Source organism: Lytechinus variegatus, chromosome 2 (assembly GCF_018143015.1).
Source record: "Lytechinus variegatus isolate NC3 chromosome 2, Lvar_3.0, whole genome shotgun sequence".
NCBI lineage: Eukaryota > Metazoa > Echinodermata > Echinoidea > Temnopleuroida > Toxopneustidae > Lytechinus > Lytechinus variegatus.
In genome coordinates this window covers 83,323,388-83,611,745 of record NC_054741.1, presented here as the reverse complement: position 1 = coordinate 83,611,745, position 288,358 = coordinate 83,323,388, and the positions used below count along the sequence as shown (strand labels likewise).

Sequence of the window (288,358 nt, the reverse complement as noted above, 5' to 3'; positions counted from 1 at the left end):
TTGTAAGATATAAGCATCACGTTAATGACTACAAATAAGTGCTTGAAAGGTTCCAACTTTCAGTTGGATGAAATATAATCACATAAATATATATATACAAATATAATTAAGATTAACTCATGCTCTGTGCTTGCATTGTTTTTTATTGATAGAATAAGTACTTATCTTCTTCATGAATTCATAGCAAACAATTTATAGTGTGCTTTGCACTCGCATTGTTTGTTTAGTGATAATACTTTTCATTTACATTCATTTGTTGTCATCATTCTGCTCATAAATTCAAATAGTGTTTGAAAATTACTCTTTCGAGCCAGTACACTGAATCAGCTGGCACTTGGCGTCATTAATTTAATGTTGCTTAACTGTCTCTTTATAGATCAGAAAATTCAACTTGAGCCTTGTGCTCAAACTGTGTTTCTTATCATAGCATCTCTGCCTTCCACAAAGTGTTGTCCATTGCTCCTATGGATCCATTAGATTTACACAGATTCTTCAATAATTAGCACCAATAAAAAAGTGAGTTTTACAACCTATGATTTCCAAATTGTTCAAAACTCAGTACCTTCGCTCATGGATCTGATATAGCCTACTTATATAAAAATTATAACATATACAGAAATATATATATCATTGTATAATAAAAATCCCATCATAAAGGTTTTTGCTATATGCTTTACTTTATTACTACAAAGCACACAGGCAGAAACCTAATAAAGTGAAAAAAAAACTATGTGCACCTTTTGACACATAAGTGCCTTTTTTTTTCCTTTTGGACTACTGGCCAAATAGACATGTAAAGCTTCAGTATGTTCATGTTCAAAGCTATTTTATTAAAGAAATGAATAAAGATGTAATATGTCTGATGGTTTAATCACAGAAATAGAAGAGAGGGGAAAAAAATAGAAATCCATGCATGAAGGAAATAGGTATGAATCATCAAACTAATGAAAACCAGAAATTGGTGGAGTATTCCTCTGTAATTTATCTTGTACAGTATGATGCTCTGTTGTATCACTGAAGACATTTCCATGCTATGAACTCTGCATGAACTTTTGTGAAAGGGCCTATGAAAGATTACTTACAGAGAGCTTCAACTATAAATGCTAGTGACATTATTACTCATCTTGGTGAAATATCTATTTATGAAAAACACTGCCAATAATTTATAAATAATTGAAAACACAGAACTAGAATCCATCTATGAATATGAAGGGTTGTATAGTAGCAAAATGAATAATGCATGGGGTTGGGATCTGTGCTATTACATGAACACAATATATGGCTGATTAACATCATTTGTTTCATTTCATACATTGTAAAGCACCAAAACCCTCATAATCGATATTTGCATCAATACAAATGCTTCTTATAAATGAAGAAGGAAACGGAACTGAAAATGGATTCTCTCTCTTTCTTTCAATACATGTAATAAAAGTAAAATTGAAACTTTAATGTTCATGCAAATCATAATCTCTGATCTTGGGAGGGAAATGTCAAAAAATGGAAGAACGAGATAAGCTTATGACACTTTTTTTCAAAAAAATTAAAATTGCTCATCAAGGACCAATCGAGAGTATTTTAATCATGCTAGCATTTAAAGTGATGCTATGGTATGGATTGAACAAACAGTATGCTCAATCAATCTACTTCTCAAAAGGTCACTGCATCAAGAATGAGGCTTGCTTTCTCTCCATCCCCCCCCCCCTCCCTCCATCTTCACCTCTCTCTCTCTCACCGTCTCTCCTCTCTATTCTGGTTCCCTCAGTCTCTATCCTGTCTTTCTCTGTCTCTCCATTTATCTCTTTGTAGGACTCTCTGTAAAGTGTATATCACATCACTGATCCCGCCCCTCCCCCCCCCCCCCCCCCCTCTCTCTCTCTTCCTGACATAGTAAATGATGAACTTAAAAAGGATCATGCTAGCACACATGGCTTACACACAAGTCAGAAACTCTGAATGTTACATGCATGCACATATAGATCTATATTTATCATATTTCAAAGTGTATTGTTTCATAAAGGAAGATGAAGTCTATTAGTTATAATTTCAATAATACGCTTTTACATTGTATTTTCTTAACCCTAGACTATCGCTAACCCCAGACTATCCTTAACCATGTTCATTTTTTTTTCTTTTCACACATGTAAAATTTTCTAAAAGTTCACTGATCTAAATGACTTTTGACCTTGACCATGACACCTGAAAGTCATGGAAGATAGTCAGAGATACTTGATTACCTTTATTTTCAAGTTTCCTCCTATCGATCCATTTACTCTCAAAGCTAGCGACATTTCAAAAACTTCATTGTTGTTGAAGCTATATAGTCTCGCTCTCCTATACGCAAGACAAACATGGTGGACATACAGTTAGCTCATGTACAGGTATATGCACAATCGATTGGTACCTCTATTAGGCTAACCTAAAATATTTGTTTATGAGGGTATAAAAACACTTGTATCACAACATTCTTTGAACAAATATTATTCACAACAGTAAAAAAAATTCATTTTTTTTAATTACAAGTGGGAATTAATATTACCTTTAAAAATAAATATATTACCAAAATACCAGAAATAAACATCAAACAACCTGACTTTTCCATTCATTTGATCATGCATGTAAAGGCACGTACCTACAATAAGTCATTGTGCAATGTCAAGCTGTTCAGACAGACCGTATCCCAACAGCATCTTAACAAAACGTCTGACCGCTCTCAGACAGGTTAGAGTTGTGATTTTACCTCACTTCCACACTTGTCAGATCAGGACAAAATTTGACAAAATTATTCCTTTCTAATTCATCCCAATACCCAAGACAGAGCATTTTATTAGGCAGGGGTAATTATTTTTTACCCTGACTCTGTCAAGAAAACAGTAAAGGAAAGCAACTGTTAAGATTTGGCTTTACATGTATTCTCATTAAAGATGTGGATTCTTTTTTTTTAATTTGATATGTCAGAGTAAAACACTTAATAACTCTTTAATAATGGTGACCAATCGGCATTGTAATATTCATAAATAGAAGCGGTTCATTTTTGTAGTACAAATTAAAGGACAAGTCCACCCCGACAAAAACTTCATTTGAATAAAAAGAGAAAACTTCAACAAGCATAACACTGAAAATTTCATCAAAATTGGATGTAAAATAAGAAAGTTATGGCATTTTAAACTTTCACTTATTTTCAACAAAATAGTTATATGAACGAGCCAGTTACATCCAAATGAGAGAGTTGATGACATCACTCACTCACTATTTCTTTTGTATTTTATTATATGAAATATGAAATATTGTTATTTTCTCGTCATTGTCATGTGAAATGAAGTTTCATTCAATTCAATTCAATTCAAATTTATTTCCACAATTAAAGATATACGTATATACAAATCATTGACATTAAAAGATATATTACACGTGGAGGGGTCAAAGAAAGCATAACTGCTTGTATAAATTGGCCTTATAGTATAGAATAAATCATATTAATACATGTAAAGTAAACAAACAATATAATCATAACATAATTACAAATACGTCTAAGAGAAGGGAGGGGGGGTGAAAACAAATCATTACAATGATTCGGACGATCCCTAAACACGTGGAATTCCATTATTTTAACATTTTGTGCTTCAGGCAAGGAGGTCCTAATCGTAAAATTCGTAAAAATTGAAATATTGTATAATTCAAACAATAAAAAACAAAAGAAATAGTGAGTGACATCATCGACTCTCTCATTTGGATGTACATGTAACTGGCTCATTCATATAACTATTTTGTTGAAAATAAGCGAAAGTTTAAAATGCCATAACTTTCTTATTTTACATCCGATTTTGATGAAATCAAGATTTGATATATTTGTCAAGTTAGTCCTGATTATCACATCAGTAAAAAATGAAATATTGTATAATTCAAACAAAAGCAAAATAATTAGTGATTGAGGGATATCATCGACTCTCATTTGTTTATCACTGAGTTGTGCATATATAACTATTTTGTTGAAAATAAGCGAAACTTTGAAATGTCATAACTTTCTTGTTTTACATCCGATTTTGATGAAATTTTCAGCATTGTGCTTGTCTGATTTGTCTCTATTGATTCAAATCAACGTTTTTCTGAGGTGGACTTGACCTTTAAACAAAACTCCTGGGGGGTGTTTCACAAAGATTTAAGTATGACTTAGGTCTCACTTAAATGTCGACGCGTACAAGATATGCAACGCGCAATCTTATTGATCAATACGCAGTAGTGCGCGTCCTCTTGGCATGATCTGACCAATGCTGTCATGCCTTTTATACTGCGCGCAACTAGGCATTTAAGTGCGACTCTAAGTCATACTTAAATCTTTGTGAAACACCCCCCAGGTGAAGTATTTACATTAGGGTATAAATGTGTATCAATCATAATTACAAGTGCAAGTCACAATTAAAAATTCAAACAAGTACAAAATTTTACCATGGGCATACATGTACATGTAGCATGTTTTCAGAGCAGGAAAAAAAAATCATGCATGTAGGCCTACATGTAATAATGCATGAATACACACATTTCAAGAAATGGCAAAACACAAAAATCTGAAATCAGACTCAGTGATTGTAAACACCTGAGATGCAGAATTCATTTTCTGTTAAAAACAAATGGAAGAGGAAATTCTACCAAGCCATATGGGTTATTTGTTTAAAATGTTTTCCTTCTTCACACACCTTTATTTTCCTTGTTCCAGAAGATTCCTCATATAACGTGAATAATGGTTCAAGAGGACTGATGTTGGCATGACCTTGTCAGTAGAGGGCGCTATAATTGAATCTACAACAACTGCCATTGACTACTAGTAGTTCTGTTTTATGCTCACATAACACACCTGTTATTTGTATTAAACTTGTATTTGTAATAGAAGAATCAGTACTTGTCAGAGTTTATCATGATTAGGGATTTAAACATTTTAAAGACCACCCCAAGTCCACCCCAAATATTAAATGTTCATTTGAATAGAAAGAGAATAATCAAACAAGCACAACACTGAAATTTTCTTCAAATTTGGATGTAGAATACGGAAGTTATGACATTTTTAAGTTTCGCTTATTTTTCACAAAACAGTAATATGCACAACTCAGTGATAAACAAATGAGAGTCGATGATATCCCTCAATCACTAATTATTTTGATTTTGTTTGAATTATACAATATTTCATTTTTTACTGATGTGATAATCAGGACTAACTTGACAAATATCAAATCTTGATTTGAATAGAAAGAGAAAAATCAAACCAGCACAACACTGAATTTTCATCAAATTCGGATGTACATGTAGAATAAGGAAGTTATGACATTTTTAAGTTTCGCTTATTTCTTATTTTACAATTTTGATGAAAATTTCAGTCATGCTCATTGAATTTTTCTCTTTCTATTTGAATCAACTTTTTGTTGGAGTGGACTTATCCTTTAAATGTAACTCTTAATGGGGAAGTTCACCCTGACAAAAAGTTTATTTTTACAATAGCAGAAAAATAATTTCAAAAATTGCCAAAGGTAAGAGAAAAATCATCAAAGAATTAAAATTAGTATTCGAATTTTAATCATTGGATTTGTGACGTCATATACTAGCAGCATTCCTACATAGCGAATGGTAAAAGGTCAGTGAAATCTCATTTTCTTAGAAAATTGAAAATGGTTTTTACTGTACCTTTTGTATATCAATAGAAAAATGATTTCACACTTGATCATGAAAAGAAAAGATAAATAAGTCACTAGAAACCATTAAAAACAAGTGGAGCACCACTGGCAGTTTCACCTGCATCACGCGATTCAATACAGCAGCAGTGCTAGCTTTGAAAACTACTATAATAATTATTTGCAAAAAAAAATTCATATAATGATACAATACTACATTAATTGACAATAAATGACATTTGACCTTGATCATGCGACCTAAGACTTGTCAGTGATACTTGATTACCCCTATATCCACATTTTATAACTATATCTATAAACTTTGAAAGTTATTACAGCAATCTAATAATTACCTCCAAAATTGCCAAAGTTTAATGACCTTTATATTGACCTCTGAATTTGGTCACATGATCTGAAACTCACATGAGATATTCAGTGATATCTACTTGATTACCCTACTCTTTATGTCCCAAGTTTTATGAAATAGATCCACTTTCAGAGTTATTATGGTTGTTCAACAAATACCTCCAACATGGCTAAAGTCCACTGACCTTTGACTGGTCATGTGACCTGAAACTCACACAGGATGTTCAGTGATACTTGAATACTCTCATGTCCAAGTTTTATGAACTACATGTAAACCAATAAACTTTCAAAGTTATGATGGTAATTCGATAGATACCCCCAATTTGGCCAAAGTTCATTGACCTTAAATGACCTTTGACCTTGATCATGTGACCTGAAACTCGAACATGATGTTCAGTGATTCTTGATTACTCTTATGACCAAGTTTCATGAATCAGATCCATAAACTTTTAAAGTTATGATGGTAATTCTACAGATACCCCCAACATGCCCCAAGTTCATTGCCCCTACATGTAAATGAGCTTTGACCTGGGTCATGTGACCTGAAACTCGGGTAGGATGTTCAATAATACTTCATTACCCTCATGTGTAAGTTTAATGAACTAGGTCCATATAGTTTTGAAGTTACGCTATCATTTCAAAAACTTAACCTTGAGTTAAGATTTGGTGTTGATGCCGCCGCTGTCGGAAAAGCGGTGCATATACCGGTAGTCTCACTGCTATATGTATGCAAGTGAGACAAAAACCATGCTCCTCTCTTTACGAAGCAGGATGCTCTGCACCTCTTGGTTAAAAAGGCTAACAGAGGTGACATTGGGTAGTTCAACTGGCAAGGAATTTCATAACCTGATGGAGTCTGGAAAGAAGGACTTCTGATAGGACAGTCCTTGCAAAATGTATTTGGAATTGCTTGGAGTGTCCACGGCTTGATGTCATCACCGGAATCAGGAATGTCTATATGCTGGTTGGCGATACATTACATTATCATCATTTTGTATTGTGCCCTACGCTCCAAGAGTATTGGCCATTTGAGTTGACCGAGCATTGATGTGACGCTGCTTGTGTGTTTGAAGCCACCAACAACAAACCTGGCAAAACGGTGCTGGACCATTTCCAGTCGATGAATAGGACCAACCTTTAATGTCACCATCTGAAAGACGCGACCAGGGCTCGAACATCGAATCTCTGCATCAATTTGTAACTTCCCCACATAGCTTGGATTACAAGTGCATGCCACAATGCCCAGTAAATATAGCCATTCCATTCCATTCCATGTTTTTATTTGGCAATAAGCCATGATTGACTATTTTTGCCACACACTGTATTAGTGCTGTTGTCGATAGGCCTCATATCGACATTGATGTCGACATACGAAGGATTTTCAATGTTTCCGACATGTCGACATGCACGCACCCACATCGACATGCAAACATGATAAAATAAAAAGGGGTCTAGCCTAAAGTCATGAGTATAAAGCTTAGCTGAAAAGTTAGAAGCTTTTATCCACAGTAAGTGGCGCGATTAAAAGGTTTATTCAGCTTTAAAGCGGCACATTAAATGAAAAAGACTACCTGCGAGCTGCGCAGCAGCAGAAATACGTCAGTGCCTGAGTTTGGGCCGGCCTGCCCGATCGAGCTGCCCGGCCCATCGACGATCGCTCTAGCGAGCGTAGCGTAGTAGCATTCACCGTACCCATCCATATGTACCCATCGCTATTCACCGTGCTTGATAATACGTTGCTCCTCAATGCATTACTTTTCACATAAACGTTTTTGTCAAAGTTGTGACCGCCGCAATTGAGCGCTAATTTTAAATCACGAAAGTCACAGAAAACTTCCCTTCCTTCGTTTGGAGATCGTTGCACGGATCGCTGCGGAAGTGATACTGAAATTATCGGTCAATTCTCATTATTTTTTACTGTCAATTTGAGCAGCTTGCGTTTGCAGCACATGTGTACCAGTGTATAATACGCAATGATCACTATTGTAATTGGTGATTCTCAAATTGGCTCCGAGTGTTATTGCGCAATGCTTTCGAGACCGGATCGTGGTACAAAATTTGATTCTCCAGAAAAAGATGTGGATTAAATCGGTGATTATGAAAGTGAATTCACTCTAGCTTAGTGAAAATATGTTTTCCCGAACTGAGCCTGTATTATATACTGTATAAGCTGTAATTTTCGCGGGGGTTTTATTTTCGCGGATTTCGCGAATCGCCGATCGGCCGCGAATTTAACAACACGCGAAAATATTGACACATTTCGTAGTCAGTGCCAATACCCCCAACAGCAAAGTTTTGCTATTGAAAACATCCTGCGTAATGAGAAAGTGGAGATATGCACCTCTATATGTACAAAAATAACGCTTAGAAAGTATAGTTAGTGATTCAAAAAGTTAGCTAGAATTTCACTTTTTTTTAATTTCTCAAACAAAATCAGGGCCTAAACTATTTTCTAACATTATTTTATCAATATTTATACACTCAGTGTAATATTAAAATGTATTTTCCATGAAACAATTTGATTTTATTGTCATCTGATTGACTCTATACACACGTATTGGTAGCTATTTGCATACTCATTAATATTCATAAGTCACATGACCAGAATTTTGGAGGTGAACATTCTGTTCACTAAATTCCACAATTTTGCACTTTTTACCAACTTTTTGAAAAATGAATCAAACAAAACACTAATTCCAAAGATTGCTTAACCCTATAGATCCTGTGGCATGATGAATTTTTAGATTTAAAGGTTAAAAAGTGAAATTTAAGCCACCTTTTTCCACAATTTGTAACTGTTTTTACAGGGACATATTTATGTACAAAGCACGTATCAGCATGCATGGTAACTGTGAGGAGTGTAGATTTGCACATGAATTGCACTAGTTTTGCTTCTTTGAAATGCTGTGGAAATGTTTTGTACATCTTCCGATCGCGAATTTAACAACCTGCGAAAATGTCGGGACCCCCGCGATTCGCGAAAAATTCTGTACGCGAAAATAACAGCTTTTACAGTAGATCTAGATCTAGTGTGGGGATATCACTCGTGTCAAGGTGAATACATTTGGATTTTTGTTCCCGACAACAGCACTACACTGTATAAATAGTAGGGTAACAATTTTATATAGAGTTATAATTTTTTTTCTTTCTTTTAAATTCATTCCCTTAAGTTTTTTCTATGAAAGAAAGAAATATCAACCGATATTATGACTTGTCTACTTTCCAAGAGTATTGGGTATTTACTTTTCCGACTAAATAAACTGATTTCATTGGGAATTACATACATTAGAGATTTTGACAGAATAAAGCTTTATTTTGGGAATGTATCCAACTTTTCCTTAAATTCTAAATCTCTAAGTTATATGTTAAATAATTCTTTAAAACCTTCTCCATATTTTTTTTCAATTTTAGTGGAGCTGAGGGGACATGTGATATGGAAGTCTTGCCCAGAATAGCCGAAATTGCAAATGTGTGGAAATTCTCTGAAAGTCGGCTGGTGCGACACTGCATTAATTAGGTCTAGCAGCCTTAACACCTTTCGCGCCCGATTTTTAATTTGACTCTTACTAGTATGACTAGACGTAGTACGACTCGAGCTAAGCTGGGATCTTGCCTCCTATTTATGGTAGTCTAACTTAGCCTTGAGGACTCCATGATGATATTTTTTAATACTTTGATATATACTCCTTCATCACGGAGCCTTGAACCGCCTCCCATATATGTATAAGAGACACATCAAAACAAAGATGGATTTCCCTTGGAAATCCATCAAGTGCGCGGTGTGCACTATCTGAAGAAACCGAGCTTTCTCTGCATTTACTCTTACGCACGACAGAGCAAGTGCATTATTTGTTTTATAAAATGGCAACACAGAAACAAATTCTTAAAAAGTTACAGTACAGTTTTGTTTGACTTCTACTGCACTGGTTTGCTTGAGCGTGCAATGTCAATTTTCGTAACACACCATTTTGCACTGCTGTGCATGCACAAAAAAAGTTGGATGTCATGTGACATGTATTGGCCAATTGCCATGCTTGAAATACAGTAATACACCTATTTTATAATAACAAATATCATCAAGGAGTCCTCAACATCAAGGCTAAGCCTAAGTCAAAAGTGTAACTAGATCTAGTAATGATGATCATTTATTATACAATTAATATTTTTGTCTGAATCGTGTCTAACCCATGGAGTAAATTCTGTCATGAGATGAGAAATTTTCAATCAGCTTCAAGTTCAAAAATCTTGGGTTTAAAGAGGTAAAGTCAACATGTTCAAGATATTTTTTGGCCAAATCGTGGTTTTGGGAACCACTCGTCGATTTGTATATGTGCACTTGTGTACAAAGTGAATGGAGGTGGAAATAGGGAACTGTGCGCGTGACTGAATAAAGCGCTGCTGTATGAATTGAACGGTGGTTCCCAATATCACGATAATGCCTATTTATTTTTAAATCAATGAATGTGCACAAATTAAGGTCATCAGTTGGTCACCCCAATATATAAGTATGTTGCAAAAGCGCCCTCTAGGTGCATTCTGAATGACGCATTGAGTGTGCTGGCTAGAATTGCAGGGCGACTGTGAGGACATTGCTTTGCATTGTTTTTGCATGTGCAAGGAAAGGTTATTCCCCATGGCATCATTGTTTTTACATAGTTTAATGTAAGCCTGAGTCGAATCGATTTTAAAATCGGTGTTCGATCGATGTCATCGAACACCGGTGCAGATTTTGCAAAATCGGTGCATCGAAAAAAAAAAAAAAAATACGTCGGCCGGCCGATTCGTTTGGTTTACACAATCAATCATCAAAATATCAGTAATGTCCAACTTTACTACTACTTACTTGATTTCTATTGCCCCCAAAATGAAACCGAATGAGTAATTATGATGCTATTCACCATTAATTTGAAGTTTATTTCGATCATAGTTCGAGTCTTACTCGTCTGCTCGTGCCGAGATAATTTATGCACGATGAATTCATGAATGGCCTATGGAAGTCATGGCCATCGATCGTGCATGCGCAGTACTGTTCTTTAATCAAACCAGAAAATGGCCGGAAATTGACGCGATCAACGTAAAATAAATCTTGCTTTCATGAACAATATTAAAATCATGACCATAGAACATTATTTAATCGTAATATTTAACAATAATTTGCATATGATAATCATTAATATGAATTTAGAGCTTGATGTGAAACGTTTGTATTTCGTTTCAATTTTCAATGGCGGACATCTCATGACGATCGACTTGACTTCTTGAGTCGAGCTAGTGCACTTGTCTAAAAAAAATAATCATCACGTCAGGATTGATTCTCGAACATTGTCTACATGCAAAAACTCTGTTCAAGTTCGTAATATCACCATATAATAACATTTTACATGACAAAACAGAGAAAATTGCGTTTGATATTTTTTCCCATCAATTTGAAGCTAGTTTGTGCCCAACTTTGGGCTCTGATTTCATGAATGGGAAAATATGTCATACGTCATCAAACACGCATGCGCATTGTGCTTATTTTCTCGGAGCTTGGAGGAGACGTCCAGAGTCTATGGAATAACAATAGAAATAATCCCAGTATTATTTCTTCCATATGAACATAACATACTTTGCTGACATCGTCAATATTCTTAGTATGACCATAAAATCTTGTTAAATCGTAATAATTTAGATGAATTTAGGGCTCGATTCGAAACATTCGTATTTATTTTGATCGCATGCTCAATTGCGTCTAAAAAAACTGGATTGTCATTATCAGGATTAATTCTCGAACATCGTCATAACTCATATTCCACAATCTTTCCTCACAATCGTTATATCAGCATTGAATAGCAATTCAAATGACCATCCAGAGAAAATTACGTATTTATTCCCATAAATTTATTTGGAGCTCATTTTGGATCCAACTACACAATCTCAGGCAAGTTACAGCGCTCTCCGTTGATTGCAATTGTTTGCTGGCGCTGACGTCAAGCACGCCTGTCGTTTCGGGAGAGTGAGTGTACGGAGCTGCGGACGGGGCTGGTGAATGGACTGCGAATGCTAGTCGACCGAAAATCATTCGGATCGACTCTGCGTGATTCATGTCTTTATTATTGTTTCATTTTAAACTTATATGTTGTCATCTGCAAATATCATTGTTGAAGATATTTTGGGAAGAATTCTGCTTTGGTCCCCGGCTTTTTTGTGTGTTTTGTGATCATGTAAAATACAAACGAACTTTGCTCTGTCATCTGCTTGTGCAACGCTCACCCGGCCAACGCCAGCGCATATCGTCAGTGCGTAGTGCAATATGCAAAGCGCATCGCATCGTACGCAAAAACAAGACTAAATTTTCCCCGCCTTCAATATTCGATGCATCGATGTTCGATCGAATTAGAGCTGTCGAACACCGGTTTTCAAAATAATCGATATGACTCAGGCTTAGTTTAATGTTTATGGCAGCTGTCTAGACTTGAAAAAAATTCTCACACAGTGATCTTGTGACTCTGTGTGCTACTGGAACTTTGGCCTTGCTTTCAACCTCTTGCTATTCACATTTACAGGTATCATCCCACTCTAGAAGGTATTCATCCCGATAGAGCAACATTTAAACTATCTTGCGGTGAAATTTGAATGAAATCTACTGCAGAGATGCCAAGTTCAAAGACCAGCTATGCGTGAGATTTTCTGTGTATCTGAGTGAGATCACAGACATTGTGTACAATATGGGGATAGGGTGAGATAGTTGCATGAGACAGAGATTTGAGGGGATGAACAAGAGTCCAAAATGCTTGAGTCTCATGCATAATGCGTGAGACTTGGTAGCTCTGCTACTGACACTAAGAGTTTTATGTCCCTGTTTCGGCGGCGTCTGTTATTTCTTAGAGTGTTGTTGGGCACTTCCATATGCAAATGCATGCGCATTGCTGTTTTCTATTAGTGCACCTTGGTCCCAAATAAGATCACAAATTTTGGCTTAAAAAACAAATACATAAGAATTGAATAGGCGATTTATACAACCTTAAAACTGCAATAACTTTCTTATTTCTGGGGCTATTGAGATAAATGAGGTGTAAATGTAATTGAAGGTCTTGATGAGCTCTAAATGATGCCATGAAGAAAACACCTTATTTCTGAGATTTATTCATTTTGCAACATAGGCCTACCTACAATATATCGGCGCTAATGCAGTTTCGCACCGGCCGGTTACCAGCATACCTCATCACCAATATTTGTTCGATGTCAATATATCCACCACTTTTCAAAATATCGTGATCGGGAATGGCTGTATTTCGGCTTCGATCTCAACGTCGTTGATCGACACGGCGTAGACATCGCTTCGCAGATCGCTTGGATTCACCGTGCACCGTAATGTTGATATGAACTGAAGTTAGCAACCAAATCATGCGAAAATGTGGCGAACAAACTGCCAGCATGCCGCATGCGAATCTATGTTCGCATGATTTGGTTGCTAACTTCAGTTCATATCAACATTACGGTGCACGGTGAATCCAAGCGATCCGCGAAGCGATGTCGATCAACGACGTTGAGATCGAAGACGAAATACAGCCATTCCCGATCACAATATTTTGAAAAGTGGTGGATATATTGACATCGAAATGTGACTGAGAGACTTGTCATGACATTTGGTAATATTGGAATAACGCATTCCGCGGAGTTGTTTAGCGAATATGCAGTGCACGAGAGGTTTCTTCTGAGCATGCGCACTCCACACGAGCCGGAGGCGAGTGTGGAGTGTGCATGCGAAGAAGAAACCTCGAGTGCACTGCATATCGCTGAAAAACGACGGGTAAAATGCGTTATTCCTTTTATAAGATGGCTAAGTAATTTCGATCGCAATTTTAAGCACCTTACATGAGAAAGAAATAATGAAATAGATCTAAATCAAATATCAAAAATTTTGAAATTGCACTTACCGTGGGTTAGACAATTTGGGTGCGCGAAATTTGAACGGGCGTGCAGGGATAGACACTTTTCGCGAATGATCACGTGGTACGCTTTGACCAATCAGCAAGCTGCAAATTATTTAGCCATCTAGGGCATCTTATAACACAAAATGTTAGATCGAATCAGGGACAACTCGGACCACGGGACATCTCGGACCGCGGGCCGAGTTGTCCCACCCATTACGAGATTTTTTTCTCACAAATTTGCGTCTATTTTTCCGTAATTTCGAAATTTCTTGTAAAGATTTTCTAGAGATATGGTCTGATGGTAATGTTCTTCACTTTCTATTACTTTTTTTTCGCTGAAATAAAAAAAAAGTGTAATTTTAGGCGTTTTTCGACAGCTCGCGATTCCCATAGGCGCGCGTGTATTAACTGTGTCGGTGCTCGGCTCGGCCCCGCTAAATAACTGACTTGATTTTGTGATCATTTCTCCTCAAAGTACCACTTTTATCGCAGAAGATGGACTTTGTTGTATTCCATTACCTCCATTTTCTCATCACAAGGATAAAATTTGGTGTATTTGCACGATTTTGATCAAGTTTTTCACCTTTTTCTCTCTGGTCGCAAGAAGCGAACAACCGATAAACGGTCCGCTGCTCTTCATCGTAATTCTCCGTAGCTCGGCCGCCTAAACTGGCGGGGTGGGATTCAGACCGAATCCACAATGGAAGTGGGCGTGCACAGCAAAGAGCTGAGCTTGACTGAGTGAGAGTGAACTCGAGTTTGAAGCTTGGCAGTGTCGTATAGGCTCTGCCTTTTTTTGTAAATATATATTTTTCAATTTTTTCTATATTGATTTTCCCTGGTTTCGAGCTCTAAGATTGTAATGATATAATTATGCTTCAATTTCTTTGACTGAGTGTGACTATGGTGTGGATGTTTGAGTTGCTCAAAAATATTTTTACGTGGGTGGGGGCTCGGGGCGATTTCACTCTTGCCCCCGAAATGCGAAAAAAATATATTCGGGGTGTAGCTGTGTGGGCATGCCGGGCTGAGGCTAGCCATCAATAATTTTTTTTTTTTTTTGAGAGGGGGGGGGGGCTTAATTTTTCACTTTAAATTGATCATTTCTAGGCCTTTTTTTTCATTTTATTTTTAATATTGAATTTCCATGGTGTAGAGTTGAGTTTTAAGTTGCAATAATCAAAATTATCAGAAGAATCGATGAAATCATGTGAAGGGAAAATTACGGAAGGTGAATGTTTAGCTGCTTTAAAAGGGATGAAGTTAAATAAATCACCGGGTAATGACGGGCTTAGCGTAGAATTTTATTTAGTGTTCTGGCCGCTGATTGGGGATGTTTTAGTTGATGCTTTAAATAATGCTTTTATGAGAGGAGAACTTTCGCCATCACAAAGACAAGCAACTATTACCTTAATTCATAAAGAAGGAAAGGATCCATTACATATTAAAAATTATCGGCCCATCTCACTGTTAAATGTAGACTACAAAATTTTGGCGAAGGTACTATCAATAAGAATAAAGGAGGTATTGCATGAAATAATCAATGTCGACCAAGTAGGATATTTAAAAGGAAGGAATATTGGGGAAGCTATTAGACTTATAGATGACATGATTTTTCATTCAGTAAAAAATGATATATCGGCATATCTATTGGCCATTGATTTTGAAAAGGCATTTGATTCGGTTTCACATTGTTTTTTGTTTAAAGTCTTGCAAACGTTTGGTTTTGGACCCTCATTTTGTAAATGGACAAGTACTTTGTATAAAAAAGCTGAAAGTTGTGTTTTCAATGGCAGTATTTCAACAGGTTACTTTGATATAGGGAGAGGGGTAAGACAAGGAGATCCGTTATCCCCCTATCTCTTTATTTTATGTATTGAAATTTTGGCTAACAGAATAAGACTTGATCCAGAAATTCACGGAATTAAGTTTGGAAATACAGAAGTTAAGCAAATTTTATACGCAGATGATATGACAATTTTTGTAAAAGACACTCAGTCCATTGAAAAGTTAGATATGCTGTTCGAATGTTTTGCCGAAACGTCAGGTTTGAGGATGAATAAAGATAAAACCTTTATTATGTTACTGGGACACCATGAACAAATAGATCAAATTTTACCTTTTGGTAAAGTGGAGCAGATGGTTAGGATCTTAGGTATATATTTTTCATTAGATAGAGAAAGTCAAGTAAGAATAAATTACAAAGAAATACTTAGTAGAATAAAGAAAATTTTGATGTGGTGGAAGCAAAGGGATTTGACATTAATGGGCAAAATTCAGTTAATTAAATCATTTGTACTATCTAAATTGATATACATTTCTTCTCTTACCATTGTCCCGACATGGGTAATAGAGGATCTTAATACACTGATCTTTGGATTTTTATGGGGTGGTAAAGATAAAATTCAAAGAGAATTGTTTATTTAGATTATGGTCATGCTGGTCTAAAAATGACAAATTTTCAGTTATTCATTAAGACACAAAGAATTATGTGGATTAAAAGACTTATAATGGGAGAGCCAAAAATGAAATGGAAACAATATTTCAGATACTTAGCACACGATATGGGAGGATTGCTAATTTTTTTTAGTAACCTCACAATGAATTTGATAGGATTTGAACTGCCAGAATTTTATACAGAAATGTTAGATGTATGGTTCAATAAGAAATTGTTTTTACTTAAAGAAGAGAAGAATAAAAGAAATGAGATCATTTTCAATAATAGGTTCATCCGTTTGAAAGGACAAACATATTATAATGAAAAGCTGTTTTTAAAGAAAATTTATAAACTCCATCATATTGTAGATAAAGATGGAAGATTAAGTCTATCTCGACCTTTCAAAAAATGGGTTTGGATCGTTTTGAAATAGAAAAGATACTTGAAATTTTTAATAACATTCCATACTTTTGGAAGGACTGGCTGAAAAAAGGGGGTCAAAGTTCCATAGATAGTGAGTTAATTTTGGATTTTCAATTAAAAGGCAGGACTTTTGACTTGCAAGACATCACATCAAAAAGAATATATGATATTCTTGTATGAAATCGGATATACCCCAAGCATTTAAAAAACTTGAGGAAAAATATAATATAACAAAAAAGGATATATCTGATATTTTTCTAAGACCACGAAAATCGACTCTGAACAGCAGACTCAGAGAATTTCAATTTAAAATATTACACAATATACTATACACAAAAAAATATTTATATTTATTTAAAATGACAACAGATGATTTATGTTCATTCTGCAGTAAAGAAGAAGAAACATATGATCATATATTCTTTTCATGTGATAAAATAAAAACTATATGGATAGAATGTGGGAACATGCTTCAACTCCCTATCATTACAAATATAGATAAAAAAGGTGTACACGTAGGCGTGGAAGGGTCAACTAAAGGAGAGGCTCAATTATTAAATCACATAATAATCCTCATAAAGTATATGATTTTAAAAAATAGTAGAAACACAAAAGATCCACCGACCCTTAACCATATTAAGGAAAAAATACAAGAAGATAGACTTGAAGAAAGAAAACTAGCTGAACAGAGAGGTCTATTAACAAACCATTTCAGAAAATGGGACAAGTTTATTTTCTAGGGATGCTGAGGCTAAGAAAGATCAACCATACAGTTAGACTGAAATGGAGGGTAGGGTTAAGGGGAGGGAAGCAGGTCGCGCTTCCTGGGCTTGGATGGGATGTGGGGGTCATTTAGTCCTAAACACATGTATCATTTCAATTGTGAATGATTCATTATTTTGTTCTCCATGAAGAAAAATAGTAGGGTGGACATTTGGTATTGTGTCCCCCTATTTTTGGTAGGGGGACACGTCCCCCCCCCCCCCGATTTCCTCCCATAATCATCCCTCACATCCTCGTCCTCACCATCTCATGCACCCCTCTTATCAAGAGTCATCATCATCATCTCTCTTATTTATATCCCTCATGCACCTCCTCTTCCCTCTCATCATCAAGGCCCACCCCTTATCGCCATCCCTCACATCCTCATCTCCATCTCTTTCCCTTTGTCCCTCTCATCACCCCCCCCCCTCATCAAGAGTCATCAAAGATCCTCATCCCTCTTATCATCACCATCTCTCACCTCCTCGTCCCTCTCATCAAGGCCCACCCCTCGTTATCGCCGGTATGCTATCATCGCCATCCCTTTTACCCTATATCCAAAACTCTGCTCTCTACACAAAGGAAACTCAATATAAAAATTGAAAATGAAATTGGCATGCCCACACAGATACACCTAGAACATTTTCACATTTCGGGGGCAGGAGTGAAAATGCTCGGAGCCCCCATCCACGTATTTTTTGTTCGGCTCAAACATCCACACCACAGTCACACTCAAAATCAAAGAAACTGAAGCATATTAATTATTGCAACTTAAAACTCAACTCTCTACACCAGGGAAACTCAATATGAAAAATAAAATGTACAAAAAATAGGCCTAAAAATAATAAATTTAAAGTGAAAAATTAAGCCCCCCCCCAAAAAAAAAACCCAACATTTTTTTATTGAGGGCTACCCTCAGCCCGGCATGCCCACACAGCTACATCCCGAATATTTTTCGCATTTAGGGGGCAGGAGTGAAATCGCCCCGAGCCCCCACCCACGTAAAAGTATTTTTTGTTCGACACAAACATCCAAACCACAGTCACATTTTTTTTTATACATTACACTTGAATTTTACTATGAGATGCCTTGCCATACCTCAAACTTGATGACTTGTTATACCTCAAACTTTACTTTTGTAGTCATTTTCATATGCTTTGCAAACTTTGACAACTAACAAATATACATGCCTTGTTATACCTTATTAAGTAACTGCATAGCCTTACAACCAATTCTATTCAAAACCAAAAAGAGGTACTCCCTCCCGTTAGTGTGCGAATTGCAGAATCGAGCTTATATGTCGGTCAATTCCCATGTAAAATGTATGCAGTTGGCAAGTACATGTGTACTCCTGTTTTCATGAAGTAAGACTGTTATCTGCTTCTGAATTTTGGTAGCTATGTAATTGTTATACATGTTGGTAGATGCATTGTTATGCTTGTATATAGATTTGATATTAAGTCATGAGTTTAAAGGTCAGAAGTCTGAGGTATTTCAATTTGTGCATGCACACATTATAGATTATATCAAAATACTTATGTTGACTCAGGGTCTCCGTGAAAATACCTCACAAATAAGCTGCAGATGCCAATAATTATACCAGACATATATGGAAATATATGCGTCATTTTGTGTTGTTCTAAGCTTCTGGTTGTAATTCAGTTGTGCATAGTGCATGACAGATGTTGATTCATGATGTCATAATCGCAGTTAAAGAACAAATGGGTTGAGAAAAAAATATACCATTTTTAAATTTCATTTTAAGCAGTCACAAAATTTGAGACAGAAATATTCAATAATGTTGTTAATCGTCTTTTATAGATTTGAAGCAATTCCTGCAGCATCATACAGAAAAAAAGATATAACATGAATTTTACATGCTTACGACAAGAAAGTTTCCCCCCTCGGTTACTATGTCAACCAAGTATTCCCATGCAGGATCTAAAAAACTTATTTTGAATATAGAACTATACCCCTTTTCAGCAAGCTTAGAATAAAGACTAGAATAAAGACAGGCAGGGTGTGAGTGGCGATGCAAGGCTGGATGCATTTTGTGGGGGGGGGGGGCTCAGGCCAATATTTTGTTTATGTTTTTTTTTAAGTCTTCACAATCTGGACAAGATACATACAGGTTTTCATACCCGCCGCCCCTTCTTTCAGGCTTCTCCCAGTGCATGAGAACCGTGCAAGTCATTGAATTTTTGTATCTACTTAGCAAATTGTTTATTGTAATTAGATTGTCAATTTTTTTTATTATTTTTTTATATTTGATATTATAATTTTCAAAAAAAAAATCAAATTTTATTTTTCATTTTTTTGTTTTTTTAATAGTTTTTATTTTATTTATATAGACCTATTTATTTATTTCATTTGATTTCAAAAAATTGTTAAGTCATCTCACCCATTTTTGCATAAATTTTAGCGTAATTTAGTATTTTTTGCTGCTCCATGTTGTTATTTCATTTGGCATAATTTTAGCATAATTTTGCGGTCCTCCCTAGCATAATTTCATTTTGAGCGCTGGCCACACTGGCCAAGCTTCAAACTCTAGTTCACTCTCACTCAGTCAAGCTCAGCTCTTTGACTGCACGCCCACTTCCATTGTGGATTCGGGCTAAATCCCACCCCGCCAGTTTAGGCGGCCGAGCTACGGAGAATTACGATGAAGAGCAGCGGACCGTTCATCGGTTGTTCGCTTCTTGCGACCAGAGAGAAAAAGGTGAAAAACTTGAACAAAATCGTGCAAATACACCAAATTTTATCCTTGTGATGAGAAAATGGAGGTAATGGAATACAACAAAGTCCATCTTCTGCGATAAAAGTGGTACTTTGAGGAGAAATGATCACAAAATCAAGTCAGTTATTGAGCGGGGCCGAGCCGAGCACCGACACAGTTAATACACGCTCGCCTATGGGAATCGCGAGCTGTCGAAAAACGCCTAAAATTACCCTTTTTTTTTTATTTCAGCGAAAAAAAGTAATAAAATGTGAAGAACATTACCATCAGACCATATCTCTAAAAAATCTTTACAAGAAATTTCGAAATGACGGAAAAATAGACGCAAACTTGTGGAAAAAAATCTCGTACTGGGTGGGACAACTCGGCCCGCGGTCCGAGATGTCCCGTGGTCCGAGTTGTCCCGTCCCCGTTAGATCATAGTATAGAGAACAGATATTGATGATTAGGAATAATCAATGCACACTTTTTGTTTAATCCAAAGGCAAAAAAGAAGAGTTCATTTTTGTTACGTCAATACGTGTCCGGACACCCAGCCCCCATCCTACCATTCAATATACAAACCTCTTTCTTCGTCAGTGTAAAGCGTGTTGCACTCTTTCAAGATTCTTTCGTTCAGGGAGATGGTTGCAGAATCCGTTGGATTTGCCGACTCTCGCCTTCTCACTCTTCCTGACATATTGACAGTTCAAAGATGGTCTTCAATTAGTCTTAGAAGAAATACTGCCTCTCACCCTGAATGGTTGATGAATCTTAATAAAGGTAGACGGGTCGATATATATTTTTAAATGTTTTTCGGTTCAATCTCTGCCGCTAGATCGTCTGCTCAATCACTGCATTGACAGCTCGGCAAAAGACTGAAGTTAGAGATTGGTTCACGAAATGTACAAGTTGGCACTCGGACAAAGTTTTGCGGAAATAATGATCATTCACATCATTTAGTGATCTGGGTAAAAAAAATCACATAAGGCCCCATTTGGGATTAAATATTTTTTGGGGGGAGGGGTAGTATTATCAAATTTTCTTTTTTATAGACGATTTTTTAATTTATGACACTCCTCCCCCAGAAAAGGTTTGGTGAAAGTGATGAACACACAACTAGAGATATAGGCCTACTGAACTTGAATCCCGACTTGAAGTGGAGAATTTTTTTGTTTGAGACTCTATATTGTTTTTTTTTTACATATAAAAAATATGTGAAGAAAACAAATCTTAAGTTAAATGACCATTAGCCACGCAATATTCAGATGAATATACAAGAACAACAGTGGCCGCGGAACGGTTTTCAAAGTGACTGAGCCAAAAGAGGGGGGGGGGTGACCATGCAAAAAAATCACAATCATATGGTCATTTTCAAGTTTTAGTACATGGTTTTGGAAAAAGGTGGGGGTTAGCCCCCCGGGCTCCCCACTTCCACGGCCCCTGAACAATACTATGGACTCAAAACCGAAAACCCCTGCCAAAAGTAGTTGTGTCAACGATATGCAGGTTTTCTGCAAATCAATTAATACATACATCTAGTAATTTTATTCATTTTTCTATGGGAAAGTCATTATTTTCTTCTATTTTCCAAAAAAAAAATGTTCCTGGAAATATTTAAGGAAGAAATTCAACTACCAATGTCACCTCTGTTAGCCTCTTCAAACAAGAGGTACAGAGCATCCTGCTTCGCTAAGAGAGGAGCATGGTTTTTTAGCTGCACTTTACAAGTAGTAACTTTTTAGTATATTTTAAAATGGCACTGTACATACTCCACACCAGACCTGCCAAATATAGTACGACAATACACCAGTCGGTGGACTGTACTTTATCAGAAGAAGAAGAAGAAGAAGTGGTTTTAACTTTTTTATCGCCTATTGAGAATACATATATGGTACAGTATATACACGATAAAATTTTCCTCATTGATCAACATGATGCAAAATTGGCCACACGTGCTTTCAATGGGATTGTCAGAATTGTGTGCTTGGTTTCAACTGATCACGCAGCTTTTCGAGTCGAGTCTTGAGGATCGCAGTCCGCCGGCATGCCTGCGCGGACACGTTCGATACGGCACGATACACGGGGCCTTTTGGCGGCGAATGGGGGGGGACGTCCCCCTAAATTTCAGTTGGGGGACGTACACCTCATAAAAAAAAGAAAGAAAGAAAGAAAGAAAGAAAGAGAGAGAGAGAGAGAGAGAGAAAGAAAGAAAGAAAGAAAGAAAGAAAGAAAGAAAGAAAGAAAGAAAGAAAGATGAAGATTTTCACATTTTATCGCGGGCGCTCGCATTTTTCGCTACCGCCCCCCCCATCAAACCTGTCTTAACGATAACTGCGACTGCCTTTATAGGTTCGATTTGATTTGAATTCTGAACCGGATTCTGAATTCACATCAGTATCAGAATTTGACAAGTAGGGGAAGGCAGGGTAAGTTGAGCATAGGGGCAAGTTGAGCCACCACCCCCAATCTAATAATGAATGAGTCAGACATTGTGGTGGTGTCATATATTGATGACCCATTGCATAACACCTAACCATAGGCGGCGGAAGCGGGGGGGACGTGTCCCCCCCCTAAATTTTAGGTGGGGGGACGGTCCCCCCCTAAATTTTGTTTTGATAACCTCTTTTTTTTTTTTTTTTTTTTTTTTTTTTGCTTGTCAATTTTTTTTCATGCGTCCCCCCCTAAATTCACGTGGACCCCCTTGACACGAGTGTTGTCCCCCCCCCCTAAAATTTAGGTTGATGACCTTTTTTTTTTTTTTTTGCTTCTCAAAAATTTTTGGGTCGCTTGTCCTATTTTTTACATGTGTCCATCCAAAAATTTCAGGTGGACACCCCCTAAATTTATTGGCTTCCGCCGCCAATGCACTTAACCCCACCACATTTTTTTGAACTTTGAAACAAAACTACTTTTTAGAGGGAAAAAAACAAATTTCAGCAAAAAAAGTAAAAATGGGTGTGAAAGTGCTTTTTACACGCACACGCCTTTAGATATAATAAAGATTATAAGAATGTTAGTCCAGGTATGGATCTTCATTCTTGTTGTAGTTTTCTACATGATGGATGCATAAGAAATGAGTGGATGCGAAATTATTGCATTAAGTTATGACTGGGGTAAGTTGAGCAAACCAACATGGAGCAAGTATAGCCATGGCAATTCTTATGTAATGTATATATATATATATATATATATATATATATATATATATATAAACCTTTAAAAGCCATCGATATGCAGACAGAAAGGAGCAAATTTACATGACTGTTCTTTTCCTTTTAGAGGATGTTGGTATTTATAGGGAATGAGTGAGTGAAAATATTTTAATTTGAAAAAATTACATGGTGGTTCTTCCCCCCATATTTTTACATAGTTTTTGTGGCTCAACTTACCCCACAGATGGGGCAAGTTGAGCCATTTGACATCTCTCTTTTCATAGGTGACAGTGACTTTCAGTCACGGTGGGGGTAGAAAGTTATATATAGGTGAAAAATACATCAGAAAAATTAGATTTTAAGGCAAGGTACATATTTCTTCAAGATCATTAATCATAATCAGGTCTAACATGCAAAAAGCAAAAAGTGTCACAACTTATCCTCGCCTTCCCCTATACAATAAAAAAACAATAATCATAATAATAGTCATATTATGTTAAAATACATCTTGTTGATATTAATTTTCATTGCTTATAAATATCAACAAGATAACAAAATGATAATTTTAAGGAATGCAGGAGGTCGCCATCGTGAGCGATTATAGAGGTTTGATGATGGTGGCGGCCTTATAAAAAGGTACATAATTAATCATTGACCTGCATTTCGGATTAGCGAGCTAGCTATACAGTGCGTATCAAAAAAAGTTTACACTTTGAAAAAGCCCTGGGAATTAAAAAATATACAACATATGGGTAATTTTTTCACATATAATCATGGGTTTGGGTCTCATCTATCCAATGAAAGTAAAGGTTTTGACAGAATGTGGCACTGTCCATTTTTGTAAAGCTCGCAGAAATCTGTTTGCGCAGAAATGCTCGTTTTCACGCTGTGTCAAGGGGAAAGGGTGAAATCAAACTTACCCTGCGAAACATCTCTCATACATTTCCCTTGCACTTTTAGTCAATTGAAATAAAACAGATATATTCAAGCATTTTATAACAATTTTACTACCCAAATTGAAATTTCAACACTTAGTAAGCACAACCTTTACCCTTTTTGTGCCAGCTGGATCTGAGGACATAACCGAATCTGAAGAAAAGTTTATATCAGACATCTCCAGCATTTTTTCACTAAGTTTTTATCATTCAAAGTGGGTTTAATAATCATACTTGCTTATATAACGCCTAACGCTTACTTTGTCAGAAGTCTCTAAGCGCTCTACAGTATCTGCAGCATAATTACCCTGGCTTTAGCAGTGCAGCTGTTACGCGCGCTGCGTTTCAAGGAATAAATTCCTGCCAGGTACAGTATACCTCACCTGGGTTGAGTGCAGCACATTGTGGATCAATTTAAATTTTCATTTCATTTTTCGTGTAATACTTGTTTCTCAACACTTTTTCCAAGCTTGACAATGATTAACAAAATGAAAATCAAGCCTAAGCCATTTCATGTAAATCACGGCTCAGTGTATATAAAGCAAACATCGTCACGATGGCCTCGGTGTGTGGGGGAGTGGGGTGGGGCGCAATGCACTCTTTGAAGTGTTTTAGGCAAGGAAACAAGTTAAAAAGCGTTAAAGATATTATCTAATCAAGTCTACTAGTTAAATTCCATGTGTTCTTCATGATTAAGGTCTACTTTCATTTGCATAACTATTTCAAAGTTCTGCGCAAATCATTTTTCACTAACTTTTCAAAAGTAAGTGGTGCTCCAGGGCCGTCACCAGCTTTTTTCTAGGGGGGGTGCTTTTTATGAAAAAAAACACAAAAACACAAAAAACAACGTATTAACTCAATTTCACGCAGTTATATAGCCCGCCGGCCAGAATGGATATAGAAAGTACATACTGGTCAACATGCCTATTGTTTTTTTGTTTTTTTTTTTTTTGTTTTGGTTTTTGTTCTGAAGGGGGGTGCGTTCGCACCCTCCGCACCCCCCCCCCCCCCCCCCCCCCCGGTGACGGCCCTGTGCTCACTCTATAGCGAAGACCAAAAGCTTCGGTCTCTGTTTTGTTGGTTGTTCAGCTGAACTTCGTTGGCTTCAGTCACCAAATACAGAGACCGAAGTTCTAGCGCGATCTGTACAGGGGACTCAATGGCCATATGTTTATGTACTTAAGATCGGATAAAACGGGGAAGTGAATTTGCGCGACAGCCGAGGTAAGTCACTGTTTTTGTTCCTTTTAACTTCATTTTTCTCCGTTTTTTGGCAATTGATGCCAAGAGGGAATATAAATTTGCACTCTGGTCACTATAATTTTCGAAATTTTTATTCATTAAAGACAAAAATTGAAAAGCCCCGACGGGGGGATTTTGCATTGCAAGTCCCCTGAAGGTGGCTGCACGATAGCGAGCCGTCTGTGTACGAGGAGAAATAAAAAAAAAAATAAAATGTTAAAAAAATCCTCGAAACAGACGGCTGCCAGCTGTCTAACTCTAGCGGAAATATTTTTCGACAGTTATATCGATACGTACCAATGGTAAAATGCGGAAAATTCTTCAGGATATTACAGATGTATGATTTTACATGATTTTTTCTAAGTGTAAACCTTTTTTTGATACGCACTGTATAATGATGTCAGTGTGGATTGGGTAGGAAATGGACAGACCTGTTACAAAAAAAGGATGAGTGACCACTAAAACCGATTCCCATGGAGGGAAATTTTGTGTAGAAACCTGTCTATAGTAGCCACCAGTCTCAGTCTGTATTGTGTGGTTTGCCTTAGGTGGTCACTATAGACAGGTTTCACTGTATAATGATAAACTTTATAGCTTTAAGCTCTTTTAGCAGTCGATCGCCTGGGAAAAGGTGTGGTCTGTGAATGATACCACACCTTATTGGACAATGCTGGATCCACTTTTGACATCGATATGAAGCATTTTTTGCTAGAGAGAAGATGTTGTGTTTTGATTATGGTTAAATTATGATTAAAAGCTCTTGTTTGTTGTAATTTATCACCCCCGATTCATGGTTACTGCACGAGTTGAGTCAATAAATTCAGGACACTTTCCAGCACTTTTGGAATCCAATATGCCTAATATATCAATTTTTCAATTCAATTCAATTCATTTCATTTCCATTCAAGCATAATACAACGTAATATAAATCGGATACAAGTTTACAGATTAATGCTCTGACCCCGTAAAAAAACCCAGTGTAATATTGATCAGATGGAAATGGGGGGGTCCACTGAAAGCAATATTGTAAAGTGTGGATCCCCCTTGGAAATGAAAAAAAAGTAGTAAATTGTCGACTTAATCATATATGCGTATACAGGAAAGAAAAAAAAAGAGAAGGAACGAAAATACGTGAAAATCAGAATGTTGATATGAACATAACTAAATTATTTCAAGTTAATGACTAGATGAAAGGCTTGTCAAACAAAGAGGTCTCCGTTATGAATGATATATTGCGCATTCGACAAAAGAAAAAGAAGAGAGAAGAGAGAAGGAATGACTAGACAAAACAAGAGACAGAACAGGGAAAGACAAGATAAGTAGAAAACGATAAGCAAATAAAAAGTGGAGAAAAAGTCAGAATGGGGAAGAGCTGACCACAGGCTAGCTTGATCTGGTGAAATAACAAAAGTTGACAATACAAAGTAAAAAAATAAATAAATAAAATGTAAAGATGATAATTAAGGTAATAACGAAATGTTGCGAAGAATTATTTGAATGAAGCATGAGAAGTTTGAATTTCCGTTTGAGACACTGTCTTTAACATTATTAGGAAGGGAATTCCAGAATTTAGGACTGTGTTGTATATGAATGAGTTTTTGGCCAGTAAAGTGGTGTAATGAAATTCGTCAGAGTGTCTCATTGGGTCCCGTGGGGGAGTTGTGATAAAGTTTATTTTTAGGGAACATGTCATCAAAAATATGGGGTATTGTGCGTTATTATTGTAACTGCAGGCCAGGGGCGAATCCATGATTTTTGAAAGGGGGGGGGGCACATTTTCCCGATGAAAAATTTGACAAGCCAAAAAATAAGGGTTTTAACCAAAAATTACGAGTATTTCGTCCACGAAAAATAATTGACAAGCAAATATATAAAGGGGATTATAACCAAAAAGGGGATATTTCGTCCACGAAAATTTGACAAGCCCCTCCCCCCAAAAAAGGTCTTCACTTAAAAAAAACACTGCTGTTTTAACAGCATTTTTAAATTACAAATTTTAATTGTGCTTCTCAAAGGGCCTAACTAAATATATACAAGTCTTTGACCAGTGGCGTACCGTGGGTCACGGCAAGGGGGGGGGGGGCACCAGCAACAAAATTGAGTCACTCAGTGAGCGCGCTCAATTGCCAGGTATATATACAGGCCTATTGACCTAATAAAGATATTTAAGGACTGTGTCATTGAGCGGATATGTAATGTATCTCATGCACTAATCAAATGATGCGAGCGCAAAGCGCGATCTAATTTTCTTTTATATTCAGACCTAGAAAGGGACATAATAGGCAACTTTTTAAAAATGAAAATACGTAACTGTCTCGCTAAACAAACAATGCGAGCGCGAAGCGCGCGCCGAAATTTGTGTATTTATTGACCCCAAACAGAGACAGTTTAAGGACTATTTTCAGGAATCAAATAAAAGAATACATATCTCACCATATACATCTAATTTGAGTGCCAAGCGCTTGCTGATTTTGTTAGAATCATACCCAAACAGATAAAGAGCTTTTTTAATCATGATTATCATACGCATCTCACTAGCTCAAAGTGCGTGCTGAAAATATAGGAAATTCAGATCTGAAGAAGGGCATTATAAGGCTTGTTTGTAGGAATCTACTAAGACTACGTATTTCACTGACAAAATGATGCGCGCGCGAAGTGTGAGCTGAAAATTTTGTAAATATTGACCCCAAACAGGGACGTTTTAAGGAATATTTCTTTTTTTTTTAAAGAATCCATTAAGAGTATACATATCTCACCATAGTCACCTAATGCGAGTGCAAAGCGATTGCTGATTAGAAAAAAGAGACATTTTAAGGACTGGTTTTAGGAATTCATGAAGAGCAGACATATCTCATAAATCCACTAATTCGAACGTAAGCATGCATGCACGGACAGGATTTTTTTATATGCAGACCTTAAAACGGGGCAATCACTTTAAGTAGTCATGAAAAAGAACTACATAAAAAAATAGTAACTCGAAGTGCGATGAAATATATTTGGAACATATTGACTTGAAAACAGTTTTTTAGTACTTTTTAGTACAACATAATTATGATTATATATCTCGTTAAACAGACAATGCGAGTACCAGGAATAATTAATGAACAAATAGGCCCTGAGCAAATAATGTTTCATAAAGTTATGAAAAACTTATTTCTTATGTAATATAACATAACATATAACATTACAATGTACAATAATTATTTCTTTCCCATCATTCTTCTCCCGTTTTTTTTTTGGCCAACCGATGGGGGGAGGGCACGTGCCCCCATGCGTAGTTACGCCACTGTCTTTGACTCTCAACAGTTTACTTTCAAGAAAAAGTGGATACGTGCATGTGAGTGAGAACGGAAAGCAAAACTACAAATAATACAAAGAGATTTCTTTTGCAAAAGTAGCAATTTACCTGATAGATATTGATTGGTATTACCCCAAAAAAGAATCCCATTTCGATTTGATTGTACATTTCGAATATATAATCATGTCATGATGTAAAGAGTGAAATGAAAGTCATTGATTAATAATACAAGTGAAGAGAGGCCAAATAAAGAAACTTGAAGGCTCACATCAAATTAGTATTGGATAGTGATAGCAGTCCCAACTCTCAGAGGCATTGGGTGACCCCCACATGATATTAGATGTTCATCCCTTTGTTGTAGTGCGAGTCTAGAATTTTAGAGTTCGCTACCTCAGAAAATATTCTTTTTTATTCTAGTGGCAGGTAATCTAACTGATTTATCGTATCATCGAGTTGCTTTCTAGCAGTGGATGAGGCAACATTCTCCAACAGGAATAAGCTTTCAACAAAAAATAAACAAACAAACAAATGTAAACAAAGACATTTCTAGCACGAAACGGAGCAGAAGTAGTCCCTATAGATGAGCCCATTCTTCGGGGTTATTTCTTTCCTTCAAAATTTTTTGGAGGAGGGAACTAGGAAAGAAAAAGTGGAAGGATGGAAATGAATCATGAATTGAATACAGAAATGTTTAATTTTCATTATAGACGTTTCTTTTCTGTTCTACTTACGCTTCTTTAAAATTTTATATGATTCAAGCTTCCATTGCATTCTGTGTTCCTCCTTAATTCTTCGTTCCCCTTTTTTCTTTGTCCCTGACTATTCTTGTGCAGAATACCATTTCCATGCACATGCTTGATTACGTGCTTAGGGAATTTCCCATTTCCCTAACATTCTTATATGGGCGTGGCACTCACCGGCCGAGGTCCAATTGTGAATTGTTCTCCTCGCTATCTCGCGAGGATCTCGAGCCGGAGAGAGTCGTATTTTGAAAAAAAAATCAATCTTCTGTTCACCATATGGGCGGGAATCCGCGATTTATGTTTGCAGTCCGTCAGAAGATATATCCAACAACTTCAGCCCTTGTTTTGTGGTGTATTGTACTTTGTATCTGATTTAGGGGGATTCCCTAATCAGCGCGGTTAACCGGCCGTATATGTGATTTGTGAACCACTTTGATAGCGCCGGGCTCATGCAGCTGAGCTGAAGTCAAGACAAAGAAAAAAGAGGAAAGATATTCTTTAGCTGATGTGAGTCATGTTCAGTTTCTTAATATTCTAATGATTTGAAGGTGCGTAAGCGTTCTTACCATCTTTTGCAACCGAACTCAATATCAGAGTGACTCATGTCATCAGCCATGGCATAGAGATCATTTTGCAGTCCCACATCTTGGAAAATGTGTTACTAAAATTAAAGTGACTCACTCAGTGTTATACTGTTAGCTAATTTTTAGCTTTAACTTAAGGAATTCTAACTAACTCAACAATGGTACACGTTAAAAAGTGATGCTTTGAGTGACCCCTGGGCCTGGCTGAGAGGAAGGCACGGGAAAATCCCTAACAAAATAAATTTTTGATTTTTTAAATTGAGTGATACTGAAATATAACTTTGTAAGTTTGTTGCTGCCTTAAAAGGACAAGTCCACCCCAACAAAAACTTGATTTGAATAAAAAGAGAAAAATTCAACAAGCATAACACTGAAAATTTCATCAAAATCGGATGTAAAATAAGAAAGTTATGACATTTTAAAGTTTCACTTCATTTCACAAAACAGTTATATGCACATCTCGGTCGGTATGCAAATGAGGGAGCTGATGACATCACTCACTCACTATTTCTTTTGTATTTTATTTTTTGAAATATGAAATATTTTGATTTTCTCATCATTGTCATGTGAAATGAAGTTTCATTACTCCCTGAACACGTAGGATTCCATTATTTTAACATTTTGCGCTTCAGGCAAGGAGGTCCTAATCGTCATCCTCAAATTCGTAAAAATTGAAATATTGTTTAATTCAAATTATAAAAAACAAAAGAAATAGTGAGTGAGTGACATCTTCAACTCTCTCATTTGGATGTAACTGGCTGGTTCATATAACTATTTTGTTAAAAATAAGCGAAACTTTGAAATGTCATAACTTTCTTATTTTACATCCGATTTTGATGAATCTTTCAGCATTGTGCTTGTCTGATTTTTCTCTGTTGATTCAAATAAACATTTTTCTGAGGTGGACTTGACCTTTAAGTTTAACTTACATTTGTTGGGCCATTTAATAATAGTGCACACCTGACCTAGTGAGGTCAATTCATAAACAGTATTGATGGTAGGCCTATAGTGTGTGTTTGTGTACTTGGTGACTTCCGAAGTCAATGGGACTTGGGAGTGAAAAGCACTGCCCTGTCTGGTAAGTATAGCAGTGAATCGTGAATTGTGACAATGATATTAATTCCCCGTTTATTTTATTCTGTGATGAATCAGATTTTTTTTAGTGGCCTAGATTTTTTTATGTGAAAAATAGTTGTTCATTTATTTTAGTAAACCTGGGAAAGGGGTGACAGTCTGTTCACACGACTCAGAAAGAGTTCTATGCACCCCCACCCAAAATAACAAGATTAAGAAAGTTCACCAGTTAGTTGAAAATATCTTTCAAATTTGTAATAACCAAGTTAACCTGGACCAAATTCAGGGAAAAATCCTTTGTGGTTTTGACTCTATTTTGGGCTAAAATCATTTTACATACACGTGACTAAAATCTGCTTCTGAATTCTGAAAGCTTAGAACACCAGGACATTAATCAATGACAATGTCATATTGTATTAGTTACCAGTATGTGATATGACTTTGGCTTAAATATAGAGTCAAAGTCCCTGAATTTGGTGCAAGATCGTTGCCTTCTATGATGCTTGCATGTGTACATGAATGGTCCCAAGCCCTCCATCCTGTATTCTCCAATCGCCATGATTGCTTAATATTACCTGAGGACTATGGCGTGCTATGCTGGAAGCATTTCTTAATGAGGGGAGGGGGGAGGAGGAGGACTTCTCAAGGGGCAAACTTTTTTGGAGGAGGGGGGCTCTGAGGCAATTAACTAACGACAGTACACAGAGTTTTTGCCGGGGGGGGAAGGGGAGAATTATATTTTTTTTTAGAACCTTGAAAGTGAGGGAGTAAGGCGATTAAGTTAAAATCATGAAGGCCCTTATCATGATGCATCTTTGATACTGTGACTAAAGGATTTGGTGCATGCCTTGTTTGCATTGAGAAATTTTTTTTATCACAATAACACATGGAAATTGTGCATTCTGGGGGGTAGGTTGTCTTTTAATGCATGATTGCATCCTAAAATGCTTTCAGTATTCCTGTAAAAGAATATCAACTAGTAGGCTAATATAGATCTACTCTTCAATTTGATACAAAAATGATGCAGTGTATAAGATATCCAATAATGATTGCACTTTGATGTCAATTCATTTCAATATTGAATTCCTCATTTTTCTATCTCAGAATGGAAAAGATACTGAAAGATGCTGTTGGTGCTACAACGATCAAATCAATGGGCAGAGCTGGAGGAGGTTGTATCAGCGATGGACAGAGCTATGACACAGACAAGGGAAAATTCTTTGTTAAAATCAATGAACAGAGTGGGGTAATTTTCTTTTTAATTTTCTTTTCATTATTTTCCTGTTATTGATTTATCTATCTCTCTTGCTATTCTATTAATTTCAACTAGACCATTATCTGAGCGCGTGAAACATTTAAGTATTAATTTACAAAATTATTTTGTAAATTGATTGGCCTGAATTCACGAAGGTGATTTTGAATTTTGGAACTAAAACCATGGTTTATGCAGATTTCATGCATTAACACTCAGTGTTAGATTATAAGAAATAGTGAATGCTTACTTATTTAACAGCATGCTATATTCACACTTGTTACTATGGTTACAGTATTGATGATAAGCCCTCTGTTTACTTAAATCGATATAGTGGATATAAATTCAGTGCACTGTGACAAGAACATGCATTTATTGTTGGAATCAGGAGATTTGTTCTAAATAATAATGACAATTATTATACTTGATATTATCATGTAGTGGAAGAAAGGATCACTAGGGCCCTATTTTACAGAGAGTAAAGATGGATTCAAATCAAACACAACTAGGGCCCTATCTTACAGAGAGTAAAGATGGATTCAAATCAAACGCAATTTATAAATTTGAATAATTCAGCTAGGAATTTTAAAGCAATTACATTTGAGTTTTGTTTGAATCTATCACAATGCTTTGGAAGATGGAGCCCAGTTCTGCATAAAGTCATTATAAAGTTTTTCGTAACATTTTCGTAACTTTATGAAATCCCACTCTGGAATAGACACCTGTGATACCTTTTTAGTCACTGGAATGAAAATGATCTAGGAAGTTTGGTTTTATTGGCCTTTTGGACATTTCTTTGATGAAGGCAAGACAGATGTTTGACGGTGAGAAGGCAAGTCTTGATGCTATTCTAGCTACTGAGACCATCAAGGTTCCAAGACCTGGACCAGTCCTGGACCATCCTTCAGGAACTGGAGCTATATTCATCATGGAATATCTGGATCTTCAAGGTCTTGGGAAACATTCTGCGGCTCTTGGTGAACAGTTAGCCAGGTAGGATCCTGAGGCCATATTCAGCGGAGGTATGAATAGTTACCCTTCCCTCAAGTTGGGGCATTTATGTGATTGAAATTTTGTTTGAAAATGAAAGCCCTTTGTGTGTATTACTCCCCCATCTTAGAAGGTTTCCAGTAGCAACTGCCAGTTATAACCCCTGCCATGCCATTGGTGCTGAGTCATGCCATTTGTGACAATTTGTGCCCGAATGCTTGAGGGATAGAATATGCTGCTTCCAGAGGTTTAGAATGGCTTTCTTGTTACAAATACATACATCATCATCATCAGCAGCAGCAATAGAACTAATACCATTTTTGCTCAAGAAATAATTGGTACTTATTTTACTTATTGCAAGTATTAGATTAAGATTCAAGATTATTGTATTTAAATGAACATCAAAGTTTACAATGAAGCAATTACATTTAATGCATGACCATATAAATACAATTCAACAATAAAAGACAATGATGGTTTGATAACCCCAGAAAAATAGAGCAGGACTTATAAAGAAGAGACAATGGAGTTAAAACACATGACAGATTATTGTAGGTGATATAGATGACAATTTGTAAAGATCCTGGGAGGGCCAGTCAAATATATTGCTATACACCTGCGTGACCAACAAATCTGTTTAAAGGGGTGTTTTTTTAGTTTTGGATGAGGGCCGTGCATGCACTCGTTAAGGGGTATCAAAAATAAAGATAAAAAAAAGAGTGGTTTTGAAAGACTGGTCAATGATCAATTGCGGGGTCAAATGTATTTAGGGTATCTTTTTTCTTCCAAAGCTTTTTGATTTAAGACTACCCAAACGTGTTAAGGGTATGTTTTTTCCCCAAGCTTTTTCCCCAGGGGCGTTTTCCTTTTCTTTTCTTAAGTGTTTGGGTTCTTCCCGATTGTAAGCAGTGACCCTGGGAACGGGCGCGGGAAATGGAAAGATGGTTGTGAAAGCAAGTAGACAAAACTTGTTTAGGGGTCATATTCTGGCGACAACTTGCTTAGGGACAACAAATATTAAATGAAGCCCATGAAAAACTTGTTTAGGGGGTTATTTTGCACACATAAAAATTTGTTACGGGGGTGTTTTGAAAAAATTTGTTCACGCATGTACATTTGTCTGCCCCCCCCCCCCCCCCCCCCGAATAAAGATATGTCCACTAACCACACTAAATACAATAAAACAACAAAAAAAAAAGAAGTATATTTTGGCCATTAATTGCATGGGATAGAAGGATTATCCTAATGGAGGAAATGCTAATCATTTTTTAGAAAAGAAAATTGGGTCCTCTGATTACATTTTTGCGTATTTTGTTCTTTCAACCACCATATTGCAGACACCAACATCTCAATGTTCATTCTACTTTTCTCCTATTGTATACCATTCCATACAGATTGCATCTACACAATATTGAACTGGGTAAGAGAGCCAAGAAAGATGAAGGTCGGATAGGAGCACATACATCAGAAGGTTTCATCAATCAGTTTGGTTTCCATACTCCCACCTGCTGCGGTTATCTTCCTCTTGATAATACATGGAGTGATGACTGGGTGGTAAGTAAGGGTCAAAGGTCATGGGGTAAGGGGGATCAGGGTGTGTGAAGATGAAAGGGCTGATTCTCAAACGAGAAGAGTTCTAGGGCCGTCTGCACCATCCCGAGTTTTCAAATTAGCGCGCTATTTCTTATCCGGCAAATTATCGGGATCTGAACAATCTCGAGATTATTTGCAGTGGAGATTCATGGAGTTCGTAGGATTAATCTCGAGATTGCAATCCCAAGTCAACTTGGGATTATTTGCAAAATAGCGCGGTATTTTATGAATTATCGCGCTAATTCGTCGGTGCAGACGCACTTTGGTTTATTTATTCACGGCGTCAGACCATAATGCATCGATGCCTCGCTCGAGCAGGAATCGCTCTTCTTGCGATGGTGGAGACTGGGTTTCTTGAATCTTGAGATTAATCGCGAAGAGGGCCAATTGGGCTAAAATCTTGAGATTGAGCAAACTCGGGATGGTGCAGCACCGCCTTTTGTGAGCACAGTGCTCCTGAAGTTGGAGAATGTTAATTCTATATTTGTTGAAAATGGTTACAGTCTTACAGATATGCAAAACTTCAGATAAGGTTCTCTTTTTTGTATAAAATGTTTTAGACAGCGCTGACAATTGTTGCGTGACAATATTGATGAAACACCCCCCAGATGACACACCATAGTAATTTGTTACTTCTGAAGGTTTCCATAGTGAAGAAAAAGAGTGTAGTGATTTCACGGTACACTCAAACAGGACCAATGTATGCCCATGAAAAATACATGGTTTTTCCATGAAACCACTACACTTTTAGTAGTTTGTGTCTGTATTAATTATGAATGAGATTCTATACAATATTCCACTACAGAGCTTCTATACCCAGCAACGTCTGAAGATGCAGATTGACATGATAGAGAAGAAGAGCAGCGACAAGGAGTTGAGAGAGATGTGGCCTCTCCTTGAGAGAAGAATACCAAAGTTATTTGAAGGATTAGAGATCACTCCATCTCTACTGCATGGTGATCTATGGGGTGGCAATGCAGGCCAGCTAGAATCATGTCCAGGTAATATCAATATTCCAAATCGTTGCTAGAAAATATAAATGAATATAATTATCCTACACAAACCATGTAAATTCATCTTTATTTTACTCTTTTCGTAGCTGAAATCCAACACAAATCTGATTGAAATGTGACCTTAATGTACCGCTTAAATTTGGGGAAATCCTTTCTAAGTGTCTGTCACTGCTCCAATATATTACTGCATTATATAAACATGTTGGTTTTAAAACAGTTGTGATGTGGAATGTATGAAATAGAAATATGTTTTGTTGGGTTTCTTTTATAATTTTACAAGAATATTCATTTCGATTGGGTGCCAGAATGCCCAATTTGAATAAAGATATCTCCATATTTTTTTCCTTTTGGATATAAAACTATTTGTTTGTATAGAATGGGCTGAAAGATGGCATTTTCTGATATCTAGTACTTTAAATTCTGTAGGATCTGTAAGATATTTGTTCAGAGAGTAATTAATTAAAGAAAATGAAAGCAGAATTAATAACGATATTCAAGAGATTTTTAATATTTCAAATTGAAATCTCACAGAGAATCAAGTGATGAAAAATATTCAGCTTTCAGTACACTTGTGTAAGATTGTAATGCTAGATGATATTCAATTATAATTCTGAATATACTGAAAAAAATTTAGACTGACTTTAATCTTCATCATGTATGTGTCTTTGAACCTTGGAATTAAATACTTTAATACAATTGTTGCATTATATCTTACTAATCTTATTGTATTTTTTCTTGAAATGTTTTCAGTGATTTATGACCCAGCTAGTTACTATGGCCACCATGAGTTTGACCTGTCTATAGGAGCTATGTTTCACTCTTTCAGTCAAGCCTTCCATAAAGCCTATCACAAACACATCCCTAAGGCACCTGGCTTCGAAGGGAGAGAGAAACTCTATCTGCTCTTCCATCATCTAAACCACTGGTAAGTCACATGATGATAAAGAATAGAAAAGATGATGATAAATTGTAATTATTAAGATGGTGATGATATTGCTGAAGGTGATGATGATGATGATGGTGATGATGATGATGATGATGATGTGATAATGATGGTAATGATGATGAGGAGGAGGATATTTAAAAGGATGATGAGGAGAAATAAGAGCAGAACCAAAGGCTCAGAAGGATATATTGGCAATTGCTCTCATGAATATGATGTTTCTGTAGCCTTGTGAGTGTATATTGTCTCATATTTCTGGCCAGACTGTAAATATGAACATCTGAGTAGTATTTCATCAAGCATCATGTTGATAATGCTCAACCAATCAGATTGAAGGATTTTAGTAGCTTATAACAAATATTAATGGATTTTAAATTATTTTACCTCATGCTTTCCTTTCTGTACATTCCTGCATCTGTTTTGAGGAATATATTCATTTGATTTCAGTTTCTGTCCATCTTAAGGAATCATTTTGGATCAAGCTACAGAGGCTCATCATTATCTATCGTGAGGAGTCTCCTAAAAGATTGATGAAACTATGTTTTGTGATCCTACTTGCATCCTCAGACTGCCATTACTTACACCTGCAATTTACCCACATTGTGAGGGTCGGCGTCAGTAAATGTAAAAAAATTTGCTGGAATTTAAACTTTGAACCATTTGGTGACAGATATTAAAAAGTGGGTACCCAATGCTCCAGTTCTCCACCATGTTTTTTTAAGTGCCAAATTATCTTATTAAAAAGAATAACTGAAGATGTGCTCAACAATTATCCCACTTTAGTCACTTTTATGGTACCCCAATTTCAACACTATTTTATGCTCCCCATGAATTTCTACTTGATTCAACTACAAATTTTTATTTGGTATGAACAGAAGTAGTGAGATAGCTTTCGTTCAGGAATTATATTCATTTTCCCTGCCATTTGCCTTCCTTTGATATCATTGTAGTTTCTTGATAAGTTATTGAATTGCTTTCTGTGATTACAAAACATTTTTTTTTAATTATGTGTTCATGATTGATAGTAAATGTTTTGTTATCCTTACCACAAAAAGTAAAATTACACGTTATGCATAAAATCATCACAAATTTAGATTTGTTGGTGCAAAATGTAAACTTGGTTTTACAGTCATGCTTTTTTCTGTTCATTTTATGTTGTGCTGCAATGTATGTGGCAAATTTAGTTTATGTGCCTGTTACTAAATGTAAAGCTTGAGTTACTAACTCAGCTCTGATCTTTATTCTTGCCTATGTTTGTTTGTAATTCCCACTGTAACTTGAATTGTTTTTATATTACTAAGAGTAAGTTTTATCTATCTCTGTCATATTCGATGAAGGATACAGGGATTTCATCATGTGGTCTATTATTAAAGTCTGATCTAATTGAATGGTGTTGATTTTAGACAATTTTACTTTAAAAAATATTTTTCATTTAAATCAAGCCTTTGTAAAATATAGTCAGTGTTGGTATAATGTACTTTATATGACAACTCTGTTCTATGAAAATGGTTATTTTTTCTGACATTCATTAAATATGCTATGGTTGCATACCACAATGTTATGTTGGAATGAGCGAGTTCAGATGATATAGCAGTCATAGGCCAGTATTCTGAAGTCAGGTTTAATCTAGACTATGGTCTAACTCTGTGCTAAAATTATGGGAGCCAAACATTCTGTTTCTTTTGTATATTTCTTATGTTTAATATTTTGCTTTCATAATGAAGAAAAATGCTTCAAAATACTTAATTTCTCATTCCCAGACAATTTGGGTGTCATATGAGTTATAAATTGGATGTGTACTGTTATGGATTTGTGCCCCGATTGGCTCTCCATAGTTAACCACAACTTTACACCAGAGTTTAATTTAAAGGTGAGTTCAGAATATGGGCCATATCATTTAATGGTAAAAAGGAAGAAAAGAGACCAGGTTTATTGGAACAGGTACTGTGAGGTGTCTTTCATCAGGAAACCTGCAGGTGTATTTTCATTCATCAAACATTGGGGGAATGCAGGAGACATGCTGTGAAAGACACAGTTTTAACTATGTTAAAGGGCCTAACTTACTAACGTCTTTAGAATTAAATAATTGTTTGTTCTTTCATTAAATTCTTACTTTGTGAATTATATTTTGAAATGAGAAAATGAAAGTGACATTTTCAATCATCAATCACATCCTGAAAACTTATTTCAGTTTTTATTCTGTTAAAGTGACTGATCAATTTTATTTGATATATTTGAAGCTAGGTTTTATTTTGTGTTGATACTTCATTCACTAGTTCCCTGTAATTAGTGATTGGTGTGTTAATAAACTTCTTATTGGGATATTTATTGGTTGGCAGGGTCTTAGTTGTTGATGGTGGTATGTGATGTATATGTAGCAAATTGTGTGTAAAACCAGGTTCTAATCCATGGGGTGGGGAGATTGGCCCCAGAGGGCATGATCTCTTATTTTACGTACTGCACAAATAGATCTGTAGCATTACGTGCCTCTTCTGCCCCTCCTACTCTTGGGATAGATAAACAACCATTTTAGAGTGATATTTTTTCCCCTTTGCTTGTCAAAGAGTATTTCTTGCTTCCTATCTGTGATCCACCCTTGTGCACTACAAATATGTTTTTAGAAGTCCAGTTGATGAAATAGCCATTCACAATGCATACAAGGATTTGGAATAGTGTATGAAGTGAAACAGATGCACTGCTAAAAAAAACAATGTAATTATAATCTGTTGAATACTTGAATTTATATGAATTTTTTTCATTTAGGAAAAAAAATGCATACACATTCATGTATTCAATTATCCATTCTCTCCCCTTCTACTTCTCTTTATCTCTCTGACACACACACACACCCTCACGCACACACACACACACTCACACATCTATATTTATTGCATATCCAGGGCCCGTTGCATAAAAGTTACTATCATGGTAACTTTGCCATCCCATGGTAACTACCATGGTAACAATGATCAACAGCCAATCAGAATCAAGGATTCCATGGTAGTTACCATTGGATGACAAAGTTACCATAATGGTAACTTTTATGCATTGGGGCCCTGAGTAATATGATTTTCACCAAAAGCAAAGGTGAATGTCATGATCCATTAAATAGTTGTTGTAATTTAATGAAATAATATAATGAAATTCTGGAAAAATCAATTTACATATATACATTTTGTAATTTTTTTTCAATAGATATGGAAATGATATGATCCCTGGCCTATTGACCCTTTGAAGTTTGAATATACCTGAAATTTGAATGATTATGCAGCTGAAATGCTTATATGGCAAAGAATAAAAAATATACAGTATTAATATAGCCAGTATATTTGTATTTCACTTTTCATTTGTTCTTTTTGTTTTTGCTTATACAAGTTTGCATTAGGGCAATTCCACAGGTTGGTAGACATGAGCTTAAAAATTCAAATTCAATATTTTCTTGAATTTTTTAATACTTTAAGTCCTTCATACATGATAGTTTCAGGAACAAGAAATAAAAAGTTTATTTTCATATGTATACTTTGGAAAAAAATGGTCAAAAGTTGTGCTTCCATTGTGTACCAAAATACAAGAAAAATAGTGAAAAATGAAATATGCCTTATTACCATTTTGTTGTTGCAACAACATACCACTTTATATATTTCTGAAGTTTAGAAGAGTCAAATTACTTAAAATACACAACCGCTTTTCAAGTAAATTTGTAGTACTCATTCAAAAATAAATATTGCAACCTGTTAAGGTGATGTAACGTGAGTAACCGAAAAAACTGACTTTGTTTTCTGAGAGAAAAATTCTTCACAGTTAGTTGGTGGGATTTTGAATTCTCTTCCTTCAAACAATCTTTGACACAGTGATGACTATCAAAATCATTAAAAAGTACAATTTTTTTATAAAATTGATGAAGAAAAACTGTAACGTGAGTAACTTTGTAACGTGAGTAACCATCATGTAATGTGAGTAACCAGTAAAAATTATTCAGTTCGGTAACATTTTCTGTGGGATGTCAAGTTTTAAGTCTCATGGTTAGTTGTGAAGTTATTTTTGATTAATTAAAAGCAAAATGAGGGTACATCTCTTTGATGCAACTCTTTGTTCATCAAAATATCAGTGGTCATACAATAAAACAAAAAAATTGAATATTAGTAGAAGTATTCACAATGCGAGAGTGCATTAGTGAGACTTGGTTTTGATTAACCAAACTTTAAAGAGTGTTTGAACAACACATTGAATGCCCTTACCTGTAACCCTATCTAGGCCGGGGTATTTTGGGAGTTGATATGGCCCGGGGGGTGGGGGGAGGGGGGGCGGGCTCCCAGGCCCCCCTTGAGATCTCGGCCATTGGCCGCACGATCACGCCGAAAATTTGCATGCAGGTTGTCTTGGACATAATCTACAATATTATACAGTAATTTATTTCATGCAAATTGGTATTAAGCGATTATGCTAATTTATGCATAATTAGTAAGCGAAATCATACTTTTCCCTCCTACTCCCTAATAAAGCTCCAATTGTTCCAATTTTTGGTATAAAATCTCTTTTAGATGTTCCTAGCAATGACTTTTACACACATTATTGAATTTTTAATGACATGTGTGTTGTTAACCATACATGGACAAAATGTAACGTGAGTAACCGTAACGTGAGTAACCATATTATCTGCACCCCAAGTAAAATCCATGTGTTCTTTATTTTTTTAATTATATACAAAGTTTGTCTCCCTAATATACTTCTTTGAAATGGATATAATCAACTTTCATAAAAGCCTTGTATGAGGAGACTTTTCACTTATGTTGACTTTTCATTTTATGCATGTCCAAATCATGTAACGTGAGTAACCGACACATTCCAAAGATTTGCCAGGAGCATAATAGAATTTCCCAAGTTTTGTTTTTATTCGAAGGATAGTCAGACTGTGTACTTTGTTGTGATAAGGAGATTTTTAGTTCCTATCAATAATAATGGAGTTACAGCTCCAAGTATGAGTCAAGGTGTCTCCAAATGTAACGTGAGTAACCGTGGAATAGCCCATTAGATATGTTTTGAAAATGACAAAAAAAGATGTAATGTGATTGTCGTTATAAACATTGTTGCTCTATTTTCTGTGTCAAGTTCACATTTTTAAGTTCATTTTATGTACACATTTTACATTTTTAAGTTCATTTTATGTACACATTTTACATCTTTATGCCTAGAATACTATCTAAAATACATTTCATAATAGGTTATCATTCTTACATATATGACATTATTGCAATGATAAGATTTTGATAACCTTCATGTTTTATGAATGATATACTGGAATACTAAGGAGAACCCCAAAACACAGGGTTCAGGGGAGCGTTTCATCAACATTTTTGTCCGACAAGTCAGATCTGACATCTTTCTCTGACTCTGATTGGCTGTGAGGCACTGTTACTATGGTAACTGTCGGATAAAATGGGACTTGTCGGATAAAACGTCCGACAAGTCCTTTCATGAAACATTCCCCAGGTTAAGAGATAAGTTTTGATTGGATTGAGTTAGTCCTATGTCTTTCTTTTACATATTCTAGTAAGTAGTCCAAATTTAATTTCCTGTAGAACAACAAGAAGACCATAATCTGTGGCATTCTTTTTTAGCAGTAGTTCTATATTGTTTGTTTGTCATTAGGAATATAATAGGCTTCCACCAAGTATTAATACCTAAGGCCAAAGTGACAAACTGGAATGCTATAGCTGAAAAGTGACCACGGTTAGACATATCCCTGGTAATACGTACTACGATGACCGGTAAAGCTACAAAATAGGTAGCAAGGATGAGAATAAGAACAGTGCGAACACCTTTCAGATACCGCTTATGGAATGGCCTCTGGTCACCACCAACACCCTGTGGAATGTTACCACCAATGTGTGGCTGAAGCCGAGTTTCAGCATGGATCTTGGCGAAAGTGACCTTCAAAGTTGCCAGCTGGGTACATGTACAGAAGATGGTCATGAGAACAGGTACAAAGAATGTGAGAGCAATCCAAACTTTCTTCCCTTTCATTCTCATATCGTAAGGGAAACATTCGTTAATTATGGTAGGGTTGTGTTTCCAAGAGATCAGTTGAGCTATGCTGAAAGCAAAGCAACCTCCGGTGAAAAAGATTAAAGATATGGTTGAAAGTGACTTGGTGACGATCCTTTTGTAAAGAAATGGCTTCCATATGTGTAAGAAACGATCCCCACTCCATGTTGTCATGTATGTAATGGAGAGTGTGTTGAAAGCATGCTGAATGATAAAGAGATAGACACATGTATGGCTGTCCTGACTCCGAATGAGCTGTACCAAGTTAAAGCAGATCATTGCCAAAGCACAGAGCTGATCTGTAACGGCTAATGCCATTGCATATTGCCTTGCTCTGTATTCAAACCCGCAGTCTTCTCGACGGAGGATGCGGATGTTGATATTGTTTAATATAACGGAAAGGAGTAGATGAGTTGTCGGCAGCAAATGCAAGGTAAATTCTAAACCATTTAGAGAAAACCTGTCTCCTTCATCGATGGCTAACGGGGTGATGTCTTCTAGGTGGAGTGTTCCGTTTATACCTTCATTCATGATGTGTGACTGTTCAAAACAAAACAGCAGAGAGCTTACAAAACAATATGTATGCACACAGTAATTGTTTTAAAGCTTTCTGATTTACTTAGTAGATGGCACCAGCTCAGACAAGGTGCATTTTAGATTAGCTCCAATGGACTGATAACACTTCCAGTATGGCAAGCACTGATAATCATAGACTTTCAGTTCAAACAGACCCTCTGGTTGAATTTGAGTCGATCTAATTGCTTTCGGAATAACACCATTTATAATATCCTTTGCTAAAGTATACAATAATGTCAAAGTATACAATTGAATAGATCAAAACAGGAATTACTATGACAAAATGATTATACTTCATATCAAAGTTTTGACATAGTCAAGGGTTGTGTAAATTGAATAGCATCATGTTCTTATCAAGGTTTTGTTTGAATTTGACAGTGGACCTCCGCAAATTTCCTTTCCAAGCTCTCTGCAAATATGATTGTCTATAGGACATCATTTTCCCTGCCATATTGCTCTCTTTTGTTAAAGATGCTTTTCTGTATCTTTTACATTTAATTCGGTCAAATAATGCACATTCACATTTCATATTCATGATTGTTCATGTACACAAATTGGAAATGAGAATGACAGGCGAGATATATAAAAGGGATGTGTGTGGGGGGGGGGTAGAGCTTGGTGGCTAGTCGTTAGATCATTTGAATTGAATATAGGGGGAGGATAGAGAAAGAAATGGGTCAAGTAAGTGGGAGTGACATGTTAATTAAATGTCATTTAGAGATATATGCTTTGAAAAATACATCTATTAGCCCTGGGATAATACATAAAACACTCTATCACATGTTTGGTAACAAGAAAACATAAAAAATCATCACATTGGCCCCGGGATATTGGTACATTGTAATTACCGTTTACTTATTTTAGCTAGTCATTTAAATGGGGGAGGGCATTTGTAGACATTTTTTCCCCTCCAAACCACACTATGTTAAAGCAATATGTTAAGAAATACACAACAGTGATAGCTCCCCATATAAATACGGGTGGATTTTTGTGGTATTGAGTGAGGAATTGGTGTATCCCCTCTCCCCAACAAATGAAATTGAAGAATAATCAAAATAATAGTGATAATGATAAAGATATTGATAATAGTAATAATCATAATAACAACAATGATGATAATAATTGTAATAATGATAACAATAATTATTACAATAATATTGATAATGATAATACTCATTGAATAAATTAATAGAAATATCAAAAATAATAAATGCAATATAAAACATAAGCTTTAATTGGAATCAAATACTCCCGACTGTCAGATGGTTTTGATTTGACTATATAAAACTATTCATTATGCTTGCAACCCTGTCCTTGGACAATCCTAATATTCTCCTACCAATTCTGAGATTAACAAAATTTGTTGGAAGTGACTTTGTAGGATTTGAACCAAGTCACCTATGCTTCACAATTTGGAGAGTTGATACCAATCCACTAGATCACTTCACCTCTGCATTAATAGCTATTCTTAATAAATGTTGATTTTCTATCGAGGGGGGGGGGGGGGGGGCAGGCAAGACGACCCTCTCTCATAGGTTGCTTAAAGTCTCTATGTAACAAAATTTAATAATCAGCTTCTCTCTTTAATTCTTTCTCTTCAAACTATAAAGATTTTTAAAATTTTATTGTAAAAATAGCAGAAAAAATAATGAAAAAATATTGCCGAAGGTTTGAGAAAAGTTCATCAAATAATTAAAAAGTTATTAGAATTTCAATTATTTGATTTGTGACGTCATATGCGAGCAGCATTCCTACATAGCGAATGGTAAAAAATCAATGAAATGTCATTTTCTCAGAAAATTGAAAATGGTTTTCACTGTACCTTTTGTATATCAATAGACGAATCATTTCACAACCGATCATGAATAGAAAACAAAATCAAGTCATCAGGAACCATACAAAATTTGAAATTCATGCATTTTATATTACATAACAAATGAGGCAGCTGCTCGTTTAATGACGTCACAAATCCAAAACTTTTAATTCCAATAACATACATAATCTTTAACGGATTTTCCTCAAACCTTCACCAATATTTTTTACTATTTTTTCTGCTATGGATTGAAAGCTTAGGCCCCTTTTGACTCTCTCATTTTTACAACAAAGTTTTCTTCAGGGTGAACTTCCACTTTAAGTGTGACAGTGACAGAAGACAAGCTAGTTTTCCATGGATGGGTGATGTATGCACATTGCAGAAAAGGGTATCAAAATTGCCAAAATCAGAAAATAAGTATATTCTTGACCATGGATATGTGAAAAGAACATATAATTCACCCATCATGAAACAGACTGTTAATGAGGCATAATTTAGGAGAGGAACCCTTATGCTACCTTAAGGTTCTTTGTGAAAAGTACGAGCATGATGTCCACCTCGATCTTGACCCTGATTGGGAGTACCGGTAATGAACAGATATCAGAGGGTCGTGTGTTCAAATCCCCCACGGCCTAGCATCCTTTGGCAAGGCGTCAATCCACAATCTGCCACTCTCCACCCAGGTGTTAAATGGGTACTCAGTAGGATGCAAAAGCCTATGTAGTATGCCTAGCAATTGAGTCTTGGAACTCTTGTTGGAATGCTCCCCAGGGAGTGGAGAAGGTGCATATATTGTATGTGGGCATGCAAGGAGCCGATGACCGGGGTAATAATATATCCGTAAAGTGCTTAGAGATGTCTTTCCGATGTGATAAGTGCTACATAAAAGTGGAATATTATTATTATTAAATATGATATATTTGTAACTTTTGTTTTTTCATAATGTAGAGATTATTCAGACAAGGTTTCCTTCTCTTCTTGTCTACTGTGTGAACAAAGTTCTTTTTCATTAATGCATATGAATAAAATTTCTGAATAACATCAATCAAATAAAACACATGCAATGTAGATATAAAATTGTTTTCTCCATTTGGATATGATATATTTCATTGAAAAAATAAGAATGCAATGACAGATTAGCTTTACATCACTGGAATACATACTTGGCATTGCAACATACATTAGCATAGCTGATAGTCTTAAGCAGACACACCACACAATTCTAATCTAGTCATTTAAGATATATGTAAAGCATTGAATGTAAGATACACATAAAAATCAAAAGCCTCTCACTAATGTATATATAATAGTTGTTAGATGTTTCTTCCAGGTGTGTGGGTTATGTTTCTATTACAATCCAGTCATCAATTGATTAACAGAGATAATGAGTAAGAGAGAAGAGTAAGCTAAAACAATAAAAAGAAATTAAAGGAATATCCGTACTGTTAAAAAATAACATACAGAAAAACAATGTTGCTTTATCTTCTTACGTCACGATTTAAAAAATCAAATAATAAACCCTGTTTTTTAAATTTTATTTTGCAGGCAAGTAAGTAGTAATGAAAGTATAACACTTGAGCTCGTATAAAAAATTGTGATATTTTTCTCTTTAGTTACTAATACATCCTTACATTTCTTAAGTAACTTTTAGACCATTCATAACCCATACAACACTTACAGACCATCTCCAATGTTAACAAATACATACACATTTACACATTACGGTACTGTAAACCATTGGCCAACATTATTCATAAGATGACAGAGGATCCTAATGATGCAAGTGGTTGTACAAGAACATTTGACTGGTCATTTATTTGGCCTAATTTAGAAATGACTGGTGATAATGACCAGTCTCTGTTCTTAGATAATAATTGGATTTATATAGCGCTTTTTCCAGAGGATACAAAGCGCTGTTAGTGGCATAACACAAGTAAAGGTATATACATGTATATAGTACATATATATATATATCTATATATATACCTTTACTTGTGTAATATACTTAAACAATATATACAAGTGTTTTTTAAGAGGTTTGTAAAAAGGTCAAGTTAAAAAATGTTTCAGAGAGATGGAGATGATTTTTCGAACATTCACATCAACATCTTGTAATCATTTGCTCGAACATTATATTTGTCCACACTTGTTACCTTGTAACAGTCTAAAATGCCCTTGGCTATGACTCAACTTTGTTAGAACTGTTCCAAATGTACCCAATATGCATCATTCTTACTAATGCCCTGAATGATGTGTAGGGTGTGTATTATCTGTATACATATCATTTCTGCCAGCAAAGAATAAAACCTCAATATTATTTTTAAGAACTTAGAATACAAAATAAAGTGATGAATCAACTATGAAATTAATTTATACTGATTGTTACATAGTTGCATATCAGATAATTCCAATTCTACCCAAACTGCATTGTTCTGGATTCTTATATCATGCTAATGACACCTTCTATCTATTGCAAATGCACCATAATTGCACATGTAATATTTATTTGCTTTTTAATACAACATATTGGCAGCTTAATTGATTAAATTGATAACAAAAGTCTTGACCACATTAAGGAAGGTATTAAGAAACAGAGTTGGATTTCATTTTGAAAACAGATCAATGAGATTTGAAGGAAAGCAAACATTGCAATCTTGTAAATGACAAAACAATTTTTGGAAATGAAAATCATTTGATCCATAAATGAGACAAAATTATGTGAACTTTTTTTATAAAATAAGTAAAAATCTCCCATTTTCGTCTGCTGAATCCAAAAACACTATTGAATATCGATAAAAAATATTCTAAATTTGACTACATTTTAATGATATAGGTGCAATAAGAAATAATTTTGAAAGATATAATTTCAAACCAATTGTGGCACATCCAAAGCTGTCTCCATAATAATACTTGTACTACACATCATCACTAAGAAAAGAAAATATATATATTGTACAAATTTAAACACTTTTTCATGATTAAAGTTGGATTGAACAAAAACATTGAAAGAAATCTTTTTGGAGTAGTGGGTAAGGATATCATTCAACCATATATCAAGTTATATTCAATAAAAAGGATTAGTAGTACAGAGTTAAGTACTTAACAGTGCATTTAAAGGTCAAGTCCATCCGAATAACAAGTTGATTAGATAAAAAAAAAATCATTAAAACTTAATCTTTTCTAAGCAAATTTGGACATGATATTAGAGAGTTATTACACTAATAGTTTGGCTTTTTTTATACACAGAACCTTTATATTCACAAAGAAGTTATATGTATGACACAGTGATATGCAAATGAGAGTGCCAAAGAGGTCACACACTCCAAATTTCTTTTATATTTTATCATAGAATATCTATTTTTTGTAGATTTGACAGGAAGCTCTTAAATAAATCAAAATAGGCTACAAAAATGGCAATTCCACATACTAACATAAATAAATGTAGATTCTCAATTTGAAGGAAAGATTGAAATGTTTCATATTTCCTGTCATAAAGTAAAAATTAAACAGTAAGGGGTGATGCCATTAATTCCCTCACATCCAATCCATGTTATTCATAAAAAGTTTTTTTAATGAATAACTAAACTAGGCTTTAAAATGTCAGGAATTTCTTATTCTACATCCACATTGAAGAAATGTTCAGCTTGCTTGATATTTTATCTGCTTATTCAAATCAACACTTTGGGATGGACTAGATGATTCTTTTTAATGCATGAAGCATCAAACACAACCTTGCTAAGTCTGGTCTGGGAATATATTCATGCGTAGTTGTCAATGAGATACATGTAATACTGAATATACTCGTTTTCAATTAGGCACTTATGCACTTTGTCAAAAGTCAATGTCATGTTTTTTTTCCGCAGGAAACCTGCAAGCCGTTTTTTAATCCCAGTTCTCACTTTTCATTGTAAAAAAAAACAGGAATGTGGGAAAGCCAGTAAGAAAAGACAAATAGCTGAATCCCTGCTACAGATGCAGTACAGACTATTGAAAAGGTTCCTTACAAGTGACTTTAAAAAGACATCACACTGAATTCTTGACAAAACAGTGCCTTGATGTGAATATAATGTATAGCTCATTAGTTTACAAATCCTGGGATCCCATTTTGTTACTTAAAGGACAAGTCCACCCCAACCAAAAGTGGATTTGAATAAAAAGAGAAAAATCCAACAAGCCGCACAACACTGAAAATTTCATCAAAATCGGATGGAAAATAAGAAAGTTATGACAATTTTAAGTTTCGCTTAATTTCACAAAATAGTTATATTCACATCCTGGTCGGTATGCAAATGAGGAAACTGATGACATCACACACTATTTCTTTTGTATTTTATTATATGAAAGATGAAATGATCTAATTTTCTTCTCATTGTCCTGTGAAAAAAAGTTTCATTTCGACCTGAACATGTAGAATTACCATTGTTTAACATTTCATGTTTCAGTCAAGTTGGTCTTTGTTGTCAAATCTGTAAAAATTCAAATATTGTATGATTCAAACAATAAAAAACAAAAGAAATAGTGAGTGAGGGACATCATCGACTCTCTCATTTGCATGTGACTAAATTGTGCATACATCTATTTTTATGAAAAATAAGCGAAACTTTAATTTTTACATCCGATTTTGATGAAATTTTCAGTGTTATGCTTGTTGGATTTTTCTTTTATTCAAATCAACATTTTGTTGGGGTGAACTTGTCCTTTAAGCATTGGATCACATCATGTGGTTAAAGGCACTCAACAATGTTCTACATACATCAAAATAAAATTAAATAAAGTATAATACTGTTAAAGTCAATGCAAAAGTTTCTGATTGATAAATGCAATCATAAACTCATTAAGAATCAACAAATTATGAAAGTGTAATTCATTTCAATTCATCCTGGTGACTATGAGTAATTAAACAATTCATAGTTACGCTTTACATGATTGTCAAACCTTTGATATTCTGTAGTACTATGATATATTTGCACAAAACTAGCAATACTGTAATAACCAACTTGTTGACATCGTGAGGAGCGCATACAACTTCAAGAAGACAAGTAGAATAATTTCATAATCCCACTGAGGGCTTATTGCAAATATCACCATCAATGATATATATCACTGTAACATTGATCATCAGCCAATCAAAATCAAGGTTTCTATGGAAGTCACAAGTAATTGCAAAATTACATTATTGGTGAAAGAGGGCCCTTAATAAAATATCAACACAATGCCATTAAAATAAGTAGACACATTCCTCAATTCATAACCAAAGATTTTGAACACAGGACATTTTAACATGTAATAATTTTCATCATTGCAAGGAAATACTTTAGTTGATAAATGTGTATACAAGATACAATACAACCATAAAAGCACCAATAATGTCAGTATGAATTCTAAACCATGTCTAAAGTTGATTTACTATTTTTATATTAGTTTAATATATTTTATTTTAACAGAAATTGTTCCTGTTAAACCAAGTGGTGAGAAAGCAAGTTATTGATTACCCCACCTCTTAAAAAGTAGATATATGTAATATCTTGTCCAGAATCAGAGGCATTGATTAAAGGAGAATGAAACCTTTGGAACCAGATAGCTGGTGTGAAAACAGAAAATCACAAGAAAAAGATCAACAAAAGTTTAAAAAATTTGGACAAAAAATAAAGTTATGAGCATTTGAATATTGTGATCACTAATGCTATGGAGTTCCTCAAATTGGCGATGCGAAAAAGATGTGTCATGTCACTTGTGAACAACTCTCCCCATTACTTTAGTATATATTTCACTTAAATTGCCTCTTTTATCACATCTATCAGTAGATCATGTGTTCTTTCAATAGGAAGGCATGTAATACAGATTTTTAAATAAATCATGGATAAAGAGTTTGTAACACCATAAGAAAAAGCAAAAAGAGACATTTTGAGGGTATTTTATAGTCCATCAAAGGGAAAGTTGTTCACATGTGACATCACACATCCTTGTCGCATTGCCATTGGGAGGATCTCCATAGCATTAGTGATTGCAATATTCAAATGCTCATAACTTTCTCATTATTTGTCTGATTTTTCTCAAACTTTCTTTGTTCTTATTCTTTGATTTTTCTGTTTTGACACAAGCCTACTTGTTACAAAGGTTTTGAAATTCTGGTACAAGTCCCCATTGTTACCTGTGTCTACAATATGAAGTAAAACTGGAGCAAAATTGCACCTGATATCATTATTCGATACTATAAAAAAAAAGTGCAAATAACTGGAAAACCCATTCCAATTTCATTCAACAGTACTTATACAATTATACACGGCAAAGAAATTAAATGATTTATTTCGTCAAAGATATCTTGAAAGCATCTGCATCTTTTCTGGGTGTTTTGCAATCTATACAAATAATACTAAATGCAACACACATAAAAGTTAAGGAAGTATTTTAATGAGACCTTTGTGATATTGACCAATGTCTTAAAGGAATCTTTCTTTTCATGAGTATTTTGCAATTTTATTTTGAAATATCTGACAAAGAAAATTTGGTATTTAAGATCAATATTTATTTTCTTAAACATAAATGACCATGGTTTGTATTGAGTGTAACTCACAGACCACAACATATGGACAGATGATCCATGACAAAGAGTTGTAGAAAGAGGAAAACAGATCACATAATATGACTTCATCAAAATGAATGTGGCATTAAAGGTGGCAAGCAAATGATATTGCAGAGATGCATATCAAAACAATCTCTGTTATGATTGAATACCGTAATGAGTATACTATTGCAACACGGTCTGTAACTCCATTGTGCCCCTTCTATTTTTTACAATTTGATTAAAGCTGGAAACTTAATTGTTTTCAACTTTTAACTTGTTAAATTTTGAATCTCTGCACTGATCAATGATCTATCTCTTTATATTCAATTACCCTACAGGAATAAAGGAACTATGACCTATTATTGTCTTGTCTTTATCATACCTCACTATCAAAGATCTTACCCCCACCTTTCATTAATATCATACTTGTATGAATGCTTTAACAAGTGAATAAACAAATCTTATTACTTATTCTAAATCATTATCACGCCTCTATTGCCATTAACTGGTATATAAAAAAACAACAACAATAATACTAATAATAAGAATCTATACGATTCTTTAAAAAATGACCAAGCCGACAAAGAGAACATTTATTTTGGCAAGCACGGACGGAAAGTTGGCTAAGCGCAAGAAGGCTGCTGGGTATACACTCACATGAGTGTCTTAACCTATTGCCTAGTGAACTCTCTTATTCAAATAGACTTTGCACAGGGGCCATCAAATACCAGCAAACAACTGGTTAAACAATATAAAAACAATTAAAATTCAGCAATCGTGCCATTTCTAAGAATATTCAGGGATTAAGAGGTAATGTCTGATATCAACAAGAATATTAAACAGAAATTTCCTCTTTTCCCCCAAGACAGGTCTCAAGAATGCCATCACTTATTCCATCATATCTAGTTATCTCAGATAGGTTGCAGCCACTTGGCCTATTTGTACAAGGTCTAATCTCAGATCATCTAACACCATCATGGCCAAGCCTGGGAGGCATATGATCAATCTTGATTAATCACCATTTGTTTGGACTATTGCTTTACAATTATAAACTATACTAATTAAATATACATAGAGTCTAATTACCAACTTGACTTCTCATTATTTTACATTTTTGTTTATGTAACATTAAATTCATTACTAGTTCATCTAATCATATAGACTCAGGGGTGTCAGACCAAGTGGATATTAGACCAATGGCCCATATTCTGATAGCAGGTTTAACTTAAACTCAGGATTAAAGTTGTGGTTTAAGTATGGGAAGCCAAAAGTATCAAAATTTTCTACTAAGTTGTACATTTCTTATGTTTACTGTGCTCTTTCCTGGTTCATCGATGGTGAAGACAATCATCTATTTATACTTCCAAGACAATTTTGAATGATTTTAGAGCCAAATGAGCTGAAGTATGATATCTCTGCTGTTAGTGATTTATGTAAAAATGGGCTATCCATACTTCAACCACAACTTTAAACCTGAGTTTAAGTTAAACCTGCTATCAGAATATGGCCAATGGGTTTAGCCCTACTGAAAATTTGGGGTAAAAGGGGATAATTGGGTATTAGACAAAGGGGTAAAAGTGGCTAAGTGGGTATTAGATCAAATGGTGATTAGATGAATTGGTGATAGACGAACTTTGATTAGACCATGGCATGTGGGAGGAAAGCAAAGGGAAAGTAGACCAAGTGAGTGTACACCTAGTGACAATTTACCTCTCAGACTAGCATTAATACAGCAGCACCAACATTGATTAAGAACACTCCATTTTATTTTCCTCTTCCATGTCTTGTTCTCCATCTTCTCCTTGTTTCTTCTGTCTCTCCACCTCCTCATCCAACCAATTCTTCTCTCCGTAAGTCTTCATCATCTCAAGGCGAAGTTTATTCAGGATCTTTCTGTTTGGTTTAGCTCTGGGTGTGTTATGAGTCAGTCCTGTCACGCTCAGTTCAGCTTCCTAGAATGAAGAATTCCATCGATAATAACTCCCATCAATTCAAGTGAGATAAATATGGATCTAAAAGTGACTTGTTTCCAGTTCAAGATAAGCTCAGATGGCTTCACAGTTGCATGGAAATGTATCCTGGACATACATTTGAATGTTTTGTGCATTTACAACACATAAACATACCATTCAGACATGGATCATGCTGTGGGCACATTAAAATTGTTTTTTAGCTCAATTTTTCCAATCTTACAATAATGTTGCAATTCAATGGTTAAAATAACAGTCTATCTCCATGGTCAATATTGTATATTGTTGGATTTCTGTCTTCTTTAATCTTTGAGGTTTTCATATGTATTTACAATATGTATCTTTTTTCCTAACATTAAGTCCTCGTCTATATTTCATTATTCAAATATATTCACCTTCTTCTCTCTATTGATCTCACTTGATCCCTTTCCATACATCTTGATGATAGCTCCCCAACTTCTTAACTCAGGATGGAGTTGCTAAACAGATGGGAAAACAATCAAAATTGATACATTATATAGAATATTTGCTGTCAATTTACAAATTAAAGGAAACCCTGGGAAGCAGAATTACTGTATTTTTATGTAAAGGCATAACTGAGGAGGGAGGGTGTGTAGTATTCCCAACTTAACACATTTATTTAAAAAATCTTCCATGAAAAACATGTGAAATGAATTAATAATACATATTTTTCATGGCATCTCTGTTGTCATATCTCGTATATGAGAAGATATCTTTTAAGAATTGCAGAGTAAATCCAAAGTAATTTTATCATGGCCAATTATTGTAAACAAAGAGGGGAGGGGCATTTCTTCAACATTCATCATCCTTGGTTTTGATTGGCTAAGAAGCATAGATTTCTCTGTGTTGCTATGGTAACTGGTAGATAATGACAACTTGTCAGTGCTGACGACTTTCATGAAACTGTCCTAGTATGACCTAGTACATAATATATTAGTTAGGTACTATATCTAATGATACATTGACTTACTTTTAATAGCTTCTGAGCTCCTTGCTGTTTTCCATTGGCTTTATTTTTGCACATTCCCTAGAGAGTAAGAAAATCAGATAGGATTAGAGGTAAGGGAAAGAGGAGGGGGGAAACATGAGAGAAAACAAGAGTTAAGGAAGGAGAGAGGGGAAGGGAGAGGTAGAGATGGGAATAGAGGAAAGAGAGAGTGGGTGGGGACAAAGATAGAGCGCATAAAGAGAAAACACACAGCTCCTAACACCATTCTAATAAGGACATTAAATATTGCACTGTAATTCTATACCTTCAAATTCTTAATGTATTTTGGGGGGACATGTTGGTCAACAACCACTATTTTGCTTGCTGTTCTGTAAGAAATGCAATTTTTCTAACCTGTATCACTCAAGAAACAAATTCAAGAGTCAAAATAATTTAATGTCATATAAAAAAACCCTGTTTGGGAGCTTTTTTTATATAAATCACCTTTTATTCATAAAAAAGGGAATCAATTACAATAAAGGTCCCAGGTTATCAGTTCTAAACCAACGTAATACAGGGCAACATAAATTGAATACATTATAGGTATACATAAACAAACATATAACAAGAGATAATAATTATCTACATATCAAATGCGTCAATTCAATTCAAACAAAATTCATACTTAAAGTGATTAGAAGGGGGAAGGAGGGGGTATGCTATCCCGTTGTTTAACTTAAGTTGTTCAAATTTTAAAATGAGTTCAATGTACTAACATATGGTATTACAAAAAATATAAAAATTGATAACAGAGTGAACACCACATATGAATATACACTAGTATATATAATATACATTCAAATGTTAAAACTTCATTAACTGTAAGCAAAATGAGTTTTTATTCACATACAGTAAACAAAATGTTCTGAAAGAACCTTGTTTTTAGTGTCATATACCACGTATTTTACCATGTATGAACATCTTCTACAATGCCTTTTTTGTATACAGAATGTAGGGTAACATACTAATGTCATAATATCATACTCACCGTTACTTTATGTGGACCTAGGGTGAGAGTGTATTCACTACGTTGATGATCTTTGAGTTTTATATTCATACTGAACTTTGTATCGGCCATACCATGACTCCTACAGTAGGAAAGTAAAATACACCTTTAATACGACTTGCACAGTGATAAAACCTTCAATTATAGACAGAAGATAGATACTTAAGAGAAACTGTATATCAATTGGAAGTAATAAATTATGTGGAAAAGCTGGTAGTAACTGTATGATTGTAATACAGCTGGGCCCCGTTGTACAAAGAGGTACGATTGATCCAATCAATCGCTACTATGGAAAGCCAGCAAAGTCAACATATGAAATGGAAGTTTGTTTATAAAAAAAATCTAGATAAAAATCCATATGATCCATAAATTCATTGATTTCTTGAGAATTTGGTGTGTTCTCCTTTGATTACAAAGGACATTTTGCAAATTTCCTGTAGAAACAATTATGACACTGATGGATTTCCATAGAGTTACGATTGATCGGATCGATCGTTACTCTTTGTTCAACAGGGCCCTGGTCTCTGTCTTACAATAAACTTGATTATACCTGTTATAATAATCATTGTTTTGATTGCATCTAAAAAATGGAAAAGATTCAAGTTAACATCAAAATTGAAATGTAATTTATAAAATATCAGATGATAGCAGAATCGGCTAGTATTAACTAGAATTTTTAAGTGAACAGGCCTGAATATGATAATATCTGAGGCCTAGAATCTAGGTTTAATTAGAAACTGACAAACTCATTAGAAGTTTACAACAGTTTAGGATAGATGAAATGGTGTCTTCATTTTAATTGCATTTTCACCTTTGTATATATTCTTGAAGAACCTGCCATGGAGTGAGTTGTCCTGCCTTCATACATAGATCATAGATCCTTATATCATCAATAGCTACATGGTCAAAATACTGGGGGGAAAAAGAATATAAATCATTACTTCTACTGCTTCACACATAGATCATAGATCCTTATATCATCAATAGCTACATGGTCAAAATACTGGGGGAAACAAAGAATATAAATCATTACTTCTACTGCTTCACACATAGATCATAGATCCTTATATCATCAATAGCTACATGGTCAAAATACTGGGAAAACAAAGAATATAAATCATTACTCCTACTGTTTCACACATAGATCCTTACATCATAAATGGCAACATGGTCCAAATATTGAGGAAACAAAGGAGATACTGTAGAAACAAACTCATTGATGTTCGTCCTTTAATAGCTTGCACCAGTTCACAAGTTCTTGTGGGTTCACAGATGGCATACCCATAGGCATACCAATCTTTACCCCAAAAAGTCTAGTGCAGTGTGGACAAGTTCATACAGGCGGTGGGTTAGGTGCAGTAATGGCGCTTGATCTGCCATTTCAACATGGGGTTTTGTTCTCGATTGTTAACCTGCATCGACTTGTAGCCTGACACACCACCCCCTAACCACTGGTCAGGCAGAACGGTCCCGAGTTGATTCTTCCAAGGTTTTCAAGATTTACATATATGCATGAAGGTAAATTGATTCAAATGCAACAAAAGTAATTCTAAATCTGATAATAATCTGGAAAACACCATTCTAAAGAAGAAGAAATAATGTTACCTCTGTATCGGATGGTGCCTTTTCTTTAAAGTCTGAGATGAGTTCTGGTACTAAGATATCTAAAGTTTTCTTTGCTGAAATAGGAAAGAACAACAAAAACGATAAAGAAATCAATTATAAATTATGAGCGAATTGGGCATATAATAAAGTGATTATATTTTCATTATATGAAATGATATATGATATAAGAAAAATACTGAAGAAATGGGGAAAATAGAATTCCTTCTATTATCGGATATGATGTCGTATTGTATTGGAATGCTATACTGAAGAAAATAAGAGTAGGTGGTAGGACAGTGGTTGTGTGTGGAACATGACCTGATAGCACTGTTAAGAAAATGCCGCATCACCGATAGAACATCACTGATACGGAAGGAATAAGGAATGGGAAAACGAAAAGAAATAGAGACCAAGAGAGAGAGACCTGGAGCCTGTTGCAGAAAGAGTTCCGTTTAAACGCAAGTCAAAACATCAAGCGCAAGTCCTGAATGCCGGTACTTCATTGGCTGAAAATCAATGTGCGCAAGATTTTTTGGCCCGTATTCTGAAGTCAGGTTTAATTTAAACTCTGGTTTAAAGTTGTGGTTTAACTATGGGAAGCCAGTTGTCGCACAACTCTGTAACAGTAGAGGTTGAATGTATCAGCTCATTCTAGTCTCAAATAATTCTTAATTGTCTGGGAAGGATGAATAAGATAATAGTCTCACCTTAAAACAATTAGGAAAAAGCTAAGTGAACATTAGAAGCATTCAATGAAAACATAATTTTGACATATTTGGCTTCCCATAATTTTAGCACAAACTTAGACCATGGTCTAAGTTAAACCTGACTTCAGAAAACGGGCCTTTGAGTTGCGTTTGATTGCAACTCTTTCTGCAACGGCCCCCAGGAGGTGGATTACTAACCTGCTTCAGCTTTAGCTAATCTTTTACTGGTCGCTTCTCCTCTACCATACTTCACACCTTTGATCTCAACTACAGCTTCAAATGGAGCACTAGCATTCCCTAAATAACAGAAGTCATTTGATTCTATCAGTAAATGATTCTTTGCTTATTACATACATGTTATGTTTTTACAATGAAGCACAACAGACACAAAGAAAATTTGTTTTATATTTCATGTATGAGAAAAATGTACACAATGTCCTTCATACTACAAGTTACTTCAGTCAGCAATATTCACTATCAGAAATAAACAGCAATTTAAATAATATACTTGTAGCATGATTGGTACTTTTATCACAACCTATTAAGCATTAAAATATTAACAAAGGGATCAATCCAAATGTTGATGAACAATCACTCTAAAACATATAGCTTTCAATCAATATATCAAGGTATTGATGTAGCTCTTTTCAAAACATTTGCCAGAATAAGCAAAGACTTACTGCTCTCTCCAAAGACATACTGAGGTTGGGTTCTCATGACTCTCTGTGCATACTCATGAAGAATACATACTGGGGTCTTATCCTGAGCATTGATTACAAATTCTACCAAAAGAAAGGGAAAAACAAAAAACAAACAAGAAGAATATCAGAACTTCATTAGTAATACAAAGGATACAACATACAGCTTTAAGAAAATCAATGAAGTTATGACTGGGTTATTTTAGCTAGTTTTGGTGTTTTATCTCGGCTTCTTCTCCATTCTCCTTCTTCAAACCCCTTCCATCTTGTCCACCAAATCTCCCTTTGCTCTTTCTCTCTCTTCATCCCTTTTCCTACCCTCCCCTGTCCCTCCCATCTCTGACATCATTCACCGTTCTTTTAAAATCTCACTCTCCTTACTCTCTCAAGAATCAAGTATCAGTGATCCAAGTCAATATTGATCATAGAGCAAGAAAATAACTAAAATTAAAATGGGCTTTAAAGGGATGGTCCAGGCTGAAAATATTCATATCTAAATAAACAGAGTAAACTTCAAATAGAAAAATGCTAAACATATCATCAAAATCGGGTAACAAATAACAAAGTTATTGAATTTTAAAGTTTCTCAATATTTTGTGAAAACAGTTATGTGCACATCATCATATGCTATTATCGTCTTATGTTATTACATGAAATAATAAATGTTTCATATTTTCATACATGTGTAAATGATGTGTCTCCATTATGATGAAATAAAGCTGTGGCAATAAATAACTAATACACTTAAACAGTTGCCAATCCAAATGTTTTAGTTCTTGGTATAAAAATTTTGAACAAACCTTATTTCATTTAATAAAATACAAGGGGATATGACATCATCAGCCCACCAAATGAATATTCATAAAGACATGCCTAGAACTGTTTCGACAGAATAATGCAAATCTTTAAAATTCAATAACTTTGGGGTTTTAATCATATTTTTATAAAATTTTCAGCATTTTGGTTTGTGAATTTTGCTCTATTTTTTATATAAATATCTCCAGCCTGGACCATTCCTTTAAATTATAAGTCTATTCCATGGCCTGAAAAATGATCTGCCCGGTTTTGGCTGAAAATGGGCATCCAAAGGAACATTTCATCAACATTTGGTGTGTGACAAGTTGTAAGATCTGACAACTATCCTTGGTTTTGATTAGCTGAAAAGCACAGCTGACAGACTGTTACTATAGTAACAGTTGGATAAATCAGACTTTTTCAAATAAAAAATCTGACAAGTCCTTAAATGATATGCTCTTCTTGAATTTACTCAAGAACATAGATGCTTACCTCTGCCGGTATTTCCTTCAAGCTGACATCGTAACACCTTAGGACCTCCAGGCTATATCATCAAAACAGACCAAATATTATTCTATTTTATAATAGTCAATTTGCTTTATCAATAGAAAATAATGATATACATCTTCAATGCATTCAAGCGTTCATTGATGCATTTTTGGCTATAGAATAGAAAAACAACAATAACACCACAAATGTTGTCTTATTTATAAGTACGCTGTGAAATGATCTATGTTGCTTTTAAACCAATTGAAATTATTTCAACTCATAAATCCATCCACAGGTTAACTGGCAAATGTGATAAATGTCCTCATAGAAAATTGCAACAAAATAATGGTGTAAAACTACAAATTAGTGTTGTGAGAAAAAACAAGTGGAATGCCTCTGGCCGTCTCACCTGCATCACGCGGTTCAATATAGCAGCAGTGCTGACTTTGAATACTACTCTAACTCGCACAAGATGTTCAGTGATACATGGTTACTCTTATGTCCACTTTTTATGAACTAGACCAATAAACTTACAGAGATATGATGGTTATTCAACAAAAAACCCCAACATGGCCAAAGTTCATTGACCTTACATGACCTTTGACCTTGATCATGTGACCTGAAACTCGCACAGGATGTTCAGTGATACTTGATTACTCTTATGTACAAGTTTCATGAATCAGATCCATAAACTTTCAAAGTTTTGATGGTAATTCAACTGATACACCCACTTCGGCCAAAGTTCATTGACCTTTGACCTTGGTCATGTGACCTGAAACGCGCACAGGATGTTCAGTGATATTTGATTACTCATATGTCCAAGTTTAATGAACTAGACTAATAAACTTTCAAAGTTATGATGGTAATTCAACAGATACCCCCGATTTGGCCAAAGTTCATTGACCCTAAATGACCTTTGACCTTAATCATGAGACCTGAAACTTGCACAAAATATTCAGTGATGCTTGATTACTATTATGTCCAAGTTTCATGAATCAGATCCATAAACTTTCAAAGTTATGATGGGAATTCAACAGATATCCCCAATTCGGCCAAAGTTCATTGACCCTAAATGACCTTTGACCTTGGTCATGTGACGTGAAACTCATGCAGGATGTTCAGTGATACTTGATTAACCTTATGTCCAAGTTTCATGAACTAGGTCCATATATTTTCTAAGTTATGATGACATTTCAAAAACTTAACCTCAGGTTAAGATTTCAATGTTGATTCCTCCAACATGGTCTAAGTTCATTGACCCTAAATGACCTTTGACCTTGGTCATGTGACATGAAACTTTAATAGGATGTTCAGTAATACTTGATTAACCTTATGGCCAAGTTTCATGAACTAGGTCCATATACTTTCTAAGTTATGATGTCATTTCAAAAACTTAACCTCAGGTTAAGATTTGATGTTGACGCCGCCGCCGCCGTCGGAAAAGCGGCGCCTATAGTCTCACTCTGCTTCGCAGGTGAGACAAAAATCATTAAGAACAAACCACCTTGAATTTACCTGAGACAGGGAAACAGATTGTTTTCAAACAAAAAAACACCAAACAAACAAAGAATAGATATAAAGTAAACTTACAAATTGAGGTCGTTCTTTATTTTTTACTGCTTTGGTGTATTTTCTTCTTGATGCCCAAGATCTAAAAAAAAAAAAGAGAATAAAAAAGAGAAAAAGTTACAGCATCTTGATCTATAAACAAATGATCTGAGACATATGTTTATACATCTAATGTGTCTGAAGAAAATATCAAAATAATTTTATGTAAATAATCCTCTATATTGGCTCTGGACATTTTCATTAAGATGACCTTATTTTACAGAACATCATTATTTGTCAATACAAATAATAACACCTTAATGAAAAATGACAACAACACTTGGTCAACTAACTCTCACAGAGGAATGTGTATTCACATCATCTATTGTTGCACTCTTTGATGGTTACATGAAACTGTACTTGGTTTTCTAATAATTTTATATTTAGTTTCTGTTAAAGTAGCATTGTTATTTGTTGCCAATAATAAAATACAGAGTCTCTTTAACTCACATTTCCACTTGGTTAAAAAGATGGAGCCAAGTGTCATTGCTGTATTTTGTGTCACTTGTAGACTATGGTCATATTCAAAGTCAATGAAATGTTAATTACCAAACTCTAAACTACACTGCCATTGACAGATTGTCTATTTCTCTATCATTACTTTACATAACCATTCATAATTAATCATTAGCAGATCAATACAGCTGAATAAAGACTACTTTATGAAAATACAAAATCTCTACAGCAGAATTGAGGCTCCACATTATACAATGTCTGCATGAAAATCTTAGTTAAATCTGTTGAACTGTTAAAAGTAAAAAAAAAAAAAAAAACTATAAAATTTATGTACTCACTTGAATCTCTTGATGGCTATTTTTTCAAACTGGAATATTCTAGATAAGTACTCTTGAAGATCCTTAACATCTGTACAACAAATGAATTAGAAATGAGCTATATAAAAAAACAATTCATTAATATTCATACTTTAGAAAATGGTACATTCGGTGGAACATGTAATATCTCTTGATCACAAGATTTGTCTGAATTTTATCTCATCAAATATAATGGTAAAAATGAAGACAAATCAAGAATTCAATTGAAGAGAGGGATGATACAAAATAACATTGAAACAAGCATAAATGAAGATAACAGCTTCCTCACATAATGCAAGTAAAATACAAAATGTAATTAAGAATGAATAGAAGAGAGGAAAAGAATTAGTTACAAAAATCTTAATTTTCTCTGATGAATCACATCAATTATGATGGAAACATCCCTTAAGTTCATAAAAGGCAAAATACATGTTGCAACATGAGCCTAAATACCTTAAAGTGATGAACTTACCTACAGAATCATCTTCACATATATGAACGCGATTCTTTTTAAACTTTGACACCTCTCCTTTAGATTCTTGTCCTTTCATCTCAGTATCAGGATTGGTCTGGTTATTTTCTCCTTTAGGACAGGTGGACGGCTGATCAGGTAAATCTCCATTAGGAAGATCTGCATAATACACAAGGATACATGACAGATGAAAAGAAATTGACTAAATTATAGCTAATGTCCTCTAACTCATTAAAATGAAAGAAACTCATCTGATCAACCAAACTACCTGTATATAATCGCGAGGGAATTCAGTCTCTAGGAATACTTGTCAATCAGAAAGTTGACCATATTTTCAAGGAACTTCTTTCCATCTGCTTGACATCCTCTCATTGATACTTGCCAAATTTGGTATCATTTTACCTGCAGAAATGTAAAATCTCCAAAAAGAAAAGGAATTGAAACAAAAAAGATAGAGTAGGAAAAATAATTTGCCACAAAATAATGCTTAGAATTAGATGAGTACCTGAAGGTATTGTCTTTATGTCTTTGGCTTCTGATTCTCCCTTCTTCTCTTTCTCCAGGGCACGACTGTAATGCATACAGGGTATAGCAGCTACTGGAACACGGTGGCGCTATCAATGAAATAACTTAGAATCTCAGTATGTGATAAATGACATGATCACAACATGCTTATTCAATTGGCTTGAAAATTTACAAAATTAAGCCCTTGTTGATGTTTTAGGGGCAAGATCATAGCCACTCCCCACCCAGGTGTATGTATAATGTATAACTGAAAAACATAAAAGCAAATGCAAACACAACATCAAATTTCCTTGCTGTAGTGTTACCTGTTTACCACTTGATAAGCTGGATGAACAACATAGTTACAAAAGTAATCTGACATGAAGCTAAAAAAAAACATCTTCTAGAATCCCCACCAGAAGTAATACCATACCGCCCTTTCACACGGTACCAAAATCGTAATTTGAATAATGATTCCAGTGAAAAATAATTCTAATGACAAATTTTTAGCACGTGTGAAACCAAACTAGCATCACGAACGCCAATCACAATGCCGAATTCAAATTCTACTCCGTAGGTGAATTCCAGTTATGTTTCACTGAAATTACGGTACAAATTTTACGTCTGAAAGGGTTGACCTCCAAAACATCTATTGAGGGGCGGTGCTTACGTGACCTTTCAAGCACTTCCATAGATAATACATTGTCATGCACTCATCAGTTTTTTTGCGATGCAGTGCTTTGATTGACAAGTCACCAAGGACACAATACCGCCTTCGCTCAGAAATTCGAATTCATCAAATCAGTTTTTTAGTGAAAGTGTGAATGGTACAATGATTCTAAAGACAATTTGCAATCATCATCACAATGATGATTCAAGATTCTTGTGTGAAAGGGCCCCATAATACCATGAGAACAAAGCACATCTTACAAGCAAGGTCAAAATCTTAACTGTTGAGGAAATTATCTTGTCTCTGAATATAACTAAATATGAAATAGATGACTCTTTACAAATTTCCTTGCACTACATTCCTACAGATTCAACCAGGTTATCTAATACAGTATTAAACAGGTGTTTACAACTTACCCTAGCACTACCTGAGCCTAGAAGGTAAGGTCTTGACCAGGTACATACTCTTGAAGGTCGATGGAGATAAAGAGGCATCCCACATTGATGACTGATTCTCACCCAACCATCAGGTAAACCTTCTAAAGGCTCTTGACCTCGTCCTTTAAAAACAATCAGATGGCAAAGAAAGATGGATATTTAACTTGATGGCTTACCCAGTATCAAAATATTGAACAGAGAGCATACTGATTATCCTCATGGAAGAAAAATGTCATTTGAAGTAAAACTATTGGAAATATATAATTTCAGCAATTTTGTGTACAGCAATTGGAATAGTCCCTAACTTGAAGTCTCCATATATTATAGTAATTATAACTTTTACAACATTTAAAAATTCAAATTTTGTTATTGTTTTTCCAATATTGTTCAAACTTTCACCTATCTACTTTTCTTTCTCTACCAAGAAATACTTATTTGGGTTGGACTACCCTTTAATACTGCAATCCCATTGGCATCTCATGATCTCAATTAGCAGAAGTTAATATGTCGTTATTTTTTTGTAGAGCATAAATAAAGATGGATTTATTTTCAACTGTTGAAGAACAGAAAAGGGTGATTATAAGAAACTGATAATTGTACTTTGTCATTGGGGTGCTGTGTGCTGTTAGGTCTTAGAATTCATTCAACCATTTGAAGATTTCCTCAAGATAATACACAGAACAAAGTTGGAATAAAGACTCAAAAGTATATTAAGTCCCCCCAAAACATAAATACTTTTTTGAACATTTGTAATTTTCACCTTTTCTGTTGTGAATTAAAGCTTGAAAACAAAAGTACTAAGAAAACTTAGGGGCTATATTTCAAATATTTATTAACTAAACAAAATTATTTGTAAGTGCAAAGATAACACAATAGTTATTCTATTACTTACTCTTAAGTACTGTTTTTTCCTTGACTCCTATAAGACCTTCAGGGAGAGCACCTTGAGTAAGGACCTTCCTCCATGCCTCTCCAGCCTTCTTCCTTCCTTTCCCTTGCTGCGTACCATCACCTTTACTCTGTTTGTACTGCTCTGGTAATCCCTCGTCTAGAAGAGCATCAAGATCACCTTCACTATCAGAATCCCACTCATCATCTATCATCTCTCCTTCTTCCTCCTCCTCTCCTTCCTCTTCTACATCATCACCATCCTCACCATGGGTATCCTCTGTGATGCTTCCTCCTGCATCACTTGTAGTCTTTGAATTGTTTCTATGTGATAAATCACTAGTATTGTTTGTTTTGACGTTTTTACGACTGCCACGATCACTTGTGGAATGTTTCAATTGTAAGAATTCATCACCAATGTCATGGTTTTCCTCCTCCTCTTCATCATCGCCATCTTCATCAAGAACTACCATTTCTTCATCACTCGCTCCATCATCCATCCATCCTTCATTATCTTCTTCTGGAATCACTCCATCATCCTCTATCTCTTCTAATCTTTCTTTGTTTCCTCTTTCTTCCTCATCCTCTTCTTGTAATTCTTCTCTTCGTTCAAGATGAAATGGGTCTTCTGTTTCCTCCATCATAGAATCATTGACTTCAATCTTCACACTGGATTCAAGATTCAATTCTTCTACTCTTTCTTCTTTTACTCTATTTACTTCTTCTTCATCTGGTGGTTCCTCTTTTATTCTACCATCTGGTGGTTCCTCTTTTATTCTACTATCTGGTTGGAAGCATTCTCCAGTGTCCTCTATCATAGGAGAATCATCAACTTCAACCTTAACCACTACGTCTCGATATGTTGATCCAACTAATCTGTGGAAATGATCGTTGTCGTCTAAATCTATATCCAATCCGAGCAAGGCTGCTGCGCTGTCTGGCTTTGCTTCTTTTAAACTTGACTCAATGTCCCTAATGACATCGGGGAAGGCATCGGCAATATCCCATGCATCGTGATCAAATGTGATATTTGTTGGGGTGATGTCGACCGGCTGAGAAAGTCGTCGCTTGGGAGGTGAGGATTCATCTAAAGGTTCCATTGGGGGATAGAGGGAAAGCTCAACTTTACCTCATCTGCAACCAAAGATGATTTGTTAGGATCATGCAATGGCAAACAAATCCTCTGCAAAAAGTTAGAAAGGGAAAACACACATATCAATTACAAGCACACTATGATCAAAACAATGGTAGTTACATGCATCTATGAGTATAGAAATATAACCAAAGAAGAAATAAAGGTTGAGGAGCATTTCATGAAACAAACGATTTTTCACATTCTCTTAAAAGATACTAGAATTCTTACCATATGTGTTTGACTCAGAACAAAATTTGTCTGTGAAAATCCCTGACTAGATGATGCATGAAACACTCTCTTCATATAATATTTCATTTATTTTGCCATTAAAAAATAAAATGAAGGAAAACACCCCCCCCAAAAAAAAAAAATTAACACTCAGTATCAGGAAATGATTTTTCACTTCACATAAAAGAATCTAACCAATTATTTTGCGAAAGACTTAAAAGCCATATTGTCACAAAGTAAATGATTTATCTCCTGATGCACCAAAGCATGATACCTTGAAAATTTCACTCCAGTTCTCTAAACAGCCTTCTGTACGAAAAGGCATTCCACACAATTATACAAATGAAAGAATAGTCTTTGGTATTTTTAATGGGCAATTAATAAAATATCACAAACAACTTATTTCCCTTCAATCTATAAAAACATGTTACCAACATTAACAGCATGTGATGTCAAGTCAAGGTCATGTTTATCCATAACAAAATGGCATCCATGTAATATCATCTCATTTTTAATTTCACAAAAGGAAAATAATTTCTAATATATTCTATATTGTTTATTCTTTTAAAATTAGAGGCCTTTCATGTATTAAATGTATCTGTGAGCTTGATCTTTAACCTTGACATCACACACTATTGAGATCATTGACAATCTATTATTTTTACTTGTTTTAAATCAAAATAAATTAAGATGAAAATCTGGCCCTTTTTTGAACTGTGATTTCATTCAAACTCAGGTATGAAGCTATGGAAAACCTATAGATTTATCAGTGTATTTGACATCATTCACAACTGTCTGTGAATAATGACATAGTTTTCTCCGAAAAAAAAAGCATGGGGAAGAGAAAACAGGAAACATAATAATCATACAATGTAAACAAAATTCTGACACTTTAAGCTTCTCATAACTTAATCACAAAGTTAGAACATGGTATCAAATTAGTCTTCAGAATACAGGCCTATAATATCATTAACATGTCATGTCCTCTCCAATACGTTTGATGTGAGATAGTAGATGTTGAAGTCTGTTAGAATTGGGATGTTTACTCAGCTATACTGCAATTAACCCTAGTAAAGACAAAGCACACTGAAACACCTTATAAAGGCTAGATCAGACCTTGTCTAAACCAGTGAGAAACCAGTACAGTTGAGTTACATTCATCATCTCATACTGGAGCCAGCTACTTTAATACCTAGTAGACTCCTTGTCCAGTCACTTACATGAGCCAAGTAGAACATAAATAGGGTAGGAATAATAACTTCCTGTCCAACCCATGTTGACATCAATACTTCGGCTACAGAAGAATTGTATCTAGAATAAGACATCTAACTATGTTTAATATTCAGCGAAATAAGTGTTTGGCACACACTTAATTTTATTATTCATCCATTTTTAGTATCATAAAACAATTGATTTTTTTCAATTATGATTATGAAACATATCAGCAAAGAAGATTCCACGTTTTAAATAAATAATTTCCCCCTTTTTTCTGAATTAATGATATGAGGATATCAACATGAACTTAATACCTGGAAAAATCTTTGATTTGTTGAATGATCATGTTATAACCACAAATAAAATCACACAAACATGAAGGGTAGAAAAAATCACACATGTATATAATGGGACACATGCTCAAAATAAGGCTAAATCAAACAACATCAATGAAACGAAAATAATAATGAAAATGATTTAAAATTGCATATTTTTAGCTAGAGATATAATTCTTGTTGACTTGTCATTGATGCCAGAGCGTGCAGGAGACTATAAAGCAAAAGGATGTTTTCCAATTTGAAACAAGAATCAATTTAAGGTGGTGTAATGCTTGATTTTAAGGTCCCTCCCAATGACCTTGCCAACTCTTCAGAACTAATTACCACCAGGTGGACATAGCGGAACTGACCCGGTGGGCGGGGGGAGCAGGGGTCCACTTACACTGACGAGTGGATACCATGCGCGACCAAAAAAAAACACATAAAAAGGATGTCTTTTTCAAGATAGGGCACGTTACATACGTAACGTAATAAGGGTGTCAAAAACACTAAAATAATGACAAAAGGGTATCTATTTTGCTAGGAAATTTACGTCTTTAGGGTCAAATATGCGAGCTTTGGCCCAGGAGTCAACACTACGTGTTTAGAGTACGATTGCGTGAGTTGGGCTGTAGGTAAAGGTAAATACGACAACCAACGTCCGTGTTTGAAATATCGCTGAACTTGTTTAGGGGTACAATACAGGGAATACTTAAGTATCGTTTTGTTTCCAATACTTGTTAAGGGTAGGGTTGCACACGCCAGTACTTGTTAAGGGGTGCATTTTAAGAATATGGAAAATACGTGTTTAGGGTGCTTTTTGAGATCTCATGATCACGCATGGTATCCACTCGTGAATGGAACTGCCCCCCCCCCCAGGGGAACTGAGGATCCTGCCTCCAGAATTGAACCCCATGGAACCTTACAATGTAACTAGTAAATGACCATAAATAAAATATAGAAAGAATTAATCTAAAAAAATTAAAAGTTCTCTCCTTCTCGTTCGGCCATTTTGTTAAGAATTTTGAAAGAACTAGGAGCTACAGAACTTTTCGTTTTTTGAGGTTCCAGTCTGTGCCTCGAGTCGATGTCAGATAGATACTGCCACCCCTGCCACACCATATTCATCCATATGGATGAATCGTTATTATGACCACAATCTACGGCCCAAGTCCCGTGAGTATGACTATCATCATGATCATGACTATGAGTATGAGTAAACGCACAGTGACCTTCCTGGGTTATGGAGCATATACTTAACCCATGGTCATGGAGGGCTCCGGCCCGCTTCGCGGGCCGAAGCTCCCTGACCCTGGGTTAATACGGTATACGAACCCTCGACCATTGTCGACCGCATGAGCTGAGCCTGTGTAATGACGGAGGGGATTATACCATGCATAGGCCCAGGCGGGGCAAAGACAGACATGACAGAATCGGCCTAGGCCTATTTTACACTGTTTAGCATGTTTAGAGCACGAACATGATCATGAGAAGAGCATTGAAAAATGGAAGTCATTCAGGCCTAGGCTATATAGAATAAAGAATCACATGTTTATATATTATGGTTTATACTTCACGAAATAAATGACATTTTACCGAATATTTCAGCAGATCCCCAAGGCCCAGACGCTAAAGCTGGCGAACAACAAGAACAAGGCCCAACCTTGCCTCCGATCCGATAGTACTGTAGACGTTGATGGCAGTGTTCAAAATGGCGCTGTCCATGCCGAAAAAAATCCTTTCGTCGATTTACGTTTGCCGTAAATCAGTAGGTTTTTGTGGACTGAAAATCAAGCAAGAATGCAAGGCTGGTGTTTCAGTGCCGAACAGTCAATCAGTAAGTATTACAATTGTTTACAATTACGTTTCCATAGTCCGATATTGTGTCCCAAATTCCAGTGAGAAAAAGAATGGTAGCTAATGTAATGAGGTCCCACTTATACAAATTTGTGTTGGTCATGTTGGTGCCCAGTCACACTTGTTCACTGCTACCATCTGGCCTGTGGAGAATCTACAGGTAGGACTATGGTATGCCAATGCTGATAGAGCACACACTTTAAAAAATCATTAAAATATCACTTTTGTGACCAAAATTACTAATTTCCATATAGTTTAATTCATTTATCATTTAGTATAAATGTGGGAATAATTTTTGTATTCACCAGAGACAGAGTCCAGAGCGCTCAAAAACTTGAATTTTGGGCATATTTTTGTGTACGCCCTCTATTGGTGGAAAGTAATATGGCAACTGGCAAGAAAATTTTCATTTTTTGATCTCTATTTCTAATTAAGAAAAAATGATATAAAGAATCAAATTTAAATAAGACTAGAGCCAAGCGGTATGAATTAACAGGTCTAATGGAAACTGTCAGTGTAAACATTGCCACCTTTATTTTGTCACACATGGAGATATAACTGAGAACAAGGTTATATTATAACCTTGTTCATTGAATGAGTGCCCAGTCAGTAGTACCACTTGACTTGTTCACTCACTGCAACCATCCTGCCTGTGCTGTGGGGAATCTACATGTAGGACCACTCATTCAATGAACAAGGTTATGATATAACCTTGTTCTCAAATATATCTCCATGTGTGGTAACCCAAGGAACTCTCAAGATCGTACGTGCAATTTGGCATACTCACCTGACAAGCGTGAAGTATGGTCAAAATAATTCTCCGAATAAATAGTTAAAACAGAAATCAAGCACTTACCACGATTATATGGATGATGGTCTAACGAGTGGCAGTTTTTCTGACATCTGGGCACAGACTGGAACCTCAAAAATTGAAAAAGTTCTCTCCTACCCCCGTCTCGATCGGCCATTTTGTTACAATTCATAACAAAAATGGCCGATCGAGACAGGGGTAGTTCCCTGGGTTAGGGCAAATGTTGATTTTTTTTACACTGACAGTTTCCATTTCACCTATTTACAACTTGACTCTTATTTAAATTTGATTCTTTAAATTATTTTTTTCTTAATTAAAAATAGACATAAAAAAATGAAAATTTTCTTGACATATTACTTTCCACCGATAGAGGGCATACAAAAAAAATGCCCAAAATTCAAGTTTTTGAGCGCTCTGGTGAATACAAAAATTATTCCCAAGTTAGTTACTAATGAAAAATAAATTGCAATTGTATGGAAGTCAGCAATTTTGGTCACAAAAGTGATATTTTAATGATTTTTCAAAGTGTGTGCTATGTACAGCATTGGCATACCATAGTCCTACCTGTAGATTCCCCACAGGCAGGATGGTTGCAGTGAACAAGTGGTGATTGTGTCCCATTCATGTGTGTGTACTGCAAAAAATGTAACTTTCGCCCGAGCTCTGCCGAAAATTGATATTTCCCTACTTTCCTTCTACCTAATGAAAGTAAAGGATCTAGATCTAGCCCGTAATGTGAGGTTAGCATTAGTATACTAATACTAAAAATTTGTAAAAATGGGATACAATAGGCCTTCAACTTAATTTCCTACATTTCTACGATATTGTCTGATTTCATTTTTAAACAAAAATCAAATTTAAATTATAACAAGAAAAATATTTTGAAAATGTTTCTTTTGTTCTTTGCCAAAGTTAATACAGATGTATATCCTTGATATTTATCTGAAAAGAGTGCAATCAAAACTCTAGATGACAAAATGGGTGGGTGTGTTTAAATAGACAGTAAACTATAAATTTTACATTTCTTTTCTTTTTTAAGAGGGATATCAAACATGCCAAATTCAATGTAAGAATGGTGAATGAACATTCTTTCTATTGAGTTGTGTTAGAATGGATCTATCATCAGCCACATTCCCCTCCATTGGAAAAAGACCTTTTTTTGCTTTGAACATTGATCAGTCACACATGCCAGTCTGGGAAATCCATTTAGTGGTAATTGTATGGTGTGGTGCCCTTAGTCTTTGTATAGTGTGATTTTAATTATTATAAAAGATACTCATCCACCACAAAGTAAGTACTCATTGACCAAGCAATGTATTATCTTATTTAACACAGATCTGTAGCAGTAGTATTCGGTATGATGAATCAAGTTTGAAGAGTAATTCTGAGATATCCTGGGTGAGAAGGATCCTTCAAGGTAGTGGACCCAGTGCTGATGTAGATGAGACTACACTAGATGAGGTGGTAGCGGTAGAACCAAGATATATGGAGATACTACAAGAAAAACAGACTAACTTCATCTCTAGGTATGTATGTTGTATATTTTCAATGTGCAGAAGAAATTCTTTGATATAGTGACCTGTGAAGCACTGAGAAAGGAACAGTTGCTGCGCTAGCGCCATGAGCGTCTCTGGATGGTGTGTGCGCTCGATAAGATATCACTATTATAATGTTATTATCTATTTAAAAAACCCTCATATTGTAAAGAGTATACATGTACATTCAAAACAATAAATTGTCCCCCTGAAATAGTAAAATAATGAACATGGAAAAAAAACACATAATCAACATTTATTATTCATTAAAAAGAAATTTTGCTCCTTAATAATTCTATTCATATGAATATCATAAAAAGAAAATAACATAATTGATTTAAGTGGATAAGCATTGTGAACAGACCTGGGGAGCATTTCATGAAATGACTTGTGTGATGTTTACCATAGTAACAGTACCTCTCAGTCAATCAATATTCAAGGAAAGTTGTTGGACAAAAAAATGTAATGAAATGCTCACTTGGTCTGGAAAAGAATCTGTTTACATCACGGCATTCATTTCTCACTATTGGTTACAAACGTTCGTTCAGTTGGGAAATAGAGTTGAATTTCGGATCTAAAGGCACAGACCCTAATTTAAATTTGAATAAACTTTAGGGTTGGAAAGTGATCTAGAAAAAGTGTCAATATTTTGGACTTTGATTTTTCAGAAGCCACACTTTGTAGCCCCAAATTTCTTTCTAACATTCACACAAGTATTGACAAACTGGAGTGGGGTCTTTGCTGCAAATTCCTGCAAGTGGACCGAGGTGGGTTTGAGGTAGGTTTGCATTTATATCTATTGATAGTTCAGGTCAATAGGTGGCCACCTGAGTCCACTTCGAGACTACCTCGGGTGGGGTTTTTGGGAAGGTCCATGAAAAGGTGTCCCGAGGTTGGTTCTTTTTGCTTGAGGTAGGCCCTAGGCCACCCTTGGGTACATGTAACAGGGGTCTCAAATTCATTTCCCCCTCACATATCTCCCTTTTATTTAAAGTTTTTGGAAGCATAGTTGAAGATTAAATCTTTTCCCTGTCCTTCATCCTTTCAGACCAGAGACGAGGAGAAGAAATTATTCTCCACCTCTTGATGTTGAAGATAGTCTTGAAGAAATGACCCTTCAGCTTACTACTGAGACTGATCCAGTTAACTGGAAGGAGGTCACCCTTGATGATAATCTTCTCAAATTTCAGGTAAGGAAATATTTGATCCAATGGGTTGATATACATCAGCTGTCAGAATGTATACCAGTATGATGGGGACATTATGTTTTTGGGTTGTTCGTTCTGTTTGTTTTATTACTAACTAAGAAACTATTTGATGACTCATCCTCAAACTTGGATCATGAATGACAGTAATCTAATTAGATTGTTGCATTACAATATCAAAGGTCAATGTCACATAGCTCATGAACATGAAAATGCCATTTTGTGATTTATACAATTGGATCAATTCAAACTGCACAAGTAAGCATATGGGAGCAGAAGTGATTTGAAATGATTTGAGAGTCATGAATTAATACATGTATGTCATTGTTGACATGAACATGGCTTGTTTTTGCAATGAATGGAGAACCATTTGACAAATAACTTCAGACTTGGCTCATAATGGGAGTGACAATGATCTGATCTGATTAAGGGTCATGATGCAAAAGGTCATAAAGGTTATGATTCATGTTCACAATAACATTGATCAAATTGATAAATCAGAACTGAACATAGATAGTGGCAGTCTGATCATATGAATTTTTAATTTTTTTTTAGAAGTTAAGAGCACAACATATATTAAATCAGGCAATGGGGGGGTATGAATTTTGACTGTTGAGGATCCATCTTTTATTATAATGATATATAATTATTTGTAACTATATTTGGTCTATCTTGTTTATATTACTCACATATTGCAGCTTCTTTCCAAATGTGGCCAGACGTTCCAACATTCAATCCCTAACTACCAATTAAAGAAGATGAAGACTGTTGAGGATGTTCTCACCTTCTACCAGACACCGTTAAAGGATACCTCAGTCTTTGATGAACTGAGTACCAAAGAACTCCCAGCAAATCTACGAATACAATGGGACTACAATGATTCCAAACTGGAGGTTTATGAAGAATATCTAGAATATGTAAAGAAGAAGAAATCAAGAAAGCCTTCTGATTGGCCTTTCAGACCATCACATTGATTATTAGACTTGGGACTCCATTTTGTGACAATGCGAAGTGTGTGGACTTCTTATATAAGGATACAAGATTCTTGGATGATATTTGATATTTAGTAGAACTTCTGTGATACAGTCACTCCAAAATAGAAGTTCAAAGGAAACAGAAATCAAAGCCTCTCCAGCAAACTTGCATGGATGTGTATATGGTTTGCTTTCTCTCCAGTAAAGAGATGGTTGATGCTGGATGCATGCCATTGAACATACCCAAAGATGTTATGGTAAACTGTCAGAAAAACTTAACTCTTAAATCCTAGTGTGAAATAAATGACAATTGACATTAAAAAGAAATGAATTCCTTTGAAAACTTACATCTATTCAAAACCTGTATTATAAAGTGGTATTATTTTAGATACAAACATCCAATAAGCAGAATACGTCATCATATTGTAAAGTAATAGGGTATTTTGTGTAATGATTTTATTTGTTTGGCTATGTCTCCACCCACTGCATGTGGAGGCAATGTTTGTTTCATGATGTTCATCTATCAAGTTTTCTTCAAAACTTAACAATTGTATTTACAGATCAAATTTAAACTTGGTTTGTGTATGCATAATACAGCGTTGCATTATCTGATGAAATTTGGGGTCAAAGGTCAGAGAAGTCATGATTCAGTGTAGTAATGATATTTAGGTCCCATAGTTAAATCAGAATTGAATTGGCTAATGAATGGGGGTGACAATCTGATCACATCAGGAATATTTTTTAAATTTCAAGGATAATTGTGCAATCTATTTCAGATCCGACAATTGCAAAGGCATATGCACTAGGTTCTCTTTACTTTTCATTCTTCCAATGAACCACCGTTTGATAACTTTCAAATTCTCTCTCATTTAACATAATTCCTCAAATCCATCTGAGGATGATTGAACATTTCGAATGCCTGAAGTCTTCCCTTTATTAATTAATTTGATGTAATAAATTTGTTTATGAATTTCTGTATTGATATATGAATGGTTCTAGCCATCAAAATATTAAATATACAATGCACATGCATCAATTTATAAATGTAGGTACCCGTTTTGTGACTCTGTGAATGATATACAAATCAAGGGCAGGAGATATAGAAGCACTTGAAGAAAAGACAAAAAAGGGGAATTTTTGCTGCTACAGTTATAATAATAACAATAATGATGACAATGAAATTGGTTTTGGTGGTGATATTGATGATGGTGATGATTATGACAATGGTAGTGGTGGTGATAATGGTGCTGGGGGAGAAGTGGTGGGGATGATGATGTCGATATTGATGGCAATGGTGTTGTTGGTGATGATGATATTGGTGGCGATGGTGTTGGTGGGGATGATGATATTGATGATGGTGTTGTTGGTGGTGATGTCGATGATATTGGTGGCGATGGTGAGGATGATGTCGATGATGATATTGATGGTGTTGGTGATGAGGATGATGTCGATGATATTGGTGGCGATGGTGATGATGTCGATGATAATATTGGTGGCGATGTGTCGAGGATGATGATATTGGTGGCGATGGTGTTGTTGGTGGCGATGGATGGTGATAGGGGATGTTTTGTGGATGATGCTGTGGAATAAGACGATGATGGAAAATGATAATGGTGATAAAAAATGTAGTACAGAAAAAAAATCACTCCACTCACCAAGTCAAATTTTCAAAGAGACAATATTTTCAACAATGTATAAAACATCAGACATTCCTATAAGAAAGAAAGATTTCATCTTTATTCTAACATAATAATATTCATCATGGCTCCTCATACCATGATTTTGCTTCTGTAGCTTACAATACAGTGGTGAAAATCTGGGGAAGCATAGCAGACGAGACACTGAAATCAAGGATTCTGAATGGTTGAAAGAAACCATGACAATGAAAATTACCAATAAGATTTATCATGAAGGGCTTCCAATGTGCAAATGAAAAAAGAACAGAGAATACATTGAACGTCTTTAAATAGTGATTGACTATATTATAAGCCTTGTAGTTGAAAAACATCTATATGGTAGATCTTGGTAATATAAGAATAAATAGAACAGTTTTCATATAGAAGTACAGCATCAATAAAAAAGCAACACAACTTTCATGATTAATGGTGAATAATCATTAAACTAATGAAATTCATATCACTTGAAACTTTAAATGTATGACATTTCAGCATTTCAATGATACCTGAATTCTGTTTCAAGGACAGTGCACCAATTACATCATTTTCCTTAAAAAGGTAATGTATTTGCTTGATTAACATTGCTTAAAAACTGTTATTTCATGCATTTGAAATGTCTTCAAGAAGTTTGAAGCAAAGAGTTTATTAAACACACAGTAAGAGACAAGAAGGAATGTAAAGTTTCTGTGTTTTTATTCTATTCATGTCTCAATGTGTATTGAATCTAATATGTTAAGCATGCAAGTGAACAATGCTATTGCAAGTTTTCAAAACAATGGTAGTCATGAGTGTTAGTTAACCTGAAATTTTCCACAAAATCAAGGTTGAATGTAACTGCAAATGAGATTTACATTTAGGATATTATAATTTTTATAGGCAAAGATTCTATCATTTTCTCAAGAAAAGACATTAAAGAAACATTGGTTTCATTTTGCTAATAAACCCAGTATTGCATATGGTACCCTTGAAAAGGTCTCAATGCACTTAAAAGAAAAGGGATGAACAATGAAATAATAGAGAAACTGGAAATACTACAGATCAATATCTAATCACAATAATATTCTAATTTTCATTTTGGATTGCCAAACTGGATCAATTTGTCTCAATCCAAAACCCATGTTTACCATAAAGTTTTGTCTTGCATAACATAAGTAAACAAAGTATAACATACATTAAATAAGAGATGGAGCCAGGTCACGAAAACAATGAGATGAGATTTAAAAGATATTTAACTCATTGACCCGTATTCTGAAGTCAGGTTTAATTCAATCTGTGGTCTAAATTTGGGGTTTAACTATGGATAGCCAACAGTGAAATATCTCTAACAGTAAAGGTTTGATCAATCAGCTCATCTATTACTCTGATCATTCATAAATGTCTGGGAAAAAAGTTGAATTTGTTTCCTTTGCCATTATAGTATAATGAAAGAGCACTGAAAACAGAATAAATCTAGAATGCAAACAAAATTTTGAAATTTTTGACTTTCCATAATTAGACCATGGTGTTAGTTAAACCTGACTTCAGAATACTGGCCAATGTATTTTCTGAGTGGTAAGAAAGGCAAATTTTTACATAAATCAGATGTCAAATTAGAGGAAATGAACAACATAACTGCATTTAAATGTTAAACATTTTTTTATGAAACGGTGGAGATGGCCTGTGCCCTGTATGCTAATTACAAGATACAAGATATTTAATTTTGTCTTCTCAAAATAAAATTATGGCTGTATGGAAATTGTAAAGATTTTAAAACACATTTGTGGGAGACTGGCAAGACTTGAGAAGAAACAAAGTAAAAGGTTACTTCATGAAAATAAAGTCATTTATCAAGTGTTAAATGCATATTCCTACCAGGTACACTATCACTAAACATAGTCGGCCTCAGCACAATTTGGATGAATTTCTTGCTAAGGAAAATTAGTAATATAATTTCTAAAATATGCCTTTTAGTTTGATGTCTTCAATCTAAGACCAATGCGTATCAGTTTTTATGATCACTGGATGAAAAATGAGGAAGTAGTTCTCTCAGCAAGATATTCAAGATTTAATGGTATTATATGCTGTGACCATGGCAACATATTACGCAACATATTACAAGATTATGTCATGTACATCTTCACTTCGAGACCAAATTGAGCGCCATGTATCATGGGCATTGGGCAGAAACTGAGGAAGTAGTTTGATCTCTAAGATTTGCAAGTTGCAACAGCCACCCCATCCATATGCCTATTCTTAATGTACCCCTTTCAAAACCTCGTTGGCGGAGGTATAATTAATTCGATTGTTGGGATTCTAAAACCTTTCCCTCTGTTTTAAAGGTGTGAGTTAGAACTATCAGACCACAATAAACAAATAACAATAATAATGTCAAACATTTATATAGCGCTTAATACAATGTTCCTAAGCGCTGTACACTATTACCCTGGCTTTAGCATGGCTACCCTGATTGGGCGCATTCAAGGATTTTCTTCCTACCGGGTTTACATGGCTACCCTGATTGGGCGCTCGAGCATTCAAGGAATTTCTTCCGACCGGGTTTACTACACCTGGGTGTAGTAATGTAGATGATTCAATATCACTACAGAGAAATATTTCATTTAAATGGAATAGTCAGAGTGAGGACACACAAAGTACCGGTACTATACACAAAGTCTAGATGACTCCAGTAATATAGATATAAATTAATGATTTTACAGGAGAGTGTGATACGCTGATAATGTAATAAACAAATCCGTAGCCTTCTGACAGATTGCGTAGAGTTCAATCTGATGCTGTGGCAATCTATCATCTATGGAAGTAGCACTCCTTCTCCTTGATATAGAATGATGAACCACTGACCAGAGTTCATTACCAGACAGTGTAAGAAAGCCTAAGTCTGTGAAGAGTAATGAATGCCATCTAGCATCATAAATATACTTTGACTGGTTCATTACTGGTACCAGACCATGATGGAGTCTTTGAAGAGTAATGTAATGAATGCCATCTTGAATCATAAATATAGTTTGATCAGTTCATCACTTATACCGGAAGGTGTAAGAACGCCTAAGTCTGTGAAGAGTAACGTGATGAATGCAGGAGGAGTGTAGTCAATGAGAGGATGTTCATGATTTAGATCAGCGTTGAGCTTCATTTTAGAGGCCGGGTACTGCAGAGTATAAAAGAAATTTAGAGAAAGGAAAATTACAAAGAGGGAAGAAAGATGGAGGAAATACAAAATTGGGGAAGGAGAGTCACAACAAAACAGTTATGAGTTGTAGGTTTCATAATTCACTGATAGACAAAACAACCAGCATCTTATTCTTTTATAAGTGTACAGTCCTCACGCAATCAAAATTTCCTTGTTTATGACACAGATTTGTTAAGTCGGGTTTCAGTAACAAGTTTAAAATACACAAGAAAATAAATAGTAAACAGATTAATAAAATCTGTCAGAGATAAATCTTTTTTATAATGACTGCTGATTTTAACTACTACTATTATTATTTAACTATTATCAATGTATATTTCCAACAAGAGTTAAGGATATTCATTTATTTATTTTCAGTTTCATTTAATCAGGGTGGCCTCATCAGTTGCACAAACTGCTGTCCTTGAGGGCCCTGAGAATATGATGCTCTAAATAACACAGGTTTTAAGGTTCTGACACCTAATTATCTGCCTAAATTTATACAAATTAATGTTCAATGAGAATTTTTGGATATTGATTCTTCGATTACATAATTCATTTTCACAATACAAGCAGAAGTTTGCTCAACTGCATTTTGAATTATTATGGAAATGAAGAAAGAGCATAATCAGGTGGATATTCAAACAACTTAAAAATGCAATTCAACAGAAAGAATCACAATGCTAAATGATAAAAATCTTTGCAAATGGTGATTCTGAAGAAAACATCTTTGTATGCTCTTGGACACAAGTCACACAATATCCAATCTCTAAACATAGATAGGTCATCTGGAAGCAACTTGATAGAATTTCTTGTAAATTCAACATCTTTAAATATACTCTTCACAGTTGCTTCACTTTTAAGAGAAAGAAAATAAAGTTTACCTTGTATTCATCAGGGACATCTTGTTGGTTTAATGGGTAGATCATTCTAACAAACTTGAAACTCTCTGCTACAACATAGACTGGTTTATTAGCCACCTTAGCACAGTTTGCTATCTGATAAGTCCCTATCTGCAATGAAACAAAACAATGATCTTAAAACTCTATTCTAGGATGTAGGCTGGTTTATGAGCCAGTTTGCTATCTGATAAGTCCCTATCTGCAATGAAACAAAACAATGATCTTAAAACTCTATTCTAGGATGTAGACTGGTTTATGAGCCACCTTGGCACAAGTTCCAATCTCCACAAAAGTTTAAGAGCTTCGGCAAAGTTATGCTTTTCAAAGCTCATTTTATTTGTAGTCACTCGAAACTCTCTAAGTACTGAAGTCAAATAGAGAATTGTAAATTGTAATCTTCAACTGAATAATTCAGGTATAGCATACAAAACAAAAATAAGGATTCTTTAAGAATGACATCTTTGTATTCAATAGACATGTGTTTTATATTATGATTTAGGAACATTTGTCTGAAAGTGGCATCCAAGGCAGGTGATAGTTGGACAAATTCAATCCCCTTTGCTTATGATTGTAAATCATGAGAAAATATCTGACTGAGGTGATGCTGTTTCCAATCTACAAGTAATAATAATATTCTGCATTTATATAGCACTTAACACATTGGAGCGATGTCTCTAAGCGCTTCACAGATATATTATTACCCCTGTCATCAGATCCTTGCATGCCCGCATACAAAGTATGCACCTTCTCCACTCCCAGGGGAGCATTCCAACAAGAGTTCCAAGACTCAATTGCTAGGCATTATACTACATAGGCTTTCACATATTACCAGGTACCCATTTAACACCTGGGTGGAGAGTGGCAAGTTGTGGATCGACATATTGCCAAAGGACGCTAGGCCATGGTGGGATTCAAACACACGACCCTCTGATTACAAGGCGAGAGTCAGAACCACTACACCACGGCGCTTCCACATCAGAATATTGTTCAAAGTTCTACTTGATGAATCTCCTGGAAGACACTAACCTTATTAATGATTCCTCCACTTTCAACAATTCCTTCTGCTCCCATGATCACCATGTCAATCCGCTCCATCAAGTATCTATACATACATAACATAATACATGAAGGAGTGAACAGCTGCAATTTACATAAAAGGATTTAGATTTGAGACCATGGGCGGAAATCCAGGGGGTACGCGTCCCCCCTACCAAAAATAGTAGGGGGGACACAATACCAAATATCCCCCCTACTATTTTTGGTCTTTTATGATGGAGAAAAGTACATCATTCATAATAGAAATAAAACATGGATTTTGGACTAAATGACCTTGCATTCTGGGTGGAAACTTTTTTTTTTGCTGGTCATTTTTAGGGGTGTTGAAATGATCTTTCCAGCCCCTGGTCCCCCTACCTTTGGGGACAGATTTCCACCAACGTTTGAGACCATGTTTGACAAATATTTCATGAATTTAATAGATAATCTCAGGGAGGTTCAATGATGAAGAACAGGGTGCTCAATTTTTATAAATTGCTTAAAAGTGTTGCTTTGGTCTAGATCTCGATCTAGAACTTAGTCTTAATCTTATTTACAGTTAGCCATGTGGAACTGGAAACTTACATGTCTTACACACCTGTACCTTGCAAAGCAACTTAAATTCTCTATTTTTGAAACTCTAAAGATTTTTAACTTCCTGAACACACCTGTACCTTGCCAAGTATATACACTCCTATATTACAAAATAAACATTAGTTTAGATGATTGAGTAAGTACTTACCCTGCTGCCGAGTCAAGGATGATGACGGTTGGTATCCCGTTGTCTTCTAACTCCTTGGCCATCTTCAATCTGGGAAATAAAAAAATCACATTGAAAAGATGATACATAGAAATAAGAATGAACTAAAATTAAAATCTCCTAATTAGGTACAATGAATCATGTACAGAAAGATCACCAAAACGGAGGTGGTCTTTATTGATAGAGTACAAGGTTGGATGTGGAAAATTTTGAAAGAAATTGAACTCTATTTAGACGGGTGGTCTTTCTATTCAAGTAATCACAGAAGTCGGTTCTACTGCATTAACATCCAATTGCAAGGACAGTATAGCAGTCATTTATGAATATTGTTGAATGTCACATCAGTTTACAAATGCATCAAATTAATAAGATACCAGAGTAATTGAGGTTACATATGATTTCAAACATTTCACATCAATGTTGAGGATAAATGAGTATGTGGATTTCAAAACATTTTAAATGTTTTATAGGGCGATTAAAAAAGGGTAAGGAATATAAATTATATCTTGAACTTTAATAATTTCCGGCACTGGGGTGCCTGGAGATCATCTAAACTGAAAAGATGTGATAGCGAAGTCAGTTGAGAGTTGACCTCCAATCCAGCAAACTCTGTTGATTCTAAGTAGGTGTGCAGGAGCTGTATGAAAAGCCATATATCTTACATACTACAGTTCTCTTGCATAAAAGCTACTATTATGAAAATCCATATTTTCTTGTTCAAAATAGACATGAAATACTAAGAAAATTTGCTTTTTTCCAATTGATCGTAGGCCCGGTAGCTGCTATGCAGCACCAGATCGATGAGACTCTTTCCCTTAATCATTGAATGCCTAACAAGGTAGCAGCAACTCCCATCTTTTAAAGTCTTTTAGTCTGATGCGGCTGGGATTTGAACTCCTGACCTCCAGGTTGTGAGACAGATGCTCTACCAACTGAGCCAACACACCGGTATTTTATGGTAACTTTACCATCCAATGGAAACTACCAAGGTAATAATGCTAAGCAGCCAGTGAGAATTGAGTATTTCAGGGAAGTTACAATCTATGCAACAAGGCTCGGGTCAATCAGAGATGAAACTAAGCCCATGGTTTTCTGGATGCATTAATACTAACAAGTATTCCTACTCTGTTAGCAAACAAACAATCACCACCAATTCTCACTGGATTAGAATCTCAAACAAACTAGAATCTCAAACAAATTGAATTGTTTCCTGGGCTTTATAACCCAATGCATAGCAATTGACTGCAGATCTATTGTTGATTTCAAGGTTTTTTTTCAATTTCAAGTTCAGTTTATTTATTTTCTCACCAATATAAAAAACAATATACAATATGTACAAGTATGAAAATTACATGTATAAGAGAAAAAAGGAAACTACTGAAAAGTTCATAAGAACTTGTGAGTTTCAGCTCCCAGTAAAACACGGTAAAATACATATAAAAATCAAATGAAAAATATACATACACAGAGCATCAGCAATCACCAGCATACATACAAGGGGGATGGGGGAGAGTTTGGGGTAAGTGTAGGATTAGGTAAAAAAAAAATTATTTTGAATATTCACTTATATACTTGTCTATTGATTACATAGATCATTAAGTGTGATCGATTGTACAATCAGCATTTCCAATTGATTATTGAGCTTTGTGTTACAGACTATCACTACTCACCCTGATTTATCCGGACAAGATTCAGTAACAAACACATTGAATCGTTTCTTAGCTTTGGATGCCTCTATAAGAACCTTCATAACAACCCGTGAATAGGAGTGGGTCAGAACATTCTAATAAGAAAAACAAGAGATATATGTTAATTTTTTTGTTAAGCAATCACAACATGTCTTTTTTTATACATTTTTATAAGTTAATTTGTTTTAAAGTAAATTTGTGTGCAAAAATGGCATTCACATTTAAAATGGCACACACAATCTCATAATATATAAAGCACTTTTCCCAAATGGCCAAAAGCACTCAGTTTCAACTTAACAGACTGACCTCTTTTAAACTAAGCAGGATTTTTTTATTTTCTGGAGCTACTTTTCACAACCTCCTGTCTAAATCTGCTATATTGAACATACTTTGAACATTAGAACAGTGAATGGGGATTTTCCAGGGATGTTTTTTTTTAATTCTTCACGGCTCTTTTGGTTATTTGGGGACAAAATCACCCCTGTGCAATTTTTCACTCCTACTAAAAATATCCCACAAAAGAGATTCTGCCTTAAACTTACATTTTTGGGGTGAATACAGAACACCAAAAGCCAAGAAATATGAACAAATTACGAAGAAACTTCCCCAATGTAGAATTATTCTTAAAGTTCCTATAAAATACTACAGAAAATTTTTCACAAAAATTGAAAAACACTCGTTAAAATTGCATTTTTCTTTTCCCCAAAATACATATATTCTGACCAAATTCAAACTTTGGTATAGATGTGACAATGAAGGATTTCAATTTTGTCATGACTTTAAACAGCTCAAGAAATCTCAACTTATTCTTTTCTTCCTTGGATAATTTCATTTGAACAAGAAATCATATTCCATTGGACTCCTTACCAGCATGCTTCATGCCAATACCACAATACTATTAACCATCTCATTTTCCCTATGTGGGGAGCATTTCATCATTAATGATTTTCCCTGACAACTGTTATAAGCTACTGAAATCCTTGCATCTGATTGGCTCAGAACAAATTGGTCAGTGAAAATCACTTAAGTCTTCCCTGAACTTACTGCTCCATCGGTGATGAATGGATGACCAAGCTTAGCAATCTTATCTCTTGACCCGGCTACAGTGTCTAGGTACATATTACCTCGGTTTACTAAGATCTTCTTGCATTCATCAAAATTCTGAAATGGAAATAAAAGATGATGGAAAGAGGAATAAACATAATTCAAATTCAAATTCATTTATTTCACATCCCTTAAAAAACAGGGTACAATATAATAGTGAGTTAATCCAATTGAGTACCGGTAAACACAACATTGACAGTTGTACATTATTTAGACAAAATTGACAACTGAAGACAAAACATAAAATATAAAGTATATGAATGGGATATGAGGGAGTAACAAAAAGCCATTGGCCTATCTAGGCTACTCCCTTTTTATATTCATAACTGATAAGAAAACGAAACAGGATCTTCCAATCAATCAATAATGAATATGGTCGCATGTCATAAGGTGGTCCAATTTCGCAAACAGGGTAAAAATGGTCAAAAATTTTATTTTTTGATATTTTATAGCTATTACCATTCTCTAAATAATGAAAAAGTTTTAAGTCTCGAATACCTTTAATTTTCCTTAAAATTACTAATTAACAGCTAATTATTATATAGACGTCAATGTAAGTGTGAATTTTGAAATGTGTTTTTCTCAAATTGGACCTGCTGCACATAAAATGGTGTCAAAAGTTAATGCAACATTGGATCACCCTAGTATTTTGTAGTTATAATCTTGAAACTTCAATAATTAAATCTGTACCAAAAATCGAATAATTATTTATTTTTGTATGAATATTAATCATACTAATTAATCACCAGTATTTAATTTCACTTTTTTGCCCCCAAAATACCTGTCACTGTATTTATATGCTTGGCAAAATGACAACATCATGGGTAGAAATGTTTGTTGCAATGATACACAACATTTGTACTAAAAATTAAGATTATAAGTTAGATAATTAACCAAATCTCTCCGGTTTACTAATTGATTAAGTTGCAGATCAGAGCTGACATACACATGTATTCCATTGCTGTATATTTTCAAAATTGTCAAATTTTTATGACATTTAGTTGTTCCCTGATTTAAAACGCCCAGAAATATGAGGATAACAGTCATATTACACATTATAGAAAGTTGTTAATTAGGTTTAATTAATATTTTATTATTCACCGCATCCACCGGCTCCGCCACCCCTGTTACTTCAAACTTAATGTGCTATAGTTTTTGTTCCTGATATTGTATTGATCTAATTCATTGTAATATATTTAGCCTATAGTTCTAGCTTCAAAATGAGATATTACTCAATAAATTTGGTCAAGATGCTGTGATGTAGCAACAATTTATCCATGGCACCTTGTGGAAAATTGTTCATACGCCACCCTTTTTGCATACCCAACTTATGAAATGTGACCATATAAGACTTGAGAAAAGGACACAAAGCACATTTTTCAAGACTCGAGAGACTGCAGATCATACAAAGAAGACACATAAAATGGAAAGAATGAATCTTTAAAAAAAATTGGTTTCCTCTGTAAGATATAGATTAATTCAACACTGTAGACCATTCTTTACTAAGTTAAACCACAAATTGAAATTCAATAGGCTATCATTCAATAAGTCAGTACATTGGCATTACCAGGCAACCCTCAAAATACCCCCCCCCCTAAAAAAAAATGGCTGCTTTAGTGATAAATTTTGAAAAAGCATATATCAGGCCTAAACAAAACAAAGAAACTATCATTCACAAGACAAAGTGAAATAACACACCTTGTGATCTAAGGCTGCAAGAGTGATAAATCTTAGGAACAGCTCGCATCCTGATGAGATAGCTGTTACTGAACTATCTGTTTCCATCAACCATCTGATGCATTCCTTCAGCCCATCTCGAAGACCAGCTAATGTCTCAGCTATACATGTACAAGCATAAACAAAACATATATTTAGTGGAAATACACCTTACTGATGTGACGTATTGCCAATTTTTAATCGGTTTCTTCAGGCAAATGACAAACTTTACTGAAGGGGAGACCCTTACAATATTTGAGATTGAACCTACCCCCTCAGTCACTTTTTCTCTTGATCAAGTAGACAAAGTCTTATATTTTGGCTCAGTCAGTTTCTTCTTGTTCTGAATCTGACTACAGATAATCTTTTATTCATCAAATGCCTTGACCCAATATTAAATTGAATTCTTAACTTTTTTTTCAACTAAATAAAGTCTGTGCCTTTGTGGGCTTCTTATAATTACTTTCCACCAACACAGGGTCACAAAAATACATGCTAGAATTACAGTTTTTTAACATTCTGGTGAATAAAACAATCTCTCAGATTATAAAGAAAACAAATGATCATAAAAGAATAGATTTAGTATCATTTGTTATGAAAGCAATATTTCAGAGACTTTTTTGAGTGTGTGTTTTTATGTTGCATAGACTCAACACAGACAAAGTGGTTGCAGACTTCAAGTACCAAACACTCCTGATTGACATTTGTTTGTTTACCCTTTAAAAAAAAGTAAATAGTAAAGATAGTAGGACCTTGACTTAATTTCAGGTATTCAATTAGAGTGTTGATAGCAGCCACTGCAGCAGAGATGTCCTGGTTTGTAGACATGTACTCAGTGAAATACAGAATAGCATCTGAAAATGAGAAGAAAGTGTCAATATCAATATCTTATATTTACCAAAAAATTATCTTCCTGGTATTACTATAAGTATTACATTTAAATTGCTTTGATTTTTTTCTTAATATTAATGATGGTCTTAACTATTGCTCATTAAACACATGTACATTGCACCTGCCTTGTTAACTTGGTATGTTCAATCTACCTCTAAAGAACCAGGCTCGATCACCAAGATGACAGAGAATATCATCCTGCCTATACTCTTGCCTCAAGACACCAACTCCTAAAACTTATATCCTACTTTAAAGTTGTTGAGGCACTGGTTCCTACCCTTCCTGTTGATAATTTTTGACAATGTCTAAAGACTAAAGCATTGACATTTACCAGAGTAAATTGCACAGAAGCAAAGATACGACTACTACTGGGAAGATCTGACAGCATTTATCAAGCGTTTAAAAAATTGCTGAAGCATCCAATCTTCCCCTTGTACTATCTTTGATGGAAGCAACATCACATCTAGAAGATATTGCTTCTGACTCGGAGCGATGTCTGGATTACCCCTGGCCTTTCTGAGAAGTGAGATTCACCGAGATTGAGATTTTTGTGATTGAAATATTAAATAATGAAACTGCAGACAAAAAAGGTGCATTTTGATTAGACATTATCCCCCCCCCCCAATTGTTGAAGATGAGTAATGGGTGGTTCTGGCTTAGCCTTAGGCTTACAAGTTACAGTAGCTTTAGTTTAGGCCTTTCATGAATACAAATATAAGAACGTGTTTCCGAATGCCACCCCAGGTCCCATGGCATGAGTGGGACTGTACAAAAAAATATTTACACAAATTCTAAGCCAGACTTCACAGATTGACAGAACAAACAATTTATCTGCCAATAAGTAAACACTACAGTAATATAGGAAATAACGCAAAATAACTAAATTACCTTCCTTATTCATTACTATTGCAGGGATTTCCTCTGATTTATCTAAAGCTCAGTCAGACTCAATAGTCAGAGTCGAGTCACTAGTCACCACCACGCGCCAGTAGTACCCCGCGCCGCCGTACCGGCGCGATATACCAAGCTAGCTAGCCCCGGCCGCGCCCCGAAGCGACCGGTCCGGCAAATATGCCTTGTGAATGTGAGTCGAGACCTCGGAAAGACGCCACCTTTTCAATTTCAGAAAATTGGAAAATATTAGAAGTTGGAATCATGCAGTAATAAGAAAGCGGATTGCAGTAAGAATATGGTGAAAGTTCTGATTGAAATATTGGCACGTTTGACGACCAGAGTTCAGTGCGAGGAAGCGTAGTTTGACCTAACTGCCAGAGGACAATATCAGCTGGTTTGTGTTCGTGTTGTGTTCCCCACATACCAATTTTCGTGTCAGTAGTGAGTAGAGAAGTGGCAGTGCAGTGCCCACTCATGGTTTCAAATCGTCTCGTGTGTGAAGGATTCATATGCACTTGGTGCACGCGAATCTTTCACACCCTTTTTACTAAAATAACTATGACTTTACATCGTAGCTAAGCATTATATTTATGCTATGACACTTACCAAACCATATGGATCGTTTGTTGAATTCTCTTTGCTGTTTTTTTTAATAAAATAAGAGCATTTTTCGTGATCTTCACGTAGATGCCTCTTGATCAGCGTTGATATCAACTTTTGCCTAAAGAGGGCGCGCGATATTATTTCAAAGCCGGCAGGCACTTAAGAACCAAGTTTGAAAGGATACTCGTAAAATTATGTCACTCTTGCCGATGAATATTCATTAGATCGTGGTCGTGCGTGTTCAATACACACTGAGTGCATGCATGCAGAGAGTTTGTATTGAACACGCACGACTACGATCTAATGAATATTCATCGCGAGAGTGACATAATTTTACGAGTGTCCTTTCAAACTTAGTTCTTAAGTGCCTACCGTACATTTGTTTACGGTGTTGCAAGCTAGCTGCATTCTAGGCGATCAGCATTATTTTCTTGCTCGTTCAATCCACTTTCATCATCATCTTGTCAAAAGATGGCGTACTTTACCAATAAGTATATACATGAGATGCAACCTGTTGATTTTTGGTACAATTTCCTATTATGCGCTGACGACTTGAATTGAGAATGTTCGATACGAAAAATTGCTTTTCGATTGTTGTTTGCATACTTTCCACCGCAGTATTAAGGACGGATCGAACGGATTATCCTGGTTGAGACTTGCAGGTAAGCGATAAAAACACTTATTATAAATAATTTCCAATTCATTTGTAAAACAAACTTAAATCATTAAAACAAAATTCCAAAGTGGAGAAATACTGAAATGTTTGGCGTTTTTCATTCCCTCACATTCGTGTGATGAATGAAAACGTCAAAGTCCACTATGAAACCACATGCGTTGTGCGAGGTTAGTATTACTAACCTCGCATGTTGTGTGACGTGTGCAGTGCCTACACTACAGGTGGCTGTCTTTGATTTGAATTTAAATAGATCTAGTCTAGTCTAGATCTACTTATCATTCACTCAGTCAGTAGGTCTTGTCTTTCTGTTAATGCATGCGATCATTGTATTGATGATTCAATGAATGAACAATTACCTTTTTCGCTGTAGGCCTAAGTCTTTTATTATTACTTAACTAACTAGTTATTGTAAATTACAGCATGTGAAATAAGGACAAAGGTTACCAATGTTTGGCTTATTATTTTCTCCTGTTACTCTTTACACTGTCTTGCCTCTTTGGGTAGCCAGGAGGCTCCTAGAGAGTAAAAACCATTTATTAACGTATGCTTACCCTCCACCGAGCCAGGGATTGCGTCCTATTCATGTGTGTGTACTGCAAAAACAAATGTAAATCCCTGTCTTTTCATAATATTTTTCTCACCTTTTTTTTAATGGATTCTTGTTTAAAAATGAAATCAGTATCATAAAAATGTCATAAATGAAGTTGTATCCCATTTATTGGCCTGATTTAGGGCTAGATCTTTAACTAAATCTTGGGGGGTGAAAGTTAACTTATTTGGGAAAATGTTTGAACTCAGTTCACACATGAAGGTAAATGGTCAGATGATTATCTCGCTGTTTGGTATTTTTTTCTGAGATATAACAGCTCTGATCTTTGCCGTTTTAGCTCTCAACCCAGACCGGCTTGGCCTGGGGAAATCCCCCCATCTCGCCGGTCTCCCAGTATAAGTTGCAATTTATGAGTGCTTTGAAATAAGTTTGAACAGATAGTGTGGGCTGGGGTAGACCAATGAAATGGAGATAAATCCATAGCATCTATTGGTACTTGTGTGGGTAATCTTGAGGGCCAGAGTTCCATGTGTGTACCCCCAGCATGCCTAGTAAAATTGACATGAACTTGTACCTTCAATTTTCATAGTTCTTTTGCTCTTTTATTTTTACAGGTAGATCTCTGGGCTCTACTTTGTCTGCTCAACTCAAGATGTCAAAATGATGAGGATTGAGCAGGGAGATGATACAAATGTGATCAGAATTTAACAAGAAGATGATACAAATCTGGTCAGGATCAAACAAGAAGATGATACAAATCTGGTCAGGATCAAACAAGAAGATAATACAATTATGGTCAGGATTAAACAAGAAGATGATACGATTAGGATTGAGCAAGGAGATACTATACATGTTATCAGGATCAAGCAAGAGGAGAAAGAGAAGGACACAATCCGCAATGCTTTAGCAGATGAAGTATGGATGAAAGAGAAAGTAGAGGAGGTGAAAGGAAAAAAGTCTGTCAGTTCTGCTGGTAGAGGTCGGGGGTCTATTGATGAAGGTACAAATATTTTCATTGATATGATTTTGATAAACTGGGAAATATTCTAATTCTTTTTCTCCCATTTAGGAAATCAATGTTGAAACATTTTGTCAAAAAGAGCAAGAGTATTACACTCAAAGTCAATACTAAACTGGACACATAAGAATGTAATGAAGTACATACATGTAGTTGGCCCTTCGGGCCAGATGAGCTTATGCCCTGGCGTGGCGTCTGTTGTCCGTCCACAATTTCAAAATGCTTCTTTGTCATTTTATGTCTGATTTCAATTCTGTTTGCTTTATATGATAGCACTAGGTGGGGGATTTGAATCTTGTACACAAAATTTATTCATACATGTAAATCACAGAAAAATGCTTCTCTGTCATTTATGTCACCAATATAATTCACTACAGTGTCATTTGGACTGAAATTAAAAATTGAGTTAAATTTTGTTGTACCATGTCGGATGAGCTCTACATCATTGATGTGCTAGTATAGTTCTTCAGACCTTAAAGGGCTGCAGTGTTTGTCAGAAATATACTGTAGAAATAGAATAATGATGATATAACAGCATAAGCCTGTTTTGTTATCAATTTTTTACAGGTACATGATGCTTTCATTTACATAAATGTAAAATATAATTTATTTTGCTAATACAAAGAGAAATGTTTTCAAGTTGTATAATATATCAAAGCTAAACTGTTGATGACATTTGTTTATATCTTTCACTTCCAGGAGATTCGGCTACAGAAACACAAGATTTGAAAGAAGAAGGTACGTCAATCAACAGTGGTGATGAGTTTCATCTTGAAATACAGTCTGGAGAAAAGTTAGATCAGAGGAATATTCCTGTATCAAGTAGATCAAGAAGAGAAGAAGATGAATGTTTAAACTGTAAGAAAGAATTTCCTTGTAAATGTGATGGTCAAAATGTTGTGGAAGAAAGGCCACATGGCTGTTCTTACTGTTACAAAAGATTTTCTTTTAAAAGCAGACTGAATGATCATATCAGGACACACACAGGAGAAAAGCCCTACAGATGTTCATTGTGTGAAAAAAGATTTTCTTTTAAAAGCAGACTGAATGATCATATCAGGACACACACAGGAGAAAAGCCCTACAGATGTTCATTGTGTGAAAAAAGATTTTCTTTAAAAAGCAGACTGAACGATCATATCAGGACACACACAGGAGAAAAGCCCTACAGATGTTCATTGTGTGAGAAAAGATTTTCTTTTAAAAGCAGACTGAATGATCATATCAGGACACACACAGGAGAAAAGCCATACGAATGTTCATTATGCAAGAAAAGATTTTCTGCAAAATTCTCCTTGGACAGGCATCTCAGAATACACACAGGAGAAGCCCCATACCAATGTTCAGTTTGTGAGAAAAGATTTTCTCAAAACTCTGCTCTGAGATATCATCTCAAGACACACACAGGAGTAAAGTCATTCAAATGTTCATTATGTGATAAAAGATTTTCTCAAACGAGTGAGCTGAACCGTCACCTCAGGACACACACAGGAGAAAAGCAGTTTAAATGTACATTATGTGAGAAAAGTTTTTCTTTTAAAGACAAACTGAACCGTCATATCAGGACGCACAGTGGAGAAAAATCGTACAAATGTTTGTTATGTGAGAAAAGATTTTCTCAAAAGAGTGATCTGAACCGTCATCTTAGGACACACACAGGAGAAAAACCATACAAATGTTCATTATGTGAGAAAAAGTTTAATCAAAAGAGTATGTTGACCCATCATCTCAGAAGGCACATACAGGAGAAAAGCTGTATGAATGTACATGATTATGTGAGGAAAATTTTCTGAAAAATACACTCTTAACAATCATTTCAGAACCCTTACAGAAGAAAAGTCATACAAATGTTCATTATGTGAGAAAAGATATTCTCAAAAGAGTGATCTGAAAAACATATCAGAGGACACACACCGGAGAAAAACTGTACAAATGTTCATTATGTAAGAAAATGTTAAGCCAAAGGTACAATTTGACCTGTCGTGTCAGAACACACACAGGAGAAACGCCATAGAAATATTTATTATGTGAGAAAATATTGATTTTCATAAGATAATGATCTGATATGTCATCTCGATACATACATTGGATATAAGCCGTATAAATGTTTCTTATGCATTGAGTAGGCAGGTCCCTAAAAAGGGGATTTTTTTTCTTCCAAGTGATATTCATGACTAGAAAGGTTTATTTTTACCTGACAGTTGTTTTAACATTTTATCTTAATTTAAACCCAATTGATTTTTTAATTATAATAAAGCTGAAGATTAATGCTTCAAAGCCTATCTTTAGCTTTGGTAAATCTTCCCCAAAGTGCATTTTGCAAATATTGTAATTCATTACTAAATTATATCAATGCATGTCCAAGACATTTGATTTAGTAGATAATTTTTCAGATTTTAATTCAAAATTTCATTTTATCAGGTTCCCGATCAAGATTATATAACTGTGTAGATATATAACACGCATGGAATGAGCTCAAAATGATTGGAATATATACAAATTGAAATACAAAAGACCCAAATAGCAGAATGCTCTCTTTAATCGTAGTTTTCCCCGAGGTATTGTAATTTTTTGAGCTATTGGGTAATTGATCAATACGCAGTAGTGTGCGTCTTCTTGGCATTATCCAACCAATGCAGTCATGTTTTTTATACACACCTGGTTTCTATTTTATACTTTTATTTGCCTTGAGCTCTCTACAGACTAGATTTTGTGCTTTACAAGTCACGTTGCTGTTGAATTATTCAATTCTTAATTTTTTAATGCTTGTTTTAAGTTTCTTTTCATTCATAATTACAATATCCCTTAGTTTAATTGATAAAATGGTGATTTGGATCAGTCATAGCTAATAGGCAAATTTGTTAATGACTTTTTTTTTTAACAATCATGGTATTGAATCAAGGATGGTTTATTTTTGTACAACCCTGCTCATTTTGCTGGGGCATTAGAAATGTTACACTAGATACCAGGGGCAGATCAAATTTGACAAACCCCCCGAAAAAGATCCTCACTTGTGTATGAAGGACGTATTTCCATTAATAATACATTTATGCTGTGACTTTCAATCGGGGGGGCACACTTATGTAAGAATAGTATATTTACATTAAAATTTTGATAATGGCTCTCAAAAGGGTGCCACTTGTGTCTCCCACCGATCGGCAATAAACACTGTTTAAAGAGCGAAAAACACGGTTTTTGTCATGTGATAACTCTGTTTATCGGGTGGAAAACATAGTTTATCTTTTTTTTTTTTTATATGTTTTATTGAATCAACAAAATTACAAATTTACAAGTGATTGTTACAATGATTTAAAATAGATGTAAAACAATAGTTACAATATAACAAAACAAAAAAAGAAAAAGTTAGAAAAAAAAACATAATACAAAGCATGGTGTCTGCTTGGTAAAACTTATGTTGATAAACTGTGTTTATCACTCTTTTCATTTGAACTGCAACTCACAATGCTTCAATGATCATACCATACATGCTTTCATCATGGGAATCATGTCATTAACATGAAAAGTGTCTTCCTTGCTACTATGCCTACCCCTGCATGCTCTAGTACTACATTGTGTGTCAAAAAAATTGACACCTCACAAATCCCCAATTTAAGGAAAAATATGTCATGAACACGTAATTATTACATATCGCCCAAAAGAGTAATAGTAGATGTTAAAATGAGTATTATATAGTTAATTACTGATAGACAGGATGATAATGTTGATGATGTAACAATAATAATTATTATAATCATCTTAACAGTTAAACTGTACCTATGTATAGAGCATTAGAAAAACATTTGAGGAACATTATGAAAATGTGTTTGCTGGGTAAATGTCTTTGGTCATATGGAATTTTTAATTCACTCGAATTGGTTGATCGATGAATAAAGTCATTATTGCGTCACATTCTGACTAAATAGAATTGTAAATTTACTTGTCATTGATTGGTTGGTAAATGCCACTCAGAAATTTTCAGAAATTTAGTCTTGTATCTGATTGGATTAATGTTGTGGCCCAGTGGATTAGTCTTCGGACTTTGAAACAGAGGGTCGTGGGTTCGAATCCCAGCAATGGCGTAATTTCCTCAGCAAGAAACTGATCCACAATGTGCTGCACTCAACCCAGGTGAAGTAAATGGGTACCGGTAGGAAGTAATTCCTTAAAAAGCTGTGTGCGCTATGAACGCCTAGCTTAGCCGGGTAATATAGGAGCGCCTTGAGCACCTAACAAGGTGGATATGTGCGCAATATAAATACCCTATATTATTATTATTATTAACTGGATCCTGACCCATTACCAAGGTGGAACCTATCAAGACTGACATTGTGAAAAAGTACAGAGAATGGGTTGTGCGATTAGTTGGGCTCAAAAAAACTTTTTGCACTATATTTGCAAGAGAAAATTAAAAGAGGATGAAATATCTGTTTTGAGACGTCTCTTCAGGCCTAAAATTCACCCATTCATCAATATACATAAATGACAATTATAAAAGAGTAACATTTACTCTTCCTATGGTGCAACAATATCAAATTTTACTTGAAGATAAAGTGGTAAAATTCTTTGAGAACGAAAGTCTCACAATTCTCGAGATTTTACAGGGATGTGAATTCAGCCACGAGAGGAATATAATAAATCTTGCTTATTTGCTCCTTCAATTCAAATATATTTTCTTCCATTTCATTTCGTAAACAATAATTCATACAAAAATCAATATTATGAAGAATATAAATATGTACATGTTGGGTTTGAAGAAGGCGTATACCCTAAAAGCTGATCAGGCTTGTGGCGGGATATATAGACAAAAATACAATACAAAGGAAAGGACAGGGAAAAGAAGAGAGGAAGACATGAGCGGGAAGTGAGGTCTGACGCCGTGTCGGTCAGGACGATCCATGCAGGGCGGCGGAGCAAAGGGGGGGGGGGGCACAGGGAAAGAAGGACATCTTTTCTTTTGGAAAGGGCACTATCTTAATAACGAAGAAACTGACTTATATACAGTGGAGTAATGGGGCAAAATTTTTGAGGGTGCTAGATATGTCGTATCACGTAAATTTATAAAGAGCGAGCAAAATTTTTGACATATTTTTAACGAAAAAGATAGATTTTAACAAATTTGATATTAAGTAAGTAATATATTTCACCTTTCTCTCTTTCCATTTCTCTTTTTTTTTCTTGGTTGTGAAAAATCTCGGGACGGGGCAAGACAACCCCCATTTGTACGCCTCGATCTAGCTGCTTATCTACCCTACTCACCTGACTCATGAAGCTTCATACACGTATCCTAGATGAGAATTGTTCTTGTTTCAAAGGGGTACTTGTATTGGTCCTTCTCAGGTGAAAGGGACACAGAAACCTTCGTGAGGGTCACTTTTCTTGGGTAAAAAGAGTGGACTGATGCGAGAAAGGGCACTAGCAAGAAGGCAAGGGGGAACTTGCTCACACATAAAACGGGTCCTTTTAGGCGAAAGGGGCACATAACATGTTCGAGAAGGGCGCCTTTCTTTGGTAATTAAAAAAGGGCACGGATTCGGGAAAGGGCGCTTACAAGAAGAGAGGGGCACATGCTTACTTAAAACGGGTCCTCAGGTGAAAGGGACACAGAACACGTTCACGAGGGGGCATTTTTCGGTAAAAATTGGCACTTATGCGAGAAAGGGTATTAGGTAACATCTAAAACGGGTCCTCCCCAGCTGAAAGGCACAGAGCACGTTCGTGAGGGGCATTTTTCGGTAAAAAATGACAAAGATTCGAGAAATTGAACTTTCTATCACATATCGGGTCCTTCTCAGGTGAAAGGGGCACAGAACATGTTCGAGATAGGACATTTTTGCTTTTAAAAATGGCACTTAATGCGAGAAAGGGCACTTCGTTACATCTACACGTTCGCCACTTTTCTTACGTAAAAAGGGCACTGATCACTGTAAGCATAGGCGGGGGGGGACGTGTCCCCCCCTAAATTTGAGGAGGGGGGACGGTCCCCCCTAAATCTGTTGTTGATGACCTTTTTTTTTTTTTTTTTTTTTTTTTTTGGCTTGTCAATTTTTTTTCCTACGTCCCCCCTAAAATTTTGGGGTTGAGAACCTTTTTTTTTTGCTTGTCAAAAATGTTTTGGTTGTCCCCTCCTAAAATTTTTGGCTTCCGCCGCCAATGACTGTAAGACTCATGAGAGATCATTGAAAGACAAGGCAAAGTCCATGGAAAGAATTCTGAAAGATCACTTGTTGCATATAGATCTCTGAAAGACCATTGAAAGATCTCTATAGGACTAGTCTAAGAAAAGTAAGACAAGAAATATCCATCAGTCTTTCGGAGTTCTTTTAGGGGTTTTTCTAAACCATTCCACAGAGATGACAAATTTCAGTGATCTTGAAGACCGCGGAAAGACCTCACCAATTTTAAGTCTTTCAGTGGTCTTTCAATGGTCACCGTTCTATGGAATGGGGGCACTTGGGGCCTATACGCAAATCCTGTCCACCCTGGCGGCCGATGTTCATTTATTTCTTCCTTTCACAAAAAACCCGCATATACATGACGGTAGTTCAAAAAATATCAAGAAACACAAAACATTTTGAAGTCGTAACATAAATCACGTTTACATTATAGAGTAGGATTCCAGACACAAGTGTTTCACAAAATTTACATTGAAAGAAAGAGGAAACATAAAAAAAAGAAGCTAGGCTTGTCAAGATAAGGTCCCCAATTAGCATACAATACGTATACATAATTATGTTTTAAATACATTGAATAAGACTACAAAACCCAAATCTACAAATGGAAAGAAAAGGAAAGAAAGATATACAAAAAGAAATTAGTAAAAGAAGGAAAGAAGATAATAATGAAAGAGACAGCAATGAAAAGGAAAGAAAAGATATGAGATTAAGAAATGAGCAAGGGAGAAAAGGACTGGTGTTGAGACGGCAAAGCAAGAGAGGCATGAAGGATAGGAGGTGTACATGCAATATAACGAAAGGAGTTTACTAAACACCAAACCCCGATAAGAGAGAAAAAAAGAATTGTGCGACAAAATACAAAAGAATGATTAGTTATATAATTCGTAAAAACTTATTTTACATTACATCATAGGCGGATCCAGCCCCGGCCCCCCCCCCCCCATTGGCGGAGCCAAAAAATGGAAAGAAAGAAGGAAAATACGGTAAAACAAAAGAGGAGAAAAGGAAGAGGAAAATAGGAGGAGCAAGACGATTTAATAGAATAAGATTAGGAGGGGACCTAAAAAATGGAAAAAAAAATTTCATGTCACTCTCTAAAATTTTCGCTCGCCCTTCGCGCTCGCATTGCCTCATCGATGATACATTGCTCACTTGCTCACATTGCTCACTTGATAATAGAGTTTCAAGCCATATATAACATATTTCAACTCAGACATCGATCTTTCATTATTTTGTTCGATTTACACATCAATTTTGAAAAAGTGCTTTGTAAAATGTCTGTTGGTCTGAATATCAACATCTTCAGCTCGCGCTGCGCGCTCGTTTTTTTTTATTGAGTTACAGTATGCATACTTCTATTATAATCATTCTTTAAAGAAAAATCCTTTTCATGACAGTTTATCAATGAAAATTTTCGGCTCGTGATTTGCGCTAGAATCAATTGTTAAAATATACTTACATATCATATTCATAATTACAAAAGTGCTTAAAGTTTCTAGTTTTCAGGCCTTGATATCAACAAATTTTGTTTTTTTAGATTAATGAATAAGATAATAATGGTTTTATGAATTTCTATACAAATTAAAGTGTTCATTTTTCAGGATGGAATATCAACAAGTATATCACGCACTTAGGAAGAGGAATATATAGCAAGATAGCCATCATTTCATATGATGACGAAGGTTCTTTGAAAGTCCCGATCCTAGGTCAAAATAAAAAATATCGGCTCGCGCGCTTCGCGATCACATCATTTATTAACTGCAATCCATATCCACTTCGTAGTTTTCCACAGTGCTTGAAATATTGCTTAAAATCATTCTTTTCAGATCAGAATATCAAATATTTTCAACTCGCGCTTCGTGCTCGCATTATTGATATTCATGATAAAATTATATTTTGAATGCCCAGATTCTAGTTCTAAATCTAAAATATTCGCACGCGTGTTTATTGAGATACGTAGCTTTATTCAAAACGTGCTTAAATTATCCAGTTTCAGATCAGAATATCAAAATTTTTCTGCTCGCGCTTCACGCTTGCATTACATATGTAAGAAGATACCCTTAAGTTTTTATTGATAAAGTGTCCCGCTTTTATGTCTTGATCTCAATTTTCCGCTCATCACTCTTCACGCTCGCATCAATCGTTCAATTGTATAGGGCCTACCTACCCTATTCATGATTTTAAAAAATGCTGAGAATTCCATTTTTTTAGGTCAGAACGTAAAAAAACCCATTCAGCTCGTATTATATGGGCGAAATATGTATTGTCTTCATGGCTAACTGAAAACAGTCTTTAACATGTCCCTTTTCAATCAGGCTGGCATGTCTATCAAAACTTTTTTGCTCGCGCTTCTTGCTCGCAGTAATTATTTAGTCACATACGCATCTTATTCGAAACAGAAAAATTGCTAGGAATGTTCAATTTTTAGAACAAAATACAAGAAATTAAAAAAAAAATTATCTCGCGTTTCGCGCTCGCACTATTCATAGGGCTCAAATTGGATTATATATATATATATACACTATATATATATATATATATATATATATATATATATATATATATATATATATATATATATATATATATACACACATATGTATATATATATATACACTGTATATATATAATATATATATATATATATATATATATATATATATACTGTATATATATATATATATATATATATATATATATATATATATAATATCCAATCCAGTAACAAATTAACCATTAATATAACCAATATAAATTCACAAAATCATACAATAGTTATGGCAAAAAATTGATTGCTCCACATTAATAAATGAAATGAAATATATAGTATATATATATTGCCTTTACGATATAACTATCGACATTACATCCTATGATGTTACATACTTAACTGATATGACCCCTTGCAGACTATTGTTCGATCGGACTCTCATTCCCAATTTCTGTAACAATTCATCTTGTCACCGTCCCACCGGACAACACACCGCCCTCTCAGGTCGATGAGAGATCAGCAATAAAATTACGGTAAATATATAACTAAATAAAGGGCTAAATAATCATATATTCTAGCCACATGTAAAACTCCTAAGCGTAATTCTGTAGTACTATAAACACATGCAATATTATATCTTATCTATATATATATAGATAAGATATAATATTGCATAACATAATATAATATAAAACTATATTGGCTTTGAAAGCATTACCATTTGTCTTCAGCATATTTTGTTACTATATATATATATATATATATGTAAATACTATGTTCATTCCTTCTTTTTTATAGGCCTGACGAAGGCCGATGATGGTCGAAACCTTGCAATAAAAAAGGAAACCTGAGAGCTACGTCTCACTCACTCGTCGTTATTTCTTTCTTCCAAGTTTATCTACACTAAATGATGAGTTTACCTGTACTAGTCGTTGTGCTGAGGACCCCCTTACATTTTTACATTATAAAAGGAAGAGGGACCTTCACACAACGTGTATTGCAGCGCATCATGTTCTATGTACAGACGTAAATGACTTAATCATTGATGCAAGACGTAGCTTCAAGTATCTCTTTATTTCGGCTAGCTTTCGGCCAGAATTAGGGCCTTCATCAGGCCTATAATGCATTGAAACAAAGTGGAACAAAACCATACAAATAAAATCGTAATACCAACAAAGTAAATAATGGTCTATAAATATATATATATATATATATATATATATATATATGCATAATAATAATTATAATAATTATAGCCTACTCCATATTTATCACGCACTTTTCCCACATGGCCCAAAGCGCTCACTATGATCAGTCAACTTATTTATACAAACAAAGATCAGATTATCAGAATGACATATAGAAGGCAGTCGCGCCTAGAACAAAAATAAAATATATATGGGTGAAAAAATTTGCGCCCTCCCCCATTGGCGAAAGCTGGATCCGCCTCTGCACTACATATTTTGAAGGGTTTCAGCCTCATTTTTCAGCAAATGTATAATTTCAGCTTAGGTTTAATAACAGACACACTGGTAGAATGATTTACGTCAATGGGAAGTGTGTCCCAAAACCTGAGAGCTATAACGGATAATGTATTCAGAGCAAAGATACCCACCTAGACTATTAACAATAACATAAAAATCACAAAGTCCACATGCTGCGCGATATATTTCCCTCTAAAACTTATTTGCATACAGACCAAAACAAACTTCGGTGAATTCTATTTTCGGCGACGTATTGCTATGCGAAGTCCAAGTAGGGCGAGTTCATTGATCTAGTAGGGGTGGTGGTGCCCAATAAAGATATCTGTTATGGGGTGACCATCGAATATGGTGAAATTGGCGCACGTGGGAAAGGAGATAACATGATGTAGGAGGACAGACAAGTCACGGGAATAAAGCCCCCTCTGAGAGAAGCTTGTATACTTAAAAAATGATAATTCAAACCATGTGTTTTATTTGACAAATAATGCTTCTTGTGGATAAGTGGAATCTTTCATTGAGACACAAAAATCAAATAGGGCCTGTATAATGGCATAATTGAATTCGTGAATGAGCTCTATCATAGAATTGCTGATCACATATATTTTTCAATGGGCAGGAAGAAACAGTTGTACTCGTTCTCATTATCTCATGTACGTAATATGAACGTGGGGTGGGTTGGCAACCGTCGCGAAGGGGAATGACGAGGGAAGAATGAAGGCTGGAAACAAATTATGAGAGTCATAATATTATGCCATGTTTTACACAAAGCTTAATAATACTTTCAACCGGAAATGGTTTAGACGCTTCTGGTGGGAGGTATTCTGTATTTCATTCTGAAATTAAACTTTTTTGACTAGCTAGGCGACAAACTTTCTTTGTCCAACTGTGCACTTTTCCTGTTTTGCGCCATAATTTGCCAGCGACTCCTTGTGAACCCAAATATCCCGACAACACGTGGACTGATATTGATACAAAATGAGCCAAATCTGGTTATTGGCAATTACCACGCTCAGTACAAAAATGTTGCCAGTGATAGAAAAGAAATGTTAGAAAAATATTTGCCCATTTATTACTTCTTAAAGTTTCATATTCATATATTTTTTCGACATCAAGAATGGACCAACCCCTCTACCATGGGGGGGGGGTAGTATAACCTTAACTTCCCTTTTAAGCCCCTTTTTGCCCCCGTCCTCGTGAGTCCTGTCAATGCATTATCGATTTCATCATCGACTTCATCATATTATCTCAATTAGGCAAGCTGAGTTATTCCAGTTCCTATCGACGCGGTACTACAGATTTCGACTCATAACAAAGAAAGTCTATCACTAGTTCACACTTGGTCAGATTAAATATATACATACATAAAGAAAGAAAATCGAGTAATAAATTTTCTGCAGGCAACAAAGACATTCCATCATCAGTATAATTTTCAGCCCCCCCTCCCCCCCCCCCCATCTTCTCTTGTGTTCTTTGTTCTTTTACGCACGTGTCTACCGACGTCTTGAACACCCCTAAACGACAAATGAAGTTGGCCGGGTCATTTGGATAACACACAACAAGTGCTTTACATGAGCTGAACGAGCATGCAACGATCAATCGTGAGCGCGCGTGCGGGAAACTGAGTGGTCGTATCGCACGTACAAATCAAAACATTGGAAGCAAACTATCCACTGGAATTTTCCCGCGACATCACGACAAGATTTAGTTCCATCTTTCATCTTACAGAAACCTTTCAGCCACATCCAGCAGTTGGTCAACCCTAGTTTCTATTGTCCGTCTGCAGTCTCCATTGTTTATCTCTCCATTACCGTTTTCTACGTAGGGACGTCATTTGTAAGTACGGTACGATACCGTACCACAATTTTTATTTATCATGCCCATAAAGGCCATACGGTATGCATGTGCATACAACTAAGTAATGTAATATGTACCCAGGCCCATGCCATATCCCCAGCAAGTGACATCAACTTTGTGTAATGTCTATATCATGCTGCCTTGACCATGCTGCTTGTTTATCAATTTATTGTCTTCAGATAGTATTACATTATTCATAGCAGTTACAGTAGACCCCATTAAAGGAAACCAATTATTATTATTCATCAATAATATTAATAATCAACACTTTTGCCTAATTAGTCAAGACTGCATTTTCTAAAAAAGAAGACAAAATATATAGGATAGGAAAAGGTCTTCACCTTTTAGTCTTTACCCGAGATTCTGGAAGAGTGCTGTGGATCCCAGCAGTCAGGCTTCCAGTTCCAGTTCTGTGCAATTTTCATCCGTCTCAATGATAGATTAATTTGATGATAAAAATATGTCTTGTAATGCCTTTCTGCTAATGTGTTATTGCAAGTGATTTTAGATTTTAATTGAACAAAGTCAAAGATTGGTCATTAACTTGACTGAGACTTATTAGAGTCTTGCATTTTTTTTTGTTCAATCTTGAATTAGGAGATAATGATTAAATGTTTGAAATATGTGTCAGATCTTAAACATGTACAGTGTGTTGTTACATATGTTAGTTTATCTCTGAGTTTGACTTTTTATTTGAATTGGAATGCTGATAGACAAAAATTATTTATAAAATCTCTTACCAGTACCTATTGTTTAATGCATTGCTATATACCTAAAAATCAGATGATTAGCTGCCTCTTTATTTTTCTGGCATATGGACACCAAAATGTTGATGTTTAGGCCCTACCTAAAATTGTTGCCCTTTTCAGCAAATTTACAACTTAAGGAATTCCATTGAAACTTAAAATTTTTATAAATTTGGGGGGATTTTATCTGCATACAAGTAGTTTGCTTCCTGTAAACTGGTCATTTCTTTCCCTTTTCCATACTGTATTTGTCCATCCACCTGTTTTTTTTTTTTTGGGGGGGGGGTCTTTTTGGCTTTATTCATTGTTGATTGGATTGTAGAATTATGTAATGTGAACCAGTGTTTCATCATTTATAGAATTAGAGTTTTCCCACTTGTTTTCTTCGTTTAAAAAATGGCATGTGGGTGTACATTTCCAATCATTTTTTTTATTGGGGATAAGAATTGAATATATAGCTGCATGCCAAGTGCAAACTGATAAAGACAAAGTACTGTATTTGATAGATAAATGTACTTTTTTTTGGCATTCCATTAATTCTGTGGTTATTGGATTTGATGAAGTACTGTGTTACAATTTGATTAAAAAGGTAAAACTAAACTTTGTGTAAAGATAAGTTTAATTAGATCAAAGTAATAAGGAGGTCCATGTATGAACTAGTTTCAGACTTTCAGTGTTAAAGTTAAGTTAAGTTTAATTAATACTATGAAATAAGGTCAAACATTTGTTCAATATAATTTGTTTTTAGAGATTTCATCTCCTTAGATAAACAGAGGATGGAAATAAAAAACAAATTACTTGAATCTACATTAACAGTAATATTTTTTATGTTCTATATCTTAATACATGTATATCTTTCAATGAGAGGTACATTTATTTAAAATGTCAATTTTTATTGGACCTCCTCAACCACTTTTGATCCAAGGAGATACTTGTACATCCATTGTCCAAACTATGGTCCAACATGTCCAAGAACCATCTACAAAACAGTTCCATTTCTTTCATATCTTGTCAGAGAAGTAATGAAATTTAGTAGAGGCCTACATGTGTATATACATATAACACACACATTTAATGCATCTACTGTAATGCACTTTAATAGAGATATCGTTGTGACGTTAAAATAACACTATTTAAAAGTCATATATTTTCATTAATTATCATGATTGTGTTTGTGAATGTGATGATTGCAAATTGCAAATCTTATTTGTGCCTTGGCTTGTATAAAGTCTTTGAAACATTGTGTATTGTTTATCAAGTAACGATCTAGGCCTATACCTTTGAACTAGTTCTTTTAAAGCTCAGTCTTTGATGATGCATGTGGTTGTTATCAGTTCTATAGCCATGTGCACTTGAAGCACGTGTCACTAAAGGTATTCCCTTGCATTGTTTAGAATCCCAGAGCTAAGAAAGGAAGCAACGTCTTACTCATCTTTCTGATCCTTTAATGAGGTGAAAAGCTAACCATCATTCTTATTCATTTGTGTGGTGTGGTTGTTTTGTTGAAAAATACAGCTAGTTCCATCAGATCTTTTTCTATTCTCACTTTTTTGTTTGTGTTATTTATTTTTGAAAGGAATACATTTAGATGTGTGATTTTTTTCTTGGAAATTATTCTATAGAAAATTAAAGGATACACAAGTGAGTGTATTATATATTTTATTTGGGTGGGATGTTTCCCATATATGGTAAATGTTCATTGGTTCTGTGGTTTTCAATACATATAAGCCTACATGTGTTTCATTGAGCCGCAGAACAGAAGATGATCCAATTGAATGATTTGAAACAACAAGAAATGAATGTAGATTGTTTTTGTCAAGGTCCAATTAACACCACTGAAGGGACCTTAAACACAAACCATCAGTTGCTTGCCAACCTCTATTATTCAGTCTCTCATTCTGAGTGATTCATGATTTAATTGTTTACTCACTCACAGCACAGACTTGATTGACATGCAAAACAGTATTCCCAACTTGACTCCTTTTTTATGATTGAGGATATTGTGACCAACTGCATGTACATCATATAGACTAACAGGTAGTCTGCAGGAACAGGCCTTTGGTTTTCATAATTTGCATAGAGCTTAAATACAGTAATACAGAGTCTGAAGTAGTGAGACTAGATTCACTATGTACTGTGGCTACATGTAGACAAGGAGGGAGTTTTGCATCTAGTCTTGACTCTAGTCTTGGCATGGTATAATTGGGTAAAGTGTCAAACATGAATTTATGCTTGAAGACTAGCCCACATCCTAGGTAAATCTACACTGTAGGCTTTCATACTAATGATTGCTGTGTGAACAGATTTTTATACAGAGCAATAAATTTTATGAAATTGTTTGTACGGTCTTTGTAAAAGTACATACATGTATTTGTGACTATAGCATAAACCTTTATAACGTGACCATTGAATTAGTATTTGTATGATACTGTATTGTACACATACATGTAGAGATAGCTTTTCAACAAGTTTGTAGTATCATTCAAAGAATCCCATTATTATAAAAAAAATGCTAACAAATTATTAAATTTAAAGGCATTATGAGCGGTGTATAAATATTTTGAACAGTTTGTAACTGTGTAAATACTGTATGTCGAATGAGGGTTGAAGATTTGAAGGATGATGTTTTATTCATACCATGTTCCATTATGATACGCAGAGAGAGAGAGAGGAATGAAAATTGGATTGAATTCAATTTAAGCATGGATTACTCGACCCCCACTCTCCCTTTCTCCCACCAGGCCCCTACATATTTTTCATATTTCAGGGTCCTGGTTGGATGATCATTGTGTACATGTACACCATGGCTCCTTGATGCTCCTTTCATTCTGCAATGTACATGTTTGGTCAGAAGTCCTTGTACCTTCTGGCCTGGCTACACTACATTCTTCACCAAGATGGTCCCAGTTTACATGTAATTTGTATCTATAGCCTATGCACTCTGCATACATGTACATGTACACAATGTCTCTGAGATGTAGCTCTGCCATTAAAAATCATGTTTTGTTTTATCATACCATTTCCATAGTAGGCACTTACATTCACCATTAAAATTATCATTTGCTAATGTTAGATTTGTTTTGACAAACATTCATGTAGGCGGACATGAAGTGTTGAACATGGCCATGGATTATTGGCTAAACGAGCTTGCTGTAATACCCCAGAGGATTATCAGTTCTCTACCCTGTCTATGGCATACCTGCAGCGATTGAAACCATCCTTGCCATTAGATTCAATATCATTGACGTACATGTACCGTATGTACTGACATGTAGTCGTTATGTCAGTGTGCAATACATGTAGGTGTTGTATTTGCATTTTAAACATGCTTTACATATACAGCAGTTTATCTGTTATACTTTAACAGTACTGTACATGTAGGTCTACATGTATATTTGTTTGTACGTGATATGATTTTTAGAAGTATATTGATGAATTCTGATATAGTCAATAGGCATACTTTATTGAATGTAAACCAATTAGGTATGATGATGCAGGCCTATTATGTGCCCATTCATGTAGGATGGCCTACCCCATATGGTTCATAGTCGTCTGTGACCAGTGTGTTGTCTTTATCCTGCCCATCTGTTTCCCACATTGTCTAGTCATTGGGTTTTTCTGAATAATGATCTAGCTTTATGGAATATGGTGAAATTATACATGAGGGAAAGGCAACATATGTCTGGAAGTGCTTTTCTAAATTTAGGGTATTCGTTTGAACAGCCGTGCATTTGAATGAAAGTCAAACCAAATACATACTGTATACATGTAGCTGATAATACCATGGAAGATTAAATACCAAGCATTTTTTTTATATTACCCATCATCAAACCCTAAAGTTTAAGAAATTTTGCTACATACATATTTTTCTTCTCTGACATTTTTGAAGATAAAGTTGGCTTTCATATGAAAGAACAAATTTGAAACATATCTTCCTGTGTATTAAAGGGGAATCCAACCCAAATAAAAAATTGTTTTTATAAGGAAAATAAAAATCAGACAAGTTGATAGGTGAAAGTTTGAACAATATTGGACAAACAACAAGAAAGTTATGAATTTTTAAAAGTTGTAAATATTGGTAATCACTATACCCATGGAGACTTCAAATTGGCCGCATATGGGATGTCATAGTGATGTAAGGCAAGGACTATTCCTCCATGTACTCCAATACATATTTGACTAAAATGTCATTTTTCCCAAAAGTTTTATTTCAAATTATATTTTTCTTTCATGAGGACATAAAACAATATACTACCTGGGTTATATTTAGATTACTGCCCCAGGGGAATGGGTACTTTGGAGAAAACCACAAATCCCTGATAATAAAGTACATGGCCTATGAGAAAGTTGTCCTTGCCCCTTGTCATAATTTACTTACTGAGTTGCCAATTTGAAATCTACATAGTATTAGTGATCTCAATTTTAAAGCAGCTATAACTTTTTATTTCTTGTCCAATTTCTTTCAAACTTTCACCATTCTGTTTGATTTATTTTTCTCCTTCCCGACACAACATTTTATGGCCAAGGCTGGATTCCCCTTTAAAGATGGATTTTAAGAAAATACACTTCATTATCTGCAATAGGTCAAATTTCATAATTTCTTTGTACTGTGGATGGAATAATTCGATCTGAAAAGATTCAAGTTAATTGCATTTGCATTTTTGCAGTCATGATGATGATGAGTTTTAAGACAGGTCTGTCACCATGGTAACGGCATTGTCCCCCTCAGTCTGCGATTGTAGCTGTAGCGTTGTCTCTTTGCATGCATAATTGAATGACTTATTGGGCAGGAGATCTCAAAGACCAATGAGACCACAGTCTACATTACCTTACTGTATTCCGATGATTACACATACCTGTAGGCCTTCATGCATTTTTTATTCAAAGAGTTGAAACAGAATCTTTTTGGATTTGTGTTGACTGATACTACATGTACTCCTAAATGGTCAAACAGACAACATTTTGTTTTATCCTAGTACTTAAAAGTACAGTAATTTATAAGACATGTACAGTACATTGCTAAGTATTGAGAATGATGATCACTTGTATGGTGTTTTACATCAATCATCATTGGGAAGTTAGTCAATATTATAAAGTCATTCTGATTATTTGGACTGATTGATGAAGTTTCATTGAAATTTTCTGTTAATGTAATACATCAAAGTTCCTTGCCATATCAAGATGATGAAATTATTAGTGGAACACACACACATCATGTTGAAATCCATCATGTCGTATCTTTAATACATGTATGTTCTGAGCTACAATTTATTGAGATGTTTTGATGAGTCTAGAAGCAATTTTTGATGAATTTTCATTGAATTGATGCATACATGTTGGTGTGATCAGATGACTGAGTGTACTGTATGTAGATGCGTATCATATTAATGAATTCTGTATTTGTTGGTATGCACGTGTCATGCCATATGACAGACTGTAAGTTCATCAATTATTTATCATCCATGGTTATGGATGACTATTGTCATTCAATGTGATTGAGTGATGTGGGATGTTAATCAGTACATCTCAACTTGTCAATTACCATCAATTACTTGCAGGCCGATGTACATGTTTTACTTGTTTAAAAAATGGACATGTGCAGCTGATTCAGTCCTGAGCAAGACAAAGACAATACATATGTTCATGGGGAGCTATACATGTACATGTATGTAGCTGTTACACAACAGGTCAATTTATAATGTTTTGTTCGGAGTGGGATGCATGGACACATGATTATGAGTTGTGTGATGCCCAAACAATCCTACTGTATGCAGGGTTCAGAGTGGATGGCTTAGAATGGAATACCAAAATATTCCAAAAGTTTGGGCAAATGTTCCACGAAGCGAAGATGAGTGGAATATTGGCCCTAACGAGTGGATTATTTCTGGCATTCCATTCCACTTGAAGCCCTTTATAGATAAATTCTTCAAGCTGATATACCGGTATTGATTGTTTCTCAAATAAAATCTATTAGGATTTTATGGCCAATTTTGTTAAAAATGTTCTAACTAACCCTGATCTCCCCTGTATAGATGATAAATCACAATACACACAAATCAAGTTATCTGTAGGGGGGGCTTTGCCTTCCATAAATCTAGACAGATTCTAGATTCAAATTTATTAATAAATAAAATCAAGTTATAAAAAATCTACATTCCCACTGTTCTGCATTATAAATGTAGTCCATGTTCAGTTCTGTTCAAGAAATAAAAGGAGTAATATTAATAGTCAACCCAACCTTGATATAAAACATGACATTGTGATGCAAAAATGTGTTTATTATTAAAAATAAATTTGTATATTTTGATGTTGAAAACAATTATTTGCTTTTTAGATACATTTTACCACTCTATTCAAAAACTCTCTCTATGCAACAAAATGTTTAATCAATGAATAAAAAAAAATGAGTGAATGTTTTCAGTTACAGTTTGAAGGCTCCCTCTCTGCCTCTGTGTCTCTCGTTCTCTCACACATTTTCCCTCTATTCTATCTAATCTATGGTAGAAAATGATGTTTTCTGATGAGTCAGTTATCAAATAAGCCATGTCTTTAAATCAATTATTAAAAGCATGGCCTACTCTAGCTTTATTAACCACAAGCTTCTTTTCTCACCCGAAGTAGGGCCTAGAAATTGTTGATTTTGTATCAATCATTAATAATTGCTTTTAGGCTACTTCTGCGTATGCCCCACGTCCATTGGCTAATAATAAATGTATGAACACTTAAACTAAAGTACCTGCTAATAATAGCTGACCACATAATCTCCCAATATATCAATATGTACATGTAGTTGTTGGAAGGCTTAATAATTAATCTCTATATAGTGCCAGTCCTAAAACCCATTATCACCGCAAACAAAGCATTTTAATTAAATTCTGCTTCTATACACTATTGTCATTACAATTTTAGATGATAATGGACATTTTATTATTTTTTTTCTCAGATATTTGATACACTGATAGGACCTATACATTCTGGCTGTCACAAGTGAGGCAGACAAATAATTATCATGTAGCTCTAGTAGAATTAAGAAAATGATTATAGGAGCTGTTTAATAATGTGATACTAATGTAGATGAATATCAGGGGAAAGGGGGGGGGGGGTACACATGATACATATAGGCCTACATGTAGGTGGGGTTAGAGATCTTCATTTTATGATGATGTATATTTATATGTGTTTATGATGTATTGGTTTTTATAGTGTTGTTTTATATCTATATGAATTTATTACAATTTTCATAGGCATTCATGTATGCCTGGGTATACATGTAGTTTCATTATGCAATACTTATTTAGTTGATGAGAAATGGCTTTGAGTAAAAAGGGGCCTGCTTTGAATTTCTTTTTTTTTTTGGGGGGGGCATTTTTGCATTATTTTTGTTCTTTTGTGTCTATGCCTTTTTGAAGTTGTTTAATCAATTTTAGACTGAGTGAAGAATTTTTTTTTCACTTAAGTACATTTTAAAGACTGACAAGATATTAACCCCATATGTAGGCCTATGTACCATTTTTTTTGTTTCATTGATTTTCATCATGCCAACCTACATGTACATGTAGCGCAGTGTATCCTTGTACACATTGTACATGTACATGTAGGTATGAGTAGCCTACATGGTCATACCACACCAAACTGAACTGTTGCTTGGATTATTGGATATGTGTGTGTGGTGATATGCAGGGTTAGCAACAAAGGGAATTTCCATAGATTTATGATAATGCGCCTCTCATATTGACATTAGCCTTCTTCGCAGTCCCTGTATTATTTCTATTTCATTTTTATTGGGGGGGGTCTGGGTATGGTTGGTCTTGGTGATAGTGAATAATTTCCTTTCCATTTTAATATAATTGAAACCAAAATATTGGATTTATACCATGGCTTTTAGTTTTACCAGTATACATACAATATTTTTTTTATTATTATGCTTAGCAATATCACATTTCCTTCCAGAGTAATTTTGGTACAACACACTTTGTAGTCACTTTGCTGGAACCTATGTAAATGTATTTTGGGATCATTTACTGAAATGTGAATTAGATTTCTTTTGATACCAATATGGGTGATATCACGACTTAGGATGATGTGGGTATTTACTTATATTGCAAGTTTGGCTTCTGATTTAACTTGAATAACAAACATGACGTAGAGTTATCGGTTCATGTTCATAATCACTTTAGTAATAAAATTTTTAATGATGAAATTGTAGCTGATGAAGAAGTTCAGATTTAAACAATATAATTAGAAGATTTGATATATACACCCTATCCCCTCTGCTCCCCTCTAATGCACACAAACATATTTTTGGAACAGGTATTTCTGTGCATACCCTGTGTCTTTTGTAATAATCCACTGATAGGGTCTGTTTGAATAGACCAACGATGTAAACACTAGCTGTACCTTTACAGGCAGAAAGCCCTAATGCAAAGTTTGTCTAGGGAAGTAGGAGTTCCCTGCTAGTCTACATGCACATACTCAAATTTGAAACCAATTATACCTTGTCGAGAGTGAAGACTACACTCTCTGTGTCAAGACTCAAGAGCTGGCCATAGTTCATAGTCTCACTGCTTCAGACTCTGCATCATGCTGTAAAGACTACTTCCTTTGAATGTCTATGAAAACTATTTACCTTGTAATGGTATTGCCCCCCCCCCCCCTAAAACAACCCTTCATTACCACCATATCAATAAAACAAGGTCTGAATTTCTAGTCTAAGAGAAATGTCTCCTGACTAATAGCTAATTGTCTGTAGATCCCAATGAGGGTAACAAGCCAAGCATGTATTCCTGTAGTAACCATACACGTACATGTGCATTGTATTTGAAAAGTCTACCCTAGCGTAGGGGAAGGCGGGGTAAGTTGAGCATAGGGGCAAGTTGAGCCACCAGCCCCAGGCCAATAATGAATGGGTCAGACATTGTGGTGGTGTCATGTATTGATGACCCATAGCATAACCCCTAACCCCACCACATTGTTTTCAACTTTGAAACAAAAAGTAGTTTTTTAGAGGGAAAAATATGAATTTCAGCCAAAAAGTAAAAAAGAGTGTGAAATAGATAAGTACTTTATAAACACACACGTCTTTAAATATGATAAAGACATGATAACAGCATTATTTGTCCAGGTATGGTTCTTCATTCTTGTCATAGTCTTTTATATGATGGATGCATAATAAATGTGTGGATACAAAATTATCGCACTAAGTTCGGACTGGGGTAAGTTGAGCCAAACAGCATGGGGCAAGTTGAGCCATGGTAATTCCTATGGTAATGTATCTTAAAAAACAAACAAACCATAAAAATCGATTGAAATGCTGGCTGAAAGGAGCAAATTTACATGACTGCTCTTTTCTTTTTAAAGGATGTTAGTATTTATAGAGAATTAGCAAGTGGAAAGACTTTAAACAAAAAATTGACATGCTGGTTCTCCCCTCATACATTTTGTACATAGTTTTTGTGGCTCAACTTACCCCAGAAGGTGGCTCAAACTTACCCCATATATGGGGCAAGTTGAGCCATTTTACATCGTTTTTTTCAAAGGTCACGATGACTTTCAGTGTGGGGATAGAAAGTTATATATAGGTGGAAAATATTTCAGAAGAATTAAATTTCAAGGCAAGGTACTTATTTCGACAAGATTATTAATCATATCAATTCTAACATGCAAAAAGCAAAAACTGTCACAACTTACCCTGCCTTCCCCTACTGTTCCAGAAAATTATTCTTTTATAAAAGTACAAAAAATATGAACACCAGAGGAATATTTCTCAGAATGTATTCTGTCAGAAATATTACAAAACCCTGGAAAGGGGTAAGGTGACCCTACTACTCGGGCTGTATTTTAGAAAAAGTAGAAATTAGAAAAAAACATAGGGAAATTAGATTACTATTAATACATTTTAGACACTGGCTGCATCCATGGTAGACTCTGTATACAATGGCATGTGTTGGCCTTTTATGTGATCATGTTGTATTCTACACATTCTTGTACCAGATTGCTAAAATGTTCAAGGCAGTTTTGTTGACCCTCTTTGATGCAACCATGTTGTGTTTTGATGTACTCTGAAATGAATGTAGGATCAAGTTGCCTCCATGAATGTCAAGTATTTACATGGAAGAGGATAGCATAACAGACAGGCCAGAGAGGGGCTAGCACGTAGTGTAATATTGGCGGATGCTACAGTACAGTTTGTTACTCTCAACATAAGTGATACATGTACATCTGGTTCCAAAGACTATGAACAGAGGCTGCTTTTAAGCTCTATCATGTCAAGTAACACAATGATGATGTCACATTTAAGAAAAAAGAATTTCAGCATTTTTTATACCATACATTTACCTCTATGGGGCCCGGGGGGGGGGGGGGCAGTATTGCTGTGCACATGCTTGACCAAATTATTTCCGAACAACCCCTAAACAATTTTTTTTCTCTTTTTGCAAAATAACCCCCTAAACAAGTTTTTCGCAGGCTTTATTTACACAATTTGGCCCCTAAACAAGTTGTCGCCAGTATATGACCTCTGGGGGGAAAACACTTTTGTACAGCAATACAGGACTGGCTCTCCCGGGTGTGGAGCATGATAAAAAAACCCTCACAACCCAAATTTGATGGGAATTGGTCCATGGGGCATTTGATTTCAATGGGGCTAATTATGTAGTCTTGAGGTTATATCTTGGGGCCCCTTGGACCGATTGACGGATTCCAACAAAATTTGGGTTGTGGAGGTATTTTCCAACCGCGTAGCCAGGATTTCATTTTGGAGGGGGCGGTAATTGCACGCAAAGCGTGCCAACACTTACAGAGCGCGCTTCGCGCGCTCCCTAGGGGGTGGGTGCAGGGAGGGGGAATTTCCCCCTCCCGCGCGAAGCGCGAAGCTTTTAGTGTTTCATAAATTAAAATGAAAAGGAGCCGTTTCTCTTGTCTCTAGTACCTCCAATTCGGTTGACTATATTGCGATTTTGAACCTTGTTTTCAAAAGTTATTGTGAACGCACAAAAGCGGTATACAATGGAGGAAACTAAAATGATAACTCCGCGCGAAGCGCGGAAGCTAAAGTGTTTTCTCAATTTTTCTTGCCATAAAAAGGGTCCCGAGAAAAGGGTATTCTCAAAGATATATTGAATTTTTCTTTGGAAAGATCAGATTTGATTACAATTTAGCATCAGTGCAAATATTTAACTCGCAAAACAGAGGAGAAGATTGGTAGAGGAAGATATTCCTCCCCGCGCAGAGCAATGAAACTCTGAAATTTCAAAGGGCGGACGTTTCATCAAATGTAGATATCTCTAATACCCAATCGTCTCTAATTCAATTGATTTTCTACGCCGATTCATTACAAGGAAAATAGTGCGCATAAAGTTGAAAATTCTGTGATTTATTGAAATTATCTATCTATACAGTGCGTATCAAAAAAAAGTTTACACTTTGAAAAAATACTGTAAAATTATACATTTGTAATATCCTGAAGATTGTTCCACATTTTAACATTGGTGCAGGTCCATTAAAGCAAATGACGATATAACTGTCGAAAAATATTTCCGCTTGAGTGAGCACCACTCACTTTTGAAAAGTTAGTGAAAAATGATTTGCGCAGAAATTTGAAATAGTTATGCGAATAAAAGTAGCCCTTATTCATGAAGAACACATGGAATTTAGCTAGTAAAATTGATTTTAAGATATCTTCTACATTGTTTGACTTGTTTCCTTGCCCAAAACACTTCGAAGAGTGCATTTTGCCCCACCCCACTCCCCAACACACCGAGGCCATCGTGACGATATTTGCTTTACACTGAGCTGTGATTTACATGGAATGGCTTAAGCTTGATTTTCATTTTGTTAATCATTGCTTAGCTTGGGTAAAGTGTGGATAAACAAGTATTAAATGAAAAATGAAATGTAAACCAACTTTCAATAACAAAAACTTAGTGAAAAAATGCTGGAGATGTTTGATGTAAACTTTTGTTCGGATTCAGTTATGTCCTCAGATCCAGCTGGCACAAATAGGGTAAAGGTTGTGCTTATTGAGTGTTGAAATTTGGGTGGCAAAATTGTCACAAAATGCTTGAATGTATCCGTTTTATTCCAATTGCCTAAAAGTGCAAGGAAAATGTTTGATAAATCTTTCGTAGTGTCAGTTTGATTTCGTCCTTTCGACTTGACACAGCATGAAAACGAGCATTTCTGCGCAAACAGATTTCTGCGAGCTTTACAGAAATGGACAGTGCTCACTCAAGTGTAACATTCTGACAAAACTTACTTTTATTGGATAGATGAGACCCAACTGAAGATTATATGTGAACAAATTACCCACGTGTTGTGTATTTTTTAATTCCCAGGACTTTTTCAAAGTGTAAACTTTTTTTGATACGCACTGTATAATGAAGGATGATTAATTTTTTTGACTTATCATGAAGCGCTTCATTTTCAATATAAAGAAAATTAAGTGTCATTCAAAATTTCAAACTGAGGGCGCAAAACAGGACAGGAGATGAATGTATACAGGGAAATGACATGAAGTTTAATACAATTTGATAAAAAAAAATATTGTACTTTTTTTTTATTTAATACGACACGAATTCCATACCTTCCTCTTTTTAAATTAGGAACCTGTTTGCCCCCAAATTATGGTTGTTTATAGTAATGAGCTGAAAAGCGGGAGAAGCTGACTTTATGGAGGTGACGGCAGAAACTGATATAAAGATTTCACCCGCTCGGAGTCGACCAGACCAGAAGTTGCGCGATCAATTGAAAAAAAAGATAACTTCATATATTTACTTCGGCCTAACCTTACTCAAATTCATGCCCTAATGTATACAATTTTAACTTTAACTGGCAAGAAGCACATAGCTGAGGTGGAAAAACAGGGTTAGAAAAAGGTGGGGGAACAATGGAGAACTTCAATATTGTCATTTAACCGCGCGCAGCGCGGAAGCAAAATTCATATATGAATTTAGAGCAAGAAGAGTGAAGGAGTTTCTCTTTTGAGAAAAAAAAATAAAGAATAAAAAGAAAAAAACACAAAGCTACCTTTCTTCCCTTTCCTCCCTTCCCTTTTCCTTTTCTCCTCTCTTTTTTCCCTTCTTTTTTTTCTTTTTGGGGACGTTTTGGGGGGGGGCGACCGCCCCCACCGCCCCCCCCTGGCTACGCGCCTGGTATTTTCTTCATGCTCAAGAGAAATTAATGGGTAAAAAATAGTACTGGTATTGGAAAAAAAAACTTACGACGTCACACTTTGGTATTCTATTACTGTATAGACGGTTCCCTCAAGCAGCCATGTTGGAGGACAAACAATAAAAACCTACTTTAACCTGTGTTGAATCATTGTTTTTAATGTTTTATACGGTCTGATGCACAGGTTTCCTCCAACATGGCTGCTTATGACACATACATGTAGTACCCATGGGAACACTCCCGGGGGCCCCGAAACTAAGCAATGATCATTTTTTTATGATTGATTCCATTGACTACAATGTACAATCAATCGTGAAAATCAAGCGTACGATCAATCAACTGTGTTACGGAACCCTGGTCTTGCTTTTGGTTCTTTAATCAGCAGAATTTTAAAAAAAAGAGAAATTGATTGTCAGGCCTACATGTACAGCAGTTCCAGGTTGATTTGTTTGACCTCAGAAAAAGTGGTGAAACTTGTCCATCTTGGCAGATAATCGTTTCTCCACTTAACTCCACCACCTTTTACCACATTAAACGTGGCCCGCTGAAATTGAACAGGAATGTTTCACCTCTTTATACTCAAACTTTCACCACCTTTTATTGCTATATAAGAAAGGACTTTGTCATTCTGTTCTGTATGTTTCACAAGCATGTATAAAAAAATTAATTAGATATTTTTTTTAGTACTGGAAAGCAGTGCAAGGATGATGAGATATTTTTTGTAGTGCTTCTCTTCTCTAAAGCCTTGTACATGTATAAAAAGAGAGATTCTTGTCATTTTAAGCGTAGGATGAGTCTATGTACCTCTATTTTACTCTAGAATCATGATTTGAAATATGTTTAGAAAGATGTTTCTGCAGACTCGGGGTTGCGTTAACCGTTTAATCAAAAGTAAAAGGGAACACATTTCAAATCACAAACATGAAACACAGAAAAGGGGGCATTTGGAAATACATTTCTGCATAATGACGTTTTGAAGAGGTTGAATAAACGTAACAGTGTTTTGAATCATGATTCTAAGACGGCATTATATCGGCCTACCTCCATGTTCATGCCGCACTGTGTGCTGCCAGTGGTATTTTTGCTTTAACTTCACATATATTCATAATCATAATTTTGTATCTTTTGTAATCAAACCCCGTGTTGAAGTTGACCGAGGTCAAACTGCGCACTACGATGCGATGCGCAATGGCTAGATTTGAAGAGAGGGAGAAACGGGATTGGAAAAAGGGTTGATTAAACCCTGATTTTGCATTTTTACCTTGATTTTATGTGTTTGAATCATGATTCATCTTTGTGATTCTTTTTAATGAGGTCACATAAATGCAGTCCTTGTATTACCTTTTAGGGGGCAATCTAACTTTATTTAGGGCGTGAATGAATGACCTGATTCTAAAGGGGCCTATGATGATTTACCTTGTTAAAAACACATATTCATCAGATCAGGATGTATTTGGCAATACTGTACATGGATATTAACAAAGCACGGTACTCATGTTTTCTACATGCACATATTCATTTCAACGTTTCCTGTCTTTATATCTTCCACAGAAAGTTACTTGTCTGGCTTCAAGAACCGTGGGTTTGTCTGACGCATCCATCCCTTCATGATTGCATGTCATTGGATCATTTCTCCTGCATATTGTAGAAGCATAGAAGGTGCGATTCTTGAGTTTCCGTGGCAACTCGTCATCCCATGTCCCTCAGAGATCACACCTTCCCTGCAAAGGGAGTCAAGAGAAGAGGACAACCTCACCCTCGATGGACATTGAATCCTAAATGAAAATCTCCATCATCATCTACCGGTATCTCTATTTATCAACCGTAATCACCAACTCAACTATCATCTGCGATTCATCCAAGTTTATCTTCTAGTGCAAGTAAAGTCTTGTCTCACATCCAGTGAGACAGGTTCTGTCGGTTGTCGACTGCTAGAGAGAGGAACAACGTTGTTTAGTCGGAAGCCATCACGGCATCACCACCGGTTCCCGCCCATCGCTGCTCCTCAGTACCCATCATCGGCAGCTTACTGTCCTCCTTGTGGTGGGGAGCCGAGCGAGATTGCATGTGCGGCTCTGTGGGGGCGTTAGACTGCTCCAAGCTCCTCGGACACAGTACTTCTAGGACAGGCAAGATGGTGAAGACATTCCAGGCGTACCTGCCAAACTGCCATCGCAGGTATAGCTGTATCCACTGCAGGGCTCACTTAGCTAACCACGATGATTTAATATCAAAGGTAAGAGTAGTCCAGAACATGTTTTATGATGATTTGATACATCTGTGTAACTTTACCATTATGGTAACTATTATGGAAATCTTGATTGTAATTGGCTGCTGAGCCCTGTTACCATGTTAGCTGCCATAATGACAAAAATTACCATATGTGTTGTATTTCTTTATGACCGTTCTTGAATGATCTCAGTCTTTCTTGCTTTGTTTCACCACTTTATTTCATCATTGTTCAATAAAGTAGTCATTTCATTATGAAATAATAGTGCTACATGTATGGTTACTGTTTATTTCATACGATCAGACCATTGATAGGTTATAGCATCCATTCACACTGCTTTAACTCAGAAGAATGTGTCAAGTATTGGTTGTTTTCAATGGGCATTGTGGTTTGAAAACAGTTCATATGGGATGTCTGTCTGAGCCACTGATATGTCAAACGGTCCTTACATCCTTTTCCATGTAACCTCAACTAAAATTTGCATCAGTTGCAATGGATTGATCAGAACAAGGACAAGATTTTATAGACCAAAATTTCAAACTTCAAAATCCCTTCATATCAATTTGCATTTATACTGTATTATATTTCAGCACCCATCCTGAACAACAGTAGCATGATATCCTGCCTTAAAGAGAAATTCCAGTTTTGGTAACGATCTCAAGATGACTTTTTACAGAATCTAATATAATGACCACCCAATTGTCTGTTTGTGTGAATAAAAAATATGTGCCAAAGGATTCTGGAAGAAATTGTGTAATTGCTGAGAAATAAGCGCGGATTCGGTCACTTCCGTCGGGTCTTTATTCCAGCAATAATAATACACTGTCCCACGTGTGCCTATCTGTGTTGGTGATCTTCAGTGTGATCATTTTTCAGCGTAGATTTCAAGATTTCACAAAGTTCAGCTTATGTAACTATACCAGATCTAGATCCTCGATGATATACTGACAATTAAGCCTGGTTTTACAGACTTTCTCATGAAATCAGTGTTTACTGCAACTACTGGCATTTCTCTTTAAGAACAAACTCCTTGATATACTTTTTTATAAAGACATAACAATAACAACGTCTGGACTTTCTCATTGCTGAATAGAATACTCTATATGACTCATTTTGATCAGCTTGTATTGTCTGTTACAGCATTGGCAATTGTTATGATTGCATGTGCAGTTGTTGGAAAACAAGGAGTTGGTTTAGATAGTTGGCACACTGTTTGATGCAAACATTGGTATTTGATAGACAGGAAATGAACTGAAATCATATTTCATGTTATTTTTATTGCACGCGCAAGTAATGACACAGAACACGTGTATGGCAACGTGATCGAATCAATACCGTAAATTTCCTTTTACAATCTTTGCATCTGCATCTGAGCAATATTGGTATTCTATACTAATCATATATTTTGGAAAAAAAAGCTCTGTTTGGAAAGGTTTGCATTTATATTTATTCTGCTTAATGTATACATGTACATACATGTATGCATGGGTGTCACAACGAACCTGTACTTATTTTCACAGAGGTAGTCCAAAAGTTTTTTTGTGGGGGGGGGGGGGCCGGGGTTGGTGATGGTATAAAATGAATGTGTTTTTTCTCATATCCATTTGAGCCCTAGCCATATTAGAAATGAGTAGGAATCAACATGATATCTATGTGTACTTCTTATCAGTGATACTCTGCACTTTCTCATATTTCATTGCAGTATGATAGTATGATACTGGTATTATCTTTCTGAAATGGAATCGAATAGATCTACATGTACATGTACTCTCTTCCATATTTCCTGAACATTCAATCTTTTCTTCCTGATATAAGTTCAGTGGTCCGTCACAGCTATGTCTGATCAGGCCCTGTTTGTATAAAACCTCAACCTATCTGAACTTGGCTTGACAGGTAAATTTCATGAAATTTGGATTTTGAAAGGGAGAGTTTACATCAATCAGGGATATATTGTATGCAAATACATGTTGGACCCTGGGCTTTTTTCAAATAAAAACTGGAGATGTTAAGTATGTTAGCTGTTTGAATGATTTTTTTTTTCTTTTCTCATTTTAGCTGTTAAATAGTGCAATTGATAACAGCAAGAAAAACATGATAAGCAATTCAAACTTTAAATTGATAGATTTAGAAATTTTTAATAGAAAAATCATTTTCAAAAAAGATATAAAAGAATGTCTTCACCATCTTTCCATTTTGTGCTGCATGGTATCCAGAAGGTCTTTTTGTACCGTAATTCCATAGAGGGCCGAAATGTTTAGCTGTAAACCCCTCTTGACCGTACCATGAACTTGTGAAAGCTCTTTGATATGTCATTACATATTGAACATGATTCTCGTGAAATGAGATAAAAACAAACTCTCATACATGTATAGTCTGTAGACACAGTCTCTTTTCTAATCAGCTATGTGCCCCTACCGAAATTTAAGCGTGCCGCTTGCTAGTAACTAGCATGCGACTAGCAGGGCACTCGCTTAATAAGCGAGTGCATGCTAGCGAACAGTCCCTGCTCGCTAAAAGATCGCTTAACTATTACTCTGCACGCATATCACACGCTTATTAAGCTAACCGCATGCTAGTTACTAGCATGCCGCAAGCTTGCGCAAGCTAGTCGCACGCTTCCCGCAAGCTTGGAAATTTCTGTAGGGGTGTGCTTCTATCTATCAGTGATATTCTACACTTTCTCATATTTCATTGCAGTATGATGATAGTATGATATTGGTATTATCATTCTGAAATGGACTCAAATAGATTCTACTCTCTTGAATCTACTTTCTTTTATGACATCACAAGCAAAGGCATAGCCTTACATGTATATGTTGTATCCAAAGGCAGGGCTGGAGGGTTGCACTATGGGTGTGTTTATGCTTCCATTGCGAGGACAGAATCGGCGTTTTCAAACGTCGATTCAAAACGCCTATCGTAAACGTGGTTCTAGGAGTGCTGTTTATGCTTAACTTTTCAGAGGCGAAATCACGATCTCCAGCTGGCTTCGAAAGAAAGCGAGGTCAAATTGGGCGCGCTTTTTTTCGAAAGTTTTTTTTCTGAGTGTTGTTATTACGTGGAGATAAAATGGGGCAATTCGACTGTATTTGCCCACAGATTTTCATCTCACCTGAAGCATGTATCAAATGACGTCATTTAAACACGTTTACGATCGTGGTTCTGTTTATACTTCTCCAGAAAGCCTGATTCTGGTCAAACGACGTTTACAAACGCACCTTTTTGTGATTTTATGATCGCCGTTTTGAAACAGCGTTTAAATGAATTTAAGCATGGACGCAACCGTGTTTTGGACTAATCACGTTTGGAACCGCTGATTCTGGCTTTAAAAGTGGAAGCATAAACATGGCCTATATTAAAGAATCAACACATGACTGGTCAGTGAACCCATTCTATGATTACGATAGATATTTCATATTGGTTTCATATTATCATACGGATAATGCTAATTTAGGAAGATATTGATCTAGATGATAGTTAAATCTTCCTTTTTCAGGATTCTCAAGTAAGGTTCTACTCCGACCAGTAGGCCTATAGTGTACCAAGGACAGGGGTCCACCTTTTCCCCCAAATACTCATTGCAACAACAAATTACTTTAAAGGGGTCTGATTTTAAAGACTATTCCAAACCTTGACTATTATGAAATTGGCACTCTTACTTCATAATTAGTGGTTTTCCTTTCTTCCTTTATGATAACATTGAAGTGAGATATAGGAAGTCTAGATTATATGTCCTCAGAGAAGAGCAAAAAAACAAGATCTTGATATGATATGTAATGGGCCTGGTAAGAAATTGTCCAACTAAGGAGTTTTACATCTACAAAATAATCAATTGTAGTTATTTAGTTTTTTGTGTGGTAAATTATGTCAAAATTTAATCCCTGTTTACATGTAGTACAGAAAAATATTGCAATATGATTTTCATCAATTTTAAAGTTTTTATTTTTTTAAGTGTGTCTTGTAAGTGATAACTTGGCCATCTACATGTAAGTGATTGTAACTTCCATGATAACAATGTTCAATCGCCAATCAAAATCAATGATTTCATTGACATTACCAAAACATACACAGGTCTTCGGCCGCGGAACGGTTTTCAAAGTGGGGGGGCTGAGCCAAAAGTGGGGGGGCTGACCATGCTAAAAATCACAATCGTATGGTCATTTTTGCGTTTTTGTACACGGTTTTTGGAAAAAAGTGGGGGCGAAAGCCCCCCAGCCCCCCCCCCCCCCCCGGTTCCGCGGCCCCTGATACACTGTAGCAAAGTTTATTGAAGTAACTTTAATTCAAAGGGCCCAGATGTGTACAGTTGCTATCCACTTTTAAGATTGCTAAAGTACAGTACAATGAATAAAACATAGTTTTGGAGAGATGGAGAAATGAGAGTTTTTAAAAGGTTCTTAAATATGATGGTGAGATGAAAGTTATCAGCACTAAATTGACAGTGCTGACTATTTTGGTGAAATCCTTGGTTTTGATTGGCTAAGAAGCTCCGGCCTCTGACTGTTACTATGGTAACCATCAGAGAAAGACATCTTGTCAGTGCTTTCATGAAACGATCCCCTGTTCTTTTTCATTTCTTGAACTGATTTCCCTTAAACCACTTCACAAAACCAGTTTTAGAAGATTGCTTTGATAGTTTTTTTGGTAAAACCTTTTTTTTTCTTTTTTTGAGCACTTGTCAAATTTTCATTCAATTCGAAACACTCCCCTCCTTTCAAAAATCCTGCATATGCTACTGCTGTCACACTACCTACTTTTGGGCGAGGATTGCTTCCCAGAAACTGGTTGTGTCCTCATCCTACAATGTATGTGTGATTACCGGGTAAACCAGTTTAGTGAGACAAAGTCAGACCAGCCAACCAGTACGTTTTAGGTGTATTTAGTATGTTTTTGCAACCAAAATATGGCAGTACATTTTTTCTTTAAAAAAGATTTTTTACAAAATCGTAATTTATTGAGAAAAATCATCTCTATATGTCTCTATTTCAGAAAACGTACACAAATATGGTTATTAGATCAATGTAATTTCAGGTACCGGTAACTTGTTTTTTTTTTTCAAGATCATTTTGTTAAAACCAGGGTGAAGATATACACATATTTCAATGTTTGGTTTGTTTTTTTCATCTGCAATAGCAGTGTGCTTTTTAGCTTGCATGCAGCTTGAGCGCCACTATGAGTGAGTGCACCAAGCATTTCATTATGAAATTCACTTTTTGGGGGGGGAAATGACAGGGTTTTTTTAATCACAGAATACAGTTTTTCATTCCCTGAGGTTGGCAGGTCTGCGAAGTGGAAGCTACATGTACATGTACAAGTAGGACTACATTTTACACTTGTATTGAGATGCAATATTGATTAGTTTTCTTTGCAACATCCTTGGCTGTATCCAAGATGACTTTAATAGGCTTCTATTGATTCCCTTTCTTTATAAAGATCCAGAGAGTCATGTCTATCAGCTTAAGGGAAAAATTGTAATTGAATGAGTGAATTTCAGATGAAATTGCTGACCACTTTCCTTGAGTGACCGGATTCGCATAGCAAACTACCCCTCACCCTAACTTCTCAAAACTCTGTGTAAACATATCCTTTTCAGACATCCCTGGAATAGTTTCTACTTTTGCTGGTAGAAGTAGATGATAAACATGTATCCCATCCATCCAAACCAAAACAAACATACTAAAGTGAAAAGTGCAAGAGGAAACTGGGTATTATCATTTAGGTTCACCGAATCAAATCCTATTATCTATAGTTGAGACCATCCTTTCCTGATGAAGCTGTTATATCTGTCAGACATTACATAGCGCAGCCAAAAGGCTGGCTTTCCGGTCATAACAATACCTAGTCTACACGCATAAACCCTCATAGTCTTCATAAACAATATCAACAAATAATTTTGTTTAATATAGTGATAAGGCAGACATCACAATCTTCCATTCCTGTTGTTTATGTTTGTGATTGTAGCTTTTGAAGTCTTGCAGGATGATCGGCAAAGCTTTTCTATACTAAGCTAAGTAAGCTTAATATAAATTTTCTGAAGCATCATATAATTGGGTCTGTACCTATAGACTATATTAAGTGAGTGTATCCAAAAGTGTTATTTTCACAAAAAATGGAGAAAGGTTACCCAGTTCAGATCCATCAAACAAAGGAAAATAAGGTGAAGGTCAGATTTGTTATGAAAGTTGTGGTTAGAGGGGGGGGTAGTGGTTGTAAAGACAGGTCATGCAGAAGACAAAAGGTCCTCATTGCATGCACTGGGAATAGCAGTGGGGGCAGGGGGGTTGTCAAGGACAAGCATGAAATTGACAACTACACTCAGTGTTTCCACTCTTCCCGAAATTCGGGAAATTTCAGGAAATTTTGACTGTTACCAGGAGAGGTTCGGGAAATGAAAATATTCCAGGAAATTCGGGAAATCCGAAAAATACAATTAAACAGCAATTAAACATAGAATATATCAATTTTCAGGGTACATTTAAAATAATTTTACATCTATACTTAGCTCAAAATTTTCCACTCACGCTCTGCGCTCGCATCTTGTAATTTGTTCCTATTTGTAAAGAGGGCGTAAACAAAAAAAATGCTAATTTCCTTGAATTTGGCCACCTACACCAAATTTAGGCTTGCTGTATTATTGCCCGATTTTTTTTTTAAATCAAACTTGAAAATTCCAGGAAATATCTATGAATTTCAGGAAATTTGGGATTCAGTTTCGGGAATTTTATTTTGGAGCTGTGGAAACACTTGAGTACACTGTACTGTTACACATCCACAACTACATGTACTGCAGTAACTGCACCATAAATTGATATCATAAATAAATACAGTACATGTTCTATGGCAACTACGTGCTTGTAGGACCAAGTACCAATATGCAATGTACAATTTTGCTGTGATAAGAATTGTATCAATAGTCCACTATACTCATCCCCTTCCCATTGAGATTCATCACATCTTTAGCCCTGCTCTCTTATGCATGTATTCCAGCTCTGTTTACATTGTTTTCATCTGTTGATGACATCTTGTATCAGTGGTGCTGACTGCACTAGAAAACCCATTAATATGCATTAGGGTTTTCTTTTTATGTTTTCGTAAGAAAAGTGTCTGTATACCTCTCCCTATTCTATTCAATGTCAACAATGGAATTGCTAAATAATGTTTATGTTTTTGTTTTTTTGTATATCACACAGTAATATTAAAGAAAACTTTGCTGCTAGACTGATTTTGACCTCATGCAAAGTTTTAATTGCTTCAGGGTATATTTGTTACGATCCAGAGTGTCTTGAATTCTGAAACTAAACTTGAGGTCATTTATGGCCATTTCTATTTTATGTCTGTTTGTAATTGTTTCTAAGGTACTATATTTGGGGTCATGATTCTTGTAAAGATAATTGATGGGTCATTTAAGCTATTGACCTAGCCTTGGTTTGTACTTTCTCTAGATAAAAATGCATTGTATAGATCTACATTCTGATCAAATAATACATAATAGAGAACCAATTGCATGTCTTAAAATGTTCATGTATACAGTTCATTTACATATGGTATGCTCTGTAGGTTATGAAAATAACAATGTTTTCAAAAGTTTGAATATTGAAATATTTCTGTATAGGTCTACAATATACATGTACTTTATCTTATTTCTAATTTCTTATTTATTATCTTATTTACAGTCATTTCAGGGTAGCCAAGGCAGAGCTTATCTCTTCAATTCTGTGTAAGTATAACCAATCAAACTATTCATTGTTTTTTGTCTTTCTATTCTATTTTGTATTGTGTATACTCTCCTTTATATGCAAACTTGTCTTTCTATTCCATTTTATTATATTTCTGATTTTATATACTTTTTTTCTAATCTCCAACACTCCTTCATGTCTTTGACTTGAAATAGTCAACCCTTTTGATAAAGTAGATTTTTATCCTTGATAGTGTCTTTAATTCCCTCAGTTCATGTTTAATTGGATCACTTGAGATTCAGGAGTATGCTGCATGTACATGTATGTAGGCTAATTAAGTACCCATCTTCATTGTGGGATTATAAAATGTCAAAATTCACCTACTGATGTCAAGTGATAATGCGTATTATAAAACGGGTTCAAGAATGTAGCCAATGGTGAGTGCGTATTCAAGTCACGTGTTCATGCTTTAATTATGCGCAACCTTCCAGTCGTGCATTTTTTGTGCAGCACTGTGCATTTATTGTGCAGCACTATGCAATTTTTGCGCAGCATTAGTTCCAATAGTACGTAAAAACTGATACGCGTTCAGTAAAAGAGGCTGGCAATGATTTTGATGCGCTTACTTAGGCTCGCATAGTAGATACGCCTGTGATGTCGTAATTGATAGTCTTGTGATCTCTTCGTCTGTGCGATCGTACACAAGTTGGAGGGATTTGAAGAAAATTTCCATGAAAAATTCTTTTTGCCGACCCGTTTTATAAAAAAATTAATGCACATTTTAAGATTCGTGATGTTAGTGACGATGCGAGCAACTCTCGGGCATTCACAATATTATGCAAAAGCACTCGGCGCAAGCGCCTCTTGCTTTCGCATAATTGTAAATACCCTCGAGTGTGCTGCATCGTCATAACACACTCATAAATGTGCATTAATTGTATACTATGGATGGTATTGATTATTATAATTCTGCCACCCCCCCCCCTCCTCTCTAAGTTACCCCTCCCCTTTATAGGCCATCAATTATAATTGTACACTTGGTGAATTAATATCTCACAGTAATGATTATTCAGTCCATAGAGCACCATAGAAACTAAATATAGTATGGAGGCAGTCTGTATCAGTCATCTATTGTTGTGTGTTATTATGACCTCAATGATATGGGAATACCCAGGGCAGTCCCATATTATTACTAGTCTACATTCAGTCCTATTCTATTTAGGATGGCAGAACAAATATGATCTCATTTCATTTTGACGTTTCTAAACTAGAATAAGGTCAATTTATGAGTCATACAATCTCGCTTGGGAATGATGAAAATTACTTTTTTCCGTATGATTTACATATTCACCAATTTCATTTACTCTGATATTGAAGATGGCTGCAATGTCAGACTACCTGATGAATTCATTAACTGTGGACCTTGATAGAGAGGTGTCTATTGTATGCACTGATATGTGTGTGGGGGGGGGCTAGATTATTTCATGATGTGTCATCATTGTATACATGTACCCTGTAAATATGGGTTGGGTGCTAGTCTACAAGTGCAGACGTACATGTATGATGTAATTGGAATGAAAATTCTACATGACTGCAAGGCACTGACCCCCAATATATCTTATTGAATGTTGCTTTTTTTGCAACCTTGGACTGTGGACAATGAATTTGGGTACTGAAAACATTTTTTTTAGATTAATGCACACTTCTCATTGAAGAGAAATGTTATCTACATGTATACTGCACTGCTGTGAGGCAGTAAATCAAAGTTGACTGGCCTATTATTCTAATATTTTTATATATATATTTATAGATGGCTCATCAAAACTTTTCTCAAATTGCAATTTACAAGGTCTGTTAAAAGACAGAAAAACATCCTGTTTTGTATCCTATGAGTTGCTGGTACCTTCATGTGCATATTTAGCAGTTTTTCATGATAAGGAAATTTGTCAACAAAACCTCATACAGGCCTTTGTGAAATTGTGCTTCATTGAAAAAGAATTAAAGAATGTATCTATAGGCATCATATAAAAAATAACAATGCAATTAGAAGAAGTGTTAATTTAATATGAATCATCAAACCTGTGCACATATTGCTTTTATAAAATGATACACAAGTAACACATGTATGATTCTTTCCACTGTAAAATCAAATATTTTGATAATTGTTTCTGGTTATAATATGCTCACTGATACTCTGTTCCTGATATGACAAATTCTCCAATATTGGGTACGAAAAAAGGAATAATTCATATTCTTTTCCAATAAAATTATTTCAAATGAGGGTTTGCATGGAAATTCAGGAATATGTTTTTAAATACATTTGATTTGAAATGTTTTGCAAAATGCTAGTTGGCTGATACAATAATTTTCGGTCCTAGGGACTTGAAAAATAAGCAGAAGTTATGCAGGTTTTCTGATGTAAAGAGGAAGTGCAAAGGAAATGTATAGCTACATATTTACATGTATGACTAAGCATGCAGGAGACCGTAGCCAGGGGGGGGCGGTGGGGGCGGTCGCCCCCCCCAAAACGTCCCCAAAAAAGAAAAAAAAAAGAAGGGAAAAAGAGAGGAGAAAAGGAAAAGGGAAGAAAGGTAGCTTTGTGTGTTTTTTTTCCTTTTCATTTTTTTTCTCAAAAGAGAAACTCATTCTCGAGCGCTCTGTATTTTTATATGAATTTTGCTTCCGCGCTGCGCGCGGTTAAATGACAATATTGAAGTTCTCGATTGTTTCCCCCATCCTTTCTCTAACTATATTCTCCACCTCAGCTGTATGTGTTCAAAATGTATATAGGGCATGGATTTAAAGTAAGGTTATGCCGAAGCATATGAAGTTATCCTTTTTTATTGATCACGCAACTTCTGGTCGGGTCGACTCCGGGCGGGTAAAATCTTATCAGTTTCTGCCATCACATCCATAAAGTCAACTTCTCCTGCTTTTCAGCTCATTACTAAACAACCATAATTTTGGGGCAAACAGGTTCCTGATTTAAAAAGAGGAAGGTATAAAATTCGTGTCGTTTGAATAAAAAAGTACAATATTTTTTTTATTAAATTCTATTAAATTTCATGTCATTTCCCTGCACATTCATCTCCTGTCCTGTTTTGCGCCCTGCAGTTTTAAATTTTGAATGACACTTACGTTTCTTTGATTAAAAATGAAGCGCTTCAGGATAAGTCAAAGAAATTAGGCATCCTTTTTTATATAATTTCAATAAATCACAGAAGTTTCAACTTTTTGCGCACTATTTTCCTTGTAATGAAGTTCAATAATCGTAGAAAATCAATTGAAATAGAGCCGATGGGGTACAAGATACCTGCATTTGATGAAACATCCGCCCTTTGAAATTTCAGAGTTTCATTGCTCTGCGCGGGAAGGAATATCTTCCTCCCGACAAATACATTTCTTCTCTTCTGTTTTGCGAGTTAAAGATATGCGCTGTCGCTAAATTGTTTGTAATCAATTCTGATCTTTCCAAGAGAAGTATTCAATATATCTTTGAGAATACCCTTTTCTCGGGACCCTTTCCATGGAAAAAAAATGATAAAACGCTTTAGCTTCCGCGCTTCGCGCGGGGTTATTAGTATTTTAATTTCCTCCATTGTATTCCTTTTTGTGCGTTCACAATCACTTTGAAAACAAGGTTCAAAATCGTCAACTGAATTGGAGCTGATATAGGTACTAGAGACAAGAGAGATGGCTCCTTTTCATATTAATTTATGAATCACCAAAAGCTTCGCGCTTCGCGCGGGAGGGGGAAACTCCCCCTCCCTGCACCCACCCCCTAGGGAGCGCGCTTCGCGCGCTCTGTAGGTGTTGGCACGCACGCTTCGCGTGCATTTACCGCCCCCTCCAAAATGAAATCCTGGCTACGCGGTTGTAAGCATGTAAGACACCGTTCTCACTACCATCCTAAAACTAGTTTACTGGAAACTAGTTTAACGTGTAATGAGAATGGTCGAAGCGGTCTTGGAAGCAATCTTCCAAACCGATTCAGAAAACCACCTCGCGATGTAGTTTTGGAGATCGCTTTGCCTCGTTAAACTGGTTTTAGCGTGAGGACATGACCATTCTTGGGGAAGCGATCTTCGAACATTTCGAGCGCACTACTCCACACACTGTATGTGGAATGCCTACACTGCGGTTTCAAATTTCACGCGAAACATGTCACCCCACTGAGAGTGTTTCCATAGCAACAAGTCTGCTTTACATGAAGTGGTTTAGAAAACTACTTTCGGGTGATCAAATAGGAACGCTAGCAAAGCGATCTTCCTTATTCCTCCAAACTGGTTTCCAGAACCAGTTTTCAGTAAACCAGTTTTAGAAGTACAATGAGAATGGTGTCTTATATTCAACAGCATCTAACTATCCTAGGGTTTAGAGTGCCATATTTGCATTGGATATTTAAGTACCATTTATGTCTCTGTCTCATGCAAGCTGGCACAGCAAACCAATATAAGGCCTCTGTGTAGAATCACACTGTAATTGGTCTTTTTCCTAGTACTACCATAGGTCCATGGTACTGCAGTGCATTTGTTATGGTATAGATTTTTCTTGCCATTGTTGCGCAATGGTTGTTCTTTACAAGAATTGATCTCCTGTTTACATGCAGTAGTCTTTCAGTTCCAGCCTCCTTTAAACTCTCCCTTTCTACATGTATGCTACAGGCATAGAGCTATTACAGATTGAAATAGTTGTGTAATCTTGTGTCCTGTGAAGCTGTTGCTGTAGAGATGTAATAATCAGAGTGATTTAAATCACAGCTGACACAGATTTCAAAACTTTTGTTTAGTTTAATAAAGTGTCTTTTTATGCTGGAAATATTTAAAATATTCAATATTTACCTCCAGGAACAATCAGTGTTAATTTTCATTTGTAGGGCAGTTTACTTATAGGGTATTTATATTGCCCACATATCCACCTTGTTAGGTGCTCAAGGCGCTCCTATATTACCCGGCTAAGCTAGGCATTCATAGCGCACACAGCTTTTTAAGGAATTACTTCCTACTGGTACCCAATTACCTCACCTGGGTTGAGTGCAGCACACTGTGGATCAGTTTCTTTGCTGAAGGAAATTATGCCATGGCTGGGATTCGAACCCACGACCCTCTGTTTCAAAGTCCGAAGACTAATCCACTGGGCCACAACGCTCCACAATAATACAGCAAAATCACAATTAAAGCTCCCATTCGGAGTCTCTGTATTAATTGCATGTATTTATATTTATTTTTTTAAATTTTATTTATCTTTCTTTTACTTTTTGCTGAGAAAAGAGCCTGCATCAATGTGCTTTTTAGTTATTATTTGAAGATAATGACAGAATTGGGGTATTTCATTTATGAATTGTGTAAGAACAATCTCCAGTATTTTACCTGAAGTTCTGAACTGTAAAATAGCAGGTTGACAGTGAAAGGAGATAAATTCTACATTTGTAAGGGTGAAAAGCTGAAAGGAAAGTAAGAAAGAAAAATCTTGTTTTGGTTGGACAAAAGTCTTCTATTGCAACTTAGATAGTAGTATTTTGTTTGTGCATTGGCTTGGCTGCACCCGTGAGGAGAAGATATTCAATCCAAGTGAAAGGAAACCAAAATACAGAATTAACATCAAAGCAACAAAGATTTTTTTAAGAATATAGGAAAATCAAGAAAGATTCCTTGTTTATCACTACCGAGTTCTATCATGGACAGAATTTCTTTGCTCAAGATGGGAAGCCAAGAACCTCTGATCAATTGTGATATATCTCTATAGGTATAGTCACAACGGTGTACAGGCAGGACGATCAAACCACGTGGGCAGAGATACCGAGTCTCGCGCATTTATATGCGTGAGACTCCCGCATTAGGGACTCGTGCTCATCCCTGGAAATCTCTTTCTCACTTATGTTTCACAGCCTATGAAATCTAAGGTGAAAAATCAATTACACTGTAGATCACTAATAAGCACCTGGCTGGAATGACATTCTTAATTTGCTCATTTCTCAGCAATTAGAGATACAATTTGGAAAATATGTTGTCATCTTATTCAAACTCACTTTGAGATCATTTATACAACCAACATTTTTATTTTTATAACACTCGAAAGTAAAAATTGTTGTAAAAGCATAGTTTTAGATTTTAAAAATCGAAGAGAGAAAAAATATTTGACTTGATCGATCAGCAGAAAAGTACACACGAGCATAAACATGGTCAGTTTGAAATAAACAAAATAATGAAGGTATAAATAAAGTAGGTTGAGGTTAGGTGTTTGTATGTTGATGAGGGCTATTTGCATTCCAGACAATGAGAATACTAAAAACAAGGCCATGTCATAGAATAAAGGAAACTCTATAAAAGGATTACCACGTCATAATCACTCATGTAGCAAGGTTTTTATTATCATTGGCTGCTGACGTATGTGTTTTTTATTTGTTAATTTATTTACTTTCTAAATTTAATAGGGGGCTTCATGTATATGTGTAGCATATCCACTTCATTGTTGGTTTGTTGATACTCGTTCTTTTTAATTTTCACTGTTCACATTTACTTAAAGGGGTGACTGCATGGGTAAAAGCCCATGATGATTTGATGATATGTTTTAGGGACCGAGTCCATTGCCTCCACCTCGTTTCATCACTTGACATATGGCTGTATTCATCCCCTGTAGGCCTACATGTTGAAGTTGTGCTCACGATGAAGTGCGACAAATGTCCTACATGTATTGGGGTTGATTCTAGAACTAGCATTGATTTTTAGTTCCTCCTATTGATCAGGTTATACTTCTAGATGTCTTTGTCCCAATCCTTAGAAAAAGGGGTGACCCTTAGCCTTCCATAGACCTTAAAATCAAATAGATTATAAATGCATCCTTGTTCATGTTTGGTGTATCCTCTAGGGTACAGTCAATTTTATGGGTTGTTCATGAAATGAATTAGCTGGCATGTATACCGTGTACATCCTGGTACTAGTGTTTGACATCATAACAAAAGGGAGTAGGGTTGGCTCTTGTACATATACATACTGTTGTGGAATTTTAGAATTCTCTGAGAGGATCAATAAAAAAGTATATGTAGTATGCATATGTTGTCATTCACTTCGAACTTTTCCTTGTTTTCTGCAAGACTCAACCGCTTCTTTAAAAAATAAAATTAAATGGAGCAAGTTTTGTGGTTATTTTTCCATAACAAACCCTCCTTCACAAACACGGCATATTCATAGATTCTGTCCTACCCGACTAGGATATCAAGATAGTGATAGTTGCTTCCGTATTCCTTATTTCCCAACCTACCAGCCTCTCTTCTGAAAATAATGAGAAAGATTGAAATTGGTTATGAACATTGATTGAAGACAGGAAATATATGATATCTATACCAGCATTGTGATCTTATATTCTTAGGATGAAGTTAGTCAAGATTAAAAATGATCTCTTGAAAGTTACACGAGAATATCCAGATAGTATTTCATTAAAAAAAAAAACTTTCATACGTTTTTCATTCACTCTCTATTATTGCAAGACAATGAATATTTTGTTAAATCATTTTCGCTAATGGTATACATGTACATGTAGGCCTATTTATAAATGAGGAAGTTACTCTGTTGTTTAGCTTTTAGTAGTGGTGGTGTTGAAGTAATCAAAGTGATATTCATTGAAAATAATCTACAAATAAAATGAGGAATTACTTTGTTTAAAAGTAGAGGGAAGAATTATATGAATACACAGAGAAATATGATTTCATACCATGGCAAGAGAATGTTTATTCCTTTTCTCACCCTTTGATAAAATGATATGACGTGTACTACAAGGAAGTTAGTTTTGAGCAAAGAGAACTTGTATGCATGCAATCCAGTGGCAGATGCAGGCAAAGAGAAATTAAACATATATTTGATAAAACTGTATTCAATGGGTGATTCTCCAAATATAGAGGGTGCATTGTATGTGTAGTACATTAGTATATTGCACCCCCCCCCCACTCTTTTACGCCTTTCATAAACCCCATTAAAATGAATTAGGCGGCTAATAGCAGCATAATTTGGTCGTAAAATTGGAGGAGGACAAGAGTTATCCGCATTACTCTGATGCTGCTATTATCCGCATAATAGCAGCATCGGGACAAGATCTTGAGTTTATGAACGCATTTCCAAATAATGCGGATAATTGCCATGGTGCGGTCACAAGGTCACCCTTTTCCAACACAACCGCATCGGAGGGGGCGTGTCCAGTTGTCATGGCGATTATCCCCCTTTTTCAGGACGGGCGCTCGTAAAAATAATGCGGCTTATTTTCGGAGTTTATGAACGCAATTTTTATTGAATTATCCGCATTACTCTTAGGCGGCTAATTGGAGGATAGGTTTATGAAAAGGGTATTTGTTGTCTGAGCCAAGATTCCTCCAGTTTCTGTGCTCCATTCTGTTAATTTCTGACGATGGATACTCATTTTTTAGGAATTTCTCTTTTAATCTTGTAGAAATTGACAGTATAATTATGTAACGAATTTAGGTTTGGTTTCCTTTTTTTCTTTCCCACGAAGTTTTAGCACCCTTTTGGCTCTAAAACCATTGTATTGTATTGTATTTATTTTCCGTCAATTAAAAATTACAACGATACATATATTTACAGTTACAAAGAAACGATCATTAAAAAGATGGAGGGATTGCCGTAGAGATTAAAGTTCAGATCTTCTATCTGCGGTTGCTTTCATGTGAAGTGGATTGCTTTAATTCAAGATGTAACCATATCTCACTTGACTCTGACACAGTTTTTAGTCTTTCCTTGGTAATTTATGCCTCTTTGTTATAAGTTTGTGACAGTGCTGATATTAGACGAGCGGTTTGTTTATTGTAAGGTCTTGATGTAATTGAAATTGAGATGATTTATTGGTGATGAGGAATGGATTGATTAATGTATTACAATATGGATGACTTCTGTGGAACTTGAAAGTAACCATTGTGTCTTCCCATCTATTATTTTTTTCATCTATTTCTATTTAGAAGGTCATCTGTCTTGCTAATACCATACTGATAATGATAATTAATAAAGAAATTCCTAGAACTCATCGCTGACGCTGATACCATTAGTTACCTATTAAATCCCTATGTGCATAGTTGTCTCTGCAATTTGCATCAACCAAGAGTTGTTTTCATTATTGGAAAGCTTTATCAGGCTCTCAGATTTTTTAAATAACAATCTAATTTTTTCCCTTCTAAAATTGTTGTCTTTACTGTACATATACATGTATTTTGTTACGTAATATATCAAGCCATTCTTATGCAGAGCTGCCAAGTAGTACTGATTTTCCGTATTTAGTACTGAAAATAGAGAAGAATACTGATGGTTTCGTGCAAAATACTGATTTCTTAAGTTTCAGTTTATGTGTTGTCCTATGATATTCCTGTGAAAATACTAATTTCCTCACCAAAATACTGATTTTCAGCCTTGAAAATACTGAAATGTTCTTGTTCAGGTTGGCAGCTCTGCTTATGTGTTATTCCAGATCCTATGATAATTGCTATGTAACAGATTATCCAGTCATGACATATCCTTCTATGAAAGTATTGTTTTATCATGGATATACTAAAATGATTCCTATTTTGTCTCCTTTCAGAGTGAATGTTGGTTGTGGAACTGCTGAAGAGCGGGTTCCACTGACGGGTCCCTATGCTGTATCTGATATCTGTAATCTACTACGAATTGTTCCTTGAAGTATTTTTGTTTTATTTTGTCTCATTTCAGAGTGAACGTTGGTTGTGGACCTGCTGAAGAGCGAGTTCCACAACGGGTCCCTATGCTGTATCTGATATCTGTAATCTACTACGGATTGTTCCTTGAAGTATTTTTGTTTTATTTTGTCTCATTTCAGAGTGAATGTTGGTTGTGGACCTGCTGAAGAACGGGTTCTACTAACAGGTCTACATGCTGTATCTGATATTTACTGTGAGTGCTGTAAAACCACACTAGGATGGAAATATGTAAGTATACCCAGACCCTAGATACATTTTAGTTTAAACTTTTTAAAGATTTTTTAAAGTTATTCATTGCTAAATTATCCATGTGATGATGACATATATTGGTGTCCTCTAAATTAGCAGGCTATTCATTTGAATTGGCTAGCATCCAGCAATTATTAGAGGGAAGTATAATAGTTAGTGTGATGTAATATGCCAGATAAGCATTTCCTGATACATTAGATTGTATAGGAGTCTCTCTCTTTTTTTATTCCTTTTTTCTGCTTATCACTTGAAATCCTAAAACCCAAACAAAGCTGTAAACCTTATATCACTCTGGCAAACTAGCCAGAAACCAATAATATTTACACAGACGGCATTAGGTCATCATATTGACCAATATATACACAAGTGGTGCTCCAAGCATGATCATTTTACACAACACCTGCAGTTATTCACCATAGTTTTCTAGCTAGGGACAAGGTTCTATTTACCTCTTTCAAGGGCATTTCATAAAAAAGTGGATCATATTTATATGAATATAAAAGTAAAGACACTTTTGTTGATAAGATGGTCTACAAATAGCAACCTCTGATAAAAGAATTGTTCTAGCATACAAGATAACAGTTCTCCAAGGTTCCGATGGGTAAAAAGAGCACTTCTATTTTATCATCGTACCTAGCTATTAGAGTTCATATCGTACAAAGTACAAACTATCATCATTTGTAGAAATAGAAAACTGTGAGATTTTTCACAGGTGACTATATAGAGGGGAATAGGAAGCAGAAGATAAAATCATTTGGCCAGAGACATATGGTTCTCCTGTGATAAGCTTTTAACAAATTCTGTTATAATTTTTTCTCTACATCAGACAGTAAAGTTTGAATTGTCAGAAGTGATAAAAGGATAACACCATCCTTTATCTTTGTATGTTGCCGTGACAATTTTCTAGCAACTGATACTCAGTGTCTGCTTGTAATCAATAATAGTCAGCTGTTCTTGCATTGCGCCATCCACCAAAACCTATTTAAAAGTGCACAAAGTGCACATGTTCTCTGGGTTATTGGTTTGGCTTTAAAACAAGAGGTTTTTGTATCATCATCATACATGTACATGAAAAGAGAGCTTGAACCCCTCCCCCCCCCATCCCCATTGAGACACTCATTTGGTGGTATTAATTCTCATTAGATTTATTTCAGTTATAGTTACTTGTTACCATAAAAATGAATTTGTTTTAAGAGAAATAACCTTTCTTATATTCTTACTTACTCCAGTTGCTAACAGTTGCTAATATTATGTTCTCTTTCTTTTCTTTTTCTTCTTTTTCTTTCCCATTTAGGAGCATGCATTTGAGAACAGTCAGAAGTACAAGGAAGGAAAATACATCATTGAGCTGGCACACATGATAAAAGACAATGGGTGGGACTGTGATTAAAGATCATCATCACCCATCAACAAAGACAATGGGTGGGACTGTGATGAAAGATCACCATCACCCATCAAACCAAGATATGTATCATACCGCTTGGCCTTGTTGGTTATCAACAACACCTCTACATGAAATTGCTTTTTCTCCACCTTACCCAACTCCACCATGAAAGCTTCTCAAAAAATAACCTGAAGATTATTTCATATGGCAATTGCCTGCATGTTGATCATCCAAGGTGTTATACCACTATGTATGATGATACTGATGTCTAGTGCGATGTCCATTTACCAATATTTCTATCATAATACATCATCCTTTATGGTGTATCTGATATGATAAGGGGTCTAAGGGCTGTAAACAAAACGCTTTCAATTTATGCATCTACCATTTATCAGTCTTTGTCATCTGCAACATGCAGAAAAGCACAGCTGATGACATCATCAATGACATCATTCATTGTTACAGCTTCATTTGGACCAAGTTTGCAAGAATCATTTTGTAGATGAGTATCACAGCAACTAGCATGATAACATGGTCATAATAGCTTATTGTGTGTGAGGGAAATATTGAATTATATATTTGGTTAGCATTTAAATAATTCATTGTAAATTCTTCTAAAGGTTAACTTTATTTTTTTTTTTGAGAAGCATGGATGGTATACAAGGAGAGGTGGTAATTATGTGGATTGGAGAAATGGAATTAGAAAGAAAACAGAGTGGTATTAATTTGACAGAAAGAACATTTTAAAGGAACAAGGTCTAAGGTGAGATTATTTTAATTCGGAATTGGTGCAATGAGTGACTTGTGCTACGACGTAAGAAGCAGAAGTTGCAACTTAATCTTCGTCCATAATGAGGAATCGAGAGATGAACGGCAGAAGGACTTAAACTCGAATGGTTAAAAGCAACCCAGAAGTGGAACAGTGTAGTATTCTTTTTCAGAACTGGCGAGGAAATTGATGCATTATAGTCCACAGAGAGCAGGAGAGAAACCAGTGGCTTGTTATGGCATCTTGACAGAGTGCAGTATTGGATGCTGTGTAGGTTAAAGGCAGCCTTTTGTTTTGAAAGCAGATGTCTCTAAAGAGCATATTGAATATGCATGAGCATTGCCTCATGAATATGCATTAAGGGCTTATCACTGTCCTGCTATACTTGATGTTCAAATCCTGATTGATGATCAGTATTTGTCTTGAATGTATCAGAGAGATGGATAGTGACATTTGCAAAGGGTTTTGAGTGAGATGATACATCACAATTGTACAGAGATTTATGTAAGGTCAAAGCATGCATCTTGACAGAGTGAAGCATTATATAGAGGTTTTAAATGTAGGATGGCAAGGCACTGTGTGTGCATCACTAATGAGTGAAGCTATTTGTTTGCATTTTAAATGTAGGATGGCGGTGAGCATGCATTAGGAGAAGGTAAAGGTAACAACCTGTCAATGCAGCCATGATGTAAATTTTAAATCTTTTTTCTTAGAGAGAGCTTCTAAATGGCATGTTTTGTACAATCTTGTGTATATAAATTCCTCTGACCTAAATGCATAGGACATACATGTAGATGTATTTACAACACAGGAAAGAAAGTGATAAGATGCGCATTGCGATTGGGGTTGTCACATAATGGTTTGCGTGAGATTTATCTTGTATAGCAATGTGTATGGTCTCACAGAAAAGGAACAAAGGATAATGGGCTTGTTAGTGTCGATAACGTATCATTGGAACGCTCCACTGGGATATATTAACATGAGTTTTAAATGATTATTTAATGCCTTTACCGTGTGTATGATGTTATGAAGAGAGAAAGGTATGAGTGAGTGGGTGATAGTGTGTGTGTGTGAGAGCAATTGTTGTGTGGGAATGATCATGTGTTTGAGTGTGTGTCGTGAATGATTAGTGAATGAATGACATCAAAACAATGATTTATCTATTGTGTATATGAATGGTCATGTACTTGTCATTTCATTGTACTATATCTTCAAATTATCAAGTGCAAAAATACTACTGTTATAGTATACCAAACAAAACATTTTTGATACATGTATTATTAAACTTCACAGCAACCCAATCAAGTTCCTGTATAATTTATATTTTTAAGAAATGAAAGATTGTAATTCAGTGCTTGAATGGGCACATTGTCTATTCAATGAATTACTGGATTACTGGTACATGTATTTGAGATTAATACTACTAATAATATGTTTTGTTTCCGTTCATTGTAATTATGTTAAACCTCTTTTGTTGTTATGATTATCTTTACCTGCACTGTATCATAACAGAAAATGATCCACATTCAGTTAAAAATCAAACCTTCACTATTCTGATAATTAAGTTTGAGTTGATCTCACACTGAAATTGATTAAGGGATTAAATATTTTGAACTGATTCCTGGACAAAGAGGAAATATTGAACATCTTATGAAGATATTGCACATGTTAATCATCATGAGGACCAATAAGAAACCTTGTGGTCGTTTTATAAAGATGTTCATAAGTTAGGAGCGACTTTAAGAACGACTGGTGAACCTTTCTTGCGCGCTAAATAATCACCAATGAACATTAGTGGTGAATATTCTTTACCACAAGGAAGGATCACCAGTTTTTAAAGTCGCTCTTAACTTACGAGCAGCTTTATGAAACGGCCCCCAGGTGCATATCGGCAGGTGGTCTTTTTGTACTATTTAGCCTCCCTTACAGCTTTTGATGCAACACATCATTGAAAGAAAATGTTTGGTCTTGAATCAACCTTTCATATCACTTATAAAACCTTCAGGCTTCAATAAAGCAATGATCTTGTATGGGTGTAGTTATTGTGATGTTATCCTTTAAAAAAATCATGAAGATACAACCACTTGAATAATTAAAACATTTGGAATATATTAAACTTTTCTGCTTACTGCAGCTTGTTGAGAAACGATCATAATTTTTTCCCTTTCCTGAATTCGTATGAAATCTTGACAATGCAAACATTACAAGCTCATAAATATTGGAAGAATTTTTTGGTTTCTATTACTTAGCCTACATGTGACATGTATTGATTGAATGGCATGTAGTTCATGTATTGATCTATGATTGTTTTACTGCTGTTTTTGTTTCACTACTGTTTTAATTATCTTCATCAGCTTTTAATTGTGGTTATTTACTATCAAGTCATGTGAAAATAATATCAGTTTCTTGCTCTGTGCATTGTGTGTATTTAAGTGTTATTTACTTTAGGTTTCAACAATGGTAGAGTAAGAGGAAGTCCTTTCAACTATCAAAGAGATTCAAAACGTTCAATGTTTTGCTTTCAGGCAAGTGTTAAGGTTCTGTTTACATTGAGTTGAAATCTATCTAGCAAGTCATCACTTTTCTGAATATAACTTATATGTGAATGGACCGTTTTCATCATTACAAATTTTGGGTATGATTTTAGGATAACATTCCTTGACTCAAAGGAATGGGGGATTCTCACTGAGGTTCTTGAATTCAGACCTTTTCAGCATATTTTCCACCATTAAAAACAGTTTTTGTGTTGTAAAGTGGTAATTCTAGACGGTCTTTTATGTAAAGCTCTTCTCAAAATATTTTACCCATTACATTTTTCCAGTTTATTAGATAAGGTGTTATTGCATAAATAATCTTCTTGCAATGAACTGAAAACTCATATGGTGATCATAGATTGAGCAGTCTAGTATTTTATGCAAACAATTGACTAGAAACTACCATGACTTGTGGTATTTTATGAAAATATGATTTAGAATATTGTGTTAAAGATCATCCATATTAGTGATGATAAAAAACCCCACTAACTGCATTGAATTTGTTTTTTCACTGGCAACTTGGATCATTTTGACCGCAATTATTGCGACTAGTCAAATGTAACCAAGTGTTTTGCCTTAGTGTGCAAATAGGTTTGGTAAGTTTGTATATAACAAAAAAAGTCAGAAGAAAAAAAAAACAGCAGGAAATAGGGGATCATTTTCTCTTACATATTCATTTCCTTTCCAGAACAGTTTTCAAGGATAGCTTTCCTTTATTTGTTTTTCATGAACATTATTATTGGAGCATTTAACTTGGCAGGTAATAATTGATGCAATTTATCTGAGACTGAGATACAAACAAGACAAATAACTTGCCATGGTGTAATTTTAGTGAAAATTATATTAATTATTTCCATTAAGAAAGTGATTGTTTCATTCCAACATACATCATAAACATATTTTTAATTGAGCCTATTTTTTTGATGGTATTAAAATGAAACTAAAAGTATTTATTTTTATTAGTCCAGACATGTGGTTGCTGTTTTGTTATAATTGTAGTGTTTTTCTTCATGTTTTGAACTTATATATAGTATTATATATTGTGTGTATAGTATTTAATAACACCTCTGTAAACATTGTATATAGTCAATGCTTGTCATTTCCTGAGTGAAATTAAAGTTTGTGCAAGTTGTCTGTGAAACACGCTAAATATGATGTAGGTGTCATTTTTTGTGTTATTTCACAATCCATGTATCTAGCGGGAGCAAGGAACGGAGAGAGACAGACAATCTGTTATTAAGAGGAAAGAGAAAACGGATAAAAATCAAGTAGAAAATGGGAGGGTTAATAGCAGTAGCGTACGTAGGATTTTCCACAGAGGAGGGGGCGAAATTGTCCGCAAAAAAAAAATATTGTAAAAAGGTCTTCAACCACAAATAAAGGATTTCGTGCCAGAAAAAAAATTGTCAAGAAGAAAAAAAAGGTCAACAGGATATTAAGGACATTTCACAGCAGAAAAAAAATTAACAAGCAAAAATAAAATTCTTCAACTTCTCGTCAGGGGGGGGGGCAGGGATAGGTCCCTTGCATGGGTTGTGACTCGTCAGGGGGATGGCAGTCTGCCCCCCCCCCGTAGGTACGCTAGTGGTTAGTAGATGGAGCAAGGATGGAGTAGGAGTATGAAGGTCTGATAACGTTTAGAGACTGGGATGAGCGAAAGACAATTATGAGAGGGAGAGATCGGGACAAGGATGAAACAAGGAAAAGAATGGAAAGAAGATGAATTAGAAGGGGAAGGAGGAGACGAAAAGAGAAAGAGGGGAGAAGAAGACAAATGGCTGAAACATAGTCTCGGGTTTTTTTTCGTTAACCTTGAAATGACCTTTCAAGGAAAGAGATGGAAATTGGTTAGAATGACTCAACAGTTCATGAAGTCTGTCATGTGATGGAAGATGTTTATGATTACATTATGATGTAAACAACATGACATTTTCACTAGAGATCGTAGAAAAGGTTCAAGGTTAACTACTTTTTATTGAATGTTCCATTCATCTGTAGGCGGATATTTATTGTTTATTTAATTTTATCCACTCATTTGCCAATTTTTGCAAACTTATTTATTTGAATATGTGCCCCACTTAAATTTATTTTTTTGATAGAAAAAAGTTGGACGAGCTTAACTGCAGCCCCATCGTGTTCTGTTTCCAATCGTTAAGAGAAGGCCACGGGCCCTGGGAACTATTGTCCTATAAAGTAAATAAAAAATCCAAAGCAATAACTTATTGCTTACATCCCACTGACAGACTGATTAGCGGATATCCGAATCAATATGAATCACGTGACTGGTTGGATGAAGAATTTTCGTTGCCATGGAAACAGTGATGGTGTAGAATGCATAATGCGATGTGGAACAATTATTATTCACCTGAATGAAAATACGATGAGTGATTAGATTAATGATTAACATCTGAAAGTATAATGGAATGTTTGCCAGATTAATATCCGGAACGACATGTTTGATTTCTTCTTCTGAATATATAAAGAATTATAATTTCGTTTTGTAATACCATGGAGGTATTGCATCATATGGGTTTTTTCTCCTTGGCATTAACTTTAAGGTGTGGTGATGCTTCAAGCCTTGTATACTTCTGCATGTTATATTACATCCAATACAAGTCCGTGCAATGAGTTCGCACTGATTTAAAATGTTATTCTTTGTTTTTGTCTTTACGATGTTCACGGTCTGTAAAGGTATGGATGAATGAATGAATGAATGGATGGATGAATGAATGAATGAATGAATGGATGAATGGATGAATGAATGAATGAATATACATGTACATGCCTAATGAGCTTTATACCAAACCACTTACATCCTACGTTAGTAGTAGGTCCATGGTTATGCATCTTTGAGTTCACAAACAAATTTGAAAAAGGAAATATTTCAGTTGATATTCTTATCATTATACGGAATGGGGGAAAAAGAAAGAAATTATACAAATAAAATAATGAAAATGAAGACAGTGGTTGAAACGGGTTGCAGATAACACTTGACCGTATAAAAACAAAATCAAGGTGACGAATTGTTTGTCAGTAACCCAAGGGTGACTCACACACAATCATGACTGTTTATTGGAATGAATTTAAGGGGTTCATTTTGTTTTGATGGATGGGGAAAGAACTTTCTTCTTGATACGTTGAATTCAAATCCTCTCTGCAAACAAATGCAAAGAAAATTTGCCCATGAAATATAATATTCTAGTGTCAAATGATTTAGAGGGGGATAGGTTGAAAGGATATATGATAAACCTGTACTCTTGCCACCATCCCCTCCCCTCCTGCCCCCTTCCCCATTTTCCCTCCCTCCACCCCCCCCCCCTCTCTCCCCCCCCCCCCCTCTCTCTCTATCTATCTCGGTCAATGTAATCACATAGTAAAGCTGAACAAATGACCGTCCCCTGCTTGAGTCAAATACAGGCTATAAAATCTAAGGGGGGGGGTAAAGGGTGCATGTGCCCCTATACTCTTCCCGCCCCCAGTCAAAATGTTGCGCAATACTCCCTAAGCTTATGATAAACATTGCCCCCGCCGCTTTGGGTTGTTTTTAATACTATGAATGAAAGTTGGATGTAATGTTGACATGGTTGAGGGAAAGATCTGTTATCAGACCTCTTTTTTTTCTTCTTTTTTTTTTTAAATTTGAGGTGACAAATAGAATTTTGGTCCCTCTCTCCATAACTTCGTTATTCACCCTGGTCAGAACTCCCTCAATAGGAAAAAAACAAGATGGTGATCAATGACCTCATGGACTCCCGTGATGACTACGTCGGTAAGACGCCTCTTTGGTCAACCATCACACAGTATGAATCTACCGTTAGAGGTAACTCCATGATATCAGTGGCTGACTCCAGGTAGGGGTACATCCGACCCGTGCCCCCCCCCCCACCCCCTCGTCCTTCCTTTTCAGAGCCATAACAAATAGTGATTGTTAGGGGAATATGTTTTATACGCCAGTGAGGAACCTTTTTTTCTTGTCGAAACCTTTTTTCACTTTTTTTTGGGGGGGGCTTGTTATTTTTTCTGTATAAAAGTGCCCCCCCCCCCCACTTTGGAAAATCCTGGATCCGTCCCTGGGTTAAATGACGCGACAACGTGAAAGACGGAGGGAGCGAAATACTATAGGAAAGACAGGAATTTCTTGGAGGTGATCGTTGCTCCCGCGCTATATTAGTATCATACTGTGTTGGTTCGTAGAATCGCCTCATCATTGCTTCGACGAAGACGTAATTGATTTCCAGTGACTCATCGATCGTGGTTTATGGGAACAAAGGTAACCATCATGCGAGCGATCTCGCTATACGAACGAGTCTTCCAACAACCAGATGGTTCAGTAATATCAGAAATATGTTTCTAAAAATGATGAGGGTTTAATTGCATGTCTTACATTTATTAAAGGTCAAGTCCACCTCAGAAAAATGTTGATTTTAATCAATAGAGAAAAATCAGACAAGCACAATGCTGAAAATTGCATCAAAATCGGATGAAAAATAAGAAAGTTACGACATTTCAAAGTTTCGCTTATTTCCAACAAAATAGTTATATGAACGAGCCAGTTACATCCAAATGAGAGAGTTGATGATGTCACTCACTCACTATTTCTTTTGTTTTTTATTGTTTGAATTATACAATATTTCAATTTTTACGAATTTGACAATTAGGACCTCCTTGCCTGAAGCACAAAATGTTTAATAAAATAATGGAATTCCACGTGTTCAGGGAGGAATGAAACTTCATTTCACATGACAATGACGAGAAAATAAAAATATTTCATATTTCATATAATTTTTTTTTCTGTTTTGGGGATAAACTTTACCTTTAAAGAGATGTAAGTGTATCAAATTCAACGTGTCATTACTGTTTTTATCTGGTTACAGGTGAAAATCCCAATATTCCAAAATTTCACCCATGGGAAAGAGATATTAGGCTGACTAACGATGTAATTGTGAACTTATCCATCATGGTCTGATTTTGTGACTCATTATTGCACTATCGATCTGCTCATAATTCCAAGCTTCTAAACTGATTTTTCTCTTCCCAAAACACATTCTTTATACGTCTTCTCTCATTTTATTTTCTTTTTTACAGACATCTTTATTTTGAAAATAGAATGAGACATTGCACTTTTAGATTTCAACCGTAAACTTAAATGTTATAATAAATGATCACGAAAACCTTGTAACAGACTTTTAAAAAAATTTACCCCACCTCCCAGCCCCCTAACTATAATGAAATTAACCCTATATAGTCTGACTATGCAAGCGCGTGTTTCTCGATATTTCCCAAAATGAAAGCCTTTAGTTTAATTTCATTATGTCGGAGATTTACTTACCGTCATTATTTCCCATCTTTTGAGTAATTTTGTACAATATTTCTTTCAGTACTGCATCACAGAAAAATTAATTCAATCTCATTATTAAAGGGAAGTTGACCCTGTCAAAAAGTTTGCTGTAAAAATAGCAAAAAAAATTATAAAAATATAAGTGAAGGTTTGAAGAGAACCCATGAAAGATTTTAAATCTTATCAGATTTTTTTTGTTATTTGTGACGTCACAGGCGAGCAAGTTCACATCGATTAAAAAATCAATGAAATTACATTTTGATGGATTGAAGATGAATTATGGTACCTTCAGTATATCAACAGACAAATAATTCCATAGCCGCCCTTGAAACAAGAACATTTTTAGTCATCAGGAACCAACAAAAAATGAAATTTATGCATCTATATTACATAACGTATGGGGCAGCTGCTCGCTTATCCAAAAATGAAAATTCTAATAACTTTCCTGATCTTTAACGGATTTTCCTCAAACCTTCAAAATATTTTACTTCTGCTATTTCAAACTTTTCGTCAGAGTGAACTTCCCCTTTTATTGCAACTAAAATTATATTTCCGTGCACAATATTCCTTAATACCCAACCACTCGCTGTTTCATTAACTTGGCCAAATTATTCAATATTATTCAGCTATTTCGTTTTTTACAGCGAAACTGTGTCATGCCTCCTCTTTTAACAACAAACAAGAACAAGAAGTCGTGATACATTTCACCCGCGATGCCTAATGGGGTTGCCAATTTCGTTTGGTTAATGGATTGTGAAATCATTTATCTAAGAAACGGTTTCTAACATATCCATCTTCTTTCCCTAGCTGTATTTCGTGATTGGCATTTTTAAAGGATAAGTCCACCCCGACTAAAAGTTGTTTAGAATAAAATGCGAAAAATCCAACAAGCATGTAGCACTGAAAATTTCATCAAAGTCGGATGTATAAGAAAGTTATGACATATTCAATGAAGTTTTACTTAATTTCACAAAACAGTTATATCTCAGGGATTGATGACGTCACCCACTCACTGATTCTTTGTGTTTTATTATGAAATATTCGACGTTGCTCCTCATTGTCCTGTGAAACAAAATTTTCTCCTCACTGAACATGTGGAATTACCATTGTTTTAATGTTTTAACATTAATGGTTCAGGCAAGTTTGTTCTTATTGTCAAATCTGTAGAAAATGAAATATAGTATAATTCAAACAATAAAAAAAGAATTAGTGAGTGAGGGACATCATCGACTCTGTCATTTTCATATCACTGAGTTGTGCATGTATATAACTATTTTGAGAAAATAACGTAACTTAAAATTGTCATAACTTTATATTTTACATTTCTTTGGTCAAATTTTCAGCATCAAGCTAGTTTGAGTTTTCTCTATTGATTCAAATCATTTTTTTGGGTGGACTTGGCCTTTAAAACTTAAATCTAAAATTGAAATCAAACCCTGTGGAGAAAATGTTATACATGGCAAGTTTACTTATTTTGATCAGCTCTTGTACCCTCTAGGGATCGAACTGAGATTTAGAGACAAAACAATAATGACAGACGGAATAATCACCAGTGACAAAAAAGGAGACTTCAATATCTACTCATCATAATCAATGGAAAAACAAAAATAAACTAGATCACACGCAAAAATGGAACACCCCCCCATTAAAAAAATAATTACTCCCCCATTTTTCCCTTCTCTCCTCCCTTTAGGCCATAAACACTTTTCTGATCTATTATTTCAACTTACACCCGATGGACACGCCAGCACCCCCGTAAACACCCGGGCGTAAACATGAAAATGTAATTCAGCCCCATTTTGAGCACCAATTTCCCACAGTGCATACGCATTGATGACTCCCTGTTTCAGTTCATTATTTACTCTAATGTTATTTTTTTAATACAATGCAATAAGGGCTGAAAAGACCACACCTATTAACTCATGACGTCATTCACCATTGTTTGTTGGTGAATGACATTTCAGGGCATTTGAGTATACCTTTGAGAAAATCAAGTTATGCATACAATCGCGTTCCCGCCAGATCAACTGCTTTTAGGAGAATCATTACAAAATAATGATTAAAGGAAAGAAGAAGAACAAGAACATGAAGAAGGAGGAGGAGGAGGAGAAAAAGAAGAAGAAAAAAAAGGAGGAGAAGCCGGGGAAGATGGGAACCAAAAATATTTTGAAGATATCAATAGGCCTATATAGCAGAAAAATCAGTATGTCCACTAAAAAAAATGATTTTCATAGAGATAAAAAGCATGGAATTCAGCACAGGAGCATCTACGTTAAAACGCCCCAAGAAAAAGTAGTAATCATTCCTTCTATCTGATGTTTGAAATAGACTTATAATCATGTCGCAATGTACATGATGCTGATGTATGCCGATTTCGGGAGCATATTATGAAACATCAGTTTTCAAAACGGGCAAACCCCTTGCGTTGTTTTGATGAATCACGAAGGCGGGCTCATTCCCAGGGGCTCATTACTGACCCCATCATGCTCCTCTTTGCCAGGGTATTAATTTTGGTATGTGATGCAATGTATATCCAAATTAATATTATTATATAGTGTTAAAGATGACGTATATAGGGTATTATAGACTGTAGAGTCAAACGACCAAGATCCCTCTTTTTTCATTTTGCGTTTTTTTTTCTTCTTCTTCTCCCATTTTTTTCTTCGATTCTACATTTTTATTTCATTCCATGAACGTGTAGGCCTATATATATCGATATGGCGTGACAGTAAATTGCCAATTCGTCTACTGCCAACTCGTCCACTCACCATACGGTCTACTTTCATTTAGTCTAAAGCCATTCCGTCCATCAACATTTTGTCTTACAACCATTTAGTCCATTAACCATTTGGTCCAATCATCACTTCGTCTAATCACCAGTTTGTCTACGACCATTTCGTCTCATAATCAGTTGGTCTAATATTTATTTTATTTTCATTCATTTTGCACAGTTTAACACTTAGTCGAATTAGACCAAATGGTATATGGACTATGGCCATTGGACCAACTGGTTATTAGACGGAATGGCATTAAACTAAATGTAAGTGGACCATGTGGTGAGTGGAGGAACTGATAGTAGACCAAATGATGGAAGACGAGTTGGCAATTGGACGAATTGGCATTAAAAGAATTGCTTAACCGACGTGACAGCTCGGGTTGCAAATGTAAATGAGGTCTGTATGATGAATGATGAATGTTTTTGTGTAACAAAAATCTAATGACTTGTGTTTCTCATGTTGATGTTAGGAGGAACTGAAGTCATAACAAAATAGTATAGCACGATGAACTGTTGTTTGAATTGGCATAGTGCCCGACCGTTATCACATAAAACGATGTTTTCTAACAATTGGTCGAATTTTATGATAAGGGAGTCAACGAACGATCCGGTCATAGATATTTATGGGACCGGATAGACACAGAACCTCATCATTATGTCTTATAAAATAATAAACAGCCCTTTGAGGTTGAAAGAACCTCATGATCAAGATGAGGATAAAATCAAATATCACATTTCAAATCAGTAATTATTTCCCAATAGAAAATGCAGCGCATCACATTGTTTTGGTTTCAGAAGAGATTGATTATAGCCACACCTTATTTTACAAAACATTACGCGGCTTCTGGATACCTTAAAGGTATCTTTTCGAAATGTTGGGGAGGGGGAGGGGGTTGGAGGGTCCACAACCTTTTAGGCATTTTGAATTATGGGGGAAAATTGTGATTACTTGTAGTGCTTTAATATCCTATTTCCTAATGCACGAAATCCTCAAATTTCACTTGAAAAAGACCCCTAGTCAAGCTCGGGCGCTTCATGCCCTCGATTTTTAGTTTTATTCAATTTTTTTTACACGCGTCTTGCCCCCCCCTCCCCAGGAAAATGTATATGTATGGCCAAGTTGGTGGGTGTGTTTGGGTGTGTGTGTGTGGGGGGGGGGGGCTAGTCAAAGTCACAGTGATTGTACTCAAAGACCCAATGCTCCAATGGTTCAATACCCGGTAATACATCTTTTTCTTCCACCAAAATTATTCTACTAGTTTGATGTACTTAAATTGTTATATTTCAAATGCAATGTCAATTGTATTTTGATTAAAAGATTTTGAGATTTAAAATAAGTCATTTTATATTTTTGTGGAAAAGGATGAAATGAAATATAATATTATTTGAAGTTATGTTTTATTTATTGGGTTTCGTTAACAGTTTAAAATACACCAAGAGGATCATTATGAAACATATAACAGTGCCCAGTGGGAACATTGACATTCCCACGGAATATAGGTAATTTTTATAAATATAGGATTCATTGTACAGTGTAATCGTTATTGCACTGATAATTATGGGTTCAACAACTGAGTATAGAAAGTAAGAGAGGGGGTGGGGGGAGAGAGGGAGAGAGAGAGAGAGAGTGAGGGAGAAAAGGAGGACAAGAAAATAAAGAGGGGGATGCATACAGGTCGAGAGGGCTGTATACATAACTTTTCTCCAAGCCCCTTCGAATGAAAAAAAATCGAGGACCAAGAGGTTTGTATTCTCCAGAAGCCTGTTGCATAAAACTTTTTACCTGAGAAAACTCTGGTAAAAACTGAAAACTAAGGTTAGTCTGATTTCCGCCATTGACTTTAGCACAGGCCAAAAACTCCGGTAAAAACAACCTGAGTTTTCTCAGGTAAAAAGTTTTATGCAACGGGCCTCAGGTGTTCGAAATATACCTTTTTTTTAAATATCAAAATGATGCATCAGTTTATTACATAATTATGATAATGATAAAAAGACGAATATCACTATGGGGTATTGTTCGATTAGCATCTCGTGTCGAGGTTCGGAGAAGTGTACTCCATGTTTAGTGCACTCACTTTTTCATGATGCAGGCACCCTATATAATTTGTTTATTTATTTATTTATTTATTTATTTATTTATCTATTTATTTATTTATTTATTCATTCATTAATTATGATATTTATTTATTTATTCATTCATTATGATTTATTTATTTATCTACAATTTGTTCATTATTTATTTATTCATTTATTCATTTATTATCTTTTTGGGGGGAGGGGGTCGCCCTATAAAACAACGACCTCATTCAGTAAGCGGGAGATCTGTAATTATCTCAATGCCCGATAGAAAGTGTGCCATTTTAGGTTATGAGAGAGCATACACCGTTTATCATTTGCAGCTACCCTTTGTTCAAACAATCGATTTGTCAACCTATTTCGATGACGTCAAATTCTCTTGGCGGGAAAATCCACACGGTTTATTTTGTGTCGGTATTGATGTATACATTATAATGCAGTACGTTTAGACTCGGTCATTGATCGACCTAGATGTGAAACAGAAGGAGTTGACGTGGGTGCCAAAGAATAGATTTTGACCATGTGTCCTATAGCTACCGCGTGTATGAACTTTCAGAATCATACCCCAACAATTTGTTTTAACAGAGGCTTGTACAGTCTAAACTAAAGTCATATAATATGCATATGTATACAATATAAGAAAATTATAATTTCATGCAAAAAAACATCCCCAAATAATATGTATGTTAGGCGTGCAGCCGTGCAGGCAAGTATGGCCTATCGAGAATAAAGTTGCAATGTCAGTTTCTCAGATCGTGAAATATGTCATCCACAACTTACAATGAATCATCATTTTCCAAAAAAAATATCACATGAAATACCGCTACTTAGATGTAGCTGTCAGTGTCAGGAAAATGTCGGGTTCTCAACGTTGTTAGATTTTACTCAAAATTTCGTTAATCGTATTGCATTTTCTGTTCCCCAGGCCCTCCATCGATTCTCATTAAATTCAAACTTGGAGGCTAAACGTATATTCCCATGGTAATACGTGTAAACAAAAATGCTACAATATACAGGACCAGTGTAAAATCATACTGTCATTGGTTGCTATTGGTTCAATCAGTAATGTTATAATAGCTGGCCTGTATTTTTATTATTTTTTACTCAACTTAGTATATATATCACATGCTTTAAATCGTCATTTTTGTAAGTAGGCTATCATTCATCTCTTCGAATGACATTTAAATTCAATATGTATTCTTTTATATCTTTGTTATTATGTGAACATGTTAATTAATTAATGATTATTGAATAAAATGCAGAAACTCCTTCAAAAAGAAAAAGAATTTTGTTGATGTTGTTGGTATGCTTTGTGATTATCAGAAGCCGCACAATTAAAAAAACACTGCGAGGGTGGCAATTGGTGCCGGGGGAGAGGGGCAGTGAGGTGCCCCGTGATCCTAACATCGGTACCACAAATTATGACGTTATTTACAAAAAAATCAGATGACACATATACGGAGAAAAAATGTTCTTAATACTATATAGTTTTTTTTTACGAAGTAAGAATGCCCTTCTGTAAAATTGTATTTGATTTGTATTGTTTTATATTACTTTGTATTATGTTTTGAATGGAAATGAAATAAAAGAATTGAAAATTGAAATAGTTCCGAGCTAGAAAAAAAGTCCTATTTTACAATTTGAAATTCTAATTTTGTGACAGATAGTACGCATAGAGGGCCTTTGACTGTTTACATTGACTAAAAGATGTTATTTTAAAGGGATCGATAAAATTATTTTTTTCGCATTATCATTATAGGAAATGTGGAAAAGTGGATTTTTTCTGTCTTAAGCTGTATAATGTATTTAAAAACAATGTTTTCTGCATACTCTGTTTTATGTTTACTTGGATGTTTTATCTTGTACTCTGCTTATTGTTTCATACACACTTGTATGTTTGTCATGTATTCAAACTGAAAGTTGGAAGACAAATAAAATGAACTTATGATTTAGTTATTTTGTTTTCAAGTTTTGCTTGCTCGAGAGTTGTCTGGAATAGTGCTCCATATCGAAGAGTCGACGGTGGACAAACCATGCCTTGCCAAAATAATTATGAGGAGAAGTGAAATTTAGGGTAATACAAACGTACTATTTCTGTATTATACTCGGGCGCCTATATTCCGAAAGGAAAAAAAAATAGCGCACCTCGATTTGCTCTGTATGTATAGCCTAATTCGGTCTCCCCGAAACGTTAGAGATGGTCCCCGTTTATCCGATATATGCACATTGATAACGGTTCTCCCCCCTCCATTGTAAACATAATATCACGAGAGGGCGACAATGCACAACTGGGCGTTGCGGCGTGCGCCTGTAATCCAAGCTATGTGGGGAAGTTATTGATGTAGAGGTTCGAGCCCTGGTCACGTCTTTCGGATGGTGACGTTAAAGGTCGGTCCCAGACATAAATAATCATATCTGATTGATATTCATCTGACAAAACTCAAATACACACACGCATGTATCGAACTGGAGACTACCATATGAGACTACCACAAAATAATTTTGAAAAAAAAGTTGGGGTTTCAATCTGATAATCAAATTATGACAATAAAGAAAGTGGTACGTGAATTATCAATGAAACAAAACAATTTAAAAACATCATAACACATCATTAATATCGTCAATAAGATGAACAATAACGATGTTGATAATTATAGATAGAATGAACAGTAAATATTATACTAGGCTTTGGGGCCGTCTGTATGCCTGACGCTAAGACGTAAAATCCGGACATGAAATCTGCTCAAGAAAATGCTTGGATTCGCTTCATATTTTGAATGTGTCTAGTGACTTTGGTAATGATATCAACACTGTAAAACAATATTGAATTTACTCAATAAAATTGTGTCAACAAATTGTCTTAATTTTTTTTCAAGTATTTATGAGTTTGAGTTTTAAGTAAAATTTACTTATTTTCTTTGCATCCATTTTACTCATGAAAATTAAGTTACAATAATTTAATTCAGTTTAGTAAAACAATCACTAAAATATAAAAAAAATCAAATGGGGGAGTGGACTTTCGTGATTCAAAGTCTACTCCCCATCATCCCACTTTTAGTGGCATTATTTTCATCTGAAACATCTTTTATCCAAATATTAGACTTTGTGCATTTCAGGCTTACCTGCATGTATAGGTACTGACATTGTTATTTATACGCGATCGTTTAATTCTTACAAATAAAACAATGAGAATAGTACAAGCATTTTCCGAAAACCTAAAAATAAATCTGACATTTTCTGCTAATTGACTATTTAATTTTGCCCTTTCTTTGATTCAACAAAAGAATAAAATAGTTAGCACACCCTTCATCCCCCCAAAAAAAAATCAAACACAATTAGACAGTGACAGTTATTAAAAAAAGCAACATTTAATTGCTCTACACTCTTAAAAAGGATTGGTCAAAATGACCAATCTGTTGGTTAATAGGCCTATGTGTCCGACCGATAAAATTGTTCAATATCAACCAAAATTTTGGTTGATTTGAACCAATAATTTGGTTGCTTTTGACCAATTTTATCGGTCGGACACATATTAACCAAAAGAGTGTAATGAATATTCATGCATTATTTAAATAAGGCGTTAATTGAAAAATATAAATACATTCAACAAAATTTTATAAGTAATAATCATATTTGCCTAATTTTTTACAGCACTGAATGAGTACTCATTCAGTGCTGTAAAAAATAGGCTTTTGGCTTGTCAAATTTTTTACCTGTGTTCATCCCAAAATTTCAGGTGGACCCCCCTAAATTTGTTGACTTCCTCCGCCAATGAGTATGCCTGATATCACGGCTATTTTTTAATGAAATCATTATAAAAGTATAAAATGACTAGCAAAGTTATACCACCACTTTTTCTCCTCTCTCGCGTGTGTGTGTGTGTGTGTATTTTAGTTTTGTCAGACGTGTATCAATCAGGTATGATTATTTACGTCTGGGACCGACCTTTAACGTCACCATCCGAAAGATGTGACCAGGGCTCGAACCTCGAACCTCTGCATCAATTTTGTAACTTCCCCACAGCTTGGATTACAGGCGCACGCCACAACGCGCCACGCTCGTTCGTTTAAGCCACCATAGCATGAACCTGAACTGGATGTCGCTCTTCAACTTAGGTTTTTCGAAAACGTTTCATTGTAAATTGCTATTAATACACCTTTTGATTTCTAAAACAGTCATAGACATTAAGTATGTGGTTGACTAGAGTACTATTGGGCCATCGCTTTCGGAGTGCAAAGGTTCCTGGTGTGCAATTTATAGGGTAAGTTATTGGGATCATTTAAGGAATATTTTTAGTTCAGTCCCATATGTTCATATTGCTGTTGCGCAATGTTCATCCTGCAATGCATACATTTGAATAGGAAACAATACCATTCTAATTATAACCAAGTTAACCAACCTTGTTCATTGAATGAATGTTATGAAAGTATTATTAGTGCTAGCTAGGACTCGAGGTGGTTATACATTGGGAATGCTGGATGTGCAATTGTGCAAAAGAACAAATTTTAAAAAAGAGGAAAGATTTGAGAAATTTTGAGACAGGTCCGCTGGTTCGTTCACTTCAGATTTTTCTAGCATTTTTTCTTTACTGTTGCTTATTTGGGACTCTATCTCACCTTGTTGTATCGGCAGTTAAGACCTCTTCCTGCTAGCACTATGCTAGCGAGAAGCGCTGATACCGAAAGGGACTTGAGTTTTAAGAGATTATCAGCCGATAGTTCTGCTAGTCTAAACTCACAGTCACAGACCCATTTTAGTTACTGACTAAATTAAAAATAAACCAATGTGTATGGACTATAGTATTACACACGCTAGATCCTGCTCAAAATTTGACGGAATTAAGCCATATTTTGGAATGCATTTCCACTCTCCCATCATATTAGGGCTAGATGTATTTTTTTAACCTTCATGTTTTATTTTCAATTTTATTGGGGGTGTATATGGAACTCTTGCCCCCCCAAAATGAAATAATAAACCCTCTAGAAATTAACAAAATAGAAATAACTGATTACACGGTGACAGGTTATTGTGAATATGATTAATGAGTAACAAACTCAAGCTCAAGGAGCCTAGTACCAGGGTGATAACAAAATTCTTGTTATCTGATTCATCACATATTGGCATTGCCTCAAGCCAAATGTGAGTGAAATTTTACTATAACATGAAGGTCGTCATTGATTTTCAAATAATAGTAAAATAGATTTAATATATATAGACCAGAAAATGAAGACTAAACTTAGGAAAGAATGAGAATTTTATTTTGCAATATTACCAAGGGATATTCCTCAAATTTCCCATCTTTCCACTTGTTTTTTTTTGTATTGCTGAAACAATTTCATCTTCCATTCAATGAAGACTCTGAGAGGAAGTAATTAAAATTATGGTTGCAGTGACAAGTGTTGGAGTTTACCTCCAAATCACTATATAGTCATCTGTATCTTTCCTTTAATATAAGAGAAGACACAGTAAACGTAATATAACAATGATTCTGATTTTTTTTTAATGTGCAGCAAACATCGCCGTTTCAGACCCATCACCAAATACATGATCAGAAATCTTGAAGAAAGACTGGCAGTGGAGGAAGAGAATGCTAAACATTTAAGTCGACCATTCCTTACAAAGGTATGTACTATTCATTGCTGGGGGGGGGTACCAAATGACCGATAAATTGCTTTGGAAGCTGCAACTGAATTGATGACCTGACCTGGTGTTTTGACCAAGTATAGAAAAATATATATCATAAAATTGATCATCAAAGTTATAAGTTGCAGTAATTTCATGCATTGATTTGTTCAAAACTTCTGTGTGATGTTCACTTCTTCGGATCATGAAGTACAGTAGTCCACTGGTTGATATATCTCACTGTATATTTTTGGAGATCTGGTGTGGTGTATCATGTATGTAAAGTACAATTAAACGGAGACCATTGTATTACATTTTAATTAAAAAGAAGGAAAAAAATAGAATGATTTGTGGTGCAGTAATTCAAGACTATATGTGGTCAAGACTAGTTTTAGTATTGTGCTGTATTCATTGGTATATTTTATTATCTCATTACCGCATTGCTTCAGTAAAGTTTTTACCCCTTGCTTTTTACATCCGAACAGGAAGAGGAATACTGTCATGCTCAGGAAAGACGAGCCAGAATAAAGGAGGAATTCAAAACAGCCCGACGTTTCAGCAAAGCACCCCCTAACCGATACATTGATGATCATCTAGCTCATCTGAGAGTATCAAAGAAATGGGATTGACCAGAGGAAACATATTATGAGAACTGCTTGAAACTAACTCTTGAACTTTGAGACATGTTTGCTTGATGCCACTGTAGAACAATGGAGGTATGCAAGTTGTTAGTGATGTGATATTAAACTCAAGTTATCATCTGCATACTTCAGCTACTGCTATGAGAATATTCTTGCAGTCACGTGGGTTACTATTTCGGACCGCCGACATCCGAAATTTTCCTCTTCTGATTCTTACATTATACGTCCATCTTGCAAGGTGCATGTCATCTAAGAAAATCAATTTTTTTAAGTACCCCACCACATCCTTTTTGGAGGTGGCCTCTTGTAGTTTTCATTTTATTTCATTTTTTTAGGGGGGAGGGCAGGGAGTAAACACTCTTAAATGGAATTTTTTAAGAAAAAAGGATTTCTAATGATTTTGAAAGTACATGTCTTTAAAAAAAAAAGAAGACTGGTCTACCATTTTGACATAAAAAGGGGCCTTCTCCATACCTTTAAAAGGCCTGAAATCTCTAAACACCATAATGCAGCATAATTGATCAAGATATACATTGCAGCTAGTGAGGGATGTGCATTTGAAGGAATAAATAAATTGGTTGATGAGTAATTGGCAATAACGTTTGCATCAATACAAAGTAAGAGCCTACCTGTGTATCACTATCATGAGACTTCAAGGATTCCATTTATCTTTGGTCAGAAAATGATATGACATTTGAAGCAAGTGATGTAAAGAAAATTTTAAAGAAATAAATATCAATGGTGTACTAAATGTACTAAATCAACTGGATGCCTGCATGATGACATATGTCAGAGGTCACTCAGAGATTAGGTTTTCACTTCTATGAGATCATGGAAGTAATTGGAAATAAAATGCATCTGATGATGGTGTTTTGTAATCTATTTCATGTAGTTTGTTTTACATTTTTTTTCATTCATCTTCCAAGATTCATTGAAAATAATTTTCATAGTTCCAGTATAGTCCACTCCTACAAAAAGTAGAGTCGAACAAATAGGGAAAAATCGAACATGCATAACTTTTAAAAATTTCATCAAAATTGGATGTGGAAATTAGAAAGTTGCGACATTTTGTTTTATTCTCACTTATTATATGCACATCTTAGAATGTATGTAAACCATGGAGTCAATGATGTCCACACACCAACCCATAAACAAGACGTAGTTCATGTATTTTAATTGATTCGTGCCACTAGGATTATCTTGAAAGCTCAGAAGTATGAGCGCGCCACTCCTTTGTTAAAGCATTTGCACTAGTTACCAGTTGACAAAAGAATATCTTACAAAGTTGCACTGTTAGTTTTTAAGTGTATGCATAAAATGGCACCCGAATACCTCTATAGTTTACTTAGATCCCCACACCGGCCACATTACAGACTTCATTCTTGTGAAGGCACTACCAGGCGCGTACGCAAGGGGGGGGGTTTAGGGGGTTCAAACCCCCCCCTTTTTTTTTTTTTTTTTTTTTTGCTTGTCTCCCCAGAGGTCGGTCTGGTCAAGGAGTTATCGGGCAAGCGCCTGATAACTCCTTGGTCTGGTTACGGACAGTTCCCCTACCCAATAATGTATATGACAGCAATAATGAACAGAACCTCATGTTTCCGACGAAAAACACAGAAAAAATTTCTGCTCGCTTCGCTTGCTCCATTTTATTATATCTTTTATTTCCGCATGTCGCCGACATGATCACGGTATCGCCATTAACAAGGCCATACATGATTATCATGATGTATACTTATGAATACAAGTGAACCAAGACAAAGACATACGTTTTCTTACAAAATATGTTTTACCAATATGAAAACCAAAATGACAGAAAACGCTAAAATGTCGGTTAGCTCGCTCCGCTCGCTCGTAATAATTTATGAAATTCCATAAGTATCTAGTCTCCTGTTCAAGGCCGTATTATGAGTGTTACGAATAGAAGGACATGTAGCATCGACTAATACTTGATTTACTAACAAACTATTGACAAGAAATGTATGTTTTGACGGAAAAACGCAAACATTTCGGCTCGCTCGCTCCGCTCGCTCGTAATTATTCATGACATTTCTCAAGTTTCTAGTGTTCTGATCAAGGCCATATCATGAGTGCTACGATCCGAAGGACATGTAGCATCGACTATGATACCAACAAACTATTGACAAAAAGGTTATGTTTTCAACGCAAAAACGAGAACATTTCTGCTCGCTCGCGGGTCATGACCGCACTGTTACATACCCCATCCCCACTTAAATGTTATTGTCTTATTTGCAGTGCTGACAAAAAAAATCATCACCTCCCCCCCCCCCCCCCGCTCATCACTTTTTAGAGACTGGGCGGGAGATTTAAAAAAAAAAATCAGCTCGAAAACCCCCCCCTTTCAAAAATCCTGCGTACGCGCCTGTGCACTACATTTTACAAATTCCCAGAGTTGTTTCAAAAGGGGGGAGGGGGAAACTAGTTTGGATATTTGTGGTCCCAAATTATGGAATAGTTTACCAATTCAACTTCGATCATGCACTTCTGTTGAATCTTTTTTTGAAAGAAATTTGAAAACATTTATTTTCGTTGTAGTGTAACCGTAATTTTGGAGAGCAATTTGTACAAAGCGCATAGAGCAATTTCAATTGATTATGTGCTATTTAAGTACCAATATATTATTTGTATGCTTTTGTGATATAGAAGCTCTTCCTTGATTCACAAACTGAATGATATTCCATGAGGGATCAATCAAGCAAAGTCTTACATTGTTGGACAAAAATTGAATATTTATTTGAGGTAAAAAACAAAAGACATAGTATGTGTGTGACATCACATGCATCCACACTTACATACTAGTAATACCATCAATGTGCATGTTAATGTTTTTAGCCAATATCCTTACTTATTTTTATGATCATTTTACATCTGATTTTGATGAAACTTTCAGTGTTATGATTTATTTTGTTTTCTCAATTTATTCAACTCTTTTTTTAGGTTTGTTGGGGTGGGTGGTATTCAGAAGATCTGCACTAGTCTTATCTGAGCAGGGATTTTTTTTTTGCTACCAGTCTCGGCAGATTTACGAAGGCAAGTGTGCCTCTATAAGAGCAGAGTGGATGATATAACAATAAGTGCACATTCAAACAATTTCTAATTTTATTTCAATGCTACATTTTATTATATAATATACACACATAATAAATCACACAAATTGAATATAACTTGTATAAAAAATCTTTAGAACACTTGTTGTATATATTACATAAACTTGATAAAAGTGAACTCTCTATTATATATCATAAAATTTTCATCCCTTTTGCACTTCCTCTTCCTATGTTAGTGCCATAGGCACCTAGTCTAACATAAGTTAGATGATTGTATAATATCAATATTTACAACTACATTTGTAAAGTCTTCATCACACACAAAATAGTGACTCCCTTTTCTGCAGCTTCAATGACACTTCAGGAAATGGACCCATACTCTGGTTTAGTTTAGCATGTGGCCAGAAGATATGGCTTCACCGTGGAAACCCATATGAAAAGTTATTGTAGAAGTCTAGAATATGAACAAATTAGGTATTCACAATAATAAAATTGGAAAAGCTATCATTTGAAATATGGGGGGGGGGGATTTTAGATAATAAGATGAATGAGCTGCAATTTTTTTTTTACATTTTCTCCTTCCCATAATTCAGCTGATTTAGATAAAGTTAAGCCAGACTTGAGAATATGGGTCATACATAGTTTAATTACAAAGTCACAATGATTCTGAACAAAACTTTGCACTTCCCTTTCCAAAAACCCTATGAACACTATTTCTTGATCTCTTCATATTTTGGTGGATATGATTTTTGTGTTTGAATGTATTTTCAAATCATTTTGTTTAACTGGTGTGCAATAGGTAGATCTGTAAGATTTCCTCTCATACTTTTTTCCTATCAATCATCCACATGATTAAATCAACTGCAGATTAACCTTGTTTCAGGGATGGCAATGGGAATCAATACAAAATCCTGTATATTATCTAGATTGAAGAAGTTTGTACATTAAATATAATTTCTATGGCATCAAAATAAATTGATGTAGTTTAACCTGAAAAGAGGCATGCCTGTTAAGTGTTAACAGGCTTTAATGCCAGTGCATAGCTGGTATGTAATGAAAAGGCACGCAAGGAAGAATATACAGTTGAACCTGTTCATATATACACTAAAATAAAGTGATTCATACTGAGGCTCTCATTCAGTCTTATATTACAATATTTAATATATCTGTTCCATAGTAATGGAAACAACCCCTCCTCCCCACAGAAATAGACAATGCAAAAGTACAATCATTCTCGGTGTTAAAGGGGAAGTTCACCCTGAAGAAAACTTTGTTGTAAAAATAGCAGAAAAAATATTAAAATATATTGGTGAAGGTTTGAGGAAAATCTGTTAAAGAGTAAGAAAGTTATTAGAGTTCAAAATTTGGGATTTGTGACGTCATAAACGAGCAGCTGCCCCATGTGTTATGTAATATAAAATATATGAATTTCAAATTTTGTATGGTTCCTGATGACTTAATTTTGTTTTCTTTTCATGATCGGGTGTGAAATGATTTGTCTATTGATATACAAAAGTTACAGTGAAAACCATTTTCAATTTTCTGAGAAAATGACATTTCATTGATTTTTTACCATTCGCTATGTAGGAATGCTGCTCGCATATGACGTCACAAATCAAATAATTGAAATTCTAATAACTTTTTAATTGTTTGATGAATTTTTCTCAAACCTTCGGCAATATTTTTTATTATTTCTTCTGCTATTTTTACAATAAACTTTTTGTCAGTGTGAACTTCCCCTTTAAAGAATGATCTTATTGAGTTCATTGAATGGTACAGAGCAAAGTAGCCATTATCTTAAAATGAAAACAAACAAATAGATATAGAGAGAGGAGGATAGAGAAAAGGGAGAGAGACAATGGGTGACAGTGATATACATGTAAATGAAAAGGGTAAGGGTGGAGAGGTAGAGAGAGATGAAGACGGAGAGAATGAAAGAAAGAGCGATGAAGAGGACAAAAGAAAGAGACAAAGATGGGGAGAACGAAAGAGAGAGTGAGGGGTAGAATAGTAAATAAAAAATGCTCAAATAGTAATACATGTATTTGAAATGGACAACTTGACATTCATTCTAAGTGTTCTGCATGCATAGATGTTCAGACCCTAACATTATTCACACGATAAGAAAATATTTGTTTTCTTCTTATAATGCAATGATTGAATATATATATAACTTTAAATAGTGTCAGCTCTACAGCAGTACTAGTAATTGTTTCTCAAAAACAACTTGAGGTTTGCAAATTAATTTCCACACGTGCCCTTCATGAACACATTTAATAAAAAGAATCATTAAATCCATATATTTTTCCTTGTATAGTACAGTATACAGTAGAATACATTATTCATAACATAATCTAATATAGTACATTGCAGAATTCAATAAATTAAACTTTGGTCTCAATTTTGTTCATCTAAAGAATATTTGACAGCACAGATAGGGAATAAACCAATGATCACATAGTAGAATGGGATGAGGTCAAGGTACAGTAAAAATGATATCTGAGAAGGTTGATTGAAAACCACAAAATCCAACATCAGAATTTACTTTTGACTCTTGTTTTAATTATACAACTTTCACAACTTTAATACATAAGATATTGAGAACAAACTTGTGTGAAAAGATAATTAATAATGTACATACTCTTCATGATAGCTAATAACAGGGCATTGTAAGAAAGTTCACTTCAATTGCAAATCAAGCAAAAGTCCCCAAATTTTAAAGTATAAGGAAGCATTACAAGAAAGTTTAATTTCAGTTGACTGCAAATCAACTACAAATTTGTATTTAATCAAGGATTTATGCTTGAATTTGGGACTTACCCTTAATGAATGTGAGTTTCTTGCAATGCCCTTAATAGATCCCCCTTTCAAACTTTCGGGGCTTCTGAATTAAGTAATTAAATGAGCTGTGTCAAAAAAAACAATTTTTACTCATGGAAAATAAAAGTATGCTTTAATAAGTTAAACTGATTATTCCCAGACAGTTATGAATAAATTTAGATCCATTTGTCTCACAATTGGCAATACAAATTTAAACAGTGACTTCAGATGACCACAGTTCAGAATACAGGCCAATATCTTTCACTTCCATACTTATAGATTAGTAATAATGCTAATTACTGATGGGTTACGATAGTGGATTATTGGGTGTGACAATCAGCCCATGATCCTCAGTTGATTGAGTTTGTCTTAATGCTAGAGGTGTGTAGTAATATTGAGATCGGTGGGATTTCATAACTTACTTGACCATTGACTAGGATCAGACCTGAAGAAAGATAACAATATCAATTTCATTTATTTGATTTCAGGCAAAAGGAAGTGGAATATGAATGTGAAATATCAAATTCTAGAAAACAAACTATTTAAAGTGACTACATTTGTAGTCACCTGTGAGAGACTGATATGACCAGTCATATTCTTATATATATATATATATAGTAAAAAAAGAATGTGCTCTTGAAAAATTAAAATAGAGAGTAATGACATTTGACTGAAATAATAGATGCACCCAATGATCCTCTCATCCAGTCACTTTTAATAAGTTGATAAAGTGCACTATACAAGTAAAATGACAAAGAGTAAAGTAATAGTAGCTAGCAGAGCTATGAAGAGTTCCATCATAAAACATCAAAGTCCTTGTGAAAATAATGCTTATATGAAAACCAAACAAGTGATATGGTCCTGTTTTAACTATTTATTCTAATTTAAACAAACCTTTCTAAATAGTTTGCACATATATTTCCCAAGATATCAAGATGTGGGAATAAATGTAATTATTCTTTCTTTTTAAGGTAACCAATCAGCAACTAGGTGTAGAATAACTGAATTTAGATTTGATGTCTTGCTCAAGGACTTGACAGCCACTACATAAATGCCAAATTTAAACATAGATCTCTTCAGCAAAGTAAATTGGAATATATTTGATTTCATACTCACTGTATTTCTGATTTATTTAGTTCTCTCCCGCTTGCTAGCACCTCGGCAAACTGTGAGACGATAGGATCAGAGTTCATACTGGCCATGGCAACAACAATGTCGTCCCTATCGAAATAAAATTAAAATTATATCGTCTAAGAATTAAAGTTTTGAAATAAATCTAAGAGGGCAAAGCTTTGCAATTATTAAAAGGAAATCAAAGATAATTCTTTTACAGAACGAAATTGTTGCCCTTTTTTTCAGTACAGAAAACATGATTTTTTTACCAGAATATTATGCAAAAGTCTAGACGATTATTAGGAAAAATTAAAACAAACTTATTAAAATTCTCAGTTAAAGGGAGGTATTGGCAAGGACTATTTGGACCCATTTTGATCTAAAAAAATCATACATTAAAAATACTAATGATGTCATTATGAAACAAACTCTAACTTACTTGATGTAGTAAGCTACAAATCTGAGTTCATCTAGGTCACCAGTAACAACAACATCATCAAAGCCTTCATTGAATCCTGATGGAGAGAGAAAGAAGATAGATATATAGGGAGGGAGAGAGAGGAGGTGGGATACAAAAAAAAATCATGCACAAAAATTCCATAAAACAAAAACTAATATCTTCAAGACCATGTCCAACCTAACAGATTGATTTGACTGAAATTAAAGAAGATACAAAATATAACACTGAAAGGTTTTGAGGGTCTCATTTCATGAAGACTTTAAAAACGATGCCAAAATAGCAATTTCTTTAAAAAAATTCAGCCAATCAGATTGAAAGTTGCTTTTGCTTCAACTCTTATTGCAAATTTGTTATTATGATGAGTTTTATGAAACGGGCCCCAGATTCAGTTGCATACACATGAAAGCTATGAAAAGTTGTCATTTTTTCAGAAAAAAATACTACATTTCAGCATGAAAATGATGGAGCGGGAAAAGTCATACTTCTTTTTCCTTCATTCAATGAAGTTATAAGTGCTTCAATTTTGCCTAAATTTAATGTAAATCACCTCTTTACCCCTTAAAAACTATTATAATTTTAAACAATCTTGATTCAATGGAAAGCATATTTATCATTATTTATGGACATTTCTAATAAAATATAAAAATTCTTGTGTGTGTCACCATTGATTTTCTCATTTACATAATCATATTTTATGTTCGATGGGGGAATGTAAAACTGAAAAATGCAATAATCTCTTTATTACAAATCAATTCTTGATAAACTATCACTGTTGTTGCTTTATTATTGTTATTTTTTGTTTATTCTTATCAATGTGATATCTTCGAGGACTTGGTTTTTCAACAATAAGGAGTGATTGTGATATCTATAATAAATTAGACTTAGGGGGTGTTGCAAGAAAATATTTGCAATCAATCGCAAATATTCTGTTACAATTTTTTATTTTTTGATCACTTTTAACTTTAGCAAATCAGATTACACTCCTTTTTTCATGGAGCAGATTAGCAATTGCAAATTTGCAATTAATTGCATGGCAAATGCTTGATTTCGGGAACGAAAATAGACTTGCACTTGATCGCAATTAAGTTTCTTGCAACACCCCATTAGTCAACTATAACGGCCATAAAAGAGTTTGACTAGCTATCAGGTCAGTGAGACAGTATGAAAAATTTTTCCCTTTCTTTTCAAGTTTACTTTTTGAAGGATAAAGCAATACCCTGCTCACTGCCATGGCTTTGAATTCTAAAATCCAATTTAGAAGGCAAAAAAGCAGACAGATATTGACTTGCCTACACTCTGATCTCGCTTTATTAACAGGCGGCAGGTATTTTGATTGGGGGGGGGCATTGGCGGCGGAAGCCAACCAATTTAGGGGGTGTCCACCAGAAATTTTGGGATGGACACAGGTAAGAAATTTGAAAAGCATCCCCAAAAAAGGTTATCAACCAAAATTATATGAGTTGCTAACCCAAATTTTTTTGACAAATTCCACCGCCTATTTTTCTTTCAATGAAAAATGGGGGGTATTTTATAGCTCCAAAATAATCCAATTCATTCCTTCCAATACTCTTCTTTCTCCTTCTTCTTTACTTCAAATAAATCTCCTGTTTAGTTTTTTTTAATGTGGATCATCAACGCCCTGATCTCAACATTAAAAAAAAGTTATTCTCTCTTACCTGCATATCTGACACTTTTGCCGAAAATCTGAGTCCAGAAAAAAGGGACTGTTTCCATCTCAACTTTCTGATCTAGCATATTGAGTGCTGCTACACGACCTGGAAGATATAAACAATGGAGAAATTATGATACACGTGTTACAAGTTCCTATTGATCCTAAAAATCCGAAGTTAGTCAAGAACAAAAAAAGGGATAATACTTCAATGACAATCAAGAGCCAATCCCGCGGTGATGTCTTCAGAAAGAGGATGTGGTTGGTGGGTCACACCTGCATAAAACGAGAAGCCATTGTGAGCAGAAAAGGGAATCAGTGTGTATTCCAGTCATATCTTCAAATTGTGAGAAAAGGGGCAAGAATTGGTAACATCTTGAACTCAAGTTCCTCTCCAGAACTTAATAATTGTTCGTTTCAAAGGTCATGTCCATCATAACTGATCTAGCCGATTTTGTTCCTCCCACATCCTTTTATGTTCCAGTGTGTTTTTACAGGGGCTGAAATCTCTCCCAAAAGATAGGGGGACACGGGCCGAAAAAAGTTGACAAAAAAAAGATATCACCCCAAATTTAAGTTCATTTCGACGAAAATAAATTTGACAAGCACAAAAAAGAAGACGGTAATCATCCCAAATGTAAGGTCATTTCGTCTAAAAATACATGTTTTATTTCGATTTTGACCCCCTACTACTTTGAGTAGGGGGGAGACGTCCCCCCCCCCTGGGATTTCCGCCCATGTGTTTTTTTTTATAGAAAGGGCAGCTCGAATTGCCACCGCCCGGCCACCGCCATCTCTTCAATTCTCTTATTTTCACATTTTGGCTAAATCACATCAAAATAAACATCGCAAAGAGACAAATCTAGATGATGAAAATTGAGCTAGCTGACAAGTTTCAATGATTTGTCGATTAAAACGAAAGCCAAAGAACATTTCTCAGGAAAACCAATTAGGTGCCTGGGAAAACCTGCAACTTCATCAACTACCATTATCATACGACTGACTCTCAAGGTATAAGAGATTTACGACGCATACTGAAATGACGATCGGTGGTGGTAGGGGGTGGGGGTATATATCGTTAACAGCTCATAAAATCAAGGTTAAATGTGAATGTTCTCGAAAATGACCAGTCTGTCTCCTGCATGCCTCTATTCTCATGTTGGGGGTATGCCATAAACTGACTATTGATAAATGATTCACAGAACAGGCCATGGGTGTCGATCACGGGGGGGGGATATATCCCCCCAATAATTCAAGTGGGGGGGGGGTGGCCTGTATTATCATCCCCCAATAATTTAGGGTAGAAAAATTATATAATAATGATGAAAAAATGAAAAGATTGATCATGATGAATTATTGATGATTATAGTATGCCATATATCAGTTTGTTTCCCTCCATTGCTAGTCGGGTTGTATACACAGAGGCGTCGATCCTCAATAATTCCGCATGTGCAACTAAAAAATAAGATTGTAATGCTACACTTAAATCAGCAAGCGAGATTGAGATACCAACTCGATTTTGATTTAAAATCGTGCTCAAAATGTCTGCTTTTCAGATTGGAATATAAAGCTTTTCAGTTCGTGCTCGCATCATTTCTGTACCAAAAACCCATACTATTCATGATTAAATAGGTGAATAGAATGTCCTGTTTTCAGTTCTAAGCCTCAAAAGAACTCCCGCTTCGATTTGCAATAATCTTTTGTTGGATATATATCTTGTTCTTTATCAAAAGCGTCCAATAATCTGTCTTTTTTTTCCAGATCGAAATATCAAAATTTTCAGCTCGCGCTTTGCGCTCGCATCTATTGTTCTTCTAGATAACCATCTCAATCATTGGTACCAAAAATGCTCAGAATATCAAGCTTTCAGGTCAAAATATAAAGAAATTTCAGCTCGTTCTCTAGTGAGATACATGTATCTATCCTCCTCATGAGTTACTACAAACAAACCTAAACAGGTACATTTTTCCTGTTTTCATGTCATACTAAAAAATTTCAGCTCGCGCTTCGCGCTCGCATTGTTGGTGAGGGTGAGATATGTGTCTCTTTCTCATGAGTCATATATATATATATATATGCCTATGTGTGGGTGGGTGAGTTTGTTCGTTTTGAGTGATAGAGCGCCTTTAGAACGTTGATTCATGATTTTGCCCCCCCCCCCCCATCTGAAAAATGGATCGACGCCCCTGTGTATACATCATGCTCAATAAACAGATCACTATGTACATGGTCCAGACAATTTTTGTCATTTTTTTTCTTTCGCATGAGTTTAGAATAGGCTCACTTGTAACACAATTTGAATTAAAAAAAATATATATATAAGTAAAGTACACTACAAGTACAACAATGAAGGAATTTCCAAGATCACCATGCATATCAACCACTCCCAAATGCCCTTATTTGTGATTTTAGTGGGGGTAATGTTGAAAGATCCCCATCCACAAAAAAATTGTGTCAATCATCCCCCCCAACCAAGAATACCGATCGACACCCATGATTGAGGCACCTATTTGTCTCGAGATCGACAGAAAAAAAATTGTTCGAAAATTTCCAAACAAAAACCTCATTTCCCTGTACTGAGCTACTTACCATGGACCCACATGGTTGTACACTCGCTGACAGGGGCGTAATGTGAGGCAAAAATTCTGAGGTGGCATATCACGGCCTATGCAGGCGTGGGTCGAGGGGGGGGGTCTTTTGAGAAGCAAAATTGAAAATTTGTAATGTAAAAATGCCATTAAAACATAGGTGTGCCCCCTCTTTATAAATTGAACTTTTTTTTTGCTTGTAATTTTTTTTTTCGGGTAGGAAATACCCTTATTTTGTGGTTGAAAACCCTTGGGGCAGAGCCCCCAAGCCCGCCAGCTCCCTTGGTCGTTGAACCATGCAGGGCGTAACCATGCACTGTTTAAATAATTTCATTAAACATCATTACTATTATAACATGAAATCAAACTGGAATTAAAGCCAAAGGGGGGGGGGGCACTTACATTGACGAGTGGATAGCATGCGCGACAAAAAAGAAAAAAAAAAAAAAAAACGCGTAAAAAGGATGTCCTTTTCACGACAGGGCACGTTACGTACGTAACGTGATAAGGGTGTCAAAAACACAAAAATAATGAAAAAATGGTATCTATTTCGATAGGAAAATTACGTGTTTAGGGTCGAATTTGCGGGGATGATAAAACAAAATTAAAATGTTTTATAAAGCATCGGCGGATCCAGGGGGGGTGCGCAGGGTGCGCGCGCCCCCCCCCCCCTAATATTTGAGCGGCGCCGAAGGCGCCGCTCAAAATAAAGAAAATAAAAAAAAGTAAAAGAAAGAAAAGGCGCCGCTTGAAAAATTAAAAATAAAGGAAAGAAAGGGAAAAGGCGCTGCTTAAAAAAAATTATACACTGATATAACATTAGCAACAGTAAAGGAAAGACTATCCCCAGCAAAGCGTAATCATATCATCTTCCTTATTTTTTCTTTTAACTACCCTTTTCCCAACAACTTCGCCGGTAGCAGTGCGCTGCCTGCATATAACTGGCGCCAATCAAGAATAATCAGCGCCACCTTAATCTAAATCGGCGCCAGTCAAGAAAAATCGGCACTGCCAGAGTCTTAACCGGCGCCGATCAAGGATAATCAGCGCCACCTAAATCTAAATCGACGCTGGACAAGAACAATCGGCGTCATCTGGTTATAAATCGGCGCCGGTAAAGAAAAATCGGCGCTGCCTGAGTTCTTAACCGGCGCCGATCAAGGATAACCAGCGCCACCTATATCTAAATCGGGGCTGGTCAAGAATAATCAGCACCACCTGGTTAAAAATCGGCGCCAGTCAAGAATAATCGGCGCCTCCTGGTTCTAGATCGGCGCCAGTCGATTATGGATTGCCGCTGCCTGAATCTTACGTAACGTCGGTAAAAATAATCAGTACTACTTGTTTAAATCGGCGCCGGTCAAGACAAATCGGCGCTGCCTTTGTCTTAACCGGCGCCACCTAAATTTAAATCGGCGCCGGTCAAGAATGATCAGCGTCCCCTGATTTCAATAAATAAACGCCGGTAGAATAATGAAGAAGGGCCTATTGCTAACCAAATCTAGATCGGCGCCGCGGTCAAGAATGATCGTTTTGCCCTCCCCCAATAATTCCGCATGTGCAAAAACAATAAGATGGTAATGTTACACAGAAATCAGCAAACGAGATTGAGCTACACAACTCGTTCTTTATTAAAAATCGTGCTCAAATTATCAGATTGGAACATAAAATTTTTCAGCTCGCGCTTCGCGCTCGCATCATTTCTGTAGCAAAACCCCATACTTTTCATGATTAAATAGGTGAATAGAATGTCCCGTTTTTAGTTCTGAACCTCAAAAGAACTCCCGCTTCGATTTGCAATAATCTTTTGTTGGATATAATCTTGTTCTTTATTAAAACGTACATTAAACTGTAATGTTTTCAGATCGAAATATCAAAATTTTAAGCTCGCGCTTCGCGCTCGCATTTTTTTTAGATACCCATCTTAATCATTGGTACCAAGAATGCTTAGAATACCAAGCTTTCTGGTCAGAATATAAGTAAATTTCAGCTCGCCCTCGGCACTCGCATTATCTGTGTAGTGAGATATGTATCCTCCTCATGAGTTACTACAAACAGTCCTAAACAGGCACCTTTTTCCTGTTTTCAGGTCAGTATACTTTAAAAATTTCAGCTCGCGCTTCGCGCTCGCATTAATTTGTCGGTGAAATATGTGTCTCTATCTCATGAGTCATGTATATCTATATGATATGAGTCATATATATATATATATATATGCATGTGTGTGTGTGTGCGTGTGCGTGTTTTGACAGGGTCAGGCATTACCCCTTTTCTTTTTCAACATTTTCTTTTATGGCGCCGGTGAAGTGCAAAAATATGTGCGCCGCTCGGCAGTGCGCCCCCCCTTTCGCCAAAAGCTGGATCCGCCTATGTAAAGGATGTCCTTTTTGCCCAACACTTCGTGTTTAGAGTCCGATTTGCGCGAGGTGTAGAAGGTGGGGTCGTACTAAACCAAATAAGGTAAAGCCGACGACCGAAGGACCCGTAACAATAAAACATTCCTGTACTTGTTTAGGGGTTCATTTCAGGGAATATTTGCCAAGAGTATCGTTTTGTTTCCAATACTTGTTAAGGGTAGGGTTTCACACGCCAATACTTGTTAAGGGGTGCATTTTCAGAATATGGAAATTTCGTGTTTAGGGTGCTTTTCGAGACCCCATGGTCGCGCATGGTATCCACTCGTGAATGGAAGTGGCCCCCGGGGTCAAATTTGCGAGGGTATAAAAATCAAAGACTTAAATGTTTTATAAAGGATGTAGTTTTTGCCCCGAGTCAACACAACGTGTGTTTAGAGTACGATTGGATTGTGCGAGGTGTTGGAGGTGGGACTGTACCATAGAGATAATAACTATGGGCTGTACTAAACCCAATGATGTAGGTAAAGGTAAAACCGACGACCGGCTTTAGGGGTTCAATTCAGGGAATACTTGCCATGAGTATCGTTTTGTTTCCAATACTAGGGTTTTGGGGTGCATTTTCAGTATATGCATAGAGCTATTAGCTCCATGGTATATGCATGGAAAATACGTGTTTAGGGTGCTTTTCGAGTCCCATGGTCGCGCATGGTATCCACTCGTGAATGGAAGTGGCCCCCAGGACAAAACCTGAATTTAACAATGTAGGCCTTTATCACTCAGGACAGGAAGTAAAGTAAGACGAATGTGAAAGGGGTCACATTCCGAAGTATAAATCACCAAAGATCCCGCTACGCTGAATTAGGACTGGTAACAAACAATCTATCATTGTTTCCTAACGCAAAACAATTCTTACAATTAAGATGTACAAATTATTGCATCCATTCCAACGACTGACAGAACTATGGAATCAACAGGCTTATCAGCACTAAATGGAGCTCGTGTCCCTACAATTTAACTAAAAATCCCTTGATAGCTAAAAAAAACGCTTTATTTGGGGGAACAGTGGTGAACCAAGCTCCCTAGATAAGAGGGTACGTGAAAGAGATCATAGAGCTATTACAGAATAGCTCCAGGCCTACTCTCTCTTCGGGGTACCTTGTATAAAGTCGTATTGCGCAACATCTCGTTCATTCTTTCTCTCCCCCTCTCTCTCAAATGGCACACTCTAATACGTAAAACCACGTGTATAATAATTTGTATGTGCATGGGCCTGGCCCAGTAACCAAAATACACAATCGCCAACGTAGACACGCACTGTCAACGCAGCATGCATCATCAGTGTCTGAGCTGAAGTAAAAGTAAACTTTTGTTTTGATTTGACATTCACCGATAAGTGGTATTCGTCTTTTTGAAGTTGACGAACGACTACCTGATACATAGGGATACATAGACCCTATCTTGATTATATTTTGAGATTGACTAAGTCTAAAGATTTAATATTCAACGATGTCAGAGTCTGTGACTGTGGATTGCGAATCCTCTTCTCATCCATCAAAGTTGCGCAGTTTGCTTTCCAATAACGCCGTGAGGAGCGGACCGGGTTATCTGACAGCTGAGCCCGAGGCGTCGGACCAAACTTTCACCAATCACAGAATTACATGTAGCCCTAACTTGAGGCATGGCAATCTCGGTGAATGTGGCTCGGGTTATTTGTTGTCAGTGCCATGCAACGTACCTGTTCAAGAAGTCAACAGTCATGGGCGTTTTAGAAACCTGATGTTGAACTATGGAGAGGATGAAAATAATGCATCATTGAATAATAATATCAACATCGACACAGGTAGAGATTTATATTCTCACGATAAACCAGGATTTGGTGTGAATGGATATGAAGTATCGTCATCGTTGCCAAGCCCGATGCCAACTTCGACTCCGATTACCATGAACACTTTGCCCATCTTCATGTCACCTATGGAAGCGGTGAAACCATGTCCTCAATACTGCCGATGTCATGGCTTCAACTCAGTCTCATCACCAGATTACAATGGAAACGTGTATCAAATGCCTGATCTACTTCACAACACAAAACCAGATCAGTTTTCTTCCACGGGTACGTCATCGACTATGTGCTTGAATTCTCCGTTGGTTTGCCCAGGTCATTTCCAACCTATGACATCTTCTAGCTTGAAAACCTCCTTGCCATCACCTGCGAATGAGGGCGTGGATGTTGGTTCATCTTCTACCAGTTCGTTGTCTACCACACCCATTGTAAATGATCCGAAGTCTCTTTCCAATGAACAACAGGGTCCGGTGTATCCAATAGAGGTTGTCCCATCTGATTGGCTATCCACTCTAGTCAAGAAAGGCATTGTCAATGAGGGCAATGAACTTGAACCTGCAACACCAGCGACGATGAATTCGGTTTCAGAGGCAGAGGCAGACAGTTCCCAAACATCTTTGCCTGCACCACTTTCTCCTACTTCCTCCCAGAACTATGGTATACTGGATGGATCTTCCTCGCAAAATCTAGAGAACTCTCCATCCATTGATGTTGCCACCAGCAAGCAACAAACCACACAATATCGTGATATCTATCCTCGCATATACCCTGGGGTCTACCCGAGGCGTCCTGATGTTGATCAACAACCAAACTTCACTGTATATGGTCCGTCCAATATCCCTCCATATCCACCACCTGAATACCCCTCCCATCATTCTCTCCCGAAGTATCTCTTCCCGGCCTCGTTTGGAAACGATCCTGGCCCTTCACCACCAAGGCCAGGGTACCACCACCATCCGATGATGATGTCCCCCATGCACCACGCCCAGCCACCCTCAGGATTCTTCCACGGGATTGGCAATTTAGTCATGGATAAACAATTTCCTCGCATGCCGATCCCTCAGCGCCCTTTGCCCCGTGATATGATGGTTGATGGCGAGGTTGATGACCACGGTAGTCCCTTCAATTCTGGAGATGATCAACGTGTTAAAAGACAGAGGGTTCCACACCAGGGAGGACGTTTGGTAGACCAATTCCCTGATCTCTTGCCTGCAGTCGCTTGGTGCATCAACTATTCGCAGGTAATTATAATATATCACCTAATTACAATTTTTACATTCAAAATAAAGTTTTATTTATTCGTACCTGAAGTACTTGGGGAAAATAAAATGAACTGATGGGGAAAGCATCCCATTTTTATGAAGAGACCCCTTATCGGCACGCGATTTTTTTTTTCACAATGAGTCCTTTTTAATCTCTTAAAACAAAAAGATACTAGATTTACCAAGTACTAGTATAAGCCTATTTTGATACTCTTTCAGTGAAAAGTAAAAAATAGAATCAATGTCCATTAACATTTTGTTGATATGGTCATAAAAAGTTTACTGGCAATAAAAAATTACTGAAAGGATAAAAAAATCAAAGCAAAGCGATGAATTCTAATAAAGTTTTCGTGGGCATTCGGTGAGAGAAAGTCTTGACCAACATCCCTACCCCGTTCGACGGTAACCATGCCAACCAGATGTAACTATCATGAATGCATTAAGTGGTAACCAAAGGTTGTAACCATACTTGCATCTCGGCGCACACTCCATTATCCGTTGCGATCCGATTTTCAAAGGATTTTTTTAAATATATATATCCAACCTTTAGAATGAATACTAAAATCGAAATTTTGAAATCAAATAATTTCGAATTCATCATTGGCTGCGAATTGAAGCCGATTTGGGTATTACTCCGACCACATTACTTGCCTTCAGAAAGCAGTTTTCTTCGACGCCAAACTTCAAATAATAAATGATTTCACTATTTATTATGAGAGAAGGGAAATATCACTAAATTCATAGTGAATATGAAAAAATATTTCTCAGATCTAGTAAAATTGCGTTGTAGTCGGATTGTATACTGTTTAAAAGATGTCAGATAAATTTCGTCCCTAAAAAAAAAATCAGTGATTTATAATTCAGGATTTTTTACTTATTAAATACAAAGTACGTTATACGCCGGTGCTATCTATTTCGTACTTAATATTAATATCAGTGAAGAATCAAGTCTACCGAACTATCCCGATTCCCGAAATGCAAACAAAATACAAAAAAGTTGAGTTGTATGTCCTATATCATTGGAATGTGTGACTATTCGTATGACAATGATGTGTCAGTAATCATGGAAATGTGCAGTCCTGAGAAATATATAGCAATATAAAAAATCAAATGAAATTTGTGGTTTTCAGTCATAAATTCCAGATCGTTTAAAGGATGCGTTGAGGTATTTGCACATTAATGGTTTGAAATAGAGTTCAACGATCAACCCCGTTTGAAATACTACTACTTATTTCATTTTTAAAGATTTGAATATTCAGAAATTCATTTAACCGTTGGCGTTTTGTTCCAAAACATTCACTGAACGTGGTCAACATAAAAGCACACTTTGCATATCAAAACAAGTGGAGACATTAATTGAAAACAATACATTTTTTTTAACATTCCACTTCTGACTTTGCCTTGTATTATATTCAGGGTATTACTAGATACATTCCATGATAACTGAATCACAGCAGATTGCACTCTACTGAGGAATAATTAAAGCTTTCCAAATTGATGAGGCATTTTCATTTTGATGCGATTCAAGCGGACTCATTTAATAGTGGGCTTCCAAATACATTTACATTTCTTAAGCGTCCGCCAATGCATTATTAGTTTGTTGTCTGCTTTTAAATTGTTTCGAAATCAAAAGTATAATTATGAAGTGTTCTGATTATACATTTTCCTTGAATCCAGAGAGATTGAAGATTGAGAAGGCGACAATGAGAGATGTAATAAATAGGGTACAACGCCAAGCAAAAATGACAGACGGTATAGATAGGGGTTATGGGGGCAATACCGCCAATAAATATGCAACTGCATGGTCAAGTTTGACATCTACTTGATTTTCCTCCCTTCTCGTACATTTGTTTTAATCACAGACCAGCTCTTCCACAACACTGACTGCGGAGCATATTCGCAAGATCGTCATTGAAAGCGTTCCTGGGATCAAAGATCGCGGCGGTATCAGCTTGAGCGTAATTAGAAGACTAATCCGTCAGGCAAAGAACATGCCCAACAAAGTCGGCTTTGATCAGACAGAAACAACCAAGACATCTACGATGGGAGAGGCGTCAATTTCGCTGATGAAGCTAGCTGAGAGGGCGCTAGATTCAAACTCAGAAGGAAACACCACTGAGCTTCCACAAGATCCTGTGGTTTCGTCCTTACGCTACGTGAACAATACTGCTGGTTCTGATGCGAAGCAACCCGCTGAACCAGTCTTGCTGTCCATCATGAAATTGGTGGACACCATTCCTAAGGCGAGGGTCAGATCAAAGGCGTCTAAGAAAGTGAAAAGCGCCGATCGATCACTTGGTAACGACGCGAAACCAAAGTTAGGTTCAACAGCTTCAAAATACTCCAATGACAACGGTTCAACCAGCGACTCATCGTTCCAGTCACTCATGGAAGCACATGGTATCGCAGAAGATGAAGTTAAAAGTTTGAGCAACGTCACGGAATCATTCCATTCACCTAGACCAGCTGATTATGGAGAACGCTCTGTGGAAATCGATTCGGCCAATGATCCCTCCAACGATGACCGCGTGAGATGTGATGATAGCGAAGGTGATTACGTCATTGTCATCGACGAAGATGATGACCAAAACACCCTAAAGATAACATACTAGGTGCCTTTTCGCATCCAACATTTCCATAAGATCGCTGGGGTCGATGTTCGCGTTTTTGTAATAACTTCGTGAATATACTTCATGTTCTGCTAACATCCGCAGAGTGGCGTCGAATTCAATCGCCGATTGCTGAACTAGCTGAAAGGTCGTTGATGAATTGTTGCTGTTGCTGAATATTTCGGCAATTTACTCCATTTTTGAAGGGGAGGTCCACTGATCGTTGTTATAAAGGAACTTACGGGTCAGTGGAAATATTCAGATTTAAAGAGCATAGGAAGCTAGTTGTGATGAGTCGAAAGTAAAATGACATTTTAGTAACTTACGAGATGAACCCACGAATTCTCTTTAAATAACGCATATTATAGTAAAATGAAAAAGATGATTGTGATAATTCAATAGACTTCACCATAAGCCAGGGGTGGATCTATGATTGAGTGGGGGATGACCAAAAACCATTTGCTAAGAATAAGGATTAGATATGGGGACAAGCCCCTCCCGCCCCCCTAAAAAAACTAGATTAGCCTCGGGCTATTGCCAAATCGTTGCATTATCTAACAATATAACTAATATTTGCCACAATTATATACTACAATACTTATGTGCAATTTGTAATAACTCAGTCATCAGTATTATCTTTTACCCTATTCGAATTGCAATATTGTACGATAAAAAAATGTATTCTGAGATCGTCATTTTACATAGCCAGGGAGGGCATTTCACGTTACATCTCAACGCTTAAAAAAGTAAAAATGTTAGAATGTATCTCGACCCAGGCCCATATACCGCCGTTGATGTATCAATGCTGAAACATATTATTTCAAACAATTCTTATAACAATATGATTCGTTGAAACTTTGCAGACCGGCATTCACCTCTCCTTTTTCTTTCTTTTGTTTTTAGCAGTTTCCAAAGGATTTTGTTTGTAACCTAATGTATGAATGCACGGTGCCAAACACATCAGTCAAATAATGTATTTGACTGACCTCATTTAACACAGAATTATCAGCAAACCTTCGTTCTATGCTCTTGAAGCATTTAGTCAATTATAATATAGCTCAATAAGCTATAGCTCATATTTCAGTTGTTCGGAAAAATTATGCATAACGTTTTGAACAGCTCTCATGATAAAACGTTCACGCGTTGCCTTAAGAGGTAAATCTGTTTATTTTCCCCTTTTTGTTGGGGGAGGGTGGGCGTGGTTGCTTGCTTATTGATTTCGATCATATACTTTAAAATCACCGAACCAGATCAACGTTTGCGAGTCAATTCTTGTTCAAGTATGTGACAAAAAATATGTTGTTCTCGTCTTGTACGTCTGTCGGACTGTTTGACGATAATGCAGTTCATTTCTAATGTGCCTGAAAAAGTGATGGTGATCGGTTTGAAAAAAAAATAAAATGAAAGTAAAATGAATAAGCATTGGTCTTGTAAGCCTACGCGAAGAGGGCTGCACAATTCCTGTCGGTAGGGGTGCATAATGGGATGAGGATTGACAGGTTTTTACATTCAAAGGCCTATACGTATATTATCATGTGAAGGTGCACTCCTCCCACAAATGATACGACGTAATGTATACATCATATGCCATTTTCTGACTGCATTTAGTAATGATACTTAGAATTATGCTCTAAATCTCATAAAACCCGTTTGTAATGTTTTGTCTAGATTGAATACTGGCTTAAGCGAAAAGGAGTTACAGAAGTGTTCTTATTAAATTCATTACCTAGTGTTGGTTTTCGGTCTCATTCAGGCAACAATATAAGATGGGAACAGATGAAGAAATTATGAATAAGAAATCGAACTTTCAGGAATTATGTTCGTCTGTCAACGAGTGGACCTCATCGAAACGGTGCCGAATGAATTTCCTTGCAAGTTTAGACTTCTTATTGATCATTTCTTGCTCTGTTTTACATAAGAATGAATAATCTGTCTGGCTTTATAAGAAGGTATTTCTGCTTGTTGTTAGTCATTGGGCCAAGGAACCAGTTTCATAAAATTTAGGATTGAATGTCATTTTGTCAGTATTGTAACTTCCAAGGAAACTTTGGTATTGATTAAATGCATAATCATTGATACTTTTGGGGCAAAGTTTCCAAACTCCTTTATGAAGAAGGCTAACATTCCTACTTCAAGGCTTGACTATTTTTGTTTTGTTTTCATACAATATTGTGGTGATACGCCAATCACTTGTTACGTGTACAATAGAAACCAACAGTAGATAGGTGTTCTGTAGTTGTAGTTTTGACCTCGTTCGTGCTGTTATATTCAACTATTTGTTATCATGGTTAATAAACGTTTTTTGTCAACAATATCAAATCGATTTTCTTTCATTGTTTATCCTAGTAGGTTTAAACCCTTCATTATTCAGTTAAATCACATCCATTAGCATCATGATAAGTGGAACTCTACTTTGGTAATAAACACTGGATTCCTCAAAACACTGTGTATACACGCTGGATTAACCATAGGTTCATGGATTAACTAATCCTTTGAAAATCGGCACGCCGCAGCCCATAATCCACGTTAACAATAGAATAGTTGGATAGCTGCCAAGCTTTCTTGGAATAATCCAAACTTCCGGTCAAGATTGTTGTCCACTCTTGGGACAACAAAACCCACTTAGCGTGAAATTTTGAGCAACTATTTTCTTTCGATACAAGGGGGGGGCATTAGGCAAATAGAAAGATGTATTCTAAAATGTATATCAACATTTAGTTGAAAAGATTTTAAATAGTCGGTGAGGGGGGGGGGGACCTGACGAAAGATAAATAAATAGAATGCGAAGAGAAATGAGAAGAGGAAGAGCAGATGTGGGTGAGCCTGGAAATGGAGAGAGGACGAAAGGAGGTGGAGTATGGACATGATTGGGAGGTTTTACTGACGGTTGGTCTAATATCACTTGGTCTAATCTTTAGACGGGCATACAACATTCGGGCTAAACTCACTTAGTCCAATTCTCAATTAGTCTAATTACCACTTGGTCTAATAGCCAGCTGGGCTAATCATGGTCTAATTTTCATTTGGAAAGAAGGGAGAGAGAGACAAAGAAGGAATTGAAGGGAGAGGGGAGAGAAGGAAGGGGAAAAGAGAGAAAAAGGGAAATGGAGAGAGAGAAAAATGAAGGAAAGAACAAAAAAGAGAAAACGAAAGAGAGAGGAAGAGGAAAGGAAGGGCGAAACGAAAGGAGAGGGGAGAGAAAATAAAGAGGGGGGGGGGGGCAGGAAAAGGTTGAAAGGAGAAAGAAAAGGAAAATTAGAGGGAAAGGAAACGGAAAAAATAAAAAGGGTGAAAAGAAACACACGACATCGAAACAAAACTCTTCGACGCTTTTTTCAAGAGCGTCGAAAAAACGAGAGTGAGCAAAAAGTCGAGATGACCACAGAAAAGAACAAGAATAGAGAGATGGGGTTTTGGAATAGAAGAAAACACTTCCCCATATTGAGGACCTATTGGGATCCAAGGACGAGACACTCCTATATCCATGAGTGAAGCGATAGATGAGGGAGATAAAAATGAAAAAGATGCAAGAAAAAAAATATGATGGGATAAGATGCAGAAGAAAAAAATATGGTGGGGAGTCAAGAGAGAGGAAAAAGTCGAGATGATCAATGCAGTCTACAGAAAATGGAGATAAAGATGTGGAATAAATAAGTCAATCTTTCCTATGTGAGAGCTGATCCCCCCCCCCGAAACCTGCAAGTTATAAGCCTTGGTAATAAAAAAAAACCCCAGTAAAAACTGCAAAGTGACATTCCTGGTCAAGATAATGATTATCAAGGTTTTATACCTCCATTCACATCATCAATCCATACACTCGATCTATGAATTAACGTAGAAACCGGGCTCAACAAACAACTGAGCACACGCCGAATTAAGAGATTAAGTAATAATCCTTTGGCTGACTGCGTAGATAAAAGCACTAGCAATATGTCCAAAATGTGCATTTCCAAGACGAAAATCAGCTTGATTCGGAAAGCGTAAATTCGGAAACCGTAAAACTCCTTTACAAATATCAACCCGTTATCTGCATTGTTGTCTAAGTAGGAACAAAAATAAATGCACAATCAACTGAGTAGAATTTAGATAAGAGAAGTCCTATTGCTATATATTCCGAGACCAATATATTTTCATTTAAGATTTTTAAGGCGAGACCATGGATAAAAAGAAAATCTAATAAAATAGAGAACTAGTAACTCTGTGGAGGTTTGTAAAAATCTGAGCTGCGAGGCAATATATGCTGTCAGTACATATCTATGTTTCAAGAGGAAATCATGAACATTTTATTCTATAAGCATTGTCATTAACCTGCATTATATTGCGCATATGGTCACCCCTGTGCGCCGGCCGGCCAATGTATAAGGCTTTAGTATTTTGCCATGTTTAAGCTTTATGACAGATATTGTATGTAGCGTTGTACCTACTCATGTTTCAGGGCCTTAAATTTATATCATAATCAAGTATATTTACATTAGCATTTTAGACAAGTGCATATATGCCAGGGGCCGCGGAAGCGGGGGGGGGGGTGGCTTCAGCCCCCACTTTTTTTTTTTCAAAAACCGTGTACAAAAACGTAAAAATGACCATGGGATTGTGATTTTTTTTGCACGGTCAGCCCCCCTCTCCACTTTGAAAACCCCTGTAAAAAAAAACCTGTATGCGCGGTATAAAGAGAAATGAAAAACAAACTGCTATTGAGACTATACAATGTAGGCCCACAAGCTACAGTAAGTAAAAAAAAAAATCCAATTAGCAGGCCACCTTACCAAACTCGGTTAATCCTGATGAACTTTATTTGCCTTTGAGTTTACATGGGCTGAGAATAGGCTAATCTCCCTAACGAGCTGGGGACTTCTCCCGGGGACTTATATCCTAAGATTAGCCAAGAACAATGAAATGGCTTACAGAGAGAGTTTCCAAGCAATCTTTGAACAAATAAACTAAACGTCTTGGCCGGGTTCCACTAAACCAAAACAAATTTGGGGCTTGTTGGTAATTACCCTCAGTGTGGCAGATGTATATGATTCTGGTCTCAACTAAGGAGAAGATATGACGAAGAAAAATAATATTGATATGTATAATTAACATATAATAACGAGATAGAAAATGACGTGTTGACTTAAAGGAGGAAGAGAGAAGAGAGAGAGGAGGGGAAGGGTGCAGGAGTCGTGCAATCGGCCTGAGGGGGGGGGGGGGGGGCTTGGTTGGCTTTACCCCCCCCCCGTTTTTCTTCAAAGCCGTGTACAACTAGCACATCAATGATGTGGAGCTCATCCGGCATCTCACAACACAATTTAACACAATTTTCATTTCAGCCCAGTTGACACTGTAGTGAATTATAATTGGTGACATAAATTGAGGATATAGAATTGAAATTGATGAAGAAATGACATAGAAGCATTTTTTGTGATCTATGAATAAATTTCATATGAATTAAGTATTAATTATTATCTAGTCAAAGTTTCTTAACTCTGTGTAGAAACTTGGTGAACGGTAGCTCTCAGATGGAACAAAAATAACCAAAATTGATCAACAAATGAAGAAGAAAAAACATTTTTTTTTGATTTATGAATAAATTTTGCATAAATTAGAATAAATAATTTTCCAGACAAAATTTCAAAATTTTGTGCACAAGTTTGGTGAACCTCATGCAGCTCTACCAGATGGAAGAAAAAAATAAAAATCTGTCAACAAATAAAGGAGAGGAATTTTCTGTGATTTATGAATACATTTTGCATAAATAAGCATAGATAATTTTCTACTGAAAATTTTCAAAATTCTGTGTAGAAGTTTGGTGGGCCTCATGAAGTTCTACCGGATGGAAGAAAAAATATCAAAATCTGTCAACAAATAAAGAAGAAGAGGCATTTTTTGTGATTTCTGAATAAATTTCGCATAAATTAGCATAAGTAATTTTCTACTGAAAATTTCAAAAATCTGTGTAGAAGTTTGGTGAACCTCATAAAGTTCTACAAGATGGAAGAAGAAAAAACTAAATATCGGTCAACAATTAAAGAAGAAAAAGCATTTTATGTGAAATTTTAAAAATATGAATAAATTAATTTCGAATAAATTAGCATATTTTATTGTTCTAGTCAAAATTTCAAAATTCTGTGTACAAGATTGGTGAACCTCATAAAGCTCTACCAGATAGAAGAAAAAAATCAAAATCAGTCAACAAAGAAAGGAGAAGCATTTAATGTGAATTTTTAAAAATATGCATAAATTAATTTCGCATAAATTAGCAAAAAAATTGTTCTTGTCAAAATTTCAAAATTTTGTGAAGATTGGTGAACCTCATGAAGCTCTACCAGATGGAAGCAAAAAATTCAAAATCGGTCAACAAATAAAGAAGTAGCATTTTTTGTGAATTTTGAAAAATGCGCATAAATTAGCATATTTAATGAATTTCAAAATTCTGTGTGGAAGTTTTGAATGCCCCACCTAGTGCTATCATATAAAACAAACAGAATTGAAATCGGACTTGAAAAGGCGAAGTAGTAGCATTTTGAAATTGTGGACGGACGAAAGACGCCACGCCATAACATAAGCTTATCTCGCCCTTCGGGCCGGATGAGCTAAAAACGACAAACGACCATATGATTCTTACGATAGAAAAATGACTTTTCCTGGATGAATCAATCTTTACATCAGTTCATTTATGATTCTGATTTTTTTTTGGCATGGTCAACCTCCCTACTTTCTGCTCATACCCCCCCCCCCCCCACACTTTCAAAACCAATCCGCGGCCCCTGGAGTGTTCATTGAACCTAGGAGGTTCAGTCCCGGGGTCCAAATTTGGCAAGTAGTAAATCAAAGACAATGTGAGAGAGATAGAGGGGGAGAGGAACAGAGTTTTTTTGTGGATTATCTATTCTTTTGATCGACTGTTTACTTCAAAGAGAAATTAGCGTGAGTTTTATATCTTCTCACATTTCACTTAATGATCCGATCACTTGAAATGTCAGCAAATTGTTATTTAGGTGACATGAAAGTCATAATCCCAAGGTTTTCCCTCTTTCTTTTCCCCTGAGCCTAAGCCTTCTTTTCAAAGAGCTGAACAAAACCTCCTTGTAAATAAACAATGTTAATGACCCTCCGAGAAGGGAGTTCCAAAATGTCTGCATTCATCGAATTCTATGACATGACAAATACGCCGACAGTCTAAGATCTTACCGACTCTCCCGATCGCCCCCTTTTCGGCTTGACGTTGTATTGTTCTTTACGCTTCGCTGAAAGATAATCTCTATTAGGAGTCAAAACTCTCATTGTTTATGTAAAAAGTCTACTGTGGGAAAGTTCCGTCCAAGCTGCGAGAATGATTGACAAGCACTGTAGAACTGTCAGTCAAGAGTCATGTGACATAAACCAGCCAATCACCTCACGATGGTGTTAGCGGTCAACCAATCAGGATGTTTGTTTGGGAGGCATCCAGGCACGAGCTAAGTGTGTCCACGTGTGTATGTTTACAATATTGCTACCATTGGCTTTTGCACGTTGGATAACGGGTAGCGAATAAGGATAAAACGAGTGGATTATCTCTACGCTTTTCATAAACTTCAAATTAAGCTCAATCATCCGTCCATTGATTTCGTTCTACTTTTTTGATCGAACGTCGCAACTAATAGTTTCTTCAGCATGACTTCCGTGAAAGAATTGAACTCTGAGTTTGGTTCGGTGATTTCAACCAGCAACCATCATCCACCCATTTCCTATGGCTATGCCCCAAGACAGTGCTGTGGTTTGCGCCGATACGACAGCTACGATTGGGATTTCAGCTGGCTCTTCAACTCTGACCCATCACCTACTGATCAGACAATGAACAATCGTCAATCTCCTGGCTTGTCTCCATGGGTTTCTCCTACTGTACCAGAGATCAGCTGGCCCGTCGTCGACTCGAGGAGAGAAACACCGATTGACTTTGAACTCCAAACACCTGACGCTGGAGCGATGGACTATGCTGGAGCCGTACAGCCAAGTCAACAGACTTCCGTGGACGTTAACAACACTTGGGGTTCGATCATGTCCGCTATCCCGACCTTGCCCGTCCCGTCGCCCAACCCACCGCCGCAGATTCTTCAGTCTCCTTCTTTGGGAAACAACCCGTCTCTACCGAACAACATCATTCCACCATTTAGCTGTTTCTTAAACCCTGTACGACAATCGTTGTATCCCACCAGATCGAATGGACATATTGACATCAATAACAATGATATGCGTGACATCAATAACAATGACTTGTGTGATTCAACAACTGGTGGTGCTGCAGCTAATGAGCAGACCCTTATCACTTCAACTCCTTGTGAGCCTGTCACTACCTCATCAGAGCCATTGCCTTCTCCGATTCCTGCTCAACCATGTCCACCTCCCACATGTAGCCACCCAGCAAGCGCCAGCAGCAAGAACGACATCCCGATCCCGTCTCCAAGGATCCGGGAGATCCTGAGCGGCTTACTTCCTCGCAAACCTCATCGAATCCCACTTCGCGTTCAGTTTCCTGAGCTTGAAGGCATCGTCACAGACTTTGTAACAGATCTCATCAGGACGGCAAAGTTTGGGGAAGGCCAGCTCCAGCAAGTCGCACAGGAAGAGCTTGAATCAACAACTCTTAAAACCCTACGACTGTGGCTCTTGGAGATTGTACCTGGTTTGTCTGATCGTGGGATTAGTTCTTCTAGTGTTTCTCGGCTTCTGCTTCCTCTTTCTACATCAATCATCAGATCTTGTCTCAGCGATGATTCAGCGTGGATTGCTGTAACAGAAGTACTCGATATTTACCAAGATGTGGACAGTGTTGGATCCGAGATTTTCGACAAGACTTCATGAATCTTGTTTTCATTAGACTTGATAAGAGAAAAACTTTGCTTCTCTTCATGAACGTGTATGGATAGTCTGAACAGAACTGAACACTAATGATATTGGTCTCCAACATTTATTCATGTGACATCGACATTTTTTGAAAGTGATTATCTCTGTTTTTTACTTGTACATTGAAATGTTGACCTGAGAACATTTCAGGTATTTGTAATGCCCCCATGATCTTAAAATGAAAAAGCATGCAAAAGAAACTATAGTTTGTATACTTCGATAGTTTGTAACCATTTTACTAGTGAGGTTATTTTTTTTTATCTTCTGACATGTACTTGTTTTTATTGCGACTACTTTTGTGCCTTTGTACTCGCTTGACATGCACACCTTTCAACTTACCAATGTGCTTTTTTTCTTGAATTGAATTGAACTGCACGAGATCAGAAACTTTGAAAATGCTAATCTATAAAGATGTCTTGTAGGAGTAACTTGTTCTTCCTAGAATTCTGAAAACCACTGCCGAGAAATGTTTAGAAAGCTTTGATATGTTTTAAAATGTTTTCCTATGAAACATTACAATTTGGACGATAAGATGTTATACATGCATGTACAAGGTTATTTGTTCTCCCAATCCAAAAATAACTTAAAAATGCAAGGAAAAATGCTCACATGATCTTTGATACAACTTTATCCTGTCTTGCGAACAGCTTATCAATCATGAGGATATTTAGAAATATACTTGGTAACTTATCTGTTTGCCCTTTATTTTGTATACTTTTATACTTTTTTCTTTTTACAAGAAAGCTGTTGATATTGTTAAGATTATTTTCTTGTTTATTTTATTACTGTTATGTGTATAGTATGAAAATGTAATCAGTACTGCCAAGTGCCAACATGTTCAAAGAGGTTTTGTATAATATAAGTTTATCTTATACAGAATTCATATTTTCAATGGCTCTTTTTGTATGGTGCAAAGTGGATGATTGATTATGAGTGAAATCATAGAATAAATGGGAGTGACATTGTTTTTAAATTTACGTGATTGGTTGAAAGAATAGTGTAAAAGAATTTAAATTTAATAGATTGATTGACTAAGCAGCAAAAATGAAAAGAAAATGCTAATTGAATGAATGATGGATAAATATATATTTAAAAAAAGTAGAAAATATGATTGATTGAATGAGAATTGAAATTCAAAGAAAGTTATGGTTGCTTGACTGAGGAGATAAAAGGAAAAATATATACTGTCTGATTGAAGAAACACGAAGGAATGCTAGAATGAGATTGAATAAAGGAAAAGATTGTTCTGATTACTTGAATGAGGAGTGCAAAATGTTGGTTGCTTGAATGAAGAGTGAAATTGAAAAGAGGCTTACGACTGATTTAAATGAAGAGAGAAGATGTGATTGATTTGAGTATAAAATTGAAAAAAATTATGACCAATTTGAGAGGAGGAAGGAAATGATAAACATTACGTTTCATTGAATGAGGAATGAAGATGAAAAATGTTGATTGAATGAAGAATCAAAATGGGGGGAATTATGACCGATTGAATGAAGAATGAAAACTCACTAGGAAAATTTCATGATTGAACGGAGAAAGAAAATGAAAAAAAATAACTGATTGATTGAAGAAAGGAAATGAAAAATGTAATGATTGAATGAGTGGTGACAATGTTATGATGGATGGGATGAAGAAAGAAATAGAAAATTATTTGAATGAACAAAGAACAAATTTTAATTTCAACTCATTTGCAGCTCATTTCATCTATCAGAAGACTAGTAGGTGATGAGTCCCCTGGTCAATTTACCATATTTGAGAATTGAGATCCAGTTGGGTGAAATCTCCCTAAAAATTTTTCCTGATTTTATTTTCATTCCTGCCAATTCTCTTGATTCCAGTTTGTAAGTGCAACGGGCCTTACTCTTATCTTTTTTAAGTGGAAGATCATAGGGTTTTATTCAGTCAAACACAGAGAAGAAAACTTGTGTTCTAATATTCCAATGTAAGGGGAAATAACTAATACAATAAGAACAGTGAGACTATTTTCAGAGATTACTTTGAAATTTATTCAATTTTCACTAAAAATAGCATCAAAGATTTCGCACTTGATTTTATAACGATTAAAGTTCGCTTACAATATGGTCACCAAATTTGTAAGGACACTTTCTTTAGAAAAAAAATGATATGTATTAATCAATGATGTGGCATAATAGAGTAAAGAAGAAATAAAACAAGAAAATTTCCAAAAAGAAAAGAATGGATAAAGAGAAAGTAGCACAGAAAAAAAATTGCAATGAATTGTGATGAAAATAATGAAATCTAGAAATAAAATGAATAGTTGTCAATAACTAGCTCAGACTGAGAAGATTAAAGGAAAACTGATAAATAACAAAAAACAATAAGAGCAATTAATATGAGAATAAAAATTGATAGAATGTATCACATAAGCAGTTTATTCTTTGAGCCTGTTATGAATAAAATTGTTCAATTTTGCAAAAAAAAAAATTAAATTTGAATTGATTGAGTGAATGGGAGATTTAGGTTTTTTTTTTTTGGGGGGGGGGTTAGCAATTGAAAACTGGAATTACCAGAAAAATTGAAATCACTCCAAACAATCTGTCAGTCTTGTTTCTAATGTTAAGTGGTGAAAATAATCTAAAAGAAAATGTTAATTAAATAAAGCAAAACATGCACTGGAGATAAAAATTTCATCTCATTCACAATCAAACCATGAAATATGAACAAAAATAATGATTTTAAAAGAGTATGACTTCAATGTTCTTCTTTAATGTTGAGAACATGTTCGCATTTAAGTTTCCATTTTCATATTGCTTGTTAGTTTGCTATCATTTTCAAATGTAGGTTGGGTCAGTGCAGGGGGGGGGATTTTCAAGTAGTGAAAAAATAGAAGAAAAACAGGGAGAAAGGGAAAGAAACGAGTATAAAGGAGAAGGTCTGAGTCATGCAATTCTATATAACCACAGTTATTCTATCGAGAAATTGATGTCACCTCTGAGTAGTCTTGCACCCCCCCCCCTTATAAAAAAACCATGACACCATCCATGGTGGCTAAGTATTTTTATTAACCAAATATGTTTTAGATTCCTGTTGCCAATTGTGTAGACAGAACACAGTGCACTTAGAACAGCAGTATGAATCATCAAACAAATATTATGATTCTAATATTATGATTGTTAGTATTATTGATACTGTCAATAAGTTCAGCATCACTGTTGAATGGCAGGTCCGGGTTTCCAGGAACAATATCGAAATTCTTCATAGAAGAGACATGCTTTGCCAAATCTAGTGTCAAAAATTAATTTCACTTAAAGAATAATGGACTTAGAGAAGGTCGACTTGTTTAAACTCTTCTGTATTTCTTACTTTGTAATAGATAAATGGACAAGAGCAAGTAGAGTGAGTCTGTTAACCTTGTTGCGCAACATAAATACAGCATCAGCAAATGATAAGAATTCAAATTAAAAAAAACAAACGAACAAACATGAAAATCATATATAATTATAAGTTAATGTAGGGCAAGCAAAGTCAAGGAAACTCCAATAAATAAGAAGAGCCAGGATGCTAATTATCCTATGTCTCCAAACATTTGAAGATGAAAACAAGCAAATTGAAACAAATCAAAGATGAGTTGAAGAATCGCATGCAAGGTAATATAAACTCCACAAGAGCCAGGGTATAAAATCTCAGAACATTCCATTCTCACAAACAGTGGTCAATCTACCACTTTGACTTGCTGTGAAATAAATTTGGCATCTTCAGTTCTCATGAGTATAATACACTCTGGAACCAGAATGCTCAAAGATGTATGAAATGGTGATGCACTGGTTAACTTAAATTCATGACTGAAGAAGGGGCATTACAAGAAACTTACAATCCATTGAAATTTTGAAATTCAAATTTAGGTCTTAAAATCAACCGCAAGTCTTGCAATTGAATTGTTTGCAACTGACTACTGATCTGTTGCGTTTGCAGAGGTATGAATTGTTTCCTTATAGTTTAAACTGAGCTATCAATATTTGCAATTGATTATAAATTTCTTTCACAGCCCTTTCTCGAATGTTATGAAGAAACAAAATGAAATTGAACATTACCATGTGCGTGAGCTATCTGCCAGTGACCTATATTGACCTCTCTGTTCTCAGCCATTGCTAAAGGAAATGATGCAATATCTCCTGCTGCATAGATATTAGTCTTGTTGGTCTTCATGTACTGTATCAGATTAAATATACAGAGAAAATTGAATCATACTAAGCAGAGGAATAAACCCAAAGATTTCTTGAACTTACATAACTCAATTAAAAAGCCAAAGAAATGTATTTTATAGAATTTCGATGCATACATATGGGATTTCCCTGAATTTTGACCAATGACCTATAACAGTTTTGAAAAACAGAACATAATTTTTTCAATCAATCACACAATGATATTTCAAATTAAGTTCATTGATCTTTGTTCAACAAGCTCAATATTATTAATTAATCAGATTTGACATTTGAATATTTGCTCTTGATTGCAGATTGGCATGTTGTGGGACCCTTGTTGATACTTGAAGCTGATCCTTGGCTAATGCACTTTTTGCTGTGGTTGACAAGTTTATTCGTCTGTTTAACATTTGTGGACTTTCTAGTGCTTTGTAACCCCCCCCACCCTACTACACCATTCAGCTTAGGACCATATTAATACCTACCTTGTCTACACACACTGCCCCTCGATCTGTCATCTTTAATTCACTATCACTGAGGAAGTCTGTTGCCGGGGTAACGCCTACTCCTAAGACACAGACGTCTGCAGCTATCGTCTGGCCGTCCTTGAGGATGACCTTCTTCAGTCTGCCCCCTTCACCTTTGAACTCTGACACACCGTTCTCCATTACAAATCGGACCCCTTTTGATTCAGCAAGCTGGAAAAAGATGAAATAATCAACATAATAATAAAAGCCAATTTTTATAAAGCGCTTTTCCCAGAATGGCTCAAGGCGCATTGCAGCATATTATTACCCTGGTCATTGGATTCATTTCAATCCCGCACGAAAAGTGCACAATTTCCACTCCCTGGGGAGCATTCCTTGCATTCATCGCAGCCTCATTATGGCGCTGGCAAAATCAAACATACAATATCTTTCGCATCTTACCGGGTACCCATTTAGCACTTGGGTCGAGAGTGGCAAAGTGTGGATTAACGTCTTGCCAAAGGACGCTAGAACGCGGTGGAACACTATGCTAAGACACTATGAACACTATGCTCAGAGGACATGAAAGCATCAAGGAGAGGAGGGTGTGGTTCAAGGGCGTAGATTTGATAAGGAAACCTGTTGTTTGGAGGGGATGGGGGATGGGTAGACTGAATGATGTATTAATACCCATGGTTGGAATCGAGCTAAGTGAAGGGAGGCGGGAAGGGTGACAGCAGCGTGAAGTGAATCTGACCACCCCTGTCCATTGGGAATAAAGGCAGATATAAGACTTTGAATCACAGACTCACTGATTTATTGTACTATATTGTACAAGATTCTCTTCATATGAAATATTGAAACAAACATATGACTACATAAAATCATCAACTATCGTCAATGATGTTGAAAAGGCAAAGAAAAGAAAACTTATAAGAACAATCAGACTACACTTTATGGCACATGATTCTTAGTGGCTGATATGATCAGAAAGGCTATGGGGGGTGGTTATCCTGAGGGATATACTGGTAATTGATTACTCAATTCACTTCAAAGATAAAACGACAATGACACATACCTTCTGCAATGCCTTGCCTACTTTCTCCCCTAATGAAGCCTTGTATGGTGCTGACCCTCTACCTATGACTGTAATACTAGCTGCTTTATCTGATAAATAAGCTGCTACCTCCATACCTGATAGGAACGATAGATGAAATTAATGCTTAGTTATATATCATGAAAATCATAATTCCATTAACATTTCTTCATCATCCTCTTGTTGTTGACAACAAGATTGCAAAGTTTGTTATTCGTCAAAATTTGACAAGGGTTATGGAAATTCACGCCTACTGTGCTAAAATGAGAAGAAAAGGGGTATTTCAATCAGCACAAGAACAGGCCATTAGTTGTGTATAAAATCATGTGGACATTTTAAGAACAGCTATATGAAATGGCTCTCATATCAGGAAACCATAAAATAATGCATGAATGAAGCTGATGAACATAACTGCTGCCTAGGTTCATGATCATAAACTTTGATCTTGTTTACCTATAAATGAAGTTCCAACGATGACTACATTCTTTCCCTGTCCTATCTCTGCTATAGTATTACCATCCTCAGGGCTTCTGAGCAAGCATACACCATCAAGATCGTTACCAGTTACGTTGAGTGTTCTCGGTCTGCAAAAAAAGACAAGTACAAATGGAATCAGTATTAAATCAGTGTAAAAGTGGAGCGTTGTGGCCCAGTGGATTAGTCTCCGGACTTTGAAACAGGTCGTGGGTTCGAATCCCAGCCATGGCGTAATTTCCTTTTGCAAGAAATTTATCCACATTGTGCTACACTCGACCCATGTGAGGTGAATGGGTACCCGGTAGGATTTATTCCTTAAACGGTTTAGCGCCTATCAATATGGCGGCTCAGCCACAGCCGGGTCAAACACCAAGTATCAAAGCGCAGTTGAGTATATGCACATAGTACCTGCGCTATATGAATGGACATAATATTATCATTATAAATAATATGAAAATTATGATGACTGGTGTTTGGTAAACATGGTAAAAGGCGCCTGTAGAATTGTAATTATTTTGAGTTACCATGTGACATCAGGCAAAAGATAAAAAAAAGATTTGATATTTGAGAATGACTTACTTTCCACCAGTAGCAATGAGTAGGTAATCAAATGAGATGTTTTCTCCATCTAGGAAGGTTACTGAGTTGAGGACAGTGTCTACAGATGTTGCTTCTTTCTCTGTCATCATCGTGATGTCATAAATGGTGAAGAAGTCTGCATTACGTAGTGATAATGATTCTGGTTTGGAGTTCATTGCCTGTCAAATAAAAATATATAAAGATGTTTTACTGATTGTCTTATTTTTTGTAGCTAAAATATCATTTCAACATTTCCTTTTCCTTTTTTAATGAAAAAGAGTGAAATGGGGGGAAAAAGGGGCCGCACCACAAGGGAGGGGCAATCGTCTCACCATGATTTTTTTCAAGAAGTGAAAGAAAGAAAAAAAAGAGAAATAAAAAGAAAAAAGAGGGAAAGAAGTGGAAGAAAGAAGATGGTAAAATTAGAGGTTTGAACTCTATAATACCCCTATAAATCAATTACAATAAAATGGTGTAACTGTAAGGAAGTATCTCCTCATCCCCCCCATCAAAATATCCTTGCACCAATCCTGATGAAAGCAAATATGAAAATAAGGTATATCTTTTTTAATGTTCGCCTTAGGCTCTTAGAAGAGTGATTAAATTCAAGAAGAGAATGTAGGCCTTAATAACCAGAAGAATAAAGTTGGCCTTCCATAGAAATATTTATTTTTACAATAGAAAAATGTTTACAATGCATTGAATATTACAAATGTCATTAAACAAAAAAAATTCTTCCACCACCACTGAAGAATTTAAGTCTAATATTCAGTACAAAGCTAATGGAAAAGTTCGTCATCAAATTGACTTACAAAATTGCCAATTTGTCTTTATTGTTCATCTGATAAAAAAAAATTAGATTTTTAAGATTTACCATATTTTCCTAATTTTTAAACCAGCATTACCACTCAGATCTTGAATTAGTATATAAAACGTTTCCCTTGTCCATCTCAATCAAAAGGATATTTTACCTTGCTGAGTTTGGGTCTATCATAAGGAAGATGTTTTTCTTTGGTTGCTATGATGACTTGACCTTTGAACCCTTCTTGACGTAATGTCTCTGCACATGTGATTGATGCTGCACCTGTTCAATGAAAAGATTTGTAAATAAAATGTAAAATAAAGATTATAAATGCAAGATGAAACACATTACCAACCAAGTTTTTTCTCTATAGACCCTATCATTTTCAGTTAATTTTATTTCATTTTCTTTTTTTCTTTCTTTTTTTTGGGGGTCTCCATAAGAGGATGCACTCAAATTAAAAATCAAATATTACACAACAAACTGTAAATTGTGATTAGATCACAATGGTTATGGTTATGATTACAAATCAGATTAAACTTACTTACTCTAATCAGAGATGGCATTAGTACAAATGACCCATAAAATATCTTATGACATAAAAAAAATAAACAGGAATTCTCTCATTCTGTAATAAATCATCATAAATGATTGAATAAATTTCTGAGAATACATCTGCATTTATTGCCTTTAATAGTTGTTTGATTATCCAAATACATCTTTTGACTAACACCCTGGAAGATGCTAGGGACTGTTCAACTCACCACCACCAATAATAAGAACAGTCTTATCATCATCTGGGGATCTTGTACACATCTTCTTGACCCTCTTATGAGAAGCTAACTCCTATAAAGATGGTAAAGGAAATGAGAGGGAGTCAGAAGAAGAAAGAAATAACGTGGGTATATATAAATTGAGTATATAGAGAGAAGGGGGGGGGATAAAGAGAAAAGGATAAATATGGACACACACACACACACACAGGGAAAGACAGACAGGCAAATGGAGGATGGGAGATGGGGATGTGAAACAAAAATATGACAGATACAACAAATAAAAAGTACATGACATATTGCTGTATTATGTTACATATAATGTGTAAAATGATATTGCCTGCTAATTTCATGAAGGCCTTTCAAATTCCAGTTTCCTGGTAGTATCTATGATACAAGATACATTGGGAGACCATTGTCATGTTATGCTACCAGCAAATACACAAAACAATGTTTAAAATTATTTTTTTATTGACTACCGGTATACATATACCTCTCTTATCGTTTCTATATTAAATTCTTTGCTTATGTTCATAATACTTTATAACAAGAGCAAGACTGAAAATGATATATCACAAATGACAAGGGTGTTACCTTTGAGTTTCCACTGACTATAACTTTATCACCATCTATCCTGACCTGAAAAGAAATAACAAAAATGGAGCTGGAATCAAATTGAAGAATGCAAAAGGCAAAGTAATAAAATAAAGTAGAAATATCACATGTGATAAATACCCCTGCCGAATCATGATACATAAACAATATGTCATTACTAGACAACACAGTACCAGACACATATAAACAATGTATCCTGGATGTCTTGCATCCAAACACCAAACTGTGTGACTAGTCTCATGAGCATTCAGCTGAAAATGATGAAGTACTTTGAACAGTAATATTTGCAATAGATGGCAGACCATCCATAATTTTAAGACTTTCATATGCTAAAACATATAATTACCTCTTCTCCTAAAAAATAAAGTGTAAAAAACTTACTTCAGATAATCAATGAATTTCAAGATATGCAAAATAGACAAACTAATTACGCCATGGCGTAATTTCCCGGCTGCACTCAAACCAGGTGAGGTAAATGGGTACCGGTAGGAAGTAATTCCTTAAAAAGCTGTGTGCGCTATGAACGCCTAGCTTAGCCGGGTAATATAGGAGCGCCTTGAGCACCTAACAAGGTGGATACGTGCGCAATATAAATACCCTATATTATTATATTATAAATAAGTATGATCTTAAAGTCACTATTGGGATACAAGTAAGCCAATCTTTATGAGCAGGTGATCTTCATGTACAGGTTCATGCTATACATATTTCAATTTTGAAAGTTATTTAAGGGAATCAAACTTGTAGTTTTTTAAACAGGTGGTCCTCCTAAAGTTGGCTGACTATACCATTATCTCTATCATCTGTATTGTTACACTCACCTCATATTTAGGAACACTATCAAGACCTGGGAAGTCTTCAATATCTCCTGTCTTCGTACTGAAACATGCTCCATGCCAAGGACATCTTACACGACCATTACATAATGCACCTACATTGACAAGATGAAGTATATAACAATCAACATAACTACAAAAGAAGGAAATATCAGTCACTGCTATATAGTGAAAAGAAATGGGGAATTTTTTCTTCTCAGAACTACTTTTTCAGCTCACCGCCTAGTCCAGATACTGGCCGTATTTTATTGTCTGCTTTATTCTCCCATACATTTGGCCACTGATTCACATGCATAGAATGGAATTTGAATAAATTGAATTGAATAACATAGTACACACAACGCGCCAGACCACTGATCGCGCAACTCCACAAAAAGGGATAATTTTTGTATAGGTGAGACGCGCCATCAAAGTCCATTGTCGGCAAATTGTTCAATACAGTCCAGCAGGTGGACTACTCCCAATATTTCACATTAGACCCTATGTAAATTCAGAGGCCTTCTATTAAAATAGTTTTCCAGGGCTTTTAGGGCATTTTAGGAGTGAATTTGCCCCAAGCCACCACATAATGTTTCCCAGGAAAGAAATTTGCACCATAGTGAATGCATTTATGTCCTATAGCATTGAGCTTGCCTGAGTTAAACAAGGAGAACTATATGGTAACATACAACATACCTTTGACCAACCGTGCACCATAGTGAGTACATTTACGGTATGTCCTATAGCACTGAACTCGCCTAACTCTTTAACAATGAAAACAATAAGGTAACATACAACGTACCTTTGACCAACGGTGCACCGTAGTGAGTACATTTATGTCCTATAGCACTGAACTCTCCTAACTCTTTAACAAGAAGAGCTTTGCCTTTTCCTACATCCACCTCTCTCATTCTGAAAAAGAATAAATTAGAATTAGGCATGCCTATATTCTCAACTTGGATTTCACTTAAATTCTGGTTTAAAGTTTTGACTAAACCAAGGAGATATCACTCTTTGACTAAACCATCGTAAGTCAATTGTGACACAAATCTTCAATAGTACAGATTCAACTAATCAGTTCACTTGATACATAAATCATTCAAACATGCCAAAATAACAACTAAAATAATTTTCCTCATCAATGGAAACATGAACACGTAAACAAAAAAACGCACCTTGCAAATCAAATTTCGACATTTTTTAAGCATAGGGTTAGACCACGTTCTATTTCAAAGTTAAACCAGACTTCAGAATACAGACCATATAGATTTGTCAAAGTGAATAACAGGAGAGTAAGGTGTAGTAGTAAATTATTCTAAAGATGTGAAAAATGAATGAAAATTTATCAACTATATTATGAAAATATATTAACTATAAGGATAGCATACTTACTCGCCGTCTTTCATGTCATCCACCTTACAAACGACAGACTCCACGTCTAAGACTTTGCTTGGCTTGACAGGTGCAGGACCAGGACCGGTCCCATTAGCCCCACCTCCACCACCACCACCTGTTGTGACCTTGACATCACCTGTATGGGAGGAGTCACCAGGGGGTGTAGGGGATTGGGCGGGGTCCGAGTGAAGAGGGGTAGTGGAAGGTAGTGTTGAATCATGATGATGATTGGTATGTGAATCACTAGGGTGTACTATACTCATGCAATACATTAACATGCATTTCATAATGGATGAATGGAAATATATCATGGCCATATGGTACCAAAAGATGAAGACAAATTAAAAGAACCAATATTGTAATGTATACATATATGTGATGTGTTGAAGTAACAAATAAACAGTAATTCCACACATAGGAGGACAAATATGTATGTAACAAAACAAAAATTGATAATACTCAAAACAATAGTTTTGCCAGAATAATGGATGATGTGAGTGTTGCACATTAAGTCATTGAATATGTTACCATAATTTTGAACAGCAAATGTTCATTAAAATGTGAACGTACAGTATTGAATTGAACCAATGAAAAAATAATACCGTAATACCAATGAGATTATTATCCATAAAATGATAATGAAACATGCACAATGAGAGTGACAGTGCTCATATAATAAGTGGTATATGATGACAAATACCAATGGAATATCACAATATCATTCACCAATGATAAATTCAAAGTGAAATAAAGATATGAAGTTGGGGAGAAGAAAATAAAGGTGAGCATGTTAATATCTTCTTTATTTCTGAAAAGTATATATGTATAAGAATTTTTTGGGTAAAAATACTGCAGGGATTCACATTAAGAAATATAGAAAATTCCAAACATAATACTAAAATCGAAGATGTCATAACCAGTATAGTTTTCAAACATTTCATAGAGAATTCATCCAAATTCTCTTGACATACTGTAGGCCTACTTTGAAATGACTTTGACAATAGATCCTGACATGAACTAGCCTCTTCATAAGTATACTAAGTATGGGGTGTTTTTATTCACCAAGATATTATATCCATCTTATTTTCATATCCTATTTTACTCACACGCCCACTAACAGGTGAATTATCTTCTGAAGATTAAATTTCATTCAAATATATCAAGCCCCATATACATGGAATGGTTTGCCAGCACATAATGATGTCTGTTTCTGTCCATTTAAATAGAATCCTTTCAACAGAATTTAAAGACCTACTTTATTTCTTGAGCTATAGATAAAGAGCATAGATCAGTTTTTAATTGGTGTACTATTTTGTAAATGAAATCACTAATATTATTGAGAAAATAAATTTCTTTGGATTAAATGAATGTTTGATTAAAGATCACATGATCACAGAGAAACAAAAGTAACTACTTACCTTGACTCACTGTCCCATCTTTAGATGAACACCCACCCATGACTATATGCTCAGCTAGTGATATGAATTACCATTCAAATAACAAGGACTGGACTCACCAGCTATACCATACGGTCTCTGTGAGAGAGAGAAATCATTACAACATAATAACCAAAACAATATCTCCATACCTTCATCACGATCAGCTAAATTCCCAGGAAAACTCATAACTCTAATAGTGTGGCAGAAAAGAGCTGGGATATAGTCTCTATAAACTTTTATCAGAGACACAGAGCTAACAATATGTATGCAGCATCGCACACAAAACCAGGCTGAAAATTGTCTAGTCATTGATGTGACCTGTTTCATACTAGCTACTCTTTAAAACAACAAAATGATATTATTTTTCACCAGAAATATTTTTTTCATTCAGTGTCCCACTTTGTAATTCAATGAACACAACCTCAAAACACCGTAGAAGGTCATCTATTCAATTTTTTTTTCAGCTAAATGGCTTGGTGTTTGTAGACAGGTAGTTTGCTGAGATCACAACAGGAAATTCTAAATAAGATATGTTTTCTTTAAAAACAGATCAAAACTGAAATTTAATAGTCTGACTCCAAATTCCCTGGAAATAAATATCATAAATCAATAATAAAAAGCAAACACATCATGTGTAAATAGGCCTACTTGTAAAATGTTAGAGATAATATAACACAGCAGTAATGTGAATAAATAAAAAAGAAAATAAAGATTTAAATAAAATAAAATACTCTATGAACAAAAAACATTGCATGTATTATTAAACATAGCTCTGCATACATGAAGTTTTGAACCCTGCTATCTATTAAATCAAAACAAGTCAGGAACAATTTCTAAGAGATCTTCCTACATTAATAATGCGAGCGCAAAGCGCGAGCAGAAAATGTTTGTATACGTTAATATTGATTTTTAGACATTTCAATCCCTATCATCAGCCAAATGAAATGAAAGCAGTAAAAATACAAGGTTCCAAGTCCATTAAACCCCATTAGCATCAAGTACAAGTTTATTCTTATCCACTCTGCTGCACACAGAATGCAATGTAAATTCAATAATGGTTGATTAACAATTCTCCAGTGTAAATTATTGAACATCAAAAAGGTCTAGTTCAGCAAATTTACAAAAACATTAATTTTTTTTTTAAATTACAAAAAACATTCTCATAAGAAATTCACTAAAGATTGTAAATGCCGAGAAAAAAAAGAATTCAAATGTCACTCAAAATCAATATACCGGGGGGGGGGGGGGTATTTAAAATGAAATAGAAAAATCAAATGTTTAAAGTATTGTGTCTCAGCTAAAGTCTGTCACCTCTGTCTTTGAAAAAAAAAATGGAAGAAAAAAAAGGTAATTACCCAGTGACACAAAAGAACCAAATATGATTTAAATAAAATCAAATCAAAAACAAAAATGTATTAATAAAGCTAAATGAAAGAGATCATAAAACTTGTTTGGTGACTTTGGTATTTAATTTCAATCTATAATTTATGATAAATGATGGTGATGACGATGATGATGGTGGTGATGATGGTGGTGGTGATGATGATGAAGATGGAAGATGATGATGACTACAATGATGTTGATGATGGTGATAATGTTATGGTAATGAAATCTGGTAATCATTTACTCCAGAATAGTGTAAAAAGGGATAATTTTTTTCAATTTAAAAATCTTATTTCGTTACAAATACAAAAGATACATATCATACACACATGTATGTAATTGTAAATATGAAAATTATGATTTTATGTAATAACATATAAAGAAAAAGGAAAGTGAGGACATATATTTTCACAAAATATAACTTTGTTATCAGATTTTGATTATGTTATCAGATTTTGATTAAGTTTTCAGCATTTTGCTCTATACATGTATAATCATATTTAACCTGGATTACCCCATTAGGGAGTATTGCAAGAAAATAAGAATGATTATTGCAAGAAAATAAGAATGAAATGCAAGAGAATTGCCAATCCGAAATCCATCATAAATCTAGCATTTGTCAATGATTGCCTGACTGCTATGAATTACTTTGCTATAAAATAGTTAGATTTGATCTATCCATTGAGAATTTGTAAATGATCTCTCTATTTGTTTACCACACACATTCCTTTAGATTGACTAATAATTTAGGGTGTTTTTAAAGCGAAAATTGCTTTTAAACTCATTCAAAGTTTTTATCCACTGCCATTTCAGTTTATAGATACATGTACACTACAAAAAATACCTAAAATTGATATGGTGTAGACAGAAAACATTGAGCAACATGAATGTTTTAGGCTTTAAAGATATCAAAAATTAATATTTCAAACTTTCTTGTACTTTACAAATAAAACTTTTTAACAAGTAATTTGACAATAAAAAAAAGGCTAACCACAATACTCAGATCTTTGATGAGAAAGATACTTACTAGAAATGCCCCCAAAACCTAGATTATATAAGAAACACAGCAATTTTGGTCCTTTCCAAGTTCCTTGTATTGAAAGATATGATGATCTCCTTTCCAACCTGTGCTAATCCTACGGATCGCAAGAGTTACTCTGCAAATAATAACAATCAAAATGCAAATATAGACCAGAAACAACCATGCGTGCAATATTTCTGCCAAGTCATTATCAACACAAATGTGTATACTCTATCTGTAGGCTCTGTAATTTACTCTGGGTTAGTTTTTTTTTATGCAGGTGGAGTAAAGGGATGGTTGGGGAAGGGGTGTGATTCCTTTTTAAAACTGCCCAAGGGAAATCAACAATTATCACAGAAAATATGTGCATAGCTCATTTTCAATGGGCTTTTACTCAAATTTATTAACTGAGAAATGAGCTACTCTTTCTATAATATCATGCCAATGACAGAGTGACCCTTCCCCCCCCCCCCCCCTCTCTATCCAAATTTTGAAAATATCCTATTGAGAAGTGGCATCCATGTGTGCAATAAATGAGACATGCTGGTAGAATAACAATTGTTTAATACATGGATATTTGTTGGGGTGGAACTCAGTTGGATACCTGACAGCCAGCATCCTCTAGGAATACTTTACCATTGACAACCACTCCTCCCAAGAAAACAAATAAACAAGTGAATAAAGAAATAGATAAAATATTGATTTTTAATCACTTAGTCACCTTTTCTTCATGATTTTCAAAAATGTTCATCATTAGTTATTTTCATGTTAATTTGATAAAACAGTATTTCCTTTGAGATAATTTCTATATCTCTCATCCCCCTCCCACCCACTCTCTAATCCCTTCTCTAAGATTCTTTCTTCCTTCCTTCCTTCCTTCCTTCCCCTTCCTTCCTTCCTTTTTCTGTCTGTCTAAATCCAATCTAAATCTTATATACATGTAATGGTGAAAGATCTCTCATATCATGGACCTCTATGATATGAGCAACAGCTGATGCTCATCCAATGGTCCATGCTCTTCCTAATGGCATTGGTATGTTTGCCGGAAATGGACACAGCAGAACCTTGTTTAACAGAGAATCTAATACCGGTACCCTTTTCTCATGATGGTTTCATAAACCCGCATTATTGCTAACACCATACTCTCTTCAATCCCGTATAAAAGGGCCATTTTCCATTTTCAATTTCGCAATTATATCCATATCATTGCATATAATATAATATTTTGATAATCGTATTTCTACCTGTTGTTGTCACTAATTAATATAGCATGGTATAAAATAAAATTGAACTGAAATTATTTCGAATTTAAAAAACCCCAGAATAAAAGCAAAATAATTCAAACAAAACAATGAAAATTTGATTACAGAAAACAAATGAAAAGTAGAATTCTAACTTTTGCATGATTTCACTTAAACAATACTTTACATGTCAAATGAATGTAGTAGGCCTATAATGAATGAGCTGTTGATGTCATGTATACCCGAGTGAGTTGTTGATGTCTTCTCTTCAGCTTTCTTATTCGTATTTTATATGAAACAATTATTCAAATTTCTGCTATAAAATTAAGCTTTGGATATATACAAGACCATCATTCCTGCAATTAAATTTTGTTGAAAATACAAAGAAGATAATACACGTAACTATAGGGGAAGACGGGGTAAGTTGTGACAGTTTTTGCTTTTTGCATGTTAGAATTGATATGATTAATAATCTTGTCAAAATAAGTACCTTGCCTTGAAATTTAATTCTTCTGAAATATTTTCCACCTATATATAACTTTCTATCCCCACACTGAAAGTCATTGTGACCTTTGAAAAAAACAATGTCAAATGGCTCAACTTGCCCCATATATGGGGTAAGTTTGAGCCACCTTCTGGGGTAAGTTGAGCCACAAAAACTATGTACAAAATGTATGGGGGAGAACCAGCATGTCAATTTTTTTGTTTAAAGTCTTTTCACTTGCTAATTCTCTATAAATACTAACATCCTTTAAAAGGAAAAGAGCAGTCATGTAAATTTGCTCCTTTCAGCCAGCATTTCAATCGATTTTTATGGTTTGTTTGTTTTTTAAGATACATTACCATAGGAATTACCATGGCTCAACTTGCCCCATGCTGTTTGGCTCAACTTACCCCAGTCTGAACTTAGTGCGATAATTTTGTATCCACACATTTATTATGCATCCATCATATAAAAGATTATGACAAGAATGAAGATCCATACCTGGACTAATAATGTTGTTATCATGTCTTTATTATATTTAAAGACGTGTGTGTTTATAAAGCACTTATCTATTTCACACTCTTTTTTACTTTTTTGGCTGAAATTCATATTTTTCCCTCTAAAAAACAACTTTTTGTTTCAAAGTTGAAAACAATGTGGTGGGGTTAGGGCTTATGCTATGGGTCATCAATACATGACACCACCACAATGTCTGACTCATTCATTATTGGCCTGGGGCTGGTGGCTCAACTTGCCCCTATGCTCAACTTACCCCGCCTTCCCCTACTATTGTAAGTAATAAAAAAAATAAGTGTTAATGATGCAGCTCACTCATTTCTAAATTATTCACAGAAATAATTGAGTTAAAAAATTACATGGTGAAAATATCCGTTTGCACCAAAATGCCTGTTTAAGCATATAAGTGCACTTTTTTAGCTTTGCCCCCCCCCCAATATGTTCTGCCGCCCCTGGATGAAACATGTATCGTCTTCATGGCTAACTGCAAAAAGTTCTTAACATCTTTTAGATCAGGTCAGAGCTTATAATTAAAATTTCTGCTCGCACTTCTTGCTTGCAGTTGCTATCTAGTTACATAGGTACCGGTATCTTGTTTTGAAGATCACAAACATATTGCCCATCATATTTCCAAAATAAACTATAAGTAACTCCCACTTTGCGCTCGCATTATTTAAAAAGGGCTTATGATATTATTACATACTTTAGTTTATAAGAATAAAGCTAATTATTGACTGTTATAGGAATACCCTTTCAAACAAACAAACAAAAATCAACTTTAAGCTGCCGATCGGGAAAATATGGTTGAAAAAATTTTGCCCCCCCATTGGCGAATGTTGGATCCATCGGGGGGGGGGGGCAGGGGGCACTTGCACCCCCAAAAGAAATAACAGGGAAACGCTATTTTTCAAAAATGGGAAATTCGCTTTTAAAAAAAAAATACTCTTTTAAAAATTTAATTTAAGTATACATTTTAGATTAATTTTCAGGATGGAATATTACAATTTTTCAGCTCGCGATTTGCACTCCTATTATTCGATTAGTGAAATATGTATCCTTAATACCTTGGTCATATTTGCTCTACGGCGGCCGTATGGCGAGTTGAAAACAGTCGTTTTAACATTTTTTGTTCCAGCTGCACATAGGTGGTTTGAATTAAAATCAACAAAACGGCTGTTTTTGACTCGCCGTACGACCGCCGTAGATCGAATGTGACCAAGGTGTAAGAGATCACTAAATGCAGTCCTTAACAGGTTCCTTTTCTTGTCAGTATCTTTAAGCTCGCGCTTTGTGCTCATGTTGAATTCTTTAGTTAGATCATGGATGTTACAAGTCATGTCTATCTATGCCGGTGACCAAACTCTTTTGTCTTGGTCATGAATCTTTTCCTTTTGTCCAGAGTTATTCAGTGCAGTTGGCTATTAGCACATTTTCATTTGTGTGTTTCATGCCTTGCATAACTTGGTGTAAGGTAGCTTTAAATAGACTTTCTTCCAAGTTCTAAATTCTGATCCCTATTCAATGTTAGGATGGTTCAGTTGGTTTTCTGGCAAGGTTTTGTTTGTAAGCAGGTGAATGCAATATTTAGGTACTTAGGTAGCTTGGGTTTAGATTGGAATTCTTGTATGAGAGGAACCCTAGTTAGAATTGACAGTTGTCACTTGAAGCTTAGGAATCGGAGAGGCAAGACCTCCGAATTCTCTCTAAGAGCAGCCGCAGCAGCCTAGCCTGTTAGGGTTTGGTAGCATCAGCTAGGCCAACAGGGTCGGGCGATGACAGCATGCTATGGCTGTACATCTAGAAACAAGGCGTGGCAGTTTCATATATTTTTCTAGCTATGTTTGCACCACATTCGTCTGTACTGGACATGGGCTGCTCTGGTCTTCCAAGCTTACCTGTCACCAGTTAAACTGTAAGTAAATTTGAATCGTTACTTCATTATAATAGTTTTGTTAGGCAAATTGTTGAGAGATATTTATGAAGAAGGAAATCAAGTTTTTGGCTACATTGCAATCATTCAAATCATTAATGATTGATTTGAATTTGTAGTTTTACATAAGTATGCTTTCCATTAAGTGGATTAAAGAGATTAAAGATATATAAATGCTCATTTGACTTGAAGCTGAGGTATATTATTGCAAACATTTTAAAGATTATATTCTTGTAAGTTTGATTATTATCCTTCATTGTCAAAGATATTGTTCTTTTCCAAAATGGATGATGCTTAGTATAAACTTTTGCTTGTCATAATATAACTAGAAATCAGGAGTTTTATGGAAATAGCATGAGGCGGAATATTCTTGATTGTTCTTGTGATATGAGATATTTATAGTATAAAGGTGAAGCTTATGTCTTGTTAGGGATAGGTAGTTTTTATGCCTTGGTATTTTATTATCTGTAGATGGCGTTGACCACGTTGACGTTGATGTCGACAGTTTTAAGGACGACGTTATGATGTCCATTGAGTGAAGGCGTTTCTCAAGCATAGAGGTGAATACCTGATGTAAACTACAGTATGATGTAAAGTCTACACTAGTCAAGTTGAGTCAGTCAAGGCGAACGTCGAAGGACTTCGGCCAGGATGGTCAACGAGTTGATTCCAATATTCCCAAGAAGTTCTTCAGATTAGGTTCCATATTTCAAAGAAATGAAGATATAGAAATACAAGAACTTTTGGACTTAAAGCAGTAACAAAGTAAACTGTTTGGTTATATTTAGATATATTGATCATTTACATAATGAATTGATACGGAATAGTTAATGGTTGCATTACTGGATTGCATTGCAAGATATGATCTCCATTGAATTTGATGATTGTTTTATATTGAATACTTTTCCATATTTTATGTTTTGAAGTAGTCTAATTGTTGTTCCAGGGAACACTTCAACTTGAACATTGAAATTAAATTTAATTTCCTTAAAATAGTGTCTCCATTGTTACTTTGTCTGAGTTCTGTATTTAAGAAGTTGCCACTGGACCAACAAGTCATCACACCCTCCCCATGGCTGTGACAATGGACCCTAGGGTCCATGGTTAGATGCATATCTTTTTAATGATCTAGCAGAAACCTGTTCGGATTTTTTTATTTTAATTTCTTATTGATTCATGCTCGCAACACCTCGCAATAATGCCCTTTTAACAGTAATTGACCCCCAAAATTAGTTTTGGGGGTCAAATAATCAGAAGTCACTTCAAAAAGGATTCTCTACTTAATAAGAAAGTTCATTGTTCCTTTCTGCGCATGATCAAAAGATTCTATGCATGATCAGAGGAAGGTCATTTGTACTTAAGTGACATGGTGGTTTAAAATCTGGTTTAAAATCTAATGAGATATCAGATAAGCACCAACTTTGATGTCTTGATTATTCATATATTCTTTTGAATTGTGGTTTTCATTTACATACACAAAAAACAACGATGCATCCACGAACAGAGGCGTCGATCCTGGGGGGGCAGGGGGGGGCGATCGCCCCACCAATGAAAATATTGGGGGGGCAAACATATCATTTTGCCCCCCAATAATTCCGGATATGCATTAAAAAAAAAACAAGATTGTAATGTTCAGCAAGCGAGATGGTGATACACAACTCGTTCTTTATTTAAAATCGTGCTCAAAATGTCCGCTTTTCAGATTGGAATATACAAATTTTCAGCTCGCGCTTCGCGCTCGCATCATTTCTGTAGCAAAAACCCATACTTTTCATGATTAAATAGGTGAATGTAAATGTCCCACTTTCAGTTCTAAGCCTCAAAAGAACTCCTGCTTCGATTTGCAATCATCTTTTCTTGGATATATATCTTGTTCTTCATCAAAAACGTCCACTAAACTGTCATTTTTTCAGATCGAAATATCAAAATTTTCAGCTCGCGCTTCGCGCTCGCATCTATTGTTCTTTTAGATACAAATCTTATCATTGGTACCAAAAATGCTTAGAATATCAAGTTTTCAGGTCAGAATATAAGGAAATTTCAGCTCACTCTCGGCACTCGTACTATCTGTGTAGTGAGATATGTATCCTCCTCATGAGTTACTACAAACAGTCCTAAACAGGCACGCTTTTCCTGTCAGTATACTAAAAAAAAATCAGCTCGCGCTTCGCGCTCGCATTAATTTGTTTGTGAGATACGTGTCTGGGTCTCATGAGTCATATATATATATATACATATATATGTGTGTGTGTGTGTGTGTGTGGTGTGTGGTGTGTGGGTGTTTTGTACGATCGAGCGCCTTTGGAACATTAATGATTTTGCCCCCCCAATCTGAAAAATGGATCGACGCCCCTGTCCACGAACTAATGGTATTTCACAGTTTGCCAAGTACATGGTGGAACATGCTATGATATGCATTCAAAGTAGGAATGCAACAAATACCTTCATAAAGTGTTCATTGGTGTGCTTTTCTAGTCACCTGGTCTATTCTATTTCTTTATCCTGCTATGTAAGGCAAGCTTATAATATCTTGCTTTTAAATCTGCCTATCATGATGAAAGAAATGAAAGGTAATTTGAACAAAATTGTCCATGAAGTAACTATGAACTGGTCTATTACAATAAAACACACATTGACTTCACGTAGAAAATAATCTCATGGTGAAAATATCACCAAAGTGCCCATTTTGACATACGCATCCTCATAACAATTGAAAAGCAACAATATTTCTCCCCCCATCTTCACCACACTTGCCCTTCCTCTGCCTTCCCGGTTTTCAATTTTCGGATAAACAAATCTTCGGAATAAAAAAACTTATTTCTTTTTCGGATTAACGAACCTTCGGAACAACAAACCTTATTTCGTGTTCAGATTAACGAACCTTTGGAATAACGAATCTTATTTCGTTTTCGGATTACCGAACCTTCGGAACAACTAACCTTATTGTGTTTTTCGGATTAACGAATCTTCGGAACAACGACTTTTATTTAGTTTTTGGATGAACGAACCTTATTTCGTTTTCGGATTATCAAACCTTCAGAATAACGAACCTTAGGAATTACGCCACAAATGTTCGGATTAACAAACCGTTTTTCAGTTTTGGATTATCGAACATCAAGGTAGGCCTATAGGCAATTTACGTGATTTCTGAATTACAAACCTTCGCCGCTTTGGAATTACGGAGTGTAACCGTAAGTTTTGTATTCACCAGAACGCTCAAAAACTTGCATTTGGGGCGTATTTGTGTGTACGCCCTCTATTGGTGGAAAGTAATATGGCAAGAAAATTTTCATTTTTCAATTTTTATTTTTGATTTAGAAAAAATAATCAAAAGAATCAAATTTACATGAGGCCACTCACACGTATTGCGAGGTTAGTATTTAGACAGGAATAACCATCGTTTCTGGGGATTTATTCAACAATTTCTGACATTTTACTATATTGGTGAGTGAGCCAACGCAATTCAGCGGAACAACCAGAATACAGAGACTGAAGATTTTGGTCTAGTATTTAGTATACCGTAAATTGGAATCTGAATGACAGTGTCAGACATTATTAAATCAAGCATTTGTTCAAATAAAAAGAGAAAATAAGCGAAATATTGGCAACGTTATTTTGCCACACATGGAGTACTAATAGGGAACAAGGACAAGGTTATATCATAACCTTGTTCATTGAATGAGAGTTGTTGTTGTTGTTTTTTGTGGGTCATTTCCACACCCAAATGATCTCCTCGGAATGACGGGGGGGGGGGGGGGGGAACTCGACCAAAAAAGTGGTTGGGGTGTGCTGCGGGCAAAACAAAAAACGGGGGCCTTGGAGCGGGCTAAGTTATTGTAAAAAGGAGGGTCCTCGGAACAGGCTTCGGAACTACCAATGTTTGTGAAAACGGGGGTCCTTGGAACAGATCGCCAGCTGTGAGTGCGTATGCATGCATGATGCAGCTAGCACGGCCTCCGCCGGGTGCGCTTGTGCAGAGCTGAGGCGATGGTCGGACAGCGCTCTGCGGCCGCTTTTCACCAAAAATTGCAGCTCATTGTAGCAGATCAATGCGATCGGAACAGCATACCAAAAACTTTGCGAAGCTTTGGAGCACATTTTTTTCTTCTTTTTTCTCAATAAGAAGAAAATGCTATACTCTGGAGCGGCTTTCTTTGTTCTTTTTCTCAATAAGTAGTGAATAAGACAAAAATGCTATGCCTTGGAATGGAAATTTGAGTGTAAAAATGGGGGTCCCCTTCGCGGCACATACATGTACCCACTATGCATTATATACCGTACGCTGCCCAATTCTCGCTCACCCTCACAAGTGCGATGCGCATGCTGCTTATTATGATTATCATTTTAAATTTGTCCCAAATTCCTTATTGCTTTGTATACTCGCATAATTAAGCATCCAAGAGGAGACCATTACATGAACAAACGAAGTCTGTAAAATATAAAATCAATCCCTTAATACCGTAAATCATCGTGAAATACTGAGTTAATGTTGAGTAAACTGATAACTAATTGAACTTCGATCAACTGTACCGCAACTGCACCAAATTAAGGTTTTCTTCAATCACTTTAAAAACTCCTAAAATAGTGAAAAATTTTATATTTTTATATGATGAATGAAAATGTGAGAGTCACAGGTGCGGGAGGTCCTGATATGTTGTCATGACAAATTTTTCTAGAATGAATATTTGTTGTGTGAATGAATTAGCGAGTGCATACTTTGAGATAGCAGCCTGCCCTAACTTCGCTCACCCTGATTGTAGTATGATAATCATTGTAAGAGTATATAGGGCCTAAAGGGATTTGTCATAATTTTTCAAGTAAACTTTTCTTTAGAATCTGATTTTTTGTGACATTTCCTCTATTTTGATGGTGCTGAACATGAATCCGCTTGTTTCCAGTTTCATCATGCCTCATTCCGCCGTTGCCATGGCAACTGATTAATATGTTTTTAAAAAATAACATTGAGCCTATGTATGGCATATTATCCTGTAAATTTAAATGGTCCATTCTATCATGCTTATGCCTTCCATATTCAATTTCTAGATATAGGCCTATCAAGTCATCAAAGTATTTGCAAAAGACCCATTGCCATGGTAACATCTTATCATTCCCACAGAAAAATACATTTGTCTTGATTGCCTGCAGAGCTAAACATTGAAATCTTAAAACGGATAAATTTGTGAAATGAAATAATAAGTTTGAAGTAGGCCTATAAGTTTCTATAGCTATCAATGAAACTTAGAAATAAGGGAGTCATTGAAAATCCTATAGTGAGTTTCAGGTCATACCACGGTCAAAGGTAATTTAAGGTCAATGAACTTTGGCCACGTACGTTGGGGGCATTTATTGAATTGCCATCATAAATCAACATTATGGAGGGAAAAGATGAATGGTGGAAAATGACAATGAAAATGCCAAAAATCTACATAGGTTCGACCAACTCGTTTGAATTAAATTTCGAACACAACAGAGTATTCTGTAATAATGATATACCAAGTATATTTCAGCGCCTTGAGCACATAATCAATGTGGATTTGGCGCTTTAGAAATACTCTATATTATTATTATTAGTATTCTGCATGAATAAGTTCATTTGAATGCATGGTAATGGTACGTTGTCATGGTAAATGCCTGATTACTCTACTAATTAAACTCGTGAATTTAATATGAGATGAAAATTAAGTGTAAACAATGTAGGAATGTCTGAATTTATTTCAGGTCATAATTCAGTATGGGCCTATCTCATAAGAAACATCACTTCAATAAGAATAATGGTAATATTTGCTTGTACAACTTTCAAAAAGAAATCAGCTTGATTGATCAGCTTATAATATTATGCTCATTATGTTAGCTAGGGCAGGATTATAACTGTAATGCATGAATAATAAAGTAAGTCTTAAAAGAGATCGAAAAGAGATCGAGTGTCATGAATTGATAAACAAAATTTTTTGCTTGTCAAATTTTTCAGCTCCTTGCCCCCACCCCTTACTTTTTGGGACAGATTTCCGACCCTGATTCAGAGAAAAAACGAGACATTTAAAGCACTTTTGTAATGTTTTATCTTACAAACCGAGAATGACTTGAAAACAAGACACGAATAATGAAACAAACGGGCAATGTGGGCGCGAAGCGCAGGCTGAATAGTTATTTTGTTCTAAATGAAGGGTATAGGTATTTATCGGTCCCCCAACTCTTATTTTCGTCTTGTCTTCCTTTTATTTTCCTTCCTCTTATTTTTATTTTTTGTTTCATTTCATTATTTTCCTATTCCAGCCTTGACTGATACCTCTTCCGTTGTCTTTGGTGACGCGGCCATTTTTTTTTCTTTATACTCTTTTACATTTTCCTCTCTCACTTCTCCTTCAATTTCTTCTCTATTCCCCTCTCTCTCCCGCTCTCCCTTTATCTGAGGGTGACGGCAAATAAAAGCCCCTCGGACGTCACAATTTATTATGGAGCAGGCAGAAAAGCTGACGTTTACAGAAATTTTGAAAGATGATCAAAAGAGTCTGTCACTGTACACCACAAATATTTTGAGATTTAATTGTAATCATTGTCCCGGCCCAAAGTGTTTGGGAAAAAATAAGACTTCGATGTTTATCAGTTTCAACTTTTAGTATTAAAGACTGCATACCTACGTACAAACAACTTGGAGATATAGGGATAGTTTTTTTTTTAATTCTGGGGTGAAGCCTCGCTGCCCCGGTTCCGCAGCCCCTGGCATGTCTTCTAGGCTATTATCGATCCTAATGCTTTTTTTTTATGTGGCTTATTCGTATTTTGATGATTACCAATATTATTTACTCTGAGTATGAAATTTAGGGATAATTTAATTGGAATGAAACAATTAAGGATTTTAATACACGTCACCTTCAATACATTGTAGATGTGTAATTAGGCCTAAGTGATAGCTTATGAGCCTAATGATACATATATGATTATGTTAGGCCCATTATCTGCAGGCCTATCTGATTCATATCTATAAATCTAAATTAAATAAAGAATTTAAATGAATAAATAAGAAAAGTTTTTCCACTAATGGGCCTATATAGGCCTTTTGAACTCGATCAGTAGTTTCCTGATTGATTTGAATAGATGAAACTTTGTCATGTTTCTGGAGATTTCCTTTTTTAAATAATCTTTTGTTTGAAAACAGAACAGGATTTAAATTGACCAATTTATTTTGAACAAATAGAATTTTCTTGAGTGCCCTTTTCCCTCTCCTAATATCTACATTAAAGGGAGTTCGAATATGAACTTAAACCAGGGAGGTGATTAAATATTTATTGTTGTTTTACAAGATGAGCTTTTTTTATATGAAAGTCAATATAAAGGAATCCCCCCAAGATATTATCGGAGTTCAGGGTTCAAGGTTTATTCACATCAACATTTCACATTTTCAAAACTCAACAATTCAATACAAACAATGATATTATACAATACAAGTTTCCATAGATAAGCAAGCATAAATAAACATCGTAAAAATCTGAAATGTATACATAATATAACAAAAGAAAAAAGTACTAGAATGTATTCTAAACAAAAAGTTTGAGGCCCTAAAAGTAATTGCACTTGGCGAAAGGAACATTTTATACTATAAAACTTGTAAAAAAAATACATTTATTCACAACACTTTCTCACTCACAAGTGCAAGAAAAAAGAGTAAGACAGTATCAGACCTCATGTATGAATGCGCGAGCAAAGTGAGCGGAGTTAGGGCAGTGGTGAGCGGCGAATGGGACAGGCGCAAGAAGGGGTACCGAAAACAGCGATTTACACAGCAGTGCTTCGAAGACATAATCATTGAAACAATTTTCCTGTAGGCCTAGACATCTATTTTCTCTTTCAGGTGACAAAATCATATAGCCTATATTATAGGCATAGCTAATTGAATGAAACATAAATGAAAATACGTAAACTGAGCGACGATTGGTCAGCGTACGGTACTGAGTGCCCCCCCCCCCCGGGGGGAGTGACCCCTGGCCTGAATGAGGCTGAGTGCAGCTCTCAGCTCAGCTGCATGAAGCTGCGCTGTCATCCGAGCTCGAACTGAGTCGAAGGAACTTCCCCGACGACACGGGTGGAGTCCCGTTGAATTTACGATGCCGTACCGCAATCGGCTCGTGAGATGAGACCATGCCAGGCACATGAATTAAACAGGAATAGCAAATTCAAATAGATGTATAGAAAATTCTGTTCATTAATTAAAGAAAGAGTAAGACTTACTGATCTTGTTTTGATGGCTGATTTTATGACTTGAGACATTTAAGATGAGAAAAAAGACTGAAACATGACATGAATGATCACGGATAGCAACGATAAACAACATCGTCTCACTCTCCGATCTGACGGGCCTAATTATTTTCGAATGATGTAAGATCTCGATATACAAATGGAATTTTCTCAAATAAAAAAAATTATCAAAAATATTTTATTACTAATAAAATTAAATTCAAATACAAAGCAATCATTATTCTTAAAAATATAAATAAAATTCTATATAAAAGATAAGGTATAACTGATCGAGACTGGGTCATAAGTTCTTGCTGAAATCGGTCAAAATGGCTTCACAAATGTTGAACGTTTTTCGTCGTCAATTTTCCACATCCTTGACAAGGAGATCAACAGCAGCAGCTCATGGACCAGCAGCAGAAGATGCAGCAGGTATGTGGATGTAAATATTATCCATATAAATGTTGTAATTTTTTAGTTTTTGGCCTTTTACTGGATGACTTTTTTTAGTGTACCGGCGCAGATGAGCGCTGCACAGGCGCGGCATGCGATGGCACCGGAGTCAAGACGGGCGCCGGGCGCAGCCATTTCGTTGAATGTGCTCTGTCACGTAGCCTAGCCCCACTCATTCAATGAACAAGGTTATAATATAACCTTGTTCTCAGTTATATCTCCATGTGTGACAAAATAAGGGTGGCAATGTTTGGCTTATTTTCTCTTTCTTTGGGGCAAATGCTTGATTTTTTTACACTGACAGTTTTCATTAGACCTGTTATTAATTCATACTGCTTGGCTCTTATTTAAATTCGATTCTTTATATCATTTTTTCTTAATTAAAAATAGAGATCAAAAAATGAAAATTTTCTTGCCATATTACTTTCCACCAATAGAGGGCGTACACAAGAATATGCCCAAAATTCAAGTTTTTGAGCGCTCTGGTGAATACAAAAATTATTCCCATTACTAATGATAAATAAATTAAAACTGTATGAAAATTAGTAATTTGGGTCACAAAAGTGATATTTTAATGATTTTTTTAGAGTGTGTGCGCTATACAGCATTGGCATACCATAGTCCTACCTGTACAGGCTGTAGATTCCCCACAGGCCAGATGGTAGCAGTGAACAAGTGCCTAGCCCTAGCCTAGGGCTATTACTAGGCGTAGCCGTAGCCGTGAATTCACGAGCAGACAAGTAAAACGAAGAAAAGCACTCTGCCACTAGACTAGAGGACTCTGTGATGATATTTTTTTTTTACAATTTTGATATTGTGGCATTATCGTGATTTTTTGGGGAACCACCGTTCACTTGTCTTCATACAGCACTTTACAGCTGGCACTCCTGGCAGCCGTCTGTTTCGAGGAGTTTTTTAACATTTTTTTTTAAATTTCTCCTCGTACACGGCTCGCTATCGTGCAGCAACCATATTAGGGGACTTGCAATGCAAAATCCCCCCGTCGGGGCTCTTCAATTTTTGTCTTTAATGAATAAAAATTTTGAAAATTAATGCGACCAAAATGCAAATTTATATTCCCTCTTGGCATTAATTGCCAAAAATCTGAGAAAAATGAAGTTAAAGGAACAAAAACAGTGACTTACAATGGCTGTCGCATAAATTCACTTCCCCGTTTTATCCGATCTTAAGTACAAAACACATGGCCATTGAGTCCCCTGTACAGATCGCGCTAGAACTTCGGTCTCTGTATTTGGTGAGTGAAGCCAACGGAGTTCAGCTGAACAACCAACAAAACAGAGACCGAAGCTTTTTTTGGTCTACACTGTATTCAGTCACACGCACGGTTCCCTATTTCCACCTCCATTCACTTTGTATACAAATCAGCAAGTGGTTCCCGAAACCACGATATGGCCGATATTGTCACCTGGGCTCTCGCGCTCGCAAAGTACGTAATTATGCGTGTCACATTTTTCAAAATTTTTGTAACACCCAAAATTAGCTCTGCTGCATTATGGGTGCGCATTTTATGTTCGCTCACGTTACATCTGCACATGTAGCCAGGAGGCTTCTAGAGAGTAAAAATAATTTACTGACGTATGCTTACTCTCAACGAAACCAGGTATTCCTTCCCATTCATCTGCACGTACGGCCCCAAAACCTGAAACTTTCGCCCCCGTGATTTCTACTTTCCTTCTAAAAAAATGATCTAGCCCTAAATCATGGACATGTAGGGACAGTGATTTTCCGTTTCAAAAAATGGCCTTTTCCGTTTCAGAAAATCTCAAATTCCGTTTCAGCACGTCAGAAAACGGAAATTCCATTTCCCCATAGACGTTGTACACACGGAAAAGTGACAATTCCATTGAATAGCAAAATCAAAATGCATACACTCGCACTGGCCAAAATTTGTATCTGCTACTGTACCAACAACACAATAGAATCCGTTCTAATCGGATCTATGCTGGTGTATTTATTGATTTTTCAAACTGATTTAGCATGCATACATCCTCACCTTTCACATAATTAGCATTATTTTACGGTGAAATTAAATTTCATCGATAATTTTGGGGTTTTTTGGACATCGTTATCATCAGTCAACGACTTTCGCCAATCCGCTATCTTGGATTTTAAGACCACGTTATCGTGCTGTTACATCTTCAAACGTAGAGGGCAGCAACACACGACTGTGCAGTTGAGCGATATGAAGCGATGTGAAGCTCAACCCGGCCGGCCGGGTACCATCGCGGGGTACTATCGAGTGTGCTGATGTCGAGAGCAATCACGATGTGTGAATTGTCATGATTGTAGCGAAGTGAGATCGTGTTTTCTGGGGTTTTGTGGCCATTTAATATTCTCAATTTGTTGTTATTTTGGAGTAATTTCTGTTGCTATTCTGTGTATTTTGAGGGAAAATATGTTTTCCGTGATTTTCCGTTTGAAATGCCACTTTCCGTTTCAAAAGGCCTTTTCCGTGAATTCCGTCCGTTTTCCGCGATCGCGGAAAATCACTGTCCCTATACATGGTCATGGGATACAACTTTATTTCCGACATTTCTACGCCATCGATTTTATTTTCAAATAAGAATTCATCAAAAAAAATGAGAAAAATATGAAAAGACGGTAGAGACTTACTTATTTAGGATACTTAGGGAGTATACTGAAAAAAGTCATATTAGGACTGTTTTCAGTTCCAAATTCTTTCTCCTCTTGACTTTAGGTTGGTTTACGCCGCCATCTTCTTTCCTATTGTTCTTCCCCCAACGTAATGTGACGCACGCGTCTGTAGGGGTAAACAAGTATCACTGACAAGTCTTGGGTCTCATGATCAAGGTCAAATGTCATTTAGGGTCAATGAGCAAAGTATTGTATTATTATATGAATGGTGTTTTTTGTGAATTATTATTTCATAGCAGTTTTCAAAGTCAGCGATGCTGCTATATTGAATCACATAATGCAGGTGAGACTGCCAGAGGCGCTCCACTTATTGAGTGATAATGCCTGTGTGTATAACAATGGATTTGGTGTATGCCATAGTGATTGAATGTGCTGGCTTGTGAAATAAATGTTACTTTCGAATCTCAGCCCATTTTTGTGAGAAGAAATATAAATGGTTACTTTACCATTTCTTTTATTGTGGAAAACAACTGTGCAATCGTAAATTGAAACCTTATGGAGTTTGATTGTTCTATCCATCAGCAAATTTTTCTTGTGGTTCCTAAAAAAAATATTGGTCTAGCATTTTGCCTTTCCAGAGTGTTATATACTTAATTGATTGATTAGGAGAGTGCAGTGGATTATCAAAAACAGATTAAAGTGGTTTTTTTTTTGCTTTGTTTTATCAGGTACGGCTAAGACATGGAAGTACATGTCATTCCTAGTAGCCTTGCCAGGTGTGTTGTTCTGTATGGTGAATGCTTACAAAGGTGAAATGGAACATAAAGCTCATCTTGCACATCACAAACCAGAGTTTGTTGCTTACTCACATCTTAGGATCAGGACAAAGGTAAGAATTAGGTGGTGGAGTTCTCACAACAGTTAAAATGAATCAAATTAGCATTTACTTCCACATTCGGGAAATTTTTGAAATATACCCACTTCATAGCATTCAGAGTTATGAACATTTTCGCAATGACCTTTATGTAGAAGGGACACTTAACAATTTTGAGAAAAGTGCTGTTCGAAATCAAGAACAATTACTTTCTAAACCAATGGAGCCTTGCCATTGTTAGATAGATAACTTTATGACCACTATGGAATTTTTGTTATTTAATCATGGAAAGTCTTTCTTGGGCTGAGATAAGATGTCTAATACAAAAAAATCACAGAAGTGGTTTACAGTATGTACCATGCGAAGAGTCATACAAATGTGGATAATGGATAGAGGTTGAAGTGAAATAGATAGGCAAGAAAGTAAGAGTATTTCATTCAGAATGGAGTATGGCCCTTAAAAGGGACAGTAAACCAGAAAGAGGTAAGGAGCTTGAGTAGTTGAAGAGATGAGAGGCTTGAGTATTTGGAGAGAAGGCTGGCTTGAGTTGGAGGAATGAGAGAGGCATAGTGATTGAGAAAAGGCTGGCTCGAGTCAGTGAGAGTCCAGGAGAGCAGGAGCAGGGCAGGTTGCCTGTCTGCCACTTTCTTGCCAATCCAATTCACTTCTACCTCTTTCCCCTTCTGTAATTATCCTTGCCACCATGCAAACTTACAAACATCAATTGAACTGAAAACTCTTGCAATTACTTCACATGTATGATATCACAACTACGATATATACCACATCCTTTGGATTTTCCCTTCACTATTACCAGAATTTATTGAGATATTATAAATGATTTGATATTTCATGGATTAAAATTATTCTCGGGTGACCAAAGTCATGGATACCCTTAGGCCCCTATCTATTGACCTTAATAATGTATTTCTTTTTTAACTTATTCTTTCAATCTGTGGATTAATGAAGGAATGTATTTTGAATAAAAGGAAAAATGACATTGCTCTAAAACTTTTGCAATTGTGGCCTTACATGTACCAAAAACTTCTTTTTTGAAAGAATTTCTTTCATCAAATGTAAAGTGTTTTTTAAAGGTTGATTTTATTTGATAAGAATAATATCTAATGTCATTCTGATTTTGTAAATTCCTGTATTTGTTATCGACTTTGTGTGGAACACACACTCAATTGACATATTTCTATATGTAGGCCTATATATTTTTATGAAATGGCTCGATGAGTTGAAAAAAAAAATAAAAGGGTTTTGACTTCCAAGTTCATAAAATTCAACCCTTGTCACTGATAATTTTTTTCTTAGTTTATATATGCATTTATTTCTTTATTGCAAGAAATGCCAAATATCTTGTTACGTCTGAACATCGTCGTATAAAGAATATTCTTCCACAAAAAAAATGTACTGGTTCCTAGGGTAAGGTTAAAGTTATCAACAATTGCAAAGAAAATGATTTTACCAATGTTCACCTAAGCTACATGTATAAACCTTTAATTTATTCCTTCTGTAAATTAAAATAACAATGATGAACTTGCAATTCTTGTTATTTATATAACTTGAAGTAATATATTTCATATTTCCTTTAATTTTCAGGCCTTCCCATGGGGAGATGGCAACCATTCTCTCTTCCACAATGCAGAGTCCAACGCTCTCCCCGAGGGTTATGAAGAATAACTCCACTGCTCTCCAGATGTCTAAAGTCTTTGTCTATTGATGTATTAAGAGATTTGCATTTGAAAGCTGTTAATGTTTATACACATGTGGAACTGATCTACTCTTCAGATTTGACTTTGATGTGGCGTACTGCACTACTGAAAAAATTGGAACAACGATGATGAAGAATAGTTTAGTGCCCTCATAAAAAAGAACTCTTAATTATTTGAATGATACAATTGCCCATTTGCTGTTGGTATGAAGATGCATCCAAATTACACTCTCCTTCATGTTACTGCTGATTATCAAATGGTCACATTAATTAATGGATGAAATGTGAAGTTCATATCATTCATTGGAAATATACCACTTTCATTTTAAACCAAGAACCGATCTTTGTAAATTATTCTCGACAAGATTATCTATGTGCTGTGTATTGATATAAACAGCTAGGATCTTATGCATTGATAACTGCAATCTATATGTGTAATGTATAGTGAAGCACTTTTTCAACCAAAGTTTGCTGTTGGATATTAAAGTGTGAATTATTTAGGAAACTAAACAAAGTTATTTGACATTTTTGTTTTATTCTGTACCTTGTTTAGTCAAAGTAATATAGCTAAGGGTATCTTTGCTGATGAGGGATTCAAGTGATTCTTGGGTCTGTGTGGCTTTGTCATATCGTATAATCTATGGACTAAATGTCATTTGTCTCTCAGAAAAAATCTTGATATGAAAACCTTATTGGAAGTAAAAAAAAAAAGAAATTGAAATTGTACACCAATGGATGAGGTTATAATACAAAATATTCATATTTTCAAGTAGTTTCACAGCTTACTGGCTTATTATTTGCGAGTGAAACATGGAAATTTCATTAGCTTTCAAAAAATGCTTAATCACGGTAATTACTGGCTGGGAAGCTATGACGTCATGATATGTGAGTTTTTATTACATGGGCTTCAAACCTTGTATAAAGAAAATTCATTCAGTATTTCTGTGATTTGTGGGTTTTATTTCACTATTTCACATTAAATACGATCTGGATAAAAATTATAAAAAGGGCCACCAAATATGCGTCAAATGAAAATTACCCAAATATGTTCATGGGCTAGTTGGTTCTTCAATATTAGCAGAAAATCCTTTCGCTTGTATCACTATTTTCTATACATAATGTTTGTATAATTTCAATTTTATAATCTGAAAGACAAGGAAATAATTGATCTTTTCTACACACAAATACGTGTACATCAAATACAAAGAGAGAGAGGGAGAAATGTTGTCTTGAAATATTTGAAAGGAAAACAAATCATACTTCATTCTATTATCACATTTTTAAAATAATTCTGTTCACAGTGTAGTGTTAAGTTGAATGGAATGGATGAGTTGTGACATTGCCTTGAATCAGTGTGAGAGGTATTTTTTTTATAAACCAAGGGCAAAAAAGCAGTCCATTTACATGGCCTTATGTGGGAAGGGGGGAGTCCCCCCCCAAAAAAAAAAAAAAATTCTGAAATCTTAAATTTTTTTACTGAAAGTTTTCACAATATCCATCAAAAGTATGCACAAAATCCTTCAATGTCACTATACAAAATGCAAAAGCACCCCTATTAAAAGCTTGGTTGCTTCACTCTCTCACTTTCTTTTTTTTCAAAAAAGTTGAAGCCCCCTGCCCTCCCCACCCCCAGCAAAAAAATTCTGCCTATGCCCATGTTCTCTTATAACACTGCAATTGATTCAATTAATCTGAATTATGGAAAACTAAACAGTGATTCCTCAAATACTCAGGAATATGTTTGGTGTTTAGGTGTTGGAGGTGTTAGTGTAAGGTGTTGGAGATTGTGAATCTGGTTGTCTTGTCTAGTTTCATAACTCCAAAACTAAACTTAGATTTGCAATAATTAACATCACTATTTACATTATCAATAGCTGAATTTCTATTAAATGGTTTTGATCACCGCACTTGATTCATTGCAAGTTTGGTGCTTTGGGTGGTGTATGTATCAGTCAAACCCCAGGGGGGCGACTTACATTGACGAATGGATACCAGGCGCGACCAAAAAAACATGTAAAAAGGATGTCCTTTTCACGATAGGGCACGTTACGTACGTAACGTGAAAAGGGTGTCAAAAACACAAAAATAATGAAAAAAGGGTATCTATTTCACTAGTAAAATTACGTGTTTAGGGTCGAATTTGCGGGGATGATAAAACAAAATTAAAATGTTTTATAAAGGATGTCCTTTTTGCCCCAACACTACGTGTTTAGAGTCCTATTTGTGCGAGGTGTAGAAGGTGGGGTCGTACTAAACCAAATAAGGTAAAGCCGACAAGCAAAGGACCCGTAACAATAAAACATTCCTGTACTTGTTTAGGGGTTCATTTCAGGGAATATTTGCCAAGAGTATCGTTTTGTTTCCAATACTTGTTAAGGGTAGGGTTTCACACGCCAATACTTGTTAAGGGGTGCATTTTCAGAATATGGAAATTACGTGTTTAGGGTGCTTTTCGAGACCCCATGGTCGCGCATGGTATCCACTCGTGAATGGAAGTGGCCCCCCCCCCCCCCCGGGTCAAACCCAACACCTTGTGTTTATGAACAATAGAGGGAATGCATATTGGTCAACACAGCAATGAACAATCATCTCTCAAGAACACTCTGGTGAGCTGGTCGTTCCAATGTTTGATGAAATGGTTCTAAATGTGGTTTATCTTAGAATTTCCTGTTACAATCTGTCTTCTGCTAATTGTAAAATTGTCCTTTGTACCATTTTAAACAGTCTGTTATTAATCTTTAGTACTCTCATGTCTCTATTTCAATTATCTGTTTTTATTCAACTTTACTTCTTTAAAATGCCATCCATACTCTACCATACTTATTTTTTAAAAATAATTTAATGTATCTATCACTCTCATATCATACTCTTCCATACTCATTTTTTAAAAATAATTTAATGTATCTATCACCTTACTTCTATTGACCACAATCATTCAAATGAAACTATAACAATGGCAACAATCTAAATAATGAAAAAGATGAAATTTTCACGAAAATTTTAATTTCTTTTATTTTTTAAAAAGTTTTACATTTAAAATCTTTGTACAATTACATATATCAAGATTCAAGAAAAATAGTTCACATTTGTTTTTATAAAAAAATCCATGGAGTGAAACCATGATGTGGCCCTCAAGGCTAAGTGTAAGATTAAAAACATCAGAAGAAACTTTATTTATGCATCAAATAAATCATCTATTATCTCTCTAATCAATAAAGATGGGAAAACATGAATATGAAGTGCAATCTCTAACTTTATAGTAACACCTAGATATCGACAATATAACTCTTGCATTGATTTATCCCATATTACAAAAGCATGAAACGACTTATCTGCATCTCAAGATTCAAACTTAATTTAATCTAGACGTACCACATGAGGTTGGAGCTGTTAAAGATTGCCTTTCTATATGTGTATCAGGATATTCACAAATGGCTTTGATATATGGAAGAGCCAAGTATTGGGTTTTAAAAAGAAAGAGGCAAATTTCTTTTGGACTTCTGACCCCATTGGAATTCACACTGGTCCTAGATCTTGGTAATAAAATTGAGATATACGTGTATCATCAATAATCATCAAATTTATTGACTATGTAAAATATTAGTGACTGAACCAAACCCAATCAAGTTCAAGGACAAAAATATAAACAGTTTTGCAAGTCATGTTGATGACGTATGTGGGTAAAAATAAAAGTATGGATTTTTACTTTTATGTTACAATAAAGTCAAGGTGGTTGCTCAGTAAGGACAATTAAAGAAAACAACAGTAAGCCCTTGTAATATCTAACACTTTGAGATCATTAAAATCACCGGTTATCTTGGCTGAAAAAATGTCCAAGCATTAAAAAAAGATGGACCGAGAAATCCAAGATATCACCTTGTTATAAATATCTTAAAAATGTCATAGATAAGAGAGTATTCTTACATTTTTCTTTTTTTTAATGCATCAGTTAAGTTGCATCTTTGATCAAGTTTCTACTCAAATTAGTTTATTTCAATAAAATGTATGATGTTCTAATATTAACAAGTGGAATGCCTCTGGCCGTCTCACCTGCATCACGCGATTCAACGTAGCAGCAGTGCTGACTTTGAAAACTACTTTAACTCACACAAGATGTTCAGTGATACTTGGTTACCTTTTTTTCCACGTTTTATGAATTAGACCAATACACTTACAGAGATAGGATGGTAATTCAACAAATACCCCCGATGTGGCCAAAGTTCATTAATCTCACATGACCTTTGACCTTGATCATGTGACCTGAAACTTGGACAGGATATTCAGTGATACTTGATTACTCTTATGTCCAAGTTTCAAAAGTCAGATCAATGAACTTGCAAAGTTATGATGGTAATTCAACAGATACCCCCATTATGGCCAAAGTTCATTGACCTTTGACCTTGGTCATGTGACGTAAAATGCGCACAGGATGTTCAGTGATACTTGATTACTCTTATGTCCAAGTTTTATGAACTAGACCAACATACTTCCAAAGTTATGATGGTAATTCAACAAATACCCCCAATTCGGCCAAAGTTCATTGACCCTAAATGACCTTTGACCTTGATCATGTGACCTGAAACTTGCACAGGATGTTCAGTGATACTTGATTACTATTATGTCCAAGTTTCATGAATCAGATCCAAAAACTTTTAAACTTTTGATTGTAATTCAACAGATACCCCCAAATCGGCCAAAGTTCATTGACCCTAAATGACCTTTGACCTTGGTCATGTGACGTGAAACTCATGCAGGATATTTGGTGATACTTTTCTAAGTTATGATGACATTTCAAAAACTTAACCTCAGGTTAAGATTTTGATGTTGATTCCCCCAACATGGTCTAAGTTCATTGACCCTAAATGACCTTTGACCTTGGTCATGTGACATGAAACTCTACTAGGATGTTCAGTAATACTTGATTAACCTTATGGCCAAGTTTCATGAACTAGGTCCATATACTTTCTAAGTTATGATGTAATTTCAAAAACTTAACCTTAGGTTAAGATTTGATGTTGATGCTGTCGCCGTCGGAAAAGCGGTGCCTATAGTCTCACTCTGCTTTGCAGGTGAGACAAAAATAAAAACAGCTCATTGGTAATCCTAAAGAGCACAAACATGAATTTTACTCCCACAATTTAAGTCACATGGCATTAAGTCGAAGAAATTAATCTTACAACATGAAGAATAAATCAGTCATGAAAACAGCTCTGAAAGAAAAAGCAATTTAAGAAAGATTTCAATGAAAATAAAGTAGCAATTGAAATGCAATGCAGATAAACTAGAAATCTCTTATTTTAAGCTACCGGTAATCACGTAGAATATGTTTATATTTTACACTTTTGGCTAATTCAGTCTTATGTTCACTTATTACCATATGAAAACAAACGTTGTACTGTAGCAAAGTATATATAGTTGTCAAATATAACTTCAGTGTATGAAGGTAATGATGCAGCAAAACTTAAAAATAACAAACTACAGAATATAACATAAAGTTGTGGGGGGAAAATGCTCATAAATTTATATTTTTGCAGCAGAATAACCAAACATATTCATATCAGTTTGGTGGTGGTCTTAGCATAACAAAAAAAATTGATAAATAAAACCCACAAATTTCTGTTTAATGTTATTTTTCAGAGTTGAATATTCAAGCTCTTAATGGCTAATAATAAGTGCCTTGTTCAATAAGACGATAAAAAAACCTAAGAATATTATAGGGTTGAAGTAAAAGTAAAATGAAAAACAAGAAAAGCCATTTTTAATTTAGTATAATACATGACCAAAAAAATTCACCATAAACTTTGAATTCGATAAAATAAGTAATATATATCCTGCATAAATTAACAGTTCAAGATCAATCTTTTCAACACTTTTTTCATACTCTACAGCTCACATTGAGACTCTGCTTCACAAAGTTATTATCATAGGCCCGTATTCTGAAGTCAGGTTTAACTTAGACCATGGTCTAACTCTGTGCTAAAATTATGGGAAGCCAAAAGTGTCAAAATTTTTATGACATAATTTATGTTTTTTATATTTACTGTGCTCTTTCCTGATTATCGATGGTGAAGGCAATCATCTATTTATACTTCCTAGACAATTATGAATGATTTGAAAGCCAAATGAGCTGAAATATGATATCTCTATTGTTAGTGATTTATGTAACAATTGGCTATCCATACTTAAACCACAACTTTAAACCCAAGTTTAAGTTAAGCCCGACTTCAGAAAACAGGCCATTGTGTTGTGTTTTTTCCCATCCAACAGTACCTACCATGGCAACAATGCTCAATAGCCAATCAAACTCAAGGATACAATGGGAGTTACAATCAGATGGAAAATTACTATAATAGTAACTGTAATAGTATCTTTTTGGCAATGGGCACACCACAGCATACAGCACCAGAAAGCAATAATAATATTAGAGCTTCTACAAATAAATATATCTTGTTTCAGCAAAAAAGGGATTTTCTCATGATCAAAGTCTTAACCTTATCTCTATCTTCAGTAAATATTGCACTTATTTTGCATAAATCACTTAAAAACCTCATTAAAAGGAGTAACACATAGGCCTATTGAACCTCTTATCTCAAATTCATTTTTTAGGACAACTCAGAAAGTCTCTTTTTCAGAGTTATGACATAAGTAGCAAACTTCTTTTGATCAAGTTCTCTAGCGGAACTTCAAGATTGTTATCAGACAACATGAGATTGCTACCATTTCCATAATTCTAAAAAAAGGGCTTTTCTGAGCTATCCTCTTAATTTCCAAACTTTGAGAAACAAGATTTGAACTGCCCACCAACAAGATGTTTTTATTTCTGAGTGGATTGAATCACACGATTTGAAACAACAAAACAAGAAATAAATCAAAGACAATATCATCTAGCGGTTTTGAGCTGTTTGACAAATCATTCTCAGTCTACGGATGTCTAGCACACATTGAGAAAATACCAGCATAAAAATAAATACCTGATCATCATTAACAAATGAATCGCTGCCACCAAATCTTTTCAATTAACAGTTGTAACACCGATCTAATTGGAACCAAAAGGTACCGGGGAGCCGTTTCATAAAGCTGTTCGGAAGTTATGAGCGACTTTAAGAACGACTGGTGAACCTTTCTTATGTGCTAAACCATCACCAATTCAATATACTATTTACAAGAAAGGATCACCAGTCATTCGTACAGTCGCTCACAACTAACGAACAGCTTTATGAAACACCCACCAGGTAGCATTAGACAACCAGCTTGAAGCTGGATCAAAGTCACATATCATCATTACTATCATCTAGACTTGCCCTCATATCTCAAGATAATGCACTATACCTTAACATAAATGGTACATTTTCAAATCTAAAAACGAGTTGCGATCTGCGCTTTCTATCAACATGATTCAATAAATTAATTCACTACATGTGAGGCACCAGTGCTGTACATACCATAGAATGTAGTCAAGAAGATAGAGAAAACAAAGACAAGGAATTCCAATCAAAAGTATAAATATATGAAAATAAATATCAAGTGATAGAAGTGCATAATTTATAGAAATGTATACTTCTGGGTCTGTAACACAAAGTTAAGAAATGATTGCAGAAATAAATATATAATTGATTGCAATGATCAAACTGTACAATCAATCATTAAGAATCACTATGTTTTGTGTTACAGCCCCTGACCTGATTGATCTAATCTGATACTTACAGATTAAAACAAAATTATTTAAGTGTACTTTGCTTGACTAAATGCATAAATAAACTACTTAGAATTATTAACACTACTCAACTATTCATCACATCATTATTGCCTAGTTCTTGAGAATCTAAGAAAAAAATATAAGGTCTACACTTACCAACTCTTTCAGGCAAAGTACAGTTGCACTTGGAAGTGCCAAGATAAAAATCAATGTTTATGTTTGTTAGAGATAATTCTACATGCATTTCAAGGCATCATAAAAATTGATTAAAACTTTGTACAGTTTTACAAATAAGACACATATACTTCTTTGGGTAAAGAGAAGCTGTTTCTTATATTGTATTCTCAATCAATTGAATACATGAATCTTAATACTTTAATCACAACAAATGTTACAAGCTTTTTACTCTTCATCTCTATGAAAATTGGTAGAAGTTAAGTACAATAAAAATTTCCTCTTAGAATGGCATAAAATGTTGGCAAAATGAGATGTCACTCCCAATACTTTTGGAAGGTTTATGGAGTGAAAATATGCAATCCTGTTACCAAAATGCAAAATAATTGATTAATTTCTTCACCAAATTAGTTTGCAAGGTATAATGAAATGTTAGCAAATGTTAAGATTGTATATTCAGGAAATACCAGGTGATTCACGAAAAGGCAAAGCTTACCATACCAAAAGTAAGAGCTACATCTTTCATGCAGGAATCATGTAAGAGTCTTTTCACCCCTTCTAGTAGCACTAATAAATGCTCAGCTATCTGAAAACCCTTGTAATAGAAATTCAGAAAATTAACAACTGATTTATCATGTAGAGTCCTAGCCTTATTGGAAGATTCAAATTGTTTTCACAGACTCTTGACTCATTCAGAGCATGCCATCTCTCAGTTTCATAAAGCAGTTTAAAGGTTAAACATGATTTCAGAAACAATTGATAACCCTTTCTTGTTCTAAATAACATATCACTATTTCCCATGTTTTAATAAATGTGAGTGCAGTTCTTTACATTCAGTTGCTTTTTCAAAATGTGATTTTTTTTTTAATATAAAGCTCACATTCATACTATCTGGCACTCAAGAACATGTCCCAGTTGTTCATAGAGTTGTGCATAACTTTGTGAAACACCACCAACATTGTTAGTAACTAAGGGAAGAATAATAAAAAGACAAGTGCAATATACAAAATGTGATAATTAAAAGCTACTAAGATAACAAAATAGATCATAAAACATGAAATTTATCAGTCACTCTGTAAAGACACGGGAAGGGGTTGTCTGTTAAAGGAGACCAAGTCAGAGGGCATGCGATCATGATCAATCATAAATCAATGCAAATTAATCAATCAATATGGGTCCTTCTACACGAAGCACAATGATTAATTGTATTCTTCTTATTGAATGTACAATGTGGTCTATACAATCAATCATAAAATTTATTCTACAATCTGTCATTTCTGTGCATGTTTAACGGGACCCTGGATGGCGAGATTTCCATTCATCAAGAATCTCAAAACTCTTGATAATTTATTAATTTGTATGCCTCGTATCGGGATGGGTGATAAAGCAAACTTTGTTGTTTGTGTACATCATCGGCCAATAAAATAAGGAGGTATAAAAGGAGGTATTGTACGATGAGTAAAAAAAAAGATAAACAATATTAAGTATTGAAATGTGAATTTGGCTGCTAATGTAAGAAATGATTTGGCACAATGTATTGATGTCACTTACACTTATAAACAAAACACTAATAAGGTATAAGTACATTTTACTTGTATCACTGAAAGAGCACTGAATCTAAAAACTGAGTTTTTCAATTGACTTTGTGTGACTCATATCGTACGATGTATGATATAACACATTTTGAAAATATTAACTTTTTTATCAGTGTCTCAATGCAAACCAATAAAATTCACATTCAAGTCAAACAATTGCTGAGAAACACATAATCTATAGCACCATGTTCAAACACTGATTTCAAAACATTTTTTTAGCATATTAACAAGAGGATTCATTAAATACCAGCCCCCAAAACACATGAAGCTGTGATCTCATGAAAATGAAATTCAATGAAAAAAAAATGAGATCACATTCAGCATGTTTCAATAAGTCAATACGGATCAATTTAGGAATATATTAAATTATCACCCGTATCAGACATCTGAGCTGGTCATTTACAAAACCGTATTGCCCTACATTTTCTGAATATCGGGAAGGGTAGGTATATTGTTTGTATTTTCCTCGGTCTCAATGCGCGTATTTACTTTGCATGCAGAGACGTTGCAAAATATACTTTTGTATTTTCCCTGGTCTCACATCCGGACATTTGTGGATGCGTATAAAGTGATACGCTTCATAAGGATCCGCGCACCAACAATATACCGGTACGTCATAATAAAGACAGCGCTTGCAAGTACGTCATAATGGTAAAGTGCAGAGCCTAGACCGATATTAACATGACACAATAGAACTCTATTTTTAAAAGAAATATCCCCATTATCATGATTTTTGCTCTAGATATCTGATTTGGATGATAATAAAAATATTGACTAGCTCTACTTTCGGGGAACATCAAATATATTGCCCTTAAATGACCCATATTGCCCTCATCTAAAGACTCAAGCCAATATGATTCATTTGCTGGCAATATATTTGATGTTCCCCTCAAGGCTAGTCAATATTATATTAAAATGTTCATTGCACCTGAACATTTAGTTGGTGAACAAACGTCTTTAATGTAAAGAAACAAAGATGATTTCTTTATTTCTGCATTATCTTTCAAAACTGAAGGCAGCTATAAAAGAATCCCAATGTGTATACTGTATACTTTGATAAATGATCAAAATGCTTCTCGTGGAGTTAAAACTTGCATGCAGGAAGGTACATCAATCTTAGATTCATTCTAACAAAGACATCATTTATACCAACATGGTGTAAAGCTACTAAGAAGAACAGTGATAGTGATGACAATGATATGGTTATGATGATTGCTGACATGATATAAGGGTAATGCCATTAAAATGGAAGAGAATTTGGTCATAATGGAGACAAATTTCAATAATGGTGACCACTTTTACAATTCTGATGGCATGATTATTGTGATGGTAAGAATTTTTGTGTTGATGATTATGATGATGATGATAATGATGATGGCGGTGATGATGGTGGTGATGATGATGATGGTGATGATGATGATGGTGATGATGATAATTTTATTTTTAGTTAATTTCATGAATCACATCAGTAATTGATGGCAATAGAAATATACAATTCGCTATCATGACTTCAACATCCATGCCTCAACCTGAATGATGATAGCAGCCTCATTGCATCCATGGAATATCACATACCACTCAGGGCAAGAGGATTACTATCATTCAGAAAGAGATACCGATCTACTGCAAAGACAACACTGGTGATGACCCGATCACTTCACTGCATGTAATCCTTCCTCCAACAGTATGGACAATGGGTACCTTGCTACAAAGATTCAGAGTAGTCTTCATCTTCAATACTTTCTCTTCTTTCATTACGAAGCATCATTCTTCAGCATCTGTTGAGACGGATCATACATCTCTCTGCAACAAGGAACAGGCACTCGGAAGGTATCAATGACATTCCTAGACATCATCACTAAGCAGTGTTTTCCTCATTGATGACATAGCCAACCCTGTCCATCAACAATACACCATCTAACGGTTCATCCCGATCATTCCATCATGACCGTTCATCATCTCTGCCTGTCATCAAACAAACAAAGACATAATCGGTAGACTTCAAAAATGAATCCCTAGCCTTTCTTGTTAGGCAGAATACTGTTCTATTTTATCAAGGTACGTTTGAGTTGTCCCTTTAAGAACCAGTCTTGTAGCAGCTGCTCACGATGAGTCTGTCTTGAGTTTCTTTGGTGCTATAACTGAGTCACTCGAGTCCATTCAAAATTATCAACCTGAATATACATGAATGAGATGAAAACAGAAGATTTCAGTTATAAAATGGTAAATTTTTTAGGCTGGACAAGATATACGATAATAAGATGGAGAAAGTGTAGCATGTGTTAAATTCACAATGGTAGGTATCTGAATAGAATACAGAATTGCAGATTTTGATGAATGCAGTTTTTAATAAATAATATGCCCATTGTACTTTCCTCCCATCAAACAAAACACAAATAAATTGTAATAATCATTTTCTTGCTGCTGTTTAAAATTTAATCTGACAGATCTGAACTCTACTTACACAGTAAGGAGAGAGAGATATTTTAAAAGAAGAATTGTACAAAAACTGCATTAAACCAAATTTATTAGAACGGGTTGTTGTACCTAGATGTGGTATGAGGGTGTGTGTTGATTTACATTATGGATGGCAAGTCGTTTTCTCTTTCAGTCCAATTTCTTTGATATCAAGCATTTTATTTCAGATATCAAGAATTGCATTCTCCTTTACATGAGGAATCATTTATGTTGTTAACAACGGACAATCAAGAAATGGAATTAAGAAACCCATGTAATGATAACTTGCATGGAATCCTTGATTTTGATTGGCCGTTGATCAGCGTTACCATTGGATGACAAAGTTACCATAAGAGTAACTTTCATGTAATGGGGCCCAGCTTGCCATAGCCCTATGTACATAGACATAAGCTGGCTAAAACGTTAAGATGTTTACATGTAACATTTATAACATTCACTACTTACAAATAAATATCTGGGCATTATAGAATGAAGGAATTACTTAGTGCAGGTGACTTCACTGACTTAAGGGATAAATTTAGAGTAGCAGGGAAATCCCGCAAGCTGCAAATTTCTTTTGACAAGACACCAATTCATACAACTATACTCACAGTAATGTCAGTAGGTATTTTATCATAGAGAAACTCCCTGCCTTTCTTGTTAGTTGACTTCCTAGCTAGTGTCCTAGGTAACCTCCTCTTAAGGTAGTCTTTGGGGGTGATCTCTCGCCGTACTAACTGCTCTAGTGAGATGTTTCTGATGAAATCTAGATGAACAAACTCTCCCAGTGATTGCAGTCTGTCATTAGGGTCTTTCCTGAGTAACTGCCAATAGGAAAAGAATAATGACATAGCAATATAGAGATATCAGATTCTTTGAGCTACATCAAAAGATTGCTCATGCAGTTTACAATTCTAGTCTTTGTAAAGAGTGAGCAAAAAGTGACCTTTAGGGGTATTTTTCAGTGTTAAATAGGGAGAGTTGTACATTTGTGACATGACACACCTTGTTGCATTTGCCAATAAGAAAATCCCTACAGCATTAGTGATCTCAACATTTAGATGCACATAACTTTTTTTCTCCAATTGACCTCAAACATTCTTTGATCTGAATCTTTGAACTTTCTCCTCTCACACAAACCATGGACCTACCAGAGACAAACTAACTTGTTCCAAGGTTTACTTCTTTATATTATGAAATCTTTATAGGAATACAAAGTGAAAATGAAAGGGATATATGAGAGGGGAGTAGAGGAGAAAAGAAATCAACAGATTATGGTAAAAATTTATAGAAAAAAATATGTAAAGCATGCCCACAATACAGATAAATATTTCACTCACTCTGTCTAATGCATCACAGGCCTCACTGCTTATACTTGATGGTAGAACATATTTCTTTGCAAGAACTCTACTGTACATGGTGAAATGTGTTTTAGCGCCATCTATAGGGTATCCACCGCTCAGTAACGTATACATGATGATACCTAACGACCACCAGTCAACAGCGTGAGTGTAGTTCTCCTCATTCAAGATTTCTGGAGCTGGAGAAAATATTCAAGCAAAAATTAAAAGATCATTTGATATTATATTGATTGATCGTTTCTCAAAAAATCTCATGTCAAATATTCATTTATTCCTAGAAAACAAGAGAGTTCAATTGAAGGTAAATAATAATCCGCTTTTATATCGCTTAATACATCGGAACGGCGTGTCTTAGCGCTTTACAGATATATTATTACCCCGGTCATCGGATTCAATCAGTCATTTCTGTACATCCTCCACTCCCTGGGGAGTATGCAGGTCAGTCGCCTGTGAGGCGCACGCAGTACTGGACAAGCTACAATGACTTTCACATCCTACCGGTACCCATTTAGCACCTGGGTCGAGAGTGGCAAAGTGTGGATTAACGCCTTGCCAAATTATTTTATTATTATGTTATTACTTAAAACCAGAATTATTTCATTTTTTCATACAAGAGTGAATGACATGTCTCCTTTATATTAAAATAAGTTGCAGCAATGAATATCTATTGCATTTAGTTCTTGGGAGAAAAGTTTGAATAAACATTATTTCATATCATAAAATACAAAAGAACAAGTGGGGATATGACATCATCAGTTTGCTCATTGATTCGTGAACACATGCAAAGAACTCTTTGTCGAAATAGTGCAAATTTTAGAGTTGTCATAACTTTGTTATTCCTTGTACGATTTTGATCAAATTTTCAGTGTTTCAATCCATACCATTTTAAGCCAGCAATACCCTTTTAACTTTATAGAAGCAATATGAACAAGTATTTGTGTTAGCTTATACCCCTTTCATAAACCTATCCTCCAATTAGCCGCCTAAGAGTAATGCGGATAATTCAATAAAAATTGCGTTCATAAACTCCGAAAATAATCCGCACTATTTTTACGAGTGCCCGTCCTGAAAAAGGAGGATAATCGTCATGGCAACCGCACACACCCCCTCCGATGCAGTTGTGTTGGAAAAGGGTGACCTTGTGACCGCTCCATGGCAATTATCCGCATTACTTTCGAAATGCATTCATGAAGTAAAAATCTGGTCCCGATGCTGCTATACGGATAATTGCAGCATAAAAATAACCAAAATAACGACCAAATTATGCTGCTATTAGCCGCATAATTGGGTTTATGAAAGGGGTATTAATTAATCAAAGCTTGGTTCATGGGATTGAAATGACATAAATCTGCTACTTCTGCGAATCACTGGAAGGAAGATTTAAAGGAAATCAAAACCATAATAAAGGTTGAAATTCTACAGTGATAATACATTCATTGGGTGGTTTAACTAAAATATACACAATACCTTTAATAATCTCTTATATCTACTGCTAAACAACACACCCATGTTGCTTCCTAAGTTTAATCAATTCTTTGAAATCCAAACCCATTTTTGGTCACACATTTGCAACATGGTTTCATGTTACCCCAGGTTTTTGATCTTTTATAGACAGACAGGCAGGCAGCCAGCCAAGGCATGAAGCTTAACTTTATCCACACCATGAAACTTTACACTATGGTATAATCAGAGCAACCATTAGAAAGCACTTAACACCTGGCATGGATTCAAACGACAATGAATTGATGGCTTGAAATGTAAAGGGTCTGCAAACACACCATCAGACACAACGTAATCAAGTACAGCAATTGAAATACAGAATGACTCAAGAACATTCTTAAAAGGCCTCAAGAACATTCTTCACCATCAAACTTTGCTGTCTGTCAAGTTGTCCGATCTGAAAACTTTCTTTGATTTTTACTGGCTAAGAGAAAAAAAGGTCTGATTCCAACTTATCATAGTAACTATATAAGATGAAACATCAAATTTTTTCTTGAAATGCTATCCCGAAGGCTAAGAGAATTGGTTACCTATTTGTGAAAATTTTAAGTTTATTTGCCAGATTTCAGGTCCAACTAAATGTGTCAGTATGAATGACCTCTTTAAGGTTACAGAAATAAGAACTAGTCTGAATGGGCTTTCTTACTCATGTTACCTGTAGCCTTTACAATGTAGCATATTAATGCGAATACATGCTCACGTATCACAATAGATGTCCAAAACTAAGATGGAATGGTTACATTATATTCTACCCCTAGGTAAGCAGTGACACTGATTTCAATATTAAAGGGAGTGTTTATATTTCATACGAGATTCACAAAAAGATTTATATTCACTGTTGCCCCATAAAATCTTGATTCTTATCTTGATTTGCAAAATCAATATAGGTGATTCCATAGAATAATAAACGTTTTTGTACATTCGACCCCCATTTTTATTTTCACTTCTCTCCATGAACTGATCAAGCAATGATATCATAGTGTTTATATATTCTTTGATATAAGTGAGAAACATATCATTTTCAGAAGGTCCCACAAGTATGGGAATCCACACTTTATAAAATTGCCCATATGAAACATTACTACATGGTAAAATACCATTATTAAAATATTGAGATTACTTAAAAGATAAATCAAGACAGATGGCTTTGTATTCAGTCTTACTCTAAACCTAAAGTCTTTTTCCGACAAGATTTTAAATTCATTTAAATTGAATTCATTTTCATGTAAATGGCTCAGTAATTGGTAAAAGTAAATTTAAATCATGATGGACACAATGTGTGAAAATAATAATAACCTATTCAGTTGTACACCAACCAGTATAATGCACCAAAGCTTGAGATATCCTTTAATATGATGATTGGAAATGAAGACATGATGAGGTGTATATGATTCATAGCAAGCTGAGCATACAGACCAATACATAGTCTCATCATGAATCACAGAGTGATAATTGGATTGCATCACTATCTTCATACAATGCAAAGTGCACAATACTCTCCTTCTCTTCACGTTTTACTGTAAATATCAATATTTCGGACACTTTTCTATCTCTCTGTCAGTCTCTTCTGTCAGTTGGTGCCCAAAGGCATTGTCGAGCAATTCATCCGTCTCTAGCTGTGTATGTAGCAACAGCTAGATGTACATGTTGACTTTATATCATTTGTTCTTCTTACTATTAAAAGTTAAACTAGAGATGTACAAGTTGGCGACAAGTATACTATAAAAGTGTACTTAATTTTATAATCAATGTTTAAAAATGCCAATATCTTAAAATAAAAAGGAAAACTTCCTATTTTTACAAAACATTCTGTCTCGCTTTCTTTCAACCATTTCCCCACAAGCTCACACACACCATGGATCCTACTAGAACCATGCACACACCCACCCCAACCTCCACCTTAGAAAGATAGATCCTGCCTAAGGTCTCTATAAGTAGTATGTTACATTATCCATTAGCCTGAGGATATATGAATGCACAGACTTAGTAATACCAGCTCCTACTCACAGAACTACACAGTATCCATCACTAAGAGCTGCTTTCATACCCATCCAATAAAGATAATACCTGTGAATTATGAGAACTCGTTCAAGACTAAAATAAAACATGATGATTTTGAGCATCCATCTCTGCCTAAACCAGACTAAGTTTCCATAGGGAGAAGCCGACAAGAATTCTGCTTCCTAAGCAAAGGTTGCGCAATCTTCTTTTCTTGTATAGAAATGTTTGTCACTTTATTCACACTATGAAAAATCCAGCGACCTTAGAAAATTCCTGTGAAGTGTTTTTAAGTTTGAAGAGAACCTACTAACTTGTAGAATATATCTTTTGGGATATCACAAGCATTTTACTTTCAGTCAAACAGCCGGGTAATTACTGACATTGGTAGAACTCTGAATCAGAGAATATGAGGTATTTTCTAGATGGGGTGGGTATGAAAGGACGATCAGAGCGATGGGAGGATTGACTGGGATCAGAGGTCGATTTGATGGAAAGGAGGATCTTTTAAGGAATGTTGTTCAAATTCCATGGTTTTTAATTTGCCTCATGAATGCTAAAATTTAAAACTGCAACCCCTCCATGTAATATGCAGAAATGCAGACGCCAATAATGAAAATGACAAGTATTTCTTATCTAATGTATCTGGGATACAGAAAGATACAAGGAATCATTACAGTAAGAGGTTACGGGATGAATCGAGGATTGACAAGTCATGATTTTAAAATGTCCTTCAACTCAACAGTAATTTCTCTTTTCCTTGACAATAATCCATCCAAGTCTTTTAAAATGCTTTGTCATTTTCATTTCATCACGAATGATTTCATCTGCTCTGCGATATTAACATTAAACATTAAAGGGTGACTACATACTTCTTGTTATCAACGACTTGCACCGAAAGTAACATTGTTCCTATATATTTGCAGAAGATGCAGCTGATTAATTAATCATCATTTGAAGGTCTTGATTGCTATTCGTTTTGTCTTTTGAGCATTATTTCCTACATATTTTTGCCTTCCTCTCTTCAAAACTCTCTGTTCCTTATTACTTTTGTCAATATCTTTAAGGTTCTTTATATTGTATTTTCTCCCAACAATTCATGTCCCTCTATACTCTCCCTTCATTCTCTTCATCATTTCTTCTTCTCATGCTTCCTCTTTACCTCTCCACCACATCTCAAACCATCTCGTTCTTCTCTCTACTCCACTCTTCCATTTCCTTCTTGCCCTCCTCCCCCATCCCCTCTTCCTCCCATCACACTCCAACCCATATTACTTTACCAGGTATGCAAAGCTAATGCAAACATGAATGACTGGCCAGAGGCAAGGAGTAGGAGGAAATTTCCCTAATTTAGAGCTTGCTATCTCTCACAGGGAAATTACTTTATTCTCACCTCAATGGAGAAGTGAATCTACTATAATGACATTTCTTAAGGCTACTTACAGTGAATGATATTGATGTTCAGTTCATTATGATGCTTAATATCTTCGGTCAAATGGAGTTTATATCATTCATATCATGCTAGTTATATCGCCCTGCCAGAAATTTTAATATCTGGGTTTTTTTTTGCATTCAGTCAAATTGTTTAAATTTGGTTTCATGTCACATTCTGATCAAGACATAATGGCCTGAATTCATAAAGGTGGTTTTGAAAACCCACTGTTGAGTCCATGGTTTATGCAGATTTCATGTATAAATTACGCTTAATTTAGCAGGTATCTGGCGCGTGCATAAAAAATGTCCAATTCTGATGCGTGCTTATGTCACAGTGCGCCATATTGATGCCTGTTACCATGGTTAGATACGCTATCTTATTCATGAGTCCACTGTTTTGAAGAGTGGATTAATGAATAAAAACAGTGGACTCATTAATAAAATAGCGTATCTAACCATGGTCACAGGCGTCAATATGGCGCACTGTGACAAATGTGAATGCGCGCATCAGCATTGGACATGTTTTATACACGCGTCCCATACGCGCTAAGTTAAGCATAATTTATACAGGGAATCTGCATAAACCATGGACATGGGTTTTCAAAACCACCTTTGTGAATTTGGGCCAAAATGTCTCATCATTAAATATTACAATAAAATATCTGCTTATAATTCCCTTTATTAATTTAAATATTTACATTACACAAAGAAACAAAGAAAAAGTCTCCTTGTTTAATTAGAAATAATTGTTTGGCTTTGACTGGGTCTTTTTAAAGTTTCTCTCAACTTGAATAAAACGCTCCTTGAGATATTTACTATACATTAAAATATCCCCAACTTACAGCAATCTACTGAGAGTCAGCTAATATATAGATTTTATGTGAAAATTTTTTGGAATGCATTACCAAAAAATTCATATGTTTATATTTCTATAAAAATATACCACCTACCCATGTATTGTAATGTTCCACATATTGTTGACGTCCGGTTGCCTTTCTTCATCCATTTTGAAAGGCCAAAGTCGGTCAGTTTGATATGTCCTTCTTGGTCCAGTAGTATATTCTCCATCTGTGACCAAACAGAGGAAAATATTAGAAAGGTTAAATCCTATTGTCTTTCCCACCCCGGGCCTGTGAGATGTTTACAATAGACTGCAAATATGAAAGCACAGTTCTTATTGGTTCCTATTTAGCGATTTGAACAAAATAAACATGCAACAATGATCTTAATTGGCCAGTATTATTCAGTGGCTGATTGCAAACCTTTGTGTTATAAGGCTAAGATCTTGAATTTACAATGACTTCACAAGTCATACATATTGATCTCAGGATACCATTTCCAAAATCACAAGTGACATGACCCCTTGTCAGGTGCAGATGGGGGGGGGGAGCGCAGTCTTTGTCCCCCTTCCTAGACATTAACCCCCCTTTTTTTTTTAAGTGGGGCCCACAAGGCATATCATAGAATAAATCTCAAGATGACGAAAAGTACCTTTAGGTCTCTGTAGATAACACCAGCATTATGTAAGAAGTCTAATGCCATTGAGAGTTCAGCAATGAAGATACAGACAGCCATCTCAGTGAAGACACCCTCTAGAATCCACAGTGTGTACAGATCACCATGGGTAGCATACTCCATTACTGCAACACAAAAAAGAATCATGATAATACAAATACTTTGCTTTTATAAAGTGCTTTTCACATTGGATAGCCATCTCTAAGCACACAACAGACGTATTATCTGTCTGGTATTTTTGCTTGTCCATTGGCCTATACATTGTATGCACAATCCCCACTTCTTAGGGAGCATACCAGCAATGGGTATTTATGATACTGTTATTGCTAAGTTAGAGACAATGATATTCACATCCTATCGGGTATCTATATAAAACTCAGATCTCAAAAATTAGAACTTCTGAGGAGAGCCCAGAAAAAGCAGACTTTAGAAGTATAGCAACTTTTACAAGCTCAAGCTGTCTGAAAACAGTCTCCTTATGGCTGTAGAGAAATCTTTCTAAGGCAAAAGAAGATTGCCACTCATTTCATAACTCTTAAGGTACTGTCACATTGTTCGATACAAGGCTTGTAGATACTTTGAGGGCAATCACCCACAACAAAGTTTTCAGTATTTTAAAAACTTTTCTGCAGGCACATCCAACTTGCGAGCGCTCCTAAGAAGACACCATCAATGCGCCGGTGAGGGCAAACAGAGAGACCTACTTGCTGCATATAGAGTCACAAGCAAGGCTTGCACAGAACAATGTGAAAAGACCTTAAAAAGGACTGATATGTCCTTTAAATTCTCTAATACATGGTTTGAACAGCTATCCAGTGATATTCTCTGTAGACTATACAAACACACATAAGAGATTCTAACCATATCACCACCACTATTTGGTTGTTTTTGGATGTAACATATTATTACCTATATGTAAGTTGATTTTGCTCTGCCATGATTTGTATATCTGGATAATGAAAGGATGATGTCCAACCATGGCCTGGAGATTAAAAGAAACAAGAAAAGAGGAAAAATTAAATAACATTCAAAATTGATAGAAATCAATGAAAGACGGCTAGATTAACAAAGCAGCTCTACATTGTTCTATCTTTCAATAATTATTGAAACACATATCTAAAATGGAGGAGGCTTTTACTTGTACATCTACAAACCAACTCCACTGATGATTATATATAGTGAGTATAGTACATTCCTCTCAATCACTTGAGCTTGAGTTCTCATGACCAAACAGGTATGAAACATTTCCTTACTTTTCTTACATGAAAGACTTGTATATCAGACAAAATATTCAATAAAAATATGGTAGGTATTGCATTTATTCCATCTTCAAATCCACTAGTTTAAGGGGAACTCAAATGAAACAAGCAACGTCTCATTGTTATATCACCAAGCTTGTCAGGTTTTCTCTTTCAGCTTTGTTTATTTGATACATGCTAGCCACCATAGACCACAAATCTGATAATTGATGGACATAAGCTTCTATGTGCATACTCAATACACCACAACATAGGTTTCACATAGATCACCTAGTTTGAAGAGGATGTGAATAATGTGAATAAAGGCACAAAAAAGACAACTGGCTACAAAATGATACTTTTTTAAAAATCATTTTTCGCTTTCATATTGTGATTTAGAGATACTATACCATATCTCACAAAACTCTGTGTTGATAAGGACTTAGCTGTATGTAGTGTCATCAGAGGAGCATTCCATGAAAGGACTTGTTGGATGCTTTAACTGACAAGTCCTGTTTTATCTGACAGTTACCATAGGAACAGTACTTCTGAGCCAATCAAAATCAAGGAAATTGTCAGATCTGACAAAATGTTGGACAAAAAATATTTATGAAATGCTCCCCTGGATTGAACAAATTACAAGTACTCTGCAGAGTTTTTTTTTTTCACAAACGCAACTATCCTTATACAGCTTTGGACTAGAGCTCTTTCTTCTCTGACCATGACTACTATACATGCCATCGAACCGATCTCCAGCTGAATTTATTGATTTTTCCTTCTCTATTTTCACCCCTTCTCTCTATTTTCATCTCTCTACTTTTTGGTAGAATACACATTGCATCTGATTGTTCACGCCCGATTACAGGTTACAGGGGGTCTGATCAGCAGTGGTGAGGAATCCTAGAGAAGAAACGTTCTTTCTTTATACTTCCGCAAGGAGACGGATGGATACGAGAGTGTTAATCGTATCATTTTGAATGAGAAAGCAACCGCTCCACAGGTGTTATGGAGCTAAGAGCTAAGAAACAGTTCTTGGTAACTTAGATGTGTGTCTTTTGCTTGATTTTAACCCATAGAAAACAATTATTCTGTATAAAAATGTTATTTACAGACCCTATCTCCAATTATCTTTAATGGAATACACAACTCAGCTGGTAATATATTATCCAGAGAGGGATTTCAACTATTGGAAGCCCTTAAACAAGAAAAAGCTCTCTCTCAAAAGTTGACTACACTGTATATAAATTGTTTTATTTTTTATGCTTAAGGTGAATTCGTATCAGTTCTCAAGAAGAATCTGTTTGTAAAATTTTAAATTCCAGTATTAAAAAATTGGCTACAGACTAGCAATAATAATTGATCTGTATTAGTAGATCCTGATAACTTTCTTTCAAATATCCAAGCCCCCTCCTTTCTTTCACCTTTTGTCTTAACAAGCTACCTCCCCCCTTTCCATCATTCTTCTTCTTCTCTTTTTTTGTGTGGGGGGTCTATTCACATCTTCAATCATCATGTTTTTAAAATCCCCAAATACCTATCCCACATTGCTACAATCCTGTCATGCTTTGACATTTATATAAATGCCAATAAGATGTAAATTCAACATAAAAAAAACCTGGATTACAGCCAATGATACCAATGTTAAAGAATAGAAAGAAATATAAAGAAGATGAGTGAAGGTCATGGACAGTTGAATATTTGGAAAGAGAACATGAATAAACACAGGTGGTAAAAAAAAAAGAAATATGAAAACATAAGTCCAGAAAACATCAACAACAAAAGTCTTCTTTTTTTTCGCTATCTAAGGTAGATGTTAACCTGCTCTCATCTCAAAGTGACCTTCATGATCATAATCAAAATCACAATTAGGATACCGGTAACAAGAAACAAAAATTTTAGTTTAGGGGGCCTTTTCATAAAGCTGTTCATAAGTTAAGAGTGACTTAAAGAACGACTGGTGATCCTTTCTTGTGGTAAATGATATTCATCATTAAATGTTCATTGGTGATTATTTAGCACATAAGGTTCACAAGTCATTCTTAAAGTCCCTCTCAACTTACAGTTTTATGAAACACACACCTAATGTGATATAACTAATCCCGTTGAAATTTATGCAAGCTTCCATTTGAAAATAACCGCAATGATCATTAAAAATTAAATTAATGACTCCAAGGTGATTAAACAATTCTCCAGGCATTAATAAAAAAAAAGCTTCAATTTGGAAATATATAGTAACTTAGAATGTTTTGTAACTCTGAAGTGATACAAGAATCCCCCTTGGTTATTGAGCTTGAATGTTTGTCATTGAAAGAATATCCTCATTATGAATTATCTAACGATCATTAAACTCTAAAGAAAAATGCAATTACTTAGAACAAAGCATTGTAGACAATTGATGATGTTTCATAACTACTTGCAGATGGCTGATAAACTTGATGCATTGTCTTGTCAAAGCACCTTATAAGTACTTAAAAAAATTGAAAAGATATTATTTAACACACTTCAATGTAAATTATGAATCAACATATTTTAGAAATTTACTGATCTTAAAGCTTGATTTGGGGGGTTTCTTATTTTTCATAATTTTCTTTTTCATGAATGTCAATTTAAAATGTCCATTATCTGTGTATTATTCTTAAATATATTAAAATTGTCTTACTGAATCTTACTTACAGAAACAACATAAAGATTCAAATCATACTTTGATTACATACCAATTGGCAGGTAGAAAAAACACCACTGTAAATAATTTTAACAATGAAAACGATTATAAATGTGTGATGGGTGCATTGATGTGCATGAAATTAACAGAACATTCTAAACCTTAGTGTCACATAAAAATGATGACAGGTAAAATTGAAGCTGTTTGAGTGGGTAGGAAGAAACCGAGCCAGACAATGGAGTAGTTAAGAAAGGAGGAAGACATACTTCACAAAGGAGGAAGCTCGTGTGTAAATAGAATTAGGAGAGTGCGTCTACCTCAACTCATGAAAGGTTCAAATTTCTTACTCTCTTACTTCTTATCTGGCACGCTATTGCTCAATTGATATAAGACAAGGGTATGAAGTTGAATTGTTTTTATTTTGTGGAAATTTGAGACTGGTTAGGGAACATCCAAATTTTTCATTCTTTCTTTTCTTGTGCGCCTCGGAATAGAATAAACATTTGAAATTAATCTGATCTACTGAATTATAATGAATGAGAAACACATTATCATGGTGTTTTAATTCTTATTCCATCTTCCTCCTCATTTTTCAAAATCAACCTATCACTTCTCTTCTACCATATCCTTGCTCCTTCCCCCTTCCTTCTTCTTCTGCTAATCATCTACATCCATACATCTTCCAACCTTTCTATCACTAGCACCTCTCATTCTCTCACTTATTTCTTCATTCAATCCCTTTCCTTTTAGTCTCTGAACATTTCTTCCTGCCCACTTTTTTTTCTCTTCCTCCTATTATTTCACACTCAATTTTCTGACTCTAACAGAGACACTCTACCTATCTTCCATTCTCTTTATCCTTCCCACTTCACTATCCTTCTGCCAAGTAACAAAATATCACATCATGAGACAGTGAGATTAAAATCATTTGTTGGTAGGAGGAGTGTCAATATTTGTTGGGATGATGCAGTCCAGTAATGTGATACTCCCAAAAGAAGGGTTGAGGAAACTGGGTCTAACAATTGTCGTCACTCGCCAAATGAAGCAGCAAGTCTGAGAACATGGTTCGATTGATCAGTCGGCTGGCTACCCTATCAGACTGATTAATAACGGTCCATTCTCACTGGGGGATATTTATCTCAAGCCGCCATCATCGAGTATTAAACCATGACAAAAGACAATACTATTTCATCTTATGACTCTAACAAAATAAGCATGGGATTCAAAGCTCTGCCTGCAGAACATCTCATCCTATTGATGGAGCAAACCACAGGTCTGTATTTCATTACAATCATGTCTATCATTCTAGAAACAGTTGTGATCCATTCCTCTGATAATCAATCCTGATTGGGAATACCACAAAGTGCGTTTAAATGAATTGCTGTTGATTGATTTCTGTCCTAAATAAACCAATGTCATTTGAGGGGGAAAAAAAACAACTTGGAAGTAAGTTTGAGTCTTGGTTAAAGATGCAATTAACAAGCATCATGTCACAATTTTAGCAAGAAAATTTAATAAGAATAAATTCTAACCCCCAAATTACAAAGAGGAGGATCACTCCATTTTTTTTATTGCTACATTACCCTTGCACAAAATTTTTCATTTCACAATTATGAAGAAAACCCTGTTTTCAAACAATGAATGTCAAAAAATTCAATAAACTTTTTCAAATTAGAATCTTACCATCAGTAAGATCAAGATGCAATTGCAGCCAGGGTTTAATTACACATACTCTACACACATCACAAACACTGTTGTTCAAATCCCTGCTCACTCAGGGGGAGGATGATCTTGAATGGAGTGAAATTGAGCAGAGAACTATCCCTATGCTACTAAGTCTGGAGTATTATACTTGTTTGGTAAGGGGAAGGGGGAATTCAAAAGAAGATGGTGACGTATTTAAGAAAGTACAAAGTAGAGTTCATATTGGCTGGAATTTTAATTAAAGGTAATGCTGCAGAGTTGCCAACCTGAAAAAGAACATTTCAGTATTTTCAAAGCCGAAAATCAGTATTTTGATGATGATATCAATGAAATATCATAAGACAACATATAAAACGGAAACTTTAGAAATCAGTATTTTTCTTATTTTTCAGTACTAAATACTGAAAATCTGTACTACTTGGCAGCTCTGATGCTGTAATGGTTACATTCATCTGAACAATAATTATCATTGCTACAATATTTATGAATTAATTATTTGTTTGACTATATATTGATTAAAAAATCCCCTAACCTGCCATAACAACATGTTAAAACTTTTAAAACTAGTAGTTTCTATAGACAGTAATGCAACATTTTGGCTGAGAGCTGATTGGTAAGTGAAAGTCACTAACTAGTTGCTTCATGAAGCACTCTACTGCATCAATACTTCCTCCAAGATTAACAGCTGAATATTCCACATCCTAACGCCTTTCAAATCTTCTCTCAAAATCACTTATCTTATTTCTCATCTTGTTCAGCTCTGCTTCTAATTGATAAAAGTGTGCTGACCTTGTAAAAAGGACAGCTAAGATTAAAGTTTCAATGAGAATGTACTTTAAGAATGCCAGTTGTGGTAACAATTTCAAAATGAATCCAATGAAATGACCACAAAGTGTCTGTTTGTATAAATAAAAAAATATGTGCCAAAGGATTCTGGAAGAAATCGTGTAATTGCTGAGAAATTAGCAAATAAGCACAGGATTTGGGTCAAGCGTTGGGGCGACATTCATTGCAATAATAATACACTGTCCCACGTGCGCTTATCTGTGTTGGTGATCTTCAGTGTGAACATTTTTCAGCGTAGATTTCAAGATTTCACAAAGTTCAGTTTATGTAACTGTACCAGATCTAGATCCTCAATGATTTCGTGACAATAAGCTTGGTTTTTACAGACTTTCTTGTGAAATCACTGTTTACTGCAACTACTTTCATTTATCTTTAAGATACATAACTCTTTACTTAAACTGTAGCATTTGAAATAACTTTACATTTCATTTTTTTTACATAATTATAGAAAAAAGGTATTCGGCTGAAACAAATGAAATTAATAATAACCTATTTAGATTTGGTTTTCAAATTGATGAATTGAATCCAATACCTAATTATAAATATTATGGACGACTGATCAAGCCAACTGATGAAGTGAGGCTATATAAGAATCATGTAGGAAATTGATTTCAATATGCAAAGTGTCAATATAATCTTAAGACAGAAAGAAGACTGGGACAGGAGATGCAAGTTTGGCTTCAGAAAAAGCTTCAGGGATCTTGATGAATTTATTCTACGCACAAAAAGCTAATGCACACTAAATCCTATCACAGCAAATAAAAATAAACAAATCCAATGAGTGCACCTTGAGAGATAAGCATATAAAAAATTAAAATATTCCATGGAAACAGTTCAAGAAAGGAAGAATGTAAAGCTGAGAAAATTGTAAGAGGATTACAACCCTCTAGCAACAGACACGTCACTAGGGACACGCCCTATTGGGAGAGGATCATGGGATATAAAAACAAGCTCGATGGATTACAAGGCTCTGGAGTGATCACTCAACAAAGATCCCTTGCTACAGGCCCTTGAGATGATGATGGCAAATAAAACATGGAAGAAATTTTCCTTTTAGTATTGATTGTAAAATAACAAACTCTGAGGTGCCTTCCTCTTGAAGTTATGAAAGTACTTCCTCTGTCAGATTATTGTCAATAAGCTGTTGAAACTGATTAATATTTTAATTTCCAAATAATGAAAATTATATTAAATCTATCTGAAAAATTAACAGTTTTTTATTGCTAAAAGTCCATGTATTCTTAGGGGGGGGTATGAAATCACAAATCAAATCTCATAACTGCATATCAAGTATGTGACTGGGGAGCCGTTTCAAAAAGCTGTTCGTCAGTTAAGAGCGACTTTAAGAACGACAGGTGTTCCTTTCTTCACTAAACCATCGCCAATGGTGTATACCATTTACCAAAAGAAAGGATCCCCAGTCGTTCTTATCTTACAAACAGCTTTATGAAACACCCACCAGTATATATTATGTTCTCATATAGGCTTGCTTGAAAATATGGATCGAACTAATCTAGATGGGAGGATGGAAGATTATCAGGGAGGGGTAAAGAAGGAGTGGGGTGGGGGAGGACAGCATCACTTGATGTCAGCCAAGCTTAGAATAGAGTGATGGGAGCCTCAGGGTTCAAGCATGTTCTTTAGTCTGTTAAGTGCAATCCTTCAAAGAGAAATTCTCAACCATATCAATGTGGGTGGAATATATGATGACGCCTTCACCAACGTAAGATATGACTGCCATGCTGTTTGAAGACTTTCTTATCCTTTTGGGGTTAAATTTTACAATTCAAGCATACAGAGCACTAGCAGCAATTATGTAAAAGTATTTTTTCAGGTATACAACCTGGCAATCGATTCACATACGGAGCTGACGGAAATAGAAAGTCTGTGCTAATCCTAAAGTTCATGGAAAATACCAAATGAAAACAGAAAAGAGTTACATGACAAGTAATTTTATTTCCAGTATGCTTCAATATCAAGAGTTCAATAATGTGTAACAGCCATCAACGATTTTGGCGAGAACTAAAAAAAAAAACAAATGAATGCAATTTATTGTATGGAGCAAGAGAGCAATATGACAATAAACCATGATGCTGTGAAGTTTTGGCCTCATGATGAATAATAAAACAAACAAGTGGTAAAAATAGGCCAAACCTGTCACAGGTGTCCCAAACACACACACACACACAAATCTGTTTCATTATTCACGGTTCGAACAAGTTTACAAGACATCTCTCTGCTGCATCTCATGACTATAGCATGGTAGCAGACCACTAGTCATTCCCAGTCATTAACTTCTCAATCATGAGTAAAATATCAGATGATCTGGAGAGTTATCTTCATTTCCTTTAGACAGATCATTAACTATAGTCAAATACTTTCAAATCAATAATATATTGCTGATAATACTAACATGAGATTTAAGCTGAATATATTAGTAAACGCAAGAAAAATACTGTTTTGGGGGAGGGGGAGGGGGGAGGGGTGAAGGCGAGGCTGGGGAACGGCTTCAGCGATCTTGGAAAGAGCTGTGTTCACCTGTCCTGCATAACTTGAGTTTCTTTACCTGATATAGAGTGTGTGGGATGGTAAGATCAGGTTGAGATGAGATGCCTCAATGATCAGTAAGATATGAGGTGGGTGGTGCTGACACTACTCAGTCTCTAGTACTATGTCTTGATAGGTGAAGTAGTCACATGGGAGTACACTTAAACCTTGTAGCTTGATACATGTGGGTGGGTTTTTTTTTCTTTCAGTAGAATGTTATTATCCCTCTAATATCTTTTAATAAATCATTTATTTTTTTTAATGAATCATTAAAATCTTAATGAAGCTTTGACACAAGGTCACGTGACTGTGATCATCACTACAGGCTTTATTCTTTAGAGAATTATGTTAATTGATATTGGCAAGACATTATTCATTAAGGTGATCTTGTTTTTTTAACATTGATCCAAACAGATCAAAATACAAGTATTTAGAAATATTAAAGTTCAGGGGTGGTATTCTGAGTCTGAGATCCATTTTATCTCACATTAAAATAGGTATTCTGTAAACAATTTTATATTCATTTTATCTCTGTAAGACACACCTACTTTTGAAGCAATATCCAATGAGAAATGCACTTTTATAGCTCTCTCATCTCACCCAACCAATGGAAATCCATTCCGCCAGGTGTGGCAAAGGAGTGAGATTGCATCAATTTATGGACTTCAAATATGCTTTCACTATCCGCTAGTGAGTCTTAATATTTCAAATACAAAATGACCTCAGAATACCGCCCGTTTGTTAGGATTAAGGATTTATACCTGTAATCTTTCTTAGGATTTATACCCATAACCTATCTTAATTATTTATTTCCCTGACTTAGAATGAACTTCAAAATACACCCACAGATGCCCACAAATATAACAACAGTAATTGTAGTTATGAAAACACAATGTGAGAATTGCATCAAAAGGTCCAATATTTCTCTAAATTTGTTTCCTTTTCAATCTAAATCAAGATTCTTTTAATGGAATATATAAGCCATCCTCTTGTTTAAAAGGACATGAAGCCATGCAATTCACCTTTCCTTCCAAGAAACAATTGAATTATTCAGAAAAAATTACAAGTTTTCTTTTCACATTTGAAATATATTTGAAAACACTTTCAACAAAGAATTCAAATACCAACCCCCCCATCATCTCTTGAAGATGACAGTATGCTATCATGGATTAGAATGTGACTGCTCAAAAAAGGGCAAAATTCAACATTATTTTCTTCTTTTACATCAACTTCATTCACACTCAATCTCTTATGGACCTATTTATTGTCACATTTTGCTTCAGCTTTCACCTAGCCATATTTTTTCCCCTTAGACAGACACTCAATTCAGGAGCACACCATAACTAAAATGTCATTGAATCTATTAAGAATTATTGTTTGATATAGACAATTCTATTACAATCCATGCACTCTGATAAAGTCAATTAGTAAAAAAAATTGACGTTTTAATATCTTATAGTCTTTTTAAATGGTTTCTCAGAAAGTGGATCTAAATAATATGAGCTACTTTCTCCCTATAAAGATAATAGAATGCTGATTTGAAATAGAAAATGTGAAGAGAATGCAATGAAGCATTTTTAAAAGAGAATTCACGAAATGCTCTACGATTGTTTAGAATTTTTGAAAGACTGTTTACACTATAAGCATGACCTTCTTATTGAAAACTATTTTGCATAATTCTGCTTTCATTTCAGTCTGTTTTTCTTTTTGTTATTCATTATTCATAATTTTTCCAACTTAGTGTCTTTTTTCGAAAAAGTGTAGAGTTCAGCATTTTGCTTTTCTTTCATTTCCCATTTATTTCTTTTAAACACATGTTGTTTCTATTAATATTCATTCAAACAAACTCCTACGCCAAATCTCCTCGCCTCCACAAATCTATCTGGTAATCCTTGATACACAGGTTAATCTTAGTTAATTTTCATCTCACCTGATGGAAAATTCTCTTTAGGTATCCTAGAGTTTTAATAACTAAAATAAAAACAGAATTGATCAACCCACTTTTCCACCACTGACTTTTAATAGATAGGATAAAAAAATATAGCTTCATACCATTCTTACTAATTTCATTGAAGTAATAAAGGAACATCAAATTGCTTTGCTAGATGTAATTTTCTTTGGCCTTATTATTTTTTTATACATTTGAAATATTTCGGGAAAAGAATAATAAAACCCTAAAATGAAAAGGTAACTAAGATTTAATGCAATGGGGGAAAAATCACACATATTCACAATTTTCAAGGATTAAATGCAATACTAGCTCTCTGAAAACATTAATTTTTGACTGAGATAAAGCATGACTGATGAATTTTAGATTGTGTAACAAATATTACATGTGTGTCTTTATCCTCTTCACTTTCCTTGAAGTTAGCAATACTGCAGTGCAATGCATAAAAACAATTCACTAACTTGACTAAGTATTAAACTCATACATATCACTCATTATTGACAGATATCAAACGGTAACAGAAATCTACATTCATTTCCCAGATGGACATTTTCCAGTGATAATTGATAGAAAATGCTTGTACTTCAATTTTTTTTCTAGCAATTTACAATTGATCTAATTTAGAGAGTAAAACTGGATTTACATACTGGTTAAAGGAAGTTACATAGTCAGAAGTGAGCTTCTCACTGTACCACACCATTAAAGACATCTCTTGCTCATCAAGCACGACACACAACTCTATGCTCAGATTTCAAAGAAAAACAAAACTCTTTCTTGAAAATATCTTGGGCACTAATGTGACTTGAGCAAGGGTCCTTCCTGAGCCATAGAGTAACTGTATCAGATTAATCTTATTCCATACACGACGATGATGGGACGTGATGTAGAGGGTAAGGCAATAGAATTAAATGCATTACGCACCACTCACGGTCATTGCATGATTGCTAACCGGGATTGCTAATGAGCCATTAAACAGAAGCATCAGTGGGTAATCTAGTGGGTGCAAAAAACCTCCAAGGGAGTCTAGCGCTTGGTAATTCATTCGCTGTGGGGATAGTCGGGTGGGATGTGCAGGATCTATATAAAAGAAGTGGATGGGTAATTAAAGAGGAAATCCCTCTCGTTAAAATGCTTTCTACGAACTTCATGGTCATGCCATCCAGTGAGGATATTAAGACATATTCTTTCAACTTAGAACTTACTACCTTTTGGATCTAAACATATTAAGGCCAATGCTTTTGGTAATTCACAGCAGACTGTTCTCCCATTGCCAGGGCCCTGTCAATAGATTGTCTGAAAGGTACCACATCAGCTGCGAAAGCTCACATTATTTAGTGAAGCCGTCCATATAGTTCACTACAGAACATGGGTGTTCATCACTTATGCATCTGATGAAACATTAACCTCAAACTCTCAGATAAAGTTTGCTTCAGGAAGTTTACACTAATTGTATTTGATTTCACAATGAAATACTGATTAAGATAACAATGCAATTCAATGCCATGGGCTCCACCCAATAACAAGGAGAGTACTCATGAAATTGAGAATCTTCATTCCAAACTGATAGAGCAGGATATCGTGAAGTGAATGACCTTTGTAAATTCATCCAGGGACCGTGTTACTCATGTTCCATACTTCCTGGTTGAATGAGAAATGATAACACACTGGCTTCATTTATTCCCTAGGCCATGTGGCATCCACACCGCTTCGGTAACCATCCAAAGCCAGGAAAATGTGATCGATTTCTCTTCATCACATCCGTACTTTGTATATTCATATGTACTCAATTGAACGAAATGTAAGTTAAAGAACCACGACAAAATTTAAAAAAACCTAAGATGTAACAAAGTCAGGGTCATAGAAAGCTTGATTTTGGATTGTTGCTGAGCCCTATGAGGGTCATGTGGTCTAGTGGTTAGAGCATTGGACTCATGATTGAAAGGTTGTCAGTTCAACTCCCAGCTCTGCCATTATCTATACTTTAACCGAAAGAGTAATTTCTGTCATCTATGATGGTTAACCACTATGACTGATCAACCAAGACGTAAAAATGTTTCATATGTTGGTTATATACCAGCAGCTTGGCGTTGATGCAGCAGAAAGCTGATTTGTTAAGTTCCTATGAGAGTTACCTCAACAGAAACAAATACAGAAGTAATCATTGATAGAGCTCTAAAGTTACTAATTGCAAGGATAAGTTTATTACATAAGGGGCAGAAACATTCTTGACAGCTGCCATACAAGGATATGAATGCAAGCATGAATCAAGGGCCTCAGTTTATGCTTCATGTCAAAAACCACTTAATACCATAATACTTGAAAATGTTAAAGAGACATCAATTTTAACACAACTTTAAAATCCAATAATTGTGCTATGACCTACAATAAGAAATTGTGCTTGACGTGCAATTTTGGGAGGCTATTCTGCACTCTTGCTTTTATTCTTTTCATTTTTTTTTGCTCAACATCGATTTTGCTGTCAAAGCTCTTTAAAGTTCTCTCTGATGGATCAGGGGCCTGTATCACAAAGCATTGAGATTGTAAAGTTGAGTTCTTTGCTTGAACATATACAATGATCGGTCACAAGGTCACCCTTTTCCAACACAACCGCATCGGAGGGGGCCTGTCCAGTTGTCATGGCGATTATCCGCCTTTTTCAGGACGGGCGCTCGTAAAAATAATGCGGCTTATTTTCGGAGTTTATGAACGCAATTTTTATTGAATTATCCGCATTTCTCTTAGGCGGCTAATTGGAGGATAGGTTTATGAAAAGGGTATGAATCTTAATAACAAGCTAAAGGTGAATATCCTTGTCCTTTACGATAATGAAGTATAGTCAATCTCATCTTCTGATGATAAAGATCCCCTCAATTTGTGTTTCTATTGTTTGTAGGTAATGATGAATAATGTATATAAATGAGCTCATCTCATGGATATACGGACAGGAAGAGAGGATCAACAACAGGTCTGCTGCTAAAAATCAAATCATTACCCGCTCAACAAAATCAAGAGAAAATATCACCTCAATATTATCTCTTTCTGGAAAATCAAATGGTTTAAATCATTTCTCTGGAATATTGAATTGCTTTTAGTATGGTTTCATGAGAAAATCAAATTGCTTTCTGATGGCTTCAAGTCTACAATCAATTAATCTGAGACAACACGGCTTAGATAAATAACAGAAACAAACCTTTTAACAAGCCATCCTTTAAGAGATGTATATCATTTTTCTTTTGTGTATTCTGAGTAATGAGTATTTGACAGTTAATAAACAGAGATGGCTATAGACTGGTACAATCATCAATAAATCCAGGGCAAAAAACATGGTTCAACTCATAAGATATAAAAAAATGTATCTGGGGTAGAATATAGGGGGATAGAGTTCTTAATTTTCACAACTACAGTTTCACAATCAAAGGTAAATTCTAATACCCCCCCCCCCAAAAAAAAAAGAGAGCAATATAACATTCACAGATTTTCATTTATTAAGAATCCAACTCTTATCACTTGCGCATTGAAAAACATTAGCCAAGAACAGCTTGCTTTTTCTTTTATTTAAAAGACATACAGGGATAAACAAATCTCTAAAAGAGGGATTTTTATACTTTGAGAATCATCTCCCTCTTAGATGATTTCTGAAGATTTATAGCTGTAAGCTCTGATCATGCATATACATTTTCTTGTTATAAATCATATGTGTTTTGAGCAATGTGTCATCTGTTGACCCGATTTATTCCCTATGACTCCTAGCTCAACATCTGTGATGATTAACGCAGATGCTCATCATCTACGGCCGGCCGGGCATGCTTACATTTTTTGTTAGCAAATTAAGATGAATTCAACTTCAAATGATCATTGTTTTCATTCTATTGGGCCATCTTTGAAGTTTCATCATTATTATTGATAATTTGAAAGTTATTACTAAATTAGTTAGCAATTTTGAATACACTGACATACCAGTACTAAATTGTATGTTTGTGTTTATCAAGTAAAGGATGTAAAATGTGAACTCATTGTATTATTACATTCTTATTCCTTAAGTTTATTATAGGTAGACATATCTGATGAAGCAAACCAAATATGATCTATAATGCTTTCAATCCACTCTGCAGAGTGCTAAAGGTCCAATAATCAACAGCAACATAAATATAATATCAAACCAACATGATCGTACATGAGTGAGGTACCAGCTTTACATGACAAACGTATGAACACTTCCCAAATCAAACAATCACAGAATACACACCACCAGACGCAAAGCTGAAAACCTCATCAGCACCCTAACCAGCTCAATTACGCTGCTAAAAACAAAAACACTATAAATTCTTGTTTTTCAAACCTAATTTGGTTCCCCAGCATGAGCGGTTGGTAATTAGTCAGATTTGAGAGGGATGGAAATCACTTATAAGTAATTTATTCCCCAGACATTCATTACAGGAATATAACAAGGGCTTTATTACGGATTCTGAGAAAGGATAATTCCAAGGGATTCTTTTATAAATAATGGTTAAATCAAGGTCAACTATAAACTTGTTTTTGAAGCAATGAATAAAACAGCCATCTTTTCAAATAAATGATTTGTGGTGTGGGTGAGGACCTAGGGTGCGTTTATTCGACACTTTTTTACCCTAGAATCATGATTAGAATCATGATTCAAATCACGATTCTGCAGAATCACGATTGCGTTTAGTCGAAAGTGGAAATAAACGTCTTTCAAATCACAAACATGAAACACGGAAAAAGGGGCGTTTTGAAAGACGTTTCTGTAGAATCACGAACGAAAAAGGTCGTATGAACGATATCGTGATTTGAATCATGATTCTATGACATCATTGTGTCGTGCTTCTTCCGGGTTCGACTCAAAGGCGCGCGCTGTGTTTCGTGCAGGTTAATTTTCGTGGAGCAGTATTGCCAGTGTACTAGTACCGGTATATGCCAATTGTCACATGCATTTAGGAATTATCATTCTGTGTATTGTACCCCCGGGGTTGTACTGTAGCGTCATTTGTACATTTCATTGTTTTCATCAATCATGTCTTCAAGTTCCAAAGGCACAAATTGGACCAATACTTCCTGGGTCAAACTGCGCACTGTGATGCGCACTGGATCGGCCTGAATTCAGGGAGAAACAGCGTTAGAAAGATGGTCGTATAAACGCTGATTCTGTCGGATCGTGATTCATGTTGCTGTTTTGAATCATGATTCAAATCGTGATTCAAATCATGATTCTGGGTTGAGGTCGCATAAACGCAGCCCTATAGACATGTTTTTGGTCAATTATTCTCACAAAAATGCTAGACCACAAACATCAGGAGATAGTAATATATTTTCAGTAAACATGCATAAAACAAAGCAAGAAAATATGTATGTTGATTTTCCAAATAATACAATTTCAGATTGAAAGAGAATAGAAATGAACAACGGGCTATTCTGCATATAAATTTGACATTTAGCAATGCTTTTCTTCATGCATCCAAAATGTTGGTCTCAAAGTTAAGTTCAGTAATGACTATACTTTTGCAAAGTAATCTGGTCTCTAATCACGCTCCTCTCAATGTAAGATGAGGGACCAGTCGTGATGGAGTGAGATTTTGGTCTTTCAAGAGTGAGATTTCACCTGTTTTGGAGTGAAAGTAAAAAAAAAACAGATGCACACTTTCACTCCTAAAAAGTGAAAACTCACTCTTGAAAGATCAAAGCTCACTCCATCATGAGTGGTCACTCAACTCACTCTGAGAGGAGCATGATTAGGGACCTGGGTCCCGTAACACAAAGGTTAGCGATCAATCATATGCTTGATTTCTACGATTGATTGCACATTGTAGCCAATGCAATCAATCGTACAAAATGTCCTACGATTGATTGCTAAGCTTTGTGTTACGGGCCACAGATCAGCTACTTTGCATTTACAGAGTATATGGAGGTAAAAAAATGTTTGAATAAAATAATGTATGACAGCGTAAGAATTCTTTATATTACTTTAAAAAATTATAGCATATTTTATGTGTCTATGTATAATTGCCAACATACAAAGAATGACCTATGTCTGATCTCTATTATAATCCTGTTAATTACTGGTAATGCAATGAGGCCATGGTAATAACTTACTTCCCTTCCAGGGTAAGTAAGGTATCTCTAAATTAAAAAAAAACAAGAAGAAAAATTACATCTGCATTCAGCAGCTCATGATCCTTCCATTTTGACCCTATAAATCAATGCATTTGGAAACATATAAATGAAATAAAGCTAGCAAATGTCCTGGTAGAGCAATGCTAGCAATTTTGTCTGACCATTATGATAAAGAATCAATCATGGCACTGTAACGAATGGTTTGCAATCAATCAAAAATGATTCTAAAACTTTGGATTCTAGGTTCAAGACTGACTATAAAATGGGAATTAGGAAATTGGACTAATTTTTCCTTGACCACTTTTTACTTTTTATCCCACCTACATATTGTTTGTCACTTTCTTTCTTTCTCTCTCTGGCTATCTACATCTAGGCTATGGATTAAATCTACCTCTATAAAAAGTTTGGTTGGATTCAATCAGTCTAAATACTAAAACATCTTTTACCTGATATGAGCAATTAGCAGACCCCTTTACCCAATCTATTTGGACATATTTGGGTTAATGCATTTGAAATATTCAGAAAAACTGATTTGTTGTGATTTTGTCTGCCTAAAATCCATTTGAAAATAGAACTGGGCTAATTTAGTAGAGGGCACTTTGCATGGGAACTAGATATTCTCGATTCATTATCAGCGATTGAATTTTTGTTCTATTTTATCATTTGATTTGGTAATTTTGTGTGTTGGGAATTTTCGTATTGGGGAAACAGATTTACTGATTACATAGCATAATTCATGCAACAATGAATTTCAGAATTTTAATATGAAACTTTGAAATTATGTCTGGGATTTTGATGTTTTTCTTTTTACCATATAAAGTAATAAACTAGAAGGGCGAACAAAACATCTTCATGGATTAAAATAGGAATTCAATTGCTCATCTTACATGTATTCATCAAAAGTGTAGACAATTAAAGTCTTTCGTGATAATCGACTGGACACAATGATATGAAAAATTTTGAATTAATCAATTTACCCATCTCTGATTTTAATAACACCCAAAAACTATTACAATTTGATACAACAAGTTTAATTAATTGTATCATATTTAATATTAGCAGTCAGTTCCTTTAACTACATAAAATGGTTTAGATTTGAATTTTCTCACTCTCCTTATGCTAGGTGGTTTGTAATCTTCTAAGATGTGGATCATCTTTTCCCCGGTTGCGCCCATGACGCTATATATGCTTGAGGCACCCTTATATCAATCTAATTCATCAATTAATCTTTATTCAGCAACAGTGGTTTTAGCTAATGGTTTATTACTCCTGCTGTATCAAAGAAAACTTAAACTTTAAAGTCACATTTGTTATCTAGCACTGAAATCTATATCTCTGCCATTTACATTTTAAAGGTAAATGCCAGTTTTGGTAACGATATGAAAATGAGTTCATACAGAATCCAATAAAATGACCACCAAAGGGTCTGTTTGTATAAATAAAGAATATGTGCCAAAGGATTCTGGAAGAAATTGTGTAATTGCTGAGAAATTAGCAAATAAGCACAGGATTCGGGTCAAGCGTCGGGTACGACATTCAAAGCAATAATAATAGACTGTCCCATGTGTGCTTATCTGTGTTGGTGATCTTCAGAGTGAATATTTTTCAGCGTAGATTTCATGATTTCACAAGTTCAGTTTATGTGACTGTACCAGATATAGATCCTTGATGATATACTGACAATTAAGCCTGGTTTTACAGACTTTCTCATGAAATCAGTGTTTACTGCAACTACTGGCAATTCTCTGTAGCACAAAGCTCCTTCATGTTCTGTTATTACTTTCACACTGATTCTGTTTGCTATTGATCAATTACAATAATTAATTCATGAAATTGTACCTCCATTAAAACTGTTCCTCTATTGAGTATTATTTCCTATAATTAATTGAGAGTGCTATCTAATATCTAACCCATACCCAAGAGATATTTTCCTTCATGAAATAATTCCTGTGTTGTCATGACACCGGCATGTTTGGTCATTAGCATGGCTGAGGGGAACAAAAATTTACCGTAATTTGCTTCCAAGTCAACTGTATTGAATTCCCTTCATTTTCCTTGCAATAAAAAATAGATTAACATGAAGAGAAAGGGATGAAATTTATAGACCACTGAAGTGAATTTTTTTACTGATTATTTAGTAAAATAAAACCTGTCTAATATCCAAATTTAGAAATATTTGAAGTGTATTTTTATCTTCTATATTCTAAACAACTCTTCAGAGATGAAATGAAGGTGTTTGAATACAAAACACTATTGGTCTTCATTGTTCTATATAAAGTTCAATACAATCTGAACCAGGGGCAGATCCAGGATTTATCGGGGGTTTGATTGATTGATTTTATTCGCTAAGAATATCACAAGAGATTACAATGAAATTGAAGAATACCTTGACAGGATAGCCCATGAAAGCCGAAAGGCTTATTTCCAATGGGGTCCTATTAGTTAGTATAAAACATTAACATATTGTAACAAAACTGGAATATGGTAAAAAATAATAAAATACCTACATACATATATATCCATCAGTCAAATAATATGCAAACATCTGAAGCAAACAACAATCCTCCTAATATGTGAAACGAGATTATATTTTAACATGCCCTAATGTATACATTATCAAAAATAGTAGAAACCAACAGTACAAAATGTGTGTTTTTTATGGGGCTTTTTATAAAGTGTTATCACCAATGACAAGGAGCATTTTCCCTTTTGAAAAAATTCTCAAGTAGCAGAAAAGTCCTCAATAAAGGGGACCAGATCTCCCTTTGCCCCCGACTCCCCCCTCCCTCCTAGACATGTGCCTTGACTGAAACAACATGGCCAGATGGCAAGCCGCATCAAAACAAGCCGTGATACAAGCTTTAGGTTTGTCAACCTCCATCAACCATAGCAAGGTGTCTTAACGAGTCCACTGCTTACCTGACAAATATTAGACTATAAATAACATCTATGAGCAGCATAGAGGCAATCATCAAGGGAGTTCAATTACAGAATGAAGAGAACAATATGCTGGGTGGAACTAGTCAACTGTATCTAGGTCTGTGAACTAAGCAGACAACAGCATCTCATTAGATATGATTCAAGATAAATTTATTTTCATTAATTACACTTACATAAATTTTAGTTCTGTATCGTTATGTCAGCTCTTCTCTTCATCTAAATCCCTACAAAGATAAATCATGGTCGCTCTTTATGATTGTACAAAGTGTTAGGGTTTGGGCCATTGTTTACACATAAAGCTTGGTCTAATCATAATATTCTGGTACCACTGCTCATCAACATGAATGACAAGCAGCTGAACTGAATATCCTCCAAGTGAGTCTTTGAAGACACTTTGCCAGGCTTCATCCAGAACCAATCCTGGCGACACAATTGAATCAACCGCTTCTGGATGCATCAAGTTGTCAGGACTGTGAAGTGTTCTCTGACGAACAGCTGGACAGATGAACAACATAACCCTACACCAATATAATCAAGTGGTTGTAGAATAGAAGAGATCCAAAACCATGAAGAAAATCAAAATATAAATGGAACGAAAAATGATTTTGAAGGAGGAAAGAATTGACTCAGAAATTCAGTCTATATTTGATGAGAAGTGATCCCCTTCATTGTACATTAACAACAAATCATACGTTTGATTCCAACATTATATGGTGGATAAATAAATTGACATGTTCGTTCGCTGCACTTGCACGCAGTTGCAACTTGAATGTGAGCTAGGTTACCGTACATGAGCAGCACACATAAATTAAACTTCCCTACGATAACGTGGCAATCGCACGGCGTTCTTACGTCGTAAGCATGTTATAATCACGTACGACTCACTTGCGTTGCATGCGGGTTTTTTCAGCACTGCCCTTGCAGTCTGAACTTTGGATATTATATGAGTTTAATGATATTCAGTTGCCATTCATTCATTTCCACTCTGAATTCATCTTTTCTTTTTGTCATCTACATTCCTTCTCTATTCAGGTGTTCTACTCATTCCATCTCCCCTAACTCCTTAGTTTCTATTCTCATTATTAAATAATCACCCAGACATTTTTGTCACGTTCATCTCCTTTTGATACTGGTTATTTTTATGAATTAGACTCCTACACTTTTAGTTGGCTCCTCATTCTCTTTAATTTGATTGGTTGATTTTATGTAATTTGAATATATGTTAATTTTGTAATATGATTTGAGTTGAGTTCTGATATGGCAAAGCAGCCCTTCCAATAAACCAGTGCACTACCAGACTCCATCTAGTTCAGTTCCAATTTGTTGTGTCTTCTAAGTTCCTCTTCTCTCCGTTTGCTGTTCTGTTTGATGACTTTTGTGTGATTGAGCTTATGCTATTCCCTTCTACTGTTGAACATTTATTTCCCCACAAGACTATATAATTTTGAACCCCACAAAAGGATTTTTTCTTTGCAAAACAGCGGACTCTATAGCGAATTTACAGCTCATTCACACATGGAGATGCACTATGCATTTGACTTGGGTTTCTATTTATTTACAATGCCATACCATCATACGTGGATATGCCATTTAATTCTGTAACCCAAACATTTCAGCCCAAGGGTTACATTCAACATGAGCGAAGTCCGACTGCGCTAGAATCTTTAAATCAAGCAAACATGGTCCAGATAAATAATAATTGACAACATTTATATAGCGCTTATCACAAAGAATGTCTCTAAGCGCTGAAGGAAAATAAATAGGAAGACAAGAAATTTCAGCTAAAATTAAATTATACATGTTGACAGTTGAAAGTAGACAGTTGAAGCGGCATATGCTAAGGACGATCTATTTAACAAAAAGGTGAGTTTTTAACATAGATTTGAATTTGAGGTAGGTTGTTCCAAAGTTGAGGGGATGCTGAACAAAAAGATCGGGAACCATAAGATTGGGTGTTGATTGCAGGAACTGCTAAGAGTGATTTTTTGCATGAGCGCAAGTTGCTGGAGGGCGAGTATTCTGATATTAATTGTTGAAGATAGACTGGAGCTGATTTTATCAAACATTGGAAAGTAAGCAAGAGGATCTTAAAATCAATTCGTTCACGAACCCTTAGCATATGAAGCTCCCTTAGCAGTGGAGTGACAGACTCACGTGAACGACGTTTAGCAATAAGCCTAGCTGCTGAATTTTGTATTCTCTGCAGTTTGTTAATCTGTGAATCAGGTAGACCATACAGAAGACTGTTGCAAAATTCAATGCGAGACATGACCAGTGCCTGAACAAGACTCTGGGTGGTCTTTTTGTAAGAAATTGACGGATGCTACCAATTTTATGCAATGCAAACGAGGCAGATCTGCATACGTTGTTCACGTGGGTCTTTAGAGACATATTATTATCAAACATGACCCCTAGGTTTCTAGCAGCCGCAGAGCATTTTATATCAGTACCATCAAAAGAAATATTGCCAATCGGACTACAAGTCCTATGCCTGCTCACAAGTGTAAACATTCTTTTCAATTCTGTAATCCATGCTTTTCAGCCCAAGGGTCACATTCAACATGGGCGAAGTCCGACTGCGCTAGAATCTTTAAATCAAGCAAACATGGTCCAGATACGCTATTCAATTCTGTAACCCATGCTTTTCAGCCCAAGGGTCACATTCAACATGAGCGAAGGGTGACATCGCTAGAATCTTTAAATTAAGCAAACACGGTCAAGATACGCTATTCAATTTGGTAACCCATGCTTTTCAGCCCAAGGGTCACATTCAACATGAGCGAAGGGTGACAGCGCGAGAATCTTTAAATCAAGCAAACACGGTCAAGATACGCTATTCAATTTGGTAACCCATGCATTTCAGCCCAAGGGTCACATTCAACATGAGCAAAGGCCGACTGCGCTAGAATCTTTAAATCAAGCAAGCACGGTCTGATGGTGAAACAGCGTATTAGTCCTTATCCTTGATAGATCAATATATATCTGAATACTTGTGTTACTACATAGGTATTCAGATCACGTTTCTGTGAGCGAGTGGGTTGAAGCTAAAGTTCATTTAGCACTCTGCTGCCAGATTAGGACACCTGCCTACAGATAATCTAATTAGGACAACACAATACAAGACAGTAGGATGCCTGATGAATGGTTAATGAGCAGAGACTAGGAGAGATCTGGGGCGATTTCATGAAAGTTGTCAGCACTAAAAGTTGTCTTTCTCCGACAGTTACCATAGTAACAGTCAGAGGCCAGTGCCTTTCAGCCAATCAAAACCAAGGATTTCACTGAAATTGTCAGCACTGACAATTCAGTCAGTGCTGGCAACTTTCTCGAAACATCCACCTGGTACTGCCAATGGGTTTGACTATTGCAACAAGACGGACATCACAAGGTGGATTCATGATTTTTCGAATTGAACTTTTGCATTTATCACAGGTGAAAAGTCACACTTCTTGTAAGAAAGATAATCTACATGGTAGATTGAGAGATATCATAAAAGCTTTACATACTACTTGAATTACAATAATTACAATCATATACTAAGTATAAACCTGACTTATTTTTATGCCTATGTGAGCATCTTGTTTGTCCCTTCAACAAATAAAGAAAGGGTTATCTTCTCAAGAAATGCTACTGAATACAATTCTTATTTATAATGGCAAAGTATACAAAGCTAAAAATTGTATTACTTATGCAAGCCATTCAAACCCTTGACAGTGTCTTATCGGTTTATACTGTATAATGTCTATATATTCTATTATTCTTCCAAAACACCTGTAATCTGATAACCTGTGCATTCTTGCCTCTCTCTACAAAGCTGGTTTTTATTAATGTATTCTTCCTGAGTACACGATTAACTTTAAAATATCTCTTTCTACTATTTCCATCTTCTATCACTGATTCTATTTCTTTCTCCACCCAACTCCTTTCTTTATTCTCACATGTCTCTCCCATCTCATCTCTTAAAGTTGACTATTGTTTTTAGCAATATTCAATTTCACTTATTTCTCACTTCTACATCTTAATCTGGTCATTCACTTGATAATTCATTTCTCTATTTGTATTGCAATACATTTCAAGGTCTAATATGTATAAAAAAAATTCTATCTCAAAAGTTAATATACAGGAGTGTATTCTTGTGTATGTTCTGCCAGAGGAATGCACATTTTTGTGTCCCTTGACTCCCTTTTTTTATATTGATTGAAGAAATAAATATGAATCTGATCTAAATCTGAATTACTTTCCTAATGGTGAGATTTGCTTTATTCGGATAGAAGATCACTTCTTTTGCCCAGTCTGGACAAATTACCCCACTGAAATGAGAAAATATTTGAATTGTTACCTGTATGCTGACCTCCTCTTTGCACTGCTTGATAGCCTCACTTCTGATCACTTCTAGCTTTGATAATACCTTCAAAATAAAAAAAAGAAAAAAGAAGAGTAGAATATGAACCACTTTCAAAATTACCCCTTGTAAAAATGACAATTCAAATTTTTACCTGGTAGAAATAGGACACTAAATATTGGCGTTGAGGGAGGACATTCAGAAGAAAATTTGTTTGCATACCATTATTACAGAATATTGAATCCCATTTAGGTGTTTAGCGAACTACAGCAAAGCATCAATCCACACTTTGCCACTCTCCACCCAGGTGTTTATGGGTACCTGACAGGATGCTAATAAGCCAATGTAGAATGCCTGGAAATTTGAGTTCAGAAACTGATGAACTGTTCCCTAGGAAGTGGAGAAAGTTCATATATTGTATAAAGGGCAAACAGATTTGATAACATTTGTATATCATTATCTGTAGGCCTATACGCTGTAAAGCACTTAGAGATATGTTTCAATGCCTTAGACACTGAAGAATCGTTTCTCTATTTTGATAAAATATATTTTTCTTTTTATCTGATTAAATTATTAATCAAAATGCAGAAAAGTGTGTGAGATATTGGCCATGAGAACAAGCCTGAGAAACTTCCTCAGGAATACATTGTTGGAGTAACTGTAATATTTCTCTTGTAACCTGATAAAATAAAATCAATAATTGGGACAGCATGGTGTAGGATAAATCAATCTAAATCTAATATTTGACGAACTGTCATCAAATCTAATTATTACTGGATTGTGAAGGACAAGCGAGCTCACTGCACTCATTAAAAACCAACAGCCTTGAAAAGTGAGTCTTGAAGATGGATTTATTCAAAGGGAATTATTGATTTTGTTTTTAAACAAATCTCATTCATGGCCAGACAGGATGAGTCCTATACAATGGCAGATTTAGTTGCAATCCTAAACTTCACTGTAATTTCTTTTTGGTACATTTAAGTTGACTATACAAATTACAATGCAAAAATACAGTTTATACGTGATTGAATCCATCATCATATTGGGACAACTTCTGTCTTATCAATCTGATGTAAAGGCCTGGTCACACCGCCCGAGCGTCGTTGGAGCGGTCGTGGAGCGGTAGGGAAAGAGGGTCGAATTTCGCTTTCAAAATTGGGGGAAAAAATCGAAAACATAAAAAAAACAATCGAAATCGAAAATGGTGAACGGTAGTGAGCGGTGATGATTTTTTCTCTCCGCTCCACGACCGCTCCAACAACACTCGGGCGGTGTGACCATGCCTTAAGGTCTCATGTCCTTCTACAGTTTCCTATACTCAACATACACTTCAAATGAAACAGGAGATTTTGCTTTTGGGACATGAAATGAAGAAAAAGGCAAAAGTCCCCTAACAATAAACAATATCATAAAAAATGTACAAAAATATCAGATCCTGAGAGAAAAATTTCATCCAGAATCCAGAATCTACTCCATACTCCAAGGAGTTACTCTTTGGTGTCTCATTCTCAAGTCGGCAATCAAACTGGAAACCATAATGGAAGCCATTATAGAAACCAATGGTGGGTGGACTGCCATTAGCTTATTGCACGCATCTGAAGAAAGTGGTTTATTCACCTCGCCTTTAAATGTCACACCGAGACAGGTGAATGATGCTTCCCTTTAAGGCATGATTAACTTTTCACGCTTTAGCGGAAAAAGGGTTCTATCAGTATCAAGAAGAGTTAACACCTATCTTGTTAGGTTTATTATCAAATAAATGAGATAGCATCCTTTTGTCTGTAAATGTGTTATTGATCATGAATAATATTGCTTTTGTTGCAGCTTGTATCTAAAGAATTTGGTAAATCACAAGAATGTCTCCATGAATATGAGTATTATGTAATAAGATGTTCATATTAACTATTATGGGAAGTGCAAATTGTCATTAAATCCCTGGCTGCAGCCAAACAACAGTCCAGGTGCAAAAAAAACAATCAAAACAATGAATATTCCTACCAGGTACACTCTAAATTCCAAGGATTTAAAATAAATCCAGATCGGCTGTGAATAGTACCAGCCAAATTTTGAATGTATTTTAAATCTCAAAAGATTTAAATTATAATCTTTTATATTTATTGATTTTTAAGTCAACAAGGTTCAAATCTAAATCTAATATTCAGCGGGTCACTATTCACGGCTGATCTGGATTTATTTTAAATCCTTGGAATTTAGAGCGTACACATTTACAATACCTGGGTCAAGTGTAGCAAAATGTGGACAAATTTCTTGCTAAAGGAAATAACATCATGGCTTGTATTGGAACCATGACCCTCAAACTGACAGGTAGAGATAGAACCAATAGACCATAGAGCAATAGATAAAATTTAGTTTGAAAATATCTGAAAAAGTCTCAACATCAGCTACAGTAATGGCCAGTAATATGACAGTATTATTTCCTGGCTTGTTAATGCTGTTATACCTGAGGGTCCTGTAGTGAGGCAGAAGCTGGTTACTATGTATGAAAACTATGCCATTATACATATCAAATATTTTTCATTGGTTTGCACATCAAAAATCATGTCCCTTGAGGACATAGTAGAATTTCAATCTATCTTATAGGCTATAGAAATGTCATTACTTGTCAGACCATCAGCTGGAGCTTTACAGATTGACTCAAAAGCTAATAGAACGTGCCATTTTTCTCCTATAACTAACACATCATATAACAGAATCAAAAGATTCCTTAAAGGCATTGCAGATGAAATAAAAATTTGCAAGAAAAATCCATTCAGTCATTACATCAGGTTCATAATAATGAAACTCTAAAGTGAGAGACAGTGGCAAATAAAAAAGATAAAAGGGGCACAGTCTTTGATCACCCAATAAATCCCTTTAAGGCAGAAATTAGTTCAGAAGAAACCAAGCTCATAGTGAGTCGTCATCGAGGCACGAAGCATGTTGCACCGTGCCAAACAAAATTGCCGCCAAATGGCTGCAATATTACTCGCCTGACTGCTCCAATGCTCCCCATAACATCCCAAGGGAATACTTTTGTGTAAATGGATGCCAGCAAGAAGTCCATAATCACCATAAGACGTGGGCTTTGTTTACCTTCATCAGAAGACCTTTCTTAGAAGAGATTCACTATGATATTAGCTTTGTTCAAAGTTGAAAAGCTAGTAACTTTTAAATGTCAAAACATAACTTCATCTCAGGTCTCAAGGTATTCCAAACAAAATTTACACCGTTAACTAATGTATATCAGCCTGGTTCCTTCAGTCAGGATCTCATACCCTTTTCATAAACCTATCCTCCAATTAGACGCCTAAGAGTAATGCGGATAGTTCAATAAAAATTGCGTTCATAAACTCCGAAAATAAGCCGCATTATTTTTACGAGCGCCCGTCCTGAAAAAGGCGGATGATCGTCATGACAACTGGACACGCCCCCTCCGATGCGGTTGTGTTGGAAAAGGGTGACCTTGTGACCGCACCATGGCAATTATCTGCATTATTTGGAAATGCGTTCATAAACTCAAAATCTTGTCCCGATGCTGCTATTATGCGGATAATAGCAGCATCAGAATAATGCGGATAACTCCAATTTGAGGACCAAATTATGCTGCTATTAGCCGCATAATTGGGTTTATGAAAGGGGTATTAGACAGGAATTTATTTTCTATCTTCAATTGCAAGAACTTGAGGGATTTTTTTGTTTTGTTCTCTAGCAAAATCATATTTAAACAAGTGTGTCACTGGAGTGAGCACATAATATGCCCACCTGTAACACAGAAAATGAAATTGGTTAACCAAGAAAAGTGGAAGGTGGCGACTAGACCTTTTGACCTCAAAATCAATAGGGTTCTTGGGATCCATGCTAGTATCATACACGTCAAATATTATGAGCCTAGGTTAAGTTAAACTGAAGTTATAATGTTTACAAGGAAAAGTGGACAGATGGACGGACAGAAGAATGGACAGACAGACACAGAGCGTGAAACCAAAATACGTCCCGTCCTTCCGGCAGGTGTATAAAATGCAAACAAATAAACCTACACATAAATGTGCAAACTTGGAGGAATGTTTCTCTCCATGCTGTGCATCTGCAGAATGAACCTTTTAAAACACAATGTAATTTTTACTTCTGAAGTCAAATGATACTGCTCCAAGATTTGTGTTCATATTTGAAAAGCACCAGCCAACCAGTACTTCAAAACAAGTGAATTGTAGTCTCTCCAACAGTGAATCACAAGTCTATCATATGATCTACGTGTATCAACGGTCAATGCCCCCTCATTTGTACTACCCCAGTGGCCTATAACTTGACAACACAACGTTCAGGGGCAATCAAAGAAGATGATCTAATAAAACTCGATCGTAACCTATGGCTGAAATGAATATGAAAAGCACTGCATGTGCACCAGCATACTTGATCTTGTCTTGCCACATATATGGAATAAAGAAGCACAAACCAACAATATATTACAGTTGGCAAAAGAAGATTTTAGAGGGATAAGACTAATGCATGGGTGAAAGGTTTATACGATACTCATAATATTAATACATCGCAAAAAACATCTGTACATGCTTTACAGATCTATATATCAAAACCTCGTCAATGGATCCCTAATGTTAGCATAGAATTTGTTATCTAACTAAGATCTGAACATGGTGGATGTTTTGTCTTGACATGAAGTGGCATATTCCTCACTTAACATTGGGATGTCAAATAACCATTTCAAAACACTGAGAATCTTATTTTCAAAACTTGGCAGTATCAAATCCTATCAATACTTATTTACTCATTCATTATGTATATTCTATAGAATCTATAGATATATTCATGAATTTACTTTATTAATGTCTGACATTGAATAACTCGGATGCATCATACAGAAGGGCCTCCTCTAAATCCTTCACAACATTCCAGACGACCTCGACCATAGATTTCTATTACATGAAGCCAAAATACTTTGATAATCACCTAATCCAAACTATCTGATCACTTCCAAATACAGTTGGAATACCCAAGGAAGACTTGTTGGCATGCCAGGTGATAAATCCTGGCTCAATGTTTGGCCAAACTACACACTGACCTTCAGGAGTTTAATTTAGACAGGCAAATAACAACAGCCGATTTCATTCAATTGGAGCCAAGAATCTCTAACAAAATATGAGGAAACTGTGAATGGCATGTGTCCTTTGATCCCCATACCTATTGTACACTTTAATTTTCATATTTTAGAAATTCCCCATAACTATATTGATATTTTTTTTACTGAATATCCTATTTCAATATGCAATAAACCAATTCAAGAATAAGATACATCATAATTCAAAGGTATTATTCACAAAATCAACACTCAAAATTAATATTTATAGCAAAAGAGCGGAGCAAAGAATGAGGTACTAATGCCTTCCGAACCTGGCAAAAATGATGGTAGGAACTTTTGCATCGCTTAAAACCTCATAGAAACCATGAATCTGATTGGCTGTTGAGGTTTGTTACCATGGTGATGTCTTACCTAGTTGATTACCCAAGTATCAGGGTTTATGCAAGTCAAGACCTCGTTTCGCTAACATGATGGCAAATTGGCAGTACGGCACCACGACGGATGAATCGAGAAAGCTGAAGAGGTTTTTGACGGAAGTCACATCTAAAACATCTCAAGAATTCAAGCCAGCAATATTAGCTGCTATAGGCCTCCTTAGAGTTTAATCTATAGCCCTCTATTTGACCTTGAGTTTAGAGCTAATGAGGATCGCCTTTGGTAATGACCTTGCCATGTGTCAGGCATTGCTCTCCTTATTAGCAAAAGGCATATTCGGACCGACTCTATCTCTTGAATACCAAATTAATAAGAACTTGTTCAAGCCTCAAAATACCTGATAATTATTTTCTGCATTGATGGTAACCTGAAGCAGACCCTTTCAAGGTATTAGTTCTCCAAGTTACAAGCATGTGCAGTATGGTCTAATCATAACCAGGTGTATGTTTCAAAATCACAGCAACCAAACAGCACCTGCATCCAACTCCTTGCTAGGCTGAGAAAGTTCTAATAATTTTAATTAGAACTTAACTACTCAGCATTTTTTTTTCTATAAGTCATTGATTTCACACTGGAAAAATACCTGGTACTTTTTACCTGTGTACATGTAGATCAGTAGTAGTAAATTTCCTGATTAGAAAATGTTGAATATTCTTGAACTTTGAGTCGGTCTGAATGCACCTAATGAACCAAAGGGGTATAAATTGGCCATGTTGCTTTATCATCATGCTTTCTGTAAATGCAGCTGTATACTGAAGCAAAGAGGCAATGTGTGACATTTTACCCCCTACCAACATTCACTGTGACAGTTATAAGTTCATTAACACATTGTTCAAAGGATTCAAATATTTGGCCAAATGCTGAAGGATGCTACCTAATAATTAGATTGACAATACCAAGCAAACTTTGTAGAAATAACTGATTGTTTCTCATTGTATCAATAGTAATAATAATGCATCCAACTAAATGAAAATAGACTGGAGATAGCACCTTCACTGTTGCATCCTCAATACAGAATAGAACATACACTCTTTCACACTAAGAAAATCCCCTACGATTGAGTCATTTAAGAAGTCCCTTAAAACTTTTTTGTTCTAACAACTGCCTTCATTTTATTGTAATTCTGATTTATTTTGTTTGTATGAATTTGATAAACTGAAACTGTGGGCGCTTTGGGCCATGTTGGAAAAGCGTGATATAAAGATTTAGTATTATTAATAGCTCCTTTTAAATTTTCTGTCTGGAGACTTTTGCAATTGTGTAGCATTAAAGGTAAAAGACAGTGGTTGCAGCAATCAATTATTTCATGAGAAAGACTTTAAAATCAAGGTGAACTGCCACAATAATGTCACAGATCTAGATTGAAATAAACTGATTTTTGTGAAATCATGAAATTTTAGCTGAAAACCAACGATTCTGATGATCACCGAAACAAAAAGACATATGTGGGAGAGTGAATTACTATTTCTTGGAAATATGCCTGACATTTTTAAGGAATTCCTTGCTTATTTTGCTCATTTCTCAGCAATTACACATTTTTGCAAGAGTCATTTGGCACATATTTTCACAAGTACTTGGATGGCCATTTTATTGAATTCTGTTTGAACTCATTTTGAACTCATTTTGAGATCGTTACAACTGGCACTTTTTTTCAGCTGAAGTTTGTCTGACCAAGAAACCTGGGGCTGATTGCACGAAAGGGTCTTTCCAAGGACCGTCTTTCGTGCCGCCCATCTTTTATGATGCGCCATGTGAAAAGCATTTTAAATAAATCATCTGCAAACATATTTCATTCATCCGTTAAAATAAACAAAATATTTGTTTATAAAATGATGTTATATATCATGAAATTGTATAAAATTTGATTAAAAAGCAACCTAACAAATCTTATTCTTTATCAGAAATTTCAAAACACCCCGCTTATAGCGTATCATAAAAGATGGGCGACACGAAAGACGGTCCTTGGAAAGACCCTTTCGTGCAATCGGCCCCTGAACACTTGGTAAGAGTGATACATACGAGATGAAACCTGTTCTATCTAGAGAGATATTCTGAGAGCCAAGGGTACTCCATGTTGGCCTCTTCCAAGAACCGGTTCCTCTTCAAAGGATATCCTGCTATTCAATATATTCTCATATGACTGAATGTGATACCATCCTATGTCAAAGAGAATGACAATGGGTGAATGTCATTGTCAATGTCAAATAGAGTGGAGAGAGTGGCGCTAGTAACATTTAAATAGCACATTGTTTCTATGAAAACAGTATTAAGAGTATTAAGAGTACTAAAGAGTAAGTAAGTATAAGATATAGATTAAGATTTTTTTCTCAATTTTTGCATCATCCTGATGTATCTGTCATTAAGTCTCTCTCCTTTTCATTCTTCTCTCCTCCTTATTCTTCTTTCCTCCTCCTCCTTTTCCTCCATCATTTTCTTCTTCTGCCTTGAACACCTTCCTTTAAATCTCTCTCTCTCTACCTCTTTTGTCTCTATGTGATAAATAAATAATGAAGAAACCTAGGATATTAAAATCAAATATCAATACCTCAAGATGAGAAAAGCAATGAATCTGGGGATTTACAAAAATAGATGGATGAATGTGTAGAGTAATGGATCATATAGAGAATTCAAACCCGGTAAGGAAGACAGCTTATACATCTATTATTCTACATTTTGTCAAATCCAGCACAAAAACAAGAATCTTTGAAGTTGATGTTTGCCGACAGCAACTGGCCCAGATAAAGTGGATAGGAGCCTGTAATAATTCATGTGGCCTGTCCATACCAATACATCTAACCTCATTTCATATTATTAAAAAAAACAAGACTTATATATATGCCGCTATCTATCTATGCATTTGATTATTCAGGAAAAGAGAAATTTTGATTTCCCCTTCTATTTTGTCTCCTTAATGAACCAACAATTCAGATTTTAGTAACAATTAGGTGGGCTTTTTTTTTTGGGGGGGCAGAGCAGAGCTTATTAGTAAAAAAATATTTCAGTGATCTATGTCAGGTTGTTAGTCAGTCAAGTCTTTTTTCAAAAAAAGTATTTAAAAGCATCACAGAATATGAGAAGGAAAAAAATTAACACAGAAGTTCATACATGTACCTCATCCTCAGCCTCGGCGTTACTACTTTTTAGTAAGAAGCGACTTAACATGATGTTTGTCTCTAAGAATTCCCTACAGGTCAGTGGTCTTGTTATTACTTCCTCTTGTAAAATTAGATAATGATTTGAGGATACCATTGGGCTAATGATACATGACATCTATAGGAGAGATGAACATGGATGAAAGCCAAGCTATAGGGAAAACAACCTTGTCATTGCCAACATAACATATCCTACATAACAGTGTACACCAATGCATGATATGAAAATACATAGGTGTATCAGAATTCTTTTTTTCAGATTTATCTATATGATTTGGATTGCTTCATTTGCATCTGGCAAACAGAAAATATTGAGGAATAATTTAAACACTTTTTACTTTCACCTTATATAAACATTCTATATAATAAGTTTTTCAAATTGTTTTGCTTCACATAGAGACATTTAGTAGACTTTCAGATGTGAATGAATCGAAGTAAAAAGTAAAAATTGATTTACAAATGCCCAGAAACAAATATTCAGTGATTTTCACTGCAAACTGTTAAAAGCTACCGAAATCCTTGCATCTGATTGGCTCATAAATTAAAGTGTATCACTGACAAGATTGTTCATGAAACATTCACCAGAACTCAATATCACACCAGATGTCAGTGAGAAGGATGTGATACCTAATATGAGCATGTAGGATGAAGTAACTATGGCAACAAATGATTGATGAGGCTTTGTCTGGTCGGTTTGCTCCGCATCGGGAGATGAAATATAAGAAAATCATGAGTTCAATTTTTCTAGCATGTTGAATTATCTGAAACATGTTTTTTATATTATATTTAAAACAACAGATCCAGAGTAAATGTTGTTATATAGAAATATCCACTGGATGTACATGGCTGGGTGAGTGTATTTTTCTCCTTAAACCAATTCAATAGTATAATTTTTAAGATTGAGCAATGTTTAATACATCGTCAGCAAAGTTACTGCACTTATTGACTATCGTGTAAACACAAAATTGATCCATTCTGCCATACCTACATTAGTGAACACACTTAAACACAAAATCCTCTTACTGATAAATGTTTGAGTGCTGTGGTTGAATGAAAATGATCGCAAGACAGATCCACACATGTCCTGACATTAATCCTATTTTGCAATGGGTCCAATAATTCCTTATTCTTTTTTTATCAGATCCTTAGTTTCCGTCCTTCCCCTTCATTCAAAAGCCCTGTAGCAGTGAAATGGAAGAAATCCATTCCATTACTGTGACTCTCTTTTCTCTAACCTGATATCTCTTACAAGGAAATTCACAAAGGTACAAGGAAATTCATTCACTTCATGAAATCACAGGGGATGACAACAGAGACCCCTATCTGGAGGAGGGAGTAGTTTCCTTGGTTTTAAGACGATACGGTCACGTTTAAGCATCTTTATCTTCCTCAAGATCTCTTCATCAAACTCCTCAAGCCTACCTTCCTGTCTGCCATTCTCTGTTTATAACCAGAAGAAGCTTGAGGTTTCATTATTAGACGTCAATGGTACTCTGCTCAAAAATCCTGTTTCCGATTTCCATTTTCCATTTCCCATTGCCAAAATCAAACAATCCTACGTGCTGGAGGATTAGCAAGAGCTATATGCACATTATTCTATCAAAAGGCAGTCCATGATCATAAACAATTCCAAGCATAATGCCAGTTACACTGGTCAAACCTACACAGTTACACTGGTCAAACCTACACAGTTACACTGGTCAAACCTACACAGTTACACTGGTCAAACCTACACAGTTACAATGGTCAAACCTACACAGTTACACTGGTCAAACCTACACAGTTACACTGGTCAAACCTACACAGTTACACTGGTCAAACCTACACAGTTACACTGGTCAAACCTACACAGTTACACTGGTCAAACCTACAGTTACACTGGTCAAACCTACTTCAAACTCGATTTCTAGTGACATACCATCGGTCAGCTTTTGGTCAGTTTTGCTAGTGTGACTGCAGCCTAAGGGCTTTAAAGGTCAAGTCCACCTCAGAAAAATGTTGATTTGAATCAATAGAGAAAAATCAGACAAGCACAATGCTGAAAATTTCATCAAAATCGGATGTAAAATAAGAAAGTTATGACATTTCAAAGTTTCGCTTATTTTTAACAAAATAGTTATATGAACGAGCCAGTTACATCCAAATGAGTCGATGATGTCACTCACTCACTATTTCTTTTGTTTTTTATTGTTTGAATTAAACAATACTTCCATTTTTTACGAATTTGACGATTAGGACCTCCTTGCTTGAAGCACAAAATGTTAAAATAATGGAATTCCACGTGTTCAGGGAGGAATGAAACTTCATTTCACATGACAATGAAGAGAAAATCAAAATATTTCATAATAAAATACACAAGAAATAGTGAGTGAGTGATGTCATTACTTCCCTAATTTGCATACCGAACGAGATGTGCATATAACTGTTTTGTGAAAAGAAGCAAAACTTTAAAATGTCATAACTTTCTTGTTATACATCCTATTTTGATGAAATTTTCAGTGTTATGCTTATTGAATTTTTCTCTTTTTATTCAAATCAAGTTTTTGTTGGGGTCGACTTGTCCTTTAATATTCAAATTCCACCTGTATATACGGAAATGATTATGTGATCTTCAATGAGCATTAGCGAAAGATGTCATGTAAGATTGCTAGTTGGGATCATAGTAATTACCTGATATACTGGGTAGGCTGTTTCCATACAAGCTAATATTCAAGATTCAATTTTCCATAACCCAACCCCATCCCAAACACCCTCCCCAACACCTTTCTATCTCACTCTTTTTCTCTTACCACCCTTCCATTCCTTATTTTATCCATCTCTTTTTTTCGAAGTTTCCTACCAAATCTTGTCTTGATCTGACCCATGGTTAGAGGATGAATTCCATGGAAGTCAATGGACCATTCCTTACCTCTTTCACATTCAGCACGTAACACCATGGACTTATTCCGGTGCATTTTAACACCTAGATTTTCATACCACCAGCATCAAATACTGTATTTCAGTGTAAAATTTCCTCCAGTTTTTAGCTCCGTACAATTAAGTTTGAAAGTTTGTACTTAATTAAAAGGTGCAAGACAATTTTGCATTTATTTCCCCATTTTTTTATGATTTTACATAGCGCCATGAGCATCATGCCTGAAGGATGTGTGCACTTTAAAAGAATCCACCATCATTATTATTATTGTTGTTGTTGTTATTATTATTATCACTGCATTATAATATCAGTATTATAGCCCCATTCAGCAGTATCATACACCCAACCCCACAGTATCACAACCCCACCCCCACAGTATCATAGCCTCACATTGCAGTATCCTACATAAATGAGGACTGTTTTCTCAATTTAATACCGATTTCATTTTTCATACACTCCAAAAACAAAAAGGGCTTTGTGTTTTTCAGAATTTTTGAAAATAATTACTTTGGCCATTTTAATGAGTGATGTACCTCTTTTCATCCTTTTAATTTATTAGAGTGCGACATCAAGATCTGAAGAATCTTACCTTCATCGCGTATGTATCACCATCCTCTTTCCTCTGAACTTTAAGAACCTGGCCATAAGCTCCTTTGTTTATCTGATGAAGAATCTGAAATGATAGAAATCAAAGAAACATTGAGATGAGTAAAGTGCTTTACAGGGTTGCAATACAATCTGGTAAGGGAGGATTTCCCTTCTGGGAGGATGGACCTTGTAGTGGATATTAAGTGAATGAAATACTTTAAGGGTGGGAGAGTGTAAAAGAAATGTGGAAGGAAGAAAGAGAAAGGAAGAAGGGGAGGTATGGCAACCAAAGGTTATCGGAATACAAATATTGGATGGGAAAAACAGAGGTAGAGTGACTTAGGGAGGGGTGGGAGAGTGAGCAGGAGGGGAGACGTGAGAGAGAGATGAGAGAGAGATGAAGAGAGAGATGAGATATGGAAGGAAAATAGTAATTAGAATACAGAAATATGAGGGGAAATAATACAAAAGGGGGAGATAGACAGTGAAAGAGATAAACAAAGAGATGAATGGAATGGAAGAGGAGGAAAGAGAGATGGAGAAAGACAGAGACAAATAAACAAGCAGACAGAGACATACATTAGATAGAGATGAGATATGAAGACAGAGTTTCAATCTAAACCGAAATGAACACATGGTTCAAAGAAAATCATCGGCAGTCTAATGATAAGCAAAACAAGAGACTTTCGAAGGTAATTCAAGAATATTAACAAGATGATTGATTGTTTACATTATTCATTCATTCATGGACAATATATAACAAAAAGGAAATAATGGCACATTTGATGTGATGGCTAGCAGCAAATAATAAGGTTTTTAAATGATTATTACCCCTTACATAAAGAAGTTTAGTGAGTGTTGTATAATTCATCAGCATCAAGGCAAGTCTCATAAATCAAAATCTGTTCATATCTAACTGAGACAGGAAGTGAAAATCACATCATCCCAAAGGTATCATCTCATACTAAAGACCACAATGGTCTCCCAGAAACATCAAATCAATGGTTATATCTCATTGTGGCTCTTAATACACAAAGACTGATATTGATGATTTATCATCGTTCTTCATTTAATCCCATTTTCCATTCTGTTCTATTTAATACCACACAGCAAAAAACTGTGGTGTTAACAGGTGTACATAGAGGAACACACCAGTTATTTTACACCGGTGTTAAATTGGTGGTGTTAGTTTTACACATATAGGTGTTATTACAACACCTATGGTTGTTACATTTACACTCTTTGGTGTAGTGTTCAATCTCTATAGGGTGTTATTTTAACACCTCAGGGTGTGGTCCTCTATTAACACCAATTGGTGTCAGTTTCAACACCACAGTATCTACAGTGCAATGACATACATAAACCAAATATTCATGGTCTTGGGAGGTTTGGGAACTACGGTCCCGTCAGTGAGGCAAAATGCAACCATTTTTCTTTGGGGCTGCGTTTGAGGAAAATAGTTGCATTCTGGTGTTACTACAGGAACCATAATTCCAATCACTTCCTCTGGTGGCTGTACATATTTCTTCACTATGACTTGCCCCAGGCGAGATTAATATCATATTTGTTTTAGAATTTCCTTTAAAATACTTTGAAATTGACAAAAGTAAGCAGTGTCATGTTTTCAAAGAATAATTTTTTAGAGCATAAACATACCATCATAGTTTTTTTCTAAGACTTAATTGTTTTATAGCTTTCCACTTAAAAATTACAAAACCACATATACTTGTGGTTTAACCCACACAGGATAGTGTAACCTCAGTCTTCCCTCATCCATTTCAAGATCTAATTTAAGCTAATAACATTCAATATAAATGCATGTGAAACACATAATCAAGTTGTTATTCTTTGTTACCAGACAGTACACTGTTTTACGCTGCTGCAGAATGTCTGATTCATGATAAATTTACCAACCTTGAAAATCTATTTACCATAAGATAGGTCATTACCATATCACTAAATTATGTTGCTATGTCAGTAATTACATGTAAATCATCTCTGCCTCTGACAAACTTGAAACCCCAGGCTAAGGACCAAACAACAAAATGCCATGTAGCATATAGTTCCACACAAAAACTGAATCACTCTTTAAAACATGGCAATAATTAGAATGGATTTATCAAAAATATCTCCAAGGTTTTAATCATTTTGGAACTGTGGAGGTCATTGGCTTTGGCTTACTTTAATTCCCTTCATGAAATGAAATATCTGGAAAATTACTGAAACTGTATAAATCAATAAATCAAATCTAAAGTAAAAAGAAAATGATTTATGAATGGATATTTCCAGAATTCCATCAGACTATATTATAAAGCATATAATGACCTCCTCAGTTCCAGAATGAATCCAGAAAAATAACTTTTGCTTAGACAATATTGTCTAAACGATGAGACAGACTTAAGTTGATAACAATAAGTTGATAACAGAGTCTGCTCTGTAGACTAATACAGAGCTTTGCATTTAGATGGGTATTACATCTACTTGTATGTGACATGGAGATCAGACAGAGAATTAGCAACAGACACAGGAAGGATATATACACCTGCTAGGATTCATAATGAATTAAGGATAGACTACAACACAACCAGTCAATATTACTTACTATCCACTGACACAAGATAATATAATCAAAGTACATGCCGATTGAAGAATGTCTTTTTTAGTGTGTATCTCTTAATGTTTGCTGAAAGATATTTCTTGTACATACACTTACCTAATCTGCTAGAAAAATATATTATTGCATATTGTAATGAAATTTAATGTTTGGTTGTCTGGCCTGGCACTTAAAATTAATGTACATTTTATTATAATTGTTTTAACCAATAAGAAATAGATATCAAAATGTAAAATTGATTGTAAATATTGATCACTAAAAGGTACCGGAGCCAGGACCCCACCCAAAAAAAATAATAGACAGTACTTGTACAGTGCATATCACATTATGAATAACGTCTCTATGCGCTTCCAAAGGACTTGGATATTATAACCCCGGCTGTAGCTCAAGCAGCCTTCCAGCTCTCAGTGTATTTCAAGGAATAAATTTCTGCCAGGTATTCATTCACCTCACCTGGGTTGAGTGCAGCACAATGTGGATAAATTTCTTGCTGAAATAAACTACGCCATGGCTGGGATTTTAACCCACAACCCTCTGTTTGGAGACTAATCCACTGGGTCACAATGCTTCACTACAAGTGCCACTACAACATTCCCTAATGAAACAGTCCATCGTAGCTTCTTGTAAAATACCTCTGAATGAAATGTTGGTTCTTAAACAGTAAGAAAAAAAATAAATGAATAAAAATGCAAAGGAAGCTTGAAAGACATTACTAACTTGAATCATGGCAGATATTAAAAATGCTAAGTAGAAGAGATCACTCCAACCCACTTGAACGATAAGTTCACTGCTCTAATCCTTTCCAGAATTTTTAAATGTTTTTTTTCCTATCTATATAGGCCTATCTAATTATATAAGGACGTTAAATACTCAATTCACCAAAATCCCTTTAACTCTAATCCTGTTGCTGTTAGTATTTTAGTGTTTGATATCCATCATGCCATGCAAGCAAAACAAGATGTCTCTTCTAATGGTCCAAAAGGGTATACCGTAGACTTTCGGTATAACATGTACATCCTGTAACATGAAATCTGGAGTAAAGGGGGGGGGGGGGGGATTTCCTCAGAATCCATCAACTACACATCCATTATCTTGACTTATCTCCCAAGAAGCATCTTCAAGACATCTCATGTCTTACCTCTTATTTCATCTTAAGGTCAAATGTTTACATGAGTGATGTCTCCATTCATCCCCCATGCATTATTAATTAGGGATTCTCCCCTATGTGATTCAACATTAATATTTGAAGAGAAGCTGACATTTCATATTTAAAAATATGATGCCTTGTTAAAAGCCATTCTTAAAATGTCAGACACATTTCTTTTTCTTCATTAGATCAAGAAATTTAAGTCATCTTTTCTTCTTTTTTTATTTTTTAGAACATCTTATGCAAAGGTCAAAACTTTATAATCTTTCCTTTATTTACTGTATCTTCTCTGTGTGTCTCTCAGTCCTTGTCTAACTCTATGCCTCTACTGTCTCTATCTTCAACCAACCCCCTTCTCTATCTCTTCTTCTACTTTCTCTCTTTCAGGTCTCCTTTCTCTCTTCCTTCTCTCCCTTTCTTTTCTATCCCTTCTCTCTATCTCTCTCTTTTCCTTATAGATGTTGAATAGTACAAAGAACTACTTATATTCAATTATGTCCTCAGAAACAAATACATCATGCTCAAATTATCTTGGTCTTCAATAAAGAATTTAATTTCTCACAAGACATGCTTAGGAGACAATCGTCTACTGTCTTAAATCAGATCGATCTTCCGTTGCTAGGTTACCTCATCAAGTTATCACACTCAACAATCAAGCATGACTGCGTTGTCGGTTTCCTGTTCCATGTTTCAGACGAGGTCATTATCCACAGCAGGTGTATATCAATGTTCAGATGTAATATTAAAAACTATCCCATGATAACACAGGAACACTGTTGAGACTATACACTGGAAAATTGGGCTGTATGATATATGCAATGGATGCATCTGAACAAATGAATGCATGAATAATAGTTATTTTGAGCATCATCTAAAACAACGTAATATATACATGTATATGTGCGTGAGAGGGTGTGTGTGTGTGTGTGTGTGTGTTTGAATGCTTTGTAACAATAAAATGTAGTAAGTCATGAGGGAGGGGGAGTGTCATCAGCATGGCCATGGTCACCACAGCACAGTGCAGTCAAAGACTAATCATAGTACACAACTTGGGATGTGTTCGAACTTTTCAATTTACATGATGTTTGTGTTTCTTTAGCGAGTTTAATACAAGCATACATTGTGTGTGAACACAGGGTAATTCTGACATGGGACTGATACAGTTACATATACACTGCTTTGGAACGTGAGATGGCATGCATAAAGATGTGAAAGGACAGGAGGGAGAATGATAGGTATGTGGATGAGATGGATGGAAGGAGAGGTCTCATTATTAAACTATCTAAAGGGTGCTTCACAAAAAAGTCAAGACTGAAAACAGAACCATTACTCACTGTTCAGACATTATTGTCATTAATGAGTATACAGCCTGATTATGATCTGATCAATGCAATGATGGGTTATAACGAACACAACGTTCTGAGAATTTAGGTGCAATTTTTAGTCAGACTTGAATCTTTGTGACATACCCTCCTGAATGACAGATTACATACATCATGATAAAGGAATAAGAAGGATTTTTTTAAACAAAAAAGAAAGGTTACATTACAGATATATGAGATTGGGTGACCGGAAAAATTGATACTAGTGATAAACTGGAGGTGATGAGGAAAGGTATTTGAGTACAGAGTGGGAGTGGGTGAGTGATGAGACGGAGAGTGGATACATTAGGAGATAAACATGAGAGGAAGAATAAAGAGAATGAACTGAAAAATATAAGTGGTGAGAAAACACAATTTGAAGATAAGACATGGTTAACATACAAGCATGGACGAGAAAAAGTATAGAATAAAAGGATGAAAAGGAGATGAAGAAAATACATTTTATCTCATTAATCAACTGGAAATGATAGAATTCCATCTAAAAATGGATAGCTCATCACATCAGGCATGATTTGTATGGTCACACGCTGATTTCATACAGCGGAAAAGAATGAATCACAATCATTTAGACAAGGCAGTATAATCCATCATCTAAGAGTTCTGTATTATCAATCAGCAATGAGTGTGATTTCACGGGGAGAGACAGACAAAGCACATGATAAAGTGATGTCTATACAAGGCTCTATCCATTAGAGATATGACAAACACGAGTCCGTTAACGACTTCTGGTATCTTACTCTCAGTCTGTCCCATAAGTAGATTTCTTGTCTGACAATGTGCATACATTAGGATAGACCAAAGGAAGTACTTACTCAAAATGAAACAATCCCTGACAAAAAGTGCAAAATACACGTTAGCTTTTGAGATTATTTATATCTACAATGGATTATATAATTTTGAATTTTAATTTTCATATTTTCGAAGTTAATATTTTGTTTAATTAATTACTAGCTTTTTATTTCTTTGTAATGAGATTTATATCTTTTATGATAGGATTTATGGATATGTTAGTATTATTATCATAAATATAGAGAAAACTTTTGTCATTATTCAAAATATACTGTATATATAGACTCATTAATCTACATTTGTGATAATTTATGATGAAATGAATTGAATAAACAATTCCATGTCAAAATAATTTTATGTACATACAATTTTCTGGCTGCTATAATCGCACTTCAAAGTCTAGTGAATAACTCTCCCCATTCCACAAGCTTTCAACCTGTAAATACACCTGCCTACGAATGACAACACATATACTAATCTCTTTTAGTATTACAACAAATATTGAAATCTGATTACGATTTCCTGGCTATAATTCCCAGACATGCAGATCAAGATGTTGCTTTGAATACAAGAGTTCAATTAATGTAAAGTGGATCATCTCTTGACTGTGTTTAACAGAGATAATAGCTGTCACTCAGAACAGACCGCCCTGCCGGCAGACGAAGCCAAGAGAAGCCTGAAGTAGAATTGACGTAGGTTGCATGACGAAGTGTGGTTTGATTCCAACCAATGTAAGATCACCCTAGAGAGATATGGTAGTCAAGATGGCCGTGAGGGCAAACGTTTTAACCACTCATCAACTATGGATGACTTTCATGTCCAAGACCAATGCATGTTTTATGAGGATCGGTGGAACGATGTCTTCACTGCAGGGTTGGAGCAGACTTCTTGTTGCCGGTAAATTGAAGCCATCGGTTTGAGATGAAGCTTCAGGAAGGTCCCTGGGAGGGAAGGAGTCTTTGGCAGCTTGCTTTTGTTACCATCACCAAGCATACATGGATGATGGATCTACACAAAAGACTCCTAGGTCATTTTCAAGTGACTATTTTCCTCACTATCGAATTGCAGTTGTTAATAACGTTTGAAAAATAACTTTCTATGGACCTTGAAAATCTCAAACAATCAACAAGAAATACGCTGGGAGCGATGAAAATAAACATCTTTCAAAATGTAAACATGAAATGCTTGAAAAAAAGGTGTGTAGGTAATATGACTCTCCAAGGTCACTACCAATTACTAGGACACAACAAAGCTTTTATAATCGTGATTCCATTATGTCATAACAGTGGCATTTTTATGCATTGCGTACACACTCAAGTTGCTGGGTCATGCACGGGGGGGGGGGGGTTGAAATAAATCAGCATCAATGAGAAATCACTTCAACACTGCAGTAAATCCAGATTTGTATTGGTATTTTGATTTGTGATTTGAGTTTCTAACTTTCTACCTCAAGAAAGTTGCTCAAAAATACCCCATACAGGTATCAAACTCACCCCTGTATGGATCGCTCACAATGCATCCCAGAACAAGCAAGAATTTGTGATGATTTCTGCTCCATCTCTAGATCCTTAAATCTTGATATTGATGATTTCTTTAAACTAATTGTGTTTATGTAAGCCTCATTCATACTCAAACATTTTTTTTTCAATCTTAGGGAAGTACAACACAGATTTCTCTCACTACCAAAAACTGAGCATAATTACCAGTATCTTTATATCATTGATATTTGCCATGTCCCAACAAATGACGTCCAAGTATGATATATTTACACAAATTGCTCTTCACAATGTCAATTTGTAAATATTTGGATATTAAGTGTTTGAAAGTGACATACAGTGCAAGCCAGTCTGTAGTTTGCCATGATGGTATATAGATTCAAATGTTTGTCAATGGTTCAAAGTGGATTATGTGTGGTTTGTGATTGCTTAAGAAAATATACTACTTGTTTGCTAAACTGATTGAATTGGAGCAAATGCATATTTTCTAATCCTCTAGATAGATAATATTTACACATGTAATATGCCATTGCATGAGTATGTGATCAATAACAAGTAAACGGCATGAAGATCATATTTTGCTCAAAAAAGCTTTAATATTGTCTAAAATATTTTAAAGAATTAAAATCCACTCAAAAGGAAAATATAACCCAAACCTTTATGGAAATTCTTTGAAAAATATTTTTGAGTGAACAAATACTTTTGACTGAAAAAAAAAATTAAAAGGTATGTTCTGCTTCTCCCATCTTCAATAATTACACCATTTTAAACTAAAATCACTTTGCCTTTCAATAAGGACAGCTATCATACAAAATTACAAAGAAGTATGGCTGAGGAAGAAAGAGTATAGTTAAGCACTCAAATGCCAGACCCATTTTCTCAAGACATTTGAAGGAGTACATAGGATTTCAAACTGTCAAGCAAAGATCAAGAGTCTAGTCTTGACAACACTCCAAGATGTCTCCTCTCCAAGCTTGCATATTTAACCGCAAAACCTCTTCCTACACACTCTCTGTCTCTCTGACTAGTTTTTTTTTTCAAGTTCAATTTAGGCATAACTGTTTTCAACATCATTTTTAGAATATTGAAGTCTATTTAGAAGCTTTGTTTAAAAATGAGTGATGAGAGTGATTCCATGAAATTCTATGTTAAGGCTATACAGGATGAAGAAGGCCGAGATCACACCTTCCGCCCCACCCTCCTCCCCCTTAGCATCTCAATCAATCGCAACAATCTACTGTACCTACAACTGGCCCAGAGAACAATTTACATTCATGTAATTTTCATGAGCTTAAACTTGTCAGATTGCAAGGAATTTTCAAATACATCTTTAAAGATGGCCTGAATTAATGGTACAGTATGTATCATAAAAGATATACTTAACAATTTAATATTGTCACTCAACTCATATATTTGTTAACTTTCAATTTGAATCAACATAATACCCAATAAATTGAAAGGAAATTGATAATTCATAATGTTTACCTGTTGACATCAGATTTACATGTAAGTGATACATTTGTATAAAATGTTGTTATTGTAGTGTAAATTGAAATGTTGATATAATGCTATACAGTGTTTTACTTTTGTTATTATTTCATTTATCATACTATTGTACAATTGATCATACTTGTAAATCTATGGCAAACCTTATACCCAAATTACCATTGATTGAAAATATCAATTGCATATCTTAATGTCACAGGACCCTATAGTCAAGTACAAACTGAGTAGGTGATACATTATTGCGTCAATGTCATTCACACCGTCTGCATTCCAATCAATTGAATCATCAAAACAGTCATGGTGTCAGTTGCCTGCAAGAAAGTCATAACTACCATTGTCGATGTAAGTTTTAATGTCCTTCTTGCAGTCAGCCACACGGTGAGTGTCGTTTGCAATGGGACACATGCTGATCATATAGGTTAACCTTGATGCAATTAAAACTATGCCCCGGTTTCCATCTCATAAACAGTTGCAATGAACTGTAACTCATTTCCTTTATTAAGTGATCATAAATGATGGCAATGATGATGATCTTGACAATGATGTATGATGATGACATGGATGATGTTGAGAATGATGACACTGATAATGAGGATGATAGTGAGGATGATTGACAACAATGACGATGACGATGAAGATGCTGATGATGATAATGGGTGATGACAGCAATGAGGATGAGTGTGATGAAAATGATAAGATGATGTTGAACATGATGATGGTGATGATGAAGATTATAAAAAATGATGACGATTATATAAACATGATGATGATTATATTCACGATAAACGATAAGAATAATAATGACGGGAATGATAATAAAGATGATAATATACTTTTTAAAGATCTTTATATATTATCTTAAACTATACATGTATATGTCAAGTAAGGAGCAAGGAGGGGGAGGGATAACCATAAATGTACCAGTAATAAACTATCTCTATGAAAATAAATGAAATGATGGAAGTCGCACTGCACTTTCATCAGTTAACAGCACAAGTTGGAGGGGGAAGGATAGCGGAAGAGAGGGATGACAACGAGACATTTTACTTCATTACAGAGGAAGAGAGCAGGTGTCTTGTTATAAAGCTCTTTAGAAAGCCTCAGGTGTTCTTGACCTACAAACCTATCACATGTCTTCCTCCTTGAAGATCTCTGTTCCATCTTTAATGACCAGATCCTCAAATCATCTACAATTCGAGAAATGAGCCACCACATCCTGTCATTTTTTTTTTAAACTTTCTTTTCTCTTTAATATCCCTGGTACACTTAGTAACTTTCTACCACCCAAAACTTCCCTTCCTACCTTTTATCATTCAGTCTAGCCTGCATAATTCCAACTTTAGTTGGATTGCAACAGAAGCTAAAGCTATGAGCGGAGAGGTAGTTTCTCCTGACCTCTTCTCTTCCATAAAGAAAATTAACAATCTTCATTCAAAGGAAGTGGAATGAAAGTTTGGGGGATTTTTGTTTGTTTTTAACTACAAAATGAGAGGGAAAGAAAGTGCCAAAAAAATTGATATATAACAAATAAGATAAATTTTGGCATGTCTATGTTTGAACACTGACATCTTATCCATGCAATCCATACATGTAACATGTGTATAATTAGCACTGAATAACAGGGAAGCGATTCATGAGGAAAGAAATGTCGGTGAAACTCACTGACAAATGTTGTAAGCTTCTGAAATACTTGAATCTGATTCGCTGGGAGCAATTCACTGACAAGATTTTTGATCAGGTGTATCATTCTTATCACGTGAGCCCCCTGGGTCTCTTTCATGCATGTGAATGCATTCATTATTATTGAAGCACTTTCTCTCAAATGGATAATTATCATTTTATGCAGGTCACAGACTTTCCTATGAATAGTGTCAATAAAGATACTATAATTCCAATAAACTCTGACCAAATTAATATTTCTTTTTTGCCATTCCACTTTAATAATAGGAATATTGTGTATGGCAAATGATGATTGGTGTGTTTACATTTATCATCTGAACCCTATATCATAAAGCACACAGATTGATCATGGAGTGATTTCTGTGATTAATTTCATACAATAACCAACTGTAGTAGGTAGATATCAGCCCCCCCCCCTTTATGTAACTGGGCCCTTGCCTTATCTTCAAAATGTTTATCACTTTACACTCATGTATTTCACATGGCTGTGTTCACATCTACTGTAGATGAGCATTTCTCCTACCATGTTCACACTATCATTATACTACAATACTTGTGTTTGCCTCATTCACAATCTCCTATCAAAGAGATATTATAGCAGCAAAAATAGAGTAGCTCATTTTCTATCCGATTCTATCTTAATAACAAATAACTAGCACAGACATCATTCCCTCATTATAAGTGCTCGTAACGTGAAATATTTAAACATGAATAAGCACTGTGTGCAAAATTACTTTATTTGTAATGTAATGGGGTCCAGATTTTAAAGCAAAACATTCAAATACAGAATTTGCCTTCATGCGTACATACCATTTGTTATTTGATAAGTTTCCATAATAGCCATCAAAGATAACAAATCAAGGAAATGGACCAACAGGATGTGTCCTATTAATAAATCAATTACCCTATTTTATACTATTACATCAAAATTATGTAGGGTCAGTTGAACTTTAGTGAGCATGTACATAACATTCGCTGAATACTGCTCATCATTCTTTGTGTCTTTTTCGAACAATTTTTCCTCAAATATTCCATTTCTTCATTTTTAAAAAGAACACACAGTAATTCATCAAGTGCTTGACA

The 288,358-nt window shown here is 35.5% G+C and overlaps 11 protein-coding genes across 17 annotated transcripts; 7 read left to right on the top strand and 4 right to left on the bottom strand.

The window, feature by feature from the left end:
- The first annotated feature begins 30,051 nt into the window (after positions 1–30,051).
- On the top strand, positions 30,052–38,663 carry LOC121409308 (ketosamine-3-kinase-like). The gene is made up of 7 exons (XM_041601233.1): positions 30,052–30,160; positions 32,416–32,557; positions 33,369–33,556; positions 34,948–35,107; positions 35,952–36,147; positions 36,910–37,084; positions 37,567–38,663. Exons 2-7 carry the CDS (start codon positions 32,417–32,419, stop codon positions 37,631–37,633), a joined length of 927 nt encoding a protein of 308 aa, XP_041457167.1. The 5' UTR covers positions 30,052–30,160; position 32,416; the 3' UTR covers positions 37,634–38,663.
- A 14,897-nt stretch (positions 38,664–53,560) lies between these two features.
- On the bottom strand, positions 53,561–70,356 carry LOC121409306 (microprocessor complex subunit DGCR8-like). 2 transcript variants are annotated; one of them, XM_041601230.1, is made up of 16 exons: positions 70,263–70,356; positions 65,776–66,954; positions 64,863–65,005; positions 63,778–63,886; positions 63,273–63,431; positions 62,783–62,852; positions 61,971–62,031; positions 60,384–60,435; positions 59,079–59,180; positions 58,597–58,695; positions 57,692–57,765; positions 56,898–56,998; positions 56,069–56,168; positions 55,063–55,119; positions 54,467–54,550; positions 53,561–54,053 (listed from the first exon to the last, which is right to left on the bottom strand). In XM_041601230.1, exons 2-16 carry the CDS (start codon positions 66,869–66,871, stop codon positions 53,850–53,852), a joined length of 2,511 nt encoding a protein of 836 aa, XP_041457164.1. In that variant the 5' UTR covers positions 66,872–66,954; positions 70,263–70,356; the 3' UTR covers positions 53,561–53,849. The 2 variants fall into 2 exon arrangements, with proteins under 2 accessions (XP_041457164.1, XP_041457165.1); XM_041601231.1 differs by lacking the exons at positions 53,561–54,053; positions 54,467–54,550; positions 55,063–55,119; positions 56,069–56,168; positions 56,898–56,998 and adding an exon at positions 57,107–57,181.
- Positions 70,341–75,398, top strand: LOC121409307. The gene is made up of 4 exons (XM_041601232.1): positions 70,341–70,503; positions 72,670–72,860; positions 73,918–74,059; positions 74,773–75,398. The coding sequence occupies exons 1-4, from the start codon at positions 70,363–70,365 to the stop codon at positions 75,046–75,048; spliced, it is 750 nt and encodes a 249-aa protein (XP_041457166.1). The 5' UTR covers positions 70,341–70,362; the 3' UTR covers positions 75,049–75,398.
- Positions 75,399–77,802: 2,404 nt separating this feature from the next.
- Positions 77,803–88,985, bottom strand: LOC121409305 (translation initiation factor eIF-2B subunit alpha-like). The gene is made up of 9 exons (XM_041601228.1): positions 88,875–88,985; positions 87,848–87,949; positions 87,078–87,217; positions 85,320–85,436; positions 84,258–84,370; positions 82,570–82,638; positions 81,819–81,894; positions 80,775–80,903; positions 77,803–79,869 (listed from the first exon to the last, which is right to left on the bottom strand). Exons 1-9 carry the CDS (start codon positions 88,885–88,887, stop codon positions 79,714–79,716), a joined length of 915 nt encoding a protein of 304 aa, XP_041457162.1. The 5' UTR covers positions 88,888–88,985; the 3' UTR covers positions 77,803–79,713.
- Positions 88,986–89,033: 48 nt separating this feature from the next.
- Positions 89,034–94,957, top strand: LOC121409304 (gastrula zinc finger protein XlCGF52.1-like). Of its 5 annotated transcripts, XM_041601227.1 has the most exons (4): positions 89,034–89,321; positions 91,324–91,709; positions 92,427–93,156; positions 93,241–94,957. In XM_041601227.1, the coding sequence occupies exons 2-4, from the start codon at positions 91,502–91,504 to the stop codon at positions 93,518–93,520; spliced, it is 1,218 nt and encodes a 405-aa protein (XP_041457161.1). In that variant the 5' UTR covers positions 89,034–89,321; positions 91,324–91,501; the 3' UTR covers positions 93,521–94,957. The 5 variants fall into 5 exon arrangements, with proteins under 5 accessions (XP_041457161.1, XP_041457158.1, XP_041457159.1 ...); XM_041601224.1 differs by having other exon boundaries at positions 89,035–89,274; positions 92,427–94,956; XM_041601225.1 differs by having other exon boundaries at positions 89,035–89,314; positions 92,427–94,956.
- Positions 94,958–103,457: 8,500 nt separating this feature from the next.
- LOC121409303 (protein yippee-like 2) lies at positions 103,458–143,346 on the top strand. The gene is made up of 5 exons (XM_041601222.1): positions 103,458–103,708; positions 119,194–119,878; positions 127,546–127,589; positions 137,380–137,488; positions 138,804–143,346. The coding sequence occupies exons 2-5, from the start codon at positions 119,708–119,710 to the stop codon at positions 138,897–138,899; spliced, it is 420 nt and encodes a 139-aa protein (XP_041457156.1). The 5' UTR covers positions 103,458–103,708; positions 119,194–119,707; the 3' UTR covers positions 138,900–143,346.
- A 13,139-nt stretch (positions 143,347–156,485) lies between these two features.
- Positions 156,486–159,531, top strand: LOC121409302 (ribosomal protein 63, mitochondrial-like). The gene is made up of 3 exons (XM_041601221.1): positions 156,486–156,647; positions 157,897–158,008; positions 158,494–159,531. Exons 1-3 carry the CDS (start codon positions 156,577–156,579, stop codon positions 158,635–158,637), a joined length of 327 nt encoding a protein of 108 aa, XP_041457155.1. The 5' UTR covers positions 156,486–156,576; the 3' UTR covers positions 158,638–159,531.
- Positions 159,532–163,680: 4,149 nt separating this feature from the next.
- On the bottom strand, positions 163,681–214,871 carry LOC121409300 (apoptosis-inducing factor 3-like). 2 transcript variants are annotated; one of them, XM_041601217.1, is made up of 18 exons: positions 214,726–214,871; positions 202,335–202,464; positions 199,904–200,020; positions 198,483–198,738; positions 197,893–198,002; positions 197,097–197,206; positions 196,255–196,299; positions 195,652–195,733; positions 195,057–195,169; positions 194,086–194,264; positions 193,483–193,613; positions 193,012–193,127; positions 191,952–192,164; positions 191,356–191,473; positions 167,784–167,882; positions 166,087–166,162; positions 165,651–165,755; positions 163,681–164,979 (listed from the first exon to the last, which is right to left on the bottom strand). In XM_041601217.1, exons 3-18 carry the CDS (start codon positions 199,941–199,943, stop codon positions 164,946–164,948), a joined length of 1,827 nt encoding a protein of 608 aa, XP_041457151.1. In that variant the 5' UTR covers positions 199,944–200,020; positions 202,335–202,464; positions 214,726–214,871; the 3' UTR covers positions 163,681–164,945. The 2 variants fall into 2 exon arrangements, with proteins under 2 accessions (XP_041457151.1, XP_041457152.1); XM_041601218.1 differs by having other exon boundaries at positions 198,483–198,621; positions 214,726–214,870.
- On the top strand, positions 173,993–180,744 carry LOC121409299. Its single transcript, XM_041601216.1, has 2 exons — positions 173,993–175,802; positions 177,686–180,744. Exons 1-2 carry the CDS (start codon positions 174,228–174,230, stop codon positions 178,433–178,435), a joined length of 2,325 nt encoding a protein of 774 aa, XP_041457150.1. The 5' UTR covers positions 173,993–174,227; the 3' UTR covers positions 178,436–180,744.
- Positions 214,872–215,018: 147 nt separating the features above from the next.
- Positions 215,019–220,888, top strand: LOC121409301 (cytochrome c oxidase subunit 6A, mitochondrial-like). The gene is made up of 3 exons (XM_041601219.1): positions 215,019–215,163; positions 218,529–218,689; positions 220,280–220,888. Exons 1-3 carry the CDS (start codon positions 215,061–215,063, stop codon positions 220,358–220,360), a joined length of 345 nt encoding a protein of 114 aa, XP_041457153.1. The 5' UTR covers positions 215,019–215,060; the 3' UTR covers positions 220,361–220,888.
- Positions 220,889–230,947: 10,059 nt separating this feature from the next.
- On the bottom strand, positions 230,948–276,742 carry LOC121409298 (ribosomal protein S6 kinase-related protein-like). Its single transcript, XM_041601215.1, has 8 exons — positions 276,663–276,742; positions 264,475–264,543; positions 241,031–241,103; positions 240,098–240,246; positions 239,557–239,674; positions 233,654–233,853; positions 232,925–233,137; positions 230,948–232,030 (listed from the first exon to the last, which is right to left on the bottom strand). Exons 1-8 carry the CDS (start codon positions 276,666–276,668, stop codon positions 231,992–231,994), a joined length of 867 nt encoding a protein of 288 aa, XP_041457149.1. The 5' UTR covers positions 276,669–276,742; the 3' UTR covers positions 230,948–231,991.
- Between the last annotated feature and the right edge of the window lie 11,616 nt (positions 276,743–288,358).

What these genes read in the sequence shown, in the direction of transcription:
- LOC121409307 (XM_041601232.1), top strand. Translation starts at nt 70,363, where the DNA reads ATGGCAGTGTTCAAAATGGCGCTGTCCATGCCGAAAAAAATCCTTTCG. An exon ending in CAGTGCCGAACAGTCAATCA is followed by an intron (nt 70,504 to 72,669) that starts GTAAGTATTACA and finishes TATTTAACACAG; the next exon opens with ATCTGTAGCAGTAGTATTCG. An exon ending in CAGACTAACTTCATCTCTAG is followed by an intron (nt 72,861 to 73,917) that starts GTATGTATGTTG and finishes TCATCCTTTCAG; the next exon opens with ACCAGAGACGAGGAGAAGAA.
- LOC121409308 (XM_041601233.1), top strand. Translation starts at nt 32,417, where the DNA reads ATGGAAAAGATACTGAAAGATGCTGTTGGTGCTACAACGATCAAATCA. An exon ending in AAATCAATGAACAGAGTGGG is followed by an intron (nt 32,558 to 33,368) that starts GTAATTTTCTTT and finishes TCTTTGATGAAG; the next exon opens with GCAAGACAGATGTTTGACGG. An exon ending in CTTGGTGAACAGTTAGCCAG is followed by an intron (nt 33,557 to 34,947) that starts GTAGGATCCTGA and finishes CATTCCATACAG; the next exon opens with ATTGCATCTACACAATATTG.
- LOC121409299 (XM_041601216.1), top strand. Translation starts at nt 174,228, where the DNA reads ATGTCAGAGTCTGTGACTGTGGATTGCGAATCCTCTTCTCATCCATCA. An exon ending in GGTGCATCAACTATTCGCAG is followed by an intron (nt 175,803 to 177,685) that starts GTAATTATAATA and finishes TTTTAATCACAG; the next exon opens with ACCAGCTCTTCCACAACACT.
- LOC121409303 (XM_041601222.1), top strand. Translation starts at nt 119,708, where the DNA reads ATGTGCGGCTCTGTGGGGGCGTTAGACTGCTCCAAGCTCCTCGGACAC. An exon ending in ACGATGATTTAATATCAAAG is followed by an intron (nt 119,879 to 127,545) that starts GTAAGAGTAGTC and finishes TCTTATTTACAG; the next exon opens with TCATTTCAGGGTAGCCAAGG. An exon ending in CCACACTAGGATGGAAATAT is followed by an intron (nt 137,489 to 138,803) that starts GTAAGTATACCC and finishes TTTCCCATTTAG; the next exon opens with GAGCATGCATTTGAGAACAG.
- LOC121409298 (XM_041601215.1), bottom strand. An exon ending in AAGAGGAGGTCAGCATACAG is followed by an intron (nt 241,104 to 264,474) that starts GTAACAATTCAA and finishes TTTAATCTCCAG; the next exon opens with GCCATGGTTGGACATCATCC. An exon ending in TGGAACATTACAATACATGG is followed by an intron (nt 233,854 to 239,556) that starts GTAGGTGGTATA and finishes TATTTTCTCCAG; the next exon opens with CTCCAGAAATCTTGAATGAG.
- LOC121409300 (XM_041601217.1), bottom strand. Translation starts at nt 199,943, where the DNA reads ATGGGTGGGTGTTCATCTAAAGATGGGACAGTGAGTCAAG. An exon ending in CGGTGCACCGTTGGTCAAAG is followed by an intron (nt 197,207 to 197,892) that starts GTACGTTGTATG and finishes TTGTCAATGTAG; the next exon opens with GTGCATTATGTAATGGTCGT. An exon ending in GGGCAGTGTGTGTAGACAAG is followed by an intron (nt 191,474 to 191,951) that starts GTAGGTATTAAT and finishes AATCTGATACAG; the next exon opens with TACATGAAGACCAACAAGAC.
- LOC121409301 (XM_041601219.1), top strand. Translation starts at nt 215,061, where the DNA reads ATGGCTTCACAAATGTTGAACGTTTTTCGTCGTCAATTTTCCACATCC. An exon ending in AGCAGCAGAAGATGCAGCAG is followed by an intron (nt 215,164 to 218,528) that starts GTATGTGGATGT and finishes TTGTTTTATCAG; the next exon opens with GTACGGCTAAGACATGGAAG. An exon ending in ATCTTAGGATCAGGACAAAG is followed by an intron (nt 218,690 to 220,279) that starts GTAAGAATTAGG and finishes TTTAATTTTCAG; the next exon opens with GCCTTCCCATGGGGAGATGG.
- LOC121409302 (XM_041601221.1), top strand. Translation starts at nt 156,577, where the DNA reads ATGTGGTTGACTAGAGTACTATTGGGCCATCGCTTTCGGAGTGCAAAG. An exon ending in CCTGGTGTGCAATTTATAGG is followed by an intron (nt 156,648 to 157,896) that starts GTAAGTTATTGG and finishes TTTAATGTGCAG; the next exon opens with CAAACATCGCCGTTTCAGAC. An exon ending in GTCGACCATTCCTTACAAAG is followed by an intron (nt 158,009 to 158,493) that starts GTATGTACTATT and finishes ACATCCGAACAG; the next exon opens with GAAGAGGAATACTGTCATGC.
- LOC121409305 (XM_041601228.1), bottom strand. An exon ending in ATACCTGAAATTAAGTCAAG is followed by an intron (nt 87,218 to 87,847) that starts GTCCTACTATCT and finishes GTACATGTATAG; the next exon opens with CTGAGACATTAGCTGGTCTT. An exon ending in GTGGAGGAATCATTAATAAG is followed by an intron (nt 80,904 to 81,818) that starts GTTAGTGTCTTC and finishes GTTTCATTGCAG; the next exon opens with ATAGGGACTTATCAGATAGC.
- LOC121409306 (XM_041601230.1), bottom strand. Translation starts at nt 66,871, where the DNA reads ATGGAACCTTTAGATGAATCCTCACCTCCCAAGCGACGACTTTCTCAG. An exon ending in ATGTGAAGATGATTCTGTAG is followed by an intron (nt 62,853 to 63,272) that starts GTAAGTTCATCA and finishes TTTGTTGTACAG; the next exon opens with ATGTTAAGGATCTTCAAGAG. An exon ending in AGGCACCATCCGATACAGAG is followed by an intron (nt 56,999 to 57,691) that starts GTAACATTATTT and finishes TTTTCCCCCCAG; the next exon opens with TATTTTGACCATGTAGCTAT.
- LOC121409304 (XM_041601224.1), top strand. Translation starts at nt 91,502, where the DNA reads ATGGTCAGGATTAAACAAGAAGATGATACGATTAGGATTGAGCAAGGA. An exon ending in TCGGGGGTCTATTGATGAAG is followed by an intron (nt 91,710 to 92,426) that starts GTACAAATATTT and finishes TTTCACTTCCAG; the next exon opens with GAGATTCGGCTACAGAAACA.